Source organism: Myotis myotis, unplaced genomic scaffold, assembly GCF_014108235.1.
Source record: "Myotis myotis isolate mMyoMyo1 unplaced genomic scaffold, mMyoMyo1.p scaffold_m19_p_1, whole genome shotgun sequence".
NCBI classification, from domain to species: Eukaryota; Metazoa; Chordata; class Mammalia; order Chiroptera; family Vespertilionidae; genus Myotis; species Myotis myotis.
This window is the reverse complement of record NW_023416313.1, coordinates 84161496-84375250: the sequence shown is the minus strand read 5'-3', so window position 1 is coordinate 84375250 and position 213755 is coordinate 84161496. Positions and strand designations below refer to the sequence as shown.

The following is a 213755-nucleotide window of genomic DNA, read 5'->3' as shown; positions in this document are numbered from 1 at the left end:
TAGTGACTTCCTACTCACAATATCGATAAATATGACTTCTCATGGCAAAGCTGGATAATTGCATTTAATCTTGTTCACATCTCATGCGTCTCAAAGAGAAATTACAGATAATGAGAAAGTTTAGGTTCAAAGGATTGTGAGTATTATTGAATAACTAGAGGCCCGGTGCATGAAATTCGTGCACAGGTAGGGTCCCTCGGCCTGGCAAGCGATCAGGGCCGATCTGTGGGGTGACTGGCAGGGCGATCGCCCCCCGCCCCTTGGCTGGCCTGGAGCCTGTGGGCTGGGGGCAGCTCCTGCGTTGAGCATCTGCCCCTTGGTGGTCAGTGCACATCATAGCGACTGGTCATTCCACTGTTTGGTCGATTTGCATATTAGGCTTTTATTATACAGGGTGAATGGAGGCTACTTGAAGGTGTCACAGGGTTAATCACTGAGGGCTAAAGCTGCCTGCTCATGCACGGCTGAAGGAGAAGCAGCACGAGCTCTTTCATGGTATGCAGCTACTGCAGCTCCACCCGGGCCTAAATTATGGAACCCTAACCACTCAGGAATATGAAGAGAAGTGGTGCTAAGGAATAAGTGGGTTCAAGGGGTGGGGGAAACAGAATCCAGTAAATTAATCTGTGCTGATTAGCAAGAATTTTCTGCCTATGGCCCATTCTCTCTTCATTTATTCACTTATTTTTATATGTTCATTCATTAGAAAACACATTGAGACTTGTTGCAGAGATTGTACAAAGGGCTGGGTATAAGATGGGGCTTCCCTCACAGAGCGTATAGTCCATCTGCGGAGACAGATGTTAAAGTAGGATGGCGATGATTACTACAGAGCAAAATTATACTGTGAAATGTTGGAATCTAACCTAGTCTGCAAGGTCAGGACAGACTTCCCCAAGGGCCTGACATTGAAGCTGAGATAAAGAGAAGAAGGAAGCATTAGGTCAGGAGGAAGCAAGCAGTTGAGAGGCTACTTCTGAATACAAGAACAAGGGAATGTGCGAGCCCTGAGATGGGGATAAGCTGGCTCCTTGGAAGGACTGAAAAAACATGAGAATGGTTGGAGGAAGGTGAACAAGGCAGGTGTGGCTGGAGATGTGGGTGGAAGCTGGATCAGATGAGACTTTCTCAGTCATGTATTGGAGCTGGGATTTTATCTAAAGGCTATCAGTGCCACAACACTGACAGGTTTTACAGGAAATTGTGAATATTCTTATGATGGGAAGTTATCTCATTTTAGATATACATGGAATGCTTTTCATTTCATTTTGTAGTTTTCATCACTATAAATAAAAGTGAGGCAGAGGAATTCATAAAAGGCAAAAGAATTAAACAGTAGGTCAATAAGAACAGGCAGCTTAAAGGAGATGGGATTTTCTTTGATCTATTATACCACTTTAGAAGTTTTATTCTTTTTCTCCTCCTCTACTTGCCTGTTTTGGAAAACAGAAAATAAAAGCTGTCAAACCATTTTGTGAAATAGTTGTCTTCCTAATTTCATTACATTTTTAAAGCTATAACTTATTGTGAGATTTAAGAGTTTATTCTAGAACTAGAGGCCTGGTGCATGGATTTGTGCATGGTGGCCGGGGGAATTCTCAGCCTGGCCTGTGCCCTCTCATAATCCGGGATCCCTCGGGGAATATAGCAGTGCTCCAAGTGGCAGGTGGCCAGGGAGGAGCCTGAGCCGGGGCCCAGGCACCACACAGCTAGCATTCATCCCAGCCCACTGCGCTTGCCGCTGCCACTCAGTAGCATTGCCATGGAGTTGCCGCTGCAACTGTGCTCACCAGCTGTGAGTCCAGCTTCTGGCTAAGTGGTGCTTCCCCTGTGGGAGTACAATGACCACCAGGGGGCAGCTCCTGCATTGAGCATCTGCCCCCTGGTGGTCAGTGTGTGTCATAGCGACTGGTCGACCGGTTGTTCGGTCATTCTGTCATAACAATTGCTTAGGCTTTTATATATATAGATAAGCCAATATTTATAAGGTGGCAACTGGAATTTTAGAACTATGTTGTAATTAAGAGTATGAGCTTTAGACATATTAATCAAGTTCAAGTTCAGCTTTTTCAATCACTAGATGTATACCATTAAATATGTTGTTTAACCTTTCTCTTATTTCTCTTATCTATAAAATGGAGATAATAATATAACTACTTTATAGGATTGCTGTGAGAATTATAAAATAATTCAAGGTGCCTGATAAATAAAATAATATTATTAATTAATCAATCATTAATTAATAATACATAAAAATGTTAGTAGGAAATTATCTTTTCCCACTAAAATAGACTGTGAAAACTTCCATGTTTATTGTTATATATATATGTATACTAGTAAAAGGGTAATATGCTAATTAGACCAGACATCTTCCGGATGTCCTTCCAGAGAAAGACACTGTGGTGAGGGCTGAGGCAGAGGTGGTTATGGTTGATCAGACTGGCAGGGGATGGCCGTTAGGGACAATCAGGCTGGCAGGGGAGGTCAGTTGGGGGAGATCAGGCTGGCAGGGGAGCAGTTACAGGGTGATCAGGCCAGCAGGGGAGCAGTTAGGGTGTGATCAGGCTGGGAGGGAAGCAGTTAGAGGGTGACCAGGCTAGCAGGGGAGCAATTGGGGCATCAGGCCAGCAGGCAGAGTGGTTAGGGGTGATCAGGCAGGCAGGCAGGTGAGTGGTTAGGAGCCAGTGGTCCCAGATTGCGAGAGGAGTGTCTGACTGCAGGATTGGGCCTAAACCGGCAGTCAGACATCTTCTGAGGGGTCTTGGATTGGAGAGAGTGCAGGCCGGGCTGAGGGACCCACCCCTCCCCCACCCTTGGGCATGAATTTCATGCACCAGGCTTCTAGTTATTTTATAAATACATATGTGACAAGTAACAGAAATAAATTCATACAAACAGTAGATAAAAGTTGTGGAAGGCAATCTGAAGGATTAGAATTTTGAGTAAAAATAAATAAATAAAAGATTAATGTAAGTTAAAATATGATAGAATTTAAATGCAAAAAGAAAAACAACCACGTTTAAATGTGTACATAAACAGGGATTAAAAGAAAAGTCATGAAGTCATTTCAGAGGGCTCAAAAGCAATAAAAAGGATTTTAATTGATGTTTGAAAGCAAAGGGGCAGAGAGGAGAGCAGGAAAATAACAAATATCTTCAAGGGCCAGGGAAATAACATGACCATGTAAAGCCACAACATAATAGAGTGGGGGAGGGGGTAGTGAGTCTGCATAAAAGCATTCAAATTCTAAAATTATACATAAAAAATCTTGCTGACCAAACAGTTTGCAACCCCAGGAATAAAGGCATAAATCCCCCAGATGAACAGAAGATAGCAATGGAAATCCTGAAGAAATCCCTTCTACTGTGTGAGTCAGTCCTGTCCTGCACCCCAGCTCTTCCTGATGTGCTCCCCTGGCATCTGGCTGGACTCCTGGTGATCCATGTTAGCCTGGCCCTGTGGCTGCCTAGGAAGACAACCTCTCTCTATCCTCAGCAGTTCCTCAGGGGGTTATACTGAAATTTGACCCGAATCATGGGTGTGATTGGCCAGGAAGGGAATGGGGGCAGGTCAGAAGAGGGCAAGTATTGTGTGGTGTGGCTCTTGAGTAAGATGAACCCTCTTCAAGGATGGTTGTGGGGTGGCGGAGGGGCCTCCACTGCAGACTCTGGGAGTTGGAGAGAATCTTGAGGGCGGGGGTGTCAAAGTTCTCAAGTGTTTCTACCTGGATATCCCCATCCCACTTCCCAGGGTCCTACTTCCTCCCTATCAAGGTCCTGACTTTGGCCTTGCTGGACATCCAGCCTTTTCTCAAATTCTGCCCTTCTTACAATTAAGCCTTCCAGCTGCAAGAGATGAGAGTCACTGTAAAAACTGCCAAGGAGTGTTCGCCTTTTTTACTCTCATACTTTGCTTTAAATCACTGAGTAGTTGGGGCCACATAGTCAACCTTGATTACATACATCTGCAGTCATTTTCTCCTTTTATTAAATCCCCCAGTTCTTACACTTACTACTTCCCACAGATCTTGCCAATGCTTCTCTCATTGTACCAATTCATGCACCTCTTTCCACCTCAGTTTCCTACCCCAGTTCTCCACAGGCAAAGGTCTCAAGCCATCACCATGCCAGGAGCTGGTGGCATCCCACCTCCCACCAGCACGTGCCCTCCTCTCCAACCACGCGGCTAGTGATGCCGGGTCCCGACCTCAGCACTGCTCCCTGGCATCATATGCAATACCGCCAGCTCTGGGGTGGATTCGCTAGAAGAAGCCTGATGTGGCGTTCTTGTTCAGGTTATGTATTGGGAATGAGAGAAGTGAGAGAGGAGTGAGAGAAGCAGGGATCGGGCAGAGAGGAAAACCTAAACAAGGGTGTGGTATAAACTAGAGACAAGCTTTCCCTCATGGAAGATCCAGGGCCAGGAAGAGCACTGCAGAATTGGCCCCACCTGGGGTAAGGGGACCAGTGTTCTGTATCAACATCAGTCAATAACTGATCACAGTCTGCATTGTAACCCCCCAGCCGCCACCGCCAAGAGGCACCCACATGAAGAGTAGGCAGTTCTCCCTTGAGTTATCAGCTGTTGAAATAAACTTCTAGGCTTAAGATGGAGCCACTCCTGTCCAGGGTGCCATGTCAGGGAGCTGAAGTTCAGGTAACTTTCGTGTCTCTTTAAATACTCCCCTTGGCCAGAACTGACACATTCTACCCAGCCAGCCAACCCCCACAGCCAAGCATGTACTACTTCCTGGTTCCTTCCCAACCCAAACAAGGTTGACTATGTGGCCCCAACCACTCAGATATTTACATTTTTTTTTCTTTCTTGTTCTTGATTCTTTTTTTAAAAAAAATTATGATTTTATTGGTTTTTAGAGAGAGAGGAGGGAGAGGGATAGAGAGAGAGAGAAACATGGATAAGAGAGGAACATCGTCAATTTGCTGCCTCCTCAGGCCCCCTACTGGGGAGCAAGCCTGCAATCGGGCATGCGCCCTGACCAGGAATGGAACCAGCAACCGCTCGGCTCATGGGTCGACACTCAATCACTGAGCCACACCGGCTGGGCTTTCTTTATTCTTTACCCTATGAAAGCCTCCTGTCTTCTGCCCATGTTGCCGTTCTCCAAATGGAGACTGTCCACGAAGTGTTAAATAAATCTGGCTTATATCGCCTACATCAGGAGTTCCTTAATCACTTCTAACACGGCCAGCACACACAGCAGCTGCTGCGCTCCAAGGTAAAGAGAGTGTGGCGCCCACACCCGCCACCTCCGCCGTCATCAGCATTGTCATGACGGAAAACGTTGAAGAGCTGTTTGTGGTTTTACAACTAGAAAGTTTCCCTTTGATAGGTGCCGTGAACCCGGTGCTATTTCTTTCCTTCTGCAAAAAGTAATGTTTTTCTTCATGTTAAACTGTGTCTAAGTGGAAAAGCCTTTTAATTTGAAGGGGAAAGCAAGAGAATGTATTCAACACAGTGCTAATAAAAAGGTTTGTTGTAATAATTTGCTCTTTCTCCACCAGGCCTCCAAACACACTGCTTTCCTAAGAGTGTCAGTCTGTTGGCTTCGGAGGTAGGAACACCTTTTTTTTTTTTTTTTTCCCAGGCCAAGGTTTCTAAGTGGATGAATTAATCCAGTGTCTCCTGCTTCCAAGCTAAGAAGGATACAGTGTCACATTGTATGTCCGCAAAAATACATGCTTTAATATGTGAAGCTGCGTTAATTAACATTTTGTGTAGAAAAATCCATTTTGCCTCCATCATTTCAAAGAAGCACCTGAGAAATTGTTTTTCCGAAAGCTGCTGGGAAAACTTCCAGAGTGATTTATTGAACCATACATGTGAATCGATCTACAATTCACCAGCAAATAAGCCTCGGGCATGTTCTTATAGTTTCAAGTTACTCTAGCGAGGCCTCACAGCAGAAAAGGTTTTTAAGAGTACTCTTCTGATGGTGACTAATTTTCTTCCCACATTTGGCATACGTGAAGGAATTTGGGGAAAATTTTGCATTTAGCGAGAGGCGCTTATAAATGTTCCTTATGAAAATATTATAACCATTGCAGCAGTCATGGGGACAGAGAGTGCTTGATCTTTGTTCAGGTTGCCGGTTATGAATAGTGGAAGTGAAAGCGATGAGGGCCTGTGGTGGAGGAGTTGTGGGCTGAAGTATCTAGCTAAAAGGGAAAGGCATACACATTTCAGCATTCATATACATTTCTAAGACCACAAGTAGATATGGCCTTTCAGAGGGGGGAAAAAAATGCCGAAGAATAGGTGGATTGCTTCTCTTGCCAGGAGACAATTTTTTTTGAGCGGCTCTCAGGAGAGCAATAATGACCCAGCGTGAGTTGATGGATTTGCAGCTGGATAGGTATTCACCTAAAGTGTTCTAGAAATATTTGGGAGTCAGGGTTTCTCTGTCGGACTGCCTTGGAAAGTTAGCTGTCCCCGCAGGTGTCGTGTGATCTATAAAAAATGGAGTGACTTGTGAGCTTTCAGAGGCGGGTGAGGAAGGGTGATGGTGATGTGTTGAAAAAAATAAAATGTTCCTTTGTGGTTAGGAAGGGTGGCTTGGTTCGACGCGTACCAGCTAACATGGACTGAAACGAAGGGCGTTCCAGGTGCCCTCTAAGAATGTTAATGTGTTGACTTATGAGGCAGGTACTTCTACTACCCACATCGCATAGATGAGGAAATTGAGGCAGAGAGGTGAAGCAACTTGCTCAAACTGACACGGCCAGGTGGCGATAGAGTAAGGTCTCCACCTGAGTAGTTTGACGCTAGATAACATGCTCTTTTCCATTTTGCCACAGAGCCTTCAAGCCTATAGTCAAAGCCAGGAGAAGGAATCTGCAGGCTTACGTTATCCAAGTTACTTTGAAGCAAGGCAGCGTCCCTGTAAAAATGTTTAAAAATCAGATTATTTTCTGATGAACCCAGTCCATTTTATTAGGCAGCCTGTTTTGAAAAAGTCAAGCTGTAACGGTGGTTTTTAAGTCCTCAATTACTGTTTTGTTTCTGTCCGTTTTCCTCATGCCCCCACTTAATTTGATTGGTTGAATTTGTAACAGCTGAAAAGAACCAAAGCGCAGTGATGCAAGTGGAGATGGCATCCGGATGTGACCTTGAGCATGTCCCCTTCGGCAGTGTGCATGTGTAGAAGGGTTTTGGAGACATGTGCAGCTTTCGTTGTGAGAAATGGTGGAGTGATTACGACCCTCAGAGATCACCTGGGGATGAGCAAACTGAGGGTCGCCAAAGGTCCGTGACTTGCGCAGATCACAGCCAATAGTTCATTCAGAAAGTGGCTCAGAGGGTAGAATGTTCGCTTCCCAGAACAGGGCTCTCTCCACAATGGTGCCCTGTGAATTGAGGAAGCAAGTTGTCAGGTATCACTTGAAAGTAACAGTGAAAAGAGCAGCTCTGGTGACAAGGTGTTTGTTGATAAAGAGGCAAAATTCAATGGAAAAATTCCCCTACTGGAAGTCTCCTGGGCCGTTCAGACATAGACAGTCCTCTGGGGAAGAATACGTGGGCCTCGGGTTTACTCTTTGGTACAAAAAGATGCCTGACAATGAGGTGGCTGGGCTGGCTAAGATGGTGATGGTGACAAGTTGGCAACCAAAAGGAGAATAAAACAGATTTATGGCTTGAAAACGCAACCCAAACCACAGTGGAAAAACAAGGGGCTATCAATTGCCAAGGCCCTCAGGGGAATTGATATCTCAGGAAATTAGGCCAACTTCTTCATGTGTCTAAGTTTTCTGACCATATTATAATACGGTAATCCTACCTTTGACTGTTGTGGAATAGTTGAGTTGTGATGGATTTAAAGTCATAGAAAAAGTGCCTATCTCCAGAAATTAATTTAAAACACTACAGCAACAAAAGCTAAATGTTAGTCTCATATTTCTAGGCACATACATACGAATTGACTGAATAAATAAATGAACATTTGCTCCAGCCAGGATATTACATCCTCGGTAAATCCTTACCTACTTGTATGTACAATAAAATGTTTAAATAATGATCAAAACACTTCTTTTTAAATTACTTAACTAAAATTTAATTAAATAACTGGCAGTTAGTATCAGTTGCATAATACTTTTGGTACAATTTCTTTAAAGCCTCCACTAGCTTTTTGTTAATCATGAGAGAACACGGCTGATGCCTTAAAGTTTATGTGCATCTAATATTCTGTACAATTAAATTTCTGCTTTTCTGTTCAGCTCCCCTTGTTAGGTGGGGATGAATCTGTCTTGTACCAATTCAATGGGAATATTGCAGAACCAGTGGGAAAGTGCTTCATATCTTTCTTGTGTGTGCCTGGTGATGAGAATTAAAATGTGGGTTTTTCTTTTGTGTGTGTGTGAGTAGCACATCAGTGGGTTTTTAGTCTTTAAAATAAATTGACTTTTAACCTGATAATGTCATTAAATTCAGATTAATTTAGAAATGTTAGTATTTTGGAGTATATAAAAAAATTAACTCAGTGGATAGAGCGTCGGCCTGCAGACTCAAGGGTCCTAGGTTCGATTCCGGTCAAGGGCATGTACCTTGGTTGCGGGCACATCCCCAGTGGGGAGTGTGCAGGAGGCAGCTGATCAATGTTTCTGTCTCACGATGTTTCTAACTCTCTATCCCTCTCCCTTCCTCTCTGTAAAAAATCAATAAAAATATATTTTAAAATTTTTTTTTAAAAAATTGGTAATTTCTCCCATAAAAGAAACTCTGATTCCTTGGATGGTTGACTCTTGGTCAGAGTTAGGAAAAGCACAAGGTGAGTTTGGGACTTCCTGTTGTGCCAAAAGGAAAGGAAACTACCAAAGACTTCTGAGTACATGCCGAGGGGACATAGCAGCCATTCCAAAGGGTTCCCAAAGATGGAACAGCCAAAAAAGAATAACTACAACTGGTTGAAACATACTGAATACATAAAAATTCATGAGTTCATAAAGATAATGAGAAAAAGAAGAGAGCAGAAAGGGAAAAAATCTCAAAACTCATTTTTCACCATTGGTGGTAGTCGGTGTGCCAAATTAATATTTTGAAAATTGCCATTTAAGGGAAGAATTTATCCTGCCTTACTTATATAGTCTCCTACATAAATTGCATTTTTGAATGTCTGAATTGTCTCAGTTGATGAAGAATAAGTTTTAGTTTCAGAAAAGAAATTTTAGTTAGTAAATGTAAAAAAAATATAAACAGCATTATAAAATCTCAATTTTTTCATTTCCTAATGAAACAAATGATTCAAGCAACTATTATCAAAATGGATAGCAAAAGGATTAGGCTTATAGGGAACTAGGTATTTGAAAGATCTCCAAGGAGTCGCCTACAGTATAAGGGGGGAATTCAATATTACAATAGAGGTGGATCTGACTCCTTAATTATTGGCAATACCAAGGATGGAGGAATACGTTAAATGATAGCACAAATTAACAATCAGAAAAATCTAGAACATGGGACATATCATAGGACCATCAACCCTGTGTCTTCAATAAATCCTTTAGCAAGAAAAAAAAAAAAAAGCAGGAGGAGCTTCCTGTAAAATGACATTTTGGAGATAATCAGGGAAATTTGAAAAATGGCCAGGCTGTTACATGGTAATAAAAAATTGCTGTTAATGTTGCTAAGACTCATAATATCAATACTGTAGTTAGGTAAGAAAATGCCCTTTTTTTTTTTCTTAGCAAGGCTTCTTGAAATATTTCAGAATCAAATGTCATAATGCCTGGGATTTACTTTAAAACAACTATGACAAAATGTTAATAAATGTTAAAAATCTAGGTGCAGGGAATATGGGGTCTCATCACCATTTTTTGTACATTCATGTATATGTTTGAAAGTTCTTATGATAAAAAGTTGGATCAGCAGTTAGGCGCAAAAAATTACTTATGAATTAAGTTCTGAGGAGCAGTTCAAAATATAGAAAAAACTTTAAATTGTTTCTTAAAAATACTCATATGTATGTAAATGTGGGCTGTTTTGATAAGAACTAAAATAGCTTTTCAGATGTAATAAAGATTTTTCTTGATAAATAATCTCTGTGTAATTAAAGGAAAAGGAGAGGTAAACAGACGCTAGCATTCTATCTGGGGGGAGGGGGAGAATGTTGGCTTTATTCTAGTCTCAGAGCGGTCACTGGAAAAATCCATGACCAGAGCTGCAATTTTGAAAGAAACACGCCATTATCATTAGAATGCAGTTGCTGTGCCATAATGTGTAGAGTAATACAGAAATATAAAGTGCACTAAAATTCTAGACAAGGAAAGCCCTTTTTAGTGGCATTATACCTAGGTTAAATAAGGTTTCTATAATTCCCATAGTTAAAGCAAAATACAGGACCTACAACCTCAAAATGTAGTTCCTCCAGTTCAAATGGACAGACAAGCCCAAATGCTTCCTCAGCACAAACATACAGTTTCCTTCACATGACCTCACTACATCCATTTTCAAACTGAAGGTTTATTTGTGAGTTTACAGGTAAGAGAACAGGTCTATATTTCATGATGCTTCTAGTGACTAATGTTCCATTCTCTGCTTTTGTTTTATTTTCGTTTTATTCCTCACCCAAGGACATGCTTAGAGAGAGGAAGGGAGAGAGAGAAAGACAGAGAAACATCAGTGTGAGAGAGAAACATCAATTGGTTGCCTTCCATGCACACCCCAAATGGGGACTGAACCCTGGGTACGTGCCCTGACCTGGAATGGAACCCAAAACCTTTCGGTGCACAGGATGACGCTCCAACAACTAAGCCACTCTGGCAGGCTCACTTACTGCTTTTGAATGACAAATGCGTATTTAACTAGCTTAGAATTTTATCTGTAAACTCCAGAGTTTTAGGGAATTTTAAATATAATAACAATGATTGTGGAGTTGTCTATGCTTCTGGAGTCCAGCTTCTTTTAGTAGAAAGCCTCACAAGACACACAGTTCCTGGCAGACTTGCCCATCAAACCATGATACAGAAAGGCCATCCTATTTTAAATTCAAATGTTTGTGTTGTATTAATAGTCTGGCCAATTTCGAATTGCATTATGCCAAAAACTGATATTTAAGCATAAGGAGCAGGAATTCACTTCTATATCCTTAAGAATTCTTTTTATTAATATTCAAGTGAGAAGTGGAGCTGTGGTGACAAGTGATACGTTAGGACAGGTTACAATAATATCTGGGCCCAAATACTGGATGTTCAGGTGAAAGGCTTTTTTCTTCCTCATAAGGGTCTTCTTGGCCAATCATGCATGAATGCCAAAAGCAACAAAACAAAAAGCAAACTACAACAAAAACGTCAGAAAGAACTATTTGCCTTCATTGAAAGAAACTAGGTCCATGGAGCTCCACCCAGGGGCAAGCTTTGCCCCACGCCAGGGAGGGAAGAGACCTTCTGATGCAGGGCAATCTGTCTGGTGGATGGCACAAGGGCCTCAAGGTCTGGGCAGTTCTTACTAAATGCTTCTCTTGTTACATGTTAAAATGTACAGTATTTTGCAGATGCAACTGTAAACAGGATGAGCTTGACAGGAACTCAACTCCAAAGAAGAAATCCACCTGTAACTGATGAATAGCGTGCATAGGCAACGGCTAGGCCTCCCTTCAGGTAGACAGAGCCTTGGTTGTGAATCAATCCCCTGTCTACTTTGCTGCAAGTAAATAAAACAACCTTAGGACAGGCATGTCTCCAAGTGGTGAACTGCTTGAGTTCTGTAACACATTCCCCGGCCTCCTGCATGGATATCTTTCTCTTGAGAAGCGAAAGGGGCCAGCTTTCTCACACAACATCTAACCCAGGGGAAAGCAGTATCCTGCCCCACCCCAAAGAAGGGGGTGCTCTGCTGTCTGACGGGGGCGGGGCAGGAGCCTGCGGAGAACTGCTGACCTGGGGTCAGAGAGATTGCAGGCCCAATGAAGAGAGGCAAGACCTGGTGGGATGGGAGAGGGGGGGAGAAAGGAGATGGGGTGGGGGTGGCCGCATAGCAGAAATGCCTGATGGAGGCTGCAAGACTCCCCTTGGCAATTTCCAGATTTAGATGCAAAAGATTTGGCCGCCAGTCAGACGTCCTGTATCACTGGGAGCTGCACCCCAGCCAGGATTTGCCTCTGCAGGCGGTTGGGTCGGAGGAAAATTCGGGTTACAAACAAGTTGGCGTGATGGCCGAATGGAAGCTCAGTGGGTTTCTTTATGTTCTATTGATTCGATTATTCTAAAGCTAAGTTGAAATTAGAACTGCTTCTAATTTGAAGACAAAGTCCTCATTTGCGAAAGCGCCCTGGCATTTTATAGGAGGATGCAGGAATAGCAAGCACTGATTGCCTTCTCTTTGTGGAGAGATACTGGCTGCCTTAAGAAACACCCACTAGAGTTTTCATAAATAAAACATAGAGAACCACCGGGGGGTGGGCAGTTTTTCCCTCCGTTATGAAAGGAATTAGTGTGCTGGAGAGAAAAGGAAGCTGTGTATAAAACCCTCCAGAGTGTAGCTCAGGGTTTTCACCCTGGGGGTCTGGAAATACCAAAGCCTGCAGATCCAGTGGTGGGGTCGCAGGGGGTGTGTCCGGAGGGTGCTGCCACTGGCGTTTAACCCTGAGGCTGCAGCGTGGTTTTCACAGTGCGTGTATGATCTTTATTCTATGCTGCACATATGAATAAGGGGAAATACCAGTGGCTACGTCCTTCAGTTGTTATATGGGTGAAGAACAATGACAGACGAAGAAAGTGCACAAGGTTACAGTGTAAAAGTGAACTAGATGGCCATCTCTCTTAGACCAGCAGGGTTCTATTTTTTTCTGATCCAGAGCTTCTCATCTTGCCTGGGGTTCTTTGTTAGGAATAGGATGGTGCAGGACATCCTGGACAGAGGCAGAGAGCGCATGCAGTCCTGTATGCGAGTGTCCAGTGTTGTGGGCGGGAGGGCAGACATCTGTGGAAATCTCCGTGATCACCATTGCCTCTCAGGAGAGGGGTTTGGCAATAAACTGAGAACCTGCTCCAGACCTACCAGGGCTGGAGATTAACCAGCTCGAGACCCACCGGTGGGGAGCCCTTTCAGTTATTGTAACGGTCCTGACGGTTGACTTGGGACACTCACCGTGGCTCTAATTACTTTCATTCATTTTGAAAAACAAACAAACAAACAAAAAAACAGCCAAGGGGATTCACATTGCTGAAATATTGGTAATCTCCCATTTTTATTTTTTTATTCCTAGGAAGCTTGCTATCATATATTGTGTTGGTCACAATATATGAAGTTATATAAGTACAGCATTTTGTTCCCTAGACAGTGATATAAAATGCACACACACACACTCACACACATTTTTAAGAGGGTGGAAGAGAGGGAGAGAGTCAGAGAGGGAGAAACATTGACGTGAGAGACACAGCGACTGGTTGCCTCCTGTACACTCCCTGACCTAGGGCTGGGGCAGGCCTGAAACCGAGATACATACCCTTGACCTGCATCGAACCCAGAACCCTTCAGTCCGTGGGCCGATGCTCTATCCACTGAGCCAAGCCTGCTAGGCCTGTACCTGTATTTTAATGCCTGCTTTATTCATTTCTGAAGCTTGCGTTGTATGAGGCTGTTTTTCTATCAGAAGCTGCATAATGGAGCAGTCATTTGTTGGGTTTCTGAGACTGCTATCACAACCCAACATCCCCTACGGTTTGCTTCTTTCCCTTTCTCCTTTCTTCCTTTCTTTCTTCCTTTCTTTTCTTCCTTCCTCTTTCTTTCTTTCTTTCTTTCTTTCTTTCTTTCTTTCTTTCTTTCTTTCTTTCTTTCTTTCTTTCCTTCCTTCCTTCCTTCCTTCCTTCCTTCCTTCCTTCCTTCCTCCCTCCCTCCCTCCCTCCCTCCCTCCCTCCCTCCCTCCTTCCTTCCTTCCTTCCTTCCTAACTTCCTTTCGCAAATTAAAAATACTTTGTGCACAGTATAGGGTTCACCACCACCCCATTTGCCCTCGTTGAGAACATACATTGAATAGATTACAGAGGAATAGAAAGTTCCGTCTCAATTTATTCTGAGATAATGTGAAAAAGAGGCATGTTCATCATAATTTGGCCGTGGAAAGGAACCACAAATAACAGGTGCTTGGTTTAAAATATAAATGTAGAACATATTTAAATTGAAATATAAATACAGTATTGCTGTTATTCACAGTGTAGAGATGCCGCAAAGAATACCATAAGCCATTGAACCCGAAAAGTGTCGACTAGAACATACAAAACCACCAGACGCCGAGGCCAGCCTTTCTGAGGAGTGGAAGGCAGGGCGGCCCTTGCTCACAGCCGGCAGGCGCATAAGGAGGAAACTGCTGTGCTTCTAACTATCTTCCCCGACACATTTTGGGCCTGAAACACACTGTTCAGTGAAATAGCAAGGTGCTTCCCAGTTTGGTGCTCAATACTGGAATTTTATTTATTTACACTACTGCATTTAAACACTTGTTTATAGCTACAAGGAACTGAGGTGAAGGAGATGATATTCAAATCTCATTCCTTCCACTTCTGTGACATTTGATCAACTGAGCAAAACGTCCTCATCTGTAAAATGGGAATCCAGCTTAGATGGCCTGTCCACGAGGGCTGCTCTGTGAGCTCAAAGGTCTGGGAAGCATAGAAACTGTGAAGTGTGACACCCATGAGACTCCATGGGAGGGCGAGGCACCTGAGGGCTTGTGAGTGGCGCTGAGGATGACATCATTGCTGGGCTCTGCCCGAGAACGGAGGACTTTTAGGGACGTGGGCGTCACACGTGGCATGGCCCACCTGGTGGCCCTCAGTGCCCTGCGTGTCCCCTTTGAATTGCCTACAACAAGAGAGAAAAGAAACTGGCAACACGATTGGATTTTAAATCAAAAGTTATGGTTTTATTTTTAATTTAATATATCAGAAAAAAATATTTCTTTTAATGTCATGAAGTAAGCACTTGAAAATAACAGTTGCAACACTGAAGAGGCTCAGATGGATGGGCTTCTCTCTGAACACAGGCCCAGGGGCCCCAAGAGGCCGCCTCTTCCAGCGGCTTTCAAGCAGCCTCCTGCCTGAACCTGCCCACAGGCGGGCCTGTCCGACGCCCGCGTGCCTGGGCAGCGCCCCCAGCTGCTGCCAGAGCGCTGGTTCCTGTCCCACTGGGAGAAGTAGTCTCAAGTGCCGCCAAGCACTGGGAAAAGACTGTAACAGCGTTTAAAGACCAGCTTGAGTCAGGACCCCCAATCCTGACCCACAGGGGCTGCAGATATGGCTTGGCCCTGACTGACGGGACGGTCTCTTCAATGAACCAGATGCTTCTCTACAATGTAGTTTGGGGTTTGGCTCTGCAGTGAAGTGTATCTGGTTGCGAGACTTCTGCCTGCCCTGAGCCCACGTGCTTTCACTGTCTGTCTCCTTGGTGCTAGAACTCGTTTCACTTTTATTTTTTTTAGTTTAATTTGGGATTAAGGGAAGCCCGGGGATGATTTTTCCCCGTTCTGTGCGTCCTAAGTTTTCAGCATCTAAGGACGAGGAAAGTAACTTGATTCAATGGGCTTGTGAGTGTTCCATGCTCTGCACAGGTGTACCTCACTGGCCTGGAACTGTGGGTTCTGACATTGGCCGGAGGGTGTTTATAATCGGGAGCGTCACAGCTGGCATGCCAGACAATGTGATGCCTTCACCGACACTTGTTTGGCTTAAGTATCGGGTACCACACACAGAGGCTGGGGGCTCACTGGAAAAGCGGGACCTAGCACTTCCTCTTGATTGTCGGCACATGCGTATTGATGCTTAAACAGCTCTCACTTTAGCAAAATCTCTTCTGGACGATAATGGGTCTGAGGCACAAAGAAACAGGTCTTGTACATCAATAAAAAAGGGACAGAACAACTTTAAAAAGTTACAGGAGATGATGACTCACAGCTGGAACACAGGCTCCACTATCATCCCAAACTGATAACAAAATATTTATTCTTGAAAACAAAGAGAATGGGCTACGGGGAATTTCTGGGCTTTCATCGTGACATTCTCAAACACTTGTTCTTTTCAAGGTGGAAACTTTTTCAGGGGGATAGGGTCTAAAAGAGACAGACAAGGACCATGCACATACAACTCGAAGCATTGTACTCTGGGAGGCAAAGTCTGTTCGGTCTTCTCCACTCTCCTAACAACTCTCTCTCCAATCAGCGTGTGGCCACTCCAACAACTGTGTTCAAGAATCATTAGCCAGACTGGAAGAAAGCCAGGCTGTGTGGGAGCTGACTCAGTTGTGTGACACATCGAGTCGCTGCGGAGAGGCGGCTCTACCAGAAGCGATAGTAACCCGAGACAACCTAGTTGTCTCTCCCAGGTAATTCAGCAGTCTGGGAATGAGGCCAGACTCCTGGGATATTCTACTCCAGTGTAATTGACTTCAGGTGATTTGTTACTCTGATGTGGCAGGCTTTATCTCACCATGAAGGCACCACATCTGATTTTTAATTCTGTGGGTCTCTTTCCTAGCAGCGTTCTTCCGTTGAATTCTACAAACACCCACTCAAATGAAGTCCAGAGATACCTTAGCAGAGGTGAAGTGACGGAGATGTAATCAATCACCCGCCTTCGACAATATGTGGCTATGTATTGTCCCTCCCCTAATTTTTGTAATGGAGTGTGATTGAAGGATGGGAGTAAATTACCTGGAATAATAACCTCTCTATATGACTCATCTGGTAATTTGGCCTGGTAAGGGATAGGAATAGTATAGTAGTTGCTTTTCTCACTAGTAAAGCTAGACGGTCCAGATAAAAACTTGCTCTACGAATAGAGCATTTCTCACCAGAAATTTTTTCATTGCAAACTCATAGGCTTGGGTTGATGCTCAGATCTAGTGTATCAAATTGCATGTACTTATATATGAAATGATTTTTTCTTTCAATGCAGGAATGTTTTCACCATACTGTATATTAGAATGCAGTGAAAATCTTCGATAGGAAGAGAGTCGACTGCAGCATAGTGAGGCAGCTGCCTGCCCAAGTTTTTCTGGAATGTTAACTGGCAGCAGGGTAATCTGCGTGGCAGTCAGTTCTCTGGCAGGCTTCAGATTTGCCATGGCTAGTGGTCCAGATTCCTAACTTGATATAGTTAAGCAGTTAAGCTGAGATGTTAAAAACATTGTACTAAACCTGTAATACCAGAATTTTATTTTAATGTGCGCTTTTTTCTCCTCCCATGATAAACATCAGAAAAGCTTTTAGAAATACTTAGCTAACTGAAAAACTATTAGATATTCAACCTGTAAACAAAAATTCTAAATCTTCTCACAAGTGAACACAAGCGTGAACCTGCATCAAATAGAAAGTAGTTGGAAGTCACTGAGTCTATACTCACTTCCTTATTCTAACCTGCGTTAAAGGATCAATGATAAATCAATGGATCAAGTCATTAAATCAACCAGATGAGCTCTAACTGGTCCTTTAATTAAACTCAAGTCAGCTGTTATTTGACCGATGCCTCACTTTCATTATTCTGGTTATTTTCTGTTATAAGGAAAAGAGCTTATTGCACAGTACCATGTATTTTCAAAGCTCAAAACAACATTATTTGCATCGCAAAGATCTATTAGTTGTTACGGCAGGACCTATCTTTTCAGCTCATGTCAGCTTTTGCCCTAGTAGTAATACATTCCTCTATCAATTGTTTCTCACCATGAACCAAGGTCAAGACACCGTAGACTGTTCATTATAATTTAACACAGATGTAACAGCTTCCCTCCCTGCATACACACTGCTCCAACCTCGGTCTATCAGCTGTGACTTGTTTTGCATGGATTCTTTTGTTCATTGTTCACACCATTCACACAGAATGGAATAAAACTTTATTCTTTTAAATTCCACACATAAACGAGATGCTGAGAAAGCCCTTGTCATCTCTGACAGAGAAGCAGAGCAGCTCTGTTTCATGAATGACAGCACAATTAAAGCTAAAATGCTATAAAAATAATTGGGGAAAAATCCCTTTTCCTGTACACTCTCAAAGCAAGAAAGTTAAACAACAGTTTCTTTTCTGCTAGCCAGAAAATGTGTGTCTATTCATTTGGGCTTTGAAGTTCAGTGTACTCCACATCTGTGTGCATTCATGTGTGGCTAAATGTGTATAATCTATGCAGTGTAGTAGCCCCTAATTTTTTTTAACTAGTTTGTCTAATCATTAATCTACTTAACCAATTAGTATACTATTATATCACATTGAACAACTTACATAATTGCTTCTTTGAAATACTAGGAATGTTTACACATTTATTTCGCTTGTAGAGGTCTAAAATATTGCCAATAATATATTAACTAGCTTTTTTCTTTTAAGAATATGGCTCTTAATAAATTGACTTTCTGAGTTCCAGAGCAAAAGTCCCTTTTAAAAAAAAATTCTGAAGCTGACTTAAAGCAGGAAGGATGTCTTCTGATTTGGCCAAAAACATGACGTGTGTTTTGTATCATTTAAAATTTGAAGGATAAGTCTATAGGGGGCCCTTGGTTGTCAACTGTTCCAGCCAAACTTCCCATGAAGTGTTTGTTGAAGTATCTCCACTTGACCAGCAGAGGGCACTTTACACACCTCTACATTGCATAGAGAGCAAATGCAGATGATGCAGAAACACAGTGTTCACTCAATATCAGGAAGAGCCCTGCAGATTTCTTTTTGAAATTCACAAAAATATAGAAAATAGGGGCTGTGCCACCCGGTTTCATGAGTATGGGAAGTTATGAGTGTGGGTGAAGTCAAATAGGGAGAGAAATGCATTGTACGGGTCGTCGGCTCACTTCTCCCGTTCCTTTCCCTTTCCCAGCTGAAGAACGGTTGCACCTTTTTACTCGTAGTACAGAAGCCATTTTCAAATCTTTCGGTTGGCTTTGCTCTTTTCTATCCCATATCTACTCTTCTTTAAAAAAGCCGGGGACACCTGAACCAAGGATAATGCTTCCTACCTCATCTAAGAGTAGGAATTACTGCTAAGCGGCCAGAAATGCTGAGGGAGCCGCTCCTTTCGGCACTGAGCTGTGCTGTTTCCAGCCCCCCAGGAGGAACCTGGGAAAAATCCCGTGCCCGGTTTGGTCTTGGCAGACTCACTAGCCTGAGGCTGTGCTGTTCAGGGAAACACACCAGTTGAAATATACTTGTCTACATCCGTTTTTATGAGAGGTGATTAAGACATATTTTCTCATGGGGGCTACAGCTACTGACCTTGCTTAAAGAGGCTTTAATTTTTGCAAAAGCATGAATGTTCTAGTATACACCCTGTGTCTCTTCCACTTTTATTTATTCTATTGGCTCCAGTTTAGTGTCAAAAAGATGAGAAAGGGTTGTGTGTGCATGTGCTTGCACAGTTTTCCAAGTAAACTTCTTTCATCCTTAGAGGAAAAACAACCCTTTGTAAATACTTTCCATACAGTGTGAACAGCCTTTGTTTGCCTTCTATTTCTCTCTGTCCCTGGTGCACTTTTGCTCTCCTCTGCCCTAAAGTTGACAGGTAAAGAGGGAATGGGGTCTCCTAGCAGCGGTCCTTTGAGATAGAGGTGCACTCAGTGAGTCCTCACCCAAGAAGGATCATAAACTGACTGGGGTACATCAACCTAATTATCCCTAAGCTGCCTTGGGTTTTGTGTTTGCTCATGTGTTTTGTTGTAGCTGCACCATGTGATTCCTTGTGCCATTTTCTTTTTTCTGTTATTTTTCTTGATGACCCTGAGCTATGGCTTCCTCCTCAGTCCCCACACTATTCCGCCTTTGTGATTTTTCTCATCTTGCCGATGTAGGCCTCAAAGAAGAAGTGGCAGAAGAGCACAAGGTAGCTGAGGTACATGAGTGAGGACCAGAAGATGTTCTGAAAGTGAGAGTAACACTGGTCGTGCTGCATCCAGTAGAAGACCAGGTAGTTAATGACACAGCCCATCAGCATCTGAGTGATCTGGGACAAGGTGATGAACATGGCAAACTTCCGGGAGACTCGGAAACCCGCCGCTCGCAAGGCATAGTACGAGTACATCACGGCGTGCACGCCGTAGTTCATCGTCATGAACCAGCCACCCCCGGCAACCATGTCCTTGTAGGAGTACCAGGAGTACAGGAGCACAGTGATGTGGTGGTACCAGTGCAGGAAGATCAGCTTCTGCTTCCTCAGAATGATGAATATTGTATCTCCTGGAAGACAAATGAGGGAAAGAGTGGACATGAGCCCCTGACATAATGATACTGTATATTTTGGCATGAAAAGTAGATACCTTGAACTAGCCCTTGAGAGTGAGATGGACTGGGTGAGAATCCTGGACTGACATTTACTACCTCTGTGACCTTGGCAAGTTATTTATTCTCACCATTTTCCAGTTTCCTGGTGAGAATAATCATAGTAGCTTGGAATTGTCTGAGGATTATATAGGCTTATCAACAGACCCTCTTAGCACATGGTAAGAGCTCAATAAATGCTACTTTCAGAAAGGTGTTTTGCCCAAAATGTTACTAATTTTTGAACTGGAAGGGACATTAGTAACCAGGTTGCCATATGTTTTAGGAGATATCGCATGTCTCAGATCAGGTATCAATCAAGAGAAACAGATTAGATTTAAGTGCCCAGCACAATGTTCGTGGCTTCTCTGGAGCAGTAAACTGTTTTCCTTTGGTGCATGCCAGAGACCCCTTAAAAACACATCATTGTGAGCTTCCTGTAAAATGTGACAGCTTGACATGTGGCAATTAGAAAAACAAAATTCGCCCTAGCTGGTTTGGCTCAGCGGATAAAGCGTTGGCCTATGGACTAAAGGGACCGGGGTTTGATTCTGGGTCAAGGGCACATGCCTGGGTTGCAGGCTCGATCCCCAGTATGGGGCATGCAGGAGGCAGCCAATCAATGATTCTCTCTCATCATTGATGTTTCTATCTCTCTCTTACACACACAAAATTTAAGTAAAAGGCAAATGCAGAAAAAGAGAATAAAGGTCACCTTCTACCATATTTGCTGAAGAGAGCAATAGGAATGTTTTATTAAACCAATGAATCAAGTGATAAAAATTCCAGATTGACATACATTTTTATGGGATTAACTTTGAAATAGCTCTCCAGAGCTAGCAAAAATGTTACAAACATTATCCCCTTGAAGAAAAAGACCACTGTTTCTAAGGTATGAAGTTTATACTACAAAAGCTAGAATTATGCTCAGATAGGTAGATGCTATATACCTGCAATGATTTTTTTGAGAAGTCTAGGAATTCTGAAACCTATACTGTAGAACACGTGTAAAAACATAAAAAGAACAAATACACCCAATTCCATTAACAAGTACCAAAAGAAGGGAGGAGACATTGGAATGTGGAACAGAAAGAGGTTCATGCAGGCAAATGCTTTTCTCTTTCCTATTTCTATGGCTCCCAGATATGGCGAAAACCCACATCCTTCATGACTTTTGGTGAACTGAAACTTGACTTCTTTTTGTATAACAAGGAGAACTAGGTGGTCTCTTCTCTTATTCTGAAATTTAATTAAGCACAAAGGGAAGTCATATCCCTCACACTTCAAGGGTGACCTAAAAGGTTTGGTACAAAAGAATGCTGGACCTTGGGAAGGTGGCCGTGGTTGGAATAATACAAATGGTGCCCCATTCCATTCAGCAGAAGATGTAAGTTTATTTCCCTACTGAATTGTTAAACATTATTACTTCATGTTTGCCTAAAACAGAAAAGTTGCCAGTTCCCGCATTTCTGAACCTATTATAAAATTTTCTTTGAAGTCTTCTTCTCGCCTGTGAGATACCTGATATATTATGCCTATAACTATCAGACAGGCTGACAATGACTGATGGTGGTGGTAACTCTCACTTGTATACTGAAGGGACAAAACTAGTGTTAGGAGACCTGGGCCTACTTTTTAGTTTTAAATTGTGCTATTTTGTGTCTGTCAAAGATCTGCTATTTCTATGCAATTACTACTCTGGGCCTCCCTTTCCTCTGTAGATGATCATGGAGACACAATAATTCCAGCCTACCTTTGTTCTGAGTGGCAAGCATGTAGAAGTCCAAGGCATTGCATGCTAAAAACAAATTTTGTCCCACACAATATTCAAACACATTGTAATAAGATTTATTTTCCATAAAGTAATAAGCATGTCTTATAGATTTTATTTTAACTCTATCATCACTTTTATATTAAAACTTACCAATTTCATTGTGAGGAAGGTAGTAGGAGACAAAAGACAGTGACCGTATATCAGGATGGGTTACCAAGTATGGCAAGTGGAACCTATAGTTCTAGAATTGAAAATTGTTTTGTGTTCTTCCTGTCTGAGTGCAGGGGGGAGGTCTCAGGCTTGATCTGAGACACGCTAGGTGTTTCCATTTAATATGGGGTCATGGAGGTAAAGGACATGCATGTCACGAGACCTTCAAAATAAAATTAATTGGAATTCATTCGAGAATTTGTTTCAGAACAGATAAGTAGGATGATAGATGGAGTAATGACAATGAGTATCTTTCAGTAATGGTCCTGGAGCACATCAGGAGCACTCCAATCCACATCAGGGCTATTGTCCCCAAGAAGGCCACTGACCCAGAGTATGACAGCTTCCCTTGGCGAGGGGTAACTGGGGGGGAGGGGGGAGGGAAGGGGTTCCGGAAAGGCTCCCTGAGCTGGCCCATGCTTCTTTTGATATTGCAGCTAAAATTCAACAGTCACATCACTCTGGCAGACACCATTTTCCCCCTCTGGGAAACCACATACCATCACATTTGATTTGTCACAAGCCATGATACTTACAGGCTTGCCAAGAGCTAGTGTCCTAGAAATGCAAATTAAAGATAGGGTCTCTGTAGGTGATGTTGACCAACTAAATCTTTCTCAGCCAAAGGCCCAGTTGGCATCATGGTAAGGATTTTGGCTAAGTATGAAGTATTTGGGATTTTTGACTCATTTCACTACAGTCTCTTCACTACAGTCTCTCTAACTTCAGGTTCAGCTGTTTTCAGTCAAGAGCCAACCTACAGGCAGGGCATGGTATTTCCATGCCTTGTCCCTTCAGCATTCAGAAGTCCCCAGGGGCGCACGGCCACCAGAGTCGCTCCGTGTGTGGTTTGTCACAGACTGCTGTGCTTCTCTTCAGAGTTAGCTGGAGCTCTGCTGAGTCAGAGTTTCAAAAACAAAGACAAGCCGAAGGGAGCAAGGACCTAGACTCAGAGCAGGTGTTTCCAAGTTTTAGCAAAACCAAATCTCAGCAGGTTTTAGTATAATCCTAACAGCAGGCACTCCAGGATTTTGGCACACAAGGCAGGTGGTGGCTCTCTTCCCCTCACTCGCTCTACGAGACTGTAACCCTGTAATTCACTGAGATGAGCTCATTGATTTCTTCTGAAGCAGAACGCCTGTCTTACTAGTAAGAGTTTAGTGAAGGGGCAACGGTGAGATAGTGTTTAATGGGTAGAGAGTTGTAGATGATGAAGATGAAAAGGTGTCGGAGAAGAAAGGATAGAGGTGATGAACGTACAGCAATGCAATTGTTCTTACTGCTGTAGCCCTGTACACTTAGAAGTGGTGAGTTGTATGCACTTTTTGCCACTGTAAAAAACAAAAGTTTAGTGAAAACTCTAAGCCGGTGGTTCTCAGTGGTTGAGCGTGGGCCTAAGAACCAGGAGGTTTGATTCCTGCTCAGGGCACATGCCAGGACTGCGGGCTCGATCCCCAGTAGGGGGCGTGTAGAAAGCAGCCAATGGATGATTCTCTCTCATCATTGATGTTTCTATCTCGCAAGCTCTCTCCCTTCCTCCCTAAAATCAATAAAAATATATTTTAAAAAAAGATTAGTGAAAACTGTAGGCATGCAAGTTTTGGGGGGAATATAGAGTTTCTGTATTGAACATGGAAGAACTTTTCATTTCCTCACAAGACCTTTTCTTTCTGGTGCGCATAAGGAAGTCCAGAATCTTAGAGTATTGAAAAAACAGAACTTGGGACCTAAAAAATAAGAAAAGTTCATATAATCCAAATGCATAAGTCTTTCTTAATTAAATGGTAGTGAGGCATCCATCTTATATAAAAACTGCTGTTTGAGATTTTAACCCTGATAGTACGGCTTCTGTAAATGCTTGCTTGCTTAAATAATAAGGACAATAAGACTACTCCCATTCCAGAGAGGCCATAAACTATGCTCCAGACAGAGTTGTCAGTGCTGACACCAGGCCAGGCCTTGAGATATGGTCTCATGGCCCCTTCCCAGCATGCAGACCTTCTTTCTCAGAAGGTCCGGAAGTCTCATTCCAAATTTGGGAGACAAAGGACTGGTAAAAGTATATATAAATAAAGAAGTTTCCTCCATGTTGGAGGGCCCAGAATTTGAAAGACACATATTTCTCTGGGCCTGCACAGGATTTAATAATAAAATGTAACTCCCTTTCTCTAAGCGTGGCTTGGTTTTTCTCCGGTCTTCTGCAACAGTAGTGGCAAGTTTTTCCAAAAGCAAAAAACTGGGAAGAAATTTAACTTTCAAAACAAATATGTTCACTAACCAAGGGCTGGGCTGGTTACCTCCGGGACCCTGCATTGGCCTGATTTGGGCATCTACTTGGCTTCAGCACTTTACCAGGGGACGGCCATTATCAAATGAGCTCCAGGATATTTGAAAGAAAATAAATCATATTTTATAAAGGTACTCAGATTATAAAAACCTGTGTGATGGATCTGAAAATACAGGAAGAATCTGTGTCACTAACTAACCTCATTAAAAAACGGTGTCAAGATTAGGATTTTATTTTCTTCAGCCCATTGTCAACACTTTAATCCCATATTTTAATGGTGAGAAGATGGACTGTTTGATAGCCAACCTACAAACTACCGTGGTAAGCGAGCATGCAACAGGAAAGGGCTCATCAAGCCAATGGCACAAGAGATGAGTCCCGCTCTTTCTAGGTTCAAAGGGGAAGACCCCGTGTTCAGTGGGAATGTCTGCACTGGGGAGCAGGGTATGGCCATCTTGGGCCTAGTTGAACTTAAGGCAGGTGGTTAATTAGCATCATCGGCATCAACACTCTAAGACAGAGGATGGGAGCCTGGATACCTCTGAGGCTGCACCAACAGTCCAGGATCTGAACTCTGTCCGCCATCCTCAAACTTTGATTTCACTTTAGAACAGAAGCCAGAGAGCACGAGGGCTGAGAGCATAGGTCTAGTCATGTCTTTGAGGGAAAGGGACCGCTATGGAGAGCGTGGAGTGGCTCTTCACTGAGTTATTCAACAGGTAGAAAGGACTGTTTATTTGCCAGTCCTTCAAATCCAGTAGGAGAGAACTCAGAACACAGGCAAGCTGCCCTTGCAGGGTAAAGACAATTCTAGGAACAGACTGAGGTTGGCTCCTTTGCACATTGAGGCTTAAGAGCCAGATGCATTGAGGCACCATTGCTGATTTTTTAAAAAAAATTTTGTTGAGGGTAGCAAGGTGTTAAATGTAAATGTATTCAAAAATAGCATGGGCCCTAGCCGGTTTGGCTCAGTGGATGGAGAGTCGGTCTGCGGACTTAAGGGTCCCAGGTTCGACTCCGGTCAAGAGCATGTACCTTGGTTGCGGGCAGATTCCCAACATGGGGTGTGCAGGAGGCAGCTGATCGATGTTTCTCTCTCATCGATTTTTCTAACTCTCTATCCCTCTCCCTTCCTCTCTGTAAAAAAAAAATCAATAAAATATATATATAAAAAAAATAGCATGGGGAGAGGTGGTGTTACACATTTCATGCATTTACTGTATTCATATATCTGCATTCAGTTCTTTATCAAAAAAGACAAAGGAATTCATAAGGATATTTGTTATAGAGCATAAATTAAGTCAGTGGGATGTAATATTAATAATGTATGAATTATTTTAAAGAAAAACTCCACAAAACCCTACGGGTAAAGAAGACATGCTCACATTCTCAAACCAAGTCCACTTTGAGTCCACGTGATGGAACTCAGACAGTCTATGACTCTAAGTAAAACAAAGAATCCTTTAATATAGCTGCAGACTTCCGGGCACTGTCTGTAGCTTCAGGTTTGAAAACACTTCTGTTACCTAAGATTTTGCACCAATTCAAATATAAAAAATAGCCTCCTGGGGCCTAGTTCATAAAATTCATATTATAGAGTTCTTTTTAGATAAAGTAGCCATTCCCTCCTAGCCCCTATTAAATTCCTAACCTCTGGGAGGTGCTTAATGTAAATTTATTAAAGGGATGAATGTACACTAATGCACTTCACTCTAAGGCTACATAGGCTCTGTGTGGGGGGCACACACACAATGATCTAGTGATCGTGGACTGTGTAGAGAACCCCTCTATACATACATAAACATTTTTAATTTAATACATACAAGTCTTAATTCCCGAAATAAAATATTAGGAAACCCAAAGGACGGCTGGGTGTTCCTTACGATGTGTACCGGTTTGTGAGACAGTGGCCAGCACTGCTCGTGGATGAACTCAGAGCTCGTCACCAGTGGGTCCCTTCCTTGGGCAATCATGATACTATCCTGGGGAACTGTACCCATGTCAAACCACTGCCTCTTACTTTCTCACTGCTTCTGCTAACCTGTGACACACTTATACTGAAGCCCATGAATGAATTGAAGGGAAAACCTTAGAAATCTACAAATATAACCAGTTATGTTTTCTCAATTAGTTTCTAAAAGGTGAACTATATTCCTCTTCTCTAAGGCCTGTCTCTTTGGTGATTAAAATCAAACAACACCAGAAACCAACGCTTAGCATGTGTTAATGAGGACATGAGGCTACCCCAAATGAAAAGCTTAATTTCCTAGTCTGAATCCTAACTCCAGAAATAGAAGTATGCTTTGGCACGGGACTTGGAAATAATCGCATTGCTAAGTTGTCCTTATGTTTTATATTAGCTAAGCTGCTGATGGGCCAGAGGGAAGGGGCTGTGTATATTTTATACCCGCCCCCCCGGACATGTATATACAGTAGTACTTGGAAATCTACATGTTTTATGTCAAGTATTTTGCTCTTCATACACACAATGTACAATTATTTAAAAGGAGGGAGGGGAGAGAGAAAAAGGTAGTGAAAGTGAGTCATTAATTGCAACTTTCCTGTAGCCAACCAAACAGAACCTTTAAACTGTTTGTCTTTAAATAAATGTTGTGGGTAGGTCGCATAAAGGGATCGAGGAGGAGAAAATGGAAGGAGAGAAGACACTCACCCAGTTCAGGTGCTTTGCTTAGCACAAATGCATAAGCCCAGAATTTGCTGACAGGTCCATTGTAAAAACTCTGGTCGCAAACTGACTGCTTCAGGCCTTTGGTCATCAAAATGTACACCATATAAGCACCAGTTCGAAGAGCACCGAATATACTTCATAAGTGAAAAGAGAAAAGAAATAACATTTAGGAAAATAATTTCACTTCTGACATTAACCATACTTGGAAGGCTGTTTGCCGTTGGTCAAACAGGCATACATGTACCATAACAACTTGCATTTACCCAGAAGCGTCTTCCAATGTTCTGTGAGCAAGAGTAATAAAAACTCAGGGCTTTATTCTGAAGAGCTTACATAAACCACTTAGTTTTCGTAAATATTCCAAAAAGAGGTCACGGAAAAGGGGAATGGATCCAGGGCAGGAGCTCATGAAGAATGCTGGTGACATCCATAGTTTAGCTTAAGAATCTTGGGGATGAGATAGGGTTGGCTGAGAACTCTTAGAATTGTCCTAGTTCTGTCCTATGGCCCCTGGCTCTATTCCTGGAATCTCTCTTTTTATTTCTTTCAGCCAACGCAGCCTGTGCATTTGGACAGCCCAGGCCTCCTTGGCCTCCTGCAGCAGCTTCTAAACCACTGTCCTTGGTTCTGTCTTCCCACTGTCCCATCTATCTTTCTCATAGAAACCAGAAGAAGCCTCCTTCAAGTCTTAGCTCTACTGCCAATTCCTCCAGGAAGCCCTCCAGGCTCCCTCCTCTGAGTGCCCCATAACCATGTACTAACACTGCTCAGACGCTGTTCTTCAATGCCCAGTCATGTGTTTGCCTCCACACAGACATGAGTGCTCAAAGACTATTGAAAAAGTGAAAGTTCGTCGGGAAATAAATGGACATATGAAATTTTTATCAAGGAACTGCTAAAGAACAAGGGAGCTGAGAAGTGCTGAGCTCAGTGATGTAACCTCAAGTGTGAAAGAACTTGGCAACTGGAACCAGTGGCCTCCATTATGACTGAACCCTGTAAGCATAGGTCTCGGTATGCAAACCACACACATGACTAAAGGGAAAGCTGGCTGACCATCTGGGGAGATGTGCTTGCCCACCCTTTTTCTGGCAGTATCCCTGTCTAGGTTCTACAAGTCAGTTAGGAGAAAAACTAGTGAAATGAGTAGCAGCATCACCGAACTGGAAAATAGCTTTTGTTTCTCTTCCTAATTATGACTGGGGAGCTGAATTTCATTGGTCAAGTCAGGTAGGTAATGGAGATGTTTCTGTTTTATCTGAATTCATTATATGTTTCATCTTTACCTTACCAGATAAAGCTAATTTTTAATAGGAAGTCACCTGATTAAGGTCATTACCATATTGGACACTTGGAAGGTAATATGAACATATGAACGTGGCATCTCCACAGAGCAAACGTAACTGACACGGTTGGTCAATTCCCTATTCAAGAGCCAAGTCCTCTCCTCCTCCTCCATATTAAAGGAATCCTGATTTAGTTCAGGTTCTCCCAAGGAAGTTGACCTCATCCTCAATTTGGGAGTAAATTTCAGTTGCCTAGGCAAGTTGTAGTAATCCAGTTTCCCTTAGCAATAACTTTTAAGGTATGCACGGGCCTAATTCAAGACAGTGCGATGTGAGGAGAGAGCTGCTTAGGGCTTTTGGGAAAGCTTTCCTCGCTCTTTACCACGTGTTACCTGGAAGGGCAGCAGCTATCTTGCAACCATGAGGGAGCTCCCTTGAGAACGAAGCTAACTCAGAGAGGATTGGCAAAGTAGTCCTTCAAGATGTGACTCTTCTGCTCAATGAATCATTCAGTGACCTTATCTCAAGACTTCTTGTTTTTGAGACAAAGCTTCCTTATTGTGTAAGCCATTTGGAGTTCTGCTTTCTACTACTTGCAGCCCAAAGCATCCCGGCCGACACAATGCACAGGATTTGATGTTCGGTAGACTTTTGAACACTAGTTAACATTTTGTGGCTACAAAATGCACCTAGTCATAGATACTGCTGGTGAAGTACTTACTACATCAATTGTCTGCTTTTCATAGACCTGTGGGAGATATGTCAATGACTTTTGTACACACCAAAAGCACAGAAACACACAAATGACACACTTTGAACATGTATCCATCTCTGCTCATTAGCGCCAGATATATGATATTTGGGAATCATCAGCACATTTTACAGAGCATGTCTCTCCCCCTCGGCTGCAGCCCAACATCCCCAGTAAGCAAAGCCCTTCTTCTGCTATGTCATTCTGCTATGTCATTCTGCTTCACCCATGATCAGAGTAGATTCAGGGAAAGTACCTTTGGAATAGTTACTATCTTTCCATCTTCCCGGCTCACCAAAATCACTGTAGTTTAACTACACCCAATTTCTTAAGTATCAGCATAGTTTAACTTATTCTTTCAGTGTTAAAGTTTTTTTTGGCACTGTCCTAGATGCTGGGGTGACAAGAATAAACAAGCCAATTCGGCTGCTGAAGGTAGTGGTGGCCCTGGGAGACATCAGAGGAAGTGGCATTTGAGTTACAGACAAATAATTCTTCAAGCGTGAGGGTTAGGGGGTGAGAAGGTCATTTCAGAGGATTTTAGACTTGAAAGTTTAGACACATGGTGACCCGCAGTGTTGCTGACAACAAGAACATAGCACATATCATTGTCCCGGATCTGGTCATAAGCCTCACTCCCTCGACTCTGAACAATAAGGCTGACTCAGAACAGAGGACAGTACATTTCTCAGGGACGCTGTCGGTGCCAGCCATCGGGCTTATGTGTCCGTGGGCAAAGCCGCTTTGTTGGGGTGTGACAATGCTACCACAGGGAGCCACTGGGGAGCTTTGTGGCCAATGAGATGATTGTTAGTTGTGGGAAGCCAGTAGCTCTGCCCTTGGCACATCTCAGCCACTAAACACTGTGGAATCATGTGGCTTTTTATTAAAACTGTGCTCAGGGCTTAGACTGTGACACTTGACCAAAATATACTTTAAGGGAGGTGATGTTTTTCCTCCCTAAGTTGCATCATCTTGTGGGATTCTGTGATGCAGGAGTCAAATACGCGGCATATGTTCTGCTACCCGCAGACCTTAGATACTCATGGCTAATGAGGCTTGACACTCCTGGCCACGCCTAGACATAGCATCAAAGATTTCAACCACTCTGGGCCACTACCAATAGATTAGAGTTGCAAATTCCAGTCACAGTGCTCTCACTTACTACTCTCATGACTGGGCACATTACTTCACCTCTCTTAGTCTTCCTTCATCTGAAAAGATAATCATATCAACCTGCAAATTACTTCTATAAATTTTACAACAATATAGGTAGGGGAAAAAAGACAATATAGGTAGGTATTTAATTAGCATAGACTCTCTGATATGTAAGTGCTGAATATTAGTTTGCACCAATTATTATGTAATTACTATTTATTGTTATTATTACTATTTTACTTGATTTATCTTTCATTGTTAAAAAATCACATACCTCACTCACCTCCATGCATCAGGAAGGAGAGGTGAAAGCTAACTAAAAGCCTAGGAAACCGATACACAGAGAATTTGATTTGAACTGATGATTATCCATGTTATTAAGTATTTTATTGTTAGATATTTTATTTCATGAGCCAACTTTTCACAAAATAAGTGTCAGCTACCAAGTTCACACTATGATATGAAATGAGCATTTTTCCATAGAATGTCTTAAAGGAGAGTCTGTGGGTATAGAAAAGTATCAGGTGACATTCATCTTTTGATCAGATGATAAAGATTATTCCAAATCTAGGGCCTTAAAGAGGCCGAGAGATGGGCCATTGTGTTTGACGGGGGCAGATGACTACCACATCACATGCCTTCCCCAGTTGTAGGGTCACACCGGCGGCCTTTATTTGGTTTTAGTTTTTTTTGTGTGTGTGTGTGTGTGTTTTTGGGGGGGAGGGCAGGAATTTATCTTTTTTCTTGTCAGAGCCCAGATGATAACAGCTAGTGGAATAGGAGAGGGCCCAGTAGAGAAAGAAGTGGATGTGTCTGCTCCCCCGTCCGCTACATTAGGCAAATGCAGTAAGGAGATCTGGAGTAAACCACAGGCCTGGTTAGCTGAGCTGCTGCTTCTCAAACGAATGTTCTGGATCCCCAGTTCAGAGGAAGCCTGTTTATTCATCAATAGCTATTTGCCATGGCATGTATGTCCCCAAGGAGGCACTATGCATGCTCATGGGACTGTTAGCTGAGATCCTCAGAGGTGGGGGAGGGACCCTTCTCATTTGTACTATGTACATTTCTGCATTGACTATTTTAAAGCAAGCATATATTAATTACATTGGCAATTTAAAGTTGACGTATTTTTAATAGGCGACTAGGTAAGATGGCTACAACTGAGTCAACAATCACAACGACACCTACAAAGCTTCACCACACTGCACTGGGCCTGGTGAAAAGACACAGTCATTTACTGAATCAACACCTATGTCCTCCACGTCCACCAGTGTCAGAGACTATAGTGCTTCCTGGGGCAGGGAGAGGATCTCTACAGCGGATCGCAGAGACAGTCAACATGCACATAAACATGTGGGTGTTTGACATAAATGAAGTTCAAACTCTGACACAAACCATTTGTGGTGCTGACACATACTGGGACTCTGTGGTTGGGAGTCACCTCTGGATACCTCGTGTGCTACATAAGTCGATGTTGGGATGTCCAGAGTAAAAGTTTGGAAAACAAGTTCTCATTTTCAGGTTGTATTTGTTTTTTTCTTTTACAGGGTTTTGGTTATTTTCCCCCTCTGTAACTGCTGGGCGTCTATGTGAAGAAGTGTGGCTAACTTCACATGGCTAACTTTCTTTCAAACCCAGGCACTCACCATGAGGTCTGACCATTTATCAGCTTGAGAAAAGAAGTGACTCTCTATTCTAGATTTCCAATTTTAATGCCAATAGGAAGTCAAAGCAGAATATCTCAGTAATGACTATAAGAATTCCAGAATTCTGCCGTGGGAAGAGTCTTTGGTATAATATTTTCAATTACTTCAATATGAACATCAATAGGTAGTAACATTACATTTTTATTGTTTCCTTACTGGCCTTCAATTAAAATGCAAGGTATTTTGAAATTAAAATAAGCCTTCTGAAGTATTTTTTATTTTAAGTATCAAACACACCCCGAGCCTACCACTCTGCTCACTCAGTAACCAAAGGGGCAATTAATTATTTCCAGGACTGGACAATGAAAATGTTTTATTATACTAATCCTATATAATAAAAGCTTAATATGTAAATCAACCTAAGAGTGGAATGATCAGCTGGTGGGGCCGGCATGCAGGCGGTGCCAGGCCAGCCAAGGAGGGTGCCAGCGGGCAGAAGGAGGGGATGGCAATCGGGGTGGGGGGGGGGGGAAGGAAGGGGCAGCAACCCACAGTGGAGGAGGGGCGATGGGGGGGCAGGGCCAGAGCTGTTCCCTGGTGGTCAGTGCACTCTCACAGGGATGTCCAGAGGGAGTGGGCCTAAGCTGTCAGTCAGACATCCCCTGAGGGCACAGGCCAGGCTGAGGGACTCCCCTGCTTCGTGCACTGGGCTTCTAGTCTATATAATAAAAGCCTAAGCAACTGTTAAAGCAGAATGACCACACTAACCAGTCGCTATGATGTGCACTGACCACCAGGGGGCAGATGCTCAATGCAGTAGCTGCCCCCTGGTGGTCTGTGCACTCCCACAGGGGGAGCGCCACTCAGCCAGAAGCTGGGCTCAGGCTGGCAAGCATAGTGGCGGTGGCGGGAGACTCTCCCACCTCTGTGGCAGCGCTAAGGAGCAATACGCAGTAAGGAGTGAGGGCTCCTGGACTGTGAGAGGGTGCAGGCCAGGCTGAGGGACCCACCTGCCCCCCAGTGCATGAATTTCATGCACCGGGCCTCTAGTATCCTATAATCAGAAAAAGAATAAAAAAGGTGTGAGATTTTTTTCAGTTGTCAAAACATGGCAACAGCTGATCCAATAGCAGCATCTCTTTATAAACATAGGGAGAGGTCACTGATTTTCCTGATAGCAAAACACACTGCCATTTGTCTTAGACTGACATTTTCCAGAGTAGGAAGAACAGTAATGATCCCAGAACAGGTTAAACAAATTCACAACAACCAAAAAGCTCACTGGGATGCCTCTAGACTCGGGCAGTGAGGCAGGATTACAGTGTTTGCGATACTGAGCAATGGCATCTCCACATCAGGATCACGTGAACAGAGTGTGACCCGCCTTCTGAAACCTTTCCATGCCTGATGACAGGTATCCTCAACAGACAATGTCTGCTTTAGTCTGGTCTAGTATTTAGCCTTTGCTAAAAACACATTTTTAAATAATAGTGTGGATTGTTTTGGGTCCTTATATCAGCAGTTAAATGGGGCTGTACCTTGTAGTCTCTTGATAATTTACTCCCCCTGTGCCTCCACTAACAATTCAGAGAGCACAATTTCACTCTTTACTGAATGATCATTTCTAGGTCGATTCACTTATTGTGAGTGGAATCTTTAAGTGCATATCTCCACTTGAAAATTCAAATGTCTCCCAAACACCCTGTGGTTCAAGGCACATGAGGCTAAAATGGCTTATTACACATATATCAAAATTTAAAATACGTACATCCTTTGACCTTTCCTTGTTAGAAATATAACATACCCTTTGGCTATACTTGCAAAAGTATACCAAATTGTATGTTTTGTAATATATAAAAGACGGTTAGCACATAATATAAAGTCCACTGACACGAGAATGGTTATATAAATTACAATAAACACAGTATAGTTAGGTATAAAATGTGCTGCTTTCGGTGCTGATATAGGAGAGCTCTGAGATACCTGATAATGAAGTGAAAAATCTAAGGCGCCAGACCATTCTGTGTGGTATGATCCAATTTGTGTACATTTTAAAAAGGTGATGTATATATGTACTAACAGTTATAAAATATCTATGGAGGAAAACCCTTTAAACTGTTAACAATGATACCTATTAGAATTTTGTTTTACAATACCCATGTATTTCTTCTTTTTCAGAAGCCACTGGAAACCTAATTTTAAATGATCATTTCTAATATTTATAGTCGGGTAATCCTTAGGAATTTTTTTAATAATAAAAGAATGACATATTAAAGGCCTGAATGCTCTGTAGATAGTCAGTAACTCTTTTGCTTCTAAGAGATCAGAAATGTTAGATGAATGAAGCTTTAGTCTACAGGGGTATCAGAGAGCCAACAACAACCATGAAAAAGAACAGACATAAAAACTGAGATACATGGAAAGATAGCAACAGACTGAGTAAGAAAGCTGATCCTAAATTAGCATGAGCAAAGGAGGATAGTTAAGGCCTTTTTGGAGAAATATCACTTAAGTCCCGAGGTATGGAGTAGCTTCCACTATATGTCTTGCAATGGAATCAGTTACATACTAGCATATATACGGGCAGGCCTGGGAGGCATGGCTGGTTCCGTTCCAAACCACCACAATAAAGAGAGCTTCACAATAAAGTGAGTTGTAATCATTTTGCTGGTGGAGGGTCTCGCCCTCAATTTGTAAAAAACCGCAACATATGTGAAGCTCAGTAAAGCGAACCACAATAAAATGAGGTATGCCTGTAGGGAGATTCATGAACTTCTAATCAATGCTACATGTTGCCGTGTGGAGTGTGTCAGAGCTGAAGGCTTCGTGGAAGAAGCTGTAAGTGAGGAAAGTCTTGCAGCGCAGAGAAGCGATCTTATGTAGCAGAGAATGTGGTTCTGCCACAGACACACGGAAGGTGGAGACACAGTGACTGCTCTCTCCACTCACCAAAATCCCTTGGTAAGTCAGAAAACCAATCTGAAACAGATGTTCTTATTGAATGTTTGGTAAGCTGGGTTGCTTTCAATTCACTTTCTGATGCATATGTCTAGTCCCTTAACTTGTAAAGCTAGGCATAAAAATAGCCTTAAGAGTCTGAATGTTGCTTACATATGACTGCTAATGCAGTCCTTGCATCTGGAGTGTGCAATGTGGATATAACTCACTTGTTTCAGGCATCTGACAAGGCTAAGAAATGCTGGGTCCAATTGGGCAAAATCACCTGATAAAAACCAACCTGGTAGAGCAGGGAATAAGAAGGGGTGGGGAGATTAAAAATAAACAATGATAATAATAATGACAATTGGTACAATTTCTCAAAAGAAATGTGACACCTAGCTATGGAACTTACCACATTTAAGTTTTGATTTGAAATTTTGATTAAGAATGTAAGCTGTTTCATAAAACAGACAAGATTTTCTTTTACTTCAGCTACTATATTATGTTTTAATCTGAAATATATTGGCACAACTAGTAGCTTCAGCCCCAGAAGGGCCAAGCGTGGAGGGCAGCCACTGCTTACTTCACCCCGACTCTGAGGCCACCAATGCCAGCTTCAATTCTGGCTGACAAGTACTTGACTGTGCAGGTATTGTGCTAGATGCTGGCATGATATTCCAGGAGAGGAACGTTATTGAACTCTGACATTATAAAATGTGATTCTCGTTTTATAATCATCCTGGTTTGCAGACCAAGAAATAGGCTGGGAGAAAGGGCAGGAGACTGGCTCCAGGTCACACAGTCACTAAGAAGCTTCTGACTCCAGTCCTAGTGCTTTGCCTTTCACGTAGCGCTGATCCTGAACTCCCCACCAGGCTTTCATTTAGGATAGTAGTTCTCAACCTGATGGGATATTACAATCACCAAGAAGCATTAACATATGCCTAGGACCCATCTCATAGCAATTAACTCAGAACCTCAGCCATGGAAGAAACCTATGGGTTCTAGCTATGAGTTAAGAACACCCTGGAGACTTCACCCTCCAAGATGCTTTCCTGCTGCCCCATTCCCCAACCCCCTCCAACTCCACGAACCTTCAGATGAAGCTGCTCAGATAACTGATGAAGAAAACTGCCTACCGATGCATCACTGCTGTCCTTGGTGAGAATCCTTGTCCCTGAATTTTAAGCCTCGGGGTTCTGCTAAATTTTACAAAATTAATGTCTTCTCGTGCTTTCTTCCTGTGCCTTCTTTATTCAACCAGGGATGGGATGCTACCTAATGCATTCCAGGGGAGGGCAAGAGAGGCTTGCCCATGACTAAGGCAAATGGGCTTTCAACTACCTATGGAAAGAACAAAGAGATCAAGTTTCTGGACTTCTACAACAAGAACAAAGAGATCAAGTACTATCATAGTGTCTCCAACTGAGTGCAGCAGAAAATCAAAACAGGACGCTGCAGGAACTGGAAAGAACCTAAAAATAAATGTGGGCAGTAGTGAAGATTAACGTGAAAGCCACAAAACTCACCGGGATCATCAAAGTGTTAGTCATCTTGTTTCTAAAGAAAATGTTATTCCTCTGGGAAAGCTCTTAATCTCGTTTGGAATATTACCAGATTATTAGGACAGTGATAATTCCAGTGCCAGGACTAAGAGCATGGCCCCATTAACTCCACTGCACAGTCTTAACTAGGTTTCACAGTTGCATAAGGGAAATTTTTTCCCCCCCAAGGAATGATTCATGACAATTTCATTGGAAGAGTATGTGAACATGATGAATAACATTATATGTCTGAATAGTCTCTCCCCTACTCCAACCAACCAACCAACCAACCAAACAAACAAACAAACAAATAAAAAAGATAAAAGATAAAAAAGGGAGGGAGAGAGAAAGAAAGGAAGAATGACATCATGACCGTCAGTTTTCCACATCCTTAGAACTAGGACTAGGAATGCCCTTTAGGATTCCAGCCCTAAACTTCTGTAGCTCATGTTATAACTCTAAGAAAGGGAGGAAACCTAAACCATAAACTGCTGGTCTTTATCTGCCCACTTCCTTCCTTTGAGTTTATCTAAAAATCCATTAGATTAATTTTTAAAACATTGTTATTTTTCTGAAAATTTCATAGTTGTTCACAGTAAGTGAAGTATTATAATCATAAGACATACTAGAGAAAGTAAATCTGAACAATATTCATGTCACAAATAGTAAGTATATATGCCTACTAGGTGAATAGGCCTGGTGTCATATCTCACTCCTATAGAAAAATGTTTACTGTTTAAAGAAACCAATCAAATATCACCACTCAAAAGAGATAGAAAAAGCAAAGATATTCCTTTCTAAATTACATCTTTTGTTAATATTTTTAAAGAGATAGATACAGACCTCCAGGAAAGTTTCTGGGGGATTTTCCAAAGGATTACAGAGCCTGAGACATCTGGTGATCTCTTTGGCAGGTGAACTTGGTGGTGTCGTAAGGGGAGTCAGCCTCCCCATCTCCCAAGTCCTTTGGCATCTGAAGTACAGTAGTTCTCAAACAAGATCAATTCACCACCACCATCATGAAATTAGTGGGATGGGTAAAGACAGACAGATAATGACTGAAGCCCTTCGATGACAGCTAACGACTTGCTAGAAAGTGCCTCTTGGCAGCTGACCAGCAATCATCTCAGAACATTGAGTCTGTAGGCTAAACACTGCCAGGTGTAAAAATTCTCTGTGCTATTATTCCTAGAAATTATTGGAAATTTATCTTCCAGGTGAATATTAAGCTCTTCTACTGTGAAGTATTTATAGATGGTGCCCAGATGGGTCCCCCTTCAAATGTGTCACGCTGGCAGCAGATGGCAGTGCCTGCGCTGCAGAGTCATCTGCTCCTCCAAAAGAAACCCCAGCAAAAAATCCACACATGCAATCTCTGAACTTATGGCCAATTTGAATTCTCTTATTTCAAAATCACCCAGGATGCTGGCTTGGCTACTCTGACAAGTGTCAGTACCCAAATGGTCTGTTCTGGGACTCTCCATTTCAAGAGTTTCCTTTTGCTCAAAGGAAGCCTGAGAATTTTCATTCTCCGGCACCTCGATGCCCAAATCAAATTTTCCCATAATTCTGCATGATGAAGCAACAGGAACTCTTTGCCCCAATTTAATCACAAAATGATTCTGAACACAAAAATATTAGCATAGATAAGCACATTTTTATGCATTTGTGCATACGAGGTCTAATTTGAAAAATAAAATCACTCTTTTCTTTAATTCTTCTATAGATCTTAGCTTGTTTCCTGTCTGGTTCCAATTTTTCCATGAATTCAGATATTTGAATAGAGAATTCAAACAGGACAACTTTGATATCGACTAGCAGGAAAGAGTAGAGATGACTGCCTTTAATTACTATACCTATAAAAATATCTATATATATAAAAGCCTAATAGGCACATTGTCCCCTCGGGAGTTCTACCCGGAGACCAGGAGTTCAATCGCTCGCTATGACGTGTGCTGACCACCAAGGGGCAGTGCAGAACAAAGGAAGGCCCTGGCCAGCAGCCAGAAGGAAAGCTCTGGTGGGCAGCCAGAAGGCCCTGATCAGCCCTGATGGCTGGCCAGGCCTGGGGACCCTACCCGGCCTCTAGTTTTATATATAAAATTTCATGCACCTTGGCCCAAGCACAAGACAAGCACATCTCTCAGTAATATTATACCTGTAAGACTTAATAAAACATTAATAATTTTAAAAATATATAATACCCATTGAAATACTATATGTGAAAATATTCCTAATATCTAAGGCATCCTCTAGATTAAGTTTAAGGTATTATTAGAGAGGCAGCCCAGTGCTAGGCAAAGAAAATCTGGCTGTTAGATTCCTAGTCTCATCTCCTCTTATCAAGTGCTTTAGGGCACGTCTCATAATTCTCACTTGTTTTATAAAATGGAGATGGCATTGTCTGATATTCTGCCTGCATCATACGTTGTCACGAGGATCACATAAGCTGATGGATGTTAAAATTACTCACTCAACAACATTATTGTTGATACCAGGACAACCTCTTTCATCAACAAATCTTTTCCTGACTACATCACTTTCATTTATTTCATATATTCTCATATATTTCAAAGCAAACACACTCATAGTAACTGTGTTCTGTGAATTTTAAGAGCTGGAAACATGCTTAAACTCTCCTACCTGCTCTGATTTTTCTCTTCTCTCCCCCCACCCCCCAAAGTCAATACATGGCTTTTATTGCATCTTTAAAATATCACAAACAGAGCTGAGGAACCATCCAGCCTCTTGCTCTTTCTATAGCTGGGTAACTTGGATCTTATTCACCAGCCTGCTAAACTGTTCCTTTTTCATAAACATAGATAACATCCAAAATTTTTCTGACATCCTTGTTTTTCACTGTTGTGGCTTTTGCTGAATCAAAGCAGCTGAATTTGATACAAGTTCCTTCCCTTAAGAATTAACTCATCTTTCTGGGCTTGAGACACTACCAAACAACAGAACAAGCAAAGCCCAACCTCATCTGAACCTTGCAGATCTATTTTTTGCCCAAGAAATTCCTAATTTCAACGAGAGAACCATTCTCCTGAATAACGACATTGAGGGAAAGTGAGCATGTACAGATCTCATCTTGTAACAGAAGTCCAGTGGAACACCCTTGATCCTGCCCTGTGCGTGTCTGCAGACAGTGTGAACAGTAGCCAGTTTCTTTCTATTTCCCATCCATTATCAGCCTGGAGCCTCTTTTTCTTTCCAAGGAGACTGAGTTCTACATTGATGTAATTGAAGTCCCTCCACAGGGTGCCTCTGGGGCCCTTCCAATAACTGCGGCTCTTCAGTGTGATGTCCATGTTTTCTGTGATGTTGACAGTCCGATTGCTGAGAATGGTCCTCATCCTCCCAGTAGATGTAGCTAAGAGTGCTGTTCTGCTTATTTTTGTGCTTTTCTTTTTTCCTCACAAAATATTTTAAAGGTTAATCTGTTAGATTTCAATATTCTGGTAACTTTCAAGAAAAGACATCTGTATGTACATTTGTCTCTTAGTAGGAAATAGTATCCAGCTACTAACAGATTAACTATTGAAAACAACAATGTTGAGTGTGACCTGGACGGTGCATTTCTTGAGGCTGAGGAGGGGTGGGGAGTTCTGGATGCAGGAAGGGAAGGATTCATGTAGGCATCAGGAGGAGCTATAATGTAGGAAGTCCAGGACCGGTGGTGCAGAACTGTGATCTCATTGTTGAACCATCAGCTTTGGAATTCAACAATGGAGAAGACTCAAAAACAGTCTAAAGAATTCTTCTAGAACCCCACAAGTACTTGCTATAATTACCAAGTAAACAAATGAGAACCAAACTTTCAGAGGCATTTAATCATTGGCTAAAAGTTCCAAAAGATAAGCTTCAGATTATCATTGAAGTGCGGGAAATGTAGCATGATGCCAGTTTACTCATTCATGATATTGAAGACAACTCAAAACTCCCACGTGGCACATCGCATCAATGGGATTCCATCTGTCATCAATTCTGCTACTTACGTATATTTTCTTGGCCTAGAGAAAGTCTTATCTCTTGATCACCCAGATGCCGTAAAGCTTTTTACCAGCCCGCTTTTGGAACTCCACCAGGGACGAGGCTAGATATTTACTGGGGGGTTAGCTACACTTGGCCCCCTGAAGAAGAATATAAAACTATGGTGCAGCAAAATACAGGTGGACTGTTTGGATTAGCAGTAGGTCTCATGCAGTTGTTCTCTGATTACAGAGAAGATTTAAGGCACTACTTGATGAACTTGGGCTTTTTTTTCCAAATTAGAGATGATTATGCTAATCTACACTCAAAAGAATATAGAGAAGACAAAAGCTTTTGTGAAAATATAACAGAGGGAAAGTTCTCATTCCCTGCTATTCATGCTATTTGGTTGAAGCCTGTAAGCACCCAGGTGCAGAAAATCTTGTGCTAGAATTGAAACCATAGATATAAAAAAAATACTATGGGAAAAAAAAGAAGATGGTGGGTGGCAGGACAGCATATGTTGTGGCAATATCTTTACTGACACAGGTCCTAGGGCAATGGAAACTAAGGAGAAAATAAACAAATGGGACTACAGCAAATAAAAAGCTTCTGCACAGCAAAAGAAACCATCAACAAAACAACAAGAAAGTCCACAACAAAACTGCAAGAAAGCCCATATTTGCCAATGTTATATCCGATAAGGGTTTAATTTCCAAACTTTATAGGGAACTCATACAATTTAACAAAAGGAAGATAAGCAATCCGATTAAAAAGTGGGCAAAGGATCTAAATAGTCATTTTTTGAAAGTGAACATACAGAAGGCCAAGAGACCTATGAAAACATGCTCAGTCACTGTGAGATGCAAATCAAGATGACAATGAGGTACCATCTCACACTTGTCAGGAGGGCTATCCTCAACAAATCAACAAATGACAAGTGCTGTCGAGGAGGTGGAGAAAAAGGAACCCTCGTGCACTGCTGGTGGGAATGCAGACTGGTTCAGCCATCATGGAAAACAGTATGGAGTTTCCTCAAAAAATTAAAAATGGAACTCCCATTTGACCAATAATCCCACTTCTAGGAATATATCCCAAGAAATCAGAAACATCAGTCAGAAAGGACATATGCACATCTTTGTTCATAGCAGCACAATTCACCATAGCTAAAATTTGGAAACAGCCTAAGTGCCCATTGGCAGATGAATGGATTAAAAAAATGTGGTACGTCTGCACAACGGAATACCATGCTGCTGTAAAAAAGAAGGAACTCTTACCATTTGCAACAGCATGGATGGAACTGGAGAGCATTATGCTAAGCGAAATAAGCCAGTTGGAGAAAGGTAAATATCACATGATCTCCTTCATTTGTGCAACATAATGAACAACATAAACTGATGAACAAAAACAGATCCAGAGAAAGAAAAGCATAGAACAGGACCATCACACTTCAGAGAGAAAGCAGGGGGAAGGTGGGGATGGAATGGGGGGAAGAGATCAACTAAAGGACTGTATGCATGCATATAAGCATAACCAATGGACACAGACATTAAGGGAGTGAGGGCATGTGCTGGGGGGTGGGGATGGCAGGGGAGAGGTCAATGGGGGAAAAAGGAAACATATGTAATACTATATGTAATACTTCAAACAATAAAGAATTTAAAAAAATACTGTGTACATTATCATGAGAATGTAGGTTCTTTTGAATACACATGGAATACTCTTAAAGAGCTTGAATCCAAAGCCTATAAATAAATTGATGTACTTGTGGGAACCCTTATCTAGTAGCTCTAATAAAAGACAAGTAAAATGTTCAAAGATGAGAATGAGTAATATTAAGCCTTTCTTGATTAGGCCTGATAGCTTATTTTAGTTGATTGTATTTTAGCCTATCTTTTAAAAAACTTGGAGCAAGCTCTTTGTCTCTAACAACTAAGTGGACAGGGGTGATGTGGGTGAAGTGATTTTCATTTAGAACCACTCTGTAATCATTGTACAAAATTGAAGGAATCAAAAGAAGTCGCATTTAAATAGGTCTAATTTGAATGTCACAGTGTATTGTGGCCAACTCTGCCATGAATGTTTCATTAATTCTGTCAATAAAAAATTCAACTTTCAAAAAAAGAAAAAAAAAGAAACCAACAACATCGACCACAAAAATACAGAAAGCATTAAAGCCCATTTAGTCACTGCTTCTCCATCTCTTCAAGTTCACAGAAATATCTCCATCTCTAATGTGACCACAACATATATGCTACCAAGCTCATGGGAGCTGAGAGTTGGTATACTTTGCACTTGCACTGGCCTAGTATTCTATCAGTCCTATCCTAGGAGCATAGTATCATTCTTTCTACAGAGGAATATATGTATTTTTAACCCTTAAAGTAGAAAAAGCTTAAAGTGTGTGTGTGTGTGTGTGTGTGTGTGTGTGTGTGTGTGTGTATATATATATATATAATTAAAGTTTATATATATGATAGCTGTATCCAATTTTCTTTGGGACATAAGGCTGGAAGTGGGCTAAACCTGTGAATTACCTTGGGCCCTTGAGCACTTTATGAATAATAGGAACTCAGTGGGTATTTGTGTACTATGACAGTTATGATTATGACTAGGATTGGGCAATAAAAACAAAATGTTCAAACAGTCTGAAGACCGAGCTATTGAACTTTCCAAATGCAAAGCCGAACTCTCCAGACTTCTACATTTCCTCAGGGGAGAAGGTCTTCTTACTTCATCATCAAATATGAGCGTATGTTGAGTATTCCCTCCATCACTGTCCCTCACTTCCAAGCCATCCCAACAATGAGGATGAGGCCTTTGAATTTTAAGGCTTTTCTCCCTTCTGGAGGAAAATCCAATTTCCATCTAATGATTGAGAGGAGAAATGAAAAGATACAGCCTAGAACACAAGTGGAGGTTAGTTGGTTTGTGTTTGGCCTTTCTGAGCTCACTTTTTGGCCTTCTCCCTTGATCTTGTTCCTTTCCCTTCCCTTACTCACATCCCTTCAAAACTCTGGGTTTCTAAATACAGATTCTTCTGCTTCTCCATCTCTTCAAAAAAAAAGAAAAAGCCCATATTTCACAATTAGATGTTAGAGGACAAATGTGATTGGAGGAGGGAATGACTGAAACTCCCTTACTCTTCCTAGAGTGTTAGGTAAGTTTTCAATGGATAGAATTGTAGATAATCCAGATCTTTAAAGAGTTCTGGACAGGAGGGGGCCAGGAGTTTTTAATCACTCATTCACTCAATCAATTATTTCCTGAGCATTATATATGTGCCAGGCGTTATTTTGGCTGAAGGAGAGGCCTAAAACTTTAGGACCTGGAGAAGTTTAGAGAGAATGTGGATGCGGCATTAGGTACTGGGTCTGCACCAAGAAAAATAAACTCAACAGATAGGTCTCACATTTCTTGCAGCTTACATTTTAAAGCAGGAAAAGAGGTAGTATGTTAGCAAATGTGTACTATACCAGATGATAGGGAGTGGGAATGGAGGTTGTTATTTTAGATACAGCATATCAATAATATAGTGACATCTAAGCAAAGAACTGAAGAAAGTGATGGAGTGAGAGGTTGTCTTACATCCCTTGACCCTGGACTTCACTGGATCCCTGGGTCAAGTTGTACCCTATTCCTTTGTCTTCTGGAGCTGGAATTGCATGAGCCACTAAGTCCCGTATGTCATCAAGAAGATTATGGTTAGGGTTCTGCCTCCAGTGGGCTGGAGTAAAACCAGAGAAATAGACGCAAGGCCAAATCTCACATTGTTCCATCTTTATTGCTCAGGGAGCAATTTTACTTAAAACAAGAGTACTAGAAGGGTCTTAGGTATTTCCCAGTCCAAACTCTTATTACCTTGGGCAATCACTTATGCTAACATCAAAAAGGTGGATTTCCTAGTTAACTAGTGGCCCGGTGCATTGTTTCATGCACTGGTGGCATTTTTCGGCCTGCCGGTTTTGGCCCAATACCAGCAGGCCAGGCTGAGGTACCCCACCGGTGCATGAATCCATGCAACAAGTCTCTAGTATGCATATAAGGTCTTTGGTTAATCTCTTCCTGCCCTTCTCTCTCCCCCTTCCCCCGAGATTCATCAGTCTGTTCCATGTTTCCATGCCTGTGTGTTGAACGTCTGCTCCCTGGTGGTCATTGTGCATCATAGCTACCAATCAAATGGTCAGACTGTTGCTTAGGCTTTTATATATATAGATGACTTTTAAAATATTGGAACCAACGAGAAATCAGAAAGTCCAAACATAGGTGGCATGTGCCTTTGATAAAAGTGCTAAAATGACTTCCTGAAATAAAGCAAAGTTTCCAACAATAAAGAGATAATAGAATGCAAGCCAACTTGATCAAAACTACCACAGCCATAGTGGTGTTGCATGGAACTATTGCGGCACAAAGATGGAAATATAGAACAAGCCAAGCAGAAAACTCAGCACCAGTATTGCACAGTCACAGCCAGCAGCAACACCAGAAAGAGATGAAGAAGTTGCCTGATAATGACTCAGCACTTGACATTATAAACTAAATCCATTTATAACTAAAGATGAAGAATTAGTGATGAGTGCGGAAGAGAGGACATGAGTACAAATGTCTGAGACTAGAATGCAATGAAGCATGAGATGAGGATGAAATCAGAACGCATCTCTGTAACTTATTGTGACTATTTATAACTATATATGTATGATAATCTGTATCAAATTTTCATTATATAATGATCTCAACCACTATCCACAAACACTTTAAGCAGCGCCATAGAAATCTCAAATTAAGGACCCCCTCCAGGTATTGTTACATATAAATATCAGAGCTAGTAAACATTTGAACATTGTGATAATAATCCAGTATCCAACATGAACAAAATCAGAGAGCACAGCTATCCCTTTGGAAAATTCTGATTTTTATCAGCTTGCTTATATCTGGGCTTATTCTTTTTTTATTATTATTCTCGGAGACTTTATCCATCCAGACAGCTGGTTTATTTCAAAAGGAGAAAGTAAGCCACCCACCAATGACTGTAATTGGGAAAACTGACAATAGCAAGTGTTGGTGAGGATGGGGAGCAACTAGAACTTTCACTTGTTGTTGGTAGGAGTGTAAATGGGTACAAACCCTTTGGAAAGCGATTTGCCAGACTAAGAAAATTCTCTCCTAGGTGTATACCCCAAAGAAACGCCAACATAATGTGCACTAAAAGACAGGTATAAAAATGTTCACCTCAGCATTATTTATAGCCCCCAAATAGGCACAATCCAAATGTTTACCTAGAATACAGTGAAATAAAAAGTATAAATGAAGTACTATACAGTAAGGAGAAAAAGGAACTATGGCTATAAGCAAAAACATGGATGGTCCTCACATATATAATGCTGGATTAAAGAAAGCATACACAACACCACATATTGTATGATTCTGCTCATATGAAGTTTAAATCCAGGCAAAATTAATTTGATGATAGAAGTCAGAATAGTGGTTACTTAGGGGGAGATAGTGAATGGGAAGGGGCTCAGAGAGAAGCTGCCAAGGTGTTGGTGATGTTCTATAATCTTGATCTGGGTGGGGACCACATGACTGAGTTCACTTCATTTAAAAAAACATTCACCTCTACTTTTAGGATTTGCGAATTTTTCTGTACATGATATGCTGCAAATAAAAAGTTGATAACAAAATTCCATGCTCACTAGGTGCCAAGTGATTTTTAGATGCAAAGGATGAAAAAAAGAGGGAAACAGAAGGAACTTATTGTCATGGAGCCAATATTCCAGTGGAGAGAGGGGAAAATGCATAAAAAAGAGCTTAACATTTTCATAGTGTGTTCAGTGCCAAATAAAACTGGGTGAGATAACAATGACTAGAGATTTGGGACAGGAAGATCTGCTGAGGTTAGAAAAGGCTTCGGAGAGGAGGGGACACATGAGCTGATGAGAAAGAGCCAGTCCAGACAAGACCTGGAGAAGAACCTAGACAACAGCACAGCAGGACCTCACGTATGCCCAGCTCATTCCTGCTGTGTTCGTGCCCACAGGGGGTGAAATGAAACGCAGTTCAACAGTGGGCAGGAACTACGTCTTGTAGGGCCTTTGAAGTGTTTCTATGTTATAGGGATAATAATATTACTAATTAATAATAAATCATAAAATAGATTTTATTTTCGCTACACTGCATAGGTGCTTGTGAAATTTAAGCAGGGGAGTGACATGATATGATTTATGTTTTTAATGAAAATTTAGACTGTGTGAAGAATGGGCTGTAATATAATAAGACACAGTATAACAATAATATTAACAGTTAATAAGTGTATAATTATTATATTACATAATAATAAGAATTTACCATTATATTGTATAAGAAATCTACCAGGGAGAATATTTAGAAGGATATTATATCTCTCATTGCCAAATGAGATGATGATGGCTGGTACATGGTAATAGTGGATATGAACAGAAAAAAGTAGATCAATTTGGTATGTATTTGGTCAGTACAGCTGCTTAGACACCCTGGCAGAGTTCTACATAGATATATTAGATATGAGATGCCTATGAGACATTCAAGTGAAGATGAAGTAGCTTTTAAATATATTTTATTGATTTTTTACAGAGAGGAAGGGAGAGAGATAGAGAGTTAGAAACATCGATGAGACAGAAACATTGATCAGCTGCCTCCTGCACACCCCCCACTGGGGATGTGCCCGCAACCAAGGTACATGCCCTTGACCGAAATCGAACCTGGGACCTTTCAGTCCGCAGGCCGACACTATATCCACTGAGCCAAACCAGTGAGGGCATGAAGTAGCTTTTAGATAAAGGACCAATTGGAGTTTAGGGAAGAGATCAGGACTGGAAACTTCAATTTGGGAGTTATCTGATATTTAAACATGGCTTAATGAGATGCGATCTTTTATGGAGAGAATGTAAATAAAAGAGAGAAGGAAACACACAACTGGGCCCTAAGACACTTCAACTTTTGTAGGTCGGATACGAGGAGGTGGAATAAGGTGTTGCTGAGAAGCTGTGGGGAGATGTCATAGGTCCATAAGAGGTAAAGAGGATGCTGATGGTGGGTTATCAAGAACTTTCTACAAAGGACCTCCAGAGCCAACCTAAGTAGATGAGGGTTAAGTCAAAGATTACTCCCTGTATTGAGCCTTTGAATAGGACAGCGATGGCGAACCTATGACACGCAAACTCATTTTTTTGGTTGATTTTTCTTTGTTAAATGGCATTTAAATATATAAAATAAATATCAAAAATATAAGTCTTTGTTTTACTATGGTTGCAAATATCAAAAAATTTCCATATGTGGCACGGCACCAGAGTTAAGTTAGGGTTTTTCAAAATGCTGACATGCCGAGCTCAAAAGGTTCGCCATCACTGGAATAGGAGGTACATAGGCCATCCTGACTGGGGAGTTTAATGAGCTTCATGAAAAAACATGTGCGGGGGCAGGGGGAGCTGGGGGGGAGGGAAGAGGGGTAGGGGAGGCCAGGGGAATGTCAATGGGGGAAAAGGGAGGCATATGTACTACTATTTGTAATACTTTAAACAATAAAATAACATTAAAACAAAACAAAAAACACAATTTAATAAAAGCTTATATACTTTGGAAAATTTAGAAAATAGGATAAATCTGTCATGATCCTATCAACATGATACAAACATTATAATTTTATTACCTTCCAGTGTTTCTCATTTTCTGCTCATAGCTAAGCTTAGAGTACCCAGGTAGTGTAGTCCACTTAGGTACATTTCTTACTTCCATTAGCTGCAATTTGTCCATGTTCCTGCATAGTCTTCATGAATCCCTTATTAAATATCTGCAAAATGTCTCCTTGAATGCTTGCACTCTAATTTATCACTCCCTTCTTTTTACGCTTCTCTCCAGATTGCTTTTAATTTTTTAAGTGTAAATAATGTTGCCATCGACATCATTATACATGAAGTCTTTCCTTGTTTGGGGTTATTTCTTGGAATAGATTCCCAGTGGTGGAATCACTGACTTAAAGGACTGGCTAAGAACATTTTTTGTGTGAAACTATTTCAGATCATGCTGAGTTGAAAGATAAGGACATCCAAGTAAGAAAATGCAGACTGATATGTAAGAGGACTCAAGACATTTGGCAAATGTGGGTGTGAGTTGCTGGAGGTAAGGTGGGAGAAGCCAGAATTGCAGAAACCTTTCTAGCATAGGCCGTCAGAGCAGAGGTATGGAATGCTGCTTTCCTGTCCAAGCTCTGGAGATGGCATTCGGCCACCAGGAAGCTTACTGACCAAGAAGCCAATTGAGATACAATGCCCTTGAGTGAAAGGTTGCCTGAACACTGATGTTATCTCAGGTGAAAGCACCCACTTAGTAGTCCAGGTGCTGGAGAAAATGGCTGTAGAAAGGTCAGAGGCACAATAAGAAATGCATGAATAAGGACTGAGTATGCCGTAGTTGGCCCGGGTCACAGTCCGATACCTCTGCAGGGCGGCTCACCCTGCAACTGGACTTCTCAGCTACTGAACATCTGAGAGTCTTTAACTTGTTCAATAGGGATTGTCAGTGTAGGGAGGGGTGGAGTCCCTGCACTTGGCTGGGGGAGGGGGGAGGGGGAAAGGGAGGCATACAAACCCCCTGAAATTAGAGAAATTTTAAATACAGTAAACCATTGAGGTTGGTAAAAATGAATATTTTCTAGCTTCACCACCAGAGGTTCTAACTGAATAGAATTGGAGAAAAACCCAGAAATGGAATTTTTAATAGAGATGTTTTCATGAACATGGTCCACAGGTTACAGTTGGAGAAACTCAGCCAAGTTTCTCCTCCCTCAAGGCTCAGAAGATCATCTTCCCCTCTTGTGTAAGTCACTGACGAAGACTTTCTGGCTTTGGCACCTTTCATGTGACCTTCCCACTTGTGTATGCCTGGCTTTGAGCAGAGCATGGGATAAACCTCGTCCTGTCACCTATACGCTGTGTATCCATGGGTAAATGTCTTAATTACTCTAAGCATCAGTTCCTTCACCTTCAAAATAGGGGCATAGTTGCATTTTATATGGATTTGGATCAGGACATTTTGAAATATCCATATATAATATTCATAAGGAATATAAATCCCAACATCTAAAACATACTCAAGAATCACGTAATTTCAAAACTGGTGACCCAACTAACCTGCTGTCTATAATACTGTCACCTGGGAGTGCCACATTAGTGAGGGACAGAAATACCCCCTTTTCTGGGCACTATTTTCTGAACCAGTCTGCTGTTTAGTGCCTCACACGTCCTAAGGGTGATTTTGGTGACTGGGTTGCCACTCTAACAATCACTGTTGGTAAATTATAACCAAGCCACCCGGTGTTTATTAAGTAGGGATGCTACTGGCGGAACAGAGAAACATGTCAGAAACCAAGAACTTTCAAATGAAGGAATAAAAGTTAGACACAATCCAAAGTTACTACTAGATATGTATTTATGTGCTACGCTTAAAATTACTGCTGTGAGAAAACTGATTTTGAATTATGTACGTGCTGAAACATTTTGAGTATTTTGAAATATTCAAGGACCTCCATATAGTAGTATTTTCTTCACAAGCCTGTTGTGAGAATGCCAGAACATCAAACCGGTTATTAGAATCGGAGATTTAGAGCAAAACTTGTAATTTCTTCTCTATTTTCAACAGAAGGGAACTGTTTACTTTAAATTAAGAGTAAATTAAAACTTTTTGGAAAATAAAGTTTTCAGAACAATAAAAATTTCGTATTCGATATTGAGCTGCCCCCTTTTTCCCTCCCACATAAAGACTTCCATTAATCACCAAAGGGTCCCAAGAAAGCCCAGCTAAAATCCTCAGCTCTTTTATTACCATAGCAGCCTAAGAGCAGATAATGCCTGATTTTCTCTCTCCTTTATTTTGTGGTGTGTGGGTGTGTGTTTGTGTGTGTGTGTGTGTGTGTGTGTTTGTGTGTGTGTGTATGTGTGTTTAACCATGTTATTCTCTTCTTTGCCTGCTATTAGTCAAAGAAAACGGACCACTTCTAAGAAAACTGCTCCCTGAGGTATATGAGAAATCTTTTTTATAAAATTCAGTCACTCTTTTTGCAGCTTGGCTCACATTTCTTTCCTACTACAAGACCAGGGTTATCTGAACAGGCTGCAATTTGGCAGTCCTAAGGGTAATTATTCTCACTTTGGACTTGATCCAGTGGAGGAAACAATAAAAGACTTCTGGGAGATTTGCAAGCTCAGCTGCCTCTGACACTCTTCTTCATTCTGCAGAAATAGCTGTTAGTGTGCACCTGTCACGGATATCCCAGCAGGGACCGCACCCGGACCGTGTTTGTGTAGTTATTTAAGCTGCATCAAGAAACATTCGTTTAAAACTTATGAAGGAGTTAATTATAAAAAAACAACACTCCTATTTTCTGGTTGGTTTTCAGTGTAAAATACTCCTAATCACTGTGATTTCTGGTAGCTTTGTTGAAACAAAAGATTGCTCATTTTGTTCTTAACAGTCATTTGGTTCTTTCTTTTATCACATTCCTGCCCTTTTGAATTAGGGTCACAGATACATCGTTTTATCGATTTTGAAGAGTGTGTTAAATTATAAATCATTTAGGATTTATAGAACAGCTCATAGCGTTTTGCCTAGAAGTGTTGAAAAAACAAATGGTCTTAGTTTAGAAGCTTCCAGACCTTTCGGTCATTCCTACTCAGAGGTTTCAGCCTGGCCAGTATGGCTCAGTGGTTGAGCATTGACCTATGATCCAGGAAGTCATGATTCAGTGGAACTGCCTTTAGTTAGTTTTCACCAAAGCCAGCTCCAGGTGTTGAGGCTTATATACCTAATGAGAATTAAAATGAGAGGGAACATACTCTCTATAAAAAGCTGGGTGCAAAAAGAGCAAGTGAAAACATGAGGACTCACTTGGGTATATTACCTGAGTGCGTTATTTTAATGTAGGGACTCTACAATTTAACTTGGTCAGCATTTCGGCGATGGATTTCATTTTCCTCTAAAAAATAGGTGTGTTTTTCTAATTTGGAATTTTAGTTTTTCCCCTCCTTCTAACAAATATTACTCTGATAATCATTTCAAATGATAACCATATATGTAATTTAGGATAAAATACTTAAACAGGCAAAATTAATAGTGCAATAGAAGTTCAGTCTACCTTCATGAAGAAATGTGGAGACAGTGGTGTGTGGACACATGCATTCGGCTGAATAGCACTATATCCAAGATTGCTACAAACCTGGTATCCATTTCCACTGGCAGTCTCGGAAACGGACCAATGTCACATTTCTCAGTTTCCTAATAATTAAAATTCACTTCTAATAGTTCTCATCCCCCCCCCCCCGCCCCCGCCTTTTTTTTTGAAACACAGGCAGGATCATGAAATTAGCTGCTGGTGTTTTCTATGGATTTTATGAGGTTCTTGCCCAATGAGAACTTTGTGCTAGATAGGCCAACTTTTCCCCTTGCCCAATGTTCATTGTTCTGGCCCTGGCCTGTGTGGCTCAGCTGGCTGAGCGGAGTCCCATGCACCAAGAAGTCGCCTGTTCCATTCCAGGTCAGGGCACATGCCTGGGTTGGGGCTCAATCCCCAGTAAGGGGTGTGCAGGAGGCAACCGATCAATGGTTCCCTCTCATCCATGTTTCTCTCTATCCCTCTGCCTTCCTCTCTCTCTAAAATGAATAAAAACATATTTAAAAAAACACACCTAAAAAATAAAAATGTTCATTGTTTTAAAAGGGTCTTTGTTGCAACAAGACCACAAATTATATGTTACAAATGTAGTGCTCCTACCAGAGAGGACTCAAGGCAATATGGGCACAGCCATCCAAATGATGTGACGACGATGATGATGATCATCATGAGGAGGAGAAAGGCGGTAACGTAAGTATCCAGGGGGCACAAAGTTCTGCAGTGGGTTCCGGTGTTGGAGTGATTTTCTTTTCACAACAGGACATGCGTTAGGGTTTATTGCCAAGATTTGACAACGGACAAATTATTGAAACCTCTCCCAGTCTCGGCTTTCTCATTTGTAAAATGAGAGTGTATATACATCAAAGCAGTTATGAAAGTTAAATAATACAACCTATGAGTTTAGTACCATGCCAGGCACCTAAAAAATGCCCAATGAATGGTGTCTATTATTAGTCCACAGGCAAAATGTAGCCCTGCTCCATCACAGTCTAAACCCCCCACCTCAACACACACAATTTAAGCTATGTTATGTGGAATTAATGATGAAAGTTTTGAGAGAATTTTGGACTTTGCAGTTATAACACTAACATTAATAATAAACAAGTGCAAAGTCCAAAATTCTCTCAAAACTTTCATCATTAATTCCACATAACATAGCTTAAATTGTGTGTGTTGAGGTGGGGGATTTAGACTGTGCTGGAGCAGGGCGACATTTTCCCTGTAGATTCCTTTTGAGTGACAAGGTTTATCATTTATTTCCATGGGAACCTCTGTACAGGAAGACTAGAAGAAGGGTGTCCTCTATTCATATTTCTGCCAACCATACCCTCATAAAAAGATGCCATTTGTGCCTGTCACCAATAGCATTCTGCACATAAGGATACCACATATTGCTTGTCAGATATATCACGTATCCTGTCATTATCCAAATCCATCATTTATTGATAAAACATAATTGTTTTGTGCTAGAGCAGAAGATGCAGGAGAGAGAGAAAAAAGATACAGTTCCTCCCTCACAAGGCCACAGGGGGTGGTCCTGGAAACATCAAAGAAAATTAGCCTTTTGTTCTTTAGAATTAACACCAGAGCCAATTCCATTTGTCAGCTTATGTGTATAAAGATGAAGAATTATAGAATATGTTATAAAGAAATGGCAGAAAGAAGATTAATAAAATATTCACAGGTCAGGCAAAGATGGAAGGAAACAGATAAGGCAGGCAAAGGCGTGTTTGCCTTTCATTTGAATGACTTCCAACTTGAACCTAGTTCTACATTGTGAATCTAAGGATGAGTTCTAAGGAGCACAGGAAAGTTGTTCATGTACAGCCTACAGCAGATCAGAGAACACTCAAGTGTGATTCCTTCACTGTAGGTGTGCTGAAAGATGGGTTTGATCTTAGCAAAAATAAACAGCTGGCAAAGACCAGTTTGAGAAGATAAGATGAAATCGCCGGTGCCCGGCTTCCTGTTGAAGATAAAAAAGTTGTACTGTTTTGCTATGTTGTTGTTTTTTTCTTTTTCCTATGTTCTTTTTAAAGGCAGAAATTAAAATTTTCTTTTCGGCTCTTCTCTCCTGAGCTCTTTGGCCTTGCTCTGCACCTCTTTGGTTTTTTATTTATTTTTTGCACCAAACTAGTATAAACTCCAATTTAGAACTAAACTCTTTTGGAGAACCCAAATCCCTGCCTCCTGCATAAGAGAACTCTGAATAGCTAGCGATTCATACATTTCTTCAAATCAAAGGCAAGTCTACTGAACTGCACTGAAGATTTCTGTTGCCGCTCTGGGTTAACACAAACACCTGGGATCAATGAACAATCTCTCCCAGCTTCTTTAATCCCCCGGCACATTGACTTCTGAGTCGATGATGCTCATCCACTTCTCAGAACAAAAACATACAAAAGCCTCCTCTCTGTCCGTCACTGTAGCATTTGTAATGAAATAAAAGGAATGAAAGAAAACGACTGCTCTATTACGTGGTTAGGAAAATGCACTGTGTGAGCAGGGAGGTATTATGCCTCAAATCCATCACTTTAATTATATAGCTGATTCTAACTCCTGGGGCTCTGAACGCTGTAAGAAATGTCCTGGGTGACAATGAGTACAGTGAGGACAGCTTCCAGCAAGCATGACAATTTACATGATGATAAGAGGGGATCAAACAGTCCTCAACGACTTTCACGTATACATTTTTAAAAACAAATAGTAGGCAATGAGCTCTAAGGAGAGCTACCTACCAATTAAATTCATCTACTGGCAGCACGAATGAAAAGCATTGCTGTTTACGGGGAAGAAAACTGGGCTCCCTATTTCGTGTGCAAAATCAAGTGGGATCTAGGCAACCTGTCAATCGCCCAGCATCATCCAAAATTGATGAGCTGTTACTAGTTGGCATTCTTGGTTGAAACAGAGAGAACAGAAATGGACAGCTTTCATGAAAGAACTGCCAATACTTTTAAGAATGAGGTCAGAGGAGGCCTGCGATCGTTGTTTTATGTGGGAGAGACATCATACTTAGCAGGAGGATTTCATTTTTCTAACCGCAGAGGGTTACCCTAGGGCGAGCGACCAGTGTTTCTCTACTGAGCCCTGATCTCCTGTCTTTTCTACAGTCTTCCACTCCCATCCCTGCCTGGGGACACGTGGATTATGAAGAAAAGGGCATTTCATCTCTCAATGGTCACTTATTTTCTGCTCACTCTCCGGCCTCTCCAGAGTAAGCTTCTAGTACTTTTCCATGTTGTTCACTTTTATGTTTTCTTCAGCCAATCTGCAACTCTGGTTACTGAAACTTAATAATGGATGTCAGTGTCATTGGATGCATTCCAGATTATGCAATTAGGCAATTTCACAAAAAGTGATGCCTGAAGAAGTTTAAGGTTTCAAAATCTCGTAGTTATTTTTTTTTTTTATCCCTGCTAAACATAAACGATCATTTAAGGATTTGTGAGGTGACACAAGAAGCTAATAAGAACAGCAATCCTTAACTCAGTCTTACTCAGAATAATCCTTAACAAATGCTTCAGGGGTTACTATACTGATATGCTAAACTACTGTATGACCTCTTCAAGAATGCTCATGTTATTTCTCTCAAAAGATTTAGCAAAGCTGTAGTATTCCAGAGATTTAAACAGGAATTCATTTTGGTTAAATTATTTAAAATATCTTACAGGTCAGCTGTTTCAAGTTGTTATCGCACTGCGAAAACAAACATATTACCAAAGTCATACTTTTGTCCAAGCTCAAATATATTAGATTACAGAGAATTAAAATTATAATGAAAAATTCTCAAGCTTTATATTAAGTTATTGAATGGGAATGCACCAAAATATTAACAATACATATCTGTGGTAGTGAGATTGTTTCGTGTGTGTGTTTGCCTGAGAATTCTCACTTTAAGAACTAGAAAAATGAGTTACTGAATAAAAAATACTACTAAATATAGCCCGGCTGGCATGGCTCAGTGGTTGAGCATCGACCTATGAACCAGGAGGTCACAGTTTGATTCCCGGTCAGGGCACATGCCCAGGTTGTAGGCTGGTCCCCAGTGTGGGGCAGGCAGAAGGCGGCCGATCAGTGATTCTCTCTCATCATAGATATTTCTAGCTCTCTTTCCTCTCTCTTCCTCTCTGAAATCAATAAAAATATAAATATTAAAAAATTACTACTAAATATAGCATTTCCAATTGCAAATAAGCAAAGGCTGTCATATGGTCTTCAGTTCTGGGCACAGGAGAGGACATTCCTTGTCTGTACTTACATTAACCAAGGGTTCTTTTCATTAATCGCCCTGGTAGTGATCTGGGCTCTTAAATAGTACTTACTACATTTGTAACAAACTGCCACAAAATGTAAATACTTGCCCCACTTGGACTAGATCATTACACTATGAGCGGATTGTTTTTTCTTCATTTGGAAGGAAATAGATCAGGCAGGCAGTCTGGAGCGGCAGTGTGGCCTGCTGTCGGTGCCCGCCCAAGGGTAGTGAGGGTAGCCTGCCAGAGCCCGAGGTGCCACCTGCACAGCAGCGTGAGGTCTGTTTTCCTGGCTTCTCCTCAGGAAACCCCTTTTACAGCAGCTTGGAAAGCTCCCTTGCAATGGACACTTTCATTTGAAAAAAACCCAAGTTAAATCTCATGCACTTAATCTAATTATTATAATTTTTGAAATACTTGAAAATCCAGTAATTCCATGGACTCAAGAGAAAAATGGGAACATTTTTCCTATTCCCCCATTGAAAGGAAAGACTTTCCAAAAATGGAAAGGAGACTTACTAACAACTGTCTACAAGCCTCCTCTATTCGGTTCCCCACCTTTTTAAAAATACTCACCTGAGGATATGTTTATTGATTTGAGAGAGAGAAACCCATGTGAGAGAAACATCAATCAATTGCCTGGGACATTCAAGCTGGGACATTTTGAGACTGAAAAGGGAGGTATCGATAATTACACCAAGACCATGGGCATAAAACCTAGACTGTCCAGAGAAAATTCGGATGTATGAATCCCAGTTTATAAGCTCTATTTTACTTTTAAAGGACGAAGAGTTGCCATTTCTTATCTTTATTATTACTCTTGGTGTTTCCAAAGGAGTCAAGTGATTCAGTCAGTATTGTGATTTGAGACGAGAGCAGCTGTGGGCAAACTACGGCCCGGCCGGATCCGGCCCGTTTGAAATGAATAAAACTAAAAAAAAAAAAAAGACCGTACCCTCTTATGTAATGATGTTTACTTTGAATTTATATTATTTCACACAAACACTCCATCCATGCTTTTGTGCCGGCCCTCCGGTCCAGTTTAAGAACCCATTGTGGCCCTCGAGTCAAAAAGTTTGCCCACCCCTGGACTAGAGCCTATTCTGGCAGAGGATTGGGTTTTAGACCTAAAAATCAAATGCAATGCTAATGAAGTGGCCTAGGTCATACAACTCCTCACTGTTACCTATTCCCGATGCTCCTGGCATGGCTAATGAAGTGGGGAGGGGAGAACAGAGAGCCCTGGGTTGGCACTGGAACCTCAGATGTAAGGCCCCAGCTGAAGTGACATTTTACTTGAGTTGTATCTGAAAACAGGGGGATGGAATATATTTCCAGGGAGCTGGAGAGTGTATAAAGGGTGGGCATGTGTGCTGTGCTGTAACGGAAGTGTTGTTGGGGAGGGGCAGGCAAGGAAAGTTTTCCTTAACACGTGGCTGTGATTTATTGGGTAATCCCTTTGCCGTGTGTGTAGCAGAACAGAGTAACTGATATTCAAACCGAGCACAACTGTGGAGGGGATTTTGGCAGCTCTCAGGTGGAAAGGGATTCAAATACAACACAAAATGCTAAACAAATCCATTGTCTTTCAGACAAGACACTGTCATCTCCATTTATGACAATGGTAGCATGGTGTTCCTCGTCAAGGAAGTCAGCCAACTCGATGTACTCAGCAAATGTAGGGCTTGTTTTTCCTATGGAAGTGACTTTTTTGTCTTTATTCTTTACTCGGCTTTTTGACTTCACAGTTTATTTTTTTTTAATTCAATGTAGATGCTTCATATTTCTCTTAGTGCAAAGAGAAACAAAATGTGTTTTGCTGTCATTCTGTGACCTACCTTTGAAACAACTATAGCATCTGGCTGTTGTGTTATTCCTAGCCTCGGTTGTTTTATGTCTCAATGAACAAACATTCCAGCAATGTATTTTTTTAGAAAAATCTATTTGTTTCTGTGAAGAAAACTTTTATACAACCTGCCTTCAGAAAGCAATAATTTTCTATATACCTGTCAGTTTCAGTTAAAACAATGAGACAATAGCTGAAATTTATAAATATGGCATCAGAATCAAAGCATTAAGTGATTTATACATTTCTTTAATAAAATGACCCAAAAACCAGAGAGGATGGAACTGATATAAATAATATCATATTTTATATTTTTAAGTAGAGTAGGCGTAAAAACCAAACAGTCTGATAAAATGGGACAATTAACAAATATTTAAATGAGCAATTTCTGACTTCCATTTATCTATGTTCCCCAGACTGTATGTATGTCTGTGTGCAAGATAGAAACACTAACAATGATCATCTTTAAGAGTTGAACAATAAAGAGATGAAAAAGAAAGTTCTCCAGATTATCCTTTTGGGTTTACATACACACTTAACTCAGGGTCATTGTCAGAAAAGAGAAAACAAACAAACAAACAGATTCTGAAGTCTAACTATAAATCTGCCATTCTTGTGTAGGTCTATGTGTGTGTGAATAGGGCACAAAGTTTGTGTTTTGGTATTAACTTGTTCTAGTTAATGGAAATCAACATTTCACCAGAATCTTATAAAATGATAATTGTCATATTTTCTTTTTGAAAAATGGATATTTTCATTATTTGCTTTCAACTTTAAAAAAAATTGCTCTCTATACTTTCTATCAAACAGTTATCTTTTTCTTGTTTGACTTTTTGTAATGACATAAATCTTAAGGAGCAGAAGCCTCCTTTAGACCCCGTCACTCTCTGCCTCCCTAGAAACCAAGATAATCACTAGCCTAAACTTTTCAAACATGATCTCATGCTTTTACTGCATATATGTCAGTAAAGAAAGTCTAGTGTTAACTGAAGGGTTATTAAACTTTTCATTCACGGCATCACACTCCCAGAATTGTTCGGAAGCTTGCCTTTTTACTTGTCAACATCATGCTCTCGAGAGTTGTTACTTTTGCCATCTTGGTGGTACATCGGAAAATGCAAAATTTATAACCTGTTACTGATCAAATAGAAGCTTTTCTCCTATGACATTTATAGTTAATAGATCCATTTCCTTTATATCATTATGACTGGGATCACTATCTATAATGTGGGTCAAGAGGGACCCTCTTGGCAATCATAGAACAAAATACTACACACGAGGTGCTTGAGTATAAATTGATGCAGTTGTTCTGAAACTTGTCATTTTCAATGTTTCATCTGTTTACAGGTCAATGATATACTTATTCCTTCAATATGGGTTTTTAAAATGTCATATCTTTCTCATCTGAACAGTCCCACTTGGATTATATAGTTGTTTCCTTAAAAATAAGGCAATTGCCAATAATTCTTCCACTATCAAATATTGAGGCGTGCACGTATAAAATCATGAGATTTGATTAAAGACCATTCACCTGCTGTTCTGCACTGTTAAACATACTTTTCTGAACATTTCCTGTGCTACATGTAAACACTTTGTTCATGGACATCTCATAAAAGAAAAAAAGTGATTTTCGATTAATCTTGAATACATTTTATTCTTAAGCTGAAGATGAAATTTAATGACAAATAAAATTATGGCCAGCAAATAAAAATTGCTTTTGTGGATGAAAAGGAGCCACGTGCTAACCTGACAAGCTCAAGGAAGGCCTGCATGGAAGCCTTGCAAACTTAAGAGACCTAAAATAACCACAAAGGGTGGTCTGAAATAAAACCTTTAATTAAAGAGCAGTTTATAGTGTGTAGTCTTGTCCTAGGCCAGTATCTTCCCTGACAAATCAACTTTGATCTTTCCTGAGCCTATTGTCTTTTTGTATCTAAGATAACACACCTGTGGAAAGTCAGGGTAACTTGTAACTCCCCTTTTTTTCCAGACCCCTCAGGGCACAGCAAATGGCACCAGGGCAGAAACCATAAATTCCTTCATTGTTATTGTTATCAGTAATTGTCCACTGTTAACTGTCCCGTACCCACCTATGTAAAAGAAGCACGTGTCTATCATTCACTTTTTAATCCAATCCCAGAAGTTTCCCCCCTTTGCTTTCTCCCTCCTCCCTAATCTATCACCACTGGATTTCATGTAACCCACTTACCTCTCCTTTGTTGGAAATGTATAAAACTAAGTGACACGCCACCATTCTTGGGAGCATTGTCTCAATGCATTGAGATTCTGCTTCTGGCAATTGTCAACAGTTTAGCTCAAATAAACTCACAAAAATTCTTTACAACAGGGAAAGCCGTCAGTTGATAATGAGACAAGAAATCAAACTACGAATTCTAGAACATCTGGCTTTGTTCAAATACGGGATAAAACAATTGGAGCCAGAGTGAATCACAGGAAATGTGAGTAAGCAAATTTGATGCAAGCGTGTATTAGCATCAAAAATAAGCAGCACAAAGTCATTATCTAATTCTAATGTGCACTGACGGGAAACCTTGCTTTGACCTGTTCTGGGTCAGAGACTTAGAAGAAGGCTCCTGGAACTCCTTCTGCTGCCAATGAGAAGAAAACCCTGCCAGACACATACTGAGAAAGGCTGTTTGAATCAGAAGCACACACATAAGTACCCAATCTAGGAGTTCTTAACCAAACAGTAAATTACTTACAAAGCACCTGTAGGAACACAGCTGAGATGTCACAGCAACATGACTGAATGACTCAGCAGTGTCTGAGACGACTAGATTCCAGGCACCTCAGAGTGTGTGATGCCATTTGCCATGAGGAACAGTCTCATCTAGAGGATTTGCTGATTCAAATTACCAGAAATTTTCAGTTTACACCCTAAAAAAATGTTCATTCATCTAGGGCCAAATGCATATGGAATTATCTAATCAGATAAGCAAGGAAATGCTTGTCCTTAGGTGAGGGCGGGGGAGGGGGGGGGGGGAGGCATGCAGGTTGGAAGTAGAGGGCAGTGTATTCATCACAGCCATGTTTGTAAAGATTGACACCAGAAGCTGGTGATTTGGATCTGAAAGTGGGGACAAGGTGCGGGTAACGGGAAGAAACTGCAAACAAATAAAAACAGACAAACAAAACCCAGAGAAATGATTCTCAAATGAACTGAATGCATTTCATGCCTGGTGAAAATTCAGTTGATCATATTCTATCTACTCTATCAAAAATTATGACAGCTTCCAATAAATTAAATTGTATGTGGTGTGTCTGAAGACTACTATCATAGTCAGTCAACGTCCAACAGCGAAAAGAAAGAAGGAAAATTTTTTACAGGTAATTCTTGCTAAACTATACAAAAAAACCCTCAACTAGACTGGTATGGGGATAGGGTTTTAATTTTTGGGTAAGTACTCTGCATATCCAAACTAATTCCCAATTTCAGTTGTCTTAGTTCATGAGTAAACAAAGTGTGTGACAGCTGGAAATTAGTCATAGTGGGGTTTCTGGCTTGTCAAGGTGAGGAAGAAAAATTATTCTTAAGCAGCAAAATACACACAAAAAATTATCTTTTCAGTGATTTTCTAATTCCTCTAACTGAAAGGTTTGGTTTCCATTCTCTTTTCTTCGTTTTCCAAATGAATGGTATCCCATAGCGGCAAAGAGAGTGAATGTAGTGGAAGTGATGTGGATGCTGACCAACTACTACAAGAATGTCTCCTGAGCAAGTGCCGGGAGCCGGTCCATGCTTGCTGTTTCAAGGGACCTGGCATATATGGCATATTGTTCTTAATATGTTTGCTCACCTTCTTGGCACTATGTGTTTTAACCAAGGTCTCTGAGAAAGGTTGTTTCCCCAGGTAGGGATTTTCCCCTGAAGTTAGGGAGGGAATAAAACCTCTTAACTAAGTGCCAGGTGGGTAATTAATCACTTTAACTACGAACAATCATGCTTAAGCTACATAATCTTTACTCCCTGGAATGGAGATAAGAAACGCCCTAACCTTTGAAATAGAGATTGATAGGATTGGAATCAACTGGTATAAATACAGATGTAAGAAGACAGAACACACAGAACTAGAGACAGAAGAACTTCGCTGGAGAGAACATGGCAAAAGATCCTGGACTGAACCTGACTACAGAAATGGGCAAGAGAACCTGACTAGAACCTGGTGACTGAACCTGGCTGGAGAACCTGGACTGAACCTGGCTGGAGAACCTAGCAAGAGAACATGGACACAGAACCTGGCTGGAGATCTGAAGCAGAACCTCTCTGGAGATCCAGACCAGAACTTGGCTGGAGATCCTGGTTGGAGATATCCTGGCTAGGCTGCTGATCAACTGAACGCTGCCCCCATGTCATTCCTTCTTTGCCGACTCCGTCCACACCTTTGGGGACCCCTGGACCCGCTGGGGTTGGACCCCAGCAAGCAAGGAGTTTCTAAACTTCTCTAGTCACTATTTTCAGATGAGCTTGAAAATTTGTGAATTATAGTAAGGTAAGAATCATTCAAAATTTTCTATAAAAACATAGTTTTGTAGTAACAAAACTATCCTATATGACCAAAATAGGAAACTTTACTCACTAAAAACATCTGCTTTCAGGATGAGCTTATTTTTTATTCTTTTATCAACTTCATTCAAAAGATATTTGGATTCCAAAATAAAAAATAGCAACGATCACTTGAAATTCTCTAGAACTGCAAATATGAAATTATGTATTTATGTATGGGGAAAATGCAAAGAATAATAAATATACACTACCCAGAATTGAGCTTTATTAATTGGATTTATCTGGATATTGATCCAGATTCTTATCAGTATCATTATTATAATTGCTTCATTTGTTTTGAATAAGAAGATAACACTTAAGAGAAAAAATTTAAATCCTTTCAATTTCCAAATTGTGAGTCCACTAGAAACAAGCTCTACAAGCACTGAATATTTTTGTTTCATTTTCTAGTAAACAGTTGTCATTGAGTGATAGCATATTTCCTCTGCCTTTCTACACACAGAGACAAGAACTGAGTATATTCTAGTATCATTTTAGATGCTTTTACAAATACTTGAAGGTATTAATGAAAAGCATATAGATGTTTGATATCTTGGAGTAAAACTTACATAAACATTATACTTAAAATATTCTGTGCATTGTCAACCGGTATTCTGTAAGCATGGAGGAACCTCAGTATACTATTCCTAACATGAAACAATGCTCAGTTAACACAACAATAGTATTCCATTATCGCTATTTTCCAAATTCCTGATTAGAATATTATGATCAATTTTTACAAGACCCTACCATCCATGCTCAGACTCCTCTAGTTCTGGTTTTTAAAACTTTATACAAAAACATGGCTCTGAAGGAAGTAAAATAGCTAACAGAGGTAAGAAAATGGAAGAGGAAACAAGAAAAACTTGTCATTCTAAAAAAGATATTGTTAATGACTGTTACATATGCATTGAAGGGGAAAGTAAATGAGGAATTATTACTGGTATACATTGGGAACTTAGATTTTGGCATGGGAGGAAGAAGAAATAAGAAGTTAATTAAGTAAATACTCTGTAGTCATAAATATGAATTGTGACTCTGGATACATTAAAAAAAATAATTTTCTATAGTGCTGAGATGGTGGTTTCTAAATACTATCTCCCCTCTCACAAAGGAACTGGGGGTCCTTAGAGAAATGGCTAATTCCAGTTCTGGACAAGGAATATGCAATATGCCTGGACTAGAACATCTTGTCATCGCCCTCAGAGAATCAAGCTAGGAGTTCTAGTCAGTGCATGTGAAAAAAATTCAGGAGTCAACTTGAAAAAAATTCCCACTGGCCAAAGATGGGATAATTTAGCAGCCAAAAGATGAACTAAAATATAGCAAAATCAAATTCATTTCAAAATCATTGACACATAGACTATAAATCCATGAGTTCATAATAATCGTTTAAAAAAACCAGTTATTATTTACATGCTAAGTAAGCAATCATTTTTTAAAAATGCCTAAATACTGTATGTCAAAGAATCAAGCATTTATCCTGCCTTTGCTGTAGTAACTACACATCAGGATAACTGAAGAGTTGATAAAGGCAAGTTTCTACTCATAGAAAGTCAAATGTTAAACCTGGATATAATCAAACTTCTAGATCTAACTACCAGCTAATAAGAAATATAGAGGACAGAAAAATGCAACCAGCAAAATCCCATCTGGGGGAAAGTCTAAGGGCAAATGATCTTCAAAGGATGGAGGGGAGAAGGGGGTAAAGGGATGTGGGAAGAAGAAGGTGGAAACCTCTAACTTAAAATAAATCAACCAATGGAAATGTGTGGATCTTATTTTGATCCAGATTCTTAAAAATAAATTTTTGTAAAAAAAAAAATCATTTATGAGACTGGAGAAATTTGAACACATAAGAATAAAGAATTATTAGTAATTTGGAGAGGTAATGGTACTTTCATTAGTTTCTTAAAATGAGTACTTAACTTATAGAAATCATATTATTTAATTCAGAGATATTTCCGTTTGTATTCTTTCCAAATAATTTGGGGTAAAGGGGAAGTTGGTAGGGATATAGAGGAAAGAAGATTAACCCAGTGCTGATAATTATTTAAGCAGGGTAAGGGCTATATTATGGGGGGAAGGTGGCTGTGTACTCTTTTCTCTGCATATATGTGTTAAAGTTTTAGGAAAAAAATAATAATAAAGGTACAAGGGATGTTGAAACCTGTAAAAGGCTGAAAAGCATCATTAGGATAAAGATAATATTTTCCTCAAATATCAAATTCTTTAGGCGAGGCATGTTCTGTGAACCTAAGTATAAATAAAAATGCTACTTTGTGTTAGCGGTTTTCAACCTGTGGGTCGCGACCCCTTTGGCGGTCGAACGACCCTTTCACAGGGGTCGCCTAAGACCATCCTGTATATCAGATATTTACATTACGATTCATAACAGTAGCAACATTACAGTTATGAAGTAGCAACGAAAATAATTTTATGGTTGGGTCACAACATGAGGAACTGTATTTAAAGGGCCAGAAGGTTGAGAACCACTGTTACAGAATCATGCCCTAACACAGAGTGAAATGGAAGAAATCTTTAGTGACAGATCTAAACCATGCGTACCTCACAAAATGCACCAAAAACAGAGCCTGTTCCATAGTAGCAAGCAAAGGAGTGTTTAGATGCAGCAGACCAGCACAGTGGAAATGTACAGGTCATTGGAGTTTGTGAAGACCCTCTTCCTGACCAGTTTTATTAAAACGCAGTGACTAATGAGGCTTTAATCATCCATCTACTTCTGCTTAGTGGTAGGACTGTTAATATGTAACATGAAAACATAAAATCATAAAAAAATAATAAAAATAAAATCATAAATATTAAAATGAATAGTTTTTTATTTTGTAGTATATCTACATCGACTCCCCCTACTCCAGAAGCCTCGTTATAAACTTGCTGGTTTTGACAAGCAAAACACCAATAGAACAGGTACCTTTGTCAGGGCTGTAGGTGAATTCTGGCTCTTGTTTGGACATCAGCTGTGTGCTAATTCTAATTAGTTTTGCGATTGCCTAAATTACCAAATATTACACAACGCTCCTTCAAGCTTCTAGGATTGAGACTGGATATTGGCTGGCTGATGCCCCTGATGAGACAGGCCTGGTCCTAACGGCCTCTATGATGAGTTCCACCAGATACAAAGTAAGAACGGCTGCATGCACATATACCTGCGAGTCAGTTCAGGCAATAAGGTGCAGGGCGATTTGGGGGATGTACAAAATAATTCTCTGGTCTAATGATATATGTGTCCAGGATCTGGTGCCATTTTTTGAGTAAGTATTCATCAGTAACATCATACCCACCGCATTCAAACCTTATGCTCCCCTGTAGACTCCAACAGTCTACTGGTGTGGCTTTCCCTTTAGCCCTTCATCTAAATTTATGCAATGAAATTCGGGAACGGACGCGCTATTTCTAGTCCTAAGAGGTCAACTGGATTACTAACATGAGCAGTTTGGATGAGATGGCCTGAGAGTTCTTAAAATAAGAGAATGAGTGCAGTGTGGGAAATTTGGTAGCAATGAAGGCTTTCTCTCTGGACAGGGCTTTATGTCCTCGATCTATATTCAGTAACTAAAAACATGAGATGTAAGATAAAATGCTCAGTTGTTGCTTCCTTCAGCCAAGTCTGATGAAATGGACGGACTTCATTAGGAAAAGGGAAAAAACCTACCTGAAGACTGCGAGGGTGAGAGACCAGAGCACTAACGGCTTCCTCAGCTCAAACTTCGCCCGCTTGTTCATCAGGTGCCGACCGCCAAAGATAAAGGCGGCATACAGAGCGGAGAACAGGAAGGATTTCTTCCTATGAAAAAGCAAAATGAACTCTTATAACATAAAAGTTTACACAATGTATGTTTATCCATTAGAAATTTTTTTTTAAAATATATTTTATTGATTTTTTACAGAGAAGAAAGGAGAGGGACAGAGAGTTAGAAACATCGATGAGAAAGAAACATCGATATGCTGCCTCCTGCACACCCCCCACTGGGGATGTGCCTGCAACCAAGGTACATGCCCTTGACCGGAATCGAACCTGGGACCCTTCAGTCCGCAGGCCGACGCTCCATCCACTGAGCCAAACCGGTTTCGGCTATCCATTAGAAATTTATATTTAGTCATTATTCATCAACTTTTATACCAGCCCCTCTTTGTAAATGCAGAAAAATATTTTCTTGTAAATGTCCCTTCATTAAAGAGACAATGTTTAGTCCATTTGGCAACGTGAATGAATCCTCCCTCAAGGAAGAACACAGAACCACCTAAAGCATACTTGCCTAAAACTTTGAGCTTGAATCTAGTCCAATGTCTGATTTTACTACAAACTTATAGGAAATATAGGGAATAAATCCAATTGTGGGACATTCTGTAGAACACCAAACTTATTTCTTCAACAAATCAGTAATAGGGAATCAAAATCTAGGACTGTTCTAAACTAAAAGTGACTTGAGAGACATAACAATCAAAATTTCCAGGAAAAAACAGAACCAAAACAGTATTAAAGGTGGAGAGATAAAATAAGAATAAGAAAAAAAATGATGGAACACAGGGGCTCATTATTCTCTTTTTGGTAATCAGGCTTAGGTGAGACTCTTAATGGGAAATGGCTAAGAAGTATCAAATAGAGACCTGGTTGGGTGTCTCAGTTGGTTGGAATGTCATCACATAACCAAAAGGTTGCAGGTTCGATCCCCATTTGGGATGTGGTATGGGAGGCAACCAATCAATGCCTCTCTCTCTCTCTCTCTCTCTCTCTCTCTCTCTCTCTCTCTCTCTCTCTCAACAACTTATAAAAGCCACATCCTTGGATGAGGGAAATAAACCCATGAAATTTCAGATGGCCATCTCCATGTCCTGCTGGCTATTACTGTGCCAAGGAGAAATGTACAATAGTATTGATAACACCAAGAAGAACAAAAGCTTCTACAGACTATCCTGTACAATAAAAGACTAATATGCAAATAGACTGAATGGCAGTACAACCGAACAACTGAACAACCGGTTGCTATGACGTGCTCTGACCACCAGGGCGGCAGGCGCAGAACATGGCGGGCACTGGAAGCGGCGGGATGGTAGAGAGGTGAGCAAGGGTGCCAGAACATGGCAGGACGCCGGTCACTGTCATCGGGGCGAGCCTTTGGTGGTTACTGAAAATCCTTTGCTCCCACACACCATGGTCCTACCCAGCACTTGCACCTGCTGCCAGCGCCGGAGCTGCTGCTTGCACCCACCCACTGCCGGAGCTAGGTGCCGGCCCTGATCGTTCAGCACCATCAGCAGGTGTGAGTGGCCGCCGCCGGCCCCAATCACCCCTCAGGGCTTCTCCACCTCCCCCTGCTCCTAAGGAGATATCAGGGTCGGCAGCCGCCTCATGCACCTGCTGCGAGAAATGGCCCTGTCACACCCACAGCCAGCACTGGAGCTGCCGCTTTTACCCACTGCTGGTGCCCGGTGCCGGTCCTGATCGCTTGGTGCCATCAGTGGGTGTGAGCAGCGGCTACCAGCCTTGATCGCTTGAGGGCTTTTCCACCTCCCCCTGCTCTTGAGGGGGTGATTGGGGCAATCGGGGCAGCAGCTGCCGCTTGTACCCGCTGATGGTGCTGGCCCCACTCACATCGCTGCTGGCGCCAGCCCCAATTGCTCCATGCCTTCAGTGGGTGCAAGTAGGGCTGGTGCCATCAGTGCATGGGAGCGGTGGCAGCAAGAGTGGGGCTGCCAGCAGACAGAGGACCGGGGCTGCAGAGGGAGGGACTAGGCAGGGGTGCAGAGGAGAGCCGAAACCCACCCCTGTGCCCACCACAGCCTCACAGCCCACAGTTCCTTTCAAGGTGCACAAATTTGTGCACTGGGCCCCTAGTAATTCAATAAAAAGTAACAGAGGCCTTGTAAATAATTTAACCATCTGAGCATACATCTGGAAAAAAGCAATATTTCCCTTAAAATGGGCATTCCCCACTCAATTGGATTTTTAAAAAGGTTTGAAAAGTAATTTACAAGACAATACAAATAGCAAAATGCATTAATCTGAAGAGCATTATTTGTAAAATGCTTCCTATTTTTCTCCCTAACTGCTGACACATATTGCTGACTCATGAGGTATCTTACTATTTACACAAGCAACACTTCCAATTCAAATAAAGCGAGTAATCCCAGAAATCAAACCATAAATAAGGGTGGAATAAATCACTTCCACTGAGGTTTGCAAACACTTCTCTTGGAAACATAAGACCTGGTACACAGGAGTGCTTATTAAATATTTGTAGAATGATCATGGTCTTGTCATATCAAATTTTCTGACAGGGAAAATAATTGTGTACATGCTTGTTCAGCAAACACTAAGTAAGTGAACACTTGTACTTTTCCAGTTATCACAGTAATAACTAAAGAATAAAATACTTAGAAAAAACATATGATCATTTTCTTCCTCCAGAAAGAGACTATTTCTATAGTTCAAACAGGAGTGAAAAACTAGGACAATTTTAGGGAAACTTAACTATTGCACATTTCAAGAAGAAAGTACTTTAGGTCATAAACATATTTATCACTTTACTTTTTTGAATTTGGCAAGTGTACAGCATTAAATTAGTTTTAGAGTCAGAATCACTATCCTCATTTACGCTCATATAACAAAGGACTCACTAAAGAAAATATAATTCTATCAAGTTAATGTAGGAAATAATAATATCAAATAGTATGTACTCTTTTTAAAATTATAAAGGTAATGATAAGTGACAATAATCACAATATTATGATTTAGACTAGAGAGTGATTCCAATGGGTAGAAAAAGTGTTTAAAAGCGTTATCATTTAATCCTTTTAATCATCCATAAATCAGGTAAAGAATTATCTTCATTTTATGGCTAAGGAACCCGGGCTTGAGGTTAAGTTTAAGGGGTGGGGGAGAAAGGTTGTACCTTATGTGTGATTTTATAAGCATATAAGAAGTCCTTAACCCTCCTAAAGAATCCCATGGTCACTGTGTAACTGTGTAGTAAATTATTATTATTTTTTTTTTAACACAGCTTTATTGAGATATCAGAGGCCCCATGCATGAAATTCATGCAAGAGTAAGCCGTCCTTCCCCTGGCTGCCTGCACCGGTTTCCCTCTGGCACCTGGGACCTGGGCTTCCCTCCAGCCACCAGCAGGCACCTGGGACCCAGGCTCCCCTCCAGCCCCGGCTTCATCTGGAAGGATGTCCGGAATGACATCTGGTCTAATTAGCATGTTACCCTTTTATTATTATAGATAATTCATGTATAATACAATTCAACCACTTAAAATGAGTAATTCAATTTTCGGGGGTATATTCAGAGATAGGCAACCAGCATCACAATCAGTTTTAGAATATTTTCTTCATCTCCAAAAGAAACTCTGTATTCATCAGCAGCAGTTACTGCCTATTTCCTCCCAACACTTGCTCCCCAGCCCCAGCAACCACTAATCTACTTACTATCCTTATGGTTCTGAACATTTCCTATAAATGTCACCAAGCCCTGGCCAGTGTGGTTCATTTGGTTAGAGCATCATCCATGTACTGAAAGGTCTTGGGTTTGATTCCTGGTCAGGGCACACACCAGGGCTGTGGGTTCGATCATTGGTGGGGCATGTGTAGGGTTGGGGGAAAAGTAAGAGGAATCTCCACACCTTCATGTTTATATGTCATATTTTCCGGGCACAGATCGCTTTACTTCCTGGTTAACAAATGATTGCTCACTCAGTGTATCTCAGGTTTTAGTTATGGTTACATTGTGTTATTTTGAATCAAGTTAAATGAATATCTTTATATGAACATATCATTCTAGCCATTAAACGAACGTACCTTGAATAACCAAGAAAAGGATAAAAAGCTCCCTCTCTGTAAGGAGTTGCCGACTTCAACATAAAACACTTGCAGCAAAAGAGTGAGAAGTGAAACCCTAACTCTCTACAAGAAACCAGCTTTGCTTCCAAACAAGACAACGTTCCCAACCGGATTTGCTCATTCTCTTTATGGTGTCCAATGGTCATCTGCCTTATCTCAAGTGAAAAAACATCAAGTCTGAATTCTCCAAGTAATTATACACAAATGGTCTTAAAAATCAACATAAAAAACTTCTCTGTATTTCTCAGGCTTCCTTTCATTCTGTGTGGAGAAGTTTTTCATATTTTTAAGTGTACCTATATAAATATAAGAATTAAAGAATAAAAACTGAAAAAAAAGAATAAAAATCTTCCCTCTGTATATTTTTCTCTAATTTCTTCAGTTCTAGAATGAGAACTAGGTCTAATGTCCTGTTCCTTCCTGGCAAGGACCATTCTCTTTTTCAAACATTTTCTAAAGATTCTTCACAAACTTTCAATTCCACAGCTAGGGTAACCAAGCCAATCAACACAGACACACAGAATTTAAGAATTGCAAGGGACCCTAGAGATGGAGCCCAGTTTCCTCATTCTACAGAAGGTGTGTGTGTGAGAGAGAGAGACATTGGTTGCTTGTAGTTAAACATCTGCATACTGCATATTGGTCAAAACTACCAAAATCAACACGCAGTAATTGTCTAAGCTATATCTAGGTCACAAGTAGTTAATAATGTGAACTGATATTTGTTTAAGTATAAATGCTATAATAAAAATCTTGCTCATTGTCTACTATGTAAGTCTGCTGTGGTAAAATTTAAATAATGCTCTGGGCTAATTTAGAATTAAGCTTAAGCTTCTTAAATAACAGGAAGTCATTAACTCTTAACCATTACCTCTCCAATTGAGTAATCAAAATATATCATTTATAGTTAAACATATTATGATTTTTCCATTTTGCTTAGAAGAAGATAAGATTTTCTTTAGCAAACTGACTTAAATGAATTAAAACTAACTTTCAGTCCTGGCATCTGGTAAAGGTTCAATTATAGTCGAGATGAGCAATGACTTGCTGCTTGCCCACTCACTATTTAATATAGATCAGCGGTTTTCAAACTTTTTCATCTCATGACATACATAAACTAATTACTAAAATTCTGCAGCACACCAAAAAATATATTTTTTGTCAGACTAACAAAAAAATGTATAATTTTGACTGACTTACAAAAATAATAATAGTAATTACCTGAGAGATTTCAGAGAGAGGAAGGGCAGGGGAAAGAAAGATAAAAACATCAATGAAGAGAGAGAATCAGTGATCAGCTGTCTCCCGCACGCCCCTGACTGGGTGGGGATCAAACTGGCAACTCGGGTATGTGCCCTGACCAGGAATCGAACCCTCACCTCCTGATTCATACGTTGACGCTCAGCAACTGAGCAACACCAGCTGAGCTTACCTACCTTTTTTGCTCCAAAGTGACTTTTTAAAAAAGCAGGTGCCTGTACTTGTATGTAAGGATTTCTGGTACCAAGAATTAACCAATCAAATGCAACATTATTATGCAATGTGACAAGTAAGATACAACTTTATTATATAATCTATATATTCCGGGTTCAAGACAGGGCATTCACACTGGATGGCTATTGTGTTGGCTGTTGTCATTTTTTTATTAGACAATTTAAGGGAAAAGAGGTCAGTGCACCTGACTAAATAGTCAGGTATTGCATGTTTTAAAAATTCTTGCAGCACACTGGATGAAAATCGCAGATGTAGATAAATGACTTCCCTAATGTCTCAATGGTAATCCAGTAATACTTCATATTCTGGCCAGCCTTCATGGATGGGTATAATGTAACACTGCATTGTTTTATTACCATATAACTAGCAATTTCTAGATGGCATTGACTCTTCTTGCTTAATATGTCTTAAATGTACATTATGTAGCACAGCCCTTAACTGTAGGTGCTCTTTACATACTTCTCAGGATGGTGACTCTATTGTTGTAATTATGAGGTAATCAACCAAGTAAAGATCACCCAAATGAAGTACTGATGTGCTCTGAGCTTGCTGAACTTGTATTTACTCTTCCATTTCTGTCATCAATATGAATAATGGACTTTGGTCCACAATTAGTAAAAAATAAATAATGGTTTTATCCTTTGAGATTTAGAGTTCTCTATCATGCTACCTGGTTCCAAACCATTCCTGAGTTTTTTTCTATTCTTACTAGAGTAGCTACTCAATATTTCTATTCATTGTCCAATCCAATAACTCTCAAAGAGTGTGTACACATTCAAATGCTTTTTATTTTCAACTTCTGGGGCTGGACTGAAACCAGTACTTAGTGTCAGTCTCTTTAACATTCACATCAAGATCTCTGCCAGCATACTTGCACGCCTTCAAGAGTCAAACAAGTTTGAGAATGGCGACACATTCATATAGGTAGCATTTCAACAGAGGATAATTGCTCATGAGCACGTTCAGGAAGGAGATGGTTTTCGCGCCTTTATGTCCAGGTCACCTTGCTTTGTGGCTACCTCGCTTTGTGTGTAAGGTGCAACGAGTTGTGAAAGTGAAAAGGAAGCTTTGAGGGAGAAAAGAAAAGGAAAGGAGACCCAAAAGCACCCCTGCTTTGGCTGATATCCCTTAGCATGTAGAGAGTTTTCATGTTCTAAGCTGAAGAGTCTGACGTTGAGAAAAACTGCTAATTGGTGAGGCCACATCTCCTTCAAGATTTCTCCTTTAGTTCAATTGCTGATTCCAGTCAGGACACAATTCAAGGTTCTAAAAGTAACTTTAAGGCCACAAATAAGTTGGAGACTGAAGAAAATAACACACTGCTTTTTACCCCAAAGACATTCAGTGGAGGTTTATAGTGGTTACAATTTCTTAAGAATAGAAAGGGGGATTTCTTAAAAGTTGGAGGTCTAGCCAGGGCGGATTCTGTCACATTCTTGAGATTTCAAGACCCCCTGAGAACTTCAAAGGTATTTTTCTATTTTAAAAATAATGGGAATTTTCCAGCAGTTTTATTCACAAGTAAATTATAACTGAAAATTAACTCTGTGCCCCATAGTCTGACAAAGAATAATTTTGTGAATAATAATGAAAGTGTCTATAATTAATACAAATGAATGACGACTTTATAATTGCAAGACAAAGCCTTGACTAAAGCAAAGGGTGTTATTCTAATTTATGTTTGACCCAGAAAACAAAATAATGTGTGATTTATGAGCTTCTCTGAGTTGCGATTACCTTTTTCATCCTGCCTTCCCCTCAAATGCTAATTTAAAGATCACAGGTTCTTCTTATTGAAAAAAAAAAAAAAAAGGCGAAAAAACCATTCTTTTGCAATTCAGTTTTTCTATTGTTGAAATAGGCCATGATCGAAACAAAGTTACATTTGGTACAATGGACTCGGTAGCGTGGTTCCATATGTACCCATTTCCAGGAGAGTACACTTCTCTTAGAGAAGATCTGTCAGAGAAAGTTGCTTATACTTATCTATCAACATATAATTTTCTCCCTTGTCATCTTTTTAACATTTTTGATACATTCTGTTTTCTTGTTGCCTTTCTTTTTACAACTGAAAATGGGATTTTGGGGAGAAAATAGTTTTAAAATGTTAAACACATACAGCCCCATAAAAAATGCCATCTGTCTAAGAAACTGGCAAGATACTACCATTGTTTCCTTAGATATTTTCAGTTGCTGATGAAACATGCTGACATCCATCCATCCATTCAAAATGTAATGAACTTTATTGTTTTCATCTACAGTGTGATTTGTATGACATTGAATGAAAAAATAAAAATAAGCCAATCCCTATGTAAAAGTAGAGTCTACCTCAGATACTCTAGTTAGACAGGGGAAAAAATGTGTTATAATTAATCATGTTTGATAAAAACTCTGAGGAAGGTTAGTGTTGTCATTAGCAAATGCCCTGTGGGGGCTTTGAGGAGGACTCCTAAGGCTTTGGCGGAAAGGCCAGAGGCGAGTGGCATTTGGGATGGAAGGGACAGCAGCACAGGCGTGAGCTAAGTTGAAACTGTATCAGACTGGACGCCGCTCTGGGCTGGGGATGGCACAGGTCAGTGTGGACACACAGGCTAAAGCCAGATTGCGTGGCGCTCTGAAAGCTGCGCAGCACTCAGGACGGTGTCTTCACCTCCCGCTTGTAGTTAGCTGTGAGGGATGTGCCCACCAATTCATTACCACTAACCACAACAGTACTCAATTCATGGCTTGCTTTTCTTTTCTTTCCTTCCTTTTTTATTTACTAAATATATTGGGGCCCGGCCGGTATGGCTCAGTGGTTGAGTGTCAACCTATGAATGAGGAAGTCATGGTTCGATTCACGCTCAAGGCACATGCCTGAGTTTTGGGCTTGATCCCCAATGTGGGATGTGCAGTAGGCAGCTGATCAAAGATTCTCTCTCATCGTTGATGTTTCTACTCTCCCTCTCCCTTCCTCTCTGAAATCAATATATATATATATTTTTTACAAGTTTATTGGGGTGACATTGGCCAATATGAACATATAGGTTTTAGGTTATAAGATCTATATATTGCACCATGTGCCCACCACTCAAACTCAAATCTTCTCTTGTCACCACATATTGGAACCCTTTTTCCCCTCCTCCCCATCCCTCTGGCATAGACATGTATATACCATTACATGCCTTGGGTGAGAGAAGAAGGGGGAAGCTGATGTATCCTGAATGAAGTGTCCTGACTTCTCATATAGCGTCAATGTTCATATTTTCCTAATGGTAGTGCATCTCAGAGAGATGCAAGAATATTTTTTCTTTGTTTTGGAAGATATGGTTTCATAAAACTCATCAGGCAGAATCAGTTTCAAGCTAAAATCAAAGATTTTAGAGGATGCTCAATCAAAGAAAGAATTCAGTTCTAGTCTTTCTTTGATGAAGGTGACAACTTCTTTATCTCCTTAGAAATAGTAAAGCTTACAGCCACCTGCAAATAAACACTTATCCAAAAGTGTATCAGTGGTTTTATTAGACAAATCTCCTCCCATCTCAAAGCAAACTAAAAATGGGGTCTGCATTGAAAAAATAATTTATAGTTTGCTTTGTTTGCATATTGCTCTCAATATCCTCATCCCAATTCTCTGTACTGAATGTCACTTCAAATTAGAATTTCCAAGTAACTGTCTTATATAATACTAGAGGCCCGATGCATGAAATTCATGCAAGAGTAGGCCTTCCTTCCCCCAGCTGCTGGCACCGGCTTCCCTCTAGCACCGGCTTCCCTCTAGCACCGGGGACCTGGGCTGCCCTCTGGCTGCTGGCAGGCACGCAGGCTTCCCTTGCAGCCCCAGTTTCGTCCGGAAGGACATCCGGTCTAATTAGCATATTATGCTTTTATTATTATAGATATACCAATATTAGTTATGATAGAACATTAAAGTCTAGTGGCCATATATAAGACAATAAGTTCTCAATCTGAGAGGCAGCAGGCAGAATACAATCCAGAAAGTGGTTTCATCAGCAATTTCATTGTGCTAATTCCCTTAAAAACATGTTCTTTGTTTAAAGAAATAGAAAACTTTCATCTGAATTTCCAATGAAGAAATGCTTTCCTGTTAAAATTAGAGTCAAGTAAAACAATGTTTCCTGCTTGTCTTCATCCTGAAGAAGCCCTGAGTGTTCTATAGATAACAACTTTACCTGAGAGTTGGACACTGAAACCATAAGTGAAAAAATGCTATAAAGAGCATAGGATTATTCATAATGGAATAGAAACTGGATTTAGGTTTACAAGATTAAGTCCAATTCGGACAGAATTTTCCCAGATTTAAATCAAAATGACAGCTGCACAGACAACTATACAAACAAGTATCAGCATATCCAAATCTGAGCGTGCATTCTTTCTCTCTCCTCAGGTCTAAACGTTTGGACTGAAAGGTGATCCTGTTCCTCATATTTATAAAGAGTTTTAGTTTACATTCATTGTTTCAAACAACTATAAAGAAGCCAAAACATATTATCAAGGGGGAAAACGACATATTTTCATGTTAACTATTGGCTGATTAAGCATACTATTGTACCGCCCGGCCGGCATGGCTCAGTGGTTGAGCATGGACCAATGAATCAAAAGGTCATGATTTGATTACGGTCAGGGCATATGCCCAGGTTGCGGGCTTGATCCCCAGGGTGGGGCATTGTGGAGGTAGCCAGTTGATGGTTCTCTCATCATTGATGTTTCTATCTCTCTCTCCCTCTCCCTTCCTCTCTGAAATCAATAAAAATATATCAATCAAACAAACAAACATACTGTTGCACTAATTTTCCCCTGGATATAAATATTGAAAGGGGGTAAGGAAAGCAATCAGAAAACATAGCCCAAAGGCAATTTCCAGACTAGGAAGAAAATAGCTCAGCAGTGATGAAAATTATTTCCTGGTGTAGGTTCCATATAATATTTTGTCTTCATAATCAAATTTACACGAGAAATTAAGACTACATAAAAATTAGCAATGATAAGATTAAATATTAGTAAGATCAGTGAAAATGACGCTTTTTTTCACCCATACGATATCACCCAATATCCGAGAAAGGATTATCAGTTTCATTTTGCTTTTTAAAATAATAATGTGGCAAGATTTTGATTAGGGTATTGGCATCACTCCTTCAAAATCTGGGTGCTCATTTAGTGACATAAGAAGATAAGGCCATAGAAACCAGTGTTGAGAACGCTGGTAATAAACCTGGATTGTATTACATTCCTATTGCTGCTGTAACAAATTCCCACAAACTCAGTGGCTTAAAACAACACAAATTTATGAGCTTATAGTTTTGTAGATCAGAATTCTAAAATGAGTTTTATGGGCTAAAATCAGAGTCTTCTCAGGACTGCATTGCTCCTGGGGGTTTCCAGCATGTAGAGGCCGCCTGCATTCCCTGGCTCATGGCCTCTTTCTCCATCTTCCAATATCTGTTTCCATGACCCTATCGCCTTCTCTAACTTTGTGTCATCACATCACCTTCTCTGACTCTTTCCTATGTGTTGACATTGGGCCCAAGGGATAACTTAGTATCACAGTCTGGTAAGGTTCTCCAGACTTAAGGCTCATGTGGTGACACTGGGCCTAGATTACTCCAGAGGAAGCTCCTCAGATCAAATTCTTTAACCGAATCACATGTGTAAACCTCTTTTGCCATGTAAGGTGACAGTCACAAATTCCAGCGATTCAGACACAGGCATCTTTGTGGGGCTGCTATTCATCTTACCACATGGATTAACCTGCGTAACAGTAAGGTTTAGACCATTTTCTACTGCCACACACAGAGGAATGCCCTACAGATGGCAGATGGCAAACCTTGCACTTCTATTCGTATTTTGTTAGATCCAAAGCCAGCCTCTTCCCTCCAACTCAAGAAAGCGTTTGAGAATGAATGCAGGTGGCTGAGTCACACTGTTATGAATAGTCCTGAAGACACTCATAAATATTTAAACTCACAAATATCAGTACTCAAGCTCTTATTGGTAACACATAACTTACCATATATCTCCTTATCATATACCATATATTATATGATAAGGTATTTATTATATACCTTGGACTAGGCATCAAGGCTTACAGTTTCTAAGAAAATATAGGTTTTTTTAGAAATCATTAATATGTATAAAATTTCTTTCTAAAATATATTCTTATTGATTTCAAAGAGGAAAGGAGAGGGAGAGAGATAGAAACATCAATGAGAGAGAATCATTGATCAGCTGCCTCCTGAACACCCCCCTGGGGATCGAGCCTGCAACCTGGGCATGTGCCCTGACTGAGAATCAAACTGTGACCTCCTGGCTCATAGGTCGACACTTAACCACTGAGCCATGCCAGCGGGGCAGTACATTCACAATTTATCCTGATTGTTTACAAACTCTAAATTGCCATCTAGTACTCTTTTATAACAATAAAGATTATTTGCCTTGTGACCATCTTCTGAATTTTAATCTTCAAATTTTTATTATAAAATATATGTTACAAGCTACATCAAGTACACGTCCCTATTTGCAGCAATCCAGTGGTTTTTACACTTCATCATTCTTATTGTTAAATCCCTAAATGGTCTAACCAGCAGCGGCATTTGACACAGATGGTGGCTCCCTCTTTTCTAGAGCACTTTCTTCATTTGGTTTCTGGGACACTGTTTTCTCTTACTTCTCCAACTTCACCACCTGCTCTTTTTCTATTCTTTGCTGGTTCCCTCGCCACCTCCCCAGTCTTTAAACTTCAGAAAGTTCCCTGGGCTCAGTCTATGGACCACTTCTCTTTTCATCTGCACCAGGAGTTCTCTTTGGGGGCGATGATTTTGCCCTCAGAGGCTACTTGGCAATGTGCGGAGGAATTTTGGTTTTCACAACCAGAGGGGGGTTGGCTACTTGCATCTAGTGTGTAGAGGACCTGGATGGTGCCCAGGACAGTTCTCCACAACAATTACCTGGCCCCAATGTCAATGGTGCCAAGATTGAGAAACTGTGGCCAAGAGAAGTAAAAGAGAGAGATTAGGAAGAGAGAAATTGCGAAACTAAAGAGAGTGGAGGTTGAAATGTGATACAGCCTCAAAAACATGCTCACTATTTGCGATGACATCACCGACGCTTCAGATACACTCAGGCTGAATTGCTTCGAACAGATTCCAAGCACAGAGCTGAACAGAGTAAGGTTCTCATTTCAGATCAGTTCAATTTAACTTGTAAAGCAGACAAAACCACCAATTTGGATCAATTTTTCCCTTCACGGTTCCAGCATTAAGATTAATTCTGCCTGCAACAAAAACCACAGCCTGCTGCCCATGAAGTGCGGAGTGATCGGTTCTCACAAATTGATCGCAATGCGTCCTTGCCATGAATGCCATCCCAAACTGCAATTTACAATCTCTGTCCACGCAAGAGAAATAAATCACCTGAAATGAAGAATAATCGCGGCTGCCCTAACCGGTTTTGCTCAGTGGATAGAGCATGGGCCTGTGGACTCAAGGATACCCAGGTTCGAGTCCGGTCAAGGGCATGTACCTTGGTTGCGGGCACATTCCCAGTAGGGGGCATGCAGGAGGCAGCTGATTGATGTTTCTCTCTCATCGATGTTTCTAACTCTCTATTCCTCTCCCTTCCTCTCTGTAAAAAAATCAATAAAATATATTTTTTAAAAATAATAATCGCTGCCAAGACAATCCCTCACTCCCCCATACAAGTGTTCAAATTCTTTTTGAACTAGAATTCCAGTTATTTCCAGTCATCCCTCTACTAACCAATCCTAGAGTATATGATAATCCCATGAAAACCAATCCTAACTTAGCCCTGGATGGGACCATGTTGTAAAAATACATTAGACTATCAGAACTTACGACTCAGATTGGCCTTATACTTACCCCATCTCTTCTAAATTATTGGAGCATGACAATGGGATAGCAAGGAAGGTTTCTATGACACAAATTTTAAAATTAAGAGTAGGGATGCCTCTATTTTGTAAGTCTCAGGATTATATAAGGAAATGACTGCTATCGTATGATAAAGTATGCCAATTGTAATGAACAAAATCAAGTGTTCTGTTTTCTAAATCTTAGAACAAATTATTTACTTTTTTAATGAGCTATTCTCAGACCTTTGCTGCTCCCACACTTTGCCACATTGGGAGACACTGATTCTCCTGGGACGGCTGTGTACAAGACTGAATGAGCCAGACAGGAAGCCACTCTCTAGCATGTACCCACCATCGGGCTCTACAGAGGAAGCAGGAGGAAGCCTGCCGGGTGGGAGACTTTATATTTATTTACGTCATTTTCCAGAGAGACTTTCACTTACATGTCAGGTGCAACCTGGGCCATGACTAAGGTAGCTTGGGATTTATCAAGCAGGGGTTCTGAGAAAAGACAGCACTGCCCATAGCAATCTTTTCTTCAATCAGTTTCCACGGGAAGTAAAAATGCTTAAGGAGAGACAAGCATGTATGTGACTCATGGTTTCTTTGAAACGGAAGAGTGATTTGTCTTCCCATGTTCCCAAGAGCATGCCCCTCGGGAAGGTGCGTTAAGAGGGAGTGCGTCCTTCAGATTACTCAGGGGGGCATTCGTACGCTCTGTCAATAGCTCGCAATCTCTATATACAGCAAACCCGAGCCTCTGCACTTACCATTCTTTTTCTATTTCTCTTATTTGTCAGCAGTGATTTACTAAGCAACAAGACTTAAGAATAAGAATATTCTTTACTTGGCTGTGCTTACATGGACAGTTTCCCACCTAAAAAAAAGTATAAAAATAAAGAATTTGCGTCTTAGCTGATTTGGCTCAGGGGATGGAGCGTCAGCCTGTGGACTGAAAGGTCCTGGGTTTGATTCCAGTCAAGGGCACATGCCTGGGTTGCGGGCTTGATCCCCAGTAGGGGGTGTGCAGGAGGCAGCCAATCAATGATTCTCTCTCATCATTGATGTTTCTATCTCTCTCCCTGTCCCTTCCTCTTTAAAATCAATAAAAATATGGTGTGTGTGTTAAAAAAAAAAGAATTTCATGTGTGTTTATTCAAGATGCATCCTCCAGGAAAGCATTTTGAACCAATTTGAGAAATTCCAGAGGCCTAAGGTAGGTCAAAATGGTGGAAAAGGTAAACTTGCTTCTTCCCACAACCACATCAAAATTACAAGTAAACTGCAGCTTTAACCATCACTGAGAACTGCCTGAAATCTAACTAAACAGAAGTCCTATAAGTGAGGATATACCGAAGCCATGTGGAGACTGGTAGGAAAGGCAGAGAGACACAGAACAGGTTGGTCTCCCTCCCCTCCCCCCAAAAAAAAGAAATCAGGAGGGATATCTCAGCTGTGGGGGTGCCCTCGTGAGGAGTGAGGAGTCCCTTCCCCTCTGAGGAGTGAGGAGTCCCATCCCCACACCAGGCTCCCCAGCCAAAGGTTCCGGTGTTGGGTAGAGAACTCCGGGTTACCTTTTGGCTGTGAAAACCAGCAGAGATTGTAGCTCAGTGAGATGGAGAGCTGTTGCAGACCCAGGAGTTTCTCTTAAAGGGCCCACGCAGGGACTTACTTAGACTCACTCCCTCTGAACTCCAGCACTGGGGCAGTAGCTCAAAAGGCACCTGAGACATAAGGAGAGGACTGAATTGTTTGGCTTCAGGGCAAAGGCTGGAGGGACAGCTTTCTCCCAGACAGAAGTGCTGGCATATGCCCTTGTTCCTTTGCTGAGCCCTCCCCTGGCAGGCACAGGCAGGTGCCATATCTGAGTCTCTATCGACCTGGCTCATATTGTATTCCTGGCCCTGGTGATTCCCTGAGACCTTGCCCCACCCAACTTGCAGCACCCCCACGCCACTTCCAGTATTTTCTCATACAAACAGCCTGTCTTAGCTCATGCTATGGACTTTCCTAAAATCTCTCAAAGGTTCATAAACCCCAAATATTCAGCATCTGGCCTTGGCATGCCCCATAACTCTTGCTAAGCATCCCCAAGCCTGACACTACCGGCAGCAGGTCTCAGTTCACAACTTAGTCTCTCCAAAGCACCTCCAAGCCCAAAACAAATGGCAGCCATCTGCAGATCACTTTATACCTCACATAGAGCGGCCCAAGGCAGGGTGCAGGCACGAGGTGACCTTGGCTTCCACTGCCCAAGAGGTCCTAGAACCAACATCCCCAGTGGTGAGCTTCATGCCACACCAGAGCACCACCCAACCACCTCAACAAATGACACACCCAAAGGGCAGACCTGGCAGTCACGAGAGCCTCTAAAGCAAATCCCACTCTGTGGGGTCAGCCCCAGTGCAACAGCTCTTCCACTGTAGTCTCAGCCATTCCTCGCAACCAGCCAGCCCGAGGGCCAATCACCCCCCATGATGTGCCAACAGGAATCAAGGCTCAGCTACAACAGGAAGACACTCACAACTCATACAAGGAGCACCTGGTTCAGGTAACTAGGGAGACTGCACCACGGGGCCTACAGGACAGCTACTACCTAAGGCCACTCTACCAAGACTGGGGGATGTAGCAGCTCTACCTGATCCACAGGAACAGCCACAGAGAAGCAAACAAAATGGGGAGCAAAGAAACGTGTCCCAAAGGAGAGAGCAGAACTAGCCTCCAGGAAAAGAACTAAACAAAAAAAATGGAGACATGCAATCTACCAGATGCAGAGCCCAAGACGTCGCTTATAGGAATGCTTGCTGATCTCAGCGAGAACCGCAAGAGACAGGAAACATAAAAAGGGAGATAGGTACCTATATGCTATAACATTTAGGTGTTTACTGAGCCTCCTCAGGTTGCAGCTCTCTACATAAGTGTCTATTACAGAAACTGACTGCTCCACAAAACACACCAGGATGAAGGCTGGCTTGGAATGCACAACAGTTTCTGAATTTGATCAAAGTAATGACCAGTTACTATGTTCCAGCTACTGTTCTCAGGGTTCCCAGCACTTGAGATATAGCATGTCTCATTTATAGTTCAGGGAAACCATCATCCCCATTCTGAGCATGCAGAAACTAGGGAACAAGGTTAAGTAACTTGTACAAGAACCCACTGATGTAAGGGACAATGCTGGAATTAAACCCCCAGCTGCCAGTGTCAGAACCTGTGGACCTAACCACTACCTTGTATTCTTTTTTTCTTTTCAATATGTTTTTATTGATTTCAGAGAGGAAGGGAGAGGGGAAAGAGAGATAGAAACATCAATGATGAGAGAGAATCATTGATTGGCTGCCTCCTGCACAACCCCCATTGGGGGTCAAGCCCACAACCCGGGCATGTGCCCTTCACTGGAATCGAACCCAGGACTCTTCAGTCTGCAGGCCAACGCTCTATCCACTGAGCCAAACCAGCTAGGGCATACCTTGTATTCTTACTGAAGTTACTTCTCGGCTGGTCCTTTCAGCAACAGTGGTTCTTGAATCATCACTTTACCAGTTACCTCTCTCACCCCACCACTCTTTCTGATATTCAGAAACGTAAATAATCTGTTACACTTGAGATCTACTTTTTCTCCAAGAAAGTATCCCTTTCTTTATGTCATATTCATAAGGCTATTGATTTTTAATAGGGAGAAATAAGTTGAAGCAAGTTTGCAGAGAATACTTCCCCCAAAGTCACTGCATACTGGAAGCTGACAAAGTCACTGTATACTGTCAGCCCACTTTTTGTAGCTGATAGCCATATTCCCTGGATCACTTAATGGGAAGACATACTGGAAGATCTTTGGCATATTACACAATTTTCTACCTTTATGTCTGCCCACTTAGAACGATCTATTCTATAGTTCTAGCCATCCAAAAGGACAGTCAATGTTCCAGTGCTTTCAGATCCAAAATTCTAGCATTGAGAAGTTCTTGAGAACATTTGTTCCAGACTATACATAAGGAAATATAATCATACCAAGACAAATACTTTATATTTTCCATCTATCTTATTTATTGAAACAGGAGTGCCATTAATATCATAGGTGGGTTATACGTTTTATAGGAATTTAGACAGATTAAACATTGTCTCTCAGATTGTGTCCAAATGCTTTTATATAGTTCAAATGATTTTACCTATGTCTACTCTGGAATCATGTCTTATAACTTCCCCTATGCTACCACCATACTGTGATTTTCAAGATATCACACTCTTTTGTCTCACCTTGCCTTTAACACATGCCATTCTCATTACCTTGAATGCCCTTCCCACCTATTGATCTGTGAAGATACTCCCTGACTGCTCTCTAGGTCAAGTTTATTACCTTGTCCTTCTATATATCCTTTACATACTTATTATAGCACTTATCTCTTTATATTTTGCATACATGTTTACAGGTCTGTGATCCTGGAGGGTAGGAACTGTGTCTTACTCAACTTTGTATGCCCAAGGTTTCATACCAAATGCCTACCTTCAAGTAGGCTTCTGCTGTATGAATGGATGAATGAAATATTGGATATTTCAAAAATCTTGTGTTTTGGAAGTACTTTAAGAGAAAAGAAAAAATATATTACTGGGAGACTACTAAGGATAACCAATGCTTAAGTCATCTATGAATCTATGCTTCAAACCCACTTGACTCTAAGTCTAAACAGTAAGAATTGTTTTCCTATAATTCCCCATCCCCCACCCCCTGGCCAGAAGCTGAAAGAATCTTATAAATTAATCTGAATTCAATTCTATTGCCTTTTAAAAAAACTTCTTTTTGGAAATAGGATTATATTCCTACTGAGGCATGCTGTTCCTGAAATAGCATACTATTTCAAGTAATGCTTAGAAATGTTGGGGAAGCACCATGCAGTTTCTTTAGTTCTTGCTGGCCAGAGACCAATGTATTGCTGTCTCAATGTAGCTGTTTGCATGAAGTACGCAAAAGAGAAAATAGACAGGTATAAGTACGATTGGCACTATGACAGCATCAGTTTCCACCTGATGGATGTACCCTCATCTGCATCAGTGGACTCTCTCTGCTTCACTGATGCATTTCCCGACAGATTCTGTGAAAGGCCCAGCTTAATCTGAAATTAAAATGATGCCAACAATAACATACTCATATTATGATGATAAATAAGCCATTTATTTTTATCAGGATTAGTATACTATAATCAAAGAACGCTCTCAGATACTACTTGATGTCTACCAATAGGCAAAAAGAAAACTGATAGTGCCCTGACCGGTTTGGCTCAGTGGATAGAGCGTTGGCCTGCGGACTCAAGGGTCCCAGGTTCGATTCTGGTCAAGGGCATGTACTTTGGTTGTGGGCACATCCCCAGTAAGGGGCATGCAGGAGTCAGCTGATCAATGTTTCTTTCTCATCGATGTTTCTAACTCTCTATCCTTCTCCCTTCCTTTCTGTAAAAAATCAATAAAATATATTTTTTTAAAAAAGAAAAGAAAACTGATAGTACCTGACTCAGGTGAGAATACAATGACTCATATGTGTTGCTGGTGGAAGGGTAAAATGATATGTCTCTTGGAAAAATAATTTATCAAGAACCTTTTTAAAACATTCACAGCTTTTAATCCTGCAATTCTACTTCATGGAATCTGTCTAAAGCAAACAACCTTAAATATGATAAAGGCAAGATAATCACTGCAGTACAACAGTGAAAAAAGTAGACTAAATTTCTAAGACTCAGGGATATACTATGATAAATCCACTCAAAGACTATTATACAACCATTTGAGTTATGTAAAGTGTATGTGATATTAATAACTATGGGAGGAAAAAGCAGGATGTGGTTTAATTACAAACCAGAAGAAATACCTCCACCCCAAATTTACAGTAGTTATTCTTGGGAGACAAGATTTGCATGCTTTTTAAAAATATATTTTATTGATTTTCTACAGAGAGGAAGGGAGAAGGATAGAGTTAGAAACATCAACGAGAGAGAAACATCGATCAGCTGCCTCCTGCACACCCCCTCCTGGGTGTGTGCAACCAGGGTACATGCCCTTGACTGGAATCGAACCTGGGACCCTTGAGTCCCCAGGCTGACACTCTATCCACTGAGCCAAACCGGTTAGGGCTATGCATGCTTTTTTCAAATTTACTTTTATGCAGTGAAATATTTTTCTCCTAGTTTAACAATGAATAATGAAAAGTTCATAATAAAATTAAATTTTTAAAAAATGTTGTTATTTTTGAAAGTATAAAATGCTAGCCAACATGTCGAGCATTTTGGTGATAGTTGCATGAATATTATATAAACCTAGAGGCCCAGTGCATGACATTCGTGCACGGAGGGGGAAGAAGGGCGGGGGGGGGGGGGGATCCCCTCAACCCAGCCTGTGCCCTTTTGCAGTCCAGGAGCCCTTGGGGGATGTACGACTGATGGCTTAGGCCCGCTCCCTGGGCTAAGCCATAAGTTGAACATCCTTAGCACTGCCACCACCACCACTGCACTTGCCAGCTGTCAGCTTGGCTTCTGGCTGAGCAGCACTCCGCCTGTGGGAGCGCATTGACCACTGGGGGAGAGCTCCTGCATTAAACGTCTGCCCCGTGGGAGTCAGTGCATGTCATAGCGACTGGTCATTCTGCCATTTGGCCAATTTACATATTATCCTTTCATTATATAAGATTATAAAAATTTTATTCCCTATCCTTCTTCCTATGTCTAATTGGAAGGAACTATAGTAGTCACTCACCATCATACTTACTGAAATCACAAAGACCTGAATTTCAATCATACCTGTCACATATTAACTCTGTGATCTTGAGTAAATTGCTTTATATTTTATCTGCCTCAGTCTCCTCAAAAAAAAAAACAAAACACACACACACACACACCCCAAAAAAACAAAACCAAAACAAAACTGATAAAATAACACCCACTACTCGGCTTATAGTAAATCATCCAAATACTGACCCTGGCAACATCTGACGCATCCTAAGTACTTAATATATGTTACCTAATGCTTTTGCTTATTATCAGAAAAAATAGACATCATATTCTAAGAATGGAATCAAATGCAAAAATCAGGCTAGTTGGGTCTTTATGACCAAAGGCATTTCAAGTGCTGTTTAGTCATTCTAACGGTGTACATGCTACCTGGACACTTGTGAATTTGGTATTAGCTTTTTTGTGAGTACTTTAAGAAGCAACAAAGAAGCAAAATAGCAGGAGCTGACTATGTAAGTAATCAAGAGCTTTTATGCAAATGAGTACATTACATATCTCAGCTTGAATATGGAAAAAAATAACATTGTGAAAGAATAATCTGAACACTTTATTGTTATAAAAATTCCTACACAGGATGAAGGACAAGTTTCTTAGATGACATATGCAGGTCACTCTTGAACTGAGCTGAAAAGTACTGGTCTACCTAAAAGCAAGGAATAGTAACAAAAAAATACCTATAAATAAGCCTTCCAAATTAGGTATTTCTAAAAGAAAATGATAAGTCAGTTATGAATAGATACCGTTTTTATCTGACCTATTTATGGTGGGAGCAAAGAAGGTCCCTTTTATAGTCGTTTAATTACTAGGTAGCTGTAAAGGAATTCAATTTAACCATGTGACTGATTTATGCTGCAGTTAAAAGGCCGACGGAATGTCATGACATTAATGTTGTAAAGTGCTCATTCTCTTAGTAACTTACAGCACTTTTACAATAAAAAATGGTTAATGCAGCAATTTTGAGCAGAGAGCAGGTTGGCCATTCAGCTATGTAAGTGGAAACAACAATACTGTATTATGAAGTCACTGTTCTGCCTTGGAAGTGAAGTGAAAAGCAAACCTGGCCATAAGACGAAGTCTGATCTAATCCAGATTTGTAAAACTGGCATCACTGCTTTGATGTCAGCAGACATTTAAAGGGCATCTGGAGGATAGGTATGGCATTATCTCATGACTCCAAAGCAGCTACTGGCCAAGAATCTTCCCTCAATTCCACACACCTGCCATTGTGTGAACCTGACTGATCATGAGCAAATATTCACCAGCTATTTCACCTACAGTGCACCTGGTGACTTCAGGTCATTGGTTTTCAACTTCTAGTCATGCCTTGAGCCCATGACTTCCCAAGATCTTTACATGAAAAGACAACTTACAAAGAAATCTAATCACAAGTCAAAGGGGGCTGAAATTATGGGAGGGCTTGGAAGATTCCTCTTCCTATTAATTCCTCATTTGGCTCCTATTGGCTGCTTGGGACAGAGAAGTGGGCAGCAAGAGCTAATCCCAGCTTTTCAGTTGCGCTAGGGTCCAATGGTCCCAGCAGCCAAAAGGCAAGCTCTGTATGGCAGTTCTCAGTTAGAAGTAGCTCCAACAGAGAAACTTTTAATCTCGAGTGTCATGTGATGGCAACAATATAATCTCTAGTTTAGAGTTTAATCTTTCTTCCAGTTACAAACTCTTTGGCTAGGTCCATCATGAGGTGTATCAGTCTAAAAAATTCTCATTAAAGTGCAACATGGGTATGACTACGGGCAAAAGCAGCCTTGCTTGGCTGTACCTGGGTGTTGTGGTCAAGAACGCTTACCAATAGGTACTGGAGAAGCCTTAGAGTTGCTGTGAAATGGATGGGCAGGACCTATGTCTATATTATTGGACCACACCAGCATTTAGTGCTCAGGTCACTAGCTGAGGATTACATGAGGCATTCAGGAAAATGGCAACAAGGCATTTGATGGTCTATCAAATTGAGATTCCCCCCTACCCCATTTTGACAGTTTTTCAGTTTTGCGTCTTTCAACTTACTGTGAATTTGGGGCCAAATTTCTCATTTATACTTATGGAACACCTGCTTAGAAATGGATAGTGCTGCCCTAGCTGGCTTGGCTCAGTGAATAGAGCACGGGCCTGTGGACTGAAGGGTTGCAGGTTTGATTCTGGTCAAGGGCATATGCCTGGGTTGCAGGCTCGATCCCCAATAGGGGGCATGCAGGAGGCAGCCAATCAATGATTCTCTCTCATCATTGATGTTTCTATCTCTCTTTCCCTCTCCCTCCCTCTCTGAAATCAGTAAAAATATGTTTAAAAAATACATATACTGATAGTGGACATAGTCATTTGCTTGAATATCTGACTTATGTTGTCCCTTGAATTATTAATTGTACAAACAAAAAGTGTAGGTTTCCTCTTCCTACTGCTCTACCTCATTGGGCATTTTATTATTTACTAGAGGCCTGATGCACAAAAATTTGTGCACTGGGGGAGGGGGGGGCCTCAGCCCGGCCTGTGCCCTCTCCCAGTCTGGGACCTCTGGGGGGATGTCCACCTGCTGGCTTAGGCCCGCTCCCCAGGGGAACGGGCCTAAGCTGGCAGTCAGACATCTCTTTGGCAGCCCGGGAGCCCTCAGGGGATGTCCACTTGCCAGCGGGGAGCAGGCCTAAGCTGCAGTCGGACACCCTTAGCGCTGCTGAGGAGGCAGGAGAGGCTCCCGCCACCACCGCTGTGCTGGCAGCTGGCAGCCTGGCTTGTGGCTGAGCAGAGCTCCCCCTGTGGGAGCACACTGACCACCAGCCGGCAGCTACTGCATTGAGCATCTGCCCCCTGGTGGTCAGTGTGTGTCATGGTGACCAGTCATTCCCAGTCATTCTGCTGTTAGGGTCAATTTGCATATTACCCTTTTATTATATAGGATTTTAAAAAATATATCTTTATTGATTTCAGAGAGGAAGGGAGAGGGAGAGATAGAAACATCAATGATGAGAGAGAATCATTGATTGGCTGCCTCTTGCATGTCCCCTAATGGGGATGAAGCCCGCAACCCAGGCATGTGCCCTTGACTGGAATCAAACCTGGGACCCTTTAGTCCGCAGGCTGTCACTCTATCCACTGAGCCAAACCAGTTAGGTCCTAGTTGGGCATTTTAGAAGGGCCATCAAACGCCCAATTTTTTTTTTAATATATTTTATTGATTTTTTACAGAGAGGAAGGGAGAGAGACAGAGAGTTAGAAACATCGATGAGAGAGAAACATCGATCAGCCGCCTCCTGCACATCCCCCACTGGGAATGTGCCCGCAACCAAGGTACATGCCCTTGACCGGAATCGAACCTGGGACCTTCCAGTCTGCAGGCCGATGCTCTATCCACTGAGCCAAACCGGTTTCGGCACGCCCAATTTTTTTTTCTGCAATCACCAATCAGATGACTAAACAAACTGAGGAGAATTCTTTTTGTTTGGTGTGGTAGACTGAGTAATGTTCCCCCAAATATATCTACATTCCAAGCCCCAGAATTTGTGCCTGTGTTACCTTATACAACACAAAGGGGCTTTGCAGAATGATTAAATCAAGGACCTTGAAATGGGGAGACTGTCCTGCATTGTCTGTGTAGACCCAGTGTAATCAAAAGGGTCCTTAGAAGAGGGAGGCAAGAGGGTCAGAGTCAGAGGAGAGGAGATGAGGGAAGTAGGGATTGGAGAGATGCTATCACATGTCAAAGAATTCTAATTGATCTTGAAAAAGCAGGAAAAGGCAAGGAAACAATTCTCGAAATTCTCCTCTAGAGTATGTTGAAGGAACCAGCCCTGGTGACACCTTAACCTTAGACGCATAAGACTCATTTCTGACTTCTGACCTCCAAAACTACAAAACAATAAATTTGTGTTGTTTGGGGGGAAAAAAGAACTCTTATCCATAACTGTATATGATAAAACAAAAGCAAGGGTTTGCCTGAATAACACCAAAATGACCATTCTTTTTTCCTGCTAAATTGATGAATTTGAATTTAGTCCATAGACAGAAGATTAAGAACCTTAAATGAAGACTGATCTAAAGTAGCTTGACTTTAGAGATAAATTAATTTAATCTTTTCCTCATAAACAAGGTGTGTTCTTTCAGGAAATCCTTTTGCAGAACCAAACCTGAATATACAAAGCAAAGGATAGTTCTTCCAAAAAATTGCCAGAATTATTCCCTAACTAAAGACAGAATTCGATTCTCTATAAGCACATTAATTCTGCTTCACTAGCAAAGTGGTTTTAGGTTAAAAAAAAAAAAAAAAAAAAGGTAATTCCTGACAAGGACAGGAAATAGGTTTCATTTTTCTTCCAAAGTCAGCAAGTGGGTGTAGGACACATCACTTTTTAATGTTTTATTTCTCTAAATGTACACATTAAAAAGCAAAGCCTAATGCTATGGTAGAAATAAAGACTTTAGAGAGAAAAAAGCAAATGAAAATAAATAAAATAACTTTTTAACTAAAACAGGAACTAAGTGAAAATATATAGATACTGTAGCAACAATCTATTTGCATTAAAAAAAATTAGGCCTTTTACTTCAGGGCTTAAGTGAGCTGAGGTGAAGTTTTAAATTTTCAACCAGGTAATTACACTATAACCTGATCCCAATTTTAGAAATTCATCATAAAATAAAAACATAAACAGTTCAAAGATAAGGTGTCACTGTTTCTTTAAATCTCAAAGACTTACAGTACAGTGGGGCCTTGACTTACCAGTGTCCCGACTAACGATTTTTTTGAGATACCAGCTGTCTCTCAGCCGATTTTTTGCATTGAGTTAACAGAGTAATTTGAGTTAACGAGCTCCTTAAGGAGCTCCTTAACGAGCTTGGTCTGGGAACGAATTAAACTCGGAACGAATTAAACTCGGAACGAATTAAACTCGTAAGTCAAGGCCCCATTGTAATTTAATTTTGCCCCTTGATGGCTCTCCGGAGGTGTCCTGAGGAAGTGTACATGTGGGTGCTAGTGGGAGATTAGATGCCAATTTTCTCCAAACTCTTAACTTGCACATTGGTACTATGGAAAGAGTTTACAGTGGTTCTCAACCTTGGCTGCACATTAGAATCACCTGGGAATCTTTTTAAAATCCTGATTTCTGGGTCTCATTCACCTTGACTGCACATTAGAATCACCTGGGATTTTAAAAAGATTCCCAGGTGATTCTAATGTGCAGCCAAGGTTGAGAACCACTGGTTTAGGAGGACTCAAGAGTTGCTGGTCCTCTGTCATCTATGCACAAGGTTATATTCTCTAACTAAGCACTTTCACCAGCTAATTTTTGATTTTTAAAAAATGAAATTTTTTTTAATTTTGCTGTTATTTAGGCAAACCCCTGCTTTTGCTTTATAATATACAGTTATGGATAAGAGTTCTTTTTTATTGATTTTATTTATTGACTTTAGAGAGAGGAAGGAAGAGAGAGAGAGACATCAATTTGTTGTTCCACTTATTTATGCATTTATTGATTGCTTCTTATAGGTACACTGCCTAGGGATAGAAACTGTAATCTTGGCATATCAGGATGACGCTCCCAGGGGTGGGCAAACTTTTTGACTCGAGGGCCACAATGGGTTCTTAAACTGGACCAGAGGGCCGGAACAAAAGCATGGATGGAGTGTTTGTGTGAACTAATATAAATTCAAAGTAAACATCAGTACATAAAAGGGTACGGTCTTTTTTTTTTTTTTAGTTTTATTCATTTCAAATGAGCCGAATCCGGCCCGCGAGCCGTAGTTTGCCCACGGCTGCTCTAGCCAATGGATGTACCCGGCCAGGGCTCACCAACTAATCTTAAGTGTTTCTCAATATGGCCTACCTGAGAAGCTCCTGAGGTGCTTGTTAAGATTGCAGATTATCCCCTTAGACATTCTGAATCTAGAAGAGTGCTGTGGCATGAATGTCTGTGTACCCCTCAACATTCGTATTGCAATCCTAATTTCCCCTGTGATAGTATTAGGATATGGGGCCTTAGGAAGGTGATTAGGTCATAAGGACTGAAGCCTCCTGAATGGAATTACTGTTCTTATGAAAGAGGCCCAACAAAGCTCTATAAAAAGTTAAAGAGAAAAGGCAGCCATCTAGGGCCTGTCGGTACCTTGATCTTGAACTTCCCAGCCTCTGGGACTGTGAGAAAAATTTCTGTTACTTAAGCGACTCCGTCTGTGGTATTTTGTTATAGCAACCTAGACAGACTAAGAACAAAGAGTAACCCTAAAAGTCTGCCCTTAATTATGATTCTTAGGAGACTTTGAGACTTGAGCTTGACCTGCTTCAAGATCAGCATGATTATTTAGCTTCAAACAGTCAACCTCCACAATCCCTCTGGATTCTTTGATTTCCTACCTCAAAGATAACACAACTGTAATACATGTCAAATTCAATTATATCCTACAATTAAATAAAAAAACTTCTGGCCAGTATCGTATTTACAGAGAAGAAATCAGTGCATTACAACTAGCAATGACAAGGGATGAAAACTAAAGGAAAATTTGAGGGGTAGACAAGCTCCTGTACTGTGTGCCAATAACAGAGACAGGACATAAACTCTGAGTTGCCCCAGCAGTATCATGACCAGAAGAAGTTATGCCTGTGTCTACACCTCTAAAGCCTCTTTATGTGGGAATTTAACAAAAACATTAAATCAACCTTAAGTCCCTTGCCCTTTTAAACAAAAAACTGAAACGTAGGAATAACATATTTACTTTTCTTCATATATAATGAGCTACTTCAGGTGAAAGGTATAATTTGTCAGGAATTGCTTTGAGGATGATGGTTGAGCCTAACACCAGATATCAAAGGTGTTTACTTACCTCCTAATTCATAAAATTTTGCAAAGCCTTTTTGGTTATGGTATAAAATTTTGCTGAATTACTATTACTAAGAATTTACCTGGTCAGAAAGTAAGGAGAATGATGACTCATTCATACTTTTATATTGCTATTCAAGGAGTATTTATTAAGAGCTAACTATGTGTAAGACATTGAGAAGAATTAGCAAAACAGAAGCATCCCCTGCCTCCCGGATGTTTCAAATCTTTGGGGGTGGGGTAATAGACAAGTAATTGGAAAACTGGGGGAATCTAATATAATAAAAGGCAAACATGCAAATTGACCATACCTTTGCTATGTCTTAAGCCACACCCACCAGCCCATCAGAGTGACTGTATGCAAATTAACCCAACCAAGATGGTGGCGGGCAGCCACCAAGCTGAAGCAAGCAGGAGGCTTGGTTTCCCCAATGATGGAGGAAGCCAAGCTTCCCGGCCAGCTCTGAGCTCCACTGAAGGCAACAAAGTTTCAATTATAGAAGGTAAATAAATCCCAGAATAAAAAAAAAAAGAAAGAAAAAAAGGAGAGGCTGGGAGCTTCTGTCACTGGGGGGCTTGGCCAGCCTGAAAACGGCCCTCAGCGCCTCACCCAGACTGGCCAGGCACCCCAGTGGGGACCCCACACCCTAAAGGGGATGTGGCCAGCCTGGAAACAGCCATCAGCCCCTCACCCAGGCTGGCCAAACCTCCATGGGGTGAGGGTCCCCACTGGGGGGGGGGGGGACTTGACCACCCTGCAAACAGCCAGGAGGGACAGGCACCCCAGTGGGACCTCCACCCTGATCCGGGACACCCTTCAGGGCAAACCAGCCAGCCCCCACCCATGTACCAGGCCTCTATCCTATATAATAAAAGGGTAATATGCAAACTGACCCTAACAGCAGAAAGACTGGGAATGACTGGTCACTATGACACACACTGACCACCAGTGGGCAGACTCTCAATATAGGAGCTGCCCCCTGGTGGTCAGTGCACTCCCACAGGGGGAGCTCTGCTCAGCCACAAGCCAGGCTATGGCTGCCAGTACAATGGTGGTGGTGGGAGCCTCACCCGCCTCCTCAGCAGCGCTAAGGATGTCCGACTGCAGCTTAGGCCTCCTCCCCACTGGCAAGTGGACATCCCCCAAGGGCTCCCAGCCTGCCAGAGTGATGTCTGACTGCCAGCTTAGGCCAAATTCCCCAGGGAGCAGGCCTAAACCAGCAGGTGGTCATCCCCCAAGGGGTCCCAGACTGCGTGATTCCCCCCCTCCCCCCACCAAGTGCACAAATTTTTGTGCACCGGGCCTCTAGTGCATTATAAGGAAATACTCCCATAAAGATAATAAGGATGCATTTTATTCCAAATTTAGACAAGATAGGCAGGGCAGTGGGAACAGCATGGGCAAAGAACCAGAGGCAAGAGAGAGAAAGCATGGTCAAACCAACTGTAAGAAACGGAGTGTATTTGACCTTCTAATCCAAAGAGTATGTTGGAGAGTGTTGAGCTGAAGGTCTAAGAAGTAGGTAAAAGCCAGATCATGAGGGCTCTTACAAACTGTGTAAAAAGTTTCCTTTTAATCCTAAGAGCAATGGGAAACCACCAAAGAGTTTAAATGAATGAAGTCAGCATGATTTTGTGACATATAAAGGCTGCTCACTGATAAAATCTAAGTGGGAGCTTGAGTAAATATTGAGTAAGTGCGTGATACAGGTTTTAGATAGGGCAGGGCCTGGAGCTGAAGATAAAGCAGGAATGAGCAATGTGGTCACAGTTGCTGCGGGGGGGTGGGGGGGGGGGCACATTTCATAGTTTCTGATCATGTGGTCCAATATATGTATGAGGTTAGTCAGGTACCTTCTGCAAATAATTTTACTTCAAACACTTATCTTTGAATATAGAGCACATAGCAAAGTGTAGTATTTCCTCATTGCTTTTGGTGCTTATCATGTTCTTAGATATAAAATTATGCTCCCTCCCATCATGTGTTAATCACTGGCATGCAATAATGTCAGTTTCAGGACTAAGAAAACATTCTCTCACATGCCCAACCAACAAGACAGAACTTGTAAAAGTAACTTCCTAACTCAGGTGGGATATGTTTTTGAGGATCCAAGAATAGCTGCACTGCTGAGGATAAATAAGTTATGACTGGGTTCCTAAGATTTTACATCCACACCTCAAAGCTGAAATAAACCTTTTAAAAGTACAGATTTATCTTGCTTTATGCAACAGATTTACTCCAGAAAAGCTATGTATAAATGTTTTTAAACTAAGGTGTATTTTGAAAACATTTAGAGAGCTTTTTCTACTTAAGAGAAATTTAATGATTATTTAAACAGATCAAATCTTGTTACGGTACTATATATTTTCTCAAGTGAGGCACATCTATACTGGACTGTTCTCTCTTTGCCAGCTGAGAGAATAGGATGCCCCTAGGGCAGTGATGGTGAACCTTTTGAGCTCGGCCTGTCAGCATTTTGAAAAACCCTAACTTAACTCTGGTGCCGTGTCACATATAGAAATTTTTTGATATTTGCAACCATAGTAAAACAAAGACTTATATTTTTGATATTTATTTTATATATTTAAATGCCATTTAACAAAGAAAAATCAACCAAAAAAATGAGTTCGCGTGTCACCTCTGACATGCGTGTCATAGGTTCGCCATCACTGCCCTAGGGTCCTCTCTTGGAAAGTCCTTGAGTCTCTAAAGATATGCCACAACACCAGGTCAGACATTATAGGCATTGATGAGCTCCACAGATGTCCTTAGATGGGAACCCTCCTTTCAATGGACTGGGTCATTAGTGAGCTGTCTGAGTAGGTTGATGTAACTGAACGGCCACCCATAATACCCTTTTTCCCCACTACCCTTCAGCGGATTGATCTAGGGAGGACATGTGATGCAGTTCTGGCAATGATACCCAAACAGACATGGCCAGGAGGAACCTCTGGGAAAGCTTGATTCGGTTGACATGCCCCATTGGAATGTTACTCATTTGCACTTCACTTTCCTGCCTAGTCACAGACCTGATGCCTGGGGTAGCAGCCATCTGATAGCCATAAGAAAGAAGGACAGTGGCAGGGAAAGACATGGGCTTGGTTTCCCGAAGGCACCATGGAACTGCTTATGAGCTCTAGATTGTGTGCTCTGGACTTTTGCTGAATGAAACAAGGGAATCCCCATGCTCATTAAAGTTCTACTTACTGGTTTTTCTGTTATTTCTAGCCCACCATACTTTTAATCAAGACCCTGAATTTCTATTGAAACTTCTCTGAATATAACACACCAAGTTTCATTGCTATTGAGAGTATGTGGAATTCTCTGGTGATTCACTAACACGGTTGACAACCAGCAAGCCATTACCACCAAAATGTAAATGTTTAGAGGAACATGTGTATTGTCTCCTTCTATAAAGAAACCAATGGGATCTATAGGAGCTATGTTGGTACCAAAAAAGAGCAGGAAAACAAAACCCTAATACACATTTCCCACGCATGTTGTCCAAAATTACTGTCATTTAGTTGAGCTTGATTAGTCAAGCATTAAAAAAGGCTGAACCCTGGATGCAAAAGCAGAAGTGGCACAGTGGCCAAGAGAAAAAAAAAGAAAAATTTCCCAGAACAAAACCAAACAAAATGTTTTATGGACTATTCTAGGTAAATTAAAGTTACACAATTATAAGCACTGCACAAACCAGCCAAAAGAGCCACTAGGAATTGCATAGTTAAGCAAACATAGTGTGTGGGCTAAAGATTGCAACAGCTCTACAAATGTACAACCTGTCTGGCAGGCTGAGGATTTTCAGACTAGTCTATAGGCACATGACTAAAGGTCATTGTAGGATATTCTAGACGGCAAACTTATACTTGTGCATGAATGTGTATTTATGTCGGCATTTAAATGCCTATAAAACACAGGTAAGTACTTATTTCTGTTCAAGGAGGTAGTGTGCGAGTCTAACACACTGGACAGATCATTGTCTTCTCATTCCCAGTCCCGTCTAGAAGCTCCAGCTGCACTTTGGTTTCTCTGTGTACAGCAGGTTCTTGTATGGTTATGGAAGCCCCCTAAACCATTAAATCGTATATGAAGTGTAGGAGCTACATCTTGGACATTGGATTAAAAATAATGAAACACATAAAATATCTGCCACAATGATTTTCAAATCCCCGCAAACCACCGGGTGTTATGCACCATGACTCGCATTTCCATGGGAGAAACTGTTCCAGAGAAGGGAGATGGCATGCTTACTGCAAGATCTAGGAGTTTGGGCTACTTAAATCTAGTTGTGTGAATTATTTTTTAATCTGAACTGTTCAAATTGTCTATTTATATTGTTTAAAATTGGCCACAGGATTTCCAAATCTCCAGTTTACTTTACAACATACCCAATCTTTCCTCCTGAAAATTAAATTGCCTTGTATAAACATAATGAGTATTCAGAATTATCAGGGACAAATCCAAGTTACTACAGTGTAAGTGAATAAAAAATAGAATAAGCCCTGGCTGGTTTGCTCAGTGGTTAGAGTGTTGGACTGCAGACCACAGGGTCTCAAGTTCAATTCCCAGTCAAGGGCACATACCTTGGTTGAAGGTTTGATTTCCGGCCCCAGTGGGAGAACGGACGAGAGGCAATCGAAAGGCAATCAGTGTGTTTCTCTCAGGTAGATGTTTCTCTCTCTCTCCTTTCTCTCTCTCCCCTCCTCCCTCCCTCCCTTCCACTGTGCCTGAAAATCAATGGAAAAAATATCTTCGGGTGAGAATTAAAAAAAAAAAAAAAATCAAAGGCTCCAGCTGATTTGTTTTTCAAAGTATTTATTGAATACATATATTCATGAAAATTACCCATGGGGTCTACTTAAAAGTCAGGAATTTTGATTCTCTAGGTCCACTGGTGGAAGGGAGGGCCCAAGAACAGCTCAGTGACTCTGACAAGGAGGGCCTGAAGCCCCCACTTTGAGAAACACTGGTCTATAATGTTCTAGGGCAGCCGTGGGCAAACTACGGCCCGCGGGCCGGATCCGGCCCGTTTGAAATGAATAAAACTATTTAAAAAAAAAGACCGTACCCTTTTATGTAATGATGTTTACTTTGAATTTATATTAGTTCACACAAACACTCCATCCATGCTTTTGTTCCGGCCCTCCGGTCCAGTTTAAGAACCCATTGTGGCCCTCGAGTCAAAAAGTTTGCCCACCCCTGTTCTAGGGGCACAAATCTCAAACTGCTCAATCTAGTGAAATAGAGAAGTAAAAAACAATTTTATTTTGCTTTCTAAGCATATCCAAGAGGTGTGAAGAGGATGGGAGAAGACATCAAAAGGAAGGCAGAAATAACCAGTGTTAAAGGAGTAGAGCAATAAGAGAAAAATGAGAGAAGAGGTGCTTTGGGGAGGAAGCGTAGAGACCTGCACAAGGACTGTGGAATGACCAAGGCACCTGATGTGGCCACGAGTAGGAAATGAGGTTGGAGAACTAAGCTGAGGGAATATCCTGAGTGACTGTATCCCCGCATGGGGCTACTTTGAACTTTTTTACCTGAAGGTGTAGGAGACCACTGAGGGTTTTAAGTGAGCGAGGAGGGCGAGAGTTAGATTCAAGTTTTAAAAAGCCCACCAGGCAGCAGTCACAGAGAGAACACCTGGGAGGAATGTGACCCGAGGAAGGCGGAAAGGCCAGGTAACTGCGATTTCATCAGAGAAGAACCCTGTACTGGTGAAGACAGACAAGGTGAATGCCCTGTGGAAGATGGTATCACATCACAGTAACCATTCCCTATGTTTACTGAAGTGAATTCAACAGAGGAGGTACAATAGACAGCTCTTAACAACCAATTTAATGTGGGGGAGAACGGCAGGAGGGGGGTGGTGATGATTCTTGGGTTTCTGGTTTTGTCTGATTTGGAAGCTGTGTGTCACTTTGGTGGGTGGGAGTAAAGAAGAAGCAGCATTTTCATATTTACTAATAAAGATAAGTTAATAGGTAGGGCTATGGGAATTACTGGTAGAGCTGGAAAGAGATCTATAGGGTGTAGGACTTAGAAATGTTTGGGCTGAATGAAGATACAGATTTGGAAGTCATCACGTCAGTCTGGGTGGTGGTAGTTGAAGACAGGAACATGAATGAGGTCATCCAAAGGGTGTACTTCTGAAGGTCAAGGTGGAGCCCAACAGGGAGGGGGGCATCACAATTTAAGTGGGAGGTGGAAAAGCAGGAAAAAGTAAGCAGAGATAGCAAAAAAGCTCCACGAAGAAAACCCAGGAGTATATTTAAAAAAAAAAAAAAAAGGTTAAGGGAGTGTCAAGAGCCACAGAGCACTCAAGTCAGATAAGTACCAATAAGGAGAGTGTGCCATTGGGACCCGAAGTGGCCTATCAGTGCCCATTCTTTCATGTCTTCAGTAAACATTGACCGAGGTCCCCTGGGTGCCAGGTGTGGTGCAGATAAACCTCCAACTTTAAGGACAGCCTCATCCTACTTTGAAAGCAGAGCAAAAGCAGTTCTATTTCTTTATAAATATTACTCCATGTGAGGTGTGAACAAGAACTGAATGTGTGTGGGAAACACTTGCTGATACCGCATTTGGACCAACAGGGAACGAGGTGAGGTGAGGAGGCGGGGAGGCTCACAGGAGCCTGAGAGGAGATCGGTGGGGCCAAGGGGAGAAAAGGCCTTCTCATTCTCTGACCTTTATTCTCTTAAACTTTTACTTAACTCTTAAGCCTTTACTTAACTCTCACATTTGTTTAGGGAGCAAAGTCCTAGGCTGAGGAGAAGTAGTTATTTCTGAATGCACTCTTTTAGTATTGAAAGAAAATCAAGGCAGGAGAGAAAAAGTGAAAATCACCCAAGTAAACTAAAATGTTTCTGGGCTCTGACTAAGAAACCTCATCTTACAGCTACTTAGAACTGACTAAATGTCCCTCCCTTCCTCCCTCCCTCCCTTCCTTCACTCCTTTCTTTCTTAATATATTTTTATTGATTCCAGAGAGGGAGAGGAAGAAAGAGATAGAAAAATCAATTATGAGAGAGAATCATTGATCTGCTGCCTCCTGCACACCCCCTGGGAATCGAGCCCTACACCCAGGCATGTGCCCTGACGGGGAATCAAACTGTGACCTCCTGGTTTATTGGTCCACATTCAACCAGAGCCATAGCTGCTGGGCTCTCTCTCTCTCTCTCTTTCTCTCTCTCTCAGAACAAGTCTTTTTATTTTTTATAACACAAAAAAAGCTTCATATTTTTATTTAGCTTTCCCACTCTGTGCTTGAGCCTTCAACACTTTCTCAGCAATTTTCTGCTCTTCAGTGAAAAGCACCCTTGATTGGCACATGTGGCTCCACCCCGGGCCTGGCTGACATGTTACTTTGTTTTAGACATAAAAATGTTAGTTCTCCTCAAAGCGAGAACTCCGCGGAGTCGGCCTGCGCACGCACCACAAGTAGATGTTGGTGCTTTCCTAGCCTTCTTGGTATAAAGGTGAACAATTTAATTTCTGCGGTGGCCTTGCTTTGTTAGCTCTTGAAGCCTGCATTGTCGTGGGAGGCAGAAACTAACAACCCAAGGCTCCCAATGATGTCCGGGTGATGCGTGCGGTGTACAAGGTCAAGGACGGCAAGTGGGCCAGGAGGCAGGGCTATGTCAAGTACAGCACTCAGGGAAGGCCTCTCAGAGAGAATGGAAATCAGTTTTAAAATAATTAGAGAGAATATATTTGACTTCACAGTTGATATCTGGTTCTGATGCTCATAATGGAGTCCTATCTTCGGAACGCCATCACTGAGCCCATCTGCTACCAAGCACCATTTTAAGCACAGTGGGGAACAGAGGCATTGAACCATTTTCTGCCCTCAGTCTACTCACTAGTAGTAATTATCACACATGGAAGAGCATGGGTGGTTATAATAAAGTTTCCTTTCCTTTCATTTACATTCACGAACAGACCTTGAAAACAGGACCTAGGACACTCCTTTAGTATGACCAGGTGAACTAAACTACCTCATGTAGTTTTATTATATTTTTTGACCCATATATAGTACCAAACCATAAAATCTTCACAGGTGTCATTTCTCCTGCCAAGCTTTGATGTGTGTACTTATTACCCATTCCAAGCAAGGGCTTAACGACATCATGGCATGCAGAAAGTCACTGACAATCAGCTGAGGATGCCCAAGAATGACGAGTTTTAACTTGTACCAGAGTCCAGTGGGAGGACTGCAACCTAGCACTCTCTTCCCTCTGCATTCTTCCTCCCCCCTCTCCCTGTAATCACCAAGCTGCATGGAAGAATGGTTAAGTAATCATCTCATCCTGTGCAGGGGTCTGATCCACACCAGCCACCAGGGATAACTTAGTGCTCAGAGAAGGTCCTCAAAGATGAACAAAGGGTAGGACTTCAGATCTGTGAAGAAACATCCAAGGGAACCAGGAAGAGAGAAGGCTGGCCCTAATTCAGTAGGAGGTTTTCATTAACACCATAAGAACTTCAATTAGAAGTAAAACTGTGAGTCTAGTAGAAAATGAATTTTCCTTTTAAACGTTGATATGCAGTTCAAATGTTAATTTAATCACTGCATATTAATTAATGATAATATAAAGAGTCAAGTTTGGGTTAATATGAAAGATATCTGCAGTGGGCTTCTTAAAACATTGATTATGAAGACTGTACATTCCCAGATGGACCCATCAGAAAATTTAGCTCAATGCATTGTTGTTTCTCTATAAATGTGATTTCATAGGATTCTGGATATTTGAAATTCTAAGTATTATTTTGGACTCAATTTTCTAAATCAAATTATAAGGCTTTTGGAATGATTAAATAGGAAACTATTTTTTCATTATGCAAAACAATAACAACAAAAATTAGAGATGCAGTCTTCACCTCAGTTTATGAATATTTTCTTATTTACCCAGAATAACTAATTCTGTAGTACCTGCCATTGACCTCTAATTACACCAGCTGTACCCAATATGCACATTGTACAATATTATTCTAATCTCTGAACAGCTGGCTTATGGTCAGTTGTGGTTTCACGAGTTTCATATCAGCATTGTGTTTCAGGTCCTCAAATGTTAATTTATTTGTAAAGCTGCTCCTTGAGACTGAATTCACAAAATTAGCAGCTAAATGACAACCACACCACCTCCACCTAGATCCTAATACAGAGCATAGAGAGAAGGCAGGGGGAACGTAGAAAAGGTAGAAATGGAGGCCTGAAAAGAAAATCTTATTCCAGAAATATCCAGATGGCTTCTGGATTGTCAATTAAAGAGCCATGGCCCTGGCCAGTTTGGCTTGGTGGATAGAGCATCGGCCTGCGGACTGAAAGGTCCCAGGTTCGATTCCGGTCAAGGGCATGTACCTTGGTTGCAGGCACATCCCCAGTAGGAGGTGTGCAGGAGGCAGCTGATTCATGTTTCTCTCTCATCGATGCTTCTCTCTATCCCTCTCCCTTCCTCTCTGTAAAAAAAAGAAAAAAATCAATAAAAAAAATATATATTTAAAAAAAAGAAAAGGAGCCATGTTTGCAGAATTACGTCCTTCCTTGGAATGGGTAACAAGTACATCCATCAAAGCTTGGCAGGAGAAATGGCACCTGTGAAAATTTTATGGTTTGATACTATGTATCGGTCAAAAAATATAAAACTAATTTATTTGGTTTCCTTAAAAGACTGGAAATCAAAAGAACTTTAGATTAGGCTTTTGGGTTAATAAGAGTATGTTTCAGTTTCTCCAGCACTTAGAATTCAGAGATTCTTTGACTCAGCCTGGATTAAACCTTTCTTGATTGATCCACCAGGGTTATTAGCTGATTGCCTTGAGTGATTTTCCATTTTATGGCTGCTTCCTCTTAAGAAGTTCACCATTGTGACTAACCTTCTTTGGAGCAAAGTTGGAAAGCAGAGATCAAAGTCAATCAGAAATGGAGCAAACTCACCTTCCTCTACCAGGGAAGGGGGCATTTTTACTGTGAATCATTGGCCACTGTCCACAGTTTTATAACCTATTTACTGTACAGGGTTTATCCATCTCAGTGAAGCTCATGCTTCTATGAAGTCTTTCTACTGTAAAAAGGTAAAAGCTAACAGTCACTATTAACAGATTTTTCTTATTAATAGAATCTATTGCTTTTTTAAACCCGATAATAATAGTTACACTTTCACTAACATTACATAAATTCCTCGACAACCCACTCTGAGACACATAGCAAATTTGTGGAAATAACACAATTGGCAATAGGCTCACAGCTGCCCAGAATTCCCAGGCAGCTAGCTGCATGAGCTCCCCCTTTCATTACTTTCAAAACAAGACTACGCACATTTATATTTATATAACTATGGCACAACTTAACTGCCTCATGCATCATCTGCATTATTCCTATGAAATGAAATTATTGCCTTTTACAGATAAGAAAACTGAGGCTCTCAGAGGCTCTTAAGATCTTAACTAGTAAATGACTAATAAACAGCAGATCTAGGATCAAAGAGAGTCCACTTCTTTCTTCCACCCACTACTTCTGCTCGTCATTATATAAATGCACAGAGCAACTCTCCCCATTCCCCCATGGCTTAGGTTTGTCAACAGCAGTAACCTATTTTAGCATACAACATGCTCTGTCGTTTACTACTGATGTAGCTATCGCACTAGGGATTTACTAGAAAGTTTTAATTTGGTAAAACATGACTAAGAAAAATCGATCAAACAGCAAGCAACCTTCTCTTTCTTCGTGGCCTCATGGTTGTAAAGGAAACTGGTAATATAATGTTTGTGGATTTGTGTCAATAACTTGTACCTCATTAATTCCACCAATACCTATTGGACACCTATTATCTACCAGACCCTATGCTAGTGCTGGATACATACTCAGTGATGAAAATGATGGGCATCCCTGTGAGCCTCACAGAGCTTGTTCTAATGAGTAGGGGAGACACTAACCAACAAACTAATAAAAATAACCCACTCTGATGTGTTTTGAAGGAAAACTAAACAGAGCACTGGGAGAGACAACGTGGGTGGGGAGCTCTTTTAAATGAAGAATGAGAACGTCTCCATGAAGAATTGGCACACAAATGGAGGTCTCCTAAATGAGAAGGGGCCGGCCTAGAGTGGAAGAACGATCCAGGGAGAAGGAACTGCATACGAGAAAGCCTGAAGCCCAGCTTGGTTTGTGTGAGGAGCTGAGAAATAGTCATAGTGTAGGTAAATTTTGGGCAGTGTGGAGGGTGATAGGAGATAAAAAAGGCGTCCTATAGAACTCTTAAGGAGGTGCCCCAAAGTACCTGTTTCCCACTCATATGCCTTCAATCAGCCATGACTTGAAACTTACAGATTAAGCATATAAAACTAAAAATGTAATGATACGTTATATTCTATAAAACATAGTATTATATAAAAATAGACTATAATAATATCAATAGACTACCTAAACCAAGAACTCAGTGTTCCATCTTTTTAAATGGCGTTTCGGATTAAGTTAAATAAATATAATCATAGATACTAATAAGAATATATCCAAGGAGAGCTAGATATAGATAGTAATTCTAATATTCTAAAAAAAAGTATCATTTCTCAAGGTCACAGGGTTGTGAAACTTTCACTTCTTGTAAGATTTAAGGGAGGAAAAATGAGATTATAGGGGTTTGTTTTTTTGAGTGTTTTTTTTAAAATTAAGAAAATAAACAACAAAATGAAGAAAACCTTTTTGTTTTTATGAAAGCCTGCTTTTACAATTTTTTCCAGCTGATTAAATTTATGGAGCTAAAAAAAAATCAAATCCAAGAATATTCTCTGGAACTGAGCCCAATACACTTTGATTTGAGTGAGGAGTGGATATATATTATCCCCCTTTGGGGCTCTGGGCTGTCAATATTTTACTATTCAGAGGTAGGCAGACATGTGTAGGTAGTCTTAAGAGCTCAGTGACATTCCTTTGCTCGTTCAAACCTATTTTCCTTCCACAGTACTTTTGCCTGTTAAAGATGATGATTTTTTCCCCTTGGCTTACAGAGAATACCCATGCTCATAAAAAAATTTCCCTGTTCCCTGCTGGATCTGGACTTTTTCTCTTACATGTCTACTCTTGGTCTTCTTTGAGAAGTGATTTGGAAGCTAAGAGAACAGCTATGTAACCGACCCTACTTTCCCTATCAACAGAATGTTTTTAATTTACAGTTTTTAAGTGGAAATTAGTGCTGTTTTGTTTTGTTTTTTCAGGTTCTTCAAATAACTCTGACCCCTTTCCCAAGTCAACTTTGGCCAAACTTGTCTTTCAAAAATCTCTAACATAACTGCAACAATCTCTACTATTGCTGAATTTTCATAGCAAAGCATCTCAAAACTTACCAATGGGCTATAAATTGTTTTCTAGTATCTAAGTGTTTTATGTAGCTTTGTCCTGTCCCTTCCCTTCCTTGGCAGAACACTTTACCTAACCTTTCCCTTAGTCATTCAGCACCTAGGGGACAGCCGTGTCACCCAGCATGTGCTGATTATCTGTGACTTCCCTGATCCTGGCTGCCATGGATGGGGCTGACTCACTTGCTCATTTACTGGGTGAGTGCCGGCTGACTCCTGTCCTTTCCCCCATGCCACTTTGGGGATGGACGGGGCTAGCATCCTTCTATAAGCTAACCTTATCTTCATGTTTCACAGAAAGGTGGAAAAGTTGGGTCTTTCCTTTCTTTTCTTTCCACAAGATAGTCAGAGGAAGCCTGAAAATTGTTAATTCTGCAATTACCATGGCACCTGCATCCTGTTCCTCACTTTTGAGGTTTTGTGCACTCAGAGATCCTGGCCAAACTCAATCACTTATTCTGGTAAAAGGAACAAATGTTGACTCTGAGGTGTTGGTTCTTTTTAATTGTTTGAATATTCTCCTGATTTCAATACTGAGCACTTCTTAATTGCAACCAAGAGATAATATTCATATAAATTATTTTTTAAAATGTTTTAAATCCTCACCCAAGGAAATGTTTTGCTTTTTTAAAAGTTGATTTGAGAGAGAGAGGGAAACATCGATGTGAGAGAAATATCGATTGGTTGCCTCCTGTAGTGTGCTGACTGGGGATCAAACCCACAACATAGGTATGTGTCCTCCTGGAAATTGAACCCACAAGCTTTAGGTGTATTGGACAATGTTCTAACCAACTGAGCCACCCAGCTAGGGTTCTTATAAATTCTCAAGTTAGCAACAGACCCTCAAAGTTTTAGTAATGTCTGAGTGATACTGAGCATGTCCTTTTGCCAAAGTGCCTTCCGTGACTTGGTTAATTGCAACCAAAGGTAATATTTTTAAATAAATATATTGAAGTCTTCAAGAGTACCTAAAGTTAAACAAAACATGAATAATACAGTACTGTGCAGATCCTTTTGTTATCCATAAAGGTCATCTCTTGAGCACATAAAAATACCATAGTATACTCTTCTAGATAGACCAGTTTTTCTAATGTTTCTTCAATAACCTCTCTTATTATTATCTTTTTAAAAAATATTTTTATTGATTTCAGAGAGGGATAGAAACATCAATGATGAGAGAGAATCATTGATCGGCTGCCTCCTGCATGCCCCACACTAGGGATCAAGCCTGCAACCTGGCATGGGCCCTGACCAGGAATCAAACCATGACCTCCTGGTTCATAGGATGATGCTCAACCACTGAGCCACGCCAGTCGGGCTATTATTATCTTAATAGATAACCTTTAAAGGGACATTTAACAAAAATGTATTGAGAGTAGGTAACAGTAGCATCCCACTCTCCTTGGCCCTGTGAAGAATACAAAGCCTTTGGCTCTCACTGCAAGTGGTCTGTAAAAGAGTTGAAGAGCTTACAATTTAGTTGGAACAAAATATTGAGCTAAACTAAGTTTTTTATTGCCCCCAATGAAATCAATAAAATACATATTTTTAAAAATTAGACAGATTTCAATAATACTAGCTCTTATTTTTAAAAAATTCATATTCATTAATTTTCATAACTCTTGGTTTGGGAAAAATCAGTCCATAGGCATGAATAACTGATGGTTCTCTATTTTAATCTCTAAAGGTGCATGATTCTGAGCCTTAGAGGCACATTAGAATCCTCTAGAGCAGTGGTTCTCAACCTTCCTAATGCCGCGACCCTTTAATACAGTTCCTCATGTTGTGATGACCCCCAACCATAAAATTATTTTTGTTGCTACTTCATAACTGTAATTTTGCTACTGTTATGAATCGTCATGTAAATACCTGATATTCAGGATGTATTTTCATTGTTACAAATTGAACATAATTAAAGCATAGTGATTAATCACAAAAACAATATGTAATTATATATGTGTTTTACGATGGTCTTAGGCCACCCCTGTGAAAGGGTCGTTCGACCCCCAAAGGGATCGCGACCCACAGGTTGAGAAACGCTGCTCTAGAGTTTAAAAAATGTATAATATTTGAGTTACCTCCTAAAAAATCTGATTTGCCTGGGGTAAGGTCTGGGACACTGGTGTTTGTTAAAATACAATCTGAAGGCCTGGTTGGTGTGACTCAGTGGTTGAGTGTTGACCTATGAGCCAGGAGGTCATGGTTCCATTACCGGACAGGGAACATACCCAGGTTGCAGGCTTGATCCTCAGTGGGGGCGTGCAGGAGGCAGCCAATCAATGATTCTCTCTCATCATTATTGTTTCTACTCTCCCTCTCCCTTCCTCTCTGAAATGAATAAAAATGTATTTTTTTAAAAAGAATGGTCAAATCCATGTTTAAAAAATACCATTTGAAGGATGCCCACAACGTACCTGAAAAATACAATGGAAAGAGCATTTTTCTGTGACCACACACCCAGAAAAGGGTATATCAGAAGGTCTGGGGCGTGTTGTGGGTGAGGAAAACCTAAAGAAGCAGCACAGATGACAACTATGTACCCCCTTGGATGGGAGTGGCCCTTATCTTGAGAATCACTGGGATCCTTACAGAAGTATTTGAACTTAATGGTTTAGTAGTGAAAATACCAGTGTTGATTAGGACTAGTGTTTTATTAGCATTAAAGAACCCTGCAGTGCTTTGGGATTTTAGGGAAAAATTATAAAACTACAGGAAATTCAGCTAGCATGAGAAAGAACAATGCACTGAAGCCTAATGACTATCATGGATAGTGTAGCCCCACTTTATTTAGTAGCTCTATTTCCCACCTTCTCCCTCAGCTGGTTCTGCCTTTCGGATCATCTTCCCTTTGTCCACTTCTGAATCAGCAACACGTGCCCAAATTGCCCACATTTCTTTCAGTGGCTCAAATACCACTACTCGCAGCAGGGGCTGTGGGAAAGAACCCTGGAAGCCATGGTTGTCACCGTCCTTGTCGGTCCACTTATGATTAATGGCTCTATGTTTTCTTTCCAGCTCTTATCAAGGGCCAGTGCCCTTTGAGTTCCACAGCGGGTAGCACTGGCAGCCGACAACCAAAAAGGAAACTTGATAAGATTAGAGAAGCACTTCGCTTCTTGTCCAATTTCTTCCCCGTTGGAGTGATGCCTCCTTTCTCATTCGGGTATCAGGAAACTGCTGATTCTAAGATGACTGCCAAATCTAGAATTTTTCATATTATAAGGGCTCTTTTCTAATTGGATTGCCCACATTGTTAACAGTGGGAAGCATAGCTTGTCTCCCTCTGTTGCTCGTGGGAGTGGGGTTCTTGGGGTACCGCTGGATAAGCATTTACAGAGACCCCCACAGAGGGTAAAGGACAGTAAAAAGCTTTTATTTCTATGCCATCATACCTCTAGGTTTCTAAATTCCATTTCCCTTAGCCCAGGCATAGAAGTGTAGCTGGGGTTTCAGTAGAGCTAAAAATCAGAGCCAGTGCCCAGCATTTCCTCTCCATGTTGAAGCCGGGTCCAGTTCAGTATCAAGCTAGCTACAGCCCATTAGTCCATTGTGTGTGGGGTCCGCATGGCCATGGGCCCTAGGGGTGAAAGCGAGAGAACCAAGAGAGCACACCCCAAGCAACATGAGTCCCAGGAGTCCCCGAAGACAGGAGAGCGAGCTCCTTTGTTCAGCAGATTACGTATTCCAACTCTCTGCACACTTGCAGTGGTCATGCCCATTTTGGCCAACCATCTCCGTTCCAGGGGTGACTGACAGGCAAGTATCTTCCCTATGTCACCTCAACTTTATGGGCATGCCTCCATCTTCCCTATGTGGTTTCCTCCCCCCGTGTTTGCCAGGGAACATGCCTATAATGTCTGGCCTTCCCTTTGCTCCTTTCCTGTTATTAATAACTAGTTAATTACAACAGTATCAAAATTAGTATTATTCCAATATTAACGGATTCTTTTCTCTTTTTTTCCCTCACAAAATAAGTTGCCGTGTTCCCAGTGCTACTGTTTCTACTATGGCAAGTGGGCAATGCACATGCCAATGGGCTGTCACAGTGTTACTGAGCTGCTTACACCACTCACCTGGGAAGTAACGCAGTCTCAAGAATTTCATCCACAGAGAAACAGCCAATTGTAAATAGTCGTTTGAACTGTGAGTGCAAGATCTGCACATTTCTTGCGTGTGTATTTTATTTTTAAGAAAGCTTCCCCTCACTATTCAAGGCGATTTCACTTCATGTGTTACTGAGTAAAAACACAAGCAACCAGCTGTTAGCATACCTGTTCTACAGATGCGAGAAAAGGTATGTTTAGTGTAAAACTTTGGTGCTGGAATTTGCCACGCCAGTCACTACCATGTTACCCACTTCTTACTGTTTCCCAGGCCTGTGTTTAATAACATAGTACTAGACTTCGAAATCAAAAAGTTTTCATTCCCATGTGCATGTTTTAAGAACATTAACTGTATTCCTAATTCGGACTCAAGGGGAAAAGGTATGCTTTTTTTGGTGGTTGTTTTTTTCATGTGCTTTATTTTTTTTTACAAGGGCCTCTGTTTCGGAGATTACTTAGTAAGTTCTACCGCAGCACATACTTGACATTCCAGTGCTCTCAAGAACAGGGACTGGAAAACGCAGGGAGACGGAGCTGAGAGTGCTCGCGTCTGACCCAGTCACCGTGGCGCTGTAGTGCCGCCACATATCAACTGTTTCTGGGATTTCTGCCGTCTAAGGAATTCCATCTTGGACTTCTTTTAGCAATGCCCCAGGGTTACAGGAATCGGCCTGACCTGTTTGTTGAACAGGACTTAACAGGGCTAGTCACGCTCCCACTCTGGCTAGAATTTACGAACATTGCTTCTCTTCCCGTCTACGCCTGTCTAAACTGTGGAGTTGCTGCCGTTTCATGGATTCAGTTTGCTCATTTAGTCTGTCTAAGGAAGCTTTGCACAAATAGTTCAATGAATTAATGTAACGCCCAATAAGTTCAGATCTCAGACAGTGAAAATGAACTCCCGACTCTTGATAATTGATTTGATCCTTCTTCCTTCAGGGAGCGCATGGCATAGCCTCTCTCATCCTGAATGGGTTAAGTGACATAATTATTGGCTTCTAGATAATTCCTTTTCACATCACCTGGCTGGAAGCTTTGTTGCCCTTTTTTTTCTAGGTACTGTCAATCCTACAACATACCAATTATTTCTTCACTATAACACATCTTCAAGTTGCAGTTTTACCTTGTGAAGAAGTTATTAATTAATCAATGCTAAATTGTCTAAAATATATTATGACTTGCTGAGTATCCTCCATACATGTTCCTTTCCTCCACCCCTCAGCATACACAGAATGGCTTGTCCCTTTGTCAATTTCCATAGACCCTTAAAACTACCTCTTAAAAGCTAACAACCTTCTCTCTGCCATGCGCCTATCAAGTCAGCAGTTATTATAGGCTGGAGCATAATATTGTGTGAGGGATAGCAAACTCCTGATCCCAGGATTTGACAAGAATATATCATTGAAAAACGAAAACAACCTCATCGGACATTGCTAGAACTGGCATGGCTCATCAATATCAGCTCAAATAAGCGGAAGTGAGATTTTTTTAATACAAACTAGACTTCAGTGCTGTTTTTCATTTATCTTTATACTAACCTTTTTTTCTATAGATAGAACATACTATAGAGTAAATGCAAACCGGGTTCAGAAGAAAGGAGCTGCTAAGTTGTATAGAAATAAACCATCCCAAGGGATGTCAGCCAACTCTTAGGATTAGAGCTTTGCTACTCAAAGGGTAGTGACAACCAGCATTCCCAGCATCATCTAAGATTAGGCATTTCTATTACTACATACTGCATTTATCAGGGTTCCCCACAGGCGACTTGGATGCACATTAAAGTTTGAGCAACATTATATTAGAAAGTTTGGCTTCCCATCAAGAAAACAACATAAACAACAAAAGGAACGTAAGTTGCTTTCATAACATAAGAAGAATGGTCTTGAGGAAAACTTAAGTCAAGGAACTGACATAGAAATTTCAAAACAAAATACTGAATCTGCCATATAGGGGCATTCTCTGTGACCCACTAGATAATAGTCATACACAGTCTGTCAGTTTCTATTATACATGAAATAACCCACACAATTAGGTGGTTTTCTGCATTTTAATTCCACCCCAACTTATAATCCTTACTAGAGGCCCGGTGCACAAAATTAGTGCACGGTGGGGGGGGGGGGGTGTCCCTCAGCCTGGCCTGCACCCTCTTGAATACAAGACCCCTCGGGGGACATCCCTCTCACAATCTGGGACTCTGGCTCCTGATTGCTCACCTGCCTGATTGCCCCTAACCACTCTGCCTGCCTGCCTGCTGCCCCTAACTGCTTGCCTGCCTGCTGATCGCCCTTAACTGCTTGCTTGCCTGCCTGATCACCCCTAACCGCCTCTGCCTCGGCCCTCACCGCTGCAGCTTTGTCCAGAAGGACGTCCAGAAGGTAGTTCGGCTGTCTGGTCTAATTAGCACATTACACTTTTATTATTATAGATGTAGGTACTTTTATAAGAAATGGAGAGCCACAGGGAATAGTTTATATATTTTTGATACTAGATAGACTATCTTCCACTGTAAATCAATAAATTTGCAGTGTTTACTTACAGTATTTTTATACAATGTAATAAAATAATGGCATTAAAATCATATTTGCTTATGTTCATTAAAATCATATTTCCAATTTTTTTATGATAAACATAAACAATTTATATAAATCCCATTCTGCCTAATAGAACCTGAGTAAACATCAGTCAGGTGGTGAGCCCATGAGAGTACAGTTGACTCATGAGGTCCTTCCTCCTGAGTCAGCTGTGGCACTCCGCTTTCCAACTCCTGGTACCTCTCTGCAGAAAGGATCTTTCACTGTAATCTAAGCCAGGATGGATGCAGTAAATGTCTCTCCTGCTAGCGTGTTGCACAGGAGTGACTATCACCCACAAAAATACAAAAATAACTCTTTCAACAGAGTCTCCCTGCTTTGAAGAAATGAACCAATTCCAAATGAGACAACTGCAATCACTATGTAGAGAATGTCTGCCAAGAAATACATTGTTAAAGGTGAGAATTCCAGCACTTCAAAGATCGAACTGATAGCTGCCAGAATCCATCAATGGTTGAAACCTTGCCTTGTTGTCAGGCCGTCACCGCTCTCCTTTTGATCTGACTTGCACTGTTGTTTTCAGTTTAAGTGCCTGGAGTGTGTTAAGATCCTCATCTGAGAAGGCTGGCATCCAGCATGTGACAATGCATGAAGGCTGGTGCTGGCTGGAGGAGGAATTCAGGTGGTTCAAGGTGGGGAGGAAGTTCTGACCGGGGCAGCAGAGCAGGCAGACAGAAGTAGACGGAAGAGATAGAAACTGTGCAAGGTGGCAGGAACCTGTGAGGAAGGACACAGAACCTACTACCTTGCTGACAGGACTGGCAGGAAGAACAAACCTCAGCCAGCCTCCTGGATCCAGGAAAGAACTGATTCCCAGTCACTCATTCCCAACCCCACTCCACAAGGTGAGAAACCCAAATACACAGGACATCTGGGCAGAAGAGATCCTGGCCAATAGCCACCTCCTCAGGACACTCTGATGGTCAAACTGAGCAGTTTACCATAGTAAAGGCTTCTGATTTGGTTCCAGAAAAGAGGTGAAGCAGTCTGTCCAGCCCTAGGTGATTGCAAACCAGGACAATGATGAGCTGGAAAAAGACAATTATTAAAGACAGAAAAAGATTTTGGAAGAAACCAGGGGTTTGAATTCTATCTGCCATTTTCCTGTTCAATGGTCTTCCTAATACTGTTATTTACCTGGCTACATAAGAAAAGTCTCCACTTAGAAAAGACCTACACAGAATGTTTGTTATAAAATAAATGTACTATTTTTCAAAGACTAACTCTTATAGATTTTAGAGAGCTCAATACATTACTAATCAAATTCTCAGTTGTTTCATTTTTTCTTTAAAACATGAAGCCCAGCCCGAACCGGTTTGGCTCGGTGGATAGAGCATCGGCCGCGGACTAAAGGGTCCCAGGTTCGATTCTGGTCAAGGGCAAGTTCCTTCGTTGCGGGCACATCCCCAGTGTAGGGGGCGTGCAGGAGGCAGCTGATCGATGTTTCTCTCTCATCGATGATTGATGTTTCTAACTCTCTATTCCTCTCCCCTCCTCTCTGTAAAAAAAAAAAAAATAAATAAAAATAAAAATCAATAAAATATATTTAAAAAACAACAACAAAAAACATGAAGCCCAAGAGAACAAATTGTGCTGCTGCTGGAAAGTAGCAATCAGAATGGAGCTGTTTCTTCTTTTCTGCATTACACTTTATACACTTCCAAAATAACCTTGAAATCCATGCAACTCAAGTTCATAAAACATTCTCATTGCCTGCACTGCCAAACTTGAACATATAGGCGGCAAAAGTTAAACTCCTACATGTTTTGGATTCTTTGCTTATGTATTGATCTAGTTTTTTTTTTTTTTTCTGGTTCCCTATAAATATTCAAACATGCTAGTAATTTTCATATTATTGTATGTTTCTACAAGTTCATCTGGCTAAAGGGAGTCTCAAACTCATTATCATCCATCAATAGCCAATCTTTAAAACAGATTATTTCTCATTAAGAAAGGTAAATTTTTTTAAAAAAATCCTCCACTATAAAGATAAAATGTTTTAAAATTTTTAAAGCAGAATACTTAAACCATTACTCTTGATATGATTTAAGTGAATTTTGGATGCTCATTCATTATATGACCCTTTCATTCTATACTTTAATCTTACTTGATAATATATATTGATATTTTAAAAATATAACTTAAAATTAAACTTTAAAATTCTTAATTGAATTTCTATACCTTTAAGTTGCATAAGTTCTACATGACAAGAGAGATTGTTTGGCTTTTTAATACCATTATTATATTAATGAGCCGCCGGTAAGATCAGGACTTGGGTGTGACCAATAGGATGGGTGCTTGGGCATGCCAGAAAATTTCTATGCAGATATTCACCAAAGTTTTTTACTATTTAGGACCATAATAATGAGGTTTAGTATGCTCACCCCCTCATAAGGAAGTCTAGAAGACAGTCTAGAGTCATAATTAAGAGGAGGGACTTTGGAATGAGATATCCTGGATTTAGTACCTGTCTGCCACCTACTAGCTGATTAATATTTGACAAATTATTTCATCTCTTGGTTTCTCAGTTTCCTCATCAGTAAAAAGGAGATAAGAGCTGTTGCCTATGAGTGCGGTGAAAAGATCAGCTTAGTGGACTGTGCAGGACACACTTAGTAACCAGCCAATGAATATTAACCTTATTTGCAAAGATTGTAGTAGTCAACAGTAAGAAGTCATTACCTGAAACTATAAACATCTTTAAATTCTAAACTGTATAGAAATCCTGGCAGTAAAGGGAGGTTTATCTAAAAAGGAATAACATTAAAATAGTATTCAAATGAAAAGGACTGAATTCTAAACAGTTGACTCCTATTGATTTGGTTCTTGGCACTCCCACATCCCTCCAAACTATTTTTAATGGATCTCACTACAGTAAGAACCCATTTTCTTTAGCGTTTACTGAAATGTCACACATATGCCAGCCTTGTCTTCACTACGGACCCTTCTCTTTGCAGGTCATGAGCTGAAGACACCATCAAAGAGGAATCTGCTGAGGAAGAAACTCAGCCATCATATTGGATTCTCATCCCCGAGTTTTTGTACGGCTGCAATTGTCACACTACTATGGTTATAAACCTTTACCTGCCCAACCTCACCTCTCTACCACCCAGAGTCAGGATCTCCCTTTAGAAAAGAGTCAAGGACACCCTCAAGCAGAGAAAGAGAACTTATTCAGTGAAAATACAAGACAGCGCCATGGTTGGCCTTCCCGATACCAGCTTCTCAAATGCTGCATATGTTTGAGCAGATGAAACACCTGGAGATTTTGACTTATTTGGTCTGGGGTGGGGCCTGAGATGCTGCATTTCTACAAGCTCCCCGGATGCTGCTGTCACACTTGGATCACACTTACAAGTAGAGAGAAGTAAGACAAGTAGGTCACAATAGTGTGTGTGTATTTGATGGTTCAAAATATTTCAGAAAAATCTTAGATGAAGAGGAAAGCACCTTACTGCACTGTCCCAGCAACCTTATTTCAAAATTAACATTCGGTTCTTTCAAAATTTCCTTTTCCAAATGGGCAAAGTCAATTTTTGTCTCTCAAAGTGGGTATGTCAAACCTATATGACCTCTCCATGAGTAAAGATACTGGTCTATTAGAGAGCAGGAAATGGCACAGAAGTTGATGAATTGCTCCTCTGATGTACCCTTGGTCACTTTTTAATGTCATGAGCAGCCTGTGTTAGCTTGTAAGTAAGTAGCCAGAACATTGGCAGCAACGAGAAATACTTATGAACAGAATATATATTGGGAACGTTTCTTGGTGTCATGGATAAGACCTTCAAGTTTAATAATAAACTATAATAAAGTAAAATTATGGAAAGTATACCATTCTGTAGAAAGGAGGTGGCACGCGTCACTTCTGAGACCTTACATATTACTTAATCGCTTTTACCATTGAAACAATGGCAGCATTGACTATTTTCTCTCTTGAATGTTTTAAACCTTAATAGATAGGGGGTTAATTTACTAGATAGTTATTAAACAGCGGGGTAAATCTTAAGTGCTAGTGGAACAGGATGAGAAAAATCCTCTAAGAGTGACAATTCTTAAGAAATTGGTTCTTTGGTATTAAATCCACAAGGGGGACCTGGTCAGGTAGCACAGTTGGTTAGAGCATCATCCTAATACACCAAAGTTGTGGGTTCGATTCCTGGTCAGGGCACACACAAGAATCAACCAATGAATGCATAAATAAGTGGAGGTTTTTCTCACTCTTTCTCTCTTGCTCTCTCAAATAAAGAATTTTTAAAAATTAAATACACAAGGTGGTCAGGTAAAAAGTGCCAAGTAAAGAAAATAAAGTGTAATAAATGCTCCTTCAATGCTCCTTTATAAACTGGGGAAGAATCATATAAATCTAATTTTTAAAATAGTTTTCTTTTTGATATTTTAAAAATTAAAACATTAACCATTATGCTCCATGTAAATGAGGAAGAGAAAATTACTATAATCTTAGAATTTCAAGTGTGGTCTTATAGACTTAAACAAAGCTATGAGATCTGTTTCAAATGGGATCCACTGAACTTTCCAGAGCCATTCCTAAAATAACGCTGGAGAGAGAATAATGGGTGGTTTCTTACTTTGTAGTTTCTTAATGCAAAGTAAGCAGCTTTGCAAGGCTGATCTGTCTCCACTGACTTAACAGCATTCTTTGCCTCATTTGAGATGAAACAGAAATAATTTTTTCACCAACCACAATTTTATACCAAGGCACTGACTATGTCCATTATAAATACCAATTCCTCTTTTATTCAGAAAAGTTAAGAAACATACAATGTACCAGGCCTTGTGTCATCGATATGAATTTATTACTCTAACGTTTAACATCTGATTTGCCTCCCTCTGGTTATTTTTTAAGCTATCTGTCATCACACCCAAACTCCGTCTGAATTTCTCATCAGCTGCCAACTTCTGCCTCACCTGTCACGCTGTGTGGGGAAGATGGTTGTCCTGCATGCAAATCAAGCAACAGCTCTGTGGCCGAGATAGAGAACCACATGCCAGGTTGTCCTTCAACTACAAAATCCCTCTCTCATGTGTAATTACCTGGGAGGAGAAAGGCTATTCTGGCTGCTGTGAAGCTAAAACTGTGGTAGAAGCAGAAAAGATAAGGGCTTTCCAGAGAGTTCCTAGGACTACCCCACCCCCACCCCTGAGGCTATGTTTATTGATTTTAGCGAAGATGGAAGGGAGGGAAGAAGGGAAAGAGGGAGAGAGGGAGAGAGGGAGAGAGGGAAAGAGAGATCGGTTGCCTACAGTACACACCACAACTGGGGGTTGAACCCTCACCCTTTCGGTGTAGAGGACGATGCTGCTACTAACTGAGCCACCCGGCCACGGCAACCCTCCCCTTTTGTCAGTTATTGATTCTGTGACTGAGCCCCAGCTTCCTCATCTGTGCAACAAAGATAACACCTACTTGCAGCATTATTCTCAGAAGTGAATGAGTAACATGTTTTAAACACTTGATAGGCACTTAATACACATACCTTATTAACCCCAATAAATTTTAAGCAAAGGCGGGGCATAACTGATAACATTTTTTAAAATCCCATGAAACTATAATTGAAGTACAGATTGACCATGTGCACACAGACAAAAACTTTTCCTCCTTAAGTTTTCAGATAACAATTATAATTGCTTGTTTAGAATTAAATCATGATCCTAATATATTTGTTAATGACTCTGAGGTTTTAGAAATCCTCCTATATTAAGTCACAGTATTTATTAGCATGTTAATAGTATTTAAAAATATTATCTAAAAATGTAGATCCTGAAACTGATCAGCCCTGGGGACTCAGTGTAGGAAATATTACTAATCTATAGCAAAATTTTGTTTATAATAGAAAAAAAAAAACAACTCTAAAATTTACCACAAATATTTAAATGCATTCATTACAAAAATCAAAGTTTAAAAATTTGTACCATTAAGATCAGGATTTAACTATGCTGTTGATGTTTTTTAGGATATTTCTTTGTACTAACACAATGGTATTCTTTCCTGACAGAGAGATCCAAATTGACCTGGTTCATAACCTCATATCTAGACCCAGAGGTAGCTCAGTATGCCATGACAGAATGGCTACATATTCCAGGTATATTTAAAATGATCAGAATTCACTTAGGCAGACAAATAGCTCCTCCCATCACCCACCCGGTTTTAGTATCTTCCTAAACTGTTACAGGTTCTCATTACTTCATTTTCTGGGCAAGTTTTTACACCTCTTGATCCCCGCCTCCAGCAATTGTAAAGCTTCCCAGGTGATTACAACATGGAAAGTGCAAGCCAGGTTAAGATGCACTATCCTAAATAATGACAACTGCGACAATTCAGAGTGAGAATAATAAAACACAGAGGCACCAAAAAGACAGTGAACAATCATTCTCTTAGAAATAGTGTCTTAGTAGCCATACCTCCAAATATGCCTGTTTCCTTTCTTCAAGAGACAAAGAAAAGGGTAGGAAAAGAAGAGGAAGACAAAACAAAACAAAACCAGAACCTACTGGAAAAATAAGATTCCATCAGAGCCACTTTGAAAATGCCAGAGACTGGTAGCTGTTACTGAACCTGCCGAGGTTGGTAAAATCTAAATATTTAGAAAGTTAAAATGGTTTCTGGCGAGGGAGGCCGTCAGGAGAGAGGATTAGGTAGCAAGTGCCCTGGATTAGGAAGTAATGCTCCCTGAAGAGGGAATAGGATATGATGCTGCCGCAGAGGGAAGAGAGAACGGCAAGAGCTTTCCAAGATGCTACCAGGCCTGCCCTGCTCCTGTGAAATCGTCCTTATGTACAGGAACACACACAGAGGGCTCTGCGGGTGACGAAAGCCACGCTTCTCTTTCAGGAAAGAAGGGGGAGGAGGACTGAGTTAGTTTCTTTAAGCGATGGTTTTGTATTTCCAAATAAATAAACATTTGATTAACGAATACCTGCCTTGGAACAAAATATATCATAAAACTAAAAACAGCATTCACACCAAAAGCACAAACTTATTCCTTAAGAAAAATCCCATGGCTGGATGTTTGTGGCTAAAGATGACCATAGCAAAACTGGTAGAAGATGCCCTTTCCTCAGTCACCTAATTGATTTGGAACAACCTGTGCAAATGGGCTAATCATCATTTGGACCAGCGTGTGTGGGGGGGAGCAGCTGGGGGGGGGGGGGGGGGCGGTATTTTTGTGGCAGATTTGGAGAGGAGGATGGCCCCAAAGTGAAAGGCAGGGCAGGGCCCAGCTGGCATGGTTGAGTGTCAACCTATGAACCAGGAGGTTACGGTTCGATTCCCAGTCAGGGCACATGCCCAGGTTGCGGGCTGGATCCCCTGGTGGAGAGCGTGTAGGAAGCAGCCTCATCATTGATGTTTCGATCTCTCTTTCCCTATCCCTTCTGCTCTGAAATCAATAAAAAGTTTATTTATTAATAAAGAAAGAAAGGGCAGGGCCTCTTTAGTCTCCTTGTAGCAGGGCCAAAGCCCAGGAGAAGATCAGGTGGGTACAAGAAGGCTCAAACATTTTATTTACCTCTAGTGTCAAATAGCCATCAACTTCACTTGTTCCTCCACAAGTTATGGCAAACTGAAGCATACTTGGAAAATAGTTTGGTAAATGCAATGTCAAGCAAAGTATCTGGTTCTTCTACTTTGAGCAGGTCAGAAACCAAATAATATTACACCATATTTGGGGTGGGAGGAGGTTTGGTGATTGAATAATATATAAAACTAGAGGCCCAGTGCATGATTGGGGCCGGGGATAAACCACAGGAGGGCTACAGGGTGTGTCGGCTTGTCTCGCCCAGTCCCCATTGGCTGGACCCCAGCAGCAAGCTAACCTACTGGTCAGAGCATCTACCCCCTGGTGGTCAGTGAGCGTCATAGCGACTGCTCAAACAGTCAAAGAAACAGTCAGACACTTAGCATATGAGGCTTTATTATATAGGACTAGAGGCCCGGTGCATGGATTCATGCACTGGTGGAGTCCCTCAGCCTGGCCTGCGCCCTTTCGCAATCCAGGACCCATCGGGGTATGTCAGAGAGCTGGTTTCAGCCCGATCCCCGCAGGCCAGGCCGAGGAACCCCACTGGTGCACAAATCTGTGCACTGGGCGTCTAGTATGCATATAAGATCATTGGTTAATCTCTTCTTGCCCTCCCCCCTGAGATGCATCAGTCTGTTCAATGTTTCCAGTTGAGCATCTGCCCCCTGGTCAGTGCATGTCATAGCTATTGGTCAAACGGTCACTGAGGTTATTATATATCCTACTATAGGCCTGATGCATGAAATTTGTGCAAGAGTAGGCCTTCCTTCCCCCAGCTGCCGACATTGGCTTCCCTCCGGAACCCAGGACCCTGGCTTTCCTCGCAGTCCCAGCTTCTTCCAGAAAAATGTCTGGTCTAATTAGCATATTATGCTTTTATAATTATGGATAGGATATTTCTTAAAGTGCCTTTCATCACGCTGTCTTACTCTTCTTTCTCTATTCTTTTCTTTAAGAAAACCAAAAGTAATTCAATGAACATTTACTGAGTGCCAACTTCCTCAACGAATTATATATTTGCTAAGGTGAATATTAAAAACATTCTGAGGGAGTTATACTTGTTGAATGAGCCTAAATGACACATCATTTGTTTTGTTATATTGTTAAGTGAATTTTTTAAAAGGAAAGGAAGTAGCAAATATGTATTGGTGAAAGTAAGAAGTATAAATCAATGAACTATAAATCAATGCTAAATATTTTGACATCTAGCACTACCAGGTTTGGCTCAGTTTGGCTCAGTTTGGCCTCAGCCTGAGGACTAAAATGTCCTGGGTTCAATTCCAGTCAAGGGCACATGCTTGGGTTGCAGGCTCGATCCCCAGTGGGGAGCATGCAGGAGTCAATCAGTGGTTCTCTCTCATCATTGATGTTCCTGACTCTCTCTGCCTCTCCCTTCCTCTCTGAAATCAATTTTTTTAAAAATCTATAAAAATAAGAAAAATAAAAGCATGTGCAATTTAAAAAAAAAAATTGACATCTAATTGCAAATCCTTTTCTAAGAACGGGGAAGATTAAACAAATACATTTTAAAAGTAAGTACTAAGTCACTTTATGTATAAATGCAAAGGTAAAACAAAGTTAATGGTTGTTATACACTGAAACTAAGTTTGCCAAGTCAATTATTTATGTTGTAATATATAATGATTTCTATGAAAACCATTACATTATTTTCTTGCACTTATTTATAATTCAGTGCACTTACTAATGTGTTTCATTACTTACAAAATCCAAATCATAGTATAAAGTCTTCTCTTCATTTATAGAAGAATACATCATCCCATGTCAGTAAAATTCATGCAACTCCATAGAAATAGATGTAGTTTGTATGATGGTCCATAATTTAATTCACCCCATTTTGAATATCACAGAAATTTAAACCAAACATGGTCTAATTTGTATGGTGCTGCCCCTGAGATCAGCCTATCCACTTCCTCTAATCATAGTAAACAGACCATGATTAGAGGAACACAGCTGAGAAGGAAAACTGCCACTCTCAACATTTTTCTGTATCCCAGGGGCACTATCCATCCAGAACCAGGACAAATGTGACAACCATTCTCCAATTAGTAACCAAGAAGTTAAATATACATTATGTTAAGCAAATAGTCATGACAAAAATCTTAGCCTCCATTGTCAAACTAAACTCACTTTGTGCTGTTGCTTTATTTCAGCGGTTTTCAACCTTTTTCATATCATGGCACACATAAACTAATTACTAAAATTCTGCGGCACACCAAAAACTATATTTTTTGCTAATCTAACACAAAAAATAGGTATGTTTGATTGGTTTACAACTAAATAATAATAGTAATTATCGACGCTTTTTGTTCCAAAATGACTTTTAAAAAAAATCAGGTGCCACACTTGTATATAAGGATTTCTGGGATCAAGAATTAACCAATCAGGCACAGCCTTATTATGTGACCAATAAGATGCAACTCTATTATATGACCTATCTATACTAATAAAAGGGTAATATGCTAATTAGACCGGGTTGACTGGATATCTTCTGGACATCCAACTTTCCGGACAGTTAGGGGGTGACCAGACCAGCAGGGGACCAGTTATGGGGCAATCAGGCCAGCAAGCAGAGGCAGTTAAAGGCAATCAGGCAGTCAGGGGAGCAGTTGGGGGGTGACCAGGCCAGCAGGCAGAGGCAATCAGGGGGTGATCAGGCAGGCAGGCGAGCAGTTAGGAGCCAGCAGTACCAGATTACGAGAGGGATGTCTGACTGCTGGTTTAGGCTGAATCCCACAGGAATCGGGCCTACACTGGCAGTCAGACATCCCCTGAAGGGTCCCGGATTGGAGAGGGTGCAGGCCAGGCTGAGGGCCCCTCCCCCTCAACCGAATTTCATGCACCTGGCCTCTAGTATATTTATGATTCAAGACAGGGCATTCACACCAGATGGCTATTGTTGTGTTGGCTGTTGTCTAAGGAAAAAGAGGTAAGAGTCAGGTATTGCATGGTTTAAAAATTCTTGTGGCACACTGATTAAAAATCACTGCTTTGTTTTATTATGCTAATCACTTCTAGTCTTAGCTTTGTGATTTGCAGTATTTTCTTTCCTTTATTGGTAAAACTGAAACAACAATGTACGTGACAGAATGATGTCCATTATTACTGGAATAATGAACACTTTATTTAAATATTCTTTTCCTCTCTTCATTTAGTCAGCAAACCTCTATGGGGTGCCTACTATGTGCCAAGATACCAGCATACCCAGAGGAACAAGACAGAGAGAATCTTTTACTGTCAAGTTATTTGCTTAAGCATAATTAAGTAAAATAAATGTTTGTCGATTTAAATTTCCCTATAAAAATACATACACATGATTAAAAAAGAGGTCTAGTAATATAGGAAGAGCATAAGACAAAGGCTAAATCTCCTTCCTTTTCCCACTGACTCCCAATTTCACTCCTCAGATTTTTATGCATATTTGTGTATATTGATATATGCATATATACATTTTTAAAATCATTTTTGCAATACTCTTGTGCTTCTTGATGTTTTTCACTTATGACAATTTATCTTTGAAATCTTTTCACATCAGCACAAGATTCTACCTCAGTCTTTTTAACAGTTAATAGACAATGCAAAGTTATCCTCAAAACTACTCCAAGAAGTATAGGAATTTATACTTCCACCAACATTATTTTCCCACATTCTCTAGCACTGAGATGGCTCAGAAATTTTAATGTCTCAATAAAAAAGATTAAAGTGGTAACCATTGCTGTTTTCTTTCATTTCGTCAGTTATGAGTACATTTAGGCATTTTTCCCAGATGTTTCCTGAAAGAAGTGGCTAAGAAAAATGTCCTTTGTTTTAAATTTTCTGTTTATGCCCTTTATCTACCTTATGGAATTATTTATCTTTTTCTTATTGATTTGCAAGACCTCTATTAACATTGGTGAAATGGGCACCTAAAGGAAAAACAAGTAAGATTTAAAGTCTTTTTTTAACAGCACATAAGGGTTTGTTTACTACTTATTATACATACATACACACACATGCGCGCCTACACACACATGCACACATGCATGCACGTGCAAACATTACTGGATACCTTGATTTTCATCACTTTTATATATGTGTGCATAAAATGCTTAAGATGTGGTATTAAGTGAAGAAATCAATATATAGAACATTATGAATTGTATACTACCATCTGTTTAAAATTATTAGTATATATAGGTATATATAGATAGCTAGATATAATTGATCCTCATTTTTCATAGATGCTGTATTTGCAAATTCTTTCACTCACCAAAGTTTATTTCTACCTCAAAATCAATACTCAAAGTACTTTCAGGTCACTTATGGCCACGAACAGTGTGGCAAAAGATTTGAGTCGCGTGATGTGTCTACCTACCCAGCTGCAATCAAACAAGGCAATGGTCTCTCTGCCTCTTATTGGCACTCATACTGCAAGAGATATCCTTTTGAGGTCTTATTTAATGCCACGTCTATTGCATTTTTGTGCTTTTTTTGTTAGCAATTTTGCTGTTTAACATGACCCCAACCCCTGGCCATGTGGCTCAGTTGGGTGGAGGATCCTTCCATACACCAAAAGGTTGTAGGTTCAATTCCCAGTCAGAGAACACACCTAGGTTATAGGTTTGATTCTGGGTTGGGGTGCCTATGGGAGGCAACTAACTGATGGATGTTTCTTGCTCACATGATGTTTTTTTCTCTCTCTAAAAATCCATAAACACATATCCTCAGGTAAGGATTAAAATTAATTAATTAATTAAATGACCCAGAGTGCTGAAATGCTGTCTAGTGTCCCTAAGCAAAGGCTGTGAGGTGCCTTATGCAGAAACTTCATGGGTTAAGATAAACTTCATTTAGGCATGAGTTAGAGTGCCGTTGCCTGTGAGTTCAGTGTTAATGAGTGAACAACATACAATCGACCCTTCACCGTGAGGAGTTAGTGGCGTCAACCTTCTGAAGACTGTGTAATGTAACTACAGTCGGCCCTCTGGATTCACAGATTCCCAGTCCTGGGGAGTGGACCCTTAAACAACCTGAGTTCAAGCTGCACGAGTCAATTGAAATGCAGGTAATTGACAAAAATCCATGTGTAAATGGAGCTATGCAGTTCAAACTTGTATTGTTCAAGGGTCAACTGTATATTAGATAAGGTGTCTTTAAACAGATACTGATACACACATAAAACAAAGTTATGTATTGATCAGCTGTCAAAAATACTGTGACCAGAGGCTCACAGGACCCTAATACTGTATTTCCTGAATGCAATGGTTCAATATTCATTAATTTGGTGTTTGTGGTGACTTTATACAACAGAACTACCATAAACAATGAGAATCAGCTGTACTTGTAATTGTGTTTTATGTGCATAGAACTGCTCTGTAAGGATATGCTGGTTACCCGCAGGGAGGGGTACTGTGGTTGTGGGAGGGGCATATTCCTTCACATTGACTACCCCCTTCAGTGCACATACCTTTGTGTACATTTTTAATTTTAAAGTATTCTTATTTTTAATTATTTTTAAATAAATAAAATTATAGTTAAGAAGCTACACTAAAAAAAGTGAACAGTAGAATGTTGAATAAATGTTTTTAGAGACTATCCACAGTGGAATTATAAAGGTAATAGACACCTAAATATCAAAGTTCTCCCTTAATTTTAGTCAGACTCAGTAAAGCTTTATGTGGTTAATTCAAGGAGCTGTAATGAACCATTTTGCTGAAAATAGATATTTTGTATGATTTTTCCCACAAATTCTTTTTGCCATTTTTCTTCCTATGTTCTGCTACAAATATTAAACAAAGGAGAATCCTGAAATGCTTCTATCTAGACTCTGAACTAAAGACAAATGGAGTCGCCCGGCCGGTGTGGCTCAGAGGTTGAACAGGAGCACCCTGGTTCAATTCCTGGTCAGGGCACATGCCCAGGTTGTGGGCTCCATCCCCAGTGCGGAGCGTGCAGGAGGCAGCCGATTGATGATTCTCTCTCATCATTGATGTTTCTATCTCTCTGTCCCTCTGATATCAATAAAAATATATTTTTAAAAATACAAATGGAGTCATATTTTGGTTAAAGAAACATCTACTGGCAGTTTCTCCACCTCATTTAACATGTTATAATTTCTATTGTTAATCACCTTGGTTCTTTCAACAAAGCAGCTCCTGGAGGGTTGGGGGAGATACAGGCACCTTCACTCAAGACTGGCCAGGCTTCTGTGTTTAGGAGGGTGCATTTGCTTTCTTTCTTTTCTTTTTTAAAAATTTTATTTATTGATTTTGATGAGAGAGAGAGAGAGAGAGAGAGAGAGAGAGAGAGAGAGAGAGAGAGATTTGTTGTTCCACTTATTTATGCATTCATTGGTTAATTCTTGTATGTGCCCTGACCAGGGTTTGAACCACAACCTTGGTGCATCAGGATGGTGCTCTAACCAACTGAGCTACCTGGCCAGGGCCACATTTGCTTTCTTAAGATGAAAACTCCACAACAATGAATGCTTAATCACTGAAATTAATTCCAATGACATAGGAACACAAGCTCAGAATCTGGATTTATAACACCATATTAATAACATATTTTAAGGTACCCAGAGCACAACACATGACATAACAAAGTCTACCCTTTACTGAACTTCTACTATATGCCAAGCACTTGACATACATCATTAAATCAGATCCTCACGACTCTGAAAAGCAGTTACTGTGATATTCATTCAACACAAGGAACCTGAGTCTTCAAGGGGTGAGTAATTTACATAAGGTCACCTTGGTAGTAAGTGGCAGAGCTGAGATTTGAACTAAATGTTCTGTGTTCAAGGCTATGCAGAGAAAAACTAGCTTCCTGTGAACAAGTATGAACCAGATCACTTAGATAAAAATAATATAGCACCATACTGAGAATAAAATGAACCCCAAACTATCAGATATGACTCAAATATCTGACAAATGTGCAATCAATCTGACAGGTTTTCAAAAATAAAACAAAACAGAAGCAGAAGCCGTTCTGGTGCAAAACCACAGTTCCTCTGAGGTAGTGAGAGGAGACAGATATTCCTGGGGAGAGAAACAAGAGGAAAGGCATGGACTGGAAAACACCTAAGAAATAGGAAGTAGTTCCATCTGCCAGGTAATAAGCGACAGTATATGTAGGAAAAGAGAGAGGTAGCTATGAGTCTGGAATGGTGTGTTGAGGTCTCGCTGCCAAATCGCAGCTCTGCCACTTTATACCTCAAGGATCAGGCTGAAAATTTTGAGCCAATGCAATAGGCAGTTTGGGAGCAATGAAGAGTCTTGAGGCAGAGTTGTAACACAATGTTTCTGCATGCTTAATGAGAAGTTAAAAAGTATTGTTGGTTAGGAACGCCTCTGTTATGCTGAAAACAAGGGAAAATAGTAATGGCTGCTCATAGTCATCCCTGTACAAGCTACCTTTTATGGTGGGCTTATAAAGTGCTGGGCATTTTGTAAGCAATTTATACACCCATCTAGTTTAATTCTTACCATAGCCTAATTTGATTACCTCAATCACACGCTTAGAAATGAAGGCCAAATTTAATGACTGTGCTCAAGTTCACCAAACTATTTAGTGGCTGAAGAAGATCTAGAATGCAGTGTGTCTGAATCTGCGGGTGTCAGGCTGCTTCTCTGATGACAGGTTCCAGGTCGGGAAAGTTGAGGTCGGGGCTTAGAAGAGGAAAATTGCATTTATAGCAGGAGTATTATGACCCAGGCACTAGATAAATGCGTTCACATAAGTTAGCCATCTCAAGCGTACCAGCAAGATGCCATGAAAATCTGTCAGAAAAAATAAAACAGGATGGAAGGCAGGCAGGTAGGCTGCTCGTTTCTGATGAAAGGGTTTCCAAAAACGAAGGCAGCATGTGATGTTTCTGTGCATTTAATCTCTATAGTGTCCGTCTAAATTGTGGTAACGTATAAACCTGTGAAGCCGGTTTGACCTTTCGCAAAAAGAGAACCGGCTTCTAACTAGTTGGACAAGATTGTTTGCTTGGTATCTGCAAACAGTGAACTCAGGTGGCGTCGCTCTCCAACATCTCAGGTGAAAGTGGGTGTGAAACACGAGAACGGGATTACAGCAATACCAGGGACGCTGTTTTAGTTAAACCAGACGGCATTGTCATCCATTGGCCACAATGTGGGTTGTCAATTTCATAGGGTTCACCCTAAATACTATTTGGGTTTGTGAGAGCAGAGCACCCTCCCACCATTATGTCCCTACCTCACTGACATTGTTCTTTCCTGCCTAATAAGAAAGAGGGACTCCAATTCCTCGGTCTGGCTTCCCTGATGCCAATCTACCCTCATGTCCCAATCTCACTTGCCACAACCCATGTAAACCTCAAGCCCAGCTGTCTCCTCACAGCTACTAATGCTTCTTCTGTCCTGTGTGTCGGTAGGGTGGGTGGGAATGAGCTGGCTTGTCCGGCTCGCAGGGGTGTGTGTTGGCCGTTCTCTTTAACCTGCAGCTCGGTGGCTGGCTGGGAAGAGCATGGCTGCGGGTCTCGGGAGCTGGGCATGCTGGAGATTTAATCCCAGTTCAGCCACACACTTGCTGTGGAGCAGCGGTGAGTGAATCACGTGTCTGAGACTCAGTTTCCTCAACTACAAAATAATCCTCTGCCTTCCCGTCAGGATTATCAGGAGGCTTACGAAATGAGGTATGTGGAGGTTGCCAGGTAACACCTGCTTTGAAAAAGCAAACATTTACCCACACATTGGAAAGAATCCAAGTCAAATTCCTAGGGACAACCCTGCAGCCTTGGCCTGTACCCTCTGGTCCACCAGGGGAGGTGGGAAGGGGGGTGGCCTTCTCTAAGCAAGAAGACTAATTGGGCTTCTCTATATTCCTAATAAGTTATCAACTGGTCATCCTGTTTTCAATACCCCGCTGCCTCCGCCGTCAGGAACAGAAAGCCCCAGCACTTGTGGGACAGCTTATCAGCAAAAGACCAGCTCAGGGCTGATCTTTGGGGGAAGATACTGCCAACATTATCTATTCCCTGTGAGGTCTAGCATGCTCCTGAAACAGGAATTTAAGGGGTAAAATAGGACAGGTTTTAGGAAATTTTAGAAATTTTGGAAATTAAGGGGACCATGGAGGAAGCACAGGGCTGGAGAGCAGCAGAAGGTATATTTCCATAGCTGGAAAGCTGCAACAGGTACATTTCCATAGAATGAGGAATCTGGGAACAGCAAAAGGTCTATATTTACAAAATAAAGAGAAGGAAGCCCTTCATTCAAAAGAAGAAGAAAGCCCAAAGGGAATAAGAAAACAATAAGAAAGGGGGATGGAGAACCTCACATGTCCCATGTGAGACTCAACCTTTGAGCCCAGGAGTTACTATAGTAACCAGTCTAAGGGAATAGTGACCAATCAGAGGGGCTATCAAGGCACCAGGCTCTGCAACCTTTATAAGCCATAGGGAAAAGGAACTCAGTGGGACCCTTTCTCCCTCCCCATGTGGGAGTCTGTACTTGTTCTTCAATAAATCTCCACCTTTGCTATACCACTTTCTGTCTGTGGATTCATTCTTCAATTCCTGCGGACAAAGAATCCCGGGAACCATCCTGCCCAGGGGAACACCAAGTGTTCCAATCCAAAAATCACATATCATTCTTTTCAGATAACAAGAACTCTTCTAAGTACTTGTGCTTCTACTTTTTCCCAGACTGACAGGAAGCAATCGAAATGCATAGCCTCCTAATCCCAGCATCCTTTAAGCCACCATGGTAAGTACATAGGAAAGCATACAATATTCCCTTTCTATTCCCTTAAAGGTAAACTCTCGGTTCTCCTGCTCTCAAGGTGCCTGTCTCTAAATGGGGTCTTTTGAAATACTTCGTGACATAGTGATTTTCTTTTCCAAGTTCCTAAAATTCCTATATTCCGGCACTTGAGTATTTGTTCTGCCTTATGGCTTCCTACCTGCATTTTGCATGGACATTAACCTTCCTGAATGGATTGCAATTCAAATAGATTTGAAGAGATATTTACAGAGAGTCCGTCTACCAATCTTAGGAGGTTGCCTTCTTCTTTGTCTTCTCACCTGTCTCCTGACACACTCTGGCCTTTTAGTAATCACCACTTGGCTTTGAAAGGGCAAGGGCTATGCCCTCCATCTTGCCCCGGATCCTCCATTTTTGGGAAGCAGACATTAAGGAGCTTCTTCCCGGAAGCCCAAGCCTCTGCTAGCCACACCTAGGATTTCTTTAAACTAACCAATGATAATCAAGGGAAGTGTGTGGCATAGACACAACCACATCTTGTGTAACAAGACCCCGACTTGCGCCTGTCCAATCGGCAGGGCCCACAGTCCTGTCTCCTCCCCTTACTCCAACCCCCTTATAGAACCCCTCTCCCCACAGAGCTCTCTCTCTCTGCCTCCTGCCTCTGCATCGGCGAGTGTGGTGGACGGGGAGCTTGAGCTAGCTTGAATAAAGACTCTTGCTTTTGCATCGGACTCGGTGCTCCCTGGTGGATCTTTGGGGGATCTTGAAATCTGGGCATAACAGCTTCACTCAAGAACAGACAGAACAGCTTGGATGCACATAGCTGCCGGAGACCAAGGGGACTGAGCCTCTCTATTCCCAAAAATATTAGGTGCACTGGAACACACTTTTGGTTCCCTGACTTAATCCCATCTTCAAAAGATAATCATGATTAAAATTTTGATACACACAGTTAAATTATGTTAACTGTATGTTTGTATGTATGTGTGTTTATAGTGTGTATATGTTTTACAAATTAGCCATGCTGTCTTATAGGCCAATAATGAGAATGGACAGTATCTCCTACAAGGAACATGGATTAGAGGTACATAGAACTAATTCTTCTAGGTAATGGATTAAAACGTGGAAAGCAAGAGCCCTTATGAATATAATCTGCCAGAAGCCAATTCCAGCATGTCAGGGCTGAAACATCTGGAAATGGCTGAGGGCATTCCCCCAAACCTGAAAAAGAATGCATAAATGATGGCTTGCTCCCCTGCTGGACAGCTGAGGGCATTTCAATCTACATGTCATTGCCTCCTACTGGCCAAACACCTGAACAGCCGTAGGCAGTTTCCCCCAATCTGACCATGGATTCTGTATATTAAACCTTGCCTTTGATGTATATCTACTTTGCCTTAGGACAATTTGTGTTAATAAAAAAGCAAAGGGTCCAGAGACACAGGAGAACTTAGTTCCTTTGGCTAAGTCTTCTCTGGCTCTCCAAAGTGACTTCCAAATTTATGTTTCGTCTCTAGACTCTTTATTAATTTACACACAGCGCCTTCTCCATATTCCTGAACCCCTTCTAGATGCTGGATTAAGACCACTGGCAATAATCCACACTTATTATGGTTGCTTAGTTGAGTGATTGCCTTTCTTCTTGAGAAATGTGATCTGATTTTACTTAGTTTAAAATAAATTCTTGCAAAAAGAAATATTTGCATTAGCCTGAGAACTTAAAATTTCTAGTATTTTTGTGTGTTTTTTTTTGTTTTTTACTGTGCACAATGCAAAGGGCTTTTCAGTCTTCTCACAGTGAATCCATGGACATATGTCCCCTGCAATATAGGAACTTTTCATCTGACCTTTATGCTACATGGTGCAGAGGAGCACGTGAAAACCGACAACACTGCCCGATCTCCCACAACTGCTTTTCCTCAGACTCAAAGAAAAAGAGGAAAAGCAGAATTTGGAGTCACACTGGCTTTTCACACTGCATTTGCTCAGGTGACACCTTCCAATCAACAGCCCTGTGCGGAATGAGCCGGTAAGTCTGTGTAAGAAAGCGCAGAAAGCACAGCAGGCATCGCCCTGCTAGTGTACCATTTCATCTTTGTCCGCTTATCTGTGTAGTCACGTAACACCTCTGACCTGCCTCAACTACACAAATAGCTCTGTGGCTAAGTCAGGTGTGAGAATGAGCACAAACAGGGAAATATGAACTCAGGCTGTCAAGCCCAGGAGCAGGCAGTAATAGAAGCAGCCAGAATGTGATCCCAGCAGACCAATTCCCTCTCTGAGAGCAAGTCGCAAGACAACAGTAACTGTTCCAGGTTCCCTTAATGCCTCTGATGATACCCCAACTAGTCATTTCCTCGTCCAAGCACATCCATGTCTGAAACACTTCTAAACACTCCTGAGCATTTATTAGAGCCAATGAGAATTAAAGTCTTTACCTGATTTCTAGATCTGCAGGAAGCCGTTGTAATGTAATTTACCCTAGTGTGCAATAGGGCATGTCACTCAGCCTATGGTTGCATTCTGCCAAAACAACCTCCTGAAGTATAAAAAATTCCCTTGGTTAACTGGTTAGTTCTTCTATAAGATGCTTTGGCAAAAAATAAGGTGAAATTACATTACCTTCAATGCAAATGAAATGATCTAACATATCCAGATATAAAGTCATTTTAAGTACATAATTTTAAAAAATATTTTTATTGATTTTTTTTATAAGAAGAGAGGAAGGGAAAGGAAGAAGGAAACATTGGTATGAGAGAGAAATACCAATCAGTTGCCTTCTGAACACACCCTGACCCCAACCCCAACCCCAACCCCAACCGGGAACCTGGAACCTGAAACCTGGGTATGTGCCCTGACCAGGAATTGAAGCAATGGCCTTTCGGTGCAAAGGATGGCATTCAAGCAACTGAGCCACACAAGCCAGAGCAAAGTACATACTTTTTATAACAATACATGCTGCCAATTTTGAACATGAGTCAAAAGTAAATATTAAATGTTCAGATGGCCGAAACCGGTTTGGCTCAGTGGATAGAGCATCGGCCTGCGGACTGAGAGGTCCCAGGTTCGATTCCGGTCAGGGGCATGTGCCTGGGTTGCGGGCATATCCCCAGTAGGGGATGTGCGGGAGGCAGCTGATCGATGATTCTCTCTCATCGATGTTTCTGACTCTCTATCTCTCTCCCTTCCTCTCTGTAAAAAATCAATAAAATATATTAAAAAAAAAAAATGTTCAGATGGTATTTTTTTGCCTGTGGCCATACCTAATTAAATTGGACTTCCTGAGAGCTTGGGTTCCTTCCTTATGAGCTTGGCACCTAGTGTCAACACATATTCATGAGACTGGATCCGCTTTCCTTCCATTACACCAGTCATAGCCATAAAATACACAGGAATAGAATATATTGAAAGCAAAGGAACCTGTCACATATATACTAAAATCTTTGCTTACGTTTATACTCTTACTCTAGAGTTGATATACTTATGTATAAAAATCAATCCCAAGAAATTTAATGCAGTGGATGAGCATAATTATTTCTATTGGGTGCAATTAACTCCTTACTTGCTATCTATTAACCAAACATTCCTCTTCAATTTTTCTAATGGGATCTTATGAACCATGTAATTTCAGAATGTGTACATTCCATGCATAATTTCTGCTTCCAGCAGTAGTAAAATGTATAACTAAACTAAAAAGACAAACAATCATTGGGCTCATTCATGATTGAGACATAAAAGTATAATGTTCTTACCTATAAAATGAGGATGGAAATTCCTACCTCACAGGGTTGCAATGAAGGAACCATGAAAGAATGTGAATGTACTGTGTAAAATGTTAAATGACATCAATGATAACAACACAGCTAAAACGTATGGAGTGTTAGTGAATACCTTGCATACGTTAACTCATTTAGTCAACTCGACAATGCTCTTGGGTCAGTATTATTATTTTCCCCATTCTACAGATGAGGAAGCTGAGGTTTAGGAGGTGAATGATACATTCTGAGAGCAGTGATCCCAGTACTTTGTCGGTGATGACTCAAAGTTTAGAAATCTCATGTGATGCAATGGGGAGAACCGTTCTTTCTTAACCATTTGTTTGTACTTTGTTTAGAAATTATTCTTTCACTTCCACTAGAAAGTTAGTATTTAGAGCTCTATCTTTGGAGACTAAGGAGTAACTTACACATTAACTTACATTTAACATCACTACACATAAATCAATGTTTCCACTTTTTAGTAAGAACATTCCGTTTGTGAAGAGTCCTGTAAAAAGTACCAAAATGAATTTTATAGCAGACTTAAATCTCTTCTTTCTTCTCAGGGTGTATGTTCTTATACTAGCACAGTTGAGGACAACCTAACACTGCCAACCCCCTCCTTTGCGAACAGAAAACTTCACTTCATATTGTTTGTAGGGCAGCATGCCTGGCCCTGAGAAACCAAGCCAGACTGGTAGTACAAGCATCTCAAGGCCATGGATCTCTTTATCAGCAATCTAAGGGTAGGCAACGCAATCCCTCTTTGCCAGGGAACGGTCCGGGAGTGGGGCCTGTGACCCAATGAGATGAAGCTTTGGCCCATGAGATGAAGAAATAGCAATCATAGAAACAAATCCTTACATAAACTTACTAAGGGTAAGTTCGTTTGGAAGCTTCTCCTTGATAAAGAAGAGAACTAGAAGAAGGCTTCTTTGTCGCTGCCCCTTTCCCTCTTCTTGGGAAGTTGGAGTAAGGACAGATGTTTGGTTGGCAGTTATCTGTGACCGTGAAGAAAACACTGCTGACAACATTAAGAATGGCAAGACAAAAACTCAGAGAGCACCTGGATCATTGATGACATCATTAAACGACTGAACAACCACAGAGATTTCCAACCAGACTTATTTTTATATGAAATAGTTAAATGTTTATGTTTAATTACATTCGCTACTTGCAATTGAAAGCACCTCAACACAATTCCGTGATTGGTGGGTATATTCTCCGCAGCAAACTGATGAGTATTATCCAAAGAGGATATAATCCATGAAGAAAATAACCTGAAATTTATTGAGTTTTTATTCCACTGGTCAGACTGAAACCATTTAAATACCATGATTTGGTGTATCTTTTTTGTTCTCTTAAAACTACTAGCTTTTGTTTTTGTTTTTTAATTGAAAAGGGTTATATGTATCTCCTCCAGCTTTTCACATGTCAGCTGGTCCATGACATTTAAGAAACAATTCTCCTGTTTACAATTTGGTGAAAGTATTTAACAGAAAAATATCCATTCTATATCTTTTTAAAAGTCAAATTATAGAAAAATATGGTATGAACTTTATGAAAATCTTTTTGTGAAAAGAAAAATACAGAGATGGATTCATGGAAAGAGAGACAAGTTTAAAAATATTTGCCCCCAAATGTGAGTGCTTATTTCAAGGGGACATTTATTTTCTTTTTTTCTTTTTTTTTTATTGCTTAAAGTATTACAAAGGGTATTACATATGTGTCCATTTTATCCCCCCGCCCTAGACAGTCCCCTAGCCTCCCCTAACCCCCAATGTCTTATGTCCACTGGTTATGCTTCTATGCATGCATACAAGTCCTTTAGTTGATCTCTTACCCCCCTACCTCCTGCCCCGCAACCCTCCCCGGCCTTCCTGCTGCAGTTTGACAATCTGTTTGAGGCAGCTCTGCCTCTGTATCTATTATTGTTCAAAAGTTTATAATGGTCTCTATTATCCATGAATGAGTGAGATCATGTGGTATTTTTCCTTCATTGACTGGCTTATTTCACTTAGCATAATGCTCTCCAGTTCCATCCATGACGTTGCAAATGATAAGAGTTCCTTCCTTTTTAGAGCAGCATAGTATTCCATCATGTAGATGTACCACAGTTTTCTAATCCATTCATCTACTGATGGGCACTTAGGCTGTTTCCAGATCTTAGCTATGGTGAATTGTGCTGCTATGAACATAGGGGTGCATATATCCTTTCTGATTGGTGTTTCTGGTTTCTTGGGATATATTCCTAGAAGTGGGATCACAGGGTCAAATGGGAGTTCCATTTTCAGTTTTTTAAGGAAACTCCATACTGTCTTCCATAGTGGCTGCACCAGTCTGCATTCCCACCAGCAGTGCACGAGTGTTCCTTTTTCTCCACATCCTCTCCAGCACTTGTCATTTGTTGATTTGTTGATGATAGCCAGTCTGACAGGTGTGAGATGGTACCTCATTGTTGTTTTGATTTGCATCTCTCGGATGATTAGTGACTTTGAGCATGTTTTCATATGTCTCTTGGCTTTTTGAATGGGGGACATTTATTTTCTTACTAGAGGCCTGGAGAATGAAATTCATGCAATAAATTCGTGCGGGGGGTGTGGGGGGGTGGTCCCTTAGCCCGGCCTGCACCTCTCCAATCTGAGACCCCTAGGGGGATGTCTGCCTCACAATCTGGGACCACTGGCTCCTAACGGCTCGCTTGCCTGCCTGCCTGATTGCCCCTAACCGCCTCTGCCTGCAGGCCTGATCGCCACCTAACCATCCCCTGCTGGCCTGATCGCCCCTAACTGCTTTCCCCTGCCAGCCTTATCACCCTCTAACTGCTTGTTCCCCTGCCAGACTGATTGCCCCTAACCACTTCTGCATCGGCCCCTGCCACTGTGGCTTTGTCCAGAAGGAAGTTGGACATCCAGAAGATGTCCAGTCAACCTGGTCTAATTAGCATATTATCCTTTTATTAGTATAGATGTTTTGTGTTTCCTAAATTTTCTACAATATTATTTTTTTTATGTTTTTTTTTTTTTAGAAATATATCTTTATTGATTTCAGAGAGGAAGGGAGAGGGATAGAGAGTTAGAAACATCGATGATGAGAGAGAAACATCGATCAGCTGCCTCCTGCACACCTCCTCCTGGGAATGTGCCTGCAACCGAGGTACATGCCCTTGACAGGAATCGAACCTGGGACCCTTCAGTCGGCAGGCCGACGCTCCATCCACTGAGCCAAACTGGTCAGGGCAGTTTTCTACAATATTATTAAAGTTACTTGACACAGCCAATAACTACAACTGATACCTTTATTCCTTCTAAAAAATGTTTCTGTGACAGAACATATCTTTGCATGATCAAAATGAATCATAATACTTCTCCACATTAAGTAAAATCCTAAAAATAAATAAAGATTATATGCAGTTCTCCATAATTCTAGGCCTCCAAGTGCATACAATGATGAAGCAAAATAATATTTGCACGAATTATTCTCATCATTGATGTTTCTATCTCCTTCGCCCTTCCTCTCTGAAATCAATAAAAATATTTTTTAAAAAGATAATTTATAGCGATCCTTCAGAAAATGACTACATTCCAAATGTCCTAGATGTTGCATATAAACAAGACAGTGGAGTTGTTGTAGTGTTAACTACCTAAGAAAAACAGTTTTAATTTATTACCATACTTCTAGATATGATAAACTATACACATAAAAAAAGAGCCTCTACAGTCTTTCCACTAAGTAAAATTTAATCCTGAAGGGGCATCTGTTTGCAGCAAGTTTTGAAATATTTTCCATAAAAAGTTCAATCAGATGAGGAACCCGTAGAGCTCTGAGGCCGAGCTTTCTACTCCTTAGCCATGAGATAATTCTCAAAAACATGGTAGAGTCTTTTTTTTGTGTGAGTGTTATTTCATCTACTTAATGCCAAGCCCAAAAAAACAACTCTCTGGTTTCCTGAATTATCCACATGAAGTAACACATTCAGAGCCCAGACAGCGGTAACCGAGTGTTGACCGCTTCTTCCTGTCACAGCAGAACTAAAGATGTTAGAATCAACATTTGCTCAATTTAAAAAGAATAAGCCCACTAGTTAATAACAGCTAATTTTTTCACCACTATGTATTTTAATACAGTGGCCTGTTTTAAAATAAATTAAATGTAAATATTGAGTCTTTATAGTATACGTATGAAAATTTGAATGTTTGAAAGTTTATCAAAAGCTTCTAACGTGAAAACTCATGTTTCAATGTTACGAATCAATGTTTCTCTCTCACATGCATCTCTCTCTCTGTTTCCCCTCCTCTCTCTAAAAATCAATAAAAATATCCTTGGATGAGGATTTTAAAAAAAGAAATATTGTCTTTTGAAGAAATACTATTTTTAAGACTCTTTCTCTCTCTCTCTCTCTCTATATATATATATATATATTTTATTGATTTTTTACAGAGAAGAAGGGAGAGGGATAGAGAGTTAGAAACATCGATGAGAGAGAAACATCGATCAGCTGCCTCCTGCACACCCCCCAGTGGGGGTGTGCCCGCAACCAAGGTACATGCCCTTGACCGGAATCGAACCTGGGACCCTTGAGTCTGCAGGCCGATGCTCTATCCACTGAGCCAAACCAGTTCAGCAGTATTTTTAAGACTCTTAGAAAATCTTAGAAAAATCAAGTCCAGTACACTTAAAACATATTAAATATATAATATTTTGATTAGTATTTAATATTTTCTTTTTTGCTCCTCTAGGATATTTCTAACCTATCATTTGCTTTTATTTATTGATGCATTTTATAGAGAGAGGAAGTATCATTTGTTTTTATTTATTGATTCATTTTACAGAGAGAGGAAGAGAGAGAGAGAGAGAGAGAGAGAGAGAGAGAGAGAGAGAGAGAGAGATAGCTTTATTCTACTTATGCATTATTGGTAGATTCTTGTATGTGCCCTAGCTGGGGATCAAACCCACAACCTTGGTTCTACCCAACTGAACTACACTGTCAGGGCTGTCATTTGTTTGCTTGAATCCAAAGAGAATCTTTATTTAAATTGTCTATGGCTTTAGAGAAGAACTTTCTCTGAGTTTATGGGGTAGAACCAAATGATCATCACATTTACAAAGACTTTTAAAGCTGCGCTCATATGATTTGGACCATTCTCCTCCAGTCTCGCTTCCTCTCTCCGGTGACTGCTGAGACAATTGAGAGGAAAGGAGGAGTATGGAACAGCAAGTCTTCCTCGATACACGCTACATAAAACTCCCGGAACACTATTACAGAACAAACCACACTCATGAAGCGTTAGTGCAGAAGAAGCAAGGGTCCCAAGCAATGCCCAGAACTCTAAGATCGGCTCTACAATGCTGCCCTGTGAAAAAGCTGTCACACTGTCCCAATCAGATAGATCCTGAGACTTCTACCAGATCACACACACAGGTTCTCCGGATCCAGAGAGCCTAAACTCTGGACTAGACTAGCCCTCTGTAACCTTCATCTTGGAGAATAACAAAATCTTTCCAGCTCCTGTAAATCAGACACAATCTCCCAGGCACTCTGCAATACTGGATTACGTCTATTCATGATGTATTCCAGCTATGAGTGCAGCATCTGTTTCCAGGTGACTCCGGGTCCCTGAGCCAATTATCCTATTCACTTTTCTTCTCTCTAGGGACAGGTTTATGTTTAATCCTTTATCTCTATTAGATTAGATGTCTATTGTCCCTGAGGAACCTTTGCCCTATTAGACACATTCCTGAAGCCTAGGCATACAAGTTGTAATGTTAAAGTCAAATTAATGTCTTTCATCTCCCTCCCTTAAAGAACTATGGCCCATTCCTAGTAAAAATAATCAAAATGTATAATTTAGTATTAGAAACCAAGAGAAAGTTTTTGTGACATCAACACTATGACTTGTCTTTACCTTAATCTAAGAAAGCATATTAATTTGGAGTAAGAATTTGCAGCCCAATGTTGTCACAAATTACCCTCTGTGTAACTGTATTGCTTATTTTAATGTTTATTTAAAAATGCTTTAGTTTTTAAAATGTCTCTGTTACCCAATTTCAGATAAAATACCATTGTAAAATGAAACTTATCTTTCATTATAAAAACAGTAAGTACATTATAGTTGATGCAAAAAATAGATTAAGGCCATATGCATAATCACATAGCCCATATATACCCAGAATGTAATATAAAAAGATTATAGAAAACCAGAAGAGCAAAAGGAGAAATAATAACCATCATTTTACCATCTTTAAACAACTACTTTTTACCATTTTGGTATTATTTTCTTCCTGGTTTTTTCCTCTATGCATGCAATCCCACTCTCTCCACTCACTGTAAGGAAGTCTTTGACTAAGAATTAGTCATGCTACATCAATACCTTTTCCTCTTAAAAATAAAATTAGATGAAAAGAATAAAATAAGAATTTTTTATTATCGTTTCAATAAGACATTAGATAGTCTTCCCTGACTCACGTAAGAGCAATAAGAAGATGTACTGGCTAATAAATCAGACACATTTGAAAGTGAATGAACAGCTTCTGCAATACAGTTAGTTACACAGAAGGGTAATTTGTGACAACATGCATATGGGCGTTCATCTATTCAACACACATTGAATAGGCAAACAAGAAACGAGAAAACAAAAGTGTGCAACTATAAGCCAAATTCTGTGATAGGAACTGACTTCAAAGCTGGAAGAGAAAATCTAAATCTAAGAGCAAAGTGCCAGCAAACCATAAAAAAAGGCACAATGGATTTTGATGGGTGGGGATCATAATCTGCATTTTGAATAGATGCTGAATCCATAGGTAACATATTATGGAGACAGATTTTGATGGCCTTTCAAACCGATCAAGAGAATTTGGACACCTGTAGACAATGGGAAACCAGGGAAGGTTTTTTATCGCCGGTGACAAGATTATATCAGCGACTAAGATAATGCTGAAAGCCCAGGGAGGGATGGATGTGGAAAGTCAGTGAGGAGGCACAAAGCAGTGGTGGGGCCTGAAGGAGGGCTATGGGAATGAATGCGTAGAAATGGAACTGAGAGCCCTTCACACAGGACTTGGTTATGAATTAGAGGTGTGACTGGAAAAGGAGCAGGAGCCTCACACACTCAGAAACCAAAAGTAAACACAGGATGGTCTGAACATAAAAATTCTTAACTGAAAAGTGAGTCATACTGGGCAGTCACATCCTATACCAATAGCTTCCTTGACAAAGGTCAATCCTTACTCATTACCTTAAGTGAACCTGTCTATTGTCTTTTTGCATGTACAATACTACACCCTTGGAATGTCAGAGTTATTCCCTCAGGGTACAACCTCCCACCACAGTACAATACCACAGACCCCCTCATTGTTATTTTGTTTCCCAAATACTGTCTCTAAGTATTGTAAGTGTTCATTGTTAACTATCCTGTCCCCACCAATGTAAAATAAGCAATGTCTCTGTTTTACTCTTTATTCAATCTCAGAGATTTCCTGCTTTGCTTTCTCCTACCTCCCTAATCTACCACCAATGGATTTCATGCAACCCTCTTATGTCTCCTTTTTTTTATTCTAATGTATAAAATAAGCTGTAAAACTGCCAGTCTCTGTATCATTTTCTCAATCTGTTGAGATTTTGCTTCCCAGCAGTTGTCATCATTTTGGCTCAAGTAAACTCATAAAAATCCTCTGTAGATTTGGACATTTCTAACGTCATTGACAGAGATGAGAAGGGAGAGGTGCGTGCTAGGCAGATTTCCTGGTCCCGTGGACCTGCTAAATCTGAATCTCAGATAAAGCCTGTCCATGTGTATTCATGGGAGAAATAAATTGTCCAGGTGAGTCTGGCCCAAATACCTGGTTAAGGATCCAGGACATAAAACCTGGTTCTCAAAAATTTTTACCCCAAAAGAACTCAGTAATTAAGAACTGGAGAACCAAGTACCAATCAAAGTGGTGCAATCACAAAATATCAGGAACCACAAAATACAGGTTCAAAAAAGTATTTCTGCAAATATGAATGCAGGGAGAGTCATTGAAAACCAACTACAACTTAAGACAACCCCGGTTACAAAAATGTCCAGAATGTCATACACAGTGAGGGCTTTGTAATGTTCCAGAGCACCATGTGACAGACCTTGTAGCAGAATACTAAATTAAAACTCCTCCTCCCCACTGCTACACACACTGTCTCATTTTAATGTATGTGTGCCACATTTTAGTAAGCTTTAATAAATTTCAATAGTTTCCTAGTAGGTAATATTTGTTCAAACCAAAAGTGTGGGAGTCCTAATTTTTTATTTTTCAAAAGCATCCATGTGGATTACTAGCAGACTGCATGTAAGTGATGTTTGAGAAATGGCTTAGAAAAGAAAGCCTAGAGAGGATGTACTATCCATGCTCAAATGCATACTAGACAGTCATGCAGAAGTGGAAATAACATACAGCTAGAGTCAGAACTAGAAGTAACAGAGGACTATGGGAGCCCTGAGCGGGTGGCTTAGTTGATTGGAGTGTCGTCCCAGGCACCAAAAGGTTTCGGGTTCGATTCTGGTCAGGGCACATACCTAGATTGTAGGTTCATCCCCAAGATGGGTAATGTACAGGAGGCATGATCAATGTTTCTCTCTCTCTCTCTCTCTCTCTCTCTCTCTCTCTCTCTCTCTCTCTCAAAAGCAGTAAACATATCCTCAGATGAGGATTATAAAAATAAAGAACCAATGGAAGGATACAACGTTCAGGTCAATTATGGAGAACAGCCTTCAAACAATCAGAGCTACCTTAAGCGGACTGGACTAAAAGGAACTTGTTAAGGTTAAAGTCCTCAGCTTCTGACAATGGACGACCAAGTCAACAATAAGGAATTGCTTTACCCAAGTAGGAAGCTGGTCCTAATGACAACACTCTATGCTATGCTATCATCTATGACCTTCTCTGCCGTCAAGAAAACAAAGTTGAAAACGATTGATGGCCTACCTGATTGATGGTCTACCCATTTCTCTCCTTCTAGCCCCAAAACAAAGTAAAAATGCTAATCTTCATTTCCCCCCCCCCCCTCCTGATTAGACCCTCTGAATGCCGGGATGTTCTGAATTCAGAGCAACCCGAAGCGATATCAGCTAGTGCCTCTGATCCTTTCAAATCTATCAACGTGGAATGCGGAATGTTTTTGGAGCTACCAATTAAATAAAACCATGGATAAAAATGCTATGTGATTTACTTCAGATTCACACTGTATTATTCAAATAAAGTAGATAAACCTGTCTTAGCATCACATCATGAAATATTTCTAGCCAATCCTCATCTTATTTATTCTATCGCTATCAAAAATTAATGTATGTCAACTTATGGTGACAAATTTTAAATGTGTGAGGCAGTATATCGTTTTTCAACCTTCTTTTTAGGAGGATGTAAGCAAAAAGTTTGAAGAACACTCCTTAGAACCACCTATTCAAACCTAGAAAACTACAGAGACCATCAATTTTTCCTAATTAAGCCTCACAATGTTCCTTGACCTATTCGCAATATTCTCTTTCTTTTTTTTTTTTTTAATATATTTTTTATTGATTAAGATATTACATATGTGTCCTTGTCCCCACGTTACCCTCTACCCCCCACACCCCCCCACCCCCGCTCATGCCCTCACCCCCCCGTTGTCCATGTCCATTGGTTAGGCCTATATGCTTGCATATAAGTCCTTTGGTTGATCTTTCCCCCTTACCCCCACCCTCCCCTACCTTCCCTCCAAGTCCCGACAGTCCAATCAATGTCTCTCCGTCTCTGGATCAGTCCTTGTTCATCAGCTTATGTTGTTCATTATATTCCACAAATGAAGTGAGATCCTGTGGTATTTATCCGCTCTCAAGTTCCATCCATGCTGTGGCAAATGGTAAGAGTTCCTTTTTCTTCTTCCTCTTCTTGAAGAATACCTTTCAGCATTTCATATAATGCTGGTTTGGTGATGATGAACTCCTTTAGCTTTTTCTTATCCGTGAAGCTCTTTATCTGACCTTCTATTCTGAATGATAGCTTTGCTGGATAAAGTAATCTTGGTTGCAGGTTCTTGCTATTCATCACTTTGAATATTTCTTGCCACTCTCTTCTGGCCTGCATGGTTTCTGTTGAGAAATCAGCTGACAGTCGTATGGGTACTCCCTTGTAGGTAACTGACTGTCTTTCTCTTGCTGCTTTTAAGATTCTCTCTTTATCTTTTGCTCTTGGCATTTTAATTATGATGTGTCTTGGTGTGGTCCTCTTTGGATTCCTTTTGTTTGGGGTTCTCTGCGCTTCCTGGACTTGTAAGTCCATTTCTTTCACCAGGTAGGGGAAGTTTTCTGTCATTATTTCTTCAAAAAGGTTTTCAATATCTTGCCCTCTCTCTCCTTCTGGTACCCCTATAATTCTGATGTTGGTACGCTTGAAGTTGTCCCAGAGGTTCCTTACACTATCTTCATATTTTTGGAATCTCTTTTCTTTTTTCTTTTTCGGTTGGGTATTTTTTGTTTCTTTGTATTTCAAATCTTTGACTTGATTCTTGGGATCCTCTTTTCTGCTGCTGGATCTCTGTAAATTATTCTTTATTTCAGTCAGTGTATGCTTAATTTCTAGTTGGTCCTTTTTCATGTCCTCCATGGTCTCCCTATACTTATTGAGGGATTCATTAAATTTATCGGCGGTTTCCATAAAATTCTTGAAAAACCTTATAACCGTGGCCTTAAACTCTATATCCAATCGTTTGCTTTCCTCCATTTCTGCCATTTGTGACCTGTTTCTTTGTCTCCGCATTTTGGCAGCTTCCCTGTGTTGATAGAGTGGCCCTGTGCGCCAGGTGTCCTGTAGGGCCCAGTAGCTCAGCCTCCCCAGTTACCTGGGGTGGACACTCTTGGTGCACTCTTGGTGCCTTGGTTGTTGTAGAATCACTGGGAGGAATTGACCTCCAGGCCAATTGGCTGTGAGAATCAGCTGTGTCTAAAGTGGGAGAACTTCTGTGCTGAAGACACCCTTCTGGGGCAAGACTTGCTTCAGTGGGGCTTTGGTGCTCACTGAGTCTGCTCCCTGAGTGTGTCCCTTATGGATCTGAGGAGTTGCAGTCTGGTACCCTCTGACCACTGGGTACAGTGGCTCCTGGATCTAAGGAGGTGCTAATTCAGCCTCTGCCTGAGGCCACACAGCAGGAGCCACGAAGAGGCTCAGCTGTGAAGCAATGCAAGCCGCTGCGGGGCCTTGGGCCTTCTCTTGGAAGTTCCGGGTCTGCCTGGCTGGGCTGCAGTTAGGTACATTCACATGCAAAAGCCTCTGCCGCAGCCTGGGTGGGGCGGGGTCTCAGGGAGTCAGAGGGCGGAGAAAGCGGCCATGGCCGATTCTCCGCCGGAGTCGCGCGTCTCAGTGTTCCGGTAACGGCTGCAAGCACCTCTGAGGGAAAGCCGCCCTCAAGTTCGCTCGCTGCCGGACAGACCAGCTTCTCCCCGTATGAGACCTGGGTCCCCAGAGACTTCCCGGAACCGGAGTTCAGAGCCGTCGGGAGTTTGTGATTCAAAAAGACAGCCGCGTCCTCAGGCGCCACCCCCTTTCCTCGCGCGCGCGCCGCCGTACCTCTGCACTTCACCTCCGCAGCGCCTCTGGCTCTCAGCGTGTTTTTCTTTCCTTCTAGTTGTGGAATTTACACTCAGCCAGCCTTCCTGTTTTTCTGGATGATGTTTGCTCAGTCCTTTGCGGTAATTTTCAATTGTTGTATGAGGCGATAATTTCCCGGTGTTTACCTATGCCGCCATCTTAGTTGCTCCCTGGTGCAGACTTATCCCCCATTGCCGGGGTCCAACCACAGCAGGTCCAGGGGTTCCCAAAGGCGTAGACGGAGTCGGCGAAGAAGGAAGGACACGGAGACAGCGTTCAGTTGATCAGCAGCCTAGCCAGGATCTCCAGCCAGGATCTCCAGCCAAGTTCTGGTCTGGATCTCCAGAGAGGTTCTGGTGTCCGCAATATTCTCTTTCTTTTACAGTCAGTACTAAGTGTTGCTCTCCCTCGGTGGGGCCATTTTTCACAGGTCATAACATTTCTGTCTTCAGCAGAGTTCCCACTTACCAGACAAGAGAAAGCACAACATAACAGCTCTGACAAGCGAAAGCTTCTCAAATGTGACCTCAGCAAAAATTTAAAAATTGCTTTTTGTCATTCTCAAAGTCAAAACTGCTATTGTTAGTATCACAACAACAAAAAATAGACCTGGAATACTAGGTCTAAAAAGGGAATAATAACCCACAGTTGATAGGGGCCCAGCAAGTGGAAGAATCCACGTATGATTTAAGTACTACTGCTAGAAGGCTAGTTATAAAACTCCTCCAATCACACCCGTCCTGTCACAAAGATGGATGCCAGCTGCCAGCTGCGATGCCAACCCAGGCTGGGATGGGGAACTATTGGTTTGTAACCTCAAGAGTTCCCCAGGTGACATTCAAAAGTGGCCCCGGTACACAGAGGACAAGGTGAAAGAAACCAGAGAGAGAGGCAGCCTCTCCATACTGGTAGGTGGCAGGCTTAGTGATCACGGGGTCTCACCACCGAGGCTTGTCTTGAGTGCTGCAAAATGAGTAGATCTCCGCACCTGCCTGCCAGAATCTTAAAGTTGATATAGTGGCCTCAATGTGGTTCGGTCACATACATAGTCTAGATGGTCTCAACAACACAGTGCTCGCTCAAGGCTGCACCCTTGAAGTGGCTGCCAGTATGGGAACAGCAGGTGGAACTTACATTCCATGGACAGGGGAGGGGGTAAGGCTTGCCCAGGTCCAGCTTGGGGTTTGGGTCAACCAGCAGCCACATACTCTGATGACCTCCTCTATCAAGAGTTAAAGGGAGACGAATACGCACGTGGAAGAAACTCCCGCACTCCCTGTGAAATCCTGACGCACTTCCCTGTCTCAAAGATGAGAGAACTGGGACCCTTAAAGAGAGGACTCCACTGGCGAGGGTCCTGTCCCACAGGCCTCCCACCAGGGAAGCACTAAAGAGAAAACTGATGTCTGATGATCTTTATTTTACTTCACCTTCTTTTTAAGGAACCAACCAGCCTTGCCTCTTTCATTGAAGTAAACAAGAAAAAAAAAATCTTTGAGTAACAACCAAAGACTTGCTCTTTACTCCAAAATTTTCAGCCACTATCATTTTCATTTTCACTTATTCATACACAGTGATTTACCTTTCGTGTGGATAATATATAGACTATCGTACTTTTGCTGAATGAGTTATTAAAGGAGATAATGTCAGGTGTTTTGTAGGAAATAGTAACCAGTGTCTAGTACCAGGACTGGCTCTTCTTTATATTGTTACTTATGATTGAAGATGAAACAGAGCTTCTGAAAATGTTTCCAAATGTTCTCCACACTGCTGGCCCCCACACTTTTTATAAGCCATATTTATATTAACCATGTTTTCGTTTGCCAGGATCTTTGAAAGTAATTATAAGTTTCTAGAAAGTGGAGTTGATGTCATACATTTTCCTTTTTCCCCCCTCAGTGCCTACGGCTTGGCAGTGATTCCTAGGTAATGGGGCTCTTATGTCGTATTTGGAGGATCCATTGCAAGGCCATTGGGGTGTACACCTTGGGAATTTAATTTTCTCATTTCCTTCTGGATTCCACAGTCTATGGTGTAAACAACAATAGAGGTGTAATAAAAATGTTTATGCTGGGCACTCTTCTTGGGCTAGTGCATAATAAATTGTTGAATCCTCACAAACTGCTAAGGTAGATTCTATCATCATCATCATCGTCGTCAACCCCCATTATTATCATCAAGTCCCAATTTAGAGATGAGGGGACTGAAGCAGACAGGCAGTAATTAGCCTATTAGTGAGGCAGTCACTCAGTTCCCATGTGGTAGAACCAGGGCTTGAGCACAGCCACGCTGGTTCCAGAGTCCAGGGGTTAGCCATTATCCTGCAATACCACAGTCAGTACTCATGGCAACACTTGTGAAAAAAGAAAAGTCAATGCAAGCGTCCAAAAATTAACAGAAAGTCAAAGAGACTCATACCTTCCTCCTTTGCTTAAGCATAACACATACAGGAAACTGCACAAATCAAGTGAACATCTTAATGAAATATTATAAAGTGAACAGACTCATGAAATCACCACCCAGATCAAAGAAATCGAACCTTACCAGCCTTCTATAAGCTTATCTGGTATCCTCTCATCACTACTCTCTCCTCTTTCCCCGAGAGTAACCATTACCCTAACTTCTAACATCATTTATAAATGTTGAACTTCATAAGAATGGAACCATACATTACAGGTATGGGCAAAAGTAGGTCTACCATTGTCAGTACACAAAACAGAGTTTATTCTTGTATTATTATTTATTCTCATATTATAAATTTTTCCATTATGAACAACTACCTATAAACCTACTTTTGCCCACACCCATATATATTCTTTTGGGTCTGGTTTCTTTTGCTTGATGCATTTGCATTTTTTGATGTAGGGTTATATACATCTTGCCTGGCTGCAGTAGTATATGCTTCACTTGTTACTTTAGATAAACTGTAATGATAGTCACAGATTGTCAGCAAGTTCACAAATACACTAGAGCCGTGGACGGCAAACTGCAGCTCTCGAGCCACATGCAGCTCTTTGGCCCCTTGAGTGTGGCTCTTCCTAAGCCTTAGGAGTACCCTAATTAAGTTAATAACAATGCACCTACCTATATAGTTTAAGTTTAAAAAATTTGGCTCTCAAAAGAGATTTCAATAGTTGTAGTTGATATTTGGCTCTGTTGACTAATGAGTTTGCCGACCACTGCACTAGAGAGAGTGAAGACTTGCATATGCATTGAAGAGGAGAAAAAGCCTTCCAGGAATGTATTGGCATTTCACTGCGTCCACTCTTTCTTTTGATTATCATAAGACAGGGTAGTTACCTTCTCAGAAGTGCCATTTTAAAAATCTGTGTGCCTATCGATAAGCTGCCTCACCATCCAAATGCTGCTGGGAAGAATAAGTGGAATGTAAAGGCACCTCGTGGACGGCAAAATCACTACACCGACTTCAGGTGTGTTTAATGTTGAGGTTCATCTTGGCAGCCTCGGGTAATGGTGATTCTTTGATCCCTCAGGATGATCTATGGGAGCTCACAGACTTGGACAGAAGCTTCCTCCGGTCAAGGAGGACCATTTATTTTTTGTGGAGGGGAGAGAGGCAGAAAGACAGGCAATGCTGGGCACTGAGATTTGGAAGAGTTCTTGGTTCGTGTAGGACCCATCTGGGGTAGCTTCCTGCAGAAGCTGGAATATCCAGAGTTAGGAAATTAGGTTTCCAGAGTTATTCCTCTTTCTTCTAGTTGTCATGGAGACCAGCCTCAGTCCTTTCATGCCTTTGGTACCGGGAACATTTCTCCAATGCAGACAGAATGGAGGGGGCTTAGCCCAAATGCGCCAGTGGAGGTGCTGGGGGAGGGGGTGGTAGTGAAAAATAACTCCATGGAGGAACTAGGCCTAGGGACAAAGGCTAAAGTGGGCTGCAGTTCCAGCCCTGTTTGCCAGCAGAGGCTGCGGGCACCGCTGGGCTGGAGGAGGGCGCTGGGAGAGGAGGAGATGTAGCAGGAAGGCGGGGAAGGAGGTGCCTTGGGAGACCTTCCAGGGCCCCAGGGTACTGAACAGAGGAGCCCTCTTCTCTTCTCCTTTCCTTCCTCTCTGGGACTGTTCACCCCCACAAACATAGAGAGATAAGCACAGGTATTTCTCTTCATTTAGATGGTGATGGAAATAGAATATTTCATGTACTAAACTAGTTGTTAGATCTGCTCCCGACTACGGAAGTTAGCATATTAGAGGCCACAGAAATGATTCTGGAGAAGAAATTATTTGCAACTACTAATCATACTGGACAAAAGGCTAATATCCTTGTAATATCCCAAGTGTAGGCAAATAGCTCATTAGCAAAGGTCAGGTACAAAGAATGCACAAGGACAAATGGAGAACAAAGGCAAGTAAATCTTTTGAGTCTTACTAGAAACAAATATCAACTAAAGCAATGAGATATCACTTTTCACATTAACTTATCAATTTTTTAATAATATAATCATCTTCAATACTAAGAAGGGCGTGAAAACTCTCCTTCCCTGGTGGAGTGTCAATTGGTTCCACTTTTCCAGACATCAGTCCGGCTGTAGATATCATACACCTTGAAGAGAGTCATTCCCCTGGGTGCTAGTTTGTATTCATCCAAAGAAGTTTATCAGGCAAGTGAAAAGATTAATATACAAAGATGATCAGAGTACTATTTCTAATAGGAAAAACTAGAAACTTAACACGTTTAACATGAAGGGATTGGTTACCTAAATTAAGCTCAAACAATCAAATATGAAGTAGCCACTAAAAATTATACTTATGGAGAGGTTTTAAGTGACATGAAACACATTTATAATGTAAAGGGGAGAAAAGAGCAACAAAAAAAGTTGTAAGGAGAGAGCATGTAATTCAAGCAATCAAACTTAAAGGCTAACACGGGCCAAATAAACGAGGCATGCAGCCCGTGAGCTGAGAGTTTGACATGCTTGATGTAAATGAAGTGCCCAGTGCCCAGTGCAGTCAGTCCCTGGCACAGCACAGGGCACTCACTCCCTGGGGGATTCGTACTAAGTAAGCTGAAGTGTATGGAAACGTGGGAACAAGGCTGAGGCAAAAGTGGCAAAAGAACTGTGGTTGCCTCTGGATAAGACCTCAAGACATTTTCTTCCCTTAATCTTCCTATTGTTTTAATGTTTTCATTTCTTCTTTTATAATAAACATTTCTTTCTTTAGAATGAGGAAAAAATTTAAAACTAAGAAACAATTTTTAAAAAGTGCTCTTCAATTCTTCACATTGTAGGAGCTGACGGCTAAGAATAGGGACATCCCCAAACCACACTTTTTTTTTCAACTGGGGCGGCTATTTAACAGTAGTTACTAAACCTGCCTGGAGTACCAGGCAGTACCAGATGGCAGCAAGCTCCCAGAGACAAAACCACGCTGAGTGTATGAAGCCAATAGGAAAAACAGATGGAAGTATACGCTTTAAGAAATGTTCCAAGTCCATGTCATGGTTTCTTTGAAATAAAACTGAAACTTTTTTTTATGATAGAAGCATCATTAAAGTGGCATGGCTTTCTCCAATTATAAAAGTATTGATAGATACTAAACAAATGACATTCAGAAAATATTTCTTAATGACTAACGTATTTATCTATACAGGTTATTGTTCATTTTAACATTAATAGGTGCTTTTTGTAGTCATTCCGGCCATAAGTGTTCAGGACCCGCTTAGTGAAAAATCAGAAGACGTGGGGGGGAGGTTGGGGGTTAATGGGGGGGGATGAGGACACATTTGTAATACCTTAACTAATAATAAAAAAAAAAAAAAAAAAAAAAAAAGAAAAGAAAAAAAAAAAAAAAAAAAAGAAAAATCAGAAGACGTCAGACACTTGTGAAATTATTCCAAGTATAAAACAGGTCAAGTACTTTACAAGTTTATGGTGCAATGCATTACTGATTCAATATTTACTCCTATTCAAATAAAGAATTGATCAGGGCATGAGTAACCAAATACTTAAGTCAGGCCTGAAGCCCATTTCTCCTCTTGTTATCCTTACATGCAAATTCCAACTTATTTAACAACACTGTGCCTCATTTCTTCTTGTGTAAAATTGAAAAAATAATACATTGAAGGGTGGTTGGAAGGATTTAACAGTTGACATATGTGAAACATTTTAAAAGAACACCTGCAGTCAATAAATAGCTATATAAGTATCAACTATTAGTGTCATTACTCCAGAATGAAGAAAATCTACTATACTAAGATCTTTGTCTATATCAAAAATCATAAAATTGAGAAACTACAGATTTTGACATTTAAAGTACCTTTTATTGAGCTTCCTACTCTCTTATTGTAATAACTAGAGGCCAGGTACACAAATTTATGCACATTGAAAGGAAATTAATTAGAAGAAATTATTTTAGAGGCCAGAGAGGGACTTCAGGAGGGTGGCTCCAGGGCATGTCCAGTCTCGCCCAGTCCCCATCAGGCCAATCGAGGCAGCTGGCCAGGGCGGGACTGTGGGAGGGCTCCAGGGCATGTCTGGCCCACCCAGCCCAGTCCCTATCAGTTAGACCCCAGCAGCAAGCTAACCTACTGGTCAGAGCATCTGTCCCCTGGTGGTCAGTGCACATCATAGCGACTGGTTGAGAGGTCAGATTGACCGATCTGTCAGACACTTAGTATATTAGGCTTTTATATATAGATAACCACTGATAATAATTAATAGTCCAGCTTTTAAATGCTTAAGGAATCCAATGGACATTAAAAATAAGTTTCAGGAGTAAACCTTTTTTTTTCCCCTACTGAGCCTCCTCACACAAGATCATGAAATGCTCAACATTGAATTCCACTGAACTAAGTTCACTTGTAGAAGTCTATTATCCCAGTCACAGTGGGTCTAGTATTTTTAAAACTTACATTTTAACACCACCTCGCCCTAACGGGTTTGGCTTAGTGGTTAGAGCGTCAGCCTGCGGACTGAAGGGTCCCAGGTTTGATTCCAGTTAAGGGCATGTACCTTGGTTGCGGGCACATCCCCAGTCGGGAGTGTGCAGGAGGCAGCTGATCGATGTTTCTCTTTCATCGATGTTTCTGACTCTCTATCCCTCTCCCTTCCTCTCTGTAAAAAATCAATACAATATATTTAAAAAGCAAACAAACAAACAAAAAAAACACCACCTCTGAATGGGAGGAGCTAAGTAAGTGAGTCTAAAAGACTGAGAAACATTAATAATTGGGGTAAACTCAAAGCCTAAACGATCCATTTTTTGCAGTTTTAAATGACCTATTAAAATTGTATTATTTAACAAGTTTTAAAAAACAACAACAAACTTGTCAATTAAATTAGGACATTAAAAAACATGTTTGGCTCAGCATGATGCTCTTCTAATAGAAAAAAATGGTCTTTAATGTGGTATCAGTTTTTATTTCTTTTAAACAGTCACTTTAACATATGTTTGTGTATATGTATATGTATGTGTGTACACATACATACATGTACATGCATTTCACTCATCTTTTCATAGTTTTCAAAGAATGATCATGTATACTGTCCATTAAGTGTTAACAAATAGTCAATTCAAAAACTTCAGCCTCAGAACCCAAATGATCAATTAAAAAGAAAAACTAACTCCAAGAATGGGTATTAAAAAAAAAAAAAAGGACTGAGCTAAAACATCTGAAATGTATCTTTAAGAAATTGGAGTTATACTTATTACACTTAAAATATGTGATCATAAACTTGATTATAACATCAAGTTCCCCTCCCCAAAATACATTATATCAACGATAATTCTCCTTATCCGATTGCAATTACAAACACTTCTACAAAAACTTTAGGAAAAAGAAAACACCTAAAATATGAAATCCTGAAGGAAATAGAACAAGAGTTAAAAAATCATGAGCATCTATTCAGCAAAATTTCTTCTAATCAGCATGTCTTATTTATCTCAGCAAAGATAAGTGTCAATCTTTTTAACTTGTGCATTTTTTTTTTGGCAGGCAAATTTAAAGTTAAATTTCAGAAAGTTCACAATAGGTGACTAAATAAAGAAAAGTTTTCCTAAAAGTCTTCATTCCAAAACAGTATAGTAGGTAAAGAACCTTAAAACTAAAAATCGTGAGTACTCAATATAAGAATGAATCATCATAAATACAAAATCTTGAATTTAGATGCCATACATGGACATGCATTTTGGATGATTTTTGCTCAATGAACTTAAAATTGAAAATTCATTTTTCTTTGTTTACTCTACGACAATAATTTTTATAAAAAGGAATAACACATCTCTAAAATAAATTATTGTAAGTTAAATATAGTGAAGAATGCTGCTTTTTAAAAAATTCCGAGTACCTATGCCAACATAGCACATTTGTACTTGCCTGTAGAGGCACACAACCAGTATATGGATAAAGGAATAAAATTATGTCTTAACATTTCAATAAAGCCATGTTAGATTTTCATTCTCATTTCCTGGGGTTATCTATAGAAACATTTGTAGTATAGGTAACTATTCTAGGTAAACTTCTCTTGTGCTCTCCTAATAGAGATAAACAGAAAGTAAATGGGAGCAGGTGGCTTTGAAGCTAGAGAAGGTAAAGGACTAAGGCAAATTTTGTGGTACCGTCTGGTTCCCATTACTATAGGGCAGCTTGGCTCACCTGTGTCCCTACATTAAAAAATTAGGTGGGTCACTGAGACAATTTTTGGATAATTCATCTCAGAAAATACTTGGATCTAAAATAGCCATCGCATGCCGAAACCGGTTTGGCTCAGTGGATAGAGCGTCAGCCTGCGGACTGAAAGGTCCCAGGTTCGATTCCGGTCAAGGGCATGTACCTGGGTTGCGGGCACATCCCCGGTGGGGGATGTGCAGGAGGCGGCTGGTCGATGTTTCTCTCTCATCGATGTTTCTGACTCTCTATCTCTCTCCCTTCCTCTCTGTAAAAAATCAATAAAATATATTTAAAAAAATAAAAATAAAAAAATAAAATAAAATAGCCATCGAACTGAAACAAAGATGAATTCTTGACTAGTGCTACACTCCATTTTATTTTGTTGGCTGAAGACTGATTATGATGGCGATCCTATGCCCTCCTAAGTATTTCTAAGTCTCCATCCCCCTCACAGCTCTTCCACTGACTAACTTGAAAGATTCTCTTTAAAGGAATAATGCAAAGTAACTTTTAACTTTGAAGTAAGTTGACTTTAAAATCCAATTTGATACTGACACCTAATGTTAGAATTATCTAACATTAAAAGCAACAAGCAGCCTTCTCTAGATCACATAATTTAACTCCCAATTTAACAAAGGAAAGGCCCTGATGTAAAAATGTTAACATAATATACTATTTATAACTAATACAAATAAGAGATGAATACTATAATCTAAAAATAATTTGCATTATCCCTGGGAATCCTAAAAAAATAAAAAATAAAAAATCAAAGACTCCATAAGTATTCATCAATTCTTTAAAGATACATGAAAGTTTTCAGATAAAAATTTCCAAACAAGATTTTATTATCCTGACCAGTTTGGCTCAGTGGATAGAGCGTCGGTCTGCAGACTAAAGGGTCCCAGGTTCGATTCCGGTCAAGGGCACATACCTTGGTGTGGGCACATCCCCAGTAGGGGCTGTGGAGGAGGCAGCTAATCGATGTTCTCTCTCATTGATGTTTCTAACTCTATCCCTCTCCCTTCCTCTCTGTAAAAAAAAAAATCAATAAAATATATTTTTTTAAAAAAAGATTTTATTATTTTTTAGGATCAGAACATAGATGATATATTTTTTTAAAAAGTATTTTTTTATTGATTTCAGAGAGGAAGGGAGAGAGAGAGAAATATCAATGATGAGAATCATTAATCGGCTCCCTCCTGCACGCCTCCCACTGGGGATCTAGCTCAAAAAGGACCTTGCCCGGAACCGAACCTGGGACCCTTCAGTCTGCGGACCAAAGCTCTCTCCACTGAGCCAAACCAGCTAGGGCAGGCTTCTCATTCTTAATCCAGCACATATTAGGCCAATATCCTGGTGCTGCCCTGACCGGTTTGGCTCAGTGGATAGACCGTCAGCCTGTGGACTCAGGGGTCTTGGGTTCGATTCCAGTCAGGGGTATGTGCCTTGGTTGCGGGCACATACCCGGTGGGGAGTGTACAGGAGGCAGCTGATCGATGTTTCTAACTCTCTATCCCTCTCCCCTCCTCTCTGTAAGGAATCAATGGAATATAAATTTTTTTTTTTTTTTAAATATCCTGGTGCTTTCTAAAGTTTACTGAATTGACAAATTAAGTTCCTCACACCCCAGACTTTGAAATCTTAAAGCTAATATGAACTGTGATTCTCCAAAATGAGTGGCAAGCAACATAATGAGTACAATGTGGACACATTACTTTCCTAGACAACTGGCCAAATTTGTATTTTCTTTAGTGTCACTGATTAAATGAGACTCTGGCCTTTCAGTTTGATGACCAGTTTGCATTATTTTTCAGCCATTTTTCTTACAAATGCATACAGCAGGTTGCAGGAAAAATTTAGGAATCAGTGCAAAGCAATTGTCACTACAGGAAAAATAGCCTGCATTTTATAGTTTAATAGGCATTATGATGCTGTATTGAGTAAAATATTAAAACAGGCTTGTAATGCTTATATGTCCTTTAATACTGAAATTGTACAGCATGCTACTTTCTAAACCTCACATATAAGAAAGAACGTGTAGAGATGCAATTCTTTTAAACAGTGTTTCTTTTCATTCTTTTTCCCCTTAGTAAAAACAAATTTGTGGATAAAAGTTTCCTTAGCCAGTCACTATTCTAAAAATCCCAACACTATCTTATAGACCTTACAATACAGAACACAAAATATAAAACTCTTATAATATCACCAGAAGAGGAGGGAGGGGGAAAAAGTCAGAAAAATATACAAAGCATTGAAAGGATGGATGTGGAGGATGCCAGAGGGAGCGGGGGAGGGTTTCAGGAGGTTCAGGGCAAGCCCTGTGGTGACGTCAGCTCACAGACTTAATGTTACAGCCGTCAGCACAGGCCTCCTGCTTTCCTATTGGTGAACACCATGTCAGCCGACATCAGAAGATAATCATCATTGGCCAGACAATTACAACTGGAGCAAGAAGCACCCACTGCTCTGAGCACAGACCTGCCAGGCTGCTGAAAGAAGGCAGAGCCCAGCTGCCCTCCTTACTGAATGAATTTTATGTAGCCTTACCAATCACTAGGTGATTTTGCTCCTTGCAAGAAGCCTTCATAAAAAAATAAGTCAGCCATTAGTGAGAAGAGCAGATAAAAGCCAGACATCTCATAAAAGAACAAAATGCCCCTTTTCAATGTTGTAAAATCACAAGGAGTTTTCAGTGTAAAACTGGAACTCAAAAATGCTATTGAGCTAAAAGCAGGCATTTTCCTCCACCTCATGTAACAAACTCTCATTTTCCAGAGAATAGTACCCCAGGTATTTTTACCTTGGCATGCAGTTCTAAGAGGAGGTTCAGGATGACTATTCAAGGGGATGTATTCCCTTGCATTTCATTTCAATTGCTTTTCTAATCTGTTATAGGTAAAATTATTTGCTAAAAAAATTAAAAGGTCTGCACTATTTATTCTGTATCTAGAACAATGAATAGAGGGTTAATCATTTGTTAAAGCAGCAATAAACTTGCCTCAGCTGGACCCTGAAGTGTTCATACAACACTTTGCCAAAACAGAGGCCCCACTACATTCATATGTAATAAAGTAATGAATATGGATTATAGGATACGTTTTAATAAACTACCCTTATTTAAGGTCCACTTAAATGATACCAGGAAGTACAAAACAGCATTCCTGGCAGTCCTCACAATCCTTCAAAAGATAGCATAGCTCATTTTTGAGAGATAAACTATAATTCTCTACATTGACAAGTTTTGTTTGAAACTATGCCTAGAAAATATTTTTTAGGACAACTGCAGATGATTTCTCAAAAGATATAGTAGAAGCTTCACAACACTGTACTTTCCTCCCAAAGCTATTTCAAACCATTTGAAGTTAAGGAACCTGGAAAGTTAAGACCTTGTAGTTTCTTAAACGTGCCCTAGTCCCCGACAGGGTCTAAGCCTTGGTTATGGAGCTCCCTTCTCCTGTAAACAAGGGAAACAGAAAGAAATTCTTCATTTTCTTGTACACCTGGTTCAGGACTTTCTGGCTATTGGGATTACGGGAGAGAGGTTATAAAACTGGGTACACAAACTCTGGAATAAAAGAAGCAATACAATTTGGGATCAAGAAGACTTGCAAGTAAGGGGTAACAGCCAGCACCGTTTTTGTTTTGAGTGTTTTTTGTTTGTTTGTTTGTTTGTTTGTTTGTTTTATTGCAATAAGCAAGCCAAGAAGAACATAAAATCAACAGAGACAAAAAGTCAGGGAGGGAGAAATCCTAGCAAGGGACAATGACATAGTATTCAAAACGCAGGGGGAGGCCAAATATGTTAAGTTGCAGATATTACCAGGCAGTGCTGGCCATAAAGTGGGCACCGATCATCATTTTATAACCTACTAGACAAGCATTTTCCCCAGCATCGCCCTGTACAAAGCATTCTTTGAGATGCTCATCATAATCTAGAGTGGAATGAGACAAGAACTATAGACCCTCGAGAGCTGATGTTCTGGTAGGGAGGCAGACACATACCTGCAAATATATGTATATATATATACTAGTATATGCCAGGAAAGAGACTGCCAGATGAAAAGTACAGATAAGGAGCTAGGAGGAAACGTTGGTCAGAGCCCAACAGGGGAAGCTAAGTTGGCACATTTTTGCCAGTTTCAGTCAGTCCCTTGAGGGCTAGGCCCAGTCTGGCTGGCTCAGCGTGTACTTGTTGAGTGAATGGAGAAAAGAGGCGGGAAATGGTACCCGGAGGAGGCACAGAAAGTGACCTCAGAGAAAAGGCAAAAAGTAAACAAGAGGCCCTCTTGGCGGCGATGGTGCAAGGGAAGGCTGCCCGACTGGGGGGGCAGCAGACTCCAGAAAGGCAGGCTCAACTCCGGTGCAGCAGGTCGCACACACGCCGACCTTAGAAGAACACAGAGCACACAGTGGGGCTAACGGGGGAGGAAGATGGGCTCGAGTAGTGGGACCAGAGCTAGAACAAACGACCGCAGAGCGGACCCCAGCCCTCGGCGGCTTCAGCGCCACCCCTTACGCGGGAAGAGGAAGTGCAGCTGGATGCAGAAGGTGCCCCGGCGAGGGGCTCGGCTTTCCCAGCGCCGCGGCCTCCAATGTCTCTAGACTCAGTCTCTACTCTTCGGGGCCAAGCCTCGCGGTGTGCAACCTCCTCCCACCGCCACCCACACCTGGCGCTCTCGGCCTCGGCGACCAGGAGGGGCCCCAGCCTCACTCCCCGGCCTCCCGAGCGGATCGCGCACCGCTCCCGGCTTCCGCTCTGGCCCCACGCGGGCCTCCAGACCCCAACGCCCTCCTGTGCCCCGCGCCCTCTCGCCCCGGCGCCCCTATCCGCCAGCGGGTCGGCCGGGCGGGAGGAAGGGAGAGCGGCAGCCCAATCACCTGAGGCCAGTCGCTGCTCCCGGGGCCGGAGGCAGGGAAGTTGAACCCCCTCTCGGCTCCGACCCGCGGCAGCCCGCCCAGCGCACCCACCCGCCCCGGCCCCCAGCACGCAGCGTCTCTGGTTTCCCACCGCCGAGACAGGGGAAGGAAGGCAGGTCGGGGCGGGGCGGGGCGCACGCGGCGGCGGGGTCCCTGTGCGCCCCCAGCCTCTCCTACCCGATCACCCCAACCCCCGACCTCTTCCAACACCGGGGGGGCGGCGGGCCACTGCCCAGCTCCGAGCGCGCTCGGCTGGCACTCCACTGAGAGCCAGAGCCGGGCGGAGGGGAGAGAGAATGTCTGCCACAGCAGCTCCCTCCGCCTGCTGGGAAGAGAGGCGAGCACGCCCTGCCCTGTTAAATATTGCAGAGGGACACAGGATCGCCTCCCACACGGGGATTTTCAAAAGGGCTGGTGGAGGGAACACGGTAAACAAGAAAGATGCTTTCCCCGGTTATTATAAGTTTGCCTGGGGAAGAGCACGCAAGGGATCCAGTCCATCTCAACTCCACTCGGCAGCCTCCCACTGGATTAGAACTGAGCGTGTCCAAAAGGCGTTTCCGTAAAACAGAAACTTAATGGCGTGGCTCCCTCCCCTCGCTGGGGTTCATTCATTTTTATTTCTGTTTTCATTGTCCCCCCACCCCCAAACCCCGCCTCTTTATGAAACCGGAAAGGATCCGCGTGGAGAAAGGGGTCCAGGAAAGGAGGAAAGCGGCTGGGGAGCGCAGAGGGGGGCAGAGAAGTGGGCGAGCGGCAAGGAGAAAGGAAGGGCGCGAGGGATGGGAAGAGGGAGAGGACCGGAGAGCCGAGGGCGTCGGGAGGGAGAGGGTTAAACGGCGCCAGGGACCGGGTTCCCCTCCGCCGCCTCGCAGACTCCGATTGCGGGAGGCCGAGCAAGAAACCCCCCACTCTAGATGAAAGCCAGGAGGCAGCACAGGTAGGGAACCCGGACTGTGGCTCCTCTGCCGCGAAAACATCTACTCTCTGTGCACACATATATGCTCCACGTTATATAATCTGTGTTCAAATGCATGTGTCGCCGAGGTTCGCACAGGGGCACCCAGACCTACGCGCTTCAGGCAGCCCCCGCGTCTCAGCGGCCGGCTCCCTGCGGCCCGCGATCCCCAGCTCCATTCGCGCCCAGGCGGGGAGCCGCCAGGAAGGCACCCCGGAGAGGCGCGCGGGACTCCAGGACACACAGAATCACGCGAAAGCATCACCTACCAGTTTTCCTGCATCCATTGGATGGCTTCGTTCTCGTTGAATTGCTTCTCGAATTCATATTCTTGTAAAGTCAACACTGACATGTTCATTGGGGCTGATCTTCGGAGTCGCTATGTGTTCTCTACACAAAATAAAATAATCTGTGAAGCGCTAGGTTTCAAGTATTAAGCTTCCCCTACCCGCCCCCCAGGCCTGCCCCTCGCCGCTGGGTCGCGGCGGTCGGTCTCTCCCAAGCTCTCAGCTACATCCAGGGCTGAGCATTGCCTGCGCTCGGCTCCCAGCTCCGCGCTCCCGGGCTCTCCTCCTCTCGGCGTCCGCATCCACCGTAGGAGGAAATGAATGCCTTGCGGTCTTAGTGCCCGCACGTTTGTCCATCACCCTTTTTACTTGTCTACAGGGAAATCTCCTCCCCCTCGTGCGATGGGAAAAATTAACCCTTTGCGCGGGAGAGCGAGGGCGCGCGAGACCTCTCCCCTCGAGCCCTGGGAGGCGCTTTGCCCGCGCGAAGGTGACTGGGGAAGTGGGAGAAGGACGAGGAGAGGGAGAAAGTGGCCTCCAGGTCGGCCACGGTCCCCGATACCGACCTCGTGGGCCGCCTAACCTTGCCTTTGAAGGTAGTTTCGGCGTGCGGGGCGCAGCCCGGAGGCGCGCGTGCCCACGAGCTTGGCAAGTAGGCGACAGGAAATAGTAAAACCTGCCAGCTGTCTTGTAAGAACGCCAAGGCAAATCTGAGCCCAGATTTTTACCCCGCGAAGGAAATGGAGTTCCCCACCTCCTGGCTCCCGCGAGCACCCTCCAGGTCCCCCATCCCGGAGCGATGGTGTTGACTCACTTAAACGTGGGGCCCGTCGGCCAGCAGAGCTCCCAAATCACTTGCCGGCTTGGGATGCTCAGGCTGAGGATGGTGGAAAGTGCAGAGTGAAAAGGAGTAGCCCGGAGAGGGAAATTGGTTAGGTGGAGGGTTGGGGGAGGGGGAGAGGGAGGGTTAATGAACTGAGAGAGACAAAAGGGGGAGAGGAAGTTAGCAGGTAGGAAAACTGAACTAACTGGTCCAATGCGAAAATTTTACTTCCATCCATAAGGAATTGCCCTTCATTTACTTTCCGGGTAGGTGGAACAGAATTGCTTGAGGAGAGTGCTAAATGTAATGTTGACCCTTCCTGAACCCCAGTCTCACAGCAGTGTTTTAGTCCCAGCTTCTGTAGACACCCCTCTTTCTTTTCCGAGAGCAAAAAGTGTTTTTCACTCGATCCATCCCTCCATTCATTCCCCACAAATTAGAAAAAAAAGAAGAAATATAATCTATGGATGTAATTGTAAGCTTGAAATACAACAATAAGGAACCTATGCTTTAAAAATTAGGTGGACATTAGGACCTGGGAGAAAATTCCCCTTCTCTTGTGGGTGGTTCCCCATCTCCCTTGGTTATCCAAAAACGGGGTATTTCATGCATAGTCAAGTGTCTGGAAACCATAGTAAAGTGGGGACTAGGAGAAACAGTTCTGTCAAAGAGGAAGGTATAACTTGAAGTTAAAGAAGGAGTTTTAAAAATCCACGACCAGATTATATCAATCAAAGGACTAGACTGGTTGATGATTAGCAAATTAATTTATAAGTTGACACTCAAAGATTCCATGCATGGAATTTTCAAGTGTTGTTCTAAAGACTTCTACAGTACAATTCTCAGTGAAGGTAAAACTGAGGCCAAAGGCCTGGGCCCCATTGGGCTGCAAGGTGGGTGTGGCCTGATGAGATAAGGATTTTCTCACAGTTTCTGAGCAATCAATAAATATTTGTAAAATGAATAAAAGATTGATTTTAAAACTATGACGAAAGAAGGGGGTAAAAATCCAGCAAACAGTTTACTATATGTTGCAAGGATAAGTCCTAGTTTTGTTTTTAAAGGATCTGATTTTTAAATTGTGTATTCTTAGTAGTCATCACATCAATTTCAAACTAGTCTGAGAAATTCTCATTTACTTACCATGTTTCTTATTCAAATAATGTCTGATTGCCTATTTATTTCCAAAGATGGATTTGGGGCTATGCTAAAAACAAATATCAGATTTGTGCTTAATAGTGTCTAAAGAGAAATGACTTCAAAGTGGGAGATATCACTCCATTTCTTAACCTTTAAAGTGGACACCTGCAAAAATGGTAAATGCTTGATAGTACTAAGTGCTGTTGAGAATATACAGAATGGGCACTGTAGGTGGCAGTGAGAACTGGCGATGACCTGGAAGGCACCTGGCAGCCTATATTCGGCAGGTCATTTTCAACCCACTTATCCTCTGACCAGTCATTCACCAGGTATATCTGTGTTCTGAGCTCCTGGAACTCAGTGGGGAAGAAGGGAGACAGGGGTCCTGCTCTTTTGAAGTTCACATTCCAGAGGGGAAGACAAAATGATGTAATAGCAGGTGAAATGCTACGATTAAAATTAAACTGCATGATGTGAAGGGGTGGGGGGGTGCTCCTTTAAACCCTGAAGGCCTCATTAAGAAGGTAACTTTGAGGTGAAACTACAATGACAAAGCCAGCCCTCTGTTGCAGTGTTACAGGACACAGCAGCAAGTCCAAAAGCCCTGGAATTAAAATTGCAAAATTAAGAGCAAACCAGGTCATAACTGACAGGTTGGAGAGGCAGGCAGGAGCCAGGTCTTTACGGCCTGGTAAATCAAGGCAAAATATTTGGATTTGATTCTAAACTACAATGGGGTGAAGGAATATGAAAGGATTTTTACTGGAGGATAGCATGATCATTCCTAGTAATTCTACTACTGGGAATTTACTCTGTGAATACACTCACAAAAACATCCAAAATATAAGGTATTGTTCAGCACTATTTGTAATAACAAAACACCCTTATAATGGAATATTATAAAGCTTTTTAAAAAGAAATAATTGGGTTGTGGACTGGATCTCCAGTAGGGGGCAGGGAGTATGCAAGAGGCAGCCAATCAAGGATTCTCATCATTGATGTTTCTCTCTCTCTCTCTCCCTTCCTCTCTGAAATCAATAAAAATAATTCTGCAAGCTGCAATATCAAAAAAAGCTTCCAGATACATTTTAAAGGAAATTTAAAAAGAAAGGCACAGGACATTGTATATAGTGTTACCTTAAGAAAAACATCTACAATTGTACACAATTAGTTTTCTAGAAAATCAGACAAGAATTTGTTGGTGATGTGTATATTTGGAGAAAGGCCTAGGGGCAAACCAAGGAGAATTCTTTCTTACTACTTTTACTGTTTATTTTTCTATAGTATTTGAATTTTATTGTGATGTATTTGTATGTCATTGAAAAATTAGTCAAAAAAAGTTAAGTAGTGAGATAATAGGTCACTTTTCTAGTTTTAATTTCCCATGTTGAAAAACTCAGAATGTAACATAATATTAGAAAGAACACATTTAAATGGCAATTTTTCTAGACTTGTTTTAAATGACAAAATGTACACCCGGTCCTGGCTATTTGCTTAGATACTTTCCCATGGAGGGGCTATGGAAGGTTAGGAAAGATGAAGGGGATGTTGGGAGGGTGCCCAGCAACACCACTAGCAATTTTTATGAGAAGATTTATTGTGTGTGTTTTTAACCCATAACCAGATAGATAGTTAATATTGCATATCAATAACCGGACCTCACAAAGTGAGTTAATCGATATTTAGTAGTAATATTTTAAAAATTAGGCTAGAGAGTAAGAAGTCTTTGAAAGACAAAACTTACTACAAAGATGACTTGACTACTAAAAGATCTGGATTTTAGTCCTAATTGTATTCCAGATTGAACTGTCTGATCTTGGGGAGAATAAATCAATCCTTTAACTTCCTTTTCCACATATAAAATAACAGTGCTAGGCTGAATGAACTGGATACCAGCTCAAAATTTCTCTGACATAGAAATATGTTAAAATATTCTAATACAAGCCTGCTTTTCTAGACCTCAATTCCATAGTCTAAGTCTAGCCAAGCTAACCCATTTGAAAACCTCTGAACATCTTAAGTTTAATCTCCTTTTTTTCTCAGAATTCCCTCTGCTTGGAATACCCTTCTGTTCCTAACCACCCATGTTTACCTGTCAAATTTAGTCTACTCTTTGGATACTCACAAACTGCTCTCTACTTGAGGCCTTTGCTGCTCCTGGAGATAATCTCTCTCTTGCCTCGTAAACTCTTGAAGCTCTTGCTAGCACAGCTCTTAAGGCCCTCAGATTTCCTCTCCCATGTAGGAAACTGTAAATTTCCGTAAGGACCGGGACAATGATTTATTGTTTGCATTATTTTCCTAAAGCTGCTGTAACAAATGACTACAAACCACCACATCACCCCAGAGTTGCATAACTCTCTTTCAACAGATCTAGAGATTTCTAAACTGGAAAACAAACCTTGAGTAGGTGAACCCATTTCCCCTTGCATCCTGATTCACTTGATATTTTATGCCCTTTGGGAAATAATGCATAATTTCTTCTTCTAGCTTCGATGATGCTACCAAGCTGGCATTAATTCTGGGCGGAAGGGACTGCCACTCTGAATAGTTGCAGTATCATTGTGGCCTCACCTACAGAGGGTGGCAATATAGGGACCACATCCACATCTGATTTGTATTTTCCCCAATGAACTTCGCTAGCAACCTAATTAGAGATATTTTCAAAAAGTTGGATGCCGTATTATTTTGTAAAAGAGGAATGCTTACTTTGTGTTTTTTTTGTTTGTTTGTTTCTTTGTTTGTTTTTTAAATATATTTTTATTGATTTTTTACAGAGAGGAAGGGAGAGAGATAGAGAGTTAGAAACATCGATGAGAGAGAAACATCGATCAGCTGCCTCCTGCACATCTCCCACTGGGGATGTGCCCGCAACCCAGGTACATGCCCTTGACCGGAATCGAACCTGGGACCTCTCAGTCCACAGACCGACGCTCTATCCACTGAGCCAAACCGGTTTCGGCAACTTTGTGTTTTTAATATTGCAAATAAAAAAATCCACAAACTTGTAACTGCCCCAGAAGACAAAAAAATCAATATTTAGCACCCAATCATTTTCACTTTAGACTTCTCAGAAAATTATAAATTCTTAGACAATTTTTTTTCTCAAAGGCATAATTTATTTACAAACCGAAGAGGCCAAGGAGACTTTGGACATCCCCATCCCCTTCCTTAACAAAATGGACAGAACAGAGATGGGTCTTCACCTTCTCACAAGGTTTTTGGGACAAACAGTGAAGTTGGGGCCTGGGGGCCCCTTAAATTCCCTGGCAGGCACTGGGAGAAACAGGCTGAGTCAGCCACCCATCTTTTCAGCATCTGCTCCCCAGCCAGAGTCTCAGAGTATCTCTTCCCCTTGACCCAAAGTTTGGGGTGGGCCTCCTCTGACCCCATCACAAATAGACCTGTCCTAAAAGAGCTCATCCTACTGACAAACATTCTCTACTGTTTTTTAAAATATATATTTTATTGATTTCTTACAGAGAGGGATAGAGAGTTAGAAACATCGATGAGAGAGAAACATCGATCAGCTGCCTCCTGCACACCCCCCACCGGGGATGTGCCCGCACCAAGGTACATGCCCTTGACCAGAATCAAACCCGGGACCCTTCAGTCCGCAGGCCGATGCTCTATTCACTGAGCCAAACCGGCCAGGGCTATACTGTTTTTAACGGGAATTGAGGTACATATAAAAGACATCCAATATTTTATGTAACTAAGAGGAGTGAGAATAATTATGTAAAAATTGACTTACCCTCCAAAATAGATACCTCTGAAGTTTAAGTGAGGAGTGAGCACAGCATTTCAGAGGAAGAAAATTGATTTAAGAAACTATGACAAGAGTATGTGAAAGATGCTCAAAATACCAATTTTATCCTGGGGTTTCACAAGCCTGTGAGCATGTGCCTTCCACGCTGAAGATAGTTTCTGCCTAAACCCTCTAAGTCTGAGAGCCAAGACTTTTCACTTGGTGGTGAGTAGCAGAGGGCAGTTAAGATCTTAATCCTCGGAACTCAGGCCTCAACATGATGCGCTTCCGCCTCTCCTGTGCTTTCTTTATTTTAGATATGTTCCCACACACTTCCCCTGTTCAATACACACAGTCTTTCAGTAGTACAAAAATTTATTTGGGGTGTAAATGAAAACGTACTAGTAAAGGACACTTTGATAACAAAAGCAGGTTTCTCATCATTGCTAAGAAGATCATAGCGCCCCTGGAGGACAATTGGGCAACCTGCATGTGAAGGGAAACCTAGAAAATGCCAATTACATTAATAAGATATTTCTCTCTCTCTATGTGTGTGTGATTGTGTATCAGTGCACTGGCTGTTAGAAAATTTCATTTATTCCTCATTCTCTGTTTTACTAGAGATTAGAAGATGCATCGAAAATATCAAATGAGTGAATAAACTCCCTTGAATTACAAAATTATGCCAGACGCTCTCCTGCTATCCTTCTGATATGTATTGGTCCAAACTATAAGGGAGGCCTCCAGAAAGACGTGGGTCTCAGTGGGCCCCTTCCCACCATGATCCAACCTTCCCCCGTCAGAGGCATCGTGGCAAGACAGTGAGTCGACTCGGCCTTTAGACAGCAGGGAGTTGACGCTCATGTGAGGTTAGGAGGGCCTTTCACCACCTTGTGACTTGGGCTAAGACTTACATAGCAGTGAATACTAATTAAACTCCTAAAGACCATCTTTTCAGCCTGCTCCAGGCAAGACAACCTAAAAAGGGGCAAGTGTTTTTATTATAAGGAACCTCTGAAGAATGCTTGCATCTGGTGTCAGTACTAAGAATAATTGTTTCGAGGAGAAACTAAGATGGCGGCATAGATAAACACCGGGAAATTGCCGCCTCCCACAACAATTGAAAAATACTGCAAAGGATAGAGCGGACATCATCCAGAACAACAGGAGGGCTGGCTGAGTGTAAATTCTACAACTAGAAGGAAAGAAAAGCACACTGAGAGCCAGAGGAGCTGCAGAGGTGAAGTGCAGAGGTACGGCAGCTCGCGCGCGCTCGGAAAGGGGGTGGCACCTGAGGACACGGCTGTTTTTTTGAATCACAAGCTCCCGACTGCTCTGAACTCCAGTTCCGGGAAGTCTCTGGGGACCCAGGACTCACACGGGGAGAAGCTGGACTGTCAGGCAGCGGGCGAACTTGAGTGCGGCTTTCCCTCAGAGGTGCTTGCAGCAATTATCGGGTCACTGAGACGCAAGACTCCTTAGGGCTGGGCGGAGAATCAGCCATAGCTGCTTGCTCCGCCCTTTGATTCCCTGAGACCCTGCCCCACCCAGGCTGTGGCAGAGGCTTTTGCATGTGAATGTACCTAACTGCAGCCGAGCCAGGCAGACCCGGAACTTCCAAGAGAAGGCCCAAGGCCCTGCAGCGGCTTGCACTGCTTCACAGCTGAGCCTCTTCGTGGCTCCTGCTGTGTGGCCTCAGGCAGAGGCTGAATTAGCACCTCCTTAGATCCAGGAGCCACTGTACCCAGTGGTCAGAGGGGGACCGTCCAGATTGCAACTCCTCAGATCCATAAGGGACACACTCAGGGAGCAGACTCAGTGAGCACCAAAGCCCCACTGAAGCAAGTCTTGCCCCAGAAGGGTGTCTTCAGCACAGAAGTTCTCCCACTTTAGACACAGCTGATTCTCACAGCCAATTGGCCTGGAGGTCAATTCCTCCCAGTGATCCTACAACAACCAAGGCACCAAGAGTGTCCACCTCAGGTAACTGGGGAGGCTGAGCCACTGGGCCCTACAGGACACCTGGCACGCAGGGCCACTCTATCAACACAGGGAAGCAGCCAAAATGCGGAGACAAAGAAACAGGTCACAAATGGCAGAAATGGAGGAAAGCAAATGACTGGATATAGAGTTCAAGGCCACGTTTATAAGGTTTTTCAAGAATTTTATGGAAACCGCTGATAAATTTAATGAATCCCTCAATAAGTATAGTGAGACCATGGAGGACATGAAAAAGGACCAACTAGGAATTAAGCATACACTGACTGAAATAAAGAATAATTTACAGAGATCCAACAGCAGACAAGAGGATCCCAAGAATCAAGTCAAAGATTTGAAATACAAAGAAACAAAAAATACCCAACCGAAAAAGAAAAAAGAAAAGAGATTCCAAAAATATGAAGATAGTGTAAGGAACCTCTGGGACAACTTCAAGCGTACCAACATCAGAATTATAGGGGTACCAGAAGGAGAGAGAGGGCAAGATATTGAAAACCTTTTTGAAGAAATAATGACAGAAAACTTCCCCTACCTGGTGAAAGAAATGGACTTACAAGTCCAGGAAGCGCAGAGAACCCCAAACAAAAGGAATCCAAGGAGGACCACACCAAGACACATCATAATTAAAATGCCAAGAGCAAAAGATAAAGAGAGAATCTTAAAAGCAGCAAGAGAAAGACAGTCAGTTACCTACAAGGGAGTACCCATACGACTGTCAGCTGATTTCTCAACTAAAACCATGCAGGCAAGAAGAGAGTGGCAAGAAATATTCAAAGTGATGAATAGCAAGAACCTGCAACCAAGATTACTTTACCCAGCAAAACTATCATTCAGAATAGAAGGTCAGATAAAGAGCTTCACGGATAAGAAAAAGCTAAAGGAGTTCATCACCACCAAACCAGGATTATATGAAATGCTGAAAGGTATTCTTTAAGAAGAGGAAGAAGAAAAAGGAACTCTTACCATTTGCCACAGCATGGATGGAACTGGAGAGTGGATAAATACCACAGGATCTCACTCCTTTGTGGAATATAATGAATAACATAAACTGATGAACAAGGACTGATCCGGAGACGGAGAGGCATTGATTGGACTGTCAGGCCTTGGAGGGAAGGTAGGGGAGGGGAGGGATAAGGGGGAAAGATCAACCAAAGGACTTATATGCAAGCATATAGGCCTAACCAATGGACACGGACAACGGGGGGGGGGGGGGGGTGAGGGCATGAGCGGGGGGGGGGGAGGTAGAGGGTAACGTGGGGACAAGGACACATATGTAATATCTTTTTTTTTTTAAATATGTATTTTATTGATTTTTTTTAAAAAATTAAATCTTTATTGTTCAGATTATTACATTTGTTCCTCTTTTTTTCCCCCCCATAACTCCCCACCTCCCAGTTCCCGCCACACCCTCCGCCCTCACTCCCCACCCACTGTCCTTATCTATAGGTGCACGATTTTTGTCCAGTCTCTTCCCACATCTCCCACACCCCTTTCCCCCCCAGGAATAGTCAGTCCATTCCCTTTCTATGTCCCTGATTCTATTATAATCACCAGTTCATTCTGTTCATCAGATTATTTATTCACTTGATTCTTAGATTCACTTGTTGATAGATGCATATTTGTTGTTCATAATTTGTATCTTTACCTTTTTCTTCCTCTTCCTCTTCTTAAAGGATACCTTTCAGCATTTCATATAATCCTGGTTTGGTGGTGATGAGCTCCTTTAGCTTTTCCTTATCTGTGAAGCTCTTTATCTGACCTTCAATTCTGAATGATAGCTTTGCTGGATAAAGTAATCTTGGTTGTAGGTTCCTGGTATTCATCACTTTGAATATTTCTTGCCACTCCCTTCTGGCCTACAAAGTTTCTGTTGAGAAATCAGCTGACAGTCGTATGGGTATTCCCTTGTAGGTAACTGAGTTTCTTTCTCTTGTTGTTTTTAAGATTCTCTCTTTATCTTTTGCTCTTGGCATTTTAATTATGATGTGTCTTGGTGTGGTCCTCTTTGGATTCCTTTTGTTTGGGGTTCTCCGCGCTTCTTGGACCTGTAAGTCCATTTCTTTCACCAGGTAGGGGAAGTTTTCTGTCATTATTTCTTCAAATAGGTTTTCAATATCTTGCTCTCTCTCATCTTCTGGCACCCCTATAATTCTGATGTTGGTACGCTTGAAGCTGTCCCAGAGGCTCCTTACACTATCCTCGCATTTTTGGATTCTTTTTTCATTTTGCTTTTCCGGTTGGGTGTTTTTTGCTTCCTCGCATTTCAAATCATTGACTTGATTCTTGCGCTCCTCTGGTCTGCTGTCGGGAGTCTGTATAATATTCGTTATTTCAGTCCGTGTATGCTTAATTTCTAGTTGGTTCCCCAATATAAGATCGAGGGTCTCATTAGTTTTCTTGTAGATCTCATTAAGTTTATCGGCGGCTTCTAAACAGTTCTTGAGAGACCTTAAAAGTGTGGTTCTGAACTCTATATCTTCCATTGACAATTTTGTCCTGTTTCTTTGTCTCCGCATTTTGTTATGCTTTCTTGGTGGACCCCCTAGTGGTCTTTGTTTGCAGTCTTATAGTTAAATCTTGATTGTTGTAGCTAATTCCAGGGAGGGTTTGACCTCCAGGCCAAGTGGCTATGAGAATCAGCTGTGTCAGCAGTGAGAGAACTTTTGTCCTCTAGGGAGGTGCTAATCTAGCCTTTGCCTGAGGCTATCCGGCAAATGCCTGTGTGCAGGGCTTGGGCAGGGCGGGTCGCACAGGATCAACAGGGTGGGCCGGAGAGAGCAGTTATGGCGGCTCTCAGTCCTGTCCCCAGGGGCTCTGCCTCTCTGAGTCCCAGCCTCCGCTGCAAAGCTCGGAGAGAAAGCTGCACTCGCTCTGACCGAAGCCAGACAGTCCCGCTTCTCCCATTTGAGTCTGGGTCCCTAAAGACTCGCCCGGATCTGGAGCTCAGATTCTGCGACTCCCTCCTGATTGAAAACGCCAACCGCGCCCTCCGCCGCCAGCCCATTCCGCGCACTCCGCACCTCAGAACTTGACTTCAGCACTGCGCCTCCTCTGAGTGTCCGTATGTGTTTCTCTTTCCTCCTAGTTGTAGGACTTCCACTCAGCCAGCGTTCCTGTGGTTCTGGGTGATGTCCCTTCCGTTTTTTGGTTTCACTTTTGAAGTAGTTGTTCAAAGCAGCAAACTCCGGCGTTAACCTATGCCGCCATCTTGGTTCTCCCCAAGGACACATATGTAATATCTTAATCAATAAAAAATATATTAAAAAAAAAAGAAACAAGGTCATAACACTAAAATATAAAGTACAAGCACACACACACAAAAAAAGAATAATTGTTTCTTCTTAAGTAATTGACCTATTGTAACAGAATCATGTCTTCACTGTTAGAGTGTTTGGAGACAAATCGGGGACTTGCTCTTGGAGCAAGTATTTAGCGTAATATAAAATACATTTATTCCCCTTTCCTTCTTATAATCTTACCTTTATTTTGTCTTATTTTACACATTTTTATTGCCGGGAGCCGGTCCATGCTTGCTGTTTCAAGGGACCTGGCATATATGGCATACTGTTCTTAATATGTTTGCTCACCTTCTTGGCACTATGTGTTTTAACCAAGGTCACCTCTCTGAGAAAGGTTGTTTCCCCAGGTAGGGATTTTCCCCTGAAGTTAGGGAGGGAATAAAACCTCTTAACTAAGTGCCAGGTGGGTAATTAATCACTTTAACTACGAACAATCATGCTTAAGCTACATAATCTTTACTCCCTGGAATGGAGATAAGAAACGCCCTAACCTTTGGAATAGAGATTGATAGGATTGGAATCAACTGGTATAAATACAGATGTAAGAAGACAGAACGAGGAGAGACAGAACCTAGGCACAGAACCTACACAGAACGTTCTCTAGAGACAGAAGAACTTCGCTGGAGAGAACATGGCAAAAGTTCCTGGACAGAAACTGGCCTCAGAACCTAGAGACAGAACTTAGCGAGAGAACATGGCAAAAGATCCTGGACTGAACCTGACGACAGAAATTGGCAAGAGAACCTGACTAGAACCTGGTAACTGAACCTGGCTGGAGAACCTGGACAGAACCTGGCTGGAGAACCTATCGAGGGAACTTGGCTACAGAACCTGACTGGAGATCCTAAGCAGAACCTCTCTGGAGATCCAGACCATAACTTGGCTAGAGATCCTGGCTAGGCTGCTGATCAACTGAACACTGTCTCCGTGTCCTTCCTTCTTCGCCGACTCAGTCTACGCCTTTGGGAACCCCTGGACCTGCTGGGGTTGGACCCCGGCATTTTATGATGTTGGATTTTATGCATTCTCCTACTGTATTTTATACAGGGTGTCCCCAAAAAAATGAATACACACTTTGAACAATTATTGATTCTAATGGGTTAAATTAGAAAAGAAAGAAACATCAATTGAGCTATCAGAAAAAGATGTGTATACATTTTTTTGAACATTCTATATATAAAAAGGTAGGGAAAGAACAAAAAGAAGGGAGAAGGAAGGAAGGAAGGAAGGAAGGAAGGAAGGAAGGAAGGAAGGAAGAAAGAAAGGAAGGAGGGAAGAGGGAGAGAGGGAAGAAGGGTGGGAGGAAGAGAGGGAGAGGTTGGAAGGAGGAAAACCAACCACTCTCATTTGCATGCAGAGCAAGACCTGGCAGAAGTCACTTCAGCTGCCTGTTAGAGCAGGGGTCCTCAAACTTTTTAAACAGAGGGCCAGTTCACTGTCCCTCAGACCGTTGGAGGGCCGGACTATAGTTTAAAAAAAAAAACTATGAACAAATTCCTATGCACACTGCATATATCTTATTTTGAAGTAAAAAAACAAAACGGGAACAAATACAATATTTGTATTTGCATGTGGCCCGCTGGCCGTAGTTTGAGGACCCCTGTGTTAGAGGAAGACTATCCTGAAAGGGAAATGTGTGTCACAGTGTAAAGAGCACTAGACCTGCTGCCAGAAGGCCTGGAGTCTTTGCTAGCCCTGACATTAACTTACTGGGTAATCCTGGGCAAATCCCTTTACCACTCTGAGTGAAGGGTTTTTTTGTTTGTTTGCTTTTCACTTTCCTCCTCTGTGAAATAAGGATATTGGAAAATATGATCAGTAAGTTCTCCACCAGTTCTAATGTTGTATGGTTTTTAGCAGGCAAAGGAGAGAGCTGTAAACTGACCTTGGCAATCTAGTTACCCTGCGGACGCCCGTGCCACATCTAGCCTGACCACCTGTGCTCCATGCACTGAGTGTGGCAAGCACTCATAGGACCAGATTCCTCTCAACCAATTCAATTCTGAGCCTGGAGTCTTTCTCAGGTCACGTAGAGAACTCTTATACTTACCCAAGTATTTTGATAAAAACCTTTGGGAGATATTGGAGGGTGTTTTAAGTTGGAAAATAAAATGGCCTTGCAAAAAATACCATCAACAAAGTGAAACAGCTCCCAAAGAGCCAAATTAGTAAAATATTCCCTCAGTGTGGGTTTTCCAAGGTTGTGCTGATTTTTACTTATTTTTCAATTACAGTCTACATTCAGTATTATTCTGTATTAGTTTCAGATGTACAGCACAGTGGTAGACAATCATGTACTTTATAGAATGGTTTCCCCCATTCCCCACTGCTGATATTTCAAGTACCCACCTGGCCTCATACCTAGTTATTATGATATTATTGACTCTATTCCTTATGCTGTAATTTACATCCCTGTGACTATTTTGTAACACTAATTTGTACTTCTTAATCCCTTCACCTTTTCCATCCAGCCTCCCAACCCTCTTCCCCTCTGGCAACCATCAGTCTGTTCTCTGTATCTATGAGTCTGTTTGTTTCTTTTTTTGTTTTTAAATTAATTTTAGAGAGACAGCAGATGAGAGAGAGAGAGAGAGAGAGAAACATTGATTTGTTGTTCCATTTATTTATGCATTTATTGGTTGCTTCTTGTATGTGCCCTGACCAGGCATCAAACCCACAACCTTGACATATCAAGACAACATTCTAACTAACTGAGCTACCTGGCCAGGGTTATGAGTGTGTTTCTATTTGTTTGTTTATTTTGTTCTTTAGATTCCACATATAATTGAAATCATATGATATTTGTCTTTTTCTGACTTGTTTTATTTAGCACAACACCCTCTAAGTCCATTCATGCTATTGCAAAAGATAAGATTTCATTCTTTTTACGGCTGAGTAGTATTCCATTGTGTATATGTACCACAAGTAGATAAACGCCACTTGTCTTTTGACAGGCACTTGAGTTGCTTCCATATCTTGGCGATTGTAAATAATGCTGAAATGAACAAAGGGGTGCAAATTAGTGTTTTGGGTTTCTTCAGATATATTCCCAGAAATGGAATCACTGGGTCATAAGGCAATTTTATTTTTAGAGGAACCTCAACAATGTTTTTCATAATGGTTGTGCCAATCTTGTTTGTTGAGTTATTGGCCATAACCATTCTGACAGGTATGAGATGATATCTCACTATGGGTTTTATTTGCAATTCTCTGGTGACTGGTGATGTTGAGCAACTTCTCATATTTCTGTTGCCTATCTATATGTCCTCTTTAGAGAAATGTCTATTCAGGTGTTGCACCTACTTTTTAATTGGGTTGTTTGTGTTTCTGGTGCTGAGTTGTCCGAGTTCTTTAGAAATTTGTATATTAACCTCTTATCAGCTATATCATTGGTGAAAATCTTCTCCCATTCAGTGGGTTGTCTTTTTATTTTGTTGATGGTTTCCCTTGCTGTGCAAAAACTTTTTAGTTTGATATAATACCATTTGTTTACTTTTTATAAACAATGGCTGCCTAGGAGGTGGAGCTTTTGACGCTGACTGACATAGAAACCGATCAATCAGAACTTAGTCTGAGTGAACTGTGAAGGCAGAACCTAAGGGGGGCTGAGAAGGGGTTTTAAAGGCAACAGCTGTTTGGTGTAAGGTGTATGAATGCCGTTCAATTTTTTAATAACCAGTTTGGCAGTATAGTGCATATGGCTGGCTATCAGTTCAGATATAGGGGTTATGTATTTTTGTCTGCCAAGATAATCTCCTCCTGCTGAAAAAGGCTTCCCCTTCCCCATTTAATCAGTCCTATCCTATATAATCTACCTATACTAATAAATGGATAATATGCTAATTAGGCTGGGTCAACTGGCCATCTTCCGGACATCCAACTTCCTTCCGGACAAAGCCATGATGGTTGGGGCCAAGGCAGAGGAAGTTAGGGGTGATTAGGCTATCAGGGGAGAGCAGTTAGGGGTGAGATCAAGCTGGCAGGGGGTTAGGACCAATCAGGCCGGCAGGGGAGGGCAGTTGGGGGTGACCAGGCCAGCAGGGGAGGACAGTTGGGTGTGATCAGGCAAGCAGTCAGAGGTGGTTAGGAGCAATCAGGCAAGTAGGCAGAGGTGGTTAGGGGCAATCAGGCAGGCAGGCAGAGAGGTTAGTGACAATCAGGCAGGCAGGCAGAGTTGTTAGGGGCGATCAGGCAGGCAGGTGAGCAGTTAGGAGCCAGTGGTCCCAGATTGCAAGCAGGTGCAGGCTGGGCTGAGGGAACCCCCCTGCCCCCATGCACAAATTTTGTGCACTGGCCTCTTAGTCTATATATATATATATATAAAGCCAGTGACCAGAATGCCTTAACGACCAGAACAACCAGTCACTATGACACCCACTTCAGCCAGTGAACCGCCCAATTGGCCGGCAGCCAACCTCCCTCAGCCCCTCCCTCTGGCCTGCCCCGCCCCTGATTGCCCCCCACCCTGATAGGCCTGAGGCCCCTCCCCCAGCCAGCTCTGCCCCTGATCAACACCCCCACCCCTTTTGGGGCTGGGGCCAGCCCACTGATCACAGCCCCTCTCCATGGCTGGCCCTACCCCTGATCAGCCCCCACCATACCAATCAGCCTGCAGCCCCTCCCCCCAGCCAGCTCTTCCCTTGATCCACCCCTCCCCACACCAATCGGGAGTAGGGCTTGCCAGCCAACCTCCCATGGCCCCTCCCCAAACTGCTGACCCCCAATTGGTCCCCCAACCCATTTGGGTGTGGGGCCAGCATCCCACCACCCACAGCCCCTCCCTATGGCCAGATCTGCCCCCAATTGCCCCCTCACCCCAATGGGGGCAGGGCCCACCATCCAATCGCCTGTGGGCCCCCCCACCCCTTGAGCCAGCCCAGCTCTGATCGGCCCAATAGGGGTGGCTGACCAGCCAACCTCCTGTGGTCTTCTCCTCCCAACAGGTCCAGCCTGATCTGCCCCAACTGGGGCTGGACCCACCGGACCCCCCCCCTCCCATGCATGAATTTGTGCACTTGGACTCTAATTTAATATAATCCAGTGCTCAAAGGTCCTTCTCCAGTTCCTTTCCACCTATATACCATTTTTACATTCTGAGTGGATATACAGTGGTATACCTTTCTGCATGATTTAAAAATATGATACTTATTTTCACACCTGGTCTGTTGATAATCTTGAATTCAGCAGAATTCCAAGCAGAAATTCACTACTATAAAAATTGCTCTAGTAGGTAATACCACTAAAGCAGAAATAGATATCTTCTTATATAGCTTACAGCAGTTCATCTGGAAAGTTTTCCTAATAGTGGTGATATAAGAAGACTAATTAAGCCTCTTATAATTTAAGCATTCGCTATTAACAAATAACTTTAACCAAGTTTCCAGTGACCTCATCATTTTTTATGATATTTTGTTTTTTCACTAGGGGTTAACTTTTTGTCATTAAATAAGAATGTGTAAGTCTATTTACTCTTTTGTAAAATAGGAATAATACCTCTTCTAGAGATTTGATTAAAAAACCTGTAAATGTTATATTGCTGAATATTTTTTTAAATCTGAGAATGATTATACTCTTTCTCCTATATACTTATCTCACCATTGTATGTTGGGTGTGGGGGTGGGAGCACAGATCCCTTTAGTACACAGATATTTGTGAAAAGAGTTGTTAGGGGTAAAATAGGCAGGTTTAGGGAGTTTTAGGAATTAGGGGGTTCATGGGGGAGGGAGGCATAGTTGGTTGGGGACTTGGAGCTGGCAAAAGGTGCCACAGGATAAGGGGAGAGGAAGACACCTATTCATAGAAGATAGGGGAAAGCCACAGGGTGTAGAAAAACAAAAGGGAAAAAGAGGAAAACAGATTTCACAGGGGATAGAGAATTCTGAAGGGGGAGAAACATGGGGGCGGGGAGGGGTGGTCTCACATAGAATTTGAGCTTTGAAACTTCTGTAATGACCAATCAAAAGGGAATATCAGGACACAAAGAACTGCAGCCTTTATAAACCTTGAGGGAAAGGGACTTAGTGGACTACCCCTTTGGGACTCCCTCCCTACGTGGGAGTCTGTACTTGTTTCCAATAAATGTCCACCTTTTTATATACCACCTTTAAAAAAATATTTTTATTGATTTCAGAGAGGAAGGGAGGAGAGAGAGTTAGAAACATCAATGATGAGAGAGAATCATTAATTGGCTGCCTCCTGCATGCCCCCCACTGGGGATCGAGCCACAACAGAGACATGTGCCCTTGGCCGGAACCAAACCTGGGACCCTTCAGGCGGCAGGCTGATGCTCTATCCACTGAGCCAAGCCAGCTAGGGCTATATACCACCTTTTGTCTGTGGCCTCATTCTTCGAATCCAGCTGGACAAGAACCCAGGAAAGAAATCGCCTTTGCATCCTGCTCGGAAGAAACCACGTGTTTCAGTTTGGTTCTGCGTTTCAGTTGGATGGAGAGGAACTGGACTCCAGGAGCTGTACTTAAGACACTAAAACTGAAGTATGTCTTCTGCAACTGGAGCTGACTTAAATGATGAGATTCTGAACAATGAGCTGAGGTTCTACTGGGATGAGACTCATGAAAGCCTTGGGGAGGAGTGAGTGTATGTTGCATGTAGAAGAAATGTATATAATCTGTTAGAAGGAATTTTGTACTGGTTTGTAAATATGTTCACAAAGACGTAGCTACTCTTCCCTTCCTGAAGTGCAACTTAATTTCCCTCTTCTTGAATAGGCTCTCCATTAATGGCTCATATTTAATGAATATGATAAAGCAGAAGTGACATCGCATAGTATCAGAGCATTGAAGCTTTCTTTGTGATCACTTTCTAAGAGGGAAGTTAGCTGCCAGGTAGTGTATGAAAAGGTCCACATACAAGGAACTAAGGCCCATTTTCAACAGCATGTGAGGAACTAAAGCCCCCCTGCTGATAGCTTGTGAGTGAGTCATCTTGGGAGCAGGTCTTCCAGCCCCATGTAAGCCTTCTGATGATTCCCTGCAGCCCCTGCCAACATCTTGACTGCAACCACATGAAAGATTGAGTCAGTACCATCCAAATTAGCTTTTTCAAATTCCTGACTATAGAAGTTGCAAGATAATAAATGTGTGGGAATAATTGGTTACACAGCAATAGATAACTAATGCAGTAGTATAGGGGTAATGTAGCAGTTGGCCCCAACAATGCTGTGTAATGAACAACTATTAAACCTCAGTGGCATACAATGATAAGCATTTATTATGGGCCAACTGGAGTTCAGCTAAGCTGGGCTGGGCTCAAGTAGGTGGTTCTGTTCCTCTCAGCAAGGCTTGCTCTTGCATCAGGGGTAAGTTGGGAGTCTTGTCTTTCTTACTCTCCTCCAGAACCAGCAGGCTATGCTAGGCATGTTCCTTTTTTTTTTTTTTTTTTAACATATATTTTACTGATTTTAGAAAGAGAAGGAGAGAGAGGGAGAGAGAGAAACATCAATGATGAGAGAGAATCATTGATCAGCTGCTTCCTGCACCAAGCCCGCAATCCGGGCATGTGCCCTGACAAGGAATCGGACTGTGACCTCCTGGTTCATAGGTCAATGCTCAACCACTGAGCCACACCGGCCAGGCATGAATAGTCTTTTTAAAATTTTCATTAAATTTATTGGAGTGACATTAGTTAATAAAATTATATAGGTATCAGGTATACAATTCTATAATACATCATCTGTACTAGTATACTGTATTGTCCTTCTATCACTATTTATCCTCTTTTTACCCTCTTTTACCTCTCCCCATCCCCCATTCCCTCTGGTGATTGCCATGCTGTTGTCTATGTCTATGAGCTTTTTTCCTTGCTTAATCTTTTTCCACCCAGCCCCCAAACCCCTCCCCTCTGACAGCTGTCAGTCTGTTCTCTGTATCTGAGTCTGTTTCTATTCTGTTTATTGGCCTATTTTGTTCATTAGACTCCACATACAACTGAAATTATATAGTATTTGTCTTCCTGTGACTGTCTTATTTCACTTAACATAATACTCTCCAGGTCCATCCATGTTGTCTCGAAAGGTAAAATTTCCTTATTTTAGCAGCTGAGTAGTACCTCAGCTTTTTTATCCACTCATCTACTGATTGGCACTTGGGCTGCTTTCAAATCTTGGCTATTGTAAATATCACTGCAATGAACAAAGGACCACATATATTCTTTCAAATTAGTATTTTGGGTTTCTTCAGATATATTCCCAGAAGTGGAATCACTGGGTCATCAGGCAGTTTCATTTTTAATTTTTTGAGGAAACTCCATAAGTTTTCCATAGTGGCTGCCACAATCTGAATTCCTACCAACAGTGCACTAGGGTTCCCTTTTCTCCACATCCTTGCCAGCACTTGTTTGTTGATTTATTGATGATATCCATTCTAACAGGTGTGAGTTGATATCACATTGTTGTTTTAAATTGCATTCCTCTGATGATTATTGACATATTTTTATATGTCTATTGGCCATCTGTAGGTTGTCTTCTTTAGATAAAGGTCTACTCAGGTCCTTTGCCCATGTTTTTTTTTTTTTTTTTTAATTGGATTGTTTGTTTTTTGGTGTTGGGTTATATTTTATAAAGTTTGGATATTAACCCCTTATCACATGTATCATTGACCAATATGTTCTCTGCTGGGAGCCGGTCCATGCTTGCTGTTTCAAGGGACCTGGCATATATGGCATACTGTTCTTAATATGTTTGCTCACCTTCTTGGCACTATGTGTTTTAACCAAGGTCTCTGAGAAAGGTTGTTTCCCCAGGTAGGAATTTTCCCCTGAAGTTAGGGAGGGAATAAAACCTCTTAACTAGTGCCAGGTGGGTAATTAATCACTTTAACTACGAACAATCATGCTTAAGCTACATAATCTTTACTCCCTGGAATGGAGATAAGAAACGCCCTAACCTTTGTAATAGAGATTGATAGGATTGAATCAACTGGTATAAATACAGATGTAATAAGACAGCAAGACACAGAATTTAGAATACAGAACCAAGAGAGATGGAACCTAGGCACAGAACCTACACAGAACGTTCTCTAGAGACAGAAGAACTTCGTTGGAGAGAACATGGCAAAAGTTCCTGGACAGAAACTGGCCTCAGAACCTAGAGACAGAACCTAGCGAGAGAACATGGCAAAAGATCCTGGACTGAACCTGACTACAGAAATTGGCAAGAGAACCTGACTAGAACCTGGTAACTGAACCTGGCTGGAGAACCTGGACAGAACCTGGCTGGAGAACCTATCGAGGGAACTTGGCTACAGAACCTGGCTGGAAAACCTGGAGAACCTGGCTGGAGAACCTAGCAAGACAACATGGATACAGAACCTGGCTGGAGATCCAGAGCAGAACTTGGCTGGAGATCCTGGCTAGAGATCCTGGCTAGGCTGCTGATCAACTGAACACTGTCTCCGTGTCCTTCCTTCTTTGCCGACTCCGTCTACGCCCTTGGGAACCCCTGGACCTGCTGGGGTTGGACCCCGGCAGTTCTCCCATTCAGTAGTTTGCCTTTTCATTTTGTTAATGGTTTCCTTTGCTGTGCAAACCTTTTTTTGTATGGTGTAGTCTCATTTGTTTATTTATTCTTTTGTTATCCTTGCTCAAGGCTATATGCCAGAAGAAAACATTGCTACAATAAATGTTCAAGGTTTTACTACTTATATTTTCTTCCAGGATTTTTATGGTTTTGAGTCTTACAGTTAAGTCTTTAATCAACTTTGAATTTATTCTTGTGTATGTTTAAGAAGGTAGTGTAATTTTTTTTGCATATATCTGTCCAATTTTCACAACACCATTTATTTAATTAGACTATCTTTACCCCATCTTATGTTCCTATCTCCTTTATTAAATACTAGAGGCCTGTTGCACGAAAAGATTTGTGCAATAGGCTTTCCCTTCCCCTGGCTGCCAGCACTGGTTTTCCTCCGGCACCCGGGACCCAGGCCTTCGCTCCAGCCGGAGCTGCCTTCAAACCTTCGCTGCCCTGCCCGGCCGCCCTGGGCCAAGTCGCACGCAAGATGCCCAGATGGCGGCCAGGCGGGCCAGCCGATTGCTGCTGCACCGCCCGGCCACCCCAGGTTGGGTCGCACACCGGACACCTGCCACCCAGGGTTGCAGATAGCAGGCCCAGGTGGCAGCAGGGCAGGTGGGATGACGCTGTCCCACCCTGCCTGCAGTATGCAAATTAGCCACCATCTTTGTTGGCGGTTAATTTGCATATCACGCTGATTAGCCTATGGGAGGAGTAGCGAAGGTACCGTCAATTACCATGTTTGTCTATTATTAGATAGGAGTAATTGATCATAAAGGTGTAAGTTTATTTCTGAATTATCTATTTTGTTCCATTGATCTATGTGTCTACTTTTAACCAGTACCATGCTGTTTTGAATACTATGGCCTTGTAGTATAGTTTGAGATCAGGTAGCTTGATTTGGCTATTGGGGGTCTTTTCTGGTTCCATATAAATCTTTGGAATATTTGTTCTAGTTCTGTGAAAAATATCATTGGTATCTTGATAGGAACTGTGTTGAATCTACAGGTTACTTTAGGTGGTATGGACATTTTTTTAATGATGCTAATTCTTCCAATTTATGAATATAGTATAGGTTTTCACTTCTTTGTATCTTTTTCAATTTTTCTTCTATTTTGTTCTTATACTTTTCCAAGTATAGGTCTTTATATTGAAACAGGAATTTTAAGGGAATATAGGCAGGCTTAGGGAAATTTTAGAATTGGGGTCCATAGAAAAACACAGGGCTACAGATTGGGAGAAGGCACATCTTCATAACACAAAGAAGCCAGGTGTAGTTACATTTCCATAAGACAAGGAAGCCAGTGCAGGGAGCAGCAACAGTGGCATTTACATAAGACAAGGGAGCTGGAAGTAGCCCTAATGGCCTATATTTACAAAATAAAGAAAAGGAAGAAAGCTCAGAAAGAAAAGAACAATGAGGGAGGAAGGCATCATATGTCCCTTTGAGTTCAGGAGTTGTTATAGTGCCCAGTCAGAGGGGATATCCAGACACAGGGACTCACAGCCTTTATAAACTGTGGAAGAAGGGATGGGGTGGGACTCTTTCCCCCTCCTCACGTGGGAGTCTGCACTTGTTCTTCAATAAATCTCCACCTTTGCTATACTACCCTCTGTCCCTGGATTCATTCTTCGACTCCGGTGGACAAAGAATCTGGGTTCCAGTCCAAAAATGCTTGGTTAAAATTATTCCTAGGTATTTTATTTTATTTTATTTTTTATTTCTTTTTAAATATATTTTATTGATCTTTTTTACAGAGAGGAAGGGAGAGGGATAGAGAGAAACATTGATGAGAGAGAAACATCGATCAGCTGACTCCTGCACAGTCCCCACTGGGGATGTGCCCACGACCAAGGTACATGCCCTTGACTGGAATCGAACCTGGGACCCTTCAGTCCGCAGGCTGACGCTCTATCCACTGAGCCAAACTGGTTAGGGCTTATTTTTTGATGCAATGGTAAATGGGATTTTTTTCTTAGTTTCTCTTTGATAGTTTATTATTGGTGTATAAAAAAGCAACTGGTTTCTGGATATTTATTTTGTATCCTACTACTTTACCAAATTCAGTTATTAGTTCTAATAGTTTTTTGATGGAATCTTTAGGATTCACTATATACAGTATTATATTATCTGTAAATATGACAATTTTACTATTTCCTTTCCATTTTGGATGTCTTTTATTTCTTCTTCTTGTCTGACTGTTGTGGCTAGGACTTCCAGTGTTATGCTAAGTAAGCGTGGTGAAAATAGATATCCCTGTCTTATTCCTGATCTAAGGAAAATGCTTTTAGTTTTTGCCTGTTGAGTACGATGTTGGCTGTGGATTTGTCATATATGGGGTTTATTATGTTGAAGTATGTTCCCTTTATTTCCACTTTGCTGAGATTTTTACCATAAATGGGTGCTGGATTTTATCAAATGCTTTTTCTGCATCTATTGATATAATCATGTGATTTTAATCCTTAATTTTGTTTATGTGATGTCATTGACTTGCGAATATTGAAACTGCCTTGCATCCCTGAAATAAATCCCACTTGATCATGGTTTATGATATTTTTAATGTATTGCTGGATCAGTTTGCTAGTATATTGTTGATGATTTTAGCAGCCATGTTCATCAGGTATATTGACCTATAACTTTGTAGAGTCTTTGGAATCAGGATAATGCTGGTTTCATAAAATGAAAATGAGAGTCTGCCCTCTTCGAGAATTTTTTTGGAATAGTTTGAGAAGAATAGGTGTTAGTTCTTTCAATGTTTGGTAAAATCACCTGACACCATTTGGTCCAGGACTTTTGTTTGTTGGGAGTGTTTTGACTACTGCTTCAATTTCATTAGATGTAATCTGTCTATTCAGATTCTCTGATTCATCCTGATTCAGTTTTGGAAGATTGTATGTTTCTAGAAATTTATTCATTTAGTCCAGATTGTCCTATTTGTTGGCATATAGTGTTCATAATATTCTCTAACAATCCTTTGTCTTTCTGTGGAGTCAGTTGTTACTTCTCTTCTTTCATTTCTGATTTTATCTCTTTTTTTTCTTAATAAGTCTAGGTAAAGGTTAGTCAGTCTTGTTTATTTTTTTCAAAGAACCAGCTCTTGGTTTCATTGAACTTTTCTATTGTTATTTTTAGACTCTATTTTATTTATTTCTGTTCTGATCTTATTATTTCCTTTCTTCTACTGACTTTAGGTTTTGCATGTTATTTTTCTAGCTCCTTTAAGTATAAAGTTAGATTGTTCACTTAAGAATTTTCTTGTTTATTAAGGTACACCTGTTATGTTATAAATTTCCCTCTTAGGACTGCTTTTGCTGTGTCCCATAGATTCTGGCTTATTGTGTTTTCATTTTTATCTGTTTTAAGGTATCTCTTGATTTCTTCCTTAATTTCATTGTTGCCGCTTTCATTGTTTAGTAACATTATTTAATCTCATTGTCTTTGGGTGTTTTTCCATTTTCTTCTTGTGATTGATTTCTAGAAGTTTCATACCATTATGGTCAGGGAAGATGCTTGATATGATTTCAGCCTTCTTAAATTTATTGAGACTTGTTTTGTGTCTTAACATGTAGTCTATCCTGGAAAATGTTCCATGTGCACCTGAAAAGAATGTATATTCTACTGCCTTGTGGTGAAATTATCTGAAGATATTCATTAAATCCATGAGGTCTAATGTGTCATTTAAGGCTGCTGTTTCCTTGTTGATTTTGTACCTGGAAGATTTACCCATTGATATCAATGTGGTGTCAAAATTCCCTATTATGACTGTATTACTGTTGATCTCTCCCTTAATGTCCATCAAAATTTGCTTTATATATTTAGGTGCTGCTATGTTGGGTGCATAAATGTCTACAAGGGTTATTTCCTGTTGTTGAATTTATCCCTTTAGCATTATATAATGCCCATCTTTGTCTCTTTTATGGCCTTTGTTATGTCAATTTTGTCTGATATAAGTATTGCTACCCAGCTTCTTTATTTTCTCATTTCTATTTACATGAAATATGTTTTTTCTTCCCTTTACTTACTTTTAGTCCATGTGTGTTTTTCATTCTGTGGTGGTCTTCTTGTAGATAGTATATATATGAGTCATGTTTTCTTTTTCATTCTGATACACTATGTTTTTTATTGGAACATTTAAACAATTTACATTTAAAGTGATTATTGATAGGTACGTATGTATTACCATTTTATTCTCTACTAGATGCCTGCTGCATGGATTGTGGGGTCCCTTGGCCTGGCCTGTGGGGATCGGGCTGAAACTGGCTCTCTAACATTCCCCGAGAGGTCCCAGATTACAAGAGGGTGCAGGCTAAACCATTGGGCCCCACAAATACATGATCGGGGCCAGGGAGGGACTGTGGGAGGGCTCCAGGGAGTGTTCAGCCTGTCTCACCAAGTCCCTGATGGGCTGGACCCCAGCAGCAAGCTAACCTACTGGTTGAATCATCTGCCCACTAGTGGTCAGTGTGTGTCATAGCGACTGGTCGAATGGTCGAATGAATGGTCGGACACTTAGCATATTAAGCTTTTATTATGTAGGATAACTATATTCTTCTGGTTATTTCTTTCTTCTTTAAAGAAGACCCTTTAACATGACTTATAATGCTGGTTCTGTGGTTATGAACTCCTTTAGCTTTTTGTTGTCTATGAAGCTCTTTATTTCTCCTTCAGTTTTAAATGATAGCCTTGTGGGGTAACACAGTCTTATTTTGACATCCTTGCTTTTCATCACTTTGAATATTTCATGCCAGTCGCTTCTGGGATGAAATTTATCTGTTGAAAAATCAGCTGACAGTCTTATGGGAGCTCCCTTATAAGTAACTGTCTGGCCCTGGATAACCTGTTTGGAGCTACAAAGCAATCCATGGTTTGTGGCTGCTTCTACTGGGCCTGGGTGTGCATTAGAAGAATCAAACTGTGCACCAAGGTTAGCTTTTACCAGTATCAGGCCCTGGGGAAGGTCAACAAAAGTCCCAAGACACCTTGAGATCCACCTCTACCTGTCAACTGCCTGTAGGCTTAATCACTGAATGATTCTCTGGTAGTACTTGAGTTGTATGAGGTTAGGTTCTCAGTAAGTCAACAGGCAGGGGCAAGTGGAGTTCACCAGATTTATATAGGTTCAAACTCAGTGCCAGTGCTGGAAGTGAGGCAACTTAGCAAATGTCCTGGGATATAACAAGCCCAGTTGCCACCTGACAGGTGACTCCAGACCTTTGGGGTCTCAGGGTGTCATAAGGGTGAAGCCAGGAGAGTCTATCAGCCAGGAGAGTCTATCAGGTCCAAGATTTGGCCATGTGAGTGGAGGGCTCTGCAGCAGTTGGGCCTTGTTTTAGAGCCACACAACTCAATCTGTCCCATATTTTGTCAGGAGCACAAACTCAGCAGGGAGGGATTCTATGAGTCAGAAAGTTGGGACTAATGGATCTCCCATGAGTGGGAAACACCAGTCAGATTCATGGGAGAGTGGAGGGAATGGCCTCCACTCCAAAGCCACACTATTCAGTCACTGATAACTCTTGAGTCTGCCTGGTCTTCTATACCACAGCCCAGGCAGCTGACTCCTTGGCAGTGGGTAAACTCTGCAGTGTGGAGCTACAGGGAGTCCAAAGGATGGGGCTATTGCATTCCTACTGACTGATGCCATAAGGAGGTGAGTGTTCCACCCAACATGGTGTCTGTGGTGTAGTAGAGGGACTCAGCACAGGGGTCCTGGTGGCTGTCCCTTCAGTTCTCTCCCTAGTGCCACAAAACCCAGTTTCTTCTCACATGACTCTAGTCTTCTCTGCTCTCTCTCTGACAGAGCTCAGGTGAGTAGCTGTGAATGAGATTTTGTGTGTTGGCCCTTTAAGAGGACATATATGTCTCTAGCAGACTTATGTCCCTCCATGTCAGACAAAATCCCCACTGACTTTCACTGCCTACTGTTATGTGGGCACCTCTTCCTGGCTCTGGTGCTCTGGGCTAGAGAGCCTGGAATGGGGTTGAGACCCCAGCTTTTCAGGGAGAATTTTTGCAGCTGACATATCCTTATGCATCCAGGCCAACTTTTTCATGTCTTAGCCCTTCCTACCAGTCTCTATGTGACTTCTTCTGTAAATCCTTGGTCATAAGACTTCTGATCAGCTATTCTTCAGTTTGTTATTCAGGTTGATTGTTCTATATTTTAGTTGTAATTTCAGTTTGGTCCTGGGAGGAGATGGTATAATATCTATCTTCTCTGCTGCCATCTTGGATCCCCTTGAAAAAATAGTCTTGAAGTTTCATTTACCAGATTAGAAAAAGAAAAGACACAAAGTCACCAAAGATAGGCTAACACCTTTTGGTGGAGATTATAAAAGTGATGTTGAGGTCAAATTTATGCAGGTGAACCCTTTTGCAAATCTCAGGACCTTATGAATGTGCATGATCATGATCTATATCATTGTAAGAAAAGGGAATAAAGCCCAGACTGGATAGTTCAGTTGGTTAGAGTGTTGTCCCAATATGCCAAGTTTGGGGGTTCAATTTCCAGTCAGAGTACATACAAGAATCAACCAATGAATGCATAAATAGTGGAATAATAAATCAATGTCTTTCCCTCTTTTTTCTTCCTCTCTCTTCCTCCCTTCCTTCCTCTCTCTCTTGAATCAATAAATACATTTTTAAAAGGGAATAAAAACAAATATTCATTTTGTTTCATTTGATACATGTCTCAATTTTTTTGAATGATCACTGCTGCAACATTTTGCATCAGGGGTTCAGGATCTGAAGAAGGGGCTGATGCACAAATGAAAACACTAGACAAGAAATATGAATTTAGGAGGTATGGGGGGCCAGTGGAAACCTCTCTCTTTTGGAGAGGCACATTGAAACCTGGCCTTATCCGCTTTTGATTCAATTTTAAATACACATCTTGCCCTCAGTAAAGCATGGCAAGCAGGTAGCAGACAGACTGCCTCTAAGGTCAATAAAGATCAGTAAAGATCAATAAGATTCAGTAAATATTTACTTTGAGGCTATTAGGTCAGGAAACTGCTTCAAGCCACCACTATCTCAACACAGAGCAATCAGTGCTTAGCATCAACCTGCTAACTCCCCAGGTCTATCAGCCTTCTGCATTCCCTGGTGCACTCTTATGACAGTATTGGGAAAGCAGTAACTTCCCGCATCTCCCCCTTTTTGTTTTCTTAATAAATCTAGAAGAGTGTATGCTGTCTGTAGGGCTTGAGTCCTTTTAAGACTCTCCATTCCGCATCTGCAGACTAGAAATAATCATATAAGAACAAGAATGAAACAGACAATAGTGGTTATGCTAAGAGTCAAATGTAGGGAGATCCAATGAAAAGGACTGAGTTCTTTCATGTCCTTTTTAAATTGCTGCCAGGCATCTAAGGAACTAGTTTGTAGTAGGCTCCTTTCTGGGCCATCAGTTCTTTATGGGTCCCCTTCCCAATCACTGTTCCCTGTGACAGGACAGCAATGATATTCGAGTTCTGGATGGTGGACAAACGGTGGGCAATGGCAATGCAGGCCCAACCTTCTCTGGCTTTGTCCAGGGCAACCTGCACTGTCTCACAACTGGTGACTGCTGCCATGGCAAGGCTTCTTTACCATTTCCCAGGTCATCTCTGGACTGTTTCTCCTCTGTCTCATTCTTCTCCCACTTCTTATCTTCAGTGTGTTACTTGGGGTTACTGCTATCTGTGGCTGGAGTAGTCGATGGTGTGCAGCTGCAGCTACAGGATGAGGCTCCAGGTGCTAGGTCCTCATTAGACTGGTCAGTTCCTCTCTCGGATCCATGTTGAAGTTTAATGTTCCTTAGAGGAGTTTTCTGGAAATACACAAACATATCCTTGACCAAATGTTAAGGGGTTGGGACCCTTCCATAAGCCAGACTCGGGATCTTTCCATTTTATCAGATCATTTTCCTTTGGCTTATTCTGACACAAGTGTAATTCCATAGGTGTCTTGCCATCAGCATTACAAGTGAAAATATTTAAAGTAATTAAGGCTTGGTGTAGCCTACTTACAGGAGATTTCACCACTATTCCCCCTTTTTGTTTTTCAAGTTGGGATTTTAGCCACTGATGTTGGTGTTCTATAATTGCCTGTCCTTGGGAATTGTATGGCATTCCTGTAATGTGCTGAATTTTCTACTTTTTACAAAATTGCTGGAAATGACAGCTTCTGCATGCAGGTTCATTAACAGTTTTATTATTTTTGGAATTCCCATGATGGCAAAAACAGCTAGGCAATGATTAATTACCTGTTTTTCCATTTCCCCTGTAGATGCAGTGGCCCTAAGACCTTTGAAAAAGTGTCTAGAGAAACATGCAATGCCCTAAGGTGTCCAAAAGGAGTATAATGTGTTATATCCATTTGTCAGATATGGTCCCTTATCATTCCTTGAGAGTTAATTCCTGTATTAGGCCCTTGAGGCAGATGTAGCATACAAGTGGGACATTCCTTAGTAGAAGAGATTTTATTTTGGAAGATGACTCCAGTGGGACTATTTGCAGTAGGATTAATCTGTCCTAATAAAGGCAATTCAGGCTGTACCCATGTTACTTGGGCTGAGGAGATTGCCTGCTCAATTTTTAGTAACTTCTTCCTAGCTTCATCTGTTAATGTTCAGGGAGAGGAAAGATTAGTCACCCCTAAGTATATTGAATAGATTTGTCATTTCTCCCATAGAGATTTTTAGATAAGGTCTTAACCAGTTAATGTCCCCTAATAATTTCTAATAGTTACTTAAGGTCTTATGATAATCCTTTCATATTCCTACTTTTTAAGGCCTAATACATTGATTTTTTAACTACAGTTCCTAGATATTTGAAGGGCACTTCCCTCTGTATTTCCTTCCAAAGCAATTCTAAGCCACATTTAGGGAGTTTCTTTTAAAAACTTTTACTTTCTTTTAAACAGCAACCAACTTGGTTGCCTTTCAGAAAAACAGGTAGGAGAGACATGCTGGTGAATACTGCAATGCATACATTTCAAGTAAAAGTAACTTTCTTTTTACTTATGGTGTCTCATTAATGGTGAGCTTTAATGCTTAAATGATAACTTAATTTACTTTGTAAATAGTAGCAGAAGAGATTTTAAAACTTTCTTCTTTTTATTAAGCTTAAAATTTACCTTTAAATAGCATCCTTTTTGGCTAGTGCTTATTTGCATACATATGCAAATTTTACTTTGGACTTTGTTAGAACCAATTGCTCATAAAATATTGGCTTCTCATATAAATATGTTTATATGAGACCTTGATTATACTGTGAGAAGCTAACTTATTAAGTAATTTAAATATGCACCTTTATTGAAAAGTAAAATAAGCATACTTATACATTTGACCCGTGAAGTACAGAAGCCAATCTGAAGAACAGGCTGGGTGGTGGTCTGAGGCATTATGTATGCTCCTGTCTTAAAATTCAGCTGCTGAATATTCTGGTTTTGCTTAAGTATTCAGCAAACCTGCCCTCCCTTTCTGTATTAACCATTTACTCTGTCCTTGGCAGGGGTGATAACGGTAGGGGTCTAGCCCCTGTTTAAACATCCCTGAGATTTAATGACTTTTTTACAACTCTTGAAAATAGTTAACTTTAGAACTTCTTTCTTTCAATATTTCTCTTTCCCTTCTCATCACATACACAACCTTCACAAATTTCACACTTTCAAATTAGCCTTCAAAACTTCTTCCTGTGTCTTTTAAAAATGCATAATTATGCCTTAGACCTTTCATTAAGTATTTCCATTTTAATATTCTTTCTTTCTGTCATCAACTTGTATATACCTTCAGCAACTTGCACAGACCTTTTTCTTCTTTTTCTTTTAAAATGTATGTCCTGCCTTCTATTATTAAAACCATACAATATTTAAACCTTAATTTCCCAATGATAATTAAAAGTAAACAGCCAGCATTTCTTAAATTGACATTTATGAACATTGTCACCTTTAAGAAATATATTTTTAGATTTTCTGTAATAAAAGGTAAAATCAGGTGAACTTAAAACTTGTTGGAATATTTAGATGTTTATCACTTAATCTAGCAATGTTTTAAAGTCTTTAAGTTACCAACGACTTTGGAAAATTATGTATAGGCATATGGGAGAACCAAGATGGAGGCATAAGTTAATGCCGGAGTTTGCTGCCTTGAACAACTACTTCAAAAGTGAAAATAAAAGACGGAAGGGACATCATCCAGAACCACAGGAACGCTGGCTGAGTGGAAGTCCTACAACTAGGAGGAAAGAGAAACGCATACGGACACTCAGAGGAGGCGCAGTGCTGAAGTCAAATTCTGAGGTGCGGAGCAGGCTGGAGGCGGAGGGCGCGGTTGGCGTTTTCAATCAGGAGGGAGTCGCAGACTCTGAGCTCCAGATCCGGGCGAGTCTTTAGGGACCCAGACTCAAACGGGAGAAGCGGGACTGTCTGGCTTTGGTCAGAGCAAGTGCAGCTTTCTCTCCGAGGTTTTCAGCGGTTGCTGGGACTCAGAGAGGCAGAGCCCCTGGGGACAGGACTGAGAGCTGCCATAACTGCTCTCTCCGGCCCACCCTGTTGATCCTGTGCGACCCGCCCCGCCCAAGCCCTGCACAGAGGCATTTGCCGGATAGCCTCAGGCAAAGACTAGATTAGCACCTCCCTAGAGGACAGAAGTTCTCTCACTGCAGACACAGCTGATTCTCACAGCCACTTGGCCTGGAGGTCAAACCCTCCCTGGTATTAGCTACAACAATCAAGGCTTAACTACAAGACTGCGCACAAAGACCACTAGGGGGTGCACCAAGAAAGCATAACAAAATGCGGAGACAAAGAAATAGGACAAAATTGTCAATGGAAGATATAGAGTTCAGAACCACACTTTTAAGGTCTCTCAAGAACTGTTTAGAAGCCGCCGATAAACTTAATGAGATCTACAAGAAAACTAATGAGACCCTCGATGTTATGATGGGGAACCAACTAGAAATTAAGCATACATGGACTGAAATAACGAATATTATACAGACTCCCGACAGCAGACCAGAGGAGCGCAAGAATCAAGTCAATGATTTGAAATGCGAGGAAGCAAAAAACACCCAACCGGAGGGGTGGAATGAAAAAAGAATCCAAAAATGCGAGGATAGTGTAAGGAGCCTCTGGGGCAGCTTCAAGCGTACCAACATCAGAATTATAGGGGTGCCAGAGATGAGAGAGAGCAAGATATTGAAAACCTACTTGAAGAAATAATGACAGAAAACTTCCCCCACCTGGTGAAAGAAATGGACTTACAGGTCCAAGAAGCGCGGAGAACCCCAAACAAAAGGAATCCAAAGAGGACCACACCAAGACACATCATAATTAATATGCCAAGAGCAAAAGACAAAGAGAGAATCTTAAAAGCAGCAAGAGAAAGGAACTCAGTTACCTACAAGGGAATACCCATACGACTGTCAGCTGATTTCTCAACAGAAACTTTGTAGGCCAGAAGGGAGTGGCAAGAAATATTCAAAGTGATGAATACCAGGAACCTACAACCAAGATTACTTTATCCAGCAAAGCTATCATTCAGAATTGAAGGTCAGATAAAGAGCTTCACAGATAAGGAAAAGCTAAAGGAGTTCCTCACCACCAAACCAGGATTATATGAAATGCTGAAAGGTATCCTTTAAGAAGAGGAAGAGGAAGAAAAAGGTAAAGATACAAATTATGAACAACAAATATGCATCTATCAACAAGTGAATCTAAGAATCAAGTGAATAAATAATCTGATGAACAGAATGAACTGGTGATTATAATAGAATCAGGGACATAGAAAGGGAATGGACTGACTATTCTTGGGGGGGAAAGGGGTGTGGGAGATGCGGGAAGAGACTGGACAAAAATCGTGCACCTATGGATGAGGACAGTGGGTGGGGAGTGAGGCCGAGGGTGGGGCGGGAACTGGGAGGAGGGGAGTTATCAGGGGAAAAAAGAGGAACAAATGTAATAATCTGAACAATAAAGATTTAATTAAAAAAAAAAGAAAATTAGGTATAGGCATATGAAGCTGGAGAAAAGGCAGGGGAAGGAGGGAGCAGGCCTTTAGCCTCTTGGATATAAACTACTACATTTCCCCTTAGAGATAACATCTTAGGTTACTGCTGTGGCTTCTCTGCTTTTACAGGGAGAAGAGAGACTGGCCCTTTCCTCCAATAGAGAGTACAGTCAGTCTCTGTTTGAGTGACTGGACTTTCATTATTAATATTTTGTAATTATTACTGAAAAGCTTTATTACAAATCCTTCATTTTAGTTACATTTATTTATTTATGGTTTAACAACTTTGAGACTTTAAAGCCAATTGTTATTATCCAAGGCATTTTCTTTGGCAAATTCTGTAACAGAAATAACTTACTGACTTTCATGTTATTAGTATTATTATTATTATTTTAATAAATCTTTATTGTTCAGATTATTACAATTGTTCCTCTTTTCCCCCCTTAGCTCCCCTCCACCCAGTTCCCACCCCACTCCATGCCCTTATCCACCCCCCTTCCCTTATCCCCCCCCCACTGTCCTCGTCCATAGGTGTACAATTTTTGTCCAGTCTCTTCCCGCACCCCCCACACCCCCTTCCCCCCGAGAATTGTCAGTCCACTCCCTTTCTATGCCCCTGATTCTAATCTATTCACCAGTTTATTCTGTTCATCAGATTTTTTATTAACTTGATTTTTAGATTCACTTGTTGATAGATATGTATTTGTTGTCACTTTGTTGTTCATAATTTTTATCTTTACCTTTTTCTTCTTCTTCCTCTTCTTAAAGAATACCCTTCAGCATTTCATATAATCCTGGTGTGGTGGTGATGAACTCCTTTAGCTTTTTCTTATTTGTGAAGCTCTTTATCTGACCTTCAATTCTAAATGATAGCTTTGCTGGGTAGAGAAATCTTGGTTGTAGGTTCTTGCTATTCATCACTTTGAATATTTCTTGCCACTCCCTTCTGGCCTGTGTGGTGTCTGTTGAGAAATCAGCTGACAGTCGTATGGGTACTCCCTGTAGGTAACTGACTATTTTTCTCTTGCTGCTTTTAAGATTCTCTCTTTGTCTTTTTACCTTGGCATTTTAATTATGATGTGTTTTGGTGTGGTCCTCTTTGGATTCCTTTTGATTGGGGTTCTCTGCGCTTCCTGGACTTGTAAGTCTATTTCTTTCACCAAGTAGGGGAAGTTTTCTGTCATTATTTCTTCAAATAGGTTTTCAATATCTTGCTCTCTCTCTTCTGGCAATCCTATAATTTGGATGTTGGTACACTTGAAGTTGTCCCAGAGGCTCCTTGCACTATCTTCATAATTTTGGATTCTTTTTTCCTTTTGCTTTTCTGGTTGGGTGTTCTTTGTTTGTTAGTATTTCAAATCTTTGACTTGATTCTTGGGATCCTTCAGTCTGCTGTTGGATCTCTGTATATTATTCTTTATTTCAGTCAGTGTATGCTTAATTTCTAATTGGTGCTTTTTCTTTTTTTATTATTTCTTTTTTTTTTTCTAATAACGCCGCCGCATCGCCAGTCGGCATCGTTTATGGTCGGAACTACGACGGTATCTGATCGTCTTCGAACCTCCGACTTTCGTTCTTGATTAATGAAAACATTCTTGGCAAATGCTTTCGCTCTGGTCCGTCTTGCGCCGGTCCAAGAATTTCACCTCTAGCGGCGCAATACGAATGCCCCCGGCCGTCCCTCTTAATCATGGCCTCAGTTCCGAAAACCAACAAAATAGAACCGCGGTCCTATTCCATTATTCCTAGCTGCGGTATCCAGGCGGCTCGGGCCTGCTTTGAACACTCTAATTTTTTCAAAGTAAACGCTTCGGGCCCCGCGGGACACTCAGCTAAGAGCATCGAGGGGGCGCCGAGAGGCAAGGGGTAATTGGTGCTTTTTCATATCCTTTTTCATCTCACTATATATTTCTCGGAAGTTTCTAGAAGATTCTTGAGTAGCCTTATAACCATGGTTTTGAACTCTATATTCAGTAGTTTGCTTTCCTCCATTTCTGTCATTTGTGACCTGTTTCTTTGTCTCTGCATTTTGGTTGCTTCCCTGTGTTGATAGAGTGGCTTTGTGTACTAGGTGGCCTATAGGACCCAGTGGCTCAGCCTTTCTAATTACCTGAGGTGGACACTCTTGGTGCACCCCTTTGTGGGCTGTGTGCACAGTCTTGTTGTAGTTAAGCCTTGATTGTAGTTGGTATCACTGGGAGGAATTGACGTCTAGGCCAGTTGGCTGTGAGGACCAGCTGTGTCTGCAATGGGAGAACTTCGGTGCTGGAGACACCCTTATGGGGCAGGACTTGCTTCAGTGGGGCTTTGGCACTCACTGAGTCTGCCCCCTGAGTGTGTCTCTTATAGATGTGAAGAGTTGTAATCTGGATGGTCTCAGTCTGACCACTGAACACACTGGCTCTTGGATCTCCAAGGAGGTGCAAAGTCAGCCACTGCCTGAGGCCACCCAGTAGGAGTTACAGAGAGATCTACTGATTCCTCCTCTTTGTTTGGGGTTTAGAGGTGCCAAGATGAGACGCAGCTGTGAATCAGTGCAGGATTCTGATGATCCTTAGGCCTTCTTTTGGAAGCTCTGGGGTTTTCTGACCCAGCTGAAGTTTGACAGGTATTTAGGCAGAGAAAGGCCAGGCCATTCATATGTGAAAGCCTCTGTGCACAGCTTGAGTGGGGTTGTAAATTGGGTGGGGCGAGGTCTCAGGGAATCTCGGGGTAATGCAAACAGCAATGACTTCCCATTGGCCTTGCCCCAGATAGGTCCCTGAGTCTCTGTGTCCCACTGCCCAGTGCAAGAACAATGAACTCTGCAAGCACCTCTGTGAGAAAGCTGCCCTTATATTCCGGCCCAATGCCAGACAGTCCAGTTTCACTCCGTATGAATCTGGGTCCCCAGATTCTCATCTGGAACTGGTATTCAGAGCAGTTGGGAGCTTGTATCTCCCTCCCAATTGAAAAAGACAATAACGTACCCAACTGCCAGCCCCTTTCACACACGCCTCCATATGTCCACACTTCCATACCTCTGTACCTCCTACCAGACTCAATGTGCTTTTCTTTTTCCTTCTAGTTATAGAATTTCCACTCAGCCAACCTTCCTGTGGTTCTAGATGATATTTGTTTTGTCTTTTAGTTGTTTTAATGTGGTTGTGCGCGGCAGCAAGTTCAGGTGTTTACCTATGCCGCCATCTTGGTTCTCTCTTCTGTGGTCCATTATTATTCAAGAGTTACCCATTATTATGGAAACATTACTTTTGTTGCCCAAACCCAGCCTATATATTTTCCTTGTGTCATTTTTGCCATCTTTTAAAGAAAAACAGTCTTGGGTTTATTCCATAAGTATTCCTGAAGAGATGGGGTTTAGGCCAAGAATCCACCCAAAATTGGGTGGGGTGCGCCTTTTCTTAAGCTAGCCTTTTTCTCTTCATAGGTATGGGAATCCCAAACGCATCCCTAAATTGTGAGAACTGTCTTATCTATCCAAATTTCAAATGATGGACTGGGAAATAAAAACATGCCAAAAATGAGACTTTTAATAGCACTTCTGAAAATTGGTGTCCATTTTACAAGATCACTAAGAGACCTAGAAATTAATAGACTGGGTCCTTTTTTAGTTACCTTCCTTTGTCTAGGGAATTTTCCCAGAACTTGTGTTATCAGCCACGTGTACTGCTCATGTCCTTTCTCCCCACCCCCACATTCTGTTTGCTCTGGGGAAATTTAGTAATGGTCTGACCACCTACTGTTTCTTTTCTATTAAATTAAATTAAAGGCATGCTTAATAGACTAACAATAAACAAAGTAAACCAAACAAAAAAGACAGATAAAACAACAATCAACAGACAAGCGCACATAACACATAGACAAGACTTAACAAACCAGTTCTTTTCATGGATCTTTCAGATATTTTCTGTTGCCTGGGACTTACAGCCAGAATATGGCCTAGATCTCAGCATGTTTTTCACAGATCTTCTCCTATTCTGCTCTCCATAGCACTGACTGGCGTCTAAAGTTGTTTTAGCTAAAATCTGCCAGTCCCTAGGTGTCATCTGGCAATTTTCAGAGAAAGCATTAAAGAGTCCTTTTGTAAAAGGACTGATAGCCCCATTTTCTCTAGCTGTTGAGCCTTCCCACACTAGAAGCGGAGGATCCGGGGCCTTGGGTGTTACAGACTTTTGATCTCCAATACAAAGTGAGCATAATGCAGTTCGAACAAGAGCCCACATAGTTAAAGATGACAAGGGCACTCATTTTCCTTGAGCCTGATTTAAGAGAGTACCTTTTGACACCTTAATTCCTTTATTCTTGAGCATGCAAGCTAAAAATTTACAATGACGTTTTGGCCTTTTACTCAAATTCTTCCCTATTATAACCTGGCTGAATCAAAATGTTCCTCCTCGCCCACTTACAGTCACGAATCCAAAGCTGGCACGGGCTTTGTGCGCGGTGAACTTGCCACCTTTCTGGTGAATTTCCACTTTTCCTTTTTCACTTCGTTTTTTTCCTCAGGTGAATCTTCTCTTCCAAATTCCTGTTCAAGGCACCAGAATGCCGCAATCTTTTGTGGCGGGGGGTTCAGGATCTGAAGAAGGGGCCGGCACACAAATGAAAACACTAGACAAGAAATATGAATTTAGAAGGCATAAGGGGTCAGGTGGAGACCTCTCTCTTTTGCAGAAGCACACGGAAACCTGGCCTTATCCGCTTTTTATTCAATTTTAGATACACCTCTTGCCCTCAGTAAAGCATGGCAAACAGGTAGCAGACAGACTATCTCTAAGGTCAGTAAAGATCAGTAAGGTTTGGTAAACATTTACTTTGAGGCTATTAGGTCAGGAACTGCTTCAAGCCACCACTATCTCAATGAGGAACACTCAGCGCTTAGAGTCAGCCTGCTAATGCCCAAGGTCCATCAGCCTTCTGCATTCCTTGGTGCACTCTTATGACAGTATTGGGAAAGCGGTGGCTTCCCGCAGATCACATTTTTTTAATGATCAAGTTTCAGCCTCAAATAATCTTTTTATTGGACATAAATGTCTGTTAGATGTATGTTAGGAAAATATTTATGTTACTTGGAACAATGTAGTATTACTCAAATATATCCATACATATGATTAAGGCAGTGCTTGGGATTTCAGATAAGGAGATGTAGTTTATAAACAGTTTAGAGTATATTATATATTTAAGTGTTCAAATTTATATTTTTTCTGTAATTCAAATGAAACTTGAACAAATCTTTTATATATACATATATAATCTAATAAAATACAAACATGCAAATTGACCATACCTTTGCTATGTCTTAAGCCACACCCACCAGCCCATCAGAGTGACTATATGCAAATTAACCCAACCAAGATGGCGGCTGGCAGCCACGGAGCTGAAGCAAGCAGGAGCCTTGGTTGCTCCAGTGATGGAGGAAGCCAAGCTTCCCGGCAGGCTCTGAGCTCCACTGAAGGCAACAAAGTTTCAATTATAGAAGGTAAATAAACCCCAGATACCTGCTTTCAGCCGGCCTTGGCCACGGAGCTGGAGCGAGCAGGCCTGACTCTGAGCTCCAATGAAGGCAACAAAGTTTCAATTATAGAAGGTAAATAAATCCCAGAATAAAAAAAAAAAGAAAAAAAGGAGAGGCTGGGAGCTTCCGATGCCTGGGGGCTTGGCCAGCCTGAAAATGGCCCTCAGCCCCTCATCCAGGTTGGCCAAACCTCCATGGAGTGAGGGTCCTCACTGGGGGGAGGGGGTGCTTGACATGCCTGCAAACAGCCATCAGCCCCTCACCCAGGCTTGCCAGGCACCCCAGTGGAGACCCCCACCCTGAAAGGGGTCTGACCAGCTGCAAACAGCCATCAGCCCCTCACCCAGGCTTGCCAGGCACCCCACCAGGACCCCACCCTGATCTGGGACACCCTTCAGGGCAAACCAGCTGGCCCCCACCCATGCACCAGGCCTCTATCCTATATAATAAAAGGGTAATATGCAAACTGACCCTATCAGCAGAAAAACTGGGAATGACTGGTCACTATGACACACACTGACCACCAGGGGGCAGACGCTCAATGCAGGAGCTGCCCCCTGATGGTCAGTGCACTCCCACAGGGGGAGCTCTGCTCAGCCACAAGCCAGGCTAATGGCTGCCAGTGCAGCAGTGGTGGCGGGAGCCTCTCCTGCCTCCTCAGCAGCGCTAAGGATGTCCGACTGCAGCTTAGGCCTGCTCCCCGCTGGCAAGTGGACATCCCCCGAGGGCTCCCAGCCTGCCAGAGTGATGTCTGACTTCCAGTTTAGGCCCAATTACCCAGGGAGTGGGCATAAACCAGTAGGTGGTCATTCCCCAATGGGTCCCAGACTGCGAGAGGGCACAGGCCAGTCTGAGGGACTCCCCCAAGTGCACAAATTTTTGTGCACTGGACCTCTAGTGTGTATATATATATATATATATATATATATATATATATATAATTGATTTTAGAGAGGAAGGGAGTGGGAGAGAGATAGAAACATCCATGATGACAGAGAATCACTGATCGGCTATCTCCTGCATGCCCCACACTGGGAATGGAGCCTGCAACCCGGGCCTGTGCCATGACTGGGATTCAAACCATGACCTCCGGTTTCATAGATTGACGCTCAGCCATTAAGCTACGTTGGCTGGGCTTGAACAAATCTTTTTTGGCCTATGACAGTCAGCATAAACATAGGTACTTGGTTCAAGGGAAGCGAACAAAAAAAGTGTGGTGTAATTTAAAAAGAAGAAGAAGAAAAGAAAGAAAGAAAGCAAAGGAAAGGCATGTCCCAAGTTTGCCCATTTATATTTCTATTTTGTTCTTTTTTTACTTCTTTTATTATTATTTTTTAAATATTTTTATTGATTTCAGAGAGAAAGGGAGAGGGAGAGATAGAAACTTCAATGATGAGAGAGAATCGCCGATTGGCTCTCTCCTTCACACCCCACTCTGGGGATCAAGCTATAACCTGGGCACGTGCCCTGACTGGAATTGATCCAAGACCTCCTGGTTCATAGGTTGACACTCAACCACTGAGCTATGCTGGCCGGGATTTTTTGCTCTTTTTAAAAAAACAACAACATGGTTTCCTCATCTTTAAATTGAATATTTTGTTCTTTTTTTGTTGTGTTAGGCAAAGTATGCCTGGACAATGAATATCATAAGAGTAATTCACAGATATAAGCATCTCTCCATTTCTTTTTCCTTTGGACTCATTAGCTCAAGATTTGGAGTAGGTAATATTTCTTAACCTTAGAATTGAAATTTTGGGCTAGATTATTTTCCTATTTTTCTCCTAATAATATTATAATTAAGGACTGATCAAGTCCATTACCTATGGGAAAGTTGCAATTGGGCCTTACTTTTGAATTATCTCAAATTTCATTAATGAGAACCTGTTTTCTCTTTCAATACTGTGGCCTGGTTTTTTTGTTTTGTTTTGTTTGTTTTTTTAAATTTCCCACTGCTTTATCTTCTTATTGATACTAAAATGGGATGAATGCATTTAAAGAGGTAGGGAGTTTTACAAATCATCTCCATGAAGGGCTCTTTCATCTACAGTGAAGATTTCATCCTCAAAATGATCCAGAAAAAATACTGTGGGACATTAGGCAAAAATTACAATTGTTGTTATGGTGTTGAAATTATGTGAATTTTCCCCCCTCTGGATTCACAATATTATAGACTGTGATAACATTATTTTATACCTTAAAAATCATGCTTAAACACAAAGGTGGAATAGAGTCAGGGGAGGAAAATGTTTACTATGCTATTTCTTTAAACAGATTCTCCTAGGTAAGACAATGCTGAGTGTTAAATTTGAGGGTTATGTTCACTCAAACTCATATGTACCTTCTTATCTAGTTTTTGTTTTGGTGCCCATCAGTAGATAAGGGAATAGAGTAGCTGTTACATTTACACAATGGAATACTACATGACTGTAAAAAAGAAGGAATTCTTGCCCTTTGTGACACCATAGATGGACCTGGAGAGTATTATGCTAAGCTAATAAGCCTGTCAGAGAAAGACAAATATCATGTGATCTCACATGTGGAATCTAATGAACAAAATAAACTGATGAACAAGGTAAAGCCAGAGGCGTGGATACGTAGAACAGACTGACAGCTGTCAGAGGGGAGGGGGGTGGAGAGGACCGGATGGGGAAGGTGAAGAGATTAGCCAAAGAACGTATATGCATTACCCATGGACAGAGACAATAGGGTGATAAAGGCCAGTGTAGAGGGGGTGGGGGCTGGGTGGAGGTGGGCAAAGGATGAGGATGGTGGTGGAAATGGGGAACATCTGTAATAGTGTCAACAATAAAAAATATACTTGAGGGAAATAATTTTATTTTATTATTTGTTTAATTTTTTAAATCCTCATCTGAGGATATTTTTCTATTGATTTTTAGAAAGAGTGGAAGAGAGAGGGAACGACAGAGAGAAATATCAATGTGAGAGAAACACACTGTGATTAGTTGCCTTCTGCATTGGCAATGATGAAACACCATAGCAACCAATTGTCATTAGTTGCCTCCTGAACTCAGGACCCTTCGGTAAGCAGCCTGACGCTCTACCCACTGAGCAAAACTGGCTAGGGAAGGGGGAAAATAATTTTAAATGAAGCTGGAAAGCCAAGCCTTCATTGTGTTATGGCACTTCTTTGGGAGTTGTGCTTAATACCTTAGAAGTTTCATCACTGCCAATGTTGAGATCTGTGGTAGTAATCATTGAGTTTTATAAAACCACTCCATCCCATTATCCAGGGGAGTACCTCAATTGTCCAAACAATTTTTTTCAGACCATTGGCTGTAAAAACTTCCATTTCATACCTTTGTTTGCCACTTGAAGGGCAATGCTTCCCCATGTCATCAGTCCTATGTACATCGTTTTCCTGATGGTACCATGATTTGGTATTTCCAGGGGTATTATTTTAATTTTAGGGTGTTACCACCTTAAAGACAAGCTTTCAGGATGTCAAAAGAGTATGATTGTTAACCCTTCTGGTGTGGGGGCCCTGTAGCACATTAGAAAGAGCCTGCTTAGGTGTTATACTAGTAGTCAAGCTATCTGAATTATTTTCCTTAATTTGGAGACCTAGTAGCTGTGATGATCTTGGGCAGGTAGCTTAACTTGCCCCAATCTGGTTTCCTGTAAAGAAAGGCAAGGCAGGTTTTACAGACAAGGAAACTGAGGTTCTGAGCAGGAAGTCACTTCTCCTTGGTGTGGGAAGCTGGCTTAGAAAGCCTCAGGTTATTAAATAACTCTCAGAATCTAACTCCATCTAGATGCTCTCCACTTCACGAGAGTTACAGAGCACCAGTTTTGATTATTGTTTTTCACTAATCAAGATGTGCATGGATATCATTACTCAATTTTTATCCCATCGATAGAACAAAAAACCCCATATTTTGATAATTTTGCTAGGGCGAATAGACATTGTCATTTGTATACCTCAAAAATATTCATTCAGTAATTTTTCAAATAAAATTTTATGTTAAAAATAATACAATTATTATAAAAAACTTGGAAAACATAGGCAAGCAGAAAAAAGGAAAAGAATTTATATGCACTCCTTTAAAGCTGCCTAGTACATTTTCTTTCAGGCTTTTTGCTTTGCAATGGCTTATATCATTGTGATGAATAATTAATAATTAGATTTCAAGAATAATAATTAATAATTAATATTAATTTATTATTAATTGTAAGTTGTTTTTTCTTTCTTTAGTACAAAATAAATTTTCATATATAATATGTCTCTAGAAAAGTATAAAGAAGAAAAAATTACTCAGAGTCCCATCACATATTTTCCCCACATCAATGGACATCTGTATTTTAAAATGAAGATGTCCGGTACACAAATTCATGCAAAAGTGGGTTCCCTTAGCCTAGATGCAGGCATGTTTTGAAACAGCATGCCTGCATCTAGGCAGTTGACTTGCTGGCCTTGACCCAGAAACAACTCCACACCCCTGAGATCTCAGCTACAGCCCCATATGGCCTTGGACATCTTAGCCTGGCCTGTAGGATCGGGCTGAAACTGGCTCTCTGATATCCCCCGAGGGGTCCTGGATTGCAAGAGAGTGCAGGCCAAGCTGAGGGATCCCACCAGTGCATAATCAGGGCTGGGGAGGGATGCAGGAAGTTGGCCAGCCGGGGAGGGACCACAGGAGGATTCCAGGGCGTGTCTGGCCCATCTTGCTCAGTCCCAATCGGCCGGACCCCAGCAGCAAGCTGGTCAGTGCACGTCATAGCAACTGGTTGACCAGTTGACTGTCTGGCCCCTGGTGGTCAGTGCACATCATAGCGAGTGGTTGAGGAGCCTTAGCATATCATTAGCATATTACACTTTGGTTGAACAGACAACTAGAATGACAGGACACTTAGCATATTAAGCTTTTATTATATAAGATGTTTTCCCTTCCTTTACCTCTTTATCCCAGTCTTCTAAAGAGAGGGTAGTAAATTCTGTTCCATGGAAGCAGGGACATTCTAGAGTCAACAAAGGTCTGTAATATGATCTAAAGATTCTTAAATTTTATACAAACACAACTTTTTCTTGTTCTGTTTCCTTTTTTATAAAACTCAGAATTTGAACTAGACATTCTTCTGCATGGTTGTTCTGGCCCTGAGAGTCTGCACCTGTCATTATTAACTGGTTATATTGCATTTCCTCTCTGGTTCCCTTTATTTTATGTTCCTTCATAGGATAAATTATCATGAACTTTGGTATAAGCAAGATGGCTGAATAAGATAACCCCCTAAGTTACCTTCTCTGACCTGAACAGCAATAATTTGGCACCAGTCCACAGACAAAAGTAGCAGCTGTGGGATACAGGTAGGAAATTGCAAAAGCACAGTACAATCCAAGACTAATGAGAGCTGTTTTGAAACAGCATGCCTGAATCTAGGCAGTTGACTTGCTGGCCTTGACCCAGAAACAACTCCACACCCCTGAGATCTCAGCTACAGCCCCATTTGGCCTTGGTCCTGTCATTAACACCATATACCAAGGAATCTGGGAGGTCATGCCCACCTATGTGTTGTGTAATAGGTATATAGACCCTCATCCCACCTGTGGACACTAAAGTGGTCTGTGAACCAACTCTAGCCCCTCTCAGCTGCAGTCCAGAAGACCTAAAGGTAAGCTTACTCAACTTGTCAGACTGTGGATTCTGAAAGGTCCCTGTAACTGGGATCCAGCCAGTCCAAGCCACAGTTCATGAACAGTCTTGCTGGTATAGGGACCTGGAGGAAGAGACTCTGTCTTCAACCTTAGAGATAGATATACTAGGCTCCAGCCCCTTCAAGCCAGAGTCCATGAGTAACATGGCTGACCCATGGACCCAGTGGGAGAAGCATCTGTGCCATTAGAGATCCTGAAAATCCCTCTACTCTGCTCTGAGCCCTCCAGACACAGTTAAGGAGCAATCCAGGGACCTTGCAGGAGACATGCTAAGCTGTGTCTTCAAAACCATGTCTGTAGAGCTCAGTCTTGGCTGTGGAACCCAAAACAGTCCTGGGGCATAATTGTAGCCCTGCTCAGCCATTGTCCAGTGCCAGTCCAACCTACTCAGGGACCCACCCAGTGACCAGGACAGAGCCCTCCTAGGAGCCTAGCAAAGTCACACCTGTCCATGCACCTGGTAATAGGCTTGCAAAGTGAACTGAGGACCCAACTGTGAATGCTGAAGTGAACCCTTGTTCTAGCACCCCACTACTGAACAATTACTAAATGCAGTTCTATCCACTAGGAACCAGGTAAGATCCATGCTATCTGAGGTAACAAGCATCCCAAGTATGGATCAGATGATGAATTCAACAGCAGTCTTGAAACTGGCTTTCACACAGCAACCACTGTGATTCCAATGATAATCCTATTAACCCAGGAAACTGACAGAAGAACTTTCCTGCCAAAATAGCCTGTAAAAACTGTAAGAGGTGTTTTCTCCTTCAACTGCACATACACCAACAGGAAGCTTCATGGATCATGAAGAATCAGGCAGATAAAACACTACCAAAGAAAAATAATAAAAACCACAGTAACTGACTTCAAAGAAATGAAGACCTGCAATTTGCCTAATAAAGAATTTAAAAACAACATAGTAACTCAATGAAATGCAAGAGGACACAGACAGACAATTAAACAAAATTAGGAAAGCAATGCACAAATGACATGAGAAGTTTAATAAGGAAATATAAATCATCAAAAGAAACCAACCCGAAATCCTGAAGCTGAAGACTGCAATGTGTGAACTGAAAAATTCAATAGTGAGCTTCAAGAACAGACTTGATCATGTAAAAGAAAGAATCAGCAAACTCAAAAACCAGCCATTTGAAATTAATCAGCTAGAGAACAAAAATAAAAAGAGTAAAGAAAGCCTACTAAAATTATAAAGTACCATAAACCAATGAACATTTGCATCATGTTCATTGGTTTAAGCAGGAGAAGGGGACAGAAAGATTACTTACCCCTAAAGTGCCAGGGAGCGCGATCATGCTCTTCCTGTCTTTCACCAAAAGTGCCAGGAGGCTATCAAAGCTTTGAAATGGCGTCCAGTTCTAAGTCTGCTTTTATTAGTGATGATGATAATGCTAAATATGTCAAAGTAGTAAAGGTTTCCTTAAGTTTTTGAATATGTAACTTCATTTACTTGCGATTCATAATTTTTTTCCTAAACTGCTGTAAAATCAGCAAAAATGCCTTGGCAATTTTAGCATAGTTCCTAGGATATTGGTTGGCACTCAAAGGGTTAAAGTTGTAATAAGTAAAAACTCCCCTAATTGCCGGGAGCCGGTCCATCCTTGCTGTTTCAAGGGACCTGGCATATACTGTTCTTAATATGTTTGCTCACCTTCTTGGCACTATGTGTTTTAACCAAGGTCACCTCTCTGAGAAAGGTTGTTTCCCCAGGTATGGATTTTCCCCTGAAGTTAGGGAGGGAATAAAACCCCTTAACTAAGTGCCAGGCGGGTAATTAATCACTTTAACTATGAACAATCATGCTTAAGCTACATAATCTTTACTCCCTGGAATGGAGATAAGAAACGCCCTAACCTTTGGAATAGAGATTGATAGGATTGGAATCAACCGGTATAAATACAGATGTAACAAGACAACAGGACACAGAACCTAGACACAGAACCTAGAGACAGAAGAACTTCGCTGGAGAGAACATGGCAAAAGATCCTGGACAGAAACTGGCCACAGAACCTAGACACAGAACCTAGAGAGAGAACCTGGCTGAAGAACCTAGAGACAGAACCTGGCTACAGAACCTGGATAGAACATGGCAAGAGAACCTGACTAGAACCTGGTGACTGAACCTGGCAAAAGATCCTGGACAAGACCTGGCTACAGAACTTGGTTGGAGAACCTAGACAGAACCTGGTTGAAGAACCTGGCTACAGAACCTGGCTGGAGAACCTGGAGAACCTGGCTGGAGAACCTAGCAAGAGAACATGGACACAGAACCTGGCTGGAGATCCTAACCAGAACTTCGCTGGAGATCCTGGCCAGAACTTGGCTGGAGATCCTGAACAGAACTTGGCTGGAGATCCTGGCTAGAGATCCTGGCTAGGCTGCTGATCAACTGAATGCTGTCTCCATGTCATTCCTTCTTCGCCGACTCCGTCCACACCTTTGGGGACCCCTGGACCTGCTGGGGTTGGACCCCAGCACCTAATCTTGGCAGAGCTATGGACACCCAGGGCCAAGAAGCTGGGAGGAGCAAGATCAACCCAAAAAAGATTTGTCTGAGAACATTATAATCAAAATGTCAAAAGTCAAAGACAAAATTTTTAAATAAAGTAAGAGAAAAACAATTCATCACATACATGGGAACCTTCATAACACTATCAGAGGATTTCATTGTAGAAACTTTGAAGGTTGGGGGGAGCAAATGATACATTCAGTTCTGAAAGAAAAAGACTGCCAACCAAGAATACTACCTGGCAAAACTGTCGTTCAAAAATGGAGATATAAGGAAACTCCTAGACAAATAAAAGCAAAGGGAGTTTATCGTCACTAGATCTGCCTTATAAGAAATGCTGAAGGGGTCCTACCTGGTTTGGCTCAGTGGATAGAGTATTGGCCTTCTGATGGAAGGTTCCAGGTTCCATTCCTGTCAAGGGCACATGCCCAGGTTGAGGGCGCAATCCCCAGTGGGGGGCATGCAGAAGGCAGCCAATCAATGATTCTTTCTCATCATTGATGTTTCTATCTCTCTCTCCCTCTCCCTTCCTCTCTGAAATCAATAAAAACATATATTTAAGAAAAAAGAAATGCTAAAGGGAATTATTCAAGTTGAAATGAAAGGATGCTAAGTAGCTACATGAAAACATCCTATATAATAAAAGGCTAATATGCAAATTGACCGAATGGCAGAATGACCGGTTGCTATAATGTGCACTGACCATCAGGGGGCAGATGCTCAAGTCAGGAGCTGCCCCCTGCTGGTCAGTGCACTCCCACAGGAGCAGCGCCCCTCAGCCAGAAGCCAGGCTCACAGCTGGCATGCACAGTGGTGGTGGCGGGAGCCTCTCCCCTTCCATGACAACGCTAAGGATGTCCAACTGACAGCTTAGGCCCACTTCCCAGCATCCTCTGAGGGGTCCTGGACTGCAAGAGTGTGCAGGCTGGGTTGAGGGACCGCCACCCCCCCCCCCCCGCACTAATTTCATGCACCGAGCCTCTAGTAAAAGTATAAAACTCACTGGTAAAGGTAATAATATAGTCAAATTTAGAATGCCTTTATATTCTAAGTGGTATGTAAATCACTATTATGTCTGATATAAAACTTTAAAAAACATATTAAAAATAACTATCTATACTAATAAAAGGGTAATATGCTAATTAGACCAGAAGACCTTCTGGGAGACCTTCCAGATGTCCTTCGGGGCAAAGCCATGGTGGCGGGGCTGAGGCAGAGGTGGTTAGGGGTGATCAGGCCAGGAGGGGAGTGCAGTTGGGGGTGATCAGGCCAGTGCAGGGGCAGTTGGGGGCAAGAAGGCCGGCAGGGGTGGGCATTTGGGGGCAAGCAGGTCAGCAGGCAGGTGAGTGGTTAGGAGCCAGCGGTCCTGGTTTGCGAGAGGGATGTCTGATCCCTGTTGGCCTAAACCGGCAGTCGGACATTCCCCGAGGGGTCCCAGATTGGAGAGGGTACAGGCCCGGCTGAGGGACAACACACCCCCACCCCTCACCCCCATGCATGAATTTTGTGCACCGGGCCACTAGTAGCTACAATAATTATTAGTAGATGCACAATATGAAAAGATGTACAGCCTGATATCAATAGCAAAAGATGTTGGGGAAAAAAGTAAAAGTGTAGAGTTTCTGTATATGATTAAAGGTAAGTTGTTATTGGCTTAAAATACTATTATATCTCTAAGGTGTAAGCCTCATGGTAACCACGATGGAAAACTTATAGAAGTTACACAAAAAAAATAGAGAGAAAAAAATTAAAGTTTATCATCACAAAATAATAAATTAAAAAGAAAGATAGGAGGAAAGGAACTAAGAATATTAGTTAGAAAATAATGAACAAAATGGCAAAAGTTCTTGCCTATCAATAATTACTTTAACCTTTAAATTAAATTCTTCAATCAAAAGTTCATGAATTGAAAAAAAAAGTTCACGAGTTGGAATAATTAATATTGTTAACAATATTCATACTATTAAGTGCTACCTATAGATTCAATGCAATCTCTATCAAAATTCTGATGGCATTTTTCACAGAAATAGAAAAGCAACTCTAAAATTCTTATGGAAACACAAAAGAATAGCCAAAGCAATCTTGAGAGAAAAGAACAAAGTTGGAACCATCAAAATTCCTGATTTCAAACTATACTACAAAGCTATGGTACTGTCATAAAAGCTGACACATAGCAATGGAACAGAATCAAGAGCTCAGAAGTAAAGTCATGCATACACAGTCAAAAATAAATTGACAAAGAGCCAAGAATGCTCAATGGGGAAAGGATTGCCCTTTCAATTTATAGTGTGGGAAGTCTCCTGGTTTCTGCAATTATTGCAAAGAACCAAGACACTGGAAAAGAGATTATCACAAGCTAAAGTGCTTCAGGTGCTTTTAGCCCTCTGGACCATCTCCAAGCTCATCCCCATCTTTGGCTGAGCCAGTTCCTGTTGATCAGCTTCTGGCTCAAGCCCTTGAACTGTAGGTGCTCCTTCATCCTCTTTCTCTTCACCTGGTAGAATGTCCTGACTTTTAGTTCATGGTTCCTCTTGTGGAGATTGTCCATCATTGGGCTGCTGGGCAACCACAGGTCAAACCTGCTGGGAGCAGATTATTCTACTTCTGGAGGTCCAGGTTCCCTATGACAAGAATTATTGTTGTAAGGTTTTGTGAGGCTTAAATTATATACTATTTGCCATGTATGCAGCATAGTCCCTGGAATAAAATAGGTCTTCTATAAATAATCTTAATTCAAGTTGTAATTATTAAGGAACTATTCAATGCCAAACACCATGTTGGGTGCTGGAAGTATATCTTGAATAATAATTAGTCTCCATTCTTAAGGGTTTTATATACTCCAACTGGACTTCCACTTGGAATATTTAAAACCAGACAGGTAAACTGATGTGGATACATTCTGAGGTAAATGCTGCCAGATAAAGAATTAGAGGCTCCTTTGGAAGTATGGGTGAGAGCTTCTGAATTGAAAATTGGGAGCTCAGGCTCCCAGAAAAAAGGATACCAAAGCTGAGGTCTGACGGGTGAATAAGGATGAGCCAAGTGAAGAAGGGTGTGGCACTTCCAGTGGATTATGGAGAGAGCAGGACTATTGAAACCAAGGATGGCAAACTAAGATGAAGACTAAGAACATAAGAGTTGAGGTTGGAGAGGAAAGCAGTAGAGACATTAGTAAGGGCCTTGTCAACAGTTGGGGATTTAAAAGTTAATTCTAACAGGGATGGACAGCTGTTACAGGTTTATAATTAGGACCTGGACATCTGAAGGGCCATGTTTTAAGATAGAGTAGTCAACATCTCAAATGCTACAAATCTTCCAATAAGATGAGAATAACAAAAAAAATGGGTGATTTAGAAACAAGGAGATCATCAGTAACCTTGGTCACAGCAGTTTTTCAAAGAGGGTAGAAGTAGAAGCCAGATGGCATTGGGTAGTTATAGGAATTGGAAATGTGGAAATGGTCACAGCTCTTTAGTAGAGTAGATATTTCATAGGAGTAGGGCGTTTTGACCACTATGTTTTTTGTTGAATCCCTAGTACTTAAAGCAAAGCCTTCTATGTAGATGACTCAGCAAATATTTGCTGAATAAATGAATTAGCTATTTATAAAATTTGTTTTTGAAAGGAAATATAGACCCATATCTGAATGGGGTAAAGGACTGAAGGTGGGTGGATTTTATTTGAAGTGGTTAATTCTGCTTAAATGTTGACCAGAAAGGAGTCAGGAAAGATGGAATAATCAGAGGTGAGCAAGAAAGAAGGGAAGCTCAAAGGAGTTAGATGTATAATGAGAAAAAACCACTTCTCAGATTTTAACAGAAAGACAGGAAGAAAGAGTGGGTGGAACCCATAGAGAGTCCATGTCGTCAGTAGCAGAGGCTGAGTAAATTTTGCTTAGAGCTTCTATTTTCTCTTGAAATAGGAAGTGAGATTGTCAGTTGAGAATGAGAAGGGAGGAGGGGAGGAGATGAGGAGAGTACAGAGTAGGTTTGAAATAGTTATTGTGAAAGTGGGGTGAGAGCCTGCTGAGGACACAGAAGAATTGCCTGGCTGTGTTGAGGTACTCCTTAGACTGGACCCCATGAATTTGTAGTTCCGCTCACTGGGGCTATGACTTCTTTTCTTTCTTCTCAGTCCACATTCTCTTCTTTTACCTAATTCCTTATGTAAATGACTTGTTCATTTTAACTATTAAGGAAGCATACAGAATATTTCACTTTCAGAAACTTTAGACAGGTGAGTTGTTCTTAACACAGGTGTCAGTTATGGCAAGTTTCTCTACTTATCAATAACTATTCTAAAACTCCTCAAGTGTGAACCTAAAGCTCTTATTCTCTTAGGAGGTCACCAGATTGCTCAGGAAAATTGAGATATTTTTTCTCAACAATCTTCCCATCAGCTTACAAACTAACTGACACCCACTCATATTTAACAACTTTATTCCAATATTTCCAAATCTCTTCAATAACTCTTTTGCATGTGTCCTGGCTCTATTCCCTGGCCTCTGAGCCCTTTGTCCTATTAATCAACTCCCCATCTCTTCATCTCTCTCTTTTCCCACTGGACATTTTTCTCTTCAGCATAAATATAAGTAAGCATTTATGTGTTTTCCATGAAAAATTTCAGGTTATAACAAGACAAATTTAAGATGCTCTGGAAACTACATGAAGTACAATTAGGTATAGAAATAATATGTAAATGTTTACGTTGCCAGCTATAATCAGAATTATTTTAGGGATGAGTGTATCACCAAGTTTTAAAATCTATGAATGTGGTACAAACTTTTCTCAAGACTCATTCTTTCATTGTGTTTAAGAGATGAATTTGGGGTGACATACAACAATCAGCATTTCTACCCACATACCACATATTATCAAGTGGTCTACACAAGCCAGCAAACCTGTGCTTATCTTCGGCATGAAGAAGTGAGTTTTCAGTGATAACTGGGCGTAGAGGTTGTGGCTATAACAGCCATAGCTTACCAAGAGGTATCTCTCCCAGGTAAATTTTTCCTGATCTTTTGTAACATCCTTCTCTAAGGTTTAATAAGGTGTCTATAGGGCAAGACCAGGTACCTGTTACTAAGTTTTCTTGAAAAAGTACACAGTACTGGTCTTTTTCTAGAAGAAGAGATAACTGAGCAAGGACCTCACCAAGGTCTTCTCACACATCACTAATCCACTTCTTTGAGTCTAAATGTCTTCACTAGAGTTTAACTTCTTTAGGACAACAAAACACATCTGATAGTTTTAAAAAATGTTTTTATTTATTTTTAGAGAGAGAGGAAGAGAGAGGGAGAGAGAGAAACATAAATGAGAGAGAAACATCCATCAGCTGCCTCCTGCACACCCCCTACTAGGGTTCGATCCTGCAACCAAGACATGTGCCCTGACTGGGAATCGAACCGTGACCTTCTGGTTCATAGATCAACACAACCACTGAGCTACACTGGATGGGCTCCCAGCTCTTGTTCATGCATTTGCATACATATATCCTCCTGTAGAAAATGTAAGGCATTATTGTGCATGTTTATGTCATACTAGAGGCCCAGTGCACGAAATTCATGCACTGGGGGGAGGGTGTCCCTTAGCCCAGCCTGCACCCTCTCCAATATGGGATCCCTCTCATAATCCGGGACTGCTGGCTCTCAACCGCTCTCCTGCCTGCCTGATTGCTCCTAACCATTTCTGCCTACAAGCCTGATCACCCCTAACCACTCCCCTGTCAGCCTGATTAACACCTAACTGCTCCCCTGCTGGCCATCTTGTGACTGTGGGCACCGCCATCTTTGAGGGCGGGACAGTCTATTAACATATTCCTCCTTATTGGCTGTGGACACCACCATCTTTGAGGGTGGGGCTGTCAATTAGCATATTCCCTCCTTATTGGCTATGGGTGCTGCAACCTTTGCAATGGCGTGAGGGTCAATTAGCATATTCCCTCTTTATTAGATAGGATACTATATAATAAAGCGATTATATGCAAATTGACCATCACACCGTCACACAAAGATGGCTGCCCCCATGTGGTCAAAGAATATGTAACAATATTAGAATAGTAGGTGTGCCAGAAGAGGCAGAAAGGGAGAAAAGAATAGAGAAGGTGTTTGAAGAAATAATGGTAGAAAACTTCCCTAATTTGGTAAAGGAAAAAGTCACACAAGTTCAGGAGGCACAGAGAACCCCAAACAAGAAGAACCCAAACAGACCCACACCCAGACACATCATAATTCAAATGCCAAAAATTAAAGACAAAGAGAATCTTAAAGGCAGCAAGAGAAAACTGTTACCTAGAAAGGAGTTCCCATAAGGCTGACACCTGATTTCTCATCAGAAACTCTACAGGCCAGAAGGGAATGGCATGAAGTACTCAAGGTAATGAAAAGCAAGGATCTGAGACCAAGATTACTATATCCAGCAGGGCAATCATTCAAAATAGACGGTCAAATAAAGAGCTTCCCAGATAAAAAAAAAAAAAAAAAAAAAAAAAAAAAAAAAGGCGAAAGGAGTTCATCACCACCAAGCTAGCATTACAAGAAATGCTAAAGGGCTTGCTGTCAGGGCTTGCTGAGAAGAAACGGAGAGAGAAACCATTTTAATACAGAATTAAAATGACTATAAATAACTACCTCTCAATAATAACCATAAATGTAAATGGTTTAAAAACTCCAATCAAAAGGTGTAGGTTAGCTGAATGGATACAAAAACATGACCCAACTATATGCTGTCTACAAGAGACCCACCTCAAAACAAAAGACACCAACAGGATGAAAGTGAGGGGATGGAAAGAAATTTTCCATGCAAATGGAAAAGAAAAAAAAAGCTGGAGTAGCAGTACTCATATCCAACAAGATAGACTTTAAAAGCATCATGCTAAGCGAAATAAGCAAGATGGAGAAAGATAAATATCATATGATCTCACTCATTTGTGGAATATAATGAACATAAACTGATGAACAAAAATAGAGCCAGAGGGGGGGAAATATTCTAGAATATAATAGAAGTAATCCTGTTATTTGCAGATTTTTAATATTTCCTACAATTTTTGTAATATCATACTATGCTACTACAGTTTTGGTAATATTATTATACTTAAAATCCTTTTATTCTTAAAATATTAATGTTTATTGCATGTAATATTATATTTAAAACCATTTTTCTCAAAATAAGAAAAAAAACTGAAAAAAAAAAAGATATGTTACATGTGTATGTGAGCCCACTGGAGAAGAAGTGCCCATTTTCAAATAGTTAGGCTTTAACTTGATGAGGAAAAAGAAAGCAGGGCTTGTGTTAGATAGTGCCTAGATGTTAATTGCAGACTCTTTGTTCAGATTAAAATCTCTTGACTAGTAGATTTATTCGTTGGTGTGATTTACTTTGGTAAATGTCTGAAAGTACTTTTCAAACTTTTCATCTGAATGTGTATAGTTTAAACTTTGCTGAAAAGTCAATGTACGAGAGTGTGTTGTGGATGGTGGGATATGTTTGCTGTGATACGCTTTATTAAATTAACTCAAACATTTTCCTCTGTTCCTGACCATGGGGGATATTCATATTATCTTTACTATTTAGTCAAGTTCTTGGTTAGGAATAAAGTAATTATTTGTGTTTGGTGACATTAGCTGCCAGCACTTTTAATTTGATCTTTACTGAAAATCCCCAATTTAAAACTGCCTTGTGCAAAGCAAAAGACTATTTTTCAAAGGAGAGATTTCTGATTTTGTTGGCCATTATTTAAAAACGAGTGGCCGGGTGCAAGAAATTAGTGCACTCAGGGGGTCCCTCAGCTGAGCCTGTGCCCTCTCACAGTCTGGGAGCCCTTGGGGGATATCCAACTGATGGCTGTCAGTCAGACAACCTTAGTGCTGCCGTGGAGGCA

General features: G+C 41.3%; 1 protein-coding gene and 2 pseudogenes across 7 annotated transcripts; 1 reads left to right on the top strand and 2 right to left on the bottom strand.

The window, feature by feature from the left end:
- Positions 1–14847: 14847 nt before the first annotated feature.
- On the bottom strand, positions 14848–160586 carry ELOVL6 (ELOVL fatty acid elongase 6). Of its 7 annotated transcripts, none has more exons than XM_036343167.1 (5): positions 160452–160586; positions 159620–159740; positions 66031–66162; positions 27174–27325; positions 14848–20150 (listed from the first exon to the last, which is right to left on the bottom strand). In XM_036343167.1, the coding sequence occupies exons 2-5, from the start codon at positions 159706–159708 to the stop codon at positions 19726–19728; spliced, it is 798 nt and encodes a 265-aa protein (XP_036199060.1). In that variant the 5' UTR covers positions 159709–159740; positions 160452–160586; the 3' UTR covers positions 14848–19725. The 7 variants fall into 7 exon arrangements, with proteins under 7 accessions (XP_036199060.1, XP_036199069.1, XP_036199078.1 ...); XM_036343176.1 differs by lacking the exon at positions 160452–160586 and adding an exon at positions 160204–160331; XM_036343185.1 differs by lacking the exon at positions 160452–160586 and adding an exon at positions 160221–160327.
- LOC118667448 lies at positions 36319–42321 on the top strand (annotated as a pseudogene).
- LOC118672976 lies at positions 39190–40207 on the bottom strand (annotated as a pseudogene).
- Positions 160587–213755: the final 53169 nt, after the last annotated feature.

Bases quoted from the DNA above. Each gene is read 5' to 3' on its own strand.
- ELOVL6 (XM_036343167.1), bottom strand. From the start codon at position 159,708: ATGAACATGTCAGTGTTGACTTTACAAGAATATGAATTCGAGAAGCAA. The intron at 66,163-159,619 runs GTAGGTGATGCT...GCTTTTTCATAG, and splicing joins CAATGGATGCAGGAAAACTG to GAAGAAATCCTTCCTGTTCT. The intron at 20,151-27,173 runs GTGAGTGTCTTC...TTTGTCTTCCAG, and splicing joins AAGCAAAGCACCTGAACTGG to GAGATACAATATTCATCATT.